This window comes from Drosophila arizonae, chromosome X (genome assembly GCF_054131065.1).
Source record: "Drosophila arizonae isolate 15081-1271.41 chromosome X, UAZ_ARI_1.0, whole genome shotgun sequence".
Taxonomy (NCBI): Eukaryota; Metazoa; Arthropoda; class Insecta; order Diptera; family Drosophilidae; genus Drosophila; species Drosophila arizonae.
The window spans coordinates 33,837,102-34,067,063 of NC_142927.1; the positions used below are offsets into that span (position 1 = coordinate 33,837,102).

The window sequence follows — 229,962 nt, forward strand, 5'->3', positions numbered from 1 at the left end:
CGGAGGCATGTATACGATCTTCGTATATTCATATGTTCATGCCTGAACATTCTGCGGGGGGCCAAAGTGTGTGTCTTCCAGAACAGCTGTCTGTGGATTTCTTAATAGTATACAGGACAACTACAAATTTGATAATTGTTAGTATTCTTGACGAAATGATTGATGTATCTTCAGTGATACTCAGCGTCGATGTCGAAGTTGTGGCAGAAATTCTATTCTCGTCCGCATCTTCTATGTGCTCCGGATCCTTTGTCGCAGTTGGTGGAGCCCACTTTTTTTTATACCCTGAACCCATTTTCAATGGGAAATCAGGGTATAATGGTTTTGTTGAAATGTATGTAACAGGGAGAAGGAAGCGTGGCAGACCCCACAAAGTATATATATTCTTGATCAGGGTGACGAGCTTGGTTGATTTGGCCCTGTCCGTCTGTCTGTCCGTCTGTCCGTCTGTCCGTATGTATGAACGCGTCGATTTCAGAAGATATAAGAGCTAGAGACTTCAATTTTTTTTTAAAATGTCCGTAATTACAGCGCGCATATCAAGTTTATCATTAAAATTCGATAACTCATCCCGATCTTTTTTTATCGATAAAAAACCTTATCGAAAACCAGTTATAAAATTATATCTTCTACACCTTTATTGCTAGAGTCTCCAAATTTTTAATATATGCTTATATGCAATTTATACAATTTCGGTTTTTGTTAAAATTTACCCCCCACCCTTAAATTCACCCCCTCACCCTCACTTTTGTAAAAAGCGTATTTCAAATACTAGAGACTTGTGCTTTGGCAATTACATGCATATCCATGTTATAATCATAATCTGAAAGTTTCATGAAGATCGTACGTCCATAAAAAAAGTTATTAAACAATTAAGTTTTCATAGTAAGCGCACACTGCGGCCCATGCGTGTTTATGCGTGAGTGCTTGTGTGTGTATGTGTTTGTGTATGTGTGTGTATGTGTTTGTGTATGTGTGTGTGTATGTGTATGTGTGTGTGTATGCGTTTGTGTATGTATGCGTGTGTGTGTGTGTATGTGTGTCTGTATGCGTGTGTGTGTATGTATGCCTGTGTGTGTGTGTGTGTGCGTGTTTCTTGTGTAAGCTGAAAGACGCGAAAAATTATTGAAATATCTATTGCTCCAAGGGTTCAGGGGATCTCGTAGTCGAGCAGTCTCGACTAGAGCTTTCTTACTTGTTTTTTTTTATCTCTTGTCTTCACCTATATTTGGTTTTGTTGTTACCACTTGAACTTTATTACCTTGTTCAGTATCTTTATTTATATTTCCTCCCACGTGGAGGCTTACCGGCGGGCTGTAATCCCAATTTTTGAACACTACTGCATCCAAAGCAGCCTCATATGCTGTCATCTCATCAGCTGTGACGTTGTCATTATTATTTGAGGGACTCACGAACTTGTGGATATTGCTTTCATCATTATCCTTCAGCAGGTCCATGTCCACAGGCAAATAACGTTTGTAGCGCTTGCATAAACAGTCCCACGGTGATTTGTAGTTACCCACTCCAATTGAGAAATGGCTTATAACTCGTTGCCCTTCTCCTTTGAGATACATTTTGAGGTATATCAGTTTCGTCTTGTCGCTGATAACCTTTCTGTTATGAATTATACAGGAGAACCACTCGAAAAACGTCGGCCACGTCCTGGCACTTCCGCTAAAGTATGGAAGTATCGGTCTCGGTCGTTTCGGAGAGTCTTCTGTTATGTTTAGCAAGTCCTAATTTTCTGTTCAGTTTATTTAACAGTTCGTCGGGGCTACATTCCAGTTTTTCTATTTTATCGCTGCAGGAGGAATGCTCTCCATATCTTGCCTCTAAATCTGCTAGCGCTGATTGGACTTTTTTCCATCGAAAAGATAACAGTATAGAATATCTTCCTGGATGTTGTGCTCTAAGATGGCAGACTCGTTTGCCATTTCATTCCATAATCTTAGAGCTTTCCTATCCAACTTTTACCAACTCTTCCATTGGGCTCGAACCACCAAATGAAAACATTGCTTGCTTTGATGTTTTCGGTCTCGTTTCCCAGCTATAAAGTTAGTCTGTGTCTTTCATGAACTCTTTATTGGCTCTGATTTCTGCCATCATATACTTCTCTTTAAATATTGATGGTTGACGACACCGTTGTTTGTTTATTGTAGGAGTCTTTTTTGTTTTGATCACCAGGCTGATCTTGCTGTGCCTCGACTCACAGCTGGGGTTGGTAAGCCAATGCACAAATCTATAATACTTTAGCACTTTACTTTTTACTAATCACAAACATTTTTCCTTGTGGATTGAATTGAAGTATTAAAATACTTCCTCCGGCTCGAAGGACCATGAACGAATACACTTGACTTTGATGGTGTTTAGTTGCCTATTGATCGTTATTCTTCTGAGCCTGGGTTTATATACCCAGACTCATGCATAATTTCAACCCTTAAATCTAGTGCGTCTCTTGCTGAGTGTATAAGGCTCAGCATTGGTCTATTACATATTCTTATCTTATCGCTGAGTTTGTACAGTTCCGCGTGGGTCTATTAGCTATTCTTATCCTATCGCTGAGGTTGTAAGGCTCAGCGTTCGTCTCTTACATAATCTGACTCTGGGGTTGCAAGGTTTAGTGTCGATTTGTCTATTTATAGAGTCCGTACATGTGACCCTTATCTTTTCCCAGCGCACTACCTGCTAGTCGTTGAGTGCGTCGGAGGCATATATACGATCTTCGTATATTCATATGTTCATTCCTGAACAGTGGAATACATTACAAGCATCGATGAACAGAATAAAATTATAACACAAGAAAATAGACGAGAAATGCATCAGAAAATAAAGCCCAAATTCAAGAAAGTTGGTTCTTCCCACAGTTACACAAAAAAGTTAAAGAAATTCCAAAGTCATGTTTAACATGCAGAAAGTCAAAATATGATAGACACCCTCCAAATCCCACAATTCAAGAAACACCAATTCCCAAATTTCCAGGCGAAATCATTCACGTAGATATTTACATAACAGAAAATAAGACCATTTTAACAAAAATCGATAAATTCTCAAAATACGTTCAAGTCAAGGTTGAAAAAGATATAAAAATCCCATCAAGAGAATTTCTAATTGCATTAGGCATGCCCAAAACTATAGTAAGTGACAACGAAGGAGTACTGAATTCAGACTCAATAAAATTTTTGTTGCAAGATAAACTAGGTATCGAAGTTTATACAACCCCTCCTTATAGCTCAACAAGCAATGAGAGATTTCACTCCACGCTGTCGGAAATAATGACTTGCCTAAGAAAAGATAACAAAAATATGAGTTTTACAGATACACTTTTTAAAGCTGTACAAGAATATAACGCCTCTTACCATTCAGTTACTAAAAAGTAAAAAAGTAATAGAGATATTTTTCGGCATAACAGTTCAGGACAACCCAGAAAAAACAGAAGCGAATAGGAAAATAATATCCATCAAATTACTAGATAAACAAAAATCCGATTTTTGTTTTTTATTATTTTTTATTATTTATTTATTTTTTTTTTTTAGAATTCTTTTATTGCAGCTTCTTGTCTTAGACTATACAGCGCAGACATCATTAAACCTTAACTTAAATTATGGGCTAAAAGCCAGTATTTACACTATTTAAAATATTTTTACAATACAATTTTTAACAACATTTATGGGGATCTGAGGTCTAAGGAATGAAGCCTTTTAAGCCTTCGCCTACTGTTGTTGACTGCCAGGTCAGTAGCCAGTGGATTTGGGTATGCCAAGAGTCTGTCCGCGTATCTCGAGGAGTGACGTCCAATCAGTTCAGCGATTGTTGGCATTCTTAGGTCGCTGTGCAGCACAGAGTTGCGGACGTACCAGCTGGCACCTGTGAGTCGCCGTAGTCCCTTGTTTTGCAGGGCTTGCACTTTTTATACCCTGAACCCATTTTCAATGGGAAATCAGGGTATAATGGTTTTGTTGAAATGTATGTAACAGGCAGAAGGAGGCGTGGCAGACCCCACAAAGTATATATATTCTTGATCAGGGCGACGAGGTGAGTTGATTTGGCCCTGTCCGTCTGTCTGTCCGTCTGTCCGTCCGTCCGTCTGTCCGTTTGTCCGTATGTATGAACGCGTCGATTTCAGAAGATATAAGAGCTAGAGACTTCAAATTTTTTTTTTAAATGTCCGTAATTACAGCGCGCATATCAAGTTTATCATTAAAATTCGATAACTCATCCCGATTTTTTTATCGATAAAAACCTTATCGAAACCACTGACCAAACAACACATAGACTAGACATGTAGAGCAACGTTTTTCCACGCCGCAAAATCTGTGTAGCAGGTCCCGGCCAATTTCGTATTCGCTCGGCTTGGTATTGGCTGGCTCGGGTAATGAAAGATAGCACGACGAAATCAGTGCGCTCTAAGCACGCAAACGAAATGGTCATGCATACGCTTTGCGTTTTTTGTCTTACTCTCCCTCTCTCTCTCTAACTCTCTCTCTCTCTCTCTCTCTCTCTCTCTCTCTGTGGGCTCTCAAATCATGAAGCTCAGCAGCGCACAAAAATTGAAATTTCTTCACGACGGTCCCAGCTCTTTCCTTTTGAGTAAAGAGTATACCGAAATCTTAAAATCGTTTGCGACATTCATGCAAACAAAATGTTAGCGTTTCGATATATATTTATGGGAAGGGTATGAATGCGTTGAGGCGCATAAAGAATATGATGTCGCGACGGGCATGCACACACACACTTGTAGTTCCTTGCCACATGTATGAGCATTTGTGACCTGCGTGCGTTACTCTTGCTGCTTGTAGCAATTTTAAAGCCCAGCATTTGCATTTGGTCGGTCTTACGGACTGTCATAACCACTTTACACAGATGTACTATGTATGAACATACATATGTATGTACATAAGTACATTTATGTATTATTATTGCTAATCATGTTTATAAATGTGTTTATATCCGTAAATAATTATATATAATTCAAATTATTTTATACACATTTTCAACCGAAAAAATTATCGTAAAACACTACTAACTTTATTAAATGCTATGCAATATATGAAATACATATGTCATATTACACTCAAGCTTTACTCATTATTGTCAAAAATTTCTAATTAAGTCATAATGGCCCATTTGATAGTCACCCTACGATTCAAATCATACAAAATTTACAAACTACTAAATCCAGAGACAATTAGCTTGCCATCCCATACAAGCATACACATACACAAATGTATGTATGCATGTGCTCACTTCAGAAGGCAGACCAACGGCAAATTTTGGGCTTTACAATTTGCACAGGCTGTTGTGCACAGAAAGAATACATTTTCGCGACGAGCATGCACACACATTTACATCCTTGCTACGTGTATGTGCTTTTGTGTGCGTGCGTCGCGAAACTCAATTCTTTCTCAGTATTTTCGTCTATTATCAGCCCAAAATTTGCCGTTGGTCTGCCTTGTGAAGTGAGCACATGCATACATACATACATTTGTGTATGTGTATGCTTGTATGGGATGGCAAGCTAATTGTCTCTGGATTTAGTAGTTTGTAAATTTTGTATGATTTGAATCGTAGGGTGACTATCAAATGGGCCATTATGACTTAATTAGAAAATTTTGACAATAATGAGTAAAGCTTGAGTATAATATGACATGTGTATTTCATATATTGCAAAGCATTTAATAAAGTTAGTAGTGTTTTACGATAATTTTTTCGGTTGAAAATGTGTATAAAATAATTTGAATTATATATAATTATTTACGGATATAAACACATTTATAAACATGATTAGCAATAATAATATATAAATGTACTTATGTACATACATATGTATGTTCACACATAGTACATCTGTGTAAAGTGGTTATGACAGTCCGTAAGACCGACCAAATGCAAATGCTGGGCTTTAAAATTGCTACAAGCAGCAAGAGTAACGCACGCAGGTCACAAATGCTCATACATGTGGCAAGGGACTACAAGTGTGTGTGTGCATGCCCGTCGCGACATCATATTCTTTATGCGCCTCAACGCATTCATACCCTTCCCATAAATATATATCGAAACGCTAACATTTTGTTTGCATGAATGTCGCAAACGATTTTAAGATTTCGGTATACTCTTTACTCAAAAGGAAAGAGCTGGGACCGTCGTGAAGAAATTTCAATTTTTGTGCGCTGCTGAGCTTCATGATTTGAGAGCCCACAGAGAGAGAGAGAGAGAGAGAGAGAGTTAGAGAGAGAGAGGGAGAGTAAGACAAAAAACGCAAAGCGTATGCATGACCATTTCGTTTGCGTGCTTAGAGCGCACTGATTTCGTCGTGCTATCTTTCATTACCCGAGCCAGCCAATACCAAGCCGAGCGAATACGAAATTGGCCGGGACCTGCTACACAGATTTTGCGGCGTGGAAAAACGTTGCTCTACATGTCTAGTCTATGTGTTGTTTGGTCAGTGTCGAAACCCAGTTATAAAACAAGAAAGAACGTTGCAATCGGGCGATACCGATAGCAGAAGACTCATTCACAGCCCAAACGCTGTCAACCACAGTATATAGTGCAAATTTGAAGTCTAGTGCGCAGCAAAAAACACGGCATGATGCCATTAAAATTGGAAAATCATCGATAGCTATTGCATTCAAATTACATACATATATAATTTATACAATTTTGATTTTTATTATATATTTATATCCATACATTGGATACCGGCTTCAAGCTAACAGCAGATCAGCGCGATTTTCCTATGCTTGTGCACACACTCATCGTCTATTCTATGCGTACAGACAGAAGCGCGCCTTTTCTCACATTCTTAGAATTTCGATTGATTTCTGGACATTCTAGCCGTTACTGTAGTTTTGTCTGATGACGCTCTCTTATTAATCTATTCTATTTTAGCAACTGAGTGCTCGAGTAAAGCAGTGGCGCGGGTGCTAAGGGCGACGCAAGTAATGTTAGAGTAGGGGAGGTTCGAACCTTTACTGTGTTATTTTTTTATTTTTTCATACATATTTCGTTTTTTATAAAATAGATATTTTATTGGGAGGGTGCGAGCTTGACTGAATGGCACTTAATACTTTTCATTTTCTTAGTCTAATAATTTTATAAGTTTAAATTTGTTTCTTCTTAAATAGCCCTTAAATACCTTTACTGTGTTATTTTTTTATTTTTTCATACATATTTCGTTTTTTATAAAATAGATATTTTATTGGGAGGGTGCGAGCTTGACTGAATGGCACTTAATACTTTTCATTTTCTTAGTCTAATAATTTTATAAGTTTAAATTTGTTTCTTCTTAAATAGCCCTTAAATACATATACGCAAATACATACATATGTATATATGATTATATATGTAAGCCTGCACGCATAGCATCAAGCATTCCAGCCTTATACACGCGCTCATTTGTATGTGTGTATGTATGTACACATAAATGCGTACTCAAGCATATTCTAAGAATCCCGTTGCGATTGATTTGTCTTTGCATTGTTTTTGAATTTCCAGCCGCTACACTGGCTTTTCTTTGCTATGCGGCGTCATAACAATAATGTGATTTCGTTTTAACTACTCTTGATCGAAACGACGCGAAGGTGCTGTAGGCTGAAGCGCCGACGATCTTTATTTTAGCTATTTTGACAAACATGCTGTTTGGGTTGGGTGCGAGTTCAAATCCCGCTGAAAACACTTTTTTGTAAATTGCAAATTTTTGTTATTTTAGTTTTTTTTTTTAATTTTATAAAAATGTTTCCTTCCGTGCTATCAATGCATATTAAGCCTACTTATGTGTACATATACATAAATAGATGGCTGACGCATATAAATGTCGCAATTCGGGCACTGTAAATGCCGATTGCCACGCCCCTAGTAGCCGTAGACTCCTCAATTTTAGCCAGTTTTTAGAACGAGCAACCGGTTACCTAAATGCAAAATTTGAATTCTTACGCTCAAAAAATGTGAAAATTACAGGGTATTTTTCGATATGCCACGCCCCTAAAGAGGCTTAAAAACTATTTTTGGGGCATCGATAGAGGAGGCCATCAGTAACTTAACTATTCAAATTTGAAGCTTCTAGCTCTTAAACTGTAGGAGATATAAACTTTTGCGGTTTCCCACGCCCCCTATGGGCGGACATATATCTACCATAGTTCGTTGGACTTGGGTGATCAACCCGCGTATATATACCAAATTTCAGTTCTCGAGCATCAATAGTGCCACTAACCAGAGAACACATAGACTAGACAACTAGTGGAAAGCTTTTTGCACGCTTTTTTTGAGGCTTTAACACCCTAGACTTTGGACTCGCTCGGCTCCTTACTTTGTAACGAGTTACATTATCAAGCGCCGATGGTGGAGTAGGAAGCTTAGAGCAGTGCACGCGCTGGATCCGGCCAATGGGTCATCGTGAGAAGGGAAGGGGTAAGAAGAGGGGAACTGCGACTCCTAGCGCTGCCAAGATATATTTATTAATAAAAATCGCGTGCAAACGAGTATTGTTGAAGGTTTTTCTTAAATGAAACACGGTATATGTAGGCGCAACGCAAAAAGTTTATTTAACACAATATTCAGTAACAAGTACACTTCTTCACGTACCGCGACGATTTGAACTTAACTAACCGAGCCGACACACTGACATTGATCTTACACAATGAACTTACTGAATGAACTTTGGCTCGACTTACAGCACGCTTATATACCTACTTCTACTGCATATCGAATGTTCTGGATGTCTCCTTATGCTTCTATGTTTGCGTCTATTTCATAATCCAGAACATTCGGTTTCTTATTCTAGAGACAAATGTGCGATCAGCCGACGACTGTGTTTACCGTTAGCTCAAATGCCCACTTGATGATAAGTTTTTCGAGATCAATCCTCAACACCCTCCCTAAAACTCAACATCTCTATAACAAATTTGTCCCTTATTCCTCATTCCCAATTTCTCTCTTAGATACAAAAATCTGGGCTTTGGCAAAGCTTTAGTAAAAATGTCAGCGATCTGCTCTTCACTCTTTACATACCTTACATCTATCTCACCTTTCTCAAATAAATCGCGTACAAAATGATATTTAACATCTATATGTTTGCTTCGTTGATGAAATTCAGGATTTTTGATTAGCTTAATCGCACTTATATTATCTATAAACAAGATGTAATTACTTAAATTAATGTTACAATCAAAAACAATTTCTTTAGCCATATCATTTCCTTACTTGCTAGAGCTGCACTTACATATTCGGCTTCTGTTGTTGATAAAGATACACATTGTTGTTTTTTACTTTGCCACGTTATTGCAGCATTCGCATATTTACACAAAATTCCAGATGTAGCAATTAACCCGTCATCTACATAAATCGTTAACAAAATTCTGTCATTATTTTTAGAGTATATATAAAAACATGGATCTGCAATACTTTGTGTAAATCCCAGATTTTTAATAACACCATTTTTGGTCACCATATTTTGGCCAAAGGCTATTCGATAAGGGCTTGTGCCGATAGCCGAATGCACGTCTGAACGCAGAGCGCAACAGATGGAACTTAGATGAGCGTCCCAATCTTTTTGGTCAGGTGCAATATATGACTTTATTGCTGCTATCACCGATCGGTTGACTCGCTCCGAAGCATTTGCTTGTGGGGAATAAACGGCCGTATATGTATGATTAACTCCATACTTTTGTCAGAGACTATAGTTTCAGGAACTCCGAAGCAATGAAACAAATCCTGTTCTAAATAGTCTGGGATGGCGTCGGCAGTCAAATTTTTGACGGGTTTCAAAAAAGGAAATTTCGACATATGGTCTAAAACAACAAAGACTATATTCCCGGTGCGACTTCGCGGATATGGACCTAGAAAGTCAATATAAAGTTTTTGGAACACGCGTTGCGTTGAACCCGATTTTCCTAAGGGTGGACGTAGTGTGTAATTTGGGTGCTTGTTGCACTTACAACTCTCGCAATTATTAACGAATTTTTTTACATCTACTACCATTTTCGGCCAATAAAGATAGCGGCGCAGCTTATCTAGCATCTTGTTTATGCCTGGGTGAGAAGCTAGTGGAGGCTCGTGGGCCTTCTTAAGGACTTCTGGAACCAGCGATTGGGGAACCCAAAGTTTCCAACACAGATCATCGGCTACTTTCTCACCCGACGCGTGATCAGCTCTCCGATATATATAATCGTCAACTATCTTTACATCTGGTGATCTAGATTGATTGGCTAATATTTTGGCTTTAAGTTCTAGATAATCAGATGTCTTAAAATGAACTGAGTCGAGATCCACTAGACAATCGGCTGAGATTGCAGACACATCTTCTGTGTACACTCGTGATAAAGCATCTGGTACAATGTTTTGATTGCCTTTTCTATGGACTATTTTAAAATCATAACCCTGAAGTTTTAAAGCCCACCTTGCTAACCGAGAACTCAAGTCAGTTTGAGACATGAGCCATTTTAGAGAAGCATGATCTGTGACTACAGAAAATTCTTGTCCTTCAACATAAGCTCTAAATTTTTTTATCGCTAAAATAGCTGCCAGACATTCTTTTTCCGTTACGGAATAATTCCTTTGACAACGGTTAAGTTTACGAGACATAAAAGCCACCGGTACCTCTTCATTATTGTCTGTTACCTGGACTAACACAGCACCAACACCTGTATGGCTGGCATCGCAGTGTATAGAGAATGGTCTGTCAAAATTTGAACTATGCAAAACTGGAGCCGTACTAAGCTTCTCCTTGAGTTCTTCGAACGCTTTTTGAGCTGATTCACCCCATACAAATTTTTGTTTATGTTTCAGCGTGTCTGTTATAGGGGATGCAATGGTGGCATAGTTCTGAATAAATTTATTATACCATCCCGTCATACCTAAAAACCGCCTAACTTGTTTGACTGACCTCGGGACTGGGAATTCTGTAATAGATACAATTTTATCTGGGTCTGTGCTAACTGTGCCATTGCCAATCACATGACCTAAATATTTTACCTCTTTGAGACAGAAATTACTTTTCTCAATATTGATGGTCAAACCTGCTGTTTTTATGTGATTTGCCAACTCTTTTAGGACATTTAGATGCCGTTCGAAAGTATCTGAAACTACCAACAATTCATCTAAATAGATAAAAACTTCACGACGCAGATTAGTGGGTATTATTCTATCCATCAACTTCGACATTGTCTGTGGAGCATTACAAAGCCCAAAAGGCATAACAGTGTATTGATACAATGGCCTACCAGGTACGCTAAATGCGGTTTTATCGCGTGACTTCGGCTCTAGTGGAATTTGCCAGAAAGCATCTTTTAAATCTAAGCTGGTTATGAATTCAGCTTTTGGTAGCCTACTAAGGATACCATCAATGAACGGCATAGGATACGCAAACAAACCTTTCCTGGTTTGCGAACTAACACAACTGGAGAGGACCAAGCGCTTTGTGACTCCTCTATCACGCCTAATTTAAGCATTCTGTCCAGCTCTTCATACATTAACTTTTCTACTGCTGGTGAAACTGGATAATGACGTTGCTTAATTGGAGCGGCTCCGGCGACATTAATCTCATGCGAAAGAAGAGTTGTTCGTCCCAAGCCCAGTTTAGCAAAAGAAGGGAACATGTTAATGTGTTGCAGCAGCAATTGATGCTGCGTGACTGTAAGTGGCTTTAGGTTGCGATCCTCTAAAGAAGACAAATTATTGACTGTGGGCACCACCTCCAGTGGAAGAAGATTAAATTGGGTCCAAAAATCTATCCCTAAATATAAATCTTGAGATAAGGAGGGTACTATATAAAATGTCAACATTCTAGCTTCATTTTTAAATTTGATTTCTGTAGTGATTTTGCCTATTATATTCTGTGCCTTGCCATCTGCAGTACGTACAGCTGAATTCAGAGGCTTAAATACGATATTTGAATTAAGAACATGATTACAAAATTCACCACCAATACAGCTTATGGAAGCTCCTGTGTCCATTAGGCCAGTAATACTCTTTCCTAATAAACTAACATACGTAGTTGAGAGCGAGATTTGGAGCTTATTTGTGAGTGTATTGTTTCGGAATGGGCATCATAAAGTTGTGAGGTCGTAATTGGGTCGTTGGTATAGTCAACGGATTGAAAATCTATGTGTTGGTTGATGTCGACTTCATTTGTTTGCGTGCACTGGTCGACGGTGCACGGGCTGACAAGTTTTTTGAATGCTTGTTGCATTTCATGCACGAAGGCTTATACGTGTCGGGTTTGCCACAACCATAACAAAATACTCGACGTTCCGCTGTACAATCTTGGTACCTGTGCCTTGTCGCATTACAGTTCCAGCACAGTAAATTTACTGCTGATACTTCTGGACTGTCTACGTCCTCATCCGAAGACTCGCGTTCTATTGCCATTCCATTTACTGAGCGACGTGGCATAGGTATAGGATGCGGCCTATTCACTAATGGCTTGCCAATCGTTTGCAAGAAAATTTCGCGTGTGCGCACCAACTGACGTAGCTGAGCAACTCTTTCAATTCTCTCATAAAGAAGTTCATGCTGAATTTCAGGGAGCAAATTATTACGGAGAATTTGGAGTAGAGATAACTCACGCAAGGGACTCGAAAGTTTGTCCGCAAGTGATACGATGGCCTCATGGAACTCATCGAAGGGTTCGCCTATCTATGGCAGCTCGGATATGAAGGTCAGTTCTATCATCATTAAATTGCTCTCTAAGTGCAAAACAAAGTTCTTGCCAGCGAATCGCAGGCACACTTTTGTGATAGCGCCAAAACCAATCACTCGCACTACCATCAAAGAGGTTGCTAACGTATCTAGACAACAGCTCAAAATTGCCTTCTAGAGTCTGATGCGTAAGAGCTTCAGTTCGATAAATGAAATCTTCTACTGACAAGGCCGTTTTGCCATTGAAACGTACCTTCCAATTTGAAATAATTTGGCTGATGCGATCTGGTCGCAAATCCGTTCCTAATGACGTGAATCTATTGTTTGAATGGGTGCCAGATACAGTTGAGGCTGGTTGAAACTCTTGTTGGCCAAGATTGCTGGTATTATCTTGCACTGGCAGTATGGGACTGCGACTTGTATGCGGCTCTGCGGATGATGAAAGCAGTTTCTGGAAGCCACTCTTTATCACCTGCGACAGCGTCTCACTTTGCCTCATAGAAATCTGAGCTATCAGAAGTGAAGCCGAAGTGAAGCGGCAGAAATGGCGTCAGCTATTATTGTAGCCAAGTCTGGAGTAAGAGGGGGCGCCACTGAAGAAACTAAGGCTGGTGACGAAATATCGCCTTCAGACATATTGGAGGTTGCTGTCTTTCTTGCCTGGGATCTAGTTTTAGTTGCTACATTCGACCCTGATGGCTTATCCATTAAAGATTCTGTACTGACGGCAACACTCGGTAATCGCAGCGACTGTTTACACACTGGACAGACTGTCTTATTAGCTATCTTGGTGTTAAAACACGATTGATGAAAGGTATGGCCACAACTTGTTTTAAATAGCTGGCTTTCGTTAATAATAGATTCTGTACAAATAAAACAGTTTATGATAGGCTCGTCAGGCCGGGATAAATTTTCGCTACTACGCGTTAAAGGCATTTTCTAATCGATATAAATAATAACTAGATAGCAAGCAGATGACAAGTAATTCAAAAAAACTTAACTGACTACTAATATGTAGGAATATACAGCATTAATTAATAACTCCCAATAGAAAACAAACAAAAAAAATAGAACAAAAAATAATAATAAAATCAAACAAAAAATAAACTCGCAAAACGGTAACTGCAAAAAAATAAAGCTAATAAGTAAACCAAATCCAAAAGAATAATTCAATTACATACGATTTTGGGATACCATGCGAACACATCCAATAGACAAAGTTAGCCAGGCACATAGGTGCTATGAAAGTAGAAAATTTTAGTAAAGAGAACAACACGAAACAGAAGCAAAAATGACATAAACCATAGTCATGACTAAAATTATAGTCATTAAGGCGGCGATACCACAAATTCGTTGCGCGGAGGATAATAGATCGTGTCCATTGAAATCCACATCCAGCTACAAGAATATGTAATATTAGGTACGCACGTTCCTTTTAATAAACTGGAATGCATTATTGCTTTTGCATGCACTTTGCTAAAGTGGACCGAGACACATCGAAGAGATAAAACAAATCAGCTGATAATGACTTGCATCGATTGTTGTCGGGGCTGCCGGACTAATCGGGCCCCACGTTGGGCGCCAAAATAAATATATGATTTTAAAATTAATTCTGTAACGAGTTACATTATCAAGCGCAGATGGTGGAATAGGAGGATTAGAGCAGTGCACGCGCTGGATCCGGCCAATGGGTCATCGGGAGAAGGGAAGGGGTAAGAAGAGGGGAACTGCGACTCCTAGCGCTGCCAAGATATATTTATTAATAAAAATCGCGTGCAAACGATTATCTTCGGCCACTTGCTTAGAAGAGGGAAAAGAAGAGAGAGAGAGATAGAGATAGAACAGATTTAGACACACACCAACATACCTGTCCAAGCTGGGTCTCGCTGCGCAAGCAAATATGTGCCTGCTCAGCGAAAGTCGGCCTTTGATATTAAGGCGACCGACCGTGCCCACCGTAGCCATTCCCAGCTAGGAGAGCTAAAAACCTATAGAAACGCGCCGCATGGCCCCAAAATAATTAAACTTAATTAAACTTCATTAGATTTAATATAAACAAAATAACTATACATATGTAAATAGTGGTTTTGGGCATAGAGAATACGAGATTATAAACAGACGAAAAAGAAAGCTTTCGGAGAGCTTTTTCTCTCCGCCTTAAACCAGCTGATCGAAATGAGGAAGGTAGAAGTGGATAGAGATTAAAATTTATGCATTATGTTCTTTCTTTTCAATGCAGCGGGTATTAAAAAAAAAAAAACGCTGACTGATACGAAAAAATAAATATGGAATTGGTTAAATTTATAATGCAGCTCCACTTACTGTGCTGTCCCGCGATGAAAGCGCTTCCATTTCGGTTGGGCGGCAAGCTGTGCTAACAAAAAAATGTATATGCAACTACAAAAAAAATATAATGCATAAAATACGAATGGGAAATGTTCATCGGGAGGAGGTTAAGCTTATTGACTAATGTTATTTTTAAATTATTCTACTATTTAACTATTATATTATATTCATGGTGAAATAAAAAAAAAAAGAAAAAAAAAAATGAACTCCGTGCCTATAATACAAATTAGTACATCAATATTCGCCAAAAGTGGGACTTCTTAAATAAAAAAGGCAATGATTATTGTGCAACAGGTGCAGGTGCGGAGATATATGTATGATGCGGTATTCTGCAGCACTGCTTATATGTGGTTGTGCGCAGATGCAAAGATTTAGTTGTGCGCCGATGCAAAGATTTAGTTGTGCGCCGATGCAAAGATTTGGTTGTGCGCCGATGTATAGATTTAGTTGTGCGTCGATGCAAAGATTTAGTTGTGCGCCGATGCAAAGATTTAGTTGTGCGCCGCAATTGCACTTTGGCAAAAAAAAAAAATTAAAATTTTTTGCTGGGTGCCAAACCTGCAAAGAGGTTTGTGCGAAATGATTTTAGGCCTCATTCTGACTTATGGAAATGCCACTACTTTCTCCTTACCGAATTCATTAGTTTGGCACTTGCACAAAAGAAATAGTACTTTCATTTTAAAATTTTTCTTTAATTTTCAAATTAACTTTACACTATTTCATAGTGTGATTTTTGCACAACCTTTTCAGTCGGTGGTTGAGATTGGAAAGAAAGAGGAAATATGGCCGATCCCATGAAGCGACAAGTCATCGCTTGGGAACAGTTTTTTATGGCCTGGCTGAGAATGACAATTTCTCCTGTTATTACTGGAGATTCGGGATTGCCACATCCGTGATCTCGTTCAACTATGCTAAGCCACTATGCTCAGCGCACTGCCTACTTTTAGGCTGTTTCCTTTTTTCCTCTATTCCAGCGCCACTACAACGCATGGGTGGCAGTGTGCGCTTACTATGAGAATTTAATTGCTTAATAACTTTTTTTATGGACGTACGATCTTCATGAAACTTTCAGATTATGATTATAACATGAATATACATGTAATTGCCAAAGCACATGTCTCTAGTATTTGAAATACGCTTTTTACAAAAGTGAGGGTGAGGGGGTGAATTTAGAGGTGGGGGGTAAATTTTAACAAAAACCGAAATTGTATAAATTGCATATAAGCATACATTAAAAATTTGGAGACTCTAGCAATAAGGGTGTAGAAGATATAATTTTATAACTGGTTTTCGATAAGGTTTTTTATCGATAAAAAAAGATCGGGATGAGTTAGCGATTTTTAATGATAAACTTGATATGCGCGCTGTAATTACGGACATTTTTAAAAAAAATTTGAAGTCTCTAGCTCCTATATCTTCTGAAATCGACGCGTTCATACATACGGACGGACGGACGGACGGACGGACGGACGGACGGACGGACGGACGGACAGACAGACGGAGTGGGCCAAATCGACTCAGCTCGTCGCCCTGATCAAGAATATATATACTTTGTGGGGTCTGCCACGCCTCCTTCTGCCTGTTACATACTTTTAACAAAACCATTATACCCTGATTTCCCATTTTCAATGGGTTCAGGGTATAAAAAATAATAAATAAACAAGTAAGAAAGCTCTAGTCGAGACTGCTCGACTACGAGATCCCCTGAACCCTTGGAGCAATAGATATTTCAATAATTTTTCGCGTCTTTTAGCTTACACAAGAAACACGCACACACACACACAGGCACGTACGCACACACAGGCATACATACACACACACGCATACAGACACACATACACACACACACACGCATACATACACAAACGCATACACACACACATACACATAACCACACACATATACGCACACATACACACACATACTCAAACACATACACACACAAGCACCCACGCATAAACACGCATGGGCTGCAGTGTGCGCTTACTATGAGAACTTAATTGTTTAATAACTTTTTTTATGGACGTACGATCTTCATGAAACTTTTAGATTATGATTATAACATGGATATGCATGTAATTGCTAAAGCACAAGTCTCTAGTATTTGAAATACGCTTTTTACAAAAGTGAGGGTGAGGGGGTGAATTTAAGGGTGGGGGGTGAATTTTTACAAAAACCGAAATTGTATAAATTGCATGTAAGCATACATTAAAAATTTTGAGACTCTAGCAATAAAGGTGTAGAAGATATAATTTTATAACTGGTTTTCGATAAGGTTTTTTATCGATAAAAAAAGATCGGGATGAGTTATCGAATTTTAATGATAAACTTGATATGCGCGCTGTAATTACGGACATTTTAAAAAAAATTTGAAGTCTCTAGCTCTTATATCTTCTGAAATCGACGCGTTCATACATACGGACAGACGGACAGACGGACAGACAGACGGTCAGGGCCAAATCAACTCAGCTCGTCACCCTGATCAAGAATATATATACTTTGTGGGGTCTGCCACGCCTCCTTCTCCCTGTTACATACATTTCAACAAAACCATTATACCCTGATTTCCCATTGAAAATGGGTTCAGGGTATAAAAAAGAAAAGGAACACAATAAATCAACTAATTGATAATTCCCTATATAAAAGCAAAAAAAACTGAAGAGAGCAAACGAAATTAAATCTGCAAAACAGTAACTGCAAAAAAATAAAATAATATGTAAACCAAATTCAAAAGAATATTTCAATTACATACGATTTTGGTGTACCATGCGAACACATCCAATAGATAAATTTAGACGGGTACAAAGGTGCTAAGAAAGTAGAAAATTTTAGTAAAGAGAACAACACGAAACAGAAGCAAAAATGACATAAACCATATTCATGACTAAAATTATAGTCATTAAGGCGGCGATACCACAATTTCATTGCGCGGAGGATAATAGAGCGTGTCCATTGAAATCCACATCCAGCTACAAGAATATGTAATATTAGGTTCGCACGTCCCATTTAATAGACTGGAATACATAATTGCTTTTGCAAGTGAACCGCGACAAATCGAAGAGATAAAACAAGTAAGAAAGCTCTAGTCGAGACTGCTCGACTACGAGATCCCCTGAACCGTTGGAGCAATAGATATTTCAATAATTTTTCGCGTCTTTCAGCTTACACAAGAAACACGCACACACACACACAGGCATACATACACACACACGCATACAGACACACATACACACACACACACACACACACACACACACACACACGCATACATACACACACACACACACACATACACATACACATACACACACACACACACATACACATACACACACACATACACAAACACATACACACACATACACACACAAGCACCCACGCATAAACGCATGGGCTGCAGTGTGCGCTTACTATGAGAACTTAATTGTTTAATAACTTTTTTTGTGGACGTACGATCTTCACGAAACTTTCAGATTATGATTATAACATGGATATGCATGTAATTGCCAAAGCACAAGTCTCTAGTATTTGAAATACGCTTTTTACAAAAGTGAGGGTGAGAGGGTGAATTTAAGGGTGGGGGGTAAATTTTAACAAAAACCGAAATTGTATAAATTGCATATAAGCATACATTATAAATTTGGAGACTCTAGCAATAAAGGTGTAGAAGATATAATTTTATAACTGGTTTTCGATAAGGTTTTTTATCGATAAAAAAAGATCGGGATGAGTTATCGAATTTTAATGATAAACTTGATATGCGCGCTGTAATTACGGACATTTTAAAAAAAATTTGAAGTCTCTAGCTCTTATATCTTCTGAAATCGACGCGTTCATACATACGGACAGACGGACAGACGGACAGACGGACAGACGGACAGACAGACGGACAGGGCCAAATCAACTCAGCTCGTCACCCTGATCAAGAATATATATACTTTGTGGGGTCTGCCACGCCTCCTTCTGCCTGTTACATACATTTCAACAAAACCATTATACCCTGATTTCCCATTGAAAATGGGTTCAGGGTATAATAAGTCAGCTGACAATGACTTGAATCGATTGTTGTCGGGGCTGCCGGACTGTTGGGCCCCACGTTGGGCGCCAAATAAATATATGATTTTAAAATTAATTCTGTAACGAGTTACATTATCAAGCGCCGATGGTGGAGTAGGAGGCTTAGAGCAGTGCACGCGCTGGATCCGGCCAATGGGTCATCGGGAGAAGGGAAGGGGTAAGAAGAGGGGAACTGCGACTCCTAGCGCTGCCAAGATATATTTATTAATAAAAATCGCGTGCAAACGATTATCTTCGGCCACTTGCTTAGAAGAGGGAAAAGAAGAGAGAGAGAGATAGAGATAGAACAGATTTAGACACACACCAACATGTCCAAGCTGGGTCTCGCTGCGCAAGCAAATATGTGCCTGCTCAGCGAAAGTCGGCCTTTGATATTAAGGCGACCGACCGTGCCCACCCTACCTTGATCGCTGGCTACCTGCCTATATTGTCAGCGACCCCATTCCCAGCTAGGAGAGCTAAAAACCTATAGAAACGCGCCGCATGGCCCCAAAATAATTAAACTTAATTAAACTTCATTAGATTTAATATAAACAAAATAACTATACATATGTAAATAGTGGTTTTGGGCATAGATAATGCGAGATTATAAACAGATCAAAAAGGAAGCTTTCGGGGAGCTTTTTCTCTCAGCTGATCGAAATGAGGTAGAAGTGGATAGAGAGGTTAAAATTTATGCATTATGTTCTTTCTTTTTAATGCAGCGGGTGTTAAAAAAAACGCTGACGGATACGAAAAAAAAATAAATATGGAATTGGTTAAATTTATAATGCAGCTCCACTTACTGTGCTGTCCCGCGATGAAAGCGCTTCCATTTCGGTTGGGCGACAGGCTGTGCTAACAAAAAAAATTATATGCAACTGCAAAAAAATATAATGCATAAACTACGAATGGGGGAAAATATTCATGGGGAGGAGTTTAAACTTAATGACTAAAGTTATATTTAAATTATTCTACTATTTAACTACTATACAATATTCATGGTGAAGTGCAAATCAGAAAAAAAATTAACTCGGTGCCTATAATACAAGATTTAGTTGTGCGCCGATGCAAAGATTTGGTTGTGCGCCGATATGAAGATTTAGTTGTGCGCCGATATAAAGATTTGGTGGTGCACCGATGTAAAGATTTGGTGGTGCACCGATGTAAAGATTTGGTGGTGCGCCGATGTAAAGATTTAGTTATGCGCCCCAATGGCACTTTGGCAAAAAAAATTAAAATTTTTTGCTGGGTGCCAAACCTGCAAAGAGGTTTGTGCGAGATTATTTTAGGCATATGTTCTGCCCTTTGGAAATGCCACTACTTTCTTCTTACCGAATAGTTTGGCACTTGCACAAAAGAAATAGCACTTGAATTTAAAAAAAAACTTTTTTTTCTTTAAGTTTCAAAGTCACTTTTCACTATTCACAGCGTGATTTAGCAACAACCTTTTCAGTCGGTGGTTGGGATCGGAAAAAGAAAGAGGAAAATATGGTCGATCCCATGAAGCGGCAAGTCATCGCTTGGGAACAGTTTTTTTATGGCCTAGGTGAGAGTGACAATTTCTCCTGTTATTAATCCAGATTTGGGATTGCCACATCCGTGATCGCGTGATCAAATTTTCTAAGCCACTCCAAGCTCAGCGGATTGCCTACTTTTAGGCTGCTTCCTTTTTTTCTCTATTCCAGCGCCACTACAACTTTTAGGTTCGAGCTACGAAAAAATACGAACTCACAATCATTTCGCTTCATGCGCTCGACCGAGATGGTCAACTTTTGAACAAAAGATCCCTCTATGCTCAATGTTTCCCTTGCTCTCTCTCTCTCTGGATGCTCTCTGCTCTCTCGAATGTGTATATGTATGTATACATGTGAGGCTCACATTGTGAGCACAAGCAGCAGCTCACGAAAATTGAAATTTCTTCGCTGCAAGAACCCATGTCTTCCCTTCTGAATGAAGAGTATACCGAACTTTTCAAACCGTTTGCCATGCGTTTGCGTTATTATTTGTGGGAAGAGTATGAAAGCGTTGGTGCGCATAATGAAAATGTTTTCGCGACGAGCATGCACACACACACTTACAGTATGCTACATGTACTATGAGCATTTGTATGCCTGTGTGCAAAGCCCTTGCTGGCTATAGCAATTTGAAATCCTAGCATTTGCATTTGGTCGATCTTGTGAAGTGCTCACACTTACATAAATATGTTTGATTGTGTGTACGCAGGGGCCGCGATGCTCACAAATGATGGGGTAATCATTGTAGAAGCAGTTCAGTGCCTTTATATGTATGTGCGTGTGTGTATGTTTATAAGTGTATGCATGCGACATGAGCATTGACGTGTGCCTACGACAACTTTGAATTGTGTGAACGATTTTGGGTTTGAATTGAAGAGGCGCGCTTTTATTTAAGTAGCTGACTAACTAAAATAACAAGTGCACTTCCTATTACATTTATAGGTATTTTTTAATTGCATGATTTTTATGACATCTAACAGATGCACCCTTTAAAATGGGTCCATTTAGCCAGTATATGTATGTATGTACATACACATGCTTCTTATTAAAAAGGTAAATTTCACCTGTATATGTGCAGGTACAAGGGATCGAAAATCGCATTCCAATTTGGCCACAGGGATTGATCAGGTACTACATTTTTAGCAAATATCATTCTCATAGGCAAATCCACGACCATTGAAACAAAATCATCTATTTAAATGTAAGCGCGCCTCTTCAATTCAAACCCAAAATCGTTCACACAATTCAAAATTGTCGCAGGCACACGTCAATGCTCATGTCGCATGCATACACTTATAAACATACACACACGCACATACATATAAAGGCACTGAACTGCTTCTACAATGTTAACCCCATCATTTGTGAGCATCGCGGCCCCTGCGTACACACAATCAAACATATTTATGTAAGTGTGAGCACTTCACAAGATCGACCAAATGCAAATGCTAGGATTTCAAATTGCTATAGCCAGCAAGGGCTTTGCACACAGGCATACAAATGCTCATAGTACATGTAGCATACTGTAAGTGTGTGTGTGCATGCTCGTCGCGAAAACATTTTCATTATGCGCACCAACGCTTTCATACTCTTCCCACAAATAATAACGCAAACGCATGGCAAACGGTTTGAAAAGTTCGGTATACTCTTCACTCAGAAGGGAAGACATGGGTTCTTGCAGCGAAGAAATTTCAATTTTCGTGAGCTGCTGCTTGTGCTCACAATGTGAGCCTCACATGTATACATACATATACACATTCGAGAGAGCAGAGAGCATCCAGAGAGAGAGAGAGAGCAAGGGAAACATTGAGCATAGAGGGATCTTTTGTTCAAAAGTTGACCATCTCGGTCGAGCGCATGAAGCGAAATGATTGTGCGTTCGTATTTTTTCGTAGCTCGAACCTAAAAGTAAGGAGCCGAGCGAGTCCAAAGCTGTCTGGGGTGTTAAAGCCTCAAAAACAGCGTGCAAAAAGCTTTCCACTAGTTGTCTAGTCTATGTGTTCTCTGGTTAGTGATAGTGCCTAAAATATAGCAGAATTCGAAAAATCACTATATCTTCAGGTCCAATTTACCACGCCCCTAGTAGGCGTAGATATTTTTTTTTTACCCATCTTCATAGAATCAAAACATTAGCTTACGTTTTTACAGTTTTATCCGATTCGCCACGCCCCTAATGGGCGAAGATATATCCGCCATAGCTTGTGATCTTGGGTGGTCGTCGCGGACCTACATACCAAGTTTCAGCTTTCTAGCTCTTCAACAAACATGATTTCTGGTATATCGGAAAATGCATTTTCCGATTTGCCACGCCCCTAGTGGGCGGATCGGAAAAATTTTAGCACTTTATGAATCGGAGATATACACGAGTATGTGTTATTTCAAGTCTCTAGCTTTAATAGCGACAAAATCGTTTGCGTTCATACCGACAGACGGTCGGACAACAAGACGGACATTGCACAAAGCCAATAGACTCATTTCACTTTCGTGAATGAGTCTAATTATATCTTCTACACCTTTATTGCTAGAGTCTCCAAATTGTTAATGTATGCTTATATGGAATTTATACAATTTCGATTTTTGTTAAAATTTACTCCCCACCCTTAAATTCACCCCCTCACCCTCACTTTTGTAAAAAGCGTATTTCAAATACTAGAGACTTGTGCTTTAGCAATTACATGCATATCCATGTTATAATCATAATCTGGAAGTTTCATGAAGATCGTATGTCCACAAAAAAAGTTATTAAGCAATTAAGTTCTCATAGTAAGCGCTCACTGCCTCCCATTCGTGTTTATGCTTGTGTGTGTATATGTATGTAAATGTTTGTGTATGTGTGTGTATGTGTTTGTGTTTGTGTGTGTATGTGTGTGTGTATGCGTGTGTGTGTGTGTATGCGTGTGTGTGTGTATGTGTGTCTGTATGCGTGTGTGTGTATGTATGCCTGTGTGTGCGTACGTGCGTGTGTGTGTGCGTGTTTCTTGTGTAAGCTGAAAGACGCGAAAAATGATTGAAATATCTATTGCTCCAAGGGTTCAGGGGATCTCGTAGTCGAGCAGTCTCGACTAGAGCTTTCTTACTTGTTTTATGTGTGTCCTCGCTGCAGTACCCCAAATGGGGATAGCGTATGTAGCGATAGCTTGCTGGAGGGTCTCAGCATCTAAGTCCAATTTAAGTTACCACAATAGAGACAGACAGGAAACGAAAACTTACGAACAAGCGGTTAGGTTCGAAACTCACACCCAAATACAAACAAGTAAGAAAGCTCTAGTCGAGACTGCTCGACTACGAGATCCCCTCAATCTTTCGAGCAACTGATATTTCAATAATTATTCGCATATGCACACATACATGCACACACACAGACATACGTACGCATAAACACGCATTGGCTGCAGTGTTGGCTTACTATGGGAACTTAATTGTTTAATAACTTTTCTTGTGAATGGACTATCTTCATGAAACTTTCAGATTATTAATATAACCACTGACCAGAGAACACATAGACTAGACATGTAGAACAAATTTTTCTACAGCAGAAAATGTTAAGTTGGTCGACCACTTTACTTCGTATTTGCTTGGCTCGGTCGCTGGAGGTTCGAGCAGTGAAAATATTGCACGACAAAGTCAGTGCGCTGCAAGCGCTCAAACGAAATGGTCCCATTCTTATACGAAGCACATCTATGCGCTTTTGTCCTACTCTCTCTCTCTCTCTCTCTCTATCTCTCTCTATGGTCGCTCAAATCACCGAACTCAGCAGCGCACAAAAATTGAAATTTGTTGGCGACGATCCCAGCTCTTTCCTTTTGAGTGAAGGGTATACCTAAATCATAAAAGCGTTTGTAAGGCTCATGCAAACAAAATGTAGCGTTTCGATGTATATTCGTGGGAAGGGTATGAAAGCGTTGATACGCATAAAGAATATGATTTCGCGACGGGCAAGCACACACACACTTGCATAGGGTATGAAAGCGTTGATACGCATAAAGAATATGATTTCGCGACGGGCAAGCACACACACACTTGCAGTCTCTGGAAACATGTGTGAGCATTTGTGGCCTGTGTGCGTAACTCTTGCTGCCTGAGCAAATTGTAATGCCCAAAATTTACCGTTGATTGGCCTTTAAGGGAGCACATACATTTGCATACATATGTGTATGTATGTATGAGATGGGATAATAATTGTCTGGCGATTCAGTAGTTTGTCAATTTTGTATTGTTTGAATTGTAGAGTGACTGTCAAATGAGCCTTTATGACTTAATATGATATCGATTATACCATTAACCCTGATTTTCCATTGAAAATGGGTTCAGGGTATAAAAAACATGAAAATAATCAAACCATAAAAACCGCTTTTTTTTAAAGGCTTTTTTGTAAAAATTTTCAGCTTTTTTTCCGTTTCTTCCATCTAAAAACAGCTTTTTTTCTGGTAAAAAGTTGGCAGCACTGCTTCTGTCTGTACGCATAGAATAGACGATGAGTGTGTACATGCATAGGAAAATCGCGCTGATCTGCTGTTAGCTTGAAGCCGGTATCCAATATATGGATATAAATATATATTATCAAAAGTCAAAATTGTATAAATTATATATGTATGTAATTTGAATGCAATGATGCAATGATCATAGCAATAGCTATCGATGATTTTCCAATTTTAATGGCGTGTTTTTTGTTGCACACTAGACTTGAAAATTGCACTATATACTATGGTTGATAGCGTTTGGGCTGTGAATGAGTCTTCTGCAATCGGTATCGCCCGACTGCAACGTTCTTACTTGTTTATAATTAGAAAAGTGAAGTGGGTAGAATTCTTGTATTTTTCCCATGATATGCTCTGGAGTGTATACATCAGAGTTGAATAATATTTAAACATCGACTAGGTTCAAATTGGCTTCTTTTTGTCAAGTCGTTTCTTAAAAATATCGATTAGTTCTTCTTCAGTAAAATGGGGTTGAGCTACCGTATGCCTATGGTATGTGGGGAAGGGAATTTCGAATTTATTATCAGACTTTTCGCCGATTAATATGAATAGCTGGTTCTTGAAAACGTTAATGGGTGTTTCTATTGTAGGTATTAGATTGTGTGACGAACTTTCATCACGCATAACTGTGGTCTCGGTACTATTGATTTCGTTTATTGGATTTCTTGATAATGCGTCTGCCACTACGTTAGTGGTTCCTGGCTTATATTTTAACTCGTAATTGAACTATTCTAAGTAACTCTTCCAACGTTTTAATTTTCCGTTGTGATTTTTATTACTTAGTGCAAATGTTATTGGCTGGTGGTCTGTGTATAAGTTAAGTTCTTTCTTTATTTAAACGGTAAAAAAGATGTTTTTATATTTTACTGCTTAAATGCAGTCCGTTTTATTCAAGAACAAATTTGCAACTAAATTACTTAAATCAATTCTATCCCTAGCTGAGCTGTGGTTCAGTCGACGACGTTGGCAGCGGCGTCGCTCGTGGTGTTGTTGAACCGTTGTGCAATTCTTCTTAGAATTGCTGGAGCTCTGGTTGGCGTGTGCAGGAAGTCCGCTAGACATTGTGTCAGCAGTTTTGGCTTATTGGTCTGATCAGCTTGTTACGTTTTATTTGTGTTGCAACAATTCCCATTGGGTTTTGTTGCAATGTAGAATATTTTTGGTTTTAACTTGAAGAATATATATTTCTATGGTTCGTCTTGGTGCCTCTGTTACTTTCTGTACCTGGCTATTGTCCAATAGTAACCTAATTTTTTTCGCCCTCTTTGTGTAGAGGAAGGCAATGACAATGATTATCACGACTATGCAGACCAATATTATGGATGATATTGCATGTGTCGTAAGTTTTAGGTGTTCTAGTCTTTGGGTATTGTTGATGTGTAATGCCTGCAAAGCCTTTAGTGATAGAATTTGGAGTCGTCTCGATTCTTCTGGTGTCATCTGGATTATCGAGGAGCCGACTCTCAGTGTGCTGCTCTCTAGGTTGTTGAAAGTCCGGTTGCCAATTGAAATGGACTCGTTGGTAAAGCGAATGACATAGGTGCCATTTAACCATGTACTTGTTGTCGTCGATCTCACCACTCCATCAAAGTTGTTGAGGATCAGAAGACCGTTGGCCACTTCTTCGATGGGTTCCACATGTTCGGCGTTACTGAACTCACACAGCGACTTTTCTCCATTGAGGAGCCTAGGCAAACATGTACTATTGCTAATGTTGACAATGTTATTTTTTGAACAAATCTTAATGTTATTATATTTCAAACATTACATTTTTGCGAGACAATATTTCTTTATACTCTATATTTATGATAACGTTATTTCTTACGACTGGTTTCACAATTAGGTTTTCATAATCAGTTTCTTCTACGTTAGGTATTTTTATTACATAAAACAAAGTAGTAGTATTGTGAAATATGGCCACGTCTGAATATTCTAGCATTTCTTCTACAGACAATGAAGGCATTCTACCAGCTTTGAAGATTCTCTCTATTTCATCTATTTCTGCCTTTTTCAGTAAAAATGAGTTTATTACGTTAACTTTTGCCCATTGTATGGCATATTTTATATTAATAACCTCCTCTTTGATCAATCTAACTTGGTTCTGTAAACTTTCCGCTATATCATGTGTGAATCTATCGTCTTTCCGTATATTGTTTGTAAGGGTATTGGTAACTGTGGTCAACTTATTTAATCTTTGTTCTAACTGTGAGTTTATTATTACTTGTTTGTTATTGGTATCTATGACTTTATTAATATGTTCTTCTATGTGCACGAAGTCATCATGATCTGGGTTGCCTGCTATGTATTTCCAAGCTGTGCCTAGAATATTAATGGCCCTTGTGGTCCTCTTGTTAATGTCATAATCTATAGTGCGTAAAGTCAAGTGCGTTTGGTTAATTTCGTGGTGCAAGGTGTGGTATAAAGTGCTAAATTTTAAATTTTTTTCTGTATGAAATTCTATCTGCTCTAAAGCTTTTTTAATTTAGCCTAAGTTAATAATGTGAATAATTCTTGTTGTCGTTGTTTGTATTTTGCCTAATCCGTCGTAGATCGTTATGGTTTGTGCTTCCGTATGATTCGTTATGTCCATATTCGGTTCGATAGGTTGTACCATCATCGCCATTATTACGAGTAGTCTATAAATGTCAAACGTTTTTTATATTACTTTTGTGTATGACTCTATTTGTTGAGGTTAGTACTGTTGTGTTTCTGTCCTCTTTTACTGTTTCTTTTTTATATCTGGGAGACAATTTAGTTCCTAGTCTGTTGTTGATCTTGACGTATATTTCTTGTCCTGGTGTGTAGGTACGTATTTCGTTGCGTCTTTTATTGTGGTTCTGTAAGTCCATCGTTTGTTTCTGTCTAAGTCTGTCAATGTTGTCTTGTCTAGATTGTTGTTGTTGTTGTTGTTCTGGGTTCGTCGTTAGGTTTCTGCCAAAAAACAAATCTAGTGGTCGTCTGTTAGTCGTTGAATGAATGGTGTAGTTATAGTCGTATATTGATTTGTCAATTAATTCTTGAAAGGTTTTATATTCTTGTTTTCTTTTGTTACATCTCATGATGTCTGAAAGCGTAGAGTGAAATCGTTCGACTTGGCCGTTGACTGTGCTTTTATAAGGTGGAGCGTTATAAATTTCAATCCCTAATTGATCTCGCATCATGAATGTTATGGATGCTGAATTCAGAGATTTTTCGTTATCTATGACCACGAATTTCGGAACTTCAAAATAAAATAAAATGTCGTGAAGTGGTTTTTGTATGTCCTCTATTGCTCTAGATTTGATGATGCGTCCTTGGGCTAGTTTCGAAAATTTATCTATTGCTGTCAGGACTAAGTTTTTGCCTGTCGTGTATATGCCTACATGAATTATATGTCCAGGATATTGAGGTATGGGTGTTTCATTTAGTTTAGGGTTGTTTGGTTGTCTGTCGTATTTTTCTTCTTTACAAACTTGACATTGTTTGACTAATGCCGCTATTTTCTGTTTCATTTTAGGGAAGTAATGCGTTTTTGATAATTGTTTTTTATTTTCTATTGCGTTGCGGTGAGCTCTATTGTGTATTTTTAGTATATGTTCGTCCTGCTCTGTTTCATTAGTCAAGTCCTTCACTTGTGTCTGGGTGAATCTGATTTTATAATTCCTAATGTGTTTGGGGTATATTTGTTGAATTTGGTTCATGATTTCTTCTGACGTTATTATTCCGTTAATTACAGAAGGGTTTAAATACTTTTTTAATATCTGAACTAAGTTATTTTCTGTGAGCTCCTGTCTAGTTATTAGGTGTCTATGGAAAGTTGGGAAAGGAATTTGGAATTTATAGTCGTCTGTGTTTGCTTTGTTTAAGAATATTTGATTCTTGAATACGTTTATCGGGACCTCCATACTAGGTATAAGGTTATGACTTGAACTTTCTGTGCTATGCTGAGTGGATGTTACTGAATTTATGTGGTTTACTATGGGTATTCTTGACAATGCGTCTGCTACTGTGTTATCCCTGCCTGGTTTATAGAGGAGTTCATAATCAAACTCTTCTAGGTACGTTTTCCATCGTTTGATTGGAGCGTTGCCATTCCAACTGCTAAGCGAACGTGTAAGTGGTTGATGGTCTGTGTATATTTTTACTTTTGCCTTACCGTAAAGGTAATTTTTGAGGGCTTTTAGTGCCCAAATAATCGCCAACATTTCTTTTTCATTAGTGGCATAATTTTCTTCAGATTTTGACAATGTTCTTGAAAGGAAGCATATGGGTCGTTTATTCTGAGATAAGACTGCTCCAATTGCATAATTGGATGCGTCTGTTGTTAATTGAAATTCCTTATTAAAGTCTGGGTATTGTAAAATGACTTCATTGGATATTAGAGCGTTTTTGATTTTATCAAAGGAATCAATGGCTTCTTGATTGAGATTAATTAGTTTTTTTGAAGACTGGCTTTTGGACACTCGTCCATCCTCCCCTCTTAAAAAAGAGCTAAGTGGTTTTGCCAACTTAGCGAAATCTCTTATGAACCTTCTATAGTAGCTAGAGAGTCCGAGGAAAGATCTCAAATCTTTGAGTGTTTTTGGATAGGGATACTTGGCTATGGTTGCTATTTTGTCTGGGTTAGTCTCGACGCCTTTATCTGAGATGACAAAGCCGAGAAATTCTACTTTGTCTTTAAAGAACTCGCATTTGTCTAACTGACATTTCATGTTAGCTTCTTGAAGAGTTCGAAAAATTGTGTCAAGATTTTCTGCATGTGTTTCATTATCTTTGCTAAATATGATAATGTCGTCTATGTATATGAAGCATATCTTGCCGATATGATCACGAAGAATGTCATCTAACGCCCTTTGAAAAATAGAAGGTGCGTTTTTCAGACCGAAAGGGAGTCGTGTAAACTCGTATTTTCCGTTGTTTACGGAGAAGGCGGTCTTTTCAATATCTGCTTCTTTTAATGGAATTTGGTGGAAGCCACTTTTTAAGTCAAGCACTGAAAAAATTTTATTATTCTCAAGTTGTGCTAGTACTTCGTTTATTTCTGGAATAGGGTACTTGTCTGCTATTGTTTCTTTATTAAGCTTTCTGTAATCAATAACCATTCTATACTTTTTCTCTTGGGAAGCATCCATTTTCTTGGGAACAATCCACACGGGTGAATTGTAGGGTGATCGGGATGGGCGAATAATTCCGTCCTCTAAAAGTTCTCGTATTTGTTTATGGACTTCGTCTTTTAAAGACATTGGGAATTGGTAAAATTTAGAATATATGGGTGAATCTGTCTTGGTTCGAATTTCTGCTTTTACATTGGTTGTGTAGGTTAATTTTTCGCTTGGGGTGGCAAATAAATTGGGGTATTTCGTAACTAACTGTTTTAATCTTTGTTTCTGTTCGATAGTCATGTGATCTGTCCGTGGTATGACAGTGTTAACTGCCTCGATTTTTTTCTGTCTAAGGGGTATAAATATGGTATCTTTAATTATTAATTGATTCTTGCTGCTATGGATTACGGCGTCTAGTTCTTTAAGGCTGTCGTTGCCCAGAATTGCGTCAAATGCTTTTAACGTAGGTAATAGGAAAAATTTTACTTGGATATCTTGTCTGTCAAAGAGATTAGCGATTTTATGGTGAGTTATTTTTATACCCTGAACCCATTGAAAATGGGAAATCAGGGTATAATGGTTTTGTGAAAAAGTATGTAACGGGCAGAAGGACGCGTGGCAGACCCCACAAAGTATATATATTCTTGATCAGCGCGACGAGCTGAGTCGATATAGCCCTGTCCGTCTGTCCGTCCGTCCGTCCGTCCGTCCGTATGAGTGCGTCGATCTCAGAACTTATAAGAGCTAGAGAGCTGAAATTTGGCATGCATACTCGTGTGTACCATACGCAGTACGAGTTTGCTTTATTTTTTCGATAATTCATCCGATAACTTTTTTATCGATAATAATCGAAAAATTGATTTTGTTTTTTTTAGCATAATTTGAACACTTTTAGACCTGGAGTCTTAAAATTTGCGTTGTATATAAAGTTAATCGATACAAAAATTTTGTAGTTTACAGATTTTGGATACCACGCCCCCTTCTCCCCCAATTTGTAAAAAACGCATTTCAAGTACTAGAGACTTGTGCTTTGGAATGTACACCCACATTCATCATATGATTACACTCTGAAAGTTTCATTAAGATCTTATGTCTACAAAAGAAATTATTCGACAAAAAAATTCTCATAATATTGCCCACACTGCAGCGCAGCCCAAGCGCAGTCGCTGCTTACTGCGCAGTTAGCAGAGCGCAGGCTTATGCGTGCGTGTGGATGCATGTGTATGTATGTGTGCATAAAAATGCAGAATGATTAGAGAATCAGCTTAGAGGGTTCAGGGTATCTCCTAGTCGAGCAGTCTCGACAGGAGCCTTCTTACTTGTTATATTTCCGCCGACTGTTACGGCTTCGAAAGGCTTTTGATTGGGAATCGGGTTAGAAACTAGTTTGGGCTGTATGTAGTTTCTGTTTGAACCTGTGTCTATTAGTATTTTAAGTATCTCTCCGCTTTTTGTCTTACATTCTATGTAAGGAAGCGAAGAGCTAGTTATTCTAAAAAATTGATGTTATCATGTTCAATGGCGCTCTCTTGTTCGTCGTCATTTTGTTCAATTTGTTGTGCGTACTCTTGTAGTGATTGTTCGTGTTCGGTCTGTTGTTCGTAGCTTTCGATGGTCTGTCCGTATTCTTCCATACTTATGGAAGCGTTGTGGTAGTCATTGTCGGGATATTCCTCTCCCATTTGAATATTAAAATTTCTTTGTCTTTTATCTGTTGTATTTGCTATTGGTGGGGGTCTTTTCCCTGGTTCAAAATTTGGCCTGTTCATGTAATTTACCATCCGTGTTTGGATGCTTTTGTCAACGTCCATTGGTTCGGGGCGTGGCTGTGGTTTGGGTGCTAATGGTCGGGGCGGTACGTTTGTCTGATGAGGTTGCGTTTGGTAATATTGTTGTCTATGGTATTGGTGTCCCTGATTCATGGTATTTGGCCATGCATGTTGCATTGGCACTTGAGCTCTGAAACCAATTGGTACAGTTCTCATCATCTGAGGGGGATTTTGTGCGTATTGAACCATACGCGGTGGTAACATGGGTGGTGTTGCGTTTCGGGCTACGCTTTTGTGACCTGTTTGATGGCTTTTATTGAAGGCTATGTTTGTTCTATAGTTCTGATTTTCTAATTTCAAACATAAATGGAGGGCTGAGGGAAGGTCTGTTGGTTCCTTTATGCTAAGAATACGTGACAAGTCTCCTCTCAAACCTCTGATGAAAGTGTCTAATGCTTTTTCCCTGTACATTTTCGTCATGAGTAGTTCTGACTCTCTATTGAGTTCCATACATCCTACCTTGTTCAGTATTAAAGTCAGCTGGTTGTAGACAACCTGATAAAACTGTTCTACTGTCTGGTTGTTGCCCTGCATTAACATAGTCATCTCTTCTAATGTATTTATATCTCTTTTATCTGCATAGTGCAGTGTGAGACACTTGGAGATGGCATTCCAATTAAGGGGTACATTGTACGATTCGAGGGCCGCGTCGGCTTGGCCGATGATCTTATTTCTCACGGTATGCAAAATGCCATAGTACATTGGTGATCCAACTTGGCTTGCATATATGGAGAGTATGCGATCCACACTCTTTTTCCATGAGCTAAATTCGATTTTATTGCCGGAAAATTCCCTAAGACTTTTGACAATATCTGGTACTCTGTTAAGGTCATTCAAATTTTGATTGTCATTTATGGTCTGATCGTCCACGTCATTGAATTCCCTGGAAGGATTAACTATTTGTCTCACTAGCGTTGGTAGTTGTTCTGTCAAAATTTGAGCGACAGTGGCTGCAATCAACTGTTCTGCGTTATTCGCCATGCCTCTGTTCTGTAAGTGTTCGTTCTGACGGTCTATATGTCGTTGTTGCTGTCTATGATAATATGTGCACCTACTTGGGGTTGTTCGACTAACACTGGGGGCCTAATCAAATTATTCTCGTTAGCCATACGTTATTGATTGCCTTTATGTTTACAGGTGGATTTCTGATTGAATTTATTGATGTTAGTGTTAGTTTATGATTATCATTAGTACAACTTAATTTCTATAAATAAATTTTTATTATAAAATTATTTTTTTTTTTTTTTTTTTTTTTTAATTTAAATTTTTTACTTTTATTATATATTAAGACCAGTGGCTGGTTTTTCCCTTCTCCTTTGGAGGGTCCCTTGGGAATCGCAAAGTTGGGTGATTTTATACTACTATTGTAGTCACTTTGAATTTGATCGCTTTACGCTTTTTTTTTTTTTTTGTGTTTTCTTAATATTTTATTTTTTCTCTTTATTTTTCTCAAAATTTTTCTTAAATTTTCTTAAACTTGTTTAACTTTTATTTTTCTCAAAAATTGTTCTTATATTTTATTACACTTATTTAATTTTGGGTTTTCTTAAATTTTCTTATATTGTATTACACTTGTTCGTTTTAGTTTTGTTAGTTTCATATTCTTATATTTCGAAACTTACAATAATGATGATGTGGCGGTCTTCACTGCTGATCCGGATTTCATCCTTTTTGGCTGTTCCTACTGGGGATCCTGCGACCAGACTCCGTTGAAGTATCCTGTGGGCGGGCCGTACAGGATTACCGTCCACCGATGGGCAATCGAACAATTACGTTCCAGACTACCTTTCACGAATTTCACTGAACGTCGAAGTTATGCGACGTGAGTTGCTTTAGTGATTTTCGGTCGCGCTCGTACAGGCGTTTTGCTGTGTTGTAACGCGATCGAATATTCGTTTTATTTAAACCGACTCTGCTGTTTAACTTGCAGTATCACGCACGTACTAAACGTTTTGCTGTATTGCGCGCGAAGCCGGTCCCTGCTCGGGCGCCAGTTAAGTTCTTTCTTTATTTAAAAGGTAAAAAAAGATGTTTTTATATTTTACTGCTTAAATGCAGTCCGTTTTATTCAAGAACAAATTTGCAACTAAATTACTTAAATCAATTCTATCCCTAGCTGAGCTGTGGTTCAGTCGACGACGTTGGCAGCGGCGTCGCTCGTGGCGTTGTTGAACCGTTGTGCAATTCTTCTTAGAATTGCTGGAGCTCTGGTTGGCGTGTGCAGGAAGTCCGCTAGACATTGTATCAGCAGTTTTGGCTTATTGGTCTGATCAGCTTGTTACGTTTTATTTGTGTTGCAACAATTCCCATTGGGTTTTGTTGCAATGTAGAATATTTTTGCTTTTAACTTGAAGAATATATTTGTTGTTAACTTATATAATAACTTTGGCAGTTCCATACAAGTAAATTCGAAGGTTTTGTAACGCACTTCCTTTTCATTTATTACGTAGCTCTGACAATTTTTATACTCAATCACGAAAGTGAATTAGTATATTGGTTTTGTGCAATGTCCGTCTTGCTGTCCGTCCGTCCGTCCGTCCGTCTGTCCGTCTGTTCGTATGAATGCAGTCTATTTCGGCGCTATTGAAGCTAGAGACTTGAAATTTGGAACACACTCGTGTATATCTCCGATTTATAAAGTGTTAAAATTTTCCCGATCCGCCTACTAGGAGCGTGGCAATCGGAAAATGCATTTTTCGATATACCAGAAATCATGTTAATTGAAGAGCTAGAAAGCTGAAATTTGGTATGTAGGTCTGCGTCGACCACCCAAGACTACTAGCTATGGCGGATATATCTCCGCCCATTGGGGACGTAAAAAATCGGATAAAACTATCTCCTAAAGTTGTAAGTCTAGAATCTTGAAATTTTGCACGTAAACTAATGTTTCAATTCAATACAAATTTGTGAAATAATTTTATATCTACGTCTACTAGGGGCGTGGCAAATCGGACCTGAAGATATCGTGATTTTTCCAATTCTGCTATATTTTAGGCACTTTTGATGCTAGAGTCCCGAAATTTGGTATATATACGCGGGTTGTCCACCCAAGTCAACGGGATATGGTAGATATATGTCCGTCCATAGGGCGTGTGGCAAACCGCAAAAGTTTATATCTCCTACAGTTTAAGAGCTAGAAAATTTGGATACAACATTTTTTTAAGCCTCTTTAGGGGCGTGGCAAATAAAAAACAAATACCCTGTAATTTGCACACTTCTCGTAAGAATTCAAATTTTAAATTTATGTTACCGGTTGCTCGTTCTAAGGACTGGCCAAAAATGAGGAGTCTATGGCCACTAGGGGCGTGGTAATCGGCATTTATAGTGCCCGAATCGCGGCATTTATGTGCATCAGCCATCTATTTATGTATTTGTACTGAAATAAGTAAGAAAGCTCTAGTCCAGACTGCCCGACTATGAGATCCCCTGAATCCTTCGAGCAATAGCTTTAATCATTTCTCGCGTCTTTATGTGCATACACACATACAAATGAGCGTGTGTATAAGGCTGGAATGCTTTTATATCTTCTGAAATCGACGCGTTCAACCATACGGACAGACAGACAGAGCTCAGATCGACTCAGCTCGTCGCCCTGATCAAGAATATATATACACTATGGGGTCTGCCACGCCTCCTTCTGCCTGTTATATACATTTAACTAAACCATTATACCTTGATTTCCAATTGAAATTGGGTTGAGGGTATAAAAACTACAGTAACGGCTGGAAAATCCAGAAGTCAATCGAAATTCTAAGGATGTGAGAATGAGTGTGTGCACATGTATAGGAAAATCGCGCTGATCTGCTGCTAGCTTGAAGCCGGTATCCAATATATAGATATAAATATATATTATTAAAAGTCAAAATTGTATAAATTATATACATATGTATGTAATTTGAATGCAATGATGCAATGATCATAGCAATAGCTATCGATGATTTTCCAATTTTAATGGGATCATGCCCTGTTTTTTGTTGCGCACTAGACTTGAAAGTTGCACTATATACTCTGGTTGACACCGTTTGGGCTGTGAATGAGTCTTCTGCAATTAGTATCGCCCGACTGCAACGTTCTTACTTGTTTTGCTATTGAATTTTATAAAAATGTACATACGTTGAAATTTTTCCCAATTATTCTGTAGGATAATTTAATAAATACCTTATTCTATTTCTATTTAGAAAATTTTTTGTTTTACTGGGAAAGCGTTAAAAACACTTAAAAATGTATATAATCTTTAAAAAGCTTGCTGTGCAAATGATTTAATTCGTCATTGTACATATGTCCGTACATACATACGTATGTACGTATGTGTATACAAAAAGCTCTTACACCACATGGAAGATATACAAGATATATTTTATGTCTGTAAATGTACATATGTACATATGCGCCTATACATATTTTTGCATGTATTATACATAAATGGCGCATGCGCAAAGTACAGAGATTAAATTATATTACTGCTGTGTCATCAGTTGCTAATGGTAGAAGAGTACAAATTGGTTATTAATTACACAAAATATATACATATATATATATATATATATATATATATATATATATATTGAGGAAGAATATATTAGCATCAACATGGCATTCGAGCACACTTTTTTAGGAACCTGGGAGGTAATTTGTTTAACTTACTATATGCAAAGCTTTTACTCATTTAATAAAATTAAATAATAAACTACACAGATAATTTCATGTACTTTCGAAGGCAAACGCGAGGTTTCTGGACTTGAAGGGTGAATATTTGTACACATTTTCAGATACATATAATCAATGACCATTTCCCAGAATAAAATTTCGCCTAGACGATACCAGCGACATTACCTGGTACAATGATTTGGTTAGTCCACTTCCTGAAATAATTGATTGCAGCACCTGTAATGATATAGCAAGTGTTTTATTTAGTTGTGAAACATTTGATGTACGCGAAACTAATCCTCGTCTCGTTTTTGGTGCCTATGCTGGACACAGTATTGAATTTAGTGTGAGTAGTTTAATATGGTAATTGATTAGACAAATTCTTATTTTTTTTATCCGTATCTACAGACTAGTACATTAATGCCAACTGATTCTATAATGCTTAGTTGCGAAAACTGGTATTCAGTTGAATGCAAGAGGCTTCGGGACGATCGACCGAATGGTCAGGAAAGGCAATTCAGTTTTGGTGAAGCGCTTCTGGAGCGTTATTTCAGTGATGTAGTAGTCAAAAGTTGTACTGGATTCGAATACGCCCTTCATTCCTCTATACTGCGTCTTAACGGATTCGATTGTAGTATGTGTGCAAGCAATACCCTGCTGTCAACATCTGAAAACTTGCAGCCTTTGCATTTTACGCCAAATATATCAAAGCTACATCCAATAAATATATCGATTGGTATAGCTGATTCTGGAAAAGAACAATCAAATTTGCAAGGCATTAATTTATCCTCCGTATATATGCAGCCAGTTTGCGATTTTCAACTTTTTGCACCAACCGCTGGATTGGAAACCCAGCGTTTTCACTATTTTAGCAGTAGTTTTAGCTGCCTAAGGAATGTCAATATGAAAGATTCAGTTGAAACAATCTACAATGCTGATGGTGGACTACTACGCGTGTGTACTTCGCATTCAGAATCACACCTGGAAATATCTCAAGAATCAAAAAATATTTTCAATTTTTGTCAGGACGTGTTGCAACCTGTGTCGTCGTCTGTTCTTCAAAGCAGTGGAGCCACTAATCAGGCTATATGCAATTCACGCCGACCGCCACTGTCTCCTTATCGACCACGCAGCTCTTTACCGCTTTCTAATTTAATAGATACGCCACCGTCTTCACCGCTAACGCCAGTTGAAGTCCTCTTTAATTTACCGACATTTCTTTTGAACCCGATCTTACATTGGTTGTATACAGAATCTTTACTACCTGAACTGGATGAGAGTGATTGTGAGAAGCTGATTAATTTTTGCGAAGCGCAACCTTCACTAACCAAGCTGGTACCACCAACTCGCAAATACCTGCGTTTACTGCGACTTAAAAAATGTGAGTAAACGTTTATAAATCCAATGATTTAACTTAACTTTTTATATGCCAACTAAAAGTGGTTGAAAATCTAACAATGGATCTACACCACATACTTAACCGCATAATACAGTATATTGATCCTGTCACAATATCTTACAAGCCAGCATTACTTTATGCAACTTTCCAAAATGGAATGAGGGAATGCGCATTAGGTAAGAATGTTTTCGAGTGATAACAAACTTTATTCAAATGCCATGCGCTGATATATGTATGTACAAGACTATTTTATTTAAGTTTACTAGAAGTAGTTAAATTATTTGTTGTCGGTAGTTTATCAAAAGAGAATGTGTTTGATGCATAGCTTGCAAATAACTGTTAACCGTTTCGGGTTGTCTGTAAATAAGTGTCTTTCACTCACACTTTGAAAAAAAAACTCAGAGAGCAACCGATTGAAGTGAATGCTCGTCGAGCTCGTTCTCGTTCGGAGAACAACCGGTTACATTCTTTCTATTTTGCTCAGGTTATTCCCCGACCGTTTGATTGAGTGAAATACAAATAAAAGTCTTTTGTGTATGCATGCGAGTAAACGTATTATTTGCAATCGTGTGTTTTGGCAAATACATGCATATTTATGTTATATTCATAATCTGAAAGTTTCATGAAGATAGTCCATCCATAAGAAAAGTTAATAAGCAATTAAGTCTCGACTAGAACTTTCTTACTTGTTTTATATATATATAATGTATTTATATATATAATGTGATAATACTATATAAAAGTAAAACAGCAAAAATATTTGCAAATAAACTTAAATTGTTGCTTGAAAAAATAATGTGAAGACCGTTTGGATTGAGTTTTTCATTTAATCTCTCACTTACTGAGTCTCATTGTGCGAACGACAATCGTATCGCTCCCTAAACGATGCTCATACGAATAGCTCAACTCAATGTAGACGAGAGAAAACAAAACCAGAAGAAACGAAGTCTCCTGTTGAGAGCGAGAGCGAGTGTGTAAGTGATCATGTAAAGCTTTATAACTCCACAGTTACATTCGATACAGAGGCTTATAAAATATGACACGAAGCTTTGTTCCCACAAGGCTATTCTCAGCTGATATCACAAACATCGAATCTCCCTGTGGTTATCACTTGAAGCTTTGTTCCCGCAAAGCCATTCTCAGTTGATAGCACAAACGTCAACTATCCATGTGGTTGCTGACGTGACGTCTGATTATTGACGGAAATGCAAAATCTTTATGATAAGCAAGCTTTATCTCTTGGAGCAGATCGCGTGGCCGGGCAGTATCAAAAAGAACTCACTTAAGAACAACACGCACAAACTGATGCTGATAACTATTTATTCCAATAAAGTCAAGCTTATACAAATCTTTGTGGATTGCTAAATAAAGCCTCCACACTACGAAATAAAATAACTGGAGCCCAACGTGAGGCCTGTACCAACGGAAAACCCTGTAACACAAGAAAAATCTGTACCAGAGGACCGACCTATAGGCATTGAAATCTCTGGACAAATATAGACGAAAAACATCAACGCGACGAAAAGAACTTTCCAGAATAGGAAACAAATACATTAAATAACTCTAAACCCAATGTAAGTGATCTGCTCATTATACTCATTCACGAAAGTGAATTATTATACTCATTCACGAAAGTGAATTAGTATATTGGTTTTGTGCAATGTCCGTCTTGCTGTCCGTCCGTCTGTCCGTATGAACGCAATCGATTTCGGCGCTATTGAAGCTAGAGACTTGAAATTTGGAACACATACTCGTGTATATCTCCGATTTATAAAGTGTTAAAAAAATTTAAATTTTCCCGATCCGCCCACAAGGGGCGTGGCAAATCGGAAAATGAATTTTCCGATATACCAGAAATCATGTTAGTTGAAGAGCTAGAAAGCTAAAATCTGGAATATAGATCCCCATCGACCACCCAAGATCACGAAATATGGCGGATATATCTTCGCCCATTGGGGGCGTGGCAAATCGGATAAAACAGCTAGAGCGCTGAATAAATTTCACATCAGCTAATGTTATGATTCTATAAAGTCTTAAGGCAAAAATTTATGTCAACGCCCATTAGGAGCAAACCGGACCTGAAGATATAGTGATTTTTTAAATTCTGCTATATTTTAGACACTATTGATGCCAGAGACCTCAAATTTGGTATATATACTCGGGCTAACCACCCAAGACCAAGTATATATCGAGTATATGTATATAAAGAAAAAAAAAACTATTTTCTATGCTGCCATTTAAAGCAAGAGTAAAATCTCTTCATGTGCGACTCTTCTTTGCTTTAATTAGAAAACTTTTTATACCCTGAACCCATTAAAAATGGGAAATCAGGGTATAATGGTTTTGTTAAAAGTATGTAACAGGCAGAAGGAGGCGTGGCAGACCCCACAAAGTATATATATTCTTGATCAGGGCGACGAGCTGAGTCGATTTGGCCCTGTCCGTCTGTCTGTCCGTCCGTCCGTCCGTCCGTCCGTCCGTCCGTCCGTCCGTATGTATGAACGCGTCGATTTCAGAAGATATAAGAGCTAGAGACTTCAAATTTTTTTTTAAATGTCCGTAATTACAGCGCGCATATCAAGTTTATCATTAAAAATCGCTAACTCATCCCGATCTTTTTTTATCGATAAAAAACCTTACCGAAAACCAGTTATAAAATTATATCTTCTACACCCTTATTGCTAGAGTCTCCAAATTTTTAATGTATGCTTATATGCAATTTATACAATTTCGATTTTTGTTAAAATTTACCCCCCACCCTTAAATTCACCCCCTCACCCTCACTTTTGTAAAAAGCGTATTTCAAATACTAGAGACTTTAGCTTTGGAATATACACACATATTCACCATATGATTACGCTCTAAAAGTTTCATTAAGATCGTATGTCTACAAAAGAAATTATTTAACAAATAAATTCTCATAATATTGCCCACACTGCAGCGCAGCCCAAGCGCAGTCGCTGCTTACTGCGCAGTTAGCAGAGCGCAGGCTTATGCGTGCGTGTGGATGCATGTGTATGTATGTGTGCATAAAAGAAGTGCAGAATGATTAGAATATCAGCTTGGAGGGTTCAGGGTATCTCCTAGTCGAGCAGTCTCGACTGGAGCTTTCTTACTTGTTTTTTAATTAACTTTAAATGAGACTGGATTAAAAATGAATGCAGATCAAGTAAAATTTTTGGTAAACGAAGCTGTTGAAAATACATGAAGAGAGTTTGAGGCCGAATTAAATAATATAAACAAGTAAGAAAGCTCTAGTCGAGACTGCTCGACTACGAGATCCCCTGAACCCTTGGAGCAATAGATATTTCAATAATTTTTCGCGTCTTTCAGCTTACACAAGAAACACGCACACACACACACAAACACACACGCACGTACGCACACACAGGCATACATACACACACACGCATACAGACACAAACGCATACACACACTCACATACACACACACATACACAAACACATACATACACATACATACACATACACAAACACATACACACACAAGCACCCACGCATAAACACGCATGGGCTGCAGTGTGCGCTTACTATGAGAATTAATTGTTTAATAACTTTTTTTATGGACGTACGATCTTCATGAAACTTTAAGATTATGATTATAACATGAATATGCATGTAATTGCCAAAGCACAAGTCTAGTATTTGAGATAAGCTTTTTACAAAAGTGAGGGTGAGGGGGTGAATTTAGAGGTGGGGGGCTAATTTTAACAAAAACCGAAATTGTATAAATTGCATGTAAGCATACATTAACAAGTAAGAAAGCTCTAGTCGAGACTGCTCGACTACGAGATCCCCTGAACCCTTGGAGCAATAGATATTTCAATAATTTTTCGCGTCTTTCAGCTTACACAAGAAACACGCACACACACACACACAGGCATACATACACACACACGCATACAGACACAAACGCATACACACACTCACATACACACACACATACACATACACAAACACATACACACACAAGCCTCCACGCATAAACACGCATGGGCTGCAGTGAGCGCTTACTATGAGAACTTAATTGCTTAATAACTTTTTTTGTGGACGTACGATCTTCATGAAACTTTCAGATTATGATTATAACATAGATATGCATGTAATTGCCAAAGCACAAGCTTCTAGTATTTGAAATACGCTTTTTACAAAAGTGAGGGTGAGACTCTAGCAATAAAGGTGTAGAAGATATAATTTTATAACTGGTTTTCGATAAGGTTTTTTATCGATAAAAAAGATCGGGATGAGTTATCGATTTTTAATGATAAACTTGACATGCGCGCTGTAATTACGGACATTTTAAAAAAAATTTGAAGTCTCTAGCTCTTATATCTTCTGAAATCGACGCGTTCATACATACGGACAGACGCACAGACAGACGGACAGGGCCAAATCAACTCACCTCGTCGCCCTGATCAAGAATATATATACTTTGTGGGGTCTGCCACGCCTCCTTCTGCCTGTTACATACATTTCAACAAAACCATTATACCCTGATTTCCCATTGAAAATGGGTTCAGTCTATAAAAACTAAATTAGTGGTATTAGTGGTATGGTACGCTTGAAGCTGTGAAATCTCCTTCCGATTTTCTGGGCAATAAATTTAGAGGTGCTGCTGACTATGTATTATCATCTTTTAGTACAGTGCTCAATTTCGATGCGATAATTGCTAGGTTGGATTTTACTTACTCTGATAAGCGTTCGGCTTACCTTATGGAACAGGAATTATCGCAATTGAGACATGGAACAAAGACAATCCTTGAGTTTTATGACGAAATAGAAAAAACTATTATGACTTATGAAGCGGATATTGCTAACGCAATTAATGAATAATATAAAGGCGACGTATTGAGGGTCTTTATATCTGGATTAAACAAACCCCTATGCGATATAGTATTTGCATCTAGGCCTTCTGATTTATCATTCGCTCTTGCACTAGCAAAAGAAGTTGGGGCAAACCATGAACGTTATACTTTTGCCTCGCATTTTGCAAAAGGTTCTTCCGAAATGTTTACGAAGAGCAGGCAACCAAATCAAAGAATCAATAACTCAGAATCGGTGACAGGTGTTCGCAATCCACATTTATCTAACAGGCAAACGACTTTAGTTAGTGACACAAACGCTGTAGCACAAACCAATGACAACCAGAAATTGCTAAGAGGTAACCTCACGACGGTTGTTACTCAATTTTTGAGCAAACCAATGGATGTTAACCCTTCTATGTCTCGTTATAGACAAAACACGTCGTACCCAAGTCGAGGCCAATCGGGCAGGCAGCATTCTTTTCTTCAGTAATGGGTTAATAATCCACCTGATCGTCAAAACTTAAAAACTAATCATATAATAATTAATCATCTGAGTAAAGAAAAGTCTGATCTTGATGAGGTGTACAACGTTCGTTCACAGAGCATACAAAATGAAACGCTTGACAGTTATTTGCAAGGTATGGTTTGATGATAGTGCTGTCAAGAGCTTATCCCTAGTACAGCGTTGAGAGATCGGCGCATTAAAACACATATCGAATTTGTCGAATATATTAATTTAGATCACTGACCATACAAAACTTAGACAGGACATCTAGACCAGACTTTTTCAACACAAACAAGTAAGAAAGCTCTAGTCGGGACTACTCGACTACGAGATCCCCTGAACCCTTGGAACAATAGCAATTTTAATAATTTTTCGCGTCTTTCTTTCAGCTTACACAAGAAACACGCAAACACACACACACAGACGCACGCACGCACACACAGGCATACAATCCACGATTCGAGTTGCATTTTCGTGGAGTGTGGTCGATGTTATTGTGATCCATCGTTGACTATAGCTTGTTCCGAGTTTTTCCCTGCGAAAGTGGAAATATCTAAAGAAAACGTGTATGCTGTGAGCGCAACGTACCCAGTGACCTCGAAAACTTCCAGAGACTTACTGCGCGGCGGTTCGTGGTGTACCCCGGTGGTAGAATCCAGTGGTGCAAGAGAGGGAGGAAATATCGTCATTGTTTTGGCGTCTGAGCTTTTCTCTTTCCTTTTCTTTTTCAAGCGCGAAAAGTTTTGTCACTAGGCGTCACACTAGCGCTATTAATAACAAGTAAGAAAACTCTAGTCGAGAGTGCTCGACTAGATACTACCCTGAACCGAACTAATAAAAATGCCCATTTACTATGGGTAAAATTTCAATTTTGATGTATTTAAAAATATAAATGAAATACAAAACTCACTTAATAAAATATAAAAATATTTTGAACCAATTAAAAAAATTAACATAAGTGGCACCGCTTGGGATTCGAACTCGCGACTTCTCGATCGAGTGTCACGCAGCTACTCACTACGCCACCTCACTTTCGGAATCCGTTTTGCCAAAATTCAAATAGATCTAGCAAAACTAAACCAAACTAACTGCTGATGTGATTCTAAGAAACTGCTAGAATAACCAAACTTTTAAAAACGCACATTTAGTATGGTTAAAATTTCAATTTCGGTGTATTTAAAAATATAAATTAAATAGAAAACTCATTTATGAATATATAAAAATATTTTGAAACAATTAAAAGAATTAGCATCAGTTGCACCGATCGGGATTCAAACCGCGACCTTTCGATCGAGCGTTATGCCGCTAACACACTACGCCACCTCACTTCTGGATGCTCTGTTGACAAAACTCAAATGGATTCACTGCTGTAACGCCATCTACCAAAAGTAAACGAAAATAACAGCTGATGTGATTCAACAAATGTTTCTAGAAGAAGTTTGAATGTATGTGTGCACACGTATACGATGCTGTTGTAGCTGCTGCACATGCGTTTGTTAATTGGCCAAATATTTGATGATTTTTAATTAATTTTTGACTGAACGGAATTTAATGAAACTTTCAGCATATGATCTACATATTATATTGAATATTTGAGAAATTTAGAAAAATGAAAAATCATTCACAATTAGCTATAGTGGCATCTGACTTGAACTTGAATGTTTTTATTCGATAAAAACATAACGGGTTGATTTATCGAATTTTAAAAGCAAACTCGACATCTGCGCTGTATATACGCTCATTTAACAAAAAAATTAATTCTCTAGCTCTTATATCTTCGGAAATCGACGCGTTCAAACATACGGACAGACAGACAGACGGACAGGGCCAAATCAACTCAGCTCGTCGCCCTGATCAAGAATATATATACTTTGTGGGGTCTGCCACGCCTCCTTCTGCCTGTTACATACATTTCAACAAAGCATTATACCCTGATTTCCCATTGAAATTGGGTTCAGGGTATAAACATCAGGTGCATTCACTCTAACAGCTGTTAGTAGTGCTGGAAATTGCAGCGGACAATCAGCTGCTCACTAACGTTGGTGAGTTGCTAAGTCTAAGGAAAGACAGCAACCTAACATCTGGAGTGAAGACGCAGTTACTAAAAGTAGTGCATACTTTCGGGCTCTTGCTGTAGTTAAGCTGAATTTAAGGCTGGTCAATCCCCATAAGACGGCCGAAAAGCTCTGCACCCGACCGGTTAAAAACTGCGAGGTGCAGACCATGCCTTTCCAGAAAGTAGTTTAGAAAGTGAGTACTAGCGCGATCTCAGGTAGCAATACGCCCAAGCGGTCGAGGGAAGTTGCCACCGATTAGAGGAAAACACCCTCAAAAAAGCCGAGGCCCAATAAAAGCGTAGGGAACCCAAAAGAGGATGCTAGGGGTCGGAAGGCCATTATAGCAGGATATTTGAACTCATGGGCATTAAAATGGGGTAGCCACACAACGAATGCCAGAGGTCGTATCTTACTGGAGATTTTCGCGACACTAGATGTTGCACTGCTCAACACTGACCACGAGTTCACCTTCAATCGGGCTGGATACGGATCTGTAATTGACATTACTTTTGTCACTTCATCCCTCGTTCGGGAAGCAACATGGAGCCATTGCGATAGCTATACGGGAAGCGATCATACAGCACTTCTGTTCACAATAGGTGAGCCACCTGCCAGGGCGTCAACCTCGTGGAGGGAATCGTATCGGCTGGATACTTTTGATCCCGCGGCTTTTTCAGAGGCCATTCAGTCTCTGGGCACAATTGGTAATGCTGAGGCCAGAGCATGCCGAATGGTGGCCCAAATACAGAGTGCAATAGCAGCATGTTACGCCGCAAGCAGTTCACGCGACAACAAGAGCCTACACATTGGTGGAATGCACAAATAGGTGACATTCGACGCAAATGCATCCAGACGACAAGAAACTATCAACGTGCCCCGGGTAGGTCTACGTTTTTTGAGAAACAAATAGCTTACCAGGCAGCTAGAAGACAGTTGAAGAAGGCCATTCGGGCAAGCAAGAGAGAATGCTTCTTAGAGTTGTGTGACTCAGCCGAATATGACCCTTGGGGCAGAGCATACAAGATAGTAGTTAAGAAACTATACGCAGGTGAACAGGTACAGCCTACGGATCGTCTGGAGCTTAAATCGATTGTGGAAACGCTCTTTCCAAAAAGATTAAGCTCCATTCATGCCCCGGACTCCGGGTCTGCTAATCAGGGCTCAACATAGCTCCGGGGCCGGACGGGATCGCAAATCGCTAAAGCTAGCCCTTGCCTTGCACCCTAGTACGTTCGCCAAATTATTCAATGAATGCTTGATACAAGAGACATTCCCTGCAAAATGGAAGACCCAGAACCTGGCTTGCAAACCACGAGACGAGCCATCTTCATACAGACCGATCTGCCTCTTAGACACCATAGGAAAGGTGTTTGAGAAATTGATCTGCTCTAGACTAGAGACTGCTATTGCTAGCGCCGGAGGCCTATCACCAAATCAATTTGGATTCCGGAAGGCCCAGTCAACAACGGATGCTCTAGAAAAGTTGTTGGCCTGGCAACTTCCGCTATCCAAGGCACCAGATGGAAGCACGGGACGAAGCAATACTGCATCATCGCGACCCTGGACGTTAAGAACGCCTTCAACACAGCTAGTTGGGATATGATACTGAATGCGCTGTCACAATATAATATCCCTAAATATCTAAAAGAGATAATAAAGAGCTACTTCAGAGGAAGAACACTGGTATACATCACGAGTGAGGGTCCCCAAACTCATACAGTGTCAGCTCGACTACCCCAAGGCTCAGTGCTGGGGCCTCTCCTATGGAATATCACGTACGACGGCGTACTGCGCTTGGATGTACCAGCAGGTGCGCACACCATTGGCTTTGCTGATGATGTGGCTGTCGTCGCCATAGGCAAGGAGCTTAAAGATACAGAGGATATGTGTAGCGAAAGTATCAATCGCATACGAAGCTGGTTGACAGGAGCTGGCGGCGCACAAGACGGAAGTTGTCCTAGTAAGCAGTCGCAAAAAAGTAGAGACTGCCAATATAAGGATAGGCAGCGTCAGCATCGCGTCAAAGAGGGCGAATAAATATCTTGGCGTCATGTTAGACACAAGATTAACTTTCCGCGAGCACTTAGAATATGTGCATAAAAAGGCAGCTGATTCTTGTAGAGCTCTCTCAAGAATTATGCTTAACACGCGGGGACCTAAACAGCAACGACGTATTCTTCTAATGAGCGTCATTAGGTCTGTCATCCTCTATGCTGCGCCAATATGGTCAAGAGCGATGGCAACGCCGAGCTACAGCCGGGGCATTTAGCGCAATTAGAGTCAGCTTTCAGGACTATCTCCGATGATGCGGCGCTTGTCATAGCCGGCATGGTGCCACTGGAGTACCTGGTCGCCGAAGCCGTGGAGCGGAATTCGCACGCACCTGTGCGACACAACGCTATCAGGGTGAACAGCATTGCACGATGGCAAAGGAAGTGGAATAGCTCAGCTAAAGGGCGGTGGACGCACGAGCTCATCCTGGAGCTTGAACAATGGGTTAACCGCAAACACGGCGAAGTTAACTTCTACCTTTCGCAGATCCTATCGGGCCATGGATGCTTTCGGAGCTATTTGAAGCGCTTTGGTTACGAGGAAACTGAGTGCCCCTGGTGCGGGCGAGGGCATGTGGAAGACGCCAGCCACATCCTTTTCGTATGTGGACGGTTCCTGGAGGAGAGGCGTCGTCTGGAAGAGGGAGTGGGCCGCTCCATCAGAGCGGACAACATAGTCAACGACATGCTGGAATCGGAGGAAGCTTGGGAATTAACAAGCAGCTTCGCGGCCACAGTGATGATGGAGCTCCGCAGAGTCGAGCGAATTAAAAGGCGAGCTGTCCCAGGCTCAGGTAGCGCATTGTGCTTGCGAAGCAATGCTTTACGGCCGTCCCCCAAGCATTACGTGCTATCGTAGCTACCACACAACTTGCAACTTGTAATATAATAAGATGGTCAATAAACGAATAAAAAAAAAAAAAAACAAGTAAGAAGACTCTAGTCGAGACTGCTCGACCTGGAGATACCCTGAACCCTATAATCTGATATTCTAATCACTCTGCACTTCTTTTCGACACACATACATACACACGCACGTATTAGAACGCGCTCTGCTAACTGCGCAGTAAGCAGCGACTGCGCTTTGGCTGCGCTGTAGTGTGGACAACATTATTAGAATTTATTTGTTGAATAATTTAATTTCTAGACGTACAATCCAAATGAAACTTTCAAAGCGTAATCATATGGTAAAAATGTATGAACATTCCAAAGCACACGCCTCTAGTACATGAAATACGCCTTTTACAAAGGCTTGGGTGAGGGGTGGATTTAGGGGTGGGGGGTAAATTACAAAAAAAGTCGAAATTATATAAAATACATATAAGCCTACATTTAAAATTTGTAAGCTCTAGTTTTAAAGGTGTAGGAGACATAATTAATAACTAGCTTTCGATAAGGTTATTGATCGATAGTAAAATATCGAGAGTAGTTTTCAATATATAAAGAAAAACTTGATATGCGAGTGATATACACGAATCTAGAAAAAAAAATTTCAAGTCTCTAGCTCTTATATCTTCTGAGATCGACGCCTTCAAACATACGGACAGACGGACAGAGCTAAATCGACTCAGCTCGTCGCACTGATCAAGAATATATATACTTTATGTTTTTTCCAAGGATAGACTTTGGAGGTGGCTCCGTCATGATTTAGGGTACATTTTGTTCATTTGGTACCTTGGAATTGAAGTTTGTAATGAGCCGAATGAACAGTGAAGAGTATGTTCAGGCTCTGGATAGTACTCTCATTCCATATTTAAGGGAGTTTCATGAGAAAACTATGGTTTTCCAAAAGGATAATGTCAGAATCCATGTGAGCAGACGTACAAAGGAGTATTTGAAGAATGTCATGTTGATGTCCTTGGCTAGCATGTTCTTCAAATTTCAACCCGATAGAAAATGTCTGGGGTAATGCAAGGCGGGTATATCCAAAAATCGCCAATTGGAGACACTTGGAGATCTTAAAACACAATTTCTAAATGAATGGCAAAGTTTCGAAAAGGACCTTTTATTAAATGTAGTCGTTTCATTGTGGGAGTGAATATTTGAGTTAACTAAGCCAAATGGAGGTCGGACTAAATATTAACATTAGTTGTTTTTATTGACCCATAATTTTGATACAGCAAATGGGTGCTGTTTTTCTTTGTTTTTTTACTCCTTTTTAAGAAATCGTTATTAAATCGATAATTTTAAGTTAAACAATTTTTTGCCATTCATAATTGAAATATTGAACTACTCATTTCTGAAGATTTTGAAGAAATATGCCATTTGGAAAAATTTTCAGCTTATTCGTTTACGTAGATTAAAAGTGGGCTATAATTATGATAAGCACTGTATATCACTTAAACAATTTTGATTTTTATTATATATTTATATCCATACCGGCTTCAAGCTAGCAGCAGATCAGCGCGATTTTCCTTTACATGTGCACACACTCATCGTCTATTCTATGCGTACAGACAGAAGCGCGCCCTATCTCACACTCTTAGAATTTCGATTGATTTCTGGACTTTCTAGCCGTTCCTGTAGTTTTGTCTGATGACGTTCTCTTAATAAGCTATTCTATTTTAGCAACTGGCTGGTCAAGCAAAGCAGTGGTGCGGGTTCTAAAGGCGACGCAAGTAATGTTAGGGTAGGGTTCGAAACCTCTTCGATGTTAAAATCATTATTAAATAATAATCTTCTTTTTTTTTTTTCATACATATTTCATTTTTTATACCCTGAACCCATTTTCAATGGGAAATCAGGGTATAATGGTTTTGTTGAAATGTATGTAACAGGGAGAAGGAGGCGTGGCAGACCCCACAAAGTATATATATTCTTGATCAGGGTGACGAGCTGAGTTGATTTAGCTCTGTCCGTCTGTCCGTATGTTTGAAGGCGTCGATCTCAGAAGATATAAGAGCTAGAGACTTGAAATTTTTTTTTCTAGATTCGTGTATATCACTCGCATATCAAGTTTTTCTTTATATATTGAAAACTACTCTCGATATTTTACTATCGATCAATAACCTTATCGAAAGCTAGTTATTTAATTATGTCTCCTACACCTTTAAAACTAGAGCTTGCAAATTTTAAATGTAGACTTATATGTATTTTATATAATTTCGACTTTTTTTGTAATTTACCCCCCACCCCTAAATCCACCCCTCACCCAAGCCTTTGTAAAAGGCGTATTTCATGTACTAGAGGCGTGTGCTTTGGAATGTTCATACATTTTTACCATATGATTACGCTTTGAAAGTTTCATTTGGATTGTACGTCTAGAAATTAAATTATTCAACAAATAAATTCTAATAATGTTGTCCACACTACAGCGCAGCCAAAGCGCAGTCGCTGCTTACTGCGCAGTTAGCAGAGCGCGTTCTAATACGTGCGTGTGTATGTATGTGTGTCGAAAAGAAGTGCAGAGTGATTAGAATATCAGATTATAGGGTTCAGGGTATCTCCAGGTCGAGCAGTCTCGACTAGAGTCTTCTTAATTGTTTTTTTTTTTTTTTATTCGTTTATTGACCATCTTATTATATTACAAGTTGCAAGTTGTGTGGTGGCTACGATAGCACGTAATGCTTGGGGGACGGCCGTAAAGCATTGCTTCGCAAGCACAATGCGCTACCTGAGCCTGGGACAGCTCGTCTTTTAATTCGCTCGACTCTGCGGAGCTCCATCATCACTGTGGCCGCGAAGCTGCTTGTTAATTCCCAAGCTTCCTCCGATTCCAGCATGTCGTTGACTATGTTGTCCGCTCTGATGGAGCGGCCCACTCCCTCTTCCAGACGACGCCTCTCCTCCAGGAACCGTCCACATACGAAAAGGATGTGGCTGGCGTCTTCCACATGCCCTCGCCCGCACCAGGGGCACTCAGTTTCCTCGTAACCAAAGCGCTTCAAATAGCTCCGAAAGCATCCATGGCCCGATAGGATCTGCGAAAGGTAGAAGTTAACTTCGCCGTGTTTGCGGTTAACCCATTGTTCAAGCTCCAGGATGAGCTCGTGCGTCCACCGCCCTTTAGCTGAGCTATTCCACTTCCTTTGCCATCGTGCAATGCTGTTCACCCTGATAGCGTTGTGTCGCACAGGTGCGTGCGAATTCCGCTCCACGGCTTTGGCGACCAGGTACTCCAGTGGCACCATGCCGGCTATGACAAGCGCCGCATCATCGGAGATAGTCCTGAAAGCTGACTCTAATTGCGCTAAGTCTGTAGATCGCGCAAATGCCCCGGCTGTAGCTCGGCGTTGCCATCGCTCTTGACCATATTGGCGCAGCATAGAGGATGACAGACCTAATGACGCTCATTAGAAGAATACGTCGTTGCTGTTTAGGTCCCCGCGTGTTAAGCATAATTCTTGAGAGAGCTCTACAAGAATCAGCTGCCTTTTTATGCACATATTCTAAGTGCTCGCGGAAAGTTAATCTTGTGTCTAACATGACGCCAAGATATTTATTCGCCCTCTTTGACGCGATGCTGACGCTGCCTATCCTTATATTGGCAGTCTCTACTTTTTTGCGACTGCTTACTAGGACAACTTCCGTCTTGTGCGCCGCCAGCTCCTGTCAACCAGCTTCGTATGCGATTGATACTTTCGCTACACATATCCTCTGTATCTTTAAGCTCCTTGCCTATGGCGACGACAGCCACATCATCAGCAAAGCCAATGGTGTGCGCACCTGCTGGTACATCCAAGCGCAGTACGCCGTCGTACGTGATATTCCATAGGAGAGGCCCCAGCACTGAGCCTTGGGGTAGTCGAGCTGACACTGTATGAGTTTGGGGACCCTCACTCGTGATGTATACCAGTGTTCTTCCTCTGAAGTAGCTCTTTATTATCTCTTTTAGATATTTAGGGATATTATATTGTGACAGCGCATTCAGTATCATATCCCAACTAGCTGTGTTGAAGGCGTTCTTAACGTCCAGGGTCGCGATGATGCAGTATTGCTTCGTCCCGTGCTTCCATCTGGTGCCTTGGATAGCGGAAGTTGCCAGGCCAACAACTTTTCTAGAGCATCCGTTGTTGACTGGGCCTTCCGGAATCCAAATTGATTTGGTGATAGGCCTCCGGCGCTAGCAATAGCAGTCTCTAGTCTAGAGCAGATCAATTTCTCAAACACCTTTCCTATGGTGTCTAAGAGGCAGATCGGTCTGTATGAAGATGGCTCGTCTCGTGGTTTGCAAGCCAGGTTCTGGGTCTTCCATTTTGCAGGGAATGTCTCTTGTATCAAGCATTCATTGAATAATTTGGCGAACGTACTAGGGTGCAAGGCAAGGGCTAGCTTTAGCGATTTGCGATCCCGTCCGGCCCCGGAGCTATGTTGAGCCCTGATTAGCAGACCCGGAGTCCGGGGCATGAATGGAGCTTAATCTTTTTGGAAAGAGCGTTTCCACAATCGATTTAAGCTCCAGACGATCCGTAGGCTGTACCTGTTCACCTGCGTATAGTTTCTTAACTACTATCTTGTATGCTCTGCCCCAAGGGTCATATTCGGCTGAGTCACACAACTCTAAGAAGCATTCTCTCTTGCTTGCCCGAATGGCCTTCTTCAACTGTCTTCTAGCTGCCTGGTAAGCTATTTGTTTCTCAAAAAACGTAGACCTACCCGGGGCACGTTGATAGTTTCTTGTCGTCTGGATGCATTTGCGTCGAATGTCACCTATTTGTGCATTCCACCAATGTGTAGGCTCTTGTTGTCGCGTGAACTGCTTGCGGCGTAACATGCTGCTATTGCACTCTGTATTTGGGCCACCATTCGGCATGCTCTGGCCTCAGCATTACCAATTGTGCCCAGAGACTGAATGGCCTCTGAAAAAGCCGCGGGATCAAAAGTATCCAGCCGATACGATTCCCTCCACGAGGTTGACGCCCTGGCAGGTGGCTCACCTATTGTGAACAGAAGTGCTGTATGATCGCTTCCCGTATAGCTATCGCAATGGCTCCATGTTGCTTCCCGAACGAGGGATGAAGTGACAAAAGTAATGTCAATTACAGATCCGTATCCAGCCCGATTGAAGGTGAACTCGTGGTCAGTGTTGAGCAGTGCAACATCTAGTGTCGCGAAAATCTCCAGTAAGATACGACCTCTGGCATTCGTTGTGTGGCTACCCCATTTTAATGCCCATGAGTTCAAATATCCTGCTATAATGGCCTTCCGACCCCTAGCATCCTCTTTTGGGTTCCCTACGCTTTTATTGGGCCTCGGCTTTTTTGAGGGTGTTTTCCTCTAATCGGTGGCAACTTCCCTCGACCGCTTGGGCGTATTGCTACCTGAGATCGCGCTAGTACTCACTTTCTAAACTACTTTCTGGAAAGGCATGGTCTGCACCTCGCAGTTTTTAACCGGTCGGGTGCAGAGCTTTTCGGCCGTCTTATGGGGATTGACCAGCCTTAAATTCAGCTTAACTACAGCAAGAGCCCGAAAGTATGCACTACTTTTAGTAACTGCGTCTTCACTCCAGATGTTAGGTTGCTGTCTTTCCTTAGACTTAGCAACTCACCAACGTTAGTGAGCAGCTGATTGTCCGCTGCAATTTCCAGCACTACTAACAGCTGTTAGAGTGAATGCACCTGATGTTTATACCCTGAACCCAATTTCAATGGGAAATCAGGGTATAATGCTTTGTTGAAATGTATGTAACAGGCAGAAGGAGGCGTGGCAGACCCCACAAAGTATATATATTCTTGATCAGGGCGACGAGCTGAGTTGATTTGGCCCTGTCCGTCTGTCTGTCTGTCCGTCTGTCCGTATGTTTGAACGCGTCGATTTCCGAAGATATAAGAGCTAGAGAATTAAATTTTTTGTTAAATGAGCGTATATACAGCGCAGATGTCGAGTTTGCTTTTAAAATTCGATAAATCAACCCGTTATGTTTTTATCGAATAAAAACATTCAAGTTCAAGTCAGATGCCACTATAGCTAATTGTGAATGATTTTTCATTTTTCTAAATTTCTCAAATATTCAATATAATATGTAGATCATATGCTGAAAGTTTCATTAAATTCCGTTCAGTCAAAAATTAATTAAAAATCATCAAATATTTGGCCAATTAACAAACGCACGTGTAGCAGCTACAATAGCATCGTATACGTGTGCACACACATTCAAACTTCTTCTAGAACATTCTTTGAATCACATCAGCTGTTAGTTTGGTTTAGTTTTGGTAGATGGCGCTGCAGCAGTGAGTTATGTCAACAAACCATCCAGAAGTGAGGTGGCGTAGTGTGTTAGCGGCATAACGCTCGATCGAAAGGTCGCGGTTTGAATCCCGATCGGTGCAACTGATGCTAATTCTTTTAATTGTTTCAAAATATTTTTATATTTTCATAAATGAGTTTTCTATTTAATTTATATTTTTAAATACACCGAAATTGAAATTTTAACCATACCAAATGTGCGTATTTAAAAGTTTGGTTATACTAGCAGTTTCTTAGAATCACATCAGCAGTTAGTTTGATTTAGTTATTGCTAGATGGCGCTGCAGCAGTGAATCTATTTCAGTTTTGGCAAAACGGCTTCCGAAAGGGAGGTGGCGCAGTGAGTAGCTGCGTGACACTCGATCGAGAAGACGCGGGTTCGATTCCCGAGCGGTGCAACTTATGTTAATTTTTTTAATTGGTTCAAAATATTTTTATATTTTATTAAGTGAGTTTTGTATTTCATTTATATTTTTAAATACATCAAAATTGAAATTTTACCCATAGTAAATGGGCATTTTTATTAGTTCGGTTCAGGGTAGTATCTAGTCGAGCACTCTCGACTAGAGTTTTCTTACTTGTTATTAATAGCGCTAGTGTGACGCCTAGTGACAAAACTTTTCGCGCTTGAAAAAGAAAAGGAAAGAGAAAATCTCAGACGCCAAAACAATGACGATATTTCCTCCCTCTCTTGCACCACTGGATTCTACCACCGGGGTACACCACGAACCGCCGCGCAGTAAGTCTCTGGAAGTTTTCGAGGTCGCTGGGTACGTTGCGCCCACAGCATACACGTTTTCTTTACATATTTCCATATTTTAGCCATACTAAATGGGCATTTTTATACCCTGAACCCATTTTCAATGGGAAATCAGAGTATAATGGTTTTATTGAAATGTATGTAACAGGCAGAAGGAGGCGTGGCAGACCCCACAAAGTATATATATTCTTGATTAGGGCGACGAGCTGAGTTGATTTGGCCTTTTCCGTCTGTCTGTCAGTCCGTCTGTCCGTCCGTCCGTCTGTCCGTCCGTCCGTCTGTCCGTATGTATGAACGCATCGATCTCAGAAGATATAAGAGCTAGAGACTTGAAAGTTTTGTTCCTAGGTCCGTGTATATCACGCGCATATCATTCTTTTTATATCGTTAACTATTCACGATATATTATTATCGATCAAAAACCTTATCGAAAGCTAGTTATTTAATTATATCTCCTACACCTTTAGAGCTAGAGCTTGCTAATTTTAAATGTAGACTTACATTCATATAATTTCGATTTTTGTTGTAATTTACCCCCCACCCCCTCACCGTCACCACTATAAAAGGCGTATTTCAAGTACTAGAAACGTGTGCTTTGGAATGTACATACATTTTTACCATATGCTACGCTCTAAAAGTTTCATTAAGATCGTACGTCTAGAAATCAAATTATTCAACAAATAAATTCATATAATGTTGCCCACACTCCAGCGCAGCCCAAGCGCAGTCGCTGCTTACTGCGCAGCTAGCTGCGTTGTATATAAAGCTAATGGATACAAAGATATTGTAATTTACAGCTTTTGGATACCACGCCCCCTTCTCACCCAATTTGTAAAAAACGCATTTCAAGTACTAGAGACTTGGGCTTTGGAATGTACACACATATTCACCATATGATTACGCTCTGAATTCATTAAGATCGTATGTCTACAAAAGAAATTATTCAACAAATAAATTCTCATAATATGCCCACACTGCAGCGCAGCCCAAGCGCAGTCGCTGCTTACTGCGCCGTCAGCAGAGCGCGTTGCTATACGTGCGTCTGGATGCATGTGTATGTATGTGTGCATAAAAGAAGTGCAGAATGATTAGAATATCAGCTTGGAGGGTTCAGGGTATCTCCTAGTCGAGCAGTCTCGACTGGAGCTTTCTTACTTGTTTATATTTTATCACTTTATAAAAATATTTCCTACCGTGCTATCAATGCCTGTTAGGCCTATTTATGTGAACAAAGATATAAATAGATGGCTGACGCATAAAAATGCCGCAATATGGGCACTATAAATGCCGGTTGCCACGACTCTAGTGGCCGTAGACTCCTCATTTTTGGCCAGTTCTTAGAACATATATACACACAAACATACACATAACACATACACACACAAGCACGAAAAGTTAATTGTTTAATAACTTTTTTGTGGACATACAACCTTTATGAAACTTTCAGATTATGATTATAACATGGATATGTGAATGAATACACTTGACTGTGGTGGTGTTTAGTTTCGTATTGATCTTTATTCTTCTGAGCCTGGGTTTATATACCCAGACTCATGCATAATTTCAACCCTTAAATCTAGTGCGTATATTGCTGAGTGTGTAAGGCTCAACATTGGTCTATTAGCTATTCTTATCCTATCGCTGAGGTTGTAAGGCTCAGCGTTCGTCTCTTACATATCTGACTCTGGGGTTGCAAGGGTTGGTGTCCATTTGTCTATTTATAGAGTCCGTACATGTGATCCTTATCTTTTCCCAGCGCACTACTTGCTAGTCGTTGAGTGCGTCGGAGGCATGTATACGATCTTCGTATATTCATATGTTCCCATACTTATCATATTTCTATGTTCATGCATGTGCATGAACATTCTGCGGGGGGCCAGAGAAAGTAATAGCTGACAATTCCTGTCCCTGGTTCCTTTTCTTACTTGTGTACACGAGAAATAGAGATATGATAATTATTGATAATCTTGACGAAATGTCCATGCTTGCAATCCTTGAGGTCTCATGTTCGTACTTGAACATTCTGCGGGGCCCAGAAAATGTGACATCCAGATGAACCTTACTTTGGTCCTTTGTTCAGGTGGCGGTTCCCATGCCAAGTGAAGTCTTTATATTCCGTGAATATTTGTAGATGCTTTCTGAATTTGTTTTCCATATGCAGTAATCGTGTCATAGCGTGCTTGCGCGATTTTCCTGACTCGAAGTCTTTTTTAAATGGTATGGAGACTACTAGCCGGCCTTCGCCATCCCATTTATTGTTCTCTTTTGAGCCGCTTGAGTTATTTTCAAGCTTCCAGAAGCGTTCGAGGTTATCCGGGCATATCGTCGTTGTTGCGCTGATCACCTTGTTGTTTACTGCTCTAGCTATGTTCCCGGAAACAATCCATCCAAGTTCAGTTTTTTGCCCCAGCATACCGTTGACTTTTTTAACTTTTCCCAACATTATTGAGGGGAGTAAATCAACGCCAATCACAACATCGATTCTGCTGGGTTCATTGAAATGTGGGTCTGCCAGCTTGCAGCCCATCCAGTCCTTATTGATGTCCATTTCAATTTTCTTGCTCGGCAGAGCTCTTTGCAGTTTTGCCATAACAAGTGCCTCCGTTCTGGTGACGAATTTGCTTGTCATCCTTGGTTTGATTGTCAAGCAAACGCTGTTTTTTAGAACTTCAACATTTTGTGAAATTCCTTGTACTCCCACTTTCCGCTTGATTCGGCGCAGTTGTAGTCGTTGAGCGGCCTCTTCAGATATCAATGTCTTTTGCGAGCCTCCATCGATGAGGGCCCTTAGCTGCTCATATTTTCCGGACTTGTTTTTAATCCGAATAAGCGCAGTTGCCAACAGCGTATCTTGTCCGTTGCTTTCTTTGAGACAATTGCTACTAAAGGTCTTGTTTTCGTTCGCATCCTCGTGAAGCAGATTGTTGTGTGATTTGGTACAATACTTGCATGACCAATCCTTTTGGCACTCTTTCATGCTATGGGAACCTAGGCATTTAAAACATAGAGCACTTTTAGTTACAAACTCCTTGCGTTTTTTAACTGGCTCTGCTTTAAATTTTGAACACCTGGTAATTTCGTGGTTGTCCAGGTTGCAAAATCGGCATATTTTGTGGCTCGTTCTCTTTGCTTCAACAAGCGTCTGGACGTCCCTTATCTGTACTGCGTCTATTGAATTGTATAGTTGCTCAACAAACTCTAGTACGTTTTGTAAGGATTGAATTTCTCTAGCCCTCTTTACATGTTGCTCGTAAAGTTGTAGGACTTCAGTCGAGAATCTTCGTAGCAAAATTTGAGCGATAAGTGCATCAGCATCGTTACCCATTTGGGCTGTTCGTTTTGCGATGAAAATATTCTCATTTGCTGTATCCAAGAATCGTCGGATCCTGCTTTCATCTTCGTTTTCCAGCAGTTCCATGTCCACTAGCTGGTTAACGGCGTTTGCGAATATCTTACGCTTATTTTCATAGCGCTTACATATAAGTTCCCACGCCGAATTGTAGCTAGCAGATGATCCACTTAACAAATGGCTCACTACCATTTGGGCATCTCCTTTGAGACATGATTTTAAGTAGTTCAGCTTCCTTGTGTCGCTGAAATCCTTCCTTTTGTGAACCATGTCGGAGAACATATCGAAGAACGTTGGCCAGTCTTTGGGACTTCCATCAAATTGGGGAAGATCCGACTTCGGTGGCTCTGGAACGTCTTCCTTTGTAATTTGCAAGTCGTGTAATTTTCTGTCAAGTCTAGATAACAGTTCATCGACGTTGCATTCCAGTTCTTCTATTTCATCGCTGCAGGCGGAATGCTCTCCATATTTTGATTCCAAATCTGCTAGCGCTGACTGAACTTTTTTCCATCGGAAAGATAACCTGCGTTTATAGGCAAGAATATCTGCGCTGTTGCTGTGCTCTAAGATAGCAGTCACTTCTGCCATTTCTTTTCTTACTTTTAGAGCTTTTTTGTCCACAAGTTCTACTAGATAGCCCATTGAGGTCGAACCGCTTTTTGAGAACAGTACTTCTTGTTGAATTTCCTGTTCCCTGGGTGCCTCAGTTTGCATATGCCAATTCTTGCTAGTGGATGGTCTATCGGCGTCCATATCGGGGTCGGTAATCTCGACCTTCATAAGGGCCTCTTTGTAGGTCCTGACATTTTCCCGCAATACATCGTATATATTCTGGATAAAATACGGATGATTGCTTGGGATACCGAGTTGTATTAGCGCCGCGTGATTGACAGTGAACTCTTCTGTCAACTTATTCACGACTGCTAACGCCTCCTTATCAGCTATGGCCTTTAACACGACGTCAAACAAGCTTGCTTGCTTCTTTAGAACTTCAATGGCTTTGTCTGACAGCATCTTGTTGCGGTTGTTGTAGTTTTTGTTTATTTGTGATTGATCTTCTTTTTGGCTTAACCCGTTGGAGGTGTTTTTGTTTTGATCGCCTTGTTGATCTTGCTGTGCCTCTACTCACAGCGTGGATTGGTAAGCCAAAGAGGAAACCACTTTTTTTAATTTAATATACAACTGTCACAACATTTGGTATTTGGTAGACTTGTGATCCGGCTCGAAGGACCATGAATGAATACACTTGACTGTGGTGGTGTTTAGTTTCGTATTGATCTTTATTCTTCTGAGCCTGGGTTTATATACCCAGACTCATGCATAATTTCAACCCTTAAATCTAGTGCGTATATTGCTGAGTGTGTAAGGCTCAACATTGGTCTATTAGCTATTCTTATCCTATCGCTGAGGTTGTAAGGCTCAGCGTTCGTCTCTTACATATCTGACTCTGGGGTTGCAAGGGTTGGTGTCCATTTGTCTATTTATAGAGTCCGTACATGTGATCCTTATCTTTTCCCAGCGCACTACTTGCTAGTCGTTGAGTGCGTCGGAGGCATGTATACGATCTTCGTATATTCATATGTTCCCATACTTATCATATTTCTATGTTCATGCATGTGCATGAACAATATGCATGTATTCGCCAAAGCACAAGTCTCTAGTATTTGAAATACGCCTTTTCCAAAGTGATGGTGAGGGGGTGAATATAGGGGTGGGGGTAAATTTTAACAAAAACCGAAATTGTATAAATTGCATATAAACATACATTAAAAGTTTGGAGACTCTAGCAATAAAGGTGTAGAAGATATAATTTAATAACTGGTTTTCGATAAGATTTTTTATCGATAAAAAAAGATCGGGATGAGTTATCGAATTTTAAAGGTAAAGGTAAAAAACGAGATCCGCGCTACGGTTATTTAAAAAAAAATCAAGTCCCTAGCTCTTACATCTTCTGAAATCGACGCGTTCAAACATACGGACAGACGGACAGAGCTAAATCGACTCAGCTCGTCACCCTGATCAAGAATATATATACTTTATGGGGTCTGACATGCTTCCTTCTGCCTGTTACATACATTTAACAAAACCATTATACCCTGATTTCCCATTGAAGAAGAAGAAACGAAGTCTCCTGTTGAGAGCGAGAGTGAGTGTGTTTACAATTTTTCGGTTGTGTTCATTAACAGAGCATACAAAATAAAACGGTTGACAGTTATTTGCAATAAACCGAAGTTCATTACAATATCTCCTAAATCTTTAGAGTTAGAGTCGCCAAATTTTAAATTTTAATTCATTTGCATTCATTTTATTATAATTTGCTAATTTTTTAAATTTCTATAAACATATTATATAAAATATATGTTTTCTTAATTAACAATTTTTTTATTTTTCAAACTTTTTTTTAAGGCTGCGTTAAGATGTTGCAATTTTGCAAAATCTTTATAAATAATGCCACCCACCTTACTCGTTATCAGAAAAATGAGATCGTAAGATTCGTCCGATCTCGCATACCAATATTTATATCGCAAGTTCTGCAATTATTGCGTAATACTCTTGAAGTATTAATTGGACTAAGCATTAATGAAAAAGAAGAGCTGGTGAACTACCTTGTACCTGAAGTAAGCAACTTTGCTATTATTTAACATCTAAATTTCTAAACCTACCACCCTTATTAGATTGAGACTACTCTAGGGATTTTAACTACTGTGATAGAGGAAATCAAAAAGTCCATGGAAACTACTTGTAAGGTAAGGAGGAATTGTTCCTCGATATTATATTATATAATATTATTTATTATTTTACAAATTAGGTTTAAAATTCATATGTTAACTTACAATTTAATCTCTTAAGTCAACTATTCCTATCAATTAGTACAACTTGTTGACTAGAATTTACGCTTAGCTCATGTTAACCGCAATGAGCTCTTGTCAATGCACTACGATCAAAAAGTCTGATAATATAGCATAAAGTCCAAATTTCTGTTTCTAAAATTAAATTTGTATACCTTGAACTAGGGTTGCTGATAATATATCAATATATCAATTTATTTAATTTGAAATATTTGTTGCCCAAATATCGAATACATTATGCGATATTTTTATACCCTGTACCCATTGAAAATGGGAAATCAGGGTATAATGGTTTTGTTGAAAGTCTGTAACAGACAGAAAGAGGCTTGGCAGACCCCACCAAGTATGTACATATATTCTTGATCAGGGCGACGAGCTGAGTTGATTTGGCCCTGTCCGGCTGTCTGTCTGCCCGTATGTTTGAACGCGACGATTTCTGAAGATATAAGAGCTAGAGACTTTAAGTTTTTTTTTTTTTTTTAAATGAGCGTATATACAGCGCGGATGTCGAGTTTGCTTTTAAAATTCGATAAATCAACCCGTTATGTTTTTATCGAATAAAAACATTCAAGTTCAAGTCAGATGCCACTATAGCTAATTGTGAATGATTTTTCATTTTTCTAAATTTCTCAAATATTCAATATAATATGTAGATCATATGCTGAAAGTTTCATTAAATTCCGTTCAGTCAAAAATTAATTAAAAATCATCAAATATTTGGCCAATTAACAAACGCACGTGTAGCAGCTACAATAGCATCGTATACGTGTGCACACACATTCAAACTTCTTCTAGAACATTCTTTGAATCACATCAGCTGTTAGTTTGGTTTAGTTTTGGTAGATGGCGCTGCAGCAGTGAGTTATGTCAACAAACCATCCAGAAGTGAGGTGGCGTAGTGTGTTAGCGGCATAACGCTCGATCGAAAGGTCGCGGTTTGAATCCCGATAGGTGCAACTGATGCTAATTCTTTTAATTGTTTCAAAATATTTTTATATTTTCATAAATGAGTTTTCTATTTAATTTATATTTTTAAATACACCGAAATTGAAATTTTAACCATACCAAATGTGCGTATTTAAAAGTTTGGTTATACTAGCAGTTTCTTAGAATCACATCAGCAGTTAGTTTGATTTAGTTATTGCTAGATGGCGCTGCAGCAGTGAATCTATTTCAGTTTTGGCAAAACGGCTTCCGAAAGGGAGGTGGCGCAGTGAGTAGCTGCGTGACACTCGATCGAGAAGACGCGGGTTCGATTCCCGAGCGGTGCAACTTATGTTAATTTTTTTAATTGGTTCAAAATATTTTTATATTTTATTAAGTGAGTTTTGTATTTCATTTATATTTTTAAATACATCAAAATTGAAATTTTACCCATAGTAAATGGGCATTTTTATTAGTTCGGTTCAGGGTAGTATCTAGTCGAGCACTCTCGACTAGAGTTTTCTTACTTGTTATTAATAGCGCTAGTGTGACGCCTAGTGACAAAACTTTTCGCGCTTGAAAAAGAAAAGGAAAGAGAAAATCTCAGACGCCAAAACAATGACGATATTTCCTCCCTCTCTTGCACCACTGGATTCTACCACCGGGGTACACCACGAACCGCCGCGCAGTAAGTCTCTGGAAGTTTTCGAGGTCGCTGGGTACGTTGCGCCCACAGCATACACGTTTTCTTTACATATTTCCATATTTTAGCCATACTAAATGGGCATTTTTATACCCTGAACCCATTTTCAATGGGAAATCAGAGTATAATGGTTTTATTGAAATGTATGTAACAGGCAGAAGGAGGCGTGGCAGACCCCACAAAGTATATATATTCTTGATTAGGGCGACGAGCTGAGTTGATTTGGCCTTTTCCGTCTGTCTGTCAGTCCGTCTGTCCGTCCGTCCGTCTGTCCGTCCGTCCGTCTGTCCGTATGTATGAACGCATCGATCTCAGAAGATATAAGAGCTAGAGACTTGAAAGTTTTGTTCCTAGGTCCGTGTATATCACGCGCATATCATTCTTTTTATATCGTTAACTATTCACGATATATTATTATCGATCAAAAACCTTATCGAAAGCTAGTTATTTAATTATATCTCCTACACCTTTAGAGCTAGAGCTTGCAAATTTTAAATGTAGACTTACATTCATATAATTTCGATTTTTGTTGTAATTTACCCCCCACCCCCTGACCGTCACCACTATAAAAGGCGCATTTCAAGTACTAGAAACGTGTGCTTTGGAATGTACATACATTTTTACCATATGTTACGCTCTAAAAGTTTCATTAAGATTGTACGTCTAGAAATCAAATTATTCAACAAATAAATTCATATAATGTTGCCCACACTCCAGCGCAGCCCAAGCGCAGTCGCTGCTTACTGCGCAGTTAGCTGAGCGCATTCTACTACGTGCGTGTGTATGTGTGTATGCCGAAAAGAAGTACAGAGTGATTAGAATATAAAATTAGAGGGTTCAGGGTATCTCCTAGTCGAGCAGTCTCGACTAGTCTTCTTACTTGTTATTAGTTGTGTTTAGGGTAGTATCTATAATAAACTGTGTTATAAATATGTGAGCCGGCTTCTTGCTCATCCCAATCCTGAGGCAAGACGAATTGGTAACTACCCGTGCATTCCGCAACGGCTGAAGTGGAAACGTTACTCCGTGATGCTCAATAATCACTTGCAATCAAACATATTTAAGCAGAAATGGGAACTATTACAGGCCAAACAGAGATGGGCACATGGTTGGATGTGCAGTACTACTATCCCTTCTAATAATGCAGTTTCTATTTTTAATCATCCTGTAAGGCGGGACGATGGCTTCAGACAGAACGCTGGCCCCAGTCAAAATACTGGTTTCAGTCAGGACGTTGGCTCCAGGCAAAATGTCATTCCCATAATATTGGCTCTGGTCGAATCCCAAACAGGATGCCAGTCCCAAAAGAGACGACGTTTCCCGGAAGGATGCGATTCCTAACAACATCTATACATTCACTAACACAATTAATCAAACTACTTTTGTATTTCACTTCACATTTAATGTAACACTCACATTTGAGATCTACACAGAGTAGGCGTTAACAAATTTACAATATTATACAGTAGTATAGCTTATCAACGGTCCAAAGAGTAATTAAGAATGTTAATTACTTAAAGAAACAGAAATAAAACAAGTAAGAATTTAGGGCTTTGTCAAAATTCACCTCCCATCCCTAATTCACCCCCTCACCCTCACATTTGTAAAAGGCGTATAGCAATTACTAAAAACTTGTGCTTTGGCAAATACATACATATCCATTATATAATCATAATCTGAAAGTATCATGAAGAAACTACATCCACAAGAAAAGTTATTGAACAATTAAGTTCCCTTAGTAAGCCACCACCATAAACAGCCAATGCGCGTTTTTGCGTGCGTGCGTATCTCTGTGTGTGTGCGTGTGTGTATGATGTGTTTGTACATGCCTGTGTGTGTATGCGTGTGCGCGTGTGTGTGTGTGCGTGTTTGTGTCTTGTGTAAGCAGAAAGACGCGAAAAAATATTGAAACACCTATTGCTCGAAGGGTTCAGGGGATCTCTCGACTAGAGCTTTCTTACTTGTTTTTTGTACGTTTTTACAAAAAAAAATTTTTTTAATTATTCCCTATTGCTACAGTAGCCATTGTTTTTTTATTTTAAAAAGAAATAGATGTAGTATAATACAAAACAAGTAAGAACGTTGCAGTCGGGCGATACCGATTGCAGAAGACTCATTCACAGCGCAAACGGTGTCAACCAGAGTATATAGTGCAATTTTCAAGTCTAGTGCGCAACAAAAAACAGGGCATGATCCCATTAAAATCCCATTAAAAATCATCGATAGCTATTGCTATGATCATTGCATCATTGCATTCAAATTACATATATGTAACAATTATTTTGTATATAATTGTGTATTTATTAATTAGATTGAGTATTTGTGATTGAAATTAGCAGAGTATTGAGACTTTAACAACTTTAGAACACTGTGAAAACTTGACTTCTAATCACCAGCGTGTACGTCTTTCTTCTTTTAATGTCTTCTTAACAGCTTGTCTCTACGCGTCTTCTTTCATCAACGCCGTCTCAATCACCGACTTCGTCTTTTAATCAGAGCTTGCAAATGAGAGTTGAGCGTTTTTTTGTTTATTCTCTTTCTCGCATCATAACCAAAAAATATTGTGCAGACACGTCTCTCTCTGAGCGTCACTCTCTGTTTTCTTTAGCATCTGTTTCGCTCAGACGCAATGCGATGACTCATTCGTTTGACGCTCTCACATGAGTGTCGCGTAAAACTAACACGATTTTCCCTCACACAAAGACTCTCAGCAAAAAACACTTTGACTAACAAACTCAGCAGAAAATGTTTTTGCCTTCGTGTGCATGTAAATACACGCATACATACATACAAAAAGAACGCAGCAATCGCGCGTGATTACCCATACAAACGCAACTTACCGTTACTTCATTTAACTCAAGCAAACGATCAGTGTTTGACTTGAGGAAACGAAAACAGAAACAACTATCTCCCTCAGAGCGCGAGAGAGCTAAGCCAGACGCGACAAAAACAGTTTCTGTCTGAGTTTTTTTGACTGTGTCACTGAAAGACACTTTTTTGCAGACAACGAAAAAGTGTTAACAGTTATTTGCGAGCTATGCTTTTAATGGATTTGCCACCCTGTTGTTATTGTGTAACTAGGATGCCACACCGCTCGACAACGTTTCTCATGCCATTACATACATAAATAATTTATACAATTTTGACTTTTAATAATATATATTTATGTCCATATATTTGATACCGGCTTCAAGCTAGCAGCAGATCAGCGCGATTTTCCTATACATGTGCACACACTCATCGTCTATTGTATGCGTACAGTCAGAAGCGCGCCTTTTCTCACATTCTTAGAATTTCGATTGATTTCTGGACTTTCTAGCCGTTCCTGTAGTTTTGTCTGATGACGCTCTCTTAATAAGCTATTCTATTTTAGCAACTGGCTGGTTAACCAAAGCAGTGGTGCGGGTGCTAAAGGCGACGCAAGTAATGTTAGGGTAGGAGGTTCGAGCCTCTTGGATGTTATTTTTTTTTTATACCCTGAACCCATTGAAAATGGGAAATCAGGGTATAATGGTTTTGTTGAAATGTATGTAACAGGCAGAAGGAGGCGTGGCAGACCCCACAAAAGTATATATATTCTTGATCAGGGTGACGAGCTGAGTTGATTTGGCCCTGTCCGTCTGTCTGTCCGTCTGTCCGTCTGTCCGTCCGTCCGTCTGTCCGTCTGTCCGTATGTATGAACGCGTCGATTTCAGAAGATATAAGAGCTAGAGACTTCAAATTTTTTTTTAAATGTCCGTAATTACAGCGCGCATATCAAGTTTATCATTAAAAATCGATAACTCATCCCGATCTTTTTTTATCGATAAAAAACCTTATCGAAACCCAGTTATAAAATTATATCTTCTACACCTTTATTGCTAGAGTCTCCAAATTTTTAATGTATGCTTATATGCAATTTATACAATATCGGTTTTTGTCAAAATTAACCCCCCACCCTTAAATTCACCCCCTCACCCTCACTTTTGTAAAAAGCGTATTTCAAATACTAGAGACTTGTGCTTTAGCAATTACATGCATATCTATGTTATAATCATAATCTAAAAGTTTCATGAAGATCGTATGTCCCCAAAAAAAATTTATTAAGCAATTAAGTTCTCATAGTAAGCGTTTACTGCCGCCCATGCGTGTATATGCTTGTGTGTGTATATGTATGTAATTGTTTGTGTATGTGTGTGTATGTGTGTGTATGTATGTGTGTATGTATGCCCGTGTGTGCGTGCGTGCGTGCGTGTGTGTGTGTGTGTGTGTGTTTTTTTTTTTATATTCATTTATTGACAAAAATTATACAAATTGCAAGTTGCGTGGTGGCTAGGATAGCGCGCGGTGCTTGCGGGACGGCCGTAAAGCATTGCTTCGCAAGCACTATGCGCTACCTTAGCCTGGGACAGCTCGTCTTCTCGATCGCTCGACTCTGCGGAGCTCCATCATCACCGTGGCCGCGAAGGTGCTTGTTAGTTCCCAAGCTTTCTCCGATTCCAGCATGGCGTTGACTAAGTTGTCCGCTCTGATGGAGCGGCCCACTGCATCTTCCAGACGACGCCTCTCCTCCAGGAACCGTCCACATTCGAAAAGAATGTGGTTGGCGTCTTCCACATGCCCTCGCTCGCACCAGGGGCACTCGTCAGATTCCTCGTGGCCAAAGCGCTTCAAATAGCTCCGAAAGCATCCATGACCCGAGAGGATCTGCGTAAGGTAGAAGTTAACCTCGCCATGTTTGCGGTTAACCCATGGTTCAAGCTCCGGGATGAGCTTGTGCGTCCACCGCCCTTTAGCTGAGCTATTCCACCTTCTTTGCCATCGTGCGATGCTGTTCGCCCTGACAGCGTTGAGTCGCGTAGGCCCGTGCGAATTCCGCTCCACGGCTTCGGCGACCAAATACTCCAGTGGCACCATACCGGCTATGACGAGCGCCGCGTCATCGGAGATAGTCCTGAAAGCGCAGCTGACTCTGATTGCGCTCAGCCTGTAGATCGCGCAAATGCCTCGGCTGTAGCTCGGCGTTGCCATCGCTCTTGCCCATATTGGCGCAGCATAGAGGATGACAGACCTAATGACGCTCATTAGGAGGAGACGTCGTTGCTGTTTAGGTCCCCGCGTGTTAAGCATGATTCTCGAGAGAGCTCTACAAGAATCAGCTGCCTTTTTATGCACATATTCTAAGTGCTCGCGGAAAGTTAATCTTGTGTCTATCATGACACCAAGATATTTTATCGCCCTCTTTGACGCAATGGTGACGCTGCCGATCTTTATATTGGCAGTTTCCACTCTTTTGCGACTGCTGACTAGTACAACTTCTGTCTTGTGTGCCGCAAGCTCGAGCCCAGCTCCTGTCAACCAGCTTCGTATGCGATTGATACTTTCGCTGCACATATCCTCTGTATCTTTGAGCTCCTTTCCTATGGCTACGACAGCTACATCATCAGCAAAGCCAATGGTGTGCGCGCCTGCTGGTAGTTCCAAGCGCAGTACGCCGTCGTACATGATGTTCCATAGGAGAGGCCCCAGCACTGAGCCTTGGGGTACTCCAGCTGACACTGTATGAGTTTGGGGACCCTCACTCGTGTTGTATACCAGTGTTCTTCCTCTGAAGTAGCTCTTTATTATCTCTCTTAGATATTTAGGGATATTATATTGTGACAGCGCATTCAGTATCATATCCCAACTAGCTGTGTTGAAGGCATTCCTTACATCCAGGGTCGCGATGATACAGTATTCCTTCGTCCCGTGCCTCCATCTGGTGCCTTGAATAGCGGAAGTGGCCAGACCAACAACTTTGTTAAGCGCGTCCGTTGTTGACCGGGCCTTCCGGAATCCAAATTGGTTTGGTGACAGGCCTCCGGCGCTTGCAATCGCAGTCTCCAGCCTAGAGCAGATCAGTTTCTCAAACACCTTTCCCATGGTGTCTAAGAGACAGATCGGTCTGTACGAAGATGGCTCATCTGGTGGTTTGCCAGCCTTGGGTAGCAATACCAGATTCTGGGCTTTCCATTTTGCCGGGAACGTCTCTTGGATCAGGCATTCGTTAAATAATTCGGCGAACGTACTTGGGTGCAAGGCGAGGGCTAGCTTTAGCGCACGATTTGGGATCCCGTCCGGCCCTGGAGCTGTGTTGGTTCTAAGACCTCGGAGAACTACTGATATTTCTTCCTCTGTAACTAAAACAATTTCAGTGCTCGTTGAGCCCTGATCAGCAGACTCGGACTCAGGGGCGTGAATGGAGCTTAAACTTTCTGGAAAGAGTGTTTCCACAATCGATTTAAGCTCCAGACGATCCGTAGGCTGCACCTGTCTACCTGCGTATAGTCTTTTAACTACTATCTTATATGCCCTGCCCCAAGGGTCATATTCGGCTGAGTCGCACAACTGTAAAAAACATTCTCTTTTGCTTGCCCGAATGGCCTTCTTCAGCTGTCTTCTAGCTGCCTGGTAAGCTAACTGTTTCTCAAAAAACGTTGACCTACCGCGAGCCCGTTGGTAGCTTCTTCTCGCCTGGATGCATTTGCGACGAATGTCACCTATTTGCGTATTCCACCAATACGTAGGATCATGTTGTCGCGTGAACTGCTTGCGACGTAACATGCTGCTATTGCAGGCACACTGTATTTGGGCTACCATTTGGCATGCTCTGGCCTCAGCATTACCAATTGTACCCAGAGACTGAATGGCCTCTGAAAAGACCGCGGGATCAAAAGTATCTAGCCGATACGACTCCCTCCACAATGTTGACGCCCTGGCAGGTGGCTCACCTATTGTGAACAAAAGTGCCGTATGATCGCTGCCTGTATAGCTATCGCAATGGCTCCATGTTGCTCCCCGAAAGAGGGATGAAGTGACAAAAGTAATGTCGATAACAGACCCGTATCCCGCCCGACTGAAGGTGTACTCATGGCCAGTGTTGAGCAGTGCAACATCTAGTGTCGCGAAGATCTCCAGTAGGATACGACCTCTGGCATTTGTTGTTGGGCTACCCCATTCTAGCGCCCAGGAGTTAAAATCTCCAGCTATAATGGCCTTCCGACCCCTGGCATCCTCGGCAAGCTCGTCGAGCACCGTCGTGAATTCACTGAGCTGCATGCTGGGGGCCAGATAGCAACTGTAAAGCCACAAGCTACCATATCGGCCACGTACGAACCCATTGAATGACTTAACATTCGAAAGTACGTTCGTTGAGTTGCCGCATACCCACAACGCAGCTTTGCCATTAACGTCTGTTGACCATGTCCTAGGGCAGCTGGTTCTACAGTGGTGAGGCTCACTGAGAAAAGCTACATCTATACATTTTTCCCTAATGGTCTGCTCTAGAAGATCTTGGGCAGCAACACAATGATTTAAGTTAAGCTGCAAAAACCTTAACATTTCATTTTACGAGCAGCTTCACGGTAAGATGGGCACTTGAAGCTGCCTGCTGAATGGTCCGTCTACTTTTCACCTTTCCGGATGCAGAGGCTACATTTTGGTGGCTTGGTGCATGCTTTGGCACTGTGACCCATCTCTCCACACCTGAAACAGGCGCCCTTTAAGTCACAGTCGCTGCCGCAGTTTGCTGCCATATGACCGTAATCGAGGCACTTGAAACAGCGTTTAGGCTGCTCCACGGCTCGGATACGGCAAACTACCCATCCTATTCTAATTTTGGACAGCTCGAGCAGAGTTTTAGCTTTCCCAATTGGAAGAGCAACCGTAGCTCTTTGCTGTCCACCAAAAGCTGGCCGAAGCGATTTGATAGCCTCAATGGGGAGTGAGCTATCCTTCAACTCCACCCTAATTGCCTCCAAGATCTCCTCTTTGGTCGCTAACTCATCTAGATCGCGAATCTCAACTTGCGCCGATTCGGTAAGTGTTTTAACTACCGCTCGGTCTCCCAAGGCCTTGCCTACAGCTTCGTGCAGAGCCTCAGCGCTATGCTCCGGCTTCCTACTCAGTTGCAGTAAAAGGTCCCCCTTAGCTGTCTTCCTAATGCCTTGAACGTCGCTGCTCAGATGCTTCAAATTTGGGTCGTTTTTAACTACACGAAGCATGTCCGCATAGCTGCAACCCCCTACGCCTGAAATCGCAATCGCGTCAGTCCTGGGACGTTTTTGCATAGGCTTTCGCCCTTTGACGACTGTCCAGCTGCTCTGGTTTGTCTGTCGGGCGGCCTGGTTTGAAGTTTCAGATTCAGCTGTAGCCCGTAGAGCCATTGGTTCTTTTGGGTTCGCTGCACTTCTATTGGGCCTCGGCTTTTTTGAGGGAGTTTTCCTCTGTTCGGAGGCAACTTCCCTCGACCGCTTGGGAGTATTGCTACCTACTGTAGCACTAATGCTCGCTGCCTTAAAGTTTTCGCCTACTTTTTTGAGTGGCGTGGTCTGCACCTCACAGTTTTTAACCGAACGGTTGCAGAACGCTTCGGCCGTCTTGTGAAGGCTGACCAACCTAGCCAGCTCCTCTCTCATTAAGGCATTTATATGCCGCTGACCCCCAAATAAGGCAGACAAACCCTCTAGTGTAGGTCCTATTTGAGCTAACGCTTCTTTTAGTGACTTGGGTGCCTGGCACTCAGCCACTGGAGCCTGGATAGAGGTCGACGGCTGCGCCAACACCCTCTGTTGTTGCTGCGGCGATCGCTGCAACGAGGAACGACGCGCAAAAGCTTGCAGCTCGTCCTCCATCATGGCATCCATTTCTGCTCCGACTACCACGGCGTGAAGCCTGTAGTGGGCAATGGCTACTACTATAATCTGAGTTTACAACCCGCAGTAACTTAAACTCAACTTGACTACAGCGAGAGCCCGAAAGTATGCACTACTTTTAATAACTGCTACTTCACTCCAGCAGCTAGGTTGCTGTCTTTGCTAAGGCTTAGCAACTCACCAACGTTAGTGAGCAGCTGATTGCCCGATGCAATTTCCAGCACTACTAACAGCTGTTAGAGTGAATGCACCTGATTTTTCTTATTGCGCAAGTGTGACGCCTAAAGTTACAAAATTTACGCGCTCACAAAAGACAAGGAAAGGAAAGAAGCCCTGACGCCAAAACACTGACGCTATCGCCCCCCCTCTCTTGCACCACCGAATTATACCGCTTGGGAATTCCACGAACCGCCGCGCAGTAAGTCTCTGGTAGTTTTTTGAGGTCGCTGGGTACGCCGCGCCCACAGCAAACACGTTGACTTCAGTTCTTTCCACTTTCACAGGGGAAAACACAGTTCAAGCTATTGTCTACGATGGACCACGATGACATCGACCGCACTCCGTGAAAACGCAACTGTGTGTCAACTGCTACTGCTCGTGTGTGTGTGTGTGTGTGTGTGTGTGTGTGTGTGTGTGTGTGTGTGTGTGTGTGTGTGTGTGCGTGTTTCCTGTGTAAGCTGAAAGTCGCGAAAAATTATTGAAATAGCTATTACTCCAAGGGTTCAGGGGATCTCGTAGTCGAGTAGTCTCGACTAGAGCTTTCTTACTTGTTTATTTTATAATTTAGGTGAAATCATTTAGTTTAATAAAATTGGCAAACAAATAGATATAAATATAAAGCAAAATGGTCTTAATCATCTTATTTAAAAAATGTGGTTGTAAGAAAAATTATTTTAATTTAAAAAAAATATGCTTTGCTTCATTTTTGCATGCAATAATTTCCAAACATTTTATTATTACTTGTTTTTTATACCCTGAACCCATTTTCAATGGGAAATCAGGGTATAATGGTTTTGTTGAAATGTATGTAACAGGCAGAAGGAGGCGTGGCAGACCTCACAAAGTATATATATTCTTGATCAGGGCGACGAGCTGAGTTGATTTGGCCCTGTCCGTCTGTCTGTCCGTCTGTCTGTCCGTCTGTCCGTCCGTCCGTCCGTCCGTCCGTCCGTCCGTCCGTCTGTCCGTATGTATGAACGCGTCGATTTCAGAAGATATAAGAGCTAGAGACATACACGCATACACACACACAGGCATACAGACACACATACACACACTCACACGCATACACACACAAACGCATACACACACACATACACACACACAAGCACCCACGCATAAACACGCATGGGCTGCAGTGAGCGCTTACTATGAGAACTTAATTGCTTAATAACTTTTTTTGTGGACGTACGATCTTCATGAAACTTTCAGATTATGATTATAGCATGGATATGCATGTAATTGTCAAAGCACAAGTCTCTAGTATTTGAAATACGCTTTTTACAAAAGTGAGGGTGAGGGGGTGAATTTAAGGATGGGGGTTAATTTTAACAAAAACCGAAATTGTATAAATTGCATAGAAGCACACATTAAACATTTGGAGACTCTAGCAATAAAGGTGTAGAAGATATAATTTTATAACTGGATTTCGATAAGGTTTTTTATCGATAAAAAAAGATCGGGATGAGTCTATCAATTTTTATTGATAAACTTGATATGCGCGCTGTAATTACGGACATTAAAAAAAATTTTAAGTCTCTAGCTCTTATATCTTCTGAAATCGACGCGTTCATACATACGGACAGACGGACAGACGGACGGACGGACAGACAGACGGACAGGGACAAACCAACTCAGCTCGTCGCCCTGATCAAGAATATATACACTTTGTGGGGTCTGCTTGTTACATACATTTCAACAAAACCATTATACCCTGATTTCCCATTGAAAATGGGTTCAGGGTATAAAAACGATCAACTCTCATTTGCAAGCTCTGTGTTAGATATTTTGACATGAAAATGCTTTTCGGCTTGGGTGCAAGTTCAAATCCCACGGAAAACTCGTTTTTGTAAATTGCAAATTTTTGTTATTTAGCTTTTTATACTATAAATGCCGGTTGCCACGCCTCTAGTAGCCGTAGACTCCTCATTTTGGCTGGTTAAGCAAAGCAGTGGCGCGGGTGCTAAGGGCGACGCAAATTATGTTAGTGTAGGGGATGTTCGAAACCTCTTCGATGTTATAATTATTATTATTATTATTATTATTTTTTTTTTTTTTTTTTTTCATACATATTTCGTTTTTTATAAAATAGATATTTTATTGGGAAGGTGCGTGCTTGAATGAATGGCACTTAACACTCTTCTTTTTCGTAGTCAAATAATTTTATACGTTTAAATTTGTTTCTTCTTAAATAGCCCTCAAATACATATACGCAAATACATACATATATATATGTCGCAGATTCATTATCGTCTGGTTCCACATTTATTTTCCCAGCAGCGCATGCCTTGCGTTTTCTCGGATCTGACATGACGCGACCTTTCTACTTCGAGTTTTCAACATCAATCCGCGTCACTTTTCTCTTCTTCACCAATATACTCAAGTGGATACATACCACGCTCAATACTAATACGTCTTGCTAGATGTTATAGTCATCTCACTCTGTCGCATTGTCAGGCCGAGACTACGCAGAACAGATGATCTGTTGGGCTCTCGAAAATTACATGGTTTGTGAGACAGATTCACATAAAGGAAAAGGGATAGAATCCCATAGCGGTAAAACAACAATTTGGTTCTCTTTCGTTCTCTTTACTTCGCTTACTAGAGATGATACATATGTAGATCAGTGACGGTACAAGATTTAATTGAATAACGAAATATCGGAAATGCAAAGAAAATAAAAATATCGATACGACATATATATGTATATATGTAAGTCTGCAGCCGCTACACTGGCTTTTCTTTGCTATGTGGCGTCATAACAATAATGTAATTTCGTTGTAACTACTGTTGCTCGATACGACGCGGTGGTGCTGTAGGCTGAAGCGCCGGCAACCTTTATTTTAGATATTTTGACATGAACATGATTTTCGGCTTGGGTGGGAGTTCAAATCCCTTCGGAAAACTCGTTTTTGTAAATTGCAAATATTTTTGTTATTTTAGCTTTTTTATATATTATTATTTTATAAAAATGTTTCCTTCCGTGCTATCTGTTAGGCCTATTTATGTGAACAAATACATAAATAGATGGCTGACGCATATAAATGCCGCAATATGGGCCCTATAAATGCCGGTTGCCACGCCCCTGATCAAGAATATACATATATACTTTGTGTGGTCTGCCACGCCTCCTTCTGCCTGTTACATAAATTTCAACCTGGTACATACATTATACCCTGATTTCCCATTGAAAATGGGTTTAGGGTATAATAAAAGGTAAACCATCAGAGCTTCATTTTTAATTTTTTTAGACTCATTCACGATGTGAAAAAGTATATTGGTTTTGTGCAATGTCCGTGTTACTGTACGTCCGTCTGTCCGTATGAACGCAATCTATTTCGGCGCTATTAAAGATATACATATACATATACTCGCGTATATCTCCGATTTATAAAGTGTTAAAGTGTGTACATACCAAAGTACTTTATGTTTTTATTATACCCTGAACCCATTGAAAATGGGAAATCAGGGTATAATGGTTTTGTTGAAATGTATGTAACAGGCAGAAGGAGGCGTGGCAGACCCCACAAAGTATATATATTCTTGATCAGGGTGACGAGCTGAGTTGATTTGGCCCTGTCCGTCTGTCTGTCTGTCCGTCTGTCCGTATGTTTGAACGCGTCGATTTCCGAAGATATAAGAGCTAGAGACTTCAAATTTTTTGTAAAATGTTCGTAATTACAGCGCGGATATCGAGTTTATCATTAAAATTCGATAACTCATCCCGATCTTTTTTTATCGATAAAAAAACCTTATCGAAAACCAGTTATAAAATTATATCTTCTACACCTTTATTGCTAGAGTCTCCAAATTTTTTATATATGCTTATATGCAATTTATACAATTTCGGTTTTTGTTAAAATTTACCCCCACCTCTAAATTCACCCCCTCACCCACACTTTTGTAAAACGCGTATTTCAAATACTAGAGACTTGTGCTTTGGCAATTACATGCATATTCATGTTATAATCATAATCTGAATAATCATGAAGATCGTACGTCCACAAAAAAAGTTATTAAGCAATTAAGTTCTCAAAGTAAGCGCACACTGCTGCCCATGCGTGTTTATGCTTGTGTGTGTATGTGTGTGTGTAAATGTATATTTCATGCATATGTCTGTGTGTATGCGTGTGTGTGTATGTATGCCTGTGTGCGCGTGTATGTGTGAGTGTGTTTTTTGTGTAAGCTGAAAGACGTGAAAATTTATTGAAATAGCTAATGCTCCAAGGGTTCAGGGGATCTCGTAGTCGAGCAGTCTCGACTAGAGCTATCTTACTTTCAGCAGATGATCTACATATTATATTGAGTATTTGGGAAATTTAAAAAAATGAAAAATCATTCACAATTAACTATAGTGGCATCTGACATGAACTCGAATGTTTTTATTCGATAAAAACATAATGGGATGATTTATCGAATTTTAAAAGCAAACTCGATATCCGCGCTGTAATTACGGTCATTAAAAAAAATTCAAGTCTCTAGCTCTTATATCTTCGGAAATAGACACGTTCAAACATACGGACAGACGGACAGACAGACGGACAGGGTCAATCAACTTAGCTCGTCACCCTGAACAAGAATATATATACTTTGTGGGGTCTGCCAAGCAGTGCTGCCATTTTAGCCATTAAGTTGCTAGATCTAGCAATTTTGAATTTGAGTTTGCAATATTTTTTTTAAATTGCTATTAGCCACAAATATAGCTATTTTTAAAAAAAATTATGCAACTTTTAGCAATTTTGTGATTTTTGTGATCTCACAATAACATCATCTTAAAAAGAACTCAACTTGTTCAAAATCATAACAATATCGATAAATGCACAAACTTGTGAACAATAGTTCAATAGTTGTGAACAATAAGTAGTTTACAAATTCATCGAAAGTGATCGAGTGTCATTAGTGCGCTGAGCTTTAAATTGTATGCCTTTTTGTTAGATTCATTAAAAGTTTTATAAAATACGCCAAAAACGTATACCCAAAAATTTCGCGATGTGTGGTTGAGTGGCGAGTTTAAAGAGTGGATTCGCAAGGATGACACAGACTCAACAAGGGCCTATTGCGCCTATTGCAAGTGCACTATTGGCGCGAAGCTTTATGATGTGCGCCACCACGCTGCCACAAAAAAATATATAAGAGCGATGGGTGCGTGTACACAAAAAAAACAAGTTGCCTTTTGTTGTAAAAAGTGACAAGACGGAGGAGCATGAGGCTGCACTGTGCCTATACATACATTGCAAAACACGCAGCAATAGTGACAAGCGATCATTTGTCGCAATTATGTGCTCACCAATTTGCAGTTTGCCAATCGGCAGCAAACATAAAATTGGGCAGAACAAAGAGAAGTCATATAATAAAAAATGTTCTTGCCGAGCACTTTGCGGAAAATTTGCGGGCTGATTTTGGTGATTCAGTCTTTTGCTAGATGAATTGTTTAAATTTTCTTAAATCTTTAGGAGTTGCTATTAACTATTTCAGCAATAGTAAAGGCACAATTGTCTCAACATTTCTAAGCCTTGAGCTTATTGAAGTGGGCGACGCGATATGCATAGCAGATGCAGCTCCAAATATGCTATTAATGATGAAGAAAGTATATTGGAACAATTGGACGACATTTTAACTATCATTTAAAAACTTAATCATAAATAAAAGGAATAAATTTAACATATAAAATTTTAACAAAATTTGGCCATTTCTTTTAGCAATTTTAATAAATTTTTTAGCAATTTTAGCAACTTTTTTTGAAATTCTAGCAATTCTTGCCTTCAAAATTCTGGCAGCACTGCTGCCAAGCCCCCTTCTGCCTGTTACATACATTTCAACAAAATCATTATACCTTGATTTCCCATTGAAAATGGGTTCTGTGTATAAAAATAGAAGTTGGAAAATTTGCAAAATAATGTATCAGAGCGACACAAAATATATTATTTTTGATATTTGGTGCGGGAACTCATGCTAAAAAAGCGGTATATCGCAAAAAAAAAAAAAACAAAGTGCTGAGTATTGTCTGAAGTGCAAGTGCAACAAAACTCTATTTCCGATTTGGTTTTAAGTTCCGATCCCTCAATAACAGAGCAGAGGGAGTTACCGCGCAGACAAAAATCAAAATTATCAAAGTCTGTAATTTACATATTTATTAGAAGATTATTTCTATATATTTAGCTGTATTTGATTTAAATTTAAAAATGTGTTATTTTTCTATTTTTTATTATACCCTGAACCCATTTTCAATGGGAAATCAGGGTATAATGGTTTTGTTGAAATGTATGTAACAGGCAGAAGGAGGCGTGGCAGACCTCACAAAGTATATATATTCTTGATCAGGGCGACGAGCTGTGTTGATTTGGCCCTGTCCGTCTGTCTGTCCGTCTGTCCGTCCGTCCGTCCGTCCGTGTGTCCGTATGTATGAACGCGTCGATTTCAGAAGATATAAGAGCTAGAGACATACACGCATACACACACACAGGCATACAGACACACATACACACACTCACACGCATACACACACACATACACACACAAGCACCCACGCATAAACACGCATGGGCTGCAGTGAGCGCTTACTATGAGAACTTAATTGCTTAATAACTTTTTTTGTGGACGTACGATCTTCATGAAACTTTCAGATTATGATTATAGCATGGATATGCATGTAATTGTCAAAGCACAAGTCTCTAGTATTTGAAATACGCTTTTTACAAAAGTGAGGGTGAGGGGGTGAATTTAAGGATGGGGGTTAATTTTAACAAAAACCGAAATTGTATAAATTGCATAGAAGCACACATTAAACATTTGGAGACTCTAGCAATAAAGGTGTAGAAGATATAATTTTATAACTGGATTTCGATAAGGTTTTTTATCGATAAAAAAAAGATCGGGATGAGTCTATCAATTTTTATTGATAAACTTGATATGCGCGCTGTAATTACGGACATTAAAAAAAATTTTAAGTCTCTAGCTCTTATATCTTCTGAAATCGACGCGTTCATACATACGGACAGACGGACAGACGGACAGACGGACGGACGGACAGACAGACGGACAGGGACAAACCAACTCAGCTCGTCGCCCTGATCAAGAATATATACACTTTGTGGGGTCTGCTTGTTACATACATTTCAACAAAACCATTATACCCTGATTTCCCATTGAAAATGGGTTCAGGGTATAAAAACGATCAACTCTCATTTGCAAGCTCTGTGTTAGATATTTTGACATGAAAATGCTTTTCGGCTTGGGTGCAAGTTCAAATCCCACGGAAAACTCGTTTTTGTAAATTGCAAATTTTTGTTATTTAGCTTTTTATACTATAAATGCCGGTTGCCACGCCTCTAGTAGCCGTAGACTCCTCATTTTGGCTGGTTAAGCAAAGCAGTGGCGCGGGTGCTAAGGGCGACGCAAATTATGTTAGTGTAGGGGATGTTCGAAACCTCTTCGATGTTATAATTATTATTATTATTATTATTATTTTTTTTTTTTTTTTTTTTTCATACATATTTCGTTTTTTATAAAATAGATATTTTATTGGGAAGGTGCGTGCTTGAATGAATGGCACTTAACACTCTTCTTTTTCGTAGTCAAATAATTTTATACGTTTAAATTTGTTTCTTCTTAAATAGCCCTCAAATACATATACGCAAATACATACATATATATATGTCGCAGATTCATTATCGTCTGGTTCCACATTTATTTTCCCAGCAGCGCATGCCTTGCGTTTTCTCGGATCTGACATGACGCGACCTTTCTACTTCGAGTTTTCAACATCAATCCGCGTCACTTTTCTCTTCTTCACCAATATACTCAAGTGGATACATACCACGCTCAATACTAATACGTCTTGCTAGATGTTATAGTCATCTCACTCTGTCGCATTGTCAGGCCGAGACTACGCAGAACAGATGATCTGTTGGGCTCTCGAAAATTACATGGTTTGTGAGACAGATTCACATAAAGGAAAAGGGATAGAATCCCATAGCGGTAAAACAACAATTTGGTTCTCTTTCGTTCTCTTTACTTCGCTTACTAGAGATGATACATATGTAGATCAGTGACGGTACAAGATTTAATTGAATAACGAAATATCGGAAATGCAAAGAAAATAAAAATATCGATACGACATATATATGTATATATGTAAGTCTGCACGCTTAGCATCAAGCATTCCAGCCTTATACACGCGCTCATTTGTATGTGTGTTTGTATGTACACATAAATGCGTACTCAAGCATATTCTAAGAATCTCGCTGCGATTGATTTGTCTTTGCATTGTTTTTAAATTTCCAGCCGTCATTATGTGGCGTCATAACAATAATGATTTTGTTTTAACTACTATTGCTCGAAACGACGCAGTGGTGCTGTAGGCTGAAGCGCCGGCGATCTTTATTTTAGATCATAGCTCGCAAGTAACTGTTAACACTTTTTCGTTGTCTGCAAATAAGTGTCTTTCACTGACACAGTCAAAAAAACTCAGACAGAAACTGTTTTTGTCGCGTCTGGCTTAAGTCGCTCGCGCTCTGAGGGAGACAGTTATTTCTGTTTTCGTTTCCTCAAGTCAAACACTGATCGTTTGCTTGAGTCAAATGAAGCAAACTGTCAGTTGCGTTTGTATGGGTAATCACGCGCGATTGCTGCGTTCTTTTTGTATGTATGTATGCGTGTATTTACATGCACACAAAGGCAAAAACGATTTCTGCTGAGTTTTTTAGTCAAACTGTTTTTTGCTGAGAGTCTTTGTGTGAGGGAAAATCGTGTTAGTTTCACGCTCATGTGAGAGCGTCACACGAATGAATCATTGCATTGCGTCAGAGCAAAACAGATTCTAAAGAAAACAAAGAGTGACGCTCAGAGCGAAACGTGTCTGCACAATTTTTTTGGTTATGATGCGAAGAAGAGCATAAACGAAACAAGTAAGAAAGCTCTAGTCGAGACTGCTCGACTACGAGATCCCCTGAACCCTTGGAGCAATAGATATTTCAATAATTTTTCGCGTCTTTCAGCTTACACAAAAACCACGCACACACACACGCACGTACGCACACACAGGCAGACATACACACACATGCATACAGACACACATACACACATACACAAACACATACACACACATACACAAACATTTACGCATGGGTGGCAGTGAGCGCTTACTATGAGAACTTAATTGCTTAATAACTTTTTTTGTGGACGTACGATCTTCATGAAACTTTCAGATTATGATTATAACATGGATATGCATGTAATTGTCAAAGCACAAGTATTTGAAATACGCTTTTTACAAAAGTGAGGGTGAGGGGGTGAATTTAGAGGTGGGGGGTTAATTTTGACAAAAACCGAAATTGTATAAATTGCATATAAGCACTGACCAGAGAACACATAGACTAGACATGTAGTACAAAGTTTTTCAACACCGAAAAATCTGACTCCTAGGGCCTATCAATTTCGTATTTGCTCGGCTCTTCACTTTTTAGGTTCGGGCTACGAAAATATGCGAAGGTACAATCATTCCGCTTCATGCGCTCGACCGAGATGGTCAAATGTTGAATAAAAGATTCCTCTATGCTCAATTTTTGTTCTTGCTCTCTCGCTCTCTCTGCTCTCTGCTCTCTCAATATGTATATGTATGTATGCATGTGAGCACAAGCAGCAGCTCACGAAAATTGAAATTTCTTCGCGTTAGACTGCCGTTTCTTCCCTTACGTGAAGTGTATTCCGAACTCTTCAAGCCGTTTGCCATGCGTTTTCGTTATTATTTGTGGGAAGGGTATGAAAGCGTTGGTGCGCATAATGAAAATGTTTTCGCGATTAGCATGCATACACACTCTCGCTTGCTACATGTACTATGAGCATTTGTATGCCTGTGTGCGAAGCTCTTGCCGCCTGTAGCAATTTTACAGCCCAGCATTTGCATTTGGTCGATCTTGTGAAGTCCTCACATACATATGTATGTATGTATGTATATACATTTGACTGTGTGTACGCATGGGATGTGCTGTTCACAATTATGGGATATCACTTGTAGAAGCATTTGTATGCCTATGTGCCTTTACATGTGCGTGTGTGTATATCTTTGTTTGTATGCTTGCGAGATTAACATTGGCGTGTGCCTACCTCAACTTTTAATGGTGTAAACGATTTTGGGTTTTAATTGAAGATGCGCGCTTATATTTAAATAGCGGACTAACTAAAGTGACAGGTGCACTTCCCATTACTTTTGATACGTTTTTTTACTTGCGTGCACCTGTATATGTATGTACATATATGAAAGGGTGCAGGGGATCGAAAATTTATTGAATTATAAATTTATTGAATTATCTTGTTAATTTTATTAAATTATCCTTGTTTTTATTGATTTCTTTATATTAAATTTAATGTTTTCTATTTTTATATTTATTAAATTAGTGATATAATATTACCCAGATTCCTATTTAAAACAATTGTTTTTATGAATTGTTAATAGAAAATAAAAGGTACTTAAATACAAGCGCGCCTCTTCATATATGTACATACATATACAGGTGCACGCAAGTAAAAAAACGTATCAAAAGTAATGGGAAGTGCACCTGTCACTTTAGTTAGTCCGCTATTTAAATATAAGCGCGCATCTTCAATTAAAACCCAAAATCGTTCACACCATTAAAAGTTGAGGTAGGCACACGCCAATGTTCATCTCCCAAGCATACAAACAAAGATATACACACACGCACATGTAAAGGCACATAGGCATACAAATGCTTCTACAAGTGATATCCCATAATTGTGAACAGCACATCCCATGCGTACACACAGTCAAATGTATATACATACATACATACATATGTATGTGAGGACTTCACAAGATCGACCAAATGCAAATGCTGGGCTGTAAAATTGCTACAGGCGGCAAGAGCTTCGCACACAGGCATACAAATGCTCATAGTACATGTAGCAAGCGAGAGTGTGTATGCATGCTAATCGCGAAAACATTTTCATTATGCGCACCAACGCTTTCATACCCTTCCCACAAATAATAACGAAAACGCATGGCAAACGGCTTGAAGAGTTCGGAATACACTTCACGTAAGGGAAGAAACGGCAGTCTAACGCGAAGAAATTTCAATTTTCGTGAGCTGCTGCTTGTGCTCACATGCATACATACATATACATATTGAGAGAGCAGAGAGCAGAGAGAGCGAGAGAGCAAGAACAAAAATTGAGCATAGAGGAATCTTTTATTCAACATTTGACCATCTCGGTCGAGCGCATGAAGCGGAATGATTGTACCTTCGCATATTTTCGTAGCCCGAACCTAAAAAGTGAAGAGCCGAGCAAATACGAAATTGATAGGCCCTAGGAGTCAGATTTTTCGGTGTTGAAAAACTTTGTACTACATGTCTAGTCTATGTGTTCTCTGGTCAGTGATATAAGTATACATTAAAAATTTGGTTTTTAAGGTTTTTTATCGATAAAAAAGATCGGGATGAGTTATCGATTTTTAATGATAAACTTGATATGCGCGCTGTAATTACGGACATTTAAAAAAAAGTTTGAAGTCTCTAGCTCTTATATCTTCTGAAATCGACGCGTTCATACATACGGACAGACGGACGGACGGACGGACGGACAGACGGACAGGGCCAAATCAACTCAGCTCGTCGTCCTGATCAAGAATATATATACTTTGTGGGGTCTGCCACGCCTCCATCTCCCTGTTACATACATTTCAACAAAACCATTATACCCTGATTTCCCATTGAAAATGGGTTCAGGGTATAATAAAATAGAATAAAACAAGTAAGAAAATTCTAGTCGAGAGTGCTCGACTAGATACTACCCTGAACCCAACAAATAAAAATGCCCATTTAGTATGGCTGAAATTTCAATTTCGATGTATTTAAAAATATAAATAAAATACCAAACTCATTTAATAAAATATAAAAATATTTTGAAACTATTAAAAAAAATTAACATCAGTTGCATCGACCGGGATTTGAACCGCGACTTCTCGATCGAGCGCCATGCAGCTAACTACGCCACTACGCCACGTCACTCCTGCTAGTGGCGCTGGCAAAACTCAAATAGATTTACTGCTGCAGCGCCATCTACCAAAACTAAACGAAACTAACTGCTGATGTGATTCTAAGAATCTGCTAGAATAACCAAACTATTAAAAACGCACATAAAGTATAGTTAAAATTTCAATTTCGGTGTATTTAAAAATATAAATTAAATAGAAAACTCATTTATGAAAATATAAAAATATTTTGAAACAATTAAAAAAAAACTAACATCATTTGCATCGATCGGGATTCGAACCGCGACTTCTCGATCAAGCGTCATGCAGCTAACACACTAGGCCACCCCACTTCTGCTAATGGTGCTGGCAAAGCTCAAATAGATTCACTGCTGCTGCGCCATCTACCAAAACTAAACGAAACTAACAGCTGATGTGATTCAACGAGTGTTTTTGTTGTAGCTGCTGCACGTGCGTTTGTTAATTGGCCAAATATTTGATTATTTTTTATTAATTTTTGACTGAACGGAATTTAATGAAACTTTCAGAATATGATCTACATATTATATTGAATATTTGAGAAATTAAAAAAAAAAAGAGAAATCATTCACAATTACCTATAGTGGCATCTGATTTGAACTTGAATGTTTTTACTCGATAAAAGCATAACGGGATGATTTATCGAATTTTAAAAGCAAACTTGACGTCCGCGCTGTATATACGGTCATTTAAAAAAAAAAATCAAGTCTCTAGCTCTTATATCTTCGGAAATCGACGCGTTCAAACATACGGACAGACAGACAGACGGACAGGGCCAAATCAACTCAGCTCGTCACCCTGATCAAGAATATATATACTTTGTGGGGTCTGCCACGCCTCCTTCTGCCTGTTACATACATTTCAACAAAACCATTATACCCTGATTTCCCATTTTCAATGGGTTCAGGGTATAAAAATGTAAAGGTAAAAGAAAACAAAAAAAAAAAAAAAAAAAAAAAAAAAAAAAAACAACAAAAACTGTGTGTTCATGAATTAATTAATAAAGAAAAAGGGAATATATATATATGAAAAAAAAAAAAAAACAAAAAAAACAAGTAAGAAAACTCTAGTCGAGAGTGCTCGGCTAGATACTACCCTGAACCCAACAAATAAAAATGCCCATTTAGTATGGCTGAAATTTCAATTTCGATGTATTTAAAAATATAAATAAAATACCAAACTCATTTAATAAAATATGAAAATATTTTGAAACAATTAAAAAAAATTAACATCAGTTGCATCGACCGGGATTCGAACCGCGACTTCTCGATCGAGCGTCATGCTGCTAACACACTAGGCCACCTCACTCCCGATAGTGGCGCTGGCAAAACTCAAATAGATTCACTGCTGCAGCGCCATCTACCAAAACTAAACGAAACTAACTGCTGATGTGATTCTAAGAATCTGCTAGAATAACCAAACTATTAAAAACGCACATAAAGTATAGTTAAAATTTTAATTTCGGTGTATTTAAAAATATAAATTAAATAGAAAACGTATTTATGAAAATATAAAAATATTTTGAAACAATTAAAAAAAATTAACATCAGTGTTGCACCGATGGGGATTCGAACCGCGACTTCTTGATCGAGCGTCATGCAGCTAACACACTAGACCACCCCACTCCTGCTAGAGGCGCTGGCAAAACTCAAATAGATTCACTGCTGCTGCGCCATCTACCAAAACTAAATGAAACTAACAGCTGATGTGATTCAACGAATGTTTTTGTTGTAGCTGCTGCACGTGCGTTTGTTAATTGGCCAAATATTTGATTATTTTTTATTAATTTTTGACTGAACGGAATTTAATGAAATTTTCAGCATATGATCTACATATTATATTGAATATTTGAGAAATTAAAAAAAAAGAAAAATCATTCACAATTAGCTAGAGTGGCATCTGGTTTGAACTTGAATGTTTTTACTCGATAAAAACACAACGGGATGATTTATCGAATTTTAAAAGCAAACTCGACGTCCGCGCTGTATAAACGGTCATTTAAAAAAAAATTCAAGTCTCTAGCTCTTATATCTTCGGAAATCGACGCGTTCAAACATACGGACAGACGGACAGACGGACGGACGGACAGACGGACAGACAGACAGACGGACAGGGCCAAATCAACTCAGCTCGTCGCCCTGATCAAGAATATATATACTTTGTGGGGTCTGCCACGCCTCCTTCTGCCTGTTACATACATTTCAACAAAACCATTATACCCTGATTTCCCATTGAAAATGGGTTCAGGGTATAAATAGAACTAGATTACTTTAAATCACTGACCAGAGAACACATAGACTAGACATGTAGTACAAAGTTTTTCAACACCGAAAAATCTGTCTCCTAGGGCCTATCAATTTCGTATTTGCTCGGCTCTTCACTTTTTAGGTTCGTGCTACGAAAATATGCGAAAGCACATCATTCCGCTTCATGCGCTCGACCGAGATGGTCAAATGTTGAATAAAAGATGCCTGTATGCTCAATTTTTTTTTCTTGCTCTCTCGCTCTCTCTGCTCTCTGCTCTCTCAAATATGTATATGTATGTATGCATGTGAGCACAAGCAGCAGCTCACGAAAATTGAAATTTCTTCGGGTTAGACTGCCGTTTCTTCCCTGTAAAGTTACATTATTTTCCAGCCGGGGTCAGAGTCTCAGTCCGTCCAGGGCCATAACTCACAAGAAATTTGTAAGTTGATACGGGACGTATTGAGTTAGAGAAATGGGAGAGATGGTGGGGGGGAAGAGTTAGATTGCGAGGGGTCGGGGCTGCGAAGACGCGTTGTGGAATGTTAGTGGGGCCACTACGATCGGTAGACCGCGGATCGAGGAACGCCCAGCGTCGCCGCCGGCGTTCACTCAAGACCACGCGATTTTACTGTCGGAGTTTTGACCTTCCGGCGAACGGGTCGTGACCTCGTTCAAACTACCAGTTAGTGTTAGTTATGATTAGTGAACTAACAAATTGATTATTAAACTAGCTACGAATAAATACGCAACCATCTCTACGTGCATTTCCTTACTTTATTAAACTTGTCGCCTTATAACCTTTATATTTGCTAGTTAGTTTTATTTTTCCCTTTTGAGCGCGTCTGCTCACATCGAGAGCTCCAGACTGACTAAAATCTGCACGCAGCTTTCAATCCTCTTCTACCGCTGTGCAGATTTTACCACGCGACCAGCAATGCAATTCACCACCGCGAGCTTTCGAGCTGCACGGTCGCATTGCTGATCGCGCGCTCGCCCACTCATTTGAATTTCGCTTACTTTCTAAGGCTAATCGCTACGGCACTTACATCTAATTATTAGCTATTTAGTGCTACCTTACGAACTAACGCTTATTCTACTTACTACCTAATGATAATCAACGAATATCAACTTACGTCCTACATCTGAAATATAAACAATGATTTCAAAATATAATCTTAATGACTACAAAAATCAAAATCCATAACAACAAAATTCCATTTCATTTTCCTTAATCGCTACAAAATCAAACTATGCCTCAAATCCTATTCAAATCCTATTCACCATAACAAAAATCCATTTCATTCAATATTTTTACTTATTACCTACAAACATGTAAGGTGGGCAAAAAGAGGCCACCTTACACCCCCCCTTACTTTGACAGGGAAATTATTACGGCCCCCGATGAGTCGACGGTCACCGTATAGGCCTGTTCCCCGTTTCCCCGGTCTCGGTTACCGGGGTCATGTTAGTTTCCTCATCTCCTTGATGAAATGGCTTCAACTGTGCAATGTTGGCCACCCTTCTCTTGCGTTCGCCCTCCTTCGTTAGGCGCACTACGTTGGGGGATAGGAACTTAACGACCTTGTAAGGGCCGTCGAATTTGGGCGTCAGTTTCGCCACGAATCCGTCCGCCGCGTTCGACAGTTGATGTTGTCGCAACAGAACTGCCGAACCCAACGTTGGCCTCCAGTCACGCCGTCTTAAGCTGTAGTGTCTGCCTTGATCTTTTGATGCTCGCTGCAAGTTACTGCGCACTATGTCGAAAACCTCTCTCATTTTAACTTCTTTGGCCTTGGGCTGGGTCTCTCTAGTCGCCGAACCGGGAGTGACTTCATCGTACAAAGCGGCAGGTAGGCGTGGTTCCCGCCCAAACATCAGAAATGCTGGAGTGAAGCCCGTGGAGTCGGCCACGCTCGAATTGACGGCCAGCGTTATCTCCGGCAGCAGCTTGTCCCATGAGCTCTGATGGCCTTCGATATACTGAGCTATCATTGTCTTCACCGTGCGATTCGTACTCTCCGTCGGGTTCTCCTGCGGCGAATAAGGCGCTGTGTACTGGAGTGTCACCCCCAATGATTCCATGAACGCCTTGAAACTCCTACTTGCAAATTGTACGCTGTTGTCGCAAACGAATGTCCTGGGTACTTCAAATCTGCTGAGTACACGTTCCCGGAACGCCAGTTGCAGCAGAGCGGTAGTAGCTCTCCTCAATGGCACCAGCTCTACCCATTTAGCGAAAGCGTCGTGAAACACCAACAACATCGTATTCCCACGCTTGGAACGAGGCAACGGTCCCACGAAGTCTGCGCACAAGACCGCCATTGGCTCCGCCACCTGCCTGGTGAGCATATGCCTGGCCGGCTTTTGTTGCACGCATTTGAATCTTTGGCACGTTTCGCAACACCTCACATACTTGGCGGCATCTCGGAACATGCCCGGCCAATAGTACCTTTGCGCAAGTCGTGCTGCCGTTTTCCTCACACCTTGATGTCCGGCCGTGGGAGCGTCGTGACACTCCCTCATCACTCTGCCCTCAAACTGCTTGGGACGCAGAGCTTCCATGGGATAAAGTCCTCCTCGTCTATCCTATGGCCTAAATTCCGGTATAACTGCCCGTTCTCCTCCACGTAATCCTGGAACTTCTCAGGCTCCTTTACGATCCTTTCACGGATCCTTTTTATCCACCCGCAAGAGGAATTTTCTTCCACGGCCTGCTTGCAACTGTCTATGGGCTGTCGGGACAGTGCGTCGGCCACCACATTCAATTTCCCACGGCGATAGCGTACGTCGAACTGGAATTTCTGCAACTCTAGCGCCCAATGAGCGATCCGGCCCGTGGGACTTTCTATAGAGTTGAGCCATTTCAGCGCAGGTAACATCGCATCTTTCGGATCGCGAGACACTCCTTTTCCGTGGCCGAGTAGTTTAGCTCCGCACCGAGGCCGTAGTCGCTGGCGTCGGTCTGCAGCACGAACTTGGCCGAGAAGTCGGGACAGGCCAGAATAGGCGCGGTCGTCAAACTCTCCTTGAGTTTCTGCAACGCCTCCTCCTGTTCCTCGCTCCAGATCCACTTCTGACCTTTCTTCAGGAGCTTCGTCATCGGTTGTACTAGCGATGCGAAGTCTGGCACGAACCGTCTATACTTCGATGCCATTCCTAGGCATTGCCGCAACTCCTTTAGACACGAAGGTGATGGGAGGCTCCGGATCGCCTCAACCTTCGCGGGATCCGTGCAAATCCCCTCTCCGCTTATCACGTGGCCAAGGTACGCCAACATTTCCCGAAAGAAACTGCATTTCTTTCTGTTGAGTCTCAGATTGGCCGCTCGCAACCGCCGGAAAACTTCCTTCAGGTTGGCCACATGCTGCTCCTTTGTCGCTCCGATGACCACTATGTCATCTAGATATGCAAACGCGTGAGGCGCCATGTCGGGCCCGATGACTGTATCCAGTGCCCTCTGGAATGTCGCCGCCGCCGAATGCAAGCCGAACGGCATCACTCGCCATTGGAACAGTCCTCTGCCTGGCACAGTGAACGCCGTGTACTCCCTACTATCCGCCGCCATCGGGATCTGCCAGTACCCGCTCTTTTGATCCAGCGTCGATATGAAACGTGCGTGCCGCAACCTCTCTAAAATGTGCAGGATCCGCGGAACGGGGTACGCATCCGGGATCGAGTGAGCATTGAGTTGACGATAATCTACACACATGCGCCAATCCCCAGTCTTTTTCTTGACTAAGACTATCGGTGCTGTGTGGGCTCTTCGACGGCTCAATCGCCCCTGCTTGGAGTAGCTCGTCCACCTGCTCGTCGATCACCTTTTGCAGAGCCGCATTTTTAGGGTAGTACCTTTGCTTCAAAGGCTTGTCGTCCTTCATCCGGATACTATGCTCGGCGATGTGCGTCACGCCTCTGAGGTCCTCAAACAATGCTAGCTCTGCTTCTAGAAACTCCTGCAGTTCTTCCTCCAACTCCTCCGGCCACTCCTTGCTACCGGGCGCGGATCGTTCATTTCCTCCATACTCGCTTTCTGATTCTTCTCTTGTCGGTGGGCCGCCTCCGGGCTCACCTTCCTTCTCCAACTCGACCGATCAAAACTCCGGCGGCCGCTCCTCGGGTCCGCCCCTCGAATCCTCGCTCTGCTTCACAGCTCTCGCGGGAGGCCCAGCTCCCCGTTTATACTCCAGTGTCTCGCCTCTTTCCTCTTCATTCCTTTTTGTCGCCGGAAGATTCTCTCCAAGTCTCTCCTTCGGCGTTCCTTTATTCATTCTTTTGCTCTTATTTTCGCTTTTCTTCGTCCGTTTCCTCTCACCTCTTTTCTTGTCGGACGGCACGCCTTGGCTCGACGCCTCCTGAACGCCAAGTGTCGACACCGTGATTGCCGACCTTGGGTCCTCTTTCGACGTCGCGGTTTCGCGCGACACCTCTGGGCCCGACTCCCTCACATCTCCTTTGGCGAGCTGGCCTTTCTCTACTCTTTGTTTACACGGTAGCGACGCTCCTTCTCCCACGTCGTCCACCATCCTCATCTCCAGCTCCGCGTTGCCGCAACACACCGTAGTGCCGATGGCGCATAGAAAATCCATGCCGAGGATGACATGGTCCAGCATGGTCGGCATTATTAGCAGGTTCGCTTCCGCCGTCTTTCCAGCCAGACTTACATCCGTTTTCATCATCCTTGTCACGTCCAGCGCTGAGCCATCGGCCAGCCTGATTCGCGACTCCACCTGGCAACGCTCGCCTCGTATCGTCCGTTGGCGCACGCAATCTTCTCTGACAAAACTGCGCGTGGCCCCGGTGTCGATCGTGGCGGTCATCCTTTGACCCCCGACCATCACCGTCGCGACGATCTTCCACTCGCAGTCCGGCCTCGCTGCCCGCAGTGCCGGCAGAACAACACGGGCGCGTTACGACATTCTCGCGCGAAGTGTCAAGGTTGTGTGCATCGATTACAGACCCGACTCGGCCTGGGTCGAGCGTCCTGAGTCATCATCCGGCTAGTTGCCTCCGTCGAAGGTGTCGTCGCCGGCGTCTCCTTCTGCCCCCCGGCTTGTCCTCCAGACCGGGGATCAGATATCTTCTCGCGGAAGGGATTATTCTGCCGCACCTCCGTTGGCTTAGGCCAGGCGGTCTCCACCGTTGCCTTCCTCCCTCGTTCTCTTTGTTGATTCCTCACGTTTTCGAACTCTGCAGCCATCTGTGTCAATTATGTAAGGGATGTAAAATCGTGCCTCCGTACGTACAGCCTGTATTCCGGGGATGCGTTTTTGTAGGCCCTATTCAACTCTTGGGCCGGGCTGTATCTAGCCTGACGCATCAATAAACGCAACTCGATCAAGTAGTCCTTGAAGGGTTCGCCCTCCCGTTGCCGGCGCGCCCGGATCTGATCCTCCAGACGCTCGAGGTATTGGGGAGGTAAGAAGAAATCCAAGAACTCTTTTTTGAATTCTATCCAGGGCACGTCTCTTACCCCACTAGTTAGGAACCACTTAGCCGCCTTGTCTACCAACACCTCGCTCAGCGCCCTCGGCATCCTGTCCAGTTCGACCCCATAAGGTATGGCTCGCTCCTCCAGGATTTCGATGAAACCGAGAGGATCCGACCGACCGTCGTATTTCATTCCCCACTTTCTCACTTGCTCGGCGATATTCCATGGTGGGTGCCTCTCCGGCGGCAACGAGAGCGCTGGAGCCTGACGCTCAATCCTCATTTCGACACCATTGCCGGATTCCCTCGGCTTCTCGTCCCTCCGGCTCCCAGCCACGCTGCTCGCCGTCGGCACGTTAAGCCTCAGCGGCGCCGCCGAAATGGAACCACTCTCCTAGATCTTCCGCAAATCGGGCTCTGATTTCTGGTACGCGCGGCTGCCCATACTCGCCGCTACCTTACGAACTAACGCTTATTCTACTTACTACCTAATGATAATCAACGAATATCAACTTACGTCCTACATCTGAAATATAAACAATGATTTCAAAATATAATCTTAATGACTACAAAAATCAAGATCCATAACAACAAAATTCCATTTCATTTTCCTTAATCGCTACAAAATCAAACTATGCCTCAAATCCTATTCAAATCCTATTCACCATAACAAAAATCCATTTCATTCAATATTTTTACTTATTACCTACAAACATGTAAGGTGGGCAAAAAGAGGCCACCTTACACCCCCCCTTACTTCGACAGGGAAATTATTACGCCCCCCGATGAGTCGACGGTCACCATATAGGCCTGTTCCCCGTTTCCCCAGTCTCGGTTACCGGGGTCATGTTAGTTTCCTCATCTCCTTGATGAAATGGCTTCAACTGTGCAATGTTGGCCACCCTTCTCTTGCGTTCGCCCTCCTTCGTTAGGCGCACTACGTTGGGGGATAGGAACTTAACGACCTTGTAAGGGCCGTCGAATTTGGGCGTCAGTTTCGCCACGAATCCGTCCGCCGCGTTCGACAGTTGATGTTGTCGCAACAGAACTGCCGAACCCAACGTTGGCCTCCAGTCACGCCGTCTTAAGCTGTAGTGTCTGCCTTGATCTTTTGATGCTCGCTGCAAGTTACTGCGCACTATGTCGAAAACCTCTCTCATTTTAACTTCTTTGGCCTCGGGCTCATTTCGACACCATTGCCGGATTCCCTCGGCCTCTCGTCGCTCCGGCTCCCAGCCACGCTGCTCGCCGTCGGCACGCTAAGCCTCAGCGGCGCCGCGGAAATGGAACCACTCTCCTGGATCTTCCGCAAATCGGGCTCTGATTTCTGGTACGCGCGGCTGCCCATACTCGCCGCCGCGCCTCCCGAAGAGAAACGTGTCTCCCATTCGGTCAGTCTTCCTTTGATTTCTACCGAATAGTTGCCGCCCTGGATGAATGACGACAACAGTGCTGCCAACTTTTTACCAGAAAAAAAAGCTGTTTTTAGATGGAAGAAACGGAAAAAAAAGCTGAAAATTTTTACAAAAAAGCCTAAAAAAAGCGGATTTTATGGTTTGATTATTTTCATGTTTTTTTAATTTTTTAAAATTTAATTTATAAGATTTTCAACTTGCTATCTGATTCGTCGCGACTAGCATCGCATTCAGAATCGTACGACCTATTAGTACCTATCATGCGAAGATAATTTTGAGGAACTTTGTATTCATAGCAGCATCTGCCCAGTCTTCACAAACCATATCTGTGTGTTATATTAAATATAAAAGATATATATAAATCGGTATCATCTTTTCACTCTTAATAAAATATTACCTTATGCTAAGAATACTGTTTATTGTGTTTAGGCTCATTGAGTTCCTTAACTTGGACTTTACCAAGTTAAGCTGGCTAAATACGCGTTCCACCTCCGCGACGTTTTCCCTGTCATTGACGTTTTCCCACTTAACTAGATTAATATCATAGTACTGCCGCTTAATGTCGGCTATTCTGTCTACTTGGAGCTGTTCTAACAATTCTGTGATTCCTTTTTTTTTTAGTTGACAGAATTTTGTCAACGGAAAAAACGTCAATGTTTTTTTAAATTTTAAAATTGTCGGGGAGCCTGCAGATAAAATCAAAATTATTTAACGGTCGGTAGACCGTGGTTACCTCTGCTTTAGCTGCTTGATAAGTTCAATCACAAAATAAGAGCAGCGAGCACGAATTTCTTGTTCGATATCGTAGTCTTACAATAACTGCAATAGACCCTTGTGTCGTCCGTGTCATCCCTGCGAAGCCACTCCTTGAATTCTTCGCTCTTTATCCAAGCTCTGATCACGGCACTTTTGCTTATATTCCTTTGGCATGGCGAAATTTGTAGCCGAAAAAAATTCCCCTTTTTAGTAATCACAGTTTGTGTAAAGTAGTGGTGGTGATATTGGCGAATATCGATATAAACGTATGATAAAGCTGACACTCTTTGACACATTTGGTATATTTTTACCAAACTTCACAGGTTTATTGAAAATGGAAGATTTTAATACCAAACTTTTTCTACAAGGGGCAACCGCGCTGCTACATTTTTTCATTGGTGGCAGTATTAAAAAAAGAGCGAAAAAAGCCTAATTCATGTTAAAACAAGTAAGAAAGCTCTAGTCGAGACTGCTCGACTACGAGATCCCCTGAACCCTTGGAGCAATAGATATTTCAATAATTTTTCGCGACTTTTAGCTTACACAAGAAACACGCACACACACACAGGCACGTACGCACACACAGGCACACATACACACACACGCATACAGACACACATACACAAACACACACGCATACTCACACAAACGCATACACACACACACACATACACACACACATACACAAAGGAGTTCGAGTTGCGTTTTCACGGAGTGCGGTCGATGTCATCGTGATCCATCGTAGACAATAGCTTGAACTGTGTTTTCCCCTGCGAAAGTGGAAAGAACTGAAGTCAACGTGTTTGCTGTGGGCGCGGCGTACCCAGCGACCTCAAAAAAACTACCAGAGACTTACTGCGCGTCGGTTCGTGGAATTCCCAAGCGGTATAATTCGGTGGTGCAAGAGAGGGGGGGCGATAGCGTCATTGTTTTGGCGTCAGGGCTTCTTTCCTTTCCTTGTCTTTTGTGGGCGCGTAAATTTTGTCACTTTAGGCGTCACACTTGCGCAATAATAAAAAGCAGGTGCATTCACTCTAACAGCTGTTAGTAGTGCTGGAAATTGCATCGGGCAATCAGCTGCTCACTAACGTTGGTGAGTTGCTAAGCCTTAGCAAAGACAGCAACCTAGCTGCTGGAGTGAAGTAGTAGTTATTAAAAGTAGTGCATACTTTCGGGCTCTCGCTGTAGTCAAGTTGAGTTTACGTTACTGCGGGTTGTAAACTCAGATTACATTAGTAGCCATTGCCCACTACAGGCTTCACGCCGTGGTAGTCGGAGCAGAAATGGATGCCATGATGGAGGACGAGCTGCAAGCTTTTGCGCGTCGTTCCTCGTTGCAGCGATCGCCGCAGCAACAACAGAGGGCGTTGGCGCAGCCGTCGACTTCTAACCAGGCTCCAGTGGCTGAGTGCCAGGCACCCAAGTCACTAAAAGAAGCGTTAGCTCAAATAGGAGCTACACTAGAGGGTTTGTCTGCCTTATTTGGGGGTCAGCGGCATATAAATGCCTTAATGAGAGAGGAGCTGGCTAGGCTGGTCAGCCTTCACAAGACGGCCGAAGCGTTCTGCAACCGTTCGGTTAAAAACTGTGAGGTGCAGACCACGCCACTCAAAAAAGTAGGCGAAAACATTAAGGCAGCGAGCATTAGTGCTACAGTAGGTAGCAATACTCCCAAGCGGTCGAGGGAAGTTGCCTCCGAACAGAGGAAAACTCCCTCAAAAAAGCCGAGGCCCAATAGAAGTGCAGCGAACCCAAAAGAACCAATGGCTCTACGGGCTACAGCTGAAACTGAAACTTCAAACCAGGCCGCTCGACAGACAAACCAGAGCAGCTGGACAGTCGTCAAAGGGCGAAAGCCTATGCAAAAACGTCCCAGGACTGACGCGATTGCGATTTCAGGCGTAGGGGGTTGCAGCTATGCGGACATGCTTCGTGTAGTTAAAAGCGACCCAAATTTGAAGCATCTGAGCAGCGACGTTCAAGGCATTAGGAAGACAGCTAAGGGGGACCTTCTATTGCAACTGAGTAGGAAGCCGGAGCATAGCGCTGAGGCTCTGCACGAAGCTGTAGGCAAGGCCTTGGGAGACCGAGCGGTAGTGAAAACACTTACCGAATCGGCTCAAGTTGAGATTCGCGATCTAGATGAGTTAGCGACCAAAGAGGAGATCTTGGAAGCAATTAGGGTGGAGTTGAAGGATAGCTCACTCCCCATTGAGGCTATCAAATCGCTTCGGCCAGCTTTTGGTGGACAGCAAAGAGCTACGGTTGCTCTTCCAATTGGGAAAGCTAAAACTCTGCTCGAGCTGTCCAAAATTAGAATAGGATGGGTAGTTTGCCGTATCCGAGCCGTGGAGCAGCCTAAACGCTGTTTCAAGTGCCTCGATTACGGTCATATGGCAGCAAACTGCGGTAGCGACTGTGACTTAAAGGGCGCCTGTTTCAGGTGTGGAGAGATGGGTCACAGTGCCAAAGCATGCACCAAGCCACCAAAATGTAGCCTCTGCATCCGGAAAGGTGAAAAGCAGACGGACCATTCAGCAGGCAGCTTCAAGTGCCCATCTTACCGTGAAGCTGCTCGTAAAATGAAATGTTAAGGTTTTTGCAGCTTAACTTAAATCATTGTGTTGCTGCCCAAGATCTTCTAGAGCAGACCATTAGGGAAAAATGTATAGATGTAGCTTTTCTCAGTGAGCCTCACCACTGTAGAACCAGCTGCCCTAGGACATGGTCAACAGACGTTAATGGCAAAGCTGCGTTGTGGGTATGCGGCAACTCAACGAACGTACTTTCGAATGTTAAGTCATTCAATGGGTTCGTACGTGGCCTATATGGTAGCTTATGGCTTTACAGTTGCTATCTGGCCCCCAGCATGCAGCTCAGTGAATTCACGACGGTGCTCGACGAGCTTGCCGAGGATGCTAGGGGTCGGAAGGCCATTATAGCTGGAGATTTTAACTCCTGGGCGCTAGAATGGGGTAGCCCCACAACAAATGCCAGAGGTCGTATCCTACTGGAGATCTTTGCGACACTAGATGTTGCACTGCTCAACACTGGCCATGAGTACACCTTCAGTCGGGCGGGATACGGGTCTGTTATCGACATTACTTTTGTCACTTCATCCCTCTTTCGGGGAGCAACATGGAGCCATTGCGATAGCTATACAGGCAGCGATCATACGGCACTTCTGTTCACAATAGGTGAGCCACCTGCCAGGGCGTCAACATTGTGGAGGGAGTCGTATCGGCTAGATACTTTTGATCCCGCGGTCTTTTCAGAGGCCATCCAGTCTCTGGGTACAATTGGTAATGCTGAGGCCAGAGCATGCCAAATGGTAGCCCAAATACAGAGTGCCTGCAATAGCAGCATGTTACGCCGCAAGCAGTTCACGCGACAACATGATCCTACGTATTGGTGGAATACGCAAATAGGTGACATTCGTCGCAAATGCATCCAGGCGAGAAGAAGCTACCAACGGGCTCGCGGTAGGTCAACGTTTTTTGAGAAACAGTTAGCTTACCAGGCAGCTAGAAGACAGCTGAAGAAGGCCATTCGGGCAAGCAAAAGAGAATGTTTTTTACAGTTGTGCGACTCAGCCGAATATGACCCTTGGGGCAGGGCATATAAGATAGTAGTTAAAAGACTATACGCAGGTAGACAGGTGCAGCCTACGGATCGTCTGGAGCTTAAATCGATTGTGGAAACACTCTTTCCAGAAAGTTTAAGCTCCATTCACGCCCCTGAGTCCGAGTCTGCTGATCAGGGCTCAACGAGCACTGAAATTGTTTTAGTTACAGAGGAAGAAATATCAGTAGTTCTCCGAGGTCTTAGAACCAACACAGCTCCAGGGCCGGACGGGATCCCAAATCGTGCGCTAAAGCTAGCCCTCGCCTTGCACCCAAGTACGTTCGCCGAATTATTTAATGAATGCCTGATCCAAGAGACGTTCCCGGCAAAATGGAAAGCCCAGAATCTGGTATTGCTACCCAAGGCTGGCAAACCACTAGATGAGCCATCTTCGTACAGACCGATCTGTCTCTTAGACACCATGGGAAAGGTGTTTGAGAAACTGATCTGCTCTAGGCTGGAGACTGCGATTGCAAGCGCCGGAGGCCTGTCACCAAACCAATTTGGATTCCGGAAGGCCCGGTCAACAACGGACGCGCTTAACAAAGTTGTCGGTCTGGCCACTTCCGCTATTCAAGGCACCAGATGGAGGCACGGGACGAAGGAATACTGCATCATCGCGACCCTGGATGTAAGGAATGCCTTCAACACAGCTAGTTGGGATATGATTCTGAATGCGCTGTCACAATATAATATCCCTAAATATCTAAGAGAGATAATAAAGAGCTACTTCAGAGGAAGAACACTGGTATACAACACGAGTGAGGGTCCCCAAACTCATACAGTGTCAGCTGGAGTACCCCAAGGCTCAGTGCTGGGGCCTCTCCTATGGAACATCATGTACGACGGCGTACTGCGCTTGGAACTACCAGCAGGCGCGCACACCATTGGCTTTGCTGATGATGTAGCTGTCGTAGCCATAGGAAAGGAGCTAAAAGATACAGAGGATATGTGCAGCGAAAGTATCAATCGCATACGAAGCTGGTTGACAGGAGCTGGGCTCGAGCTTGCGGCACACAAGACCGAAGTTGTACTAGTCAGCAGTCGCAAAAGAGTGGAAACTGCCAATATAAAGATCGGCAGCGTCACCATTGCGTCCAAGAGGGCGATAAGATATCTTGGTGTCATGATAGACACAAGATTAACTTTCCGCGAGCACTTAGAATATGTGCATAAAAAGGCAGCTGATTCTTGTAGAGCTCTCTCGAGAATCATGCTTAACACGCGGGGACCTAAACAGCAACGACGTCTCCTCCTAACGAGCGTCATTAGGTCTGTCATCCTCTATGCTGCGCCAATATGGGCAAGAGCGATGGCAACGCCGAGCTACAGCCGAGGCATTTGCGCGATCTACAGGCTGAGCGCAATCAGAGTCAGCTGCGCTTTCAGGACTATCTCCGATGACGCGGCGCTCGTCATAGCCGGTATGGTGCCACTGGAGTATTTGGTCGCCGAAGCCGTGGAGCGGAATTCGCACGGGCCTACGCGACTCAACGTTGTCAGGGCGAACAGCATCGCACGATGGCAAAGAAGGTGGAATAGCTCAGCTAAAGGGCGGTGGACGCACAAGCTCATCCCGGAGCTTGAACCATGGGTTAACCGCAAACATGGCGAGGTTAACTTCTACCTTACGCAGATCCTCTCGGGTCATGGATGCTTTCGGAGCTATTTGAAGCGCTTTGGCCACGAGGAATCTGACGAGTGCCCCTGGTGCGAGCGAGGGCATGTGGAAGACGCCAACCACATTCTTTTCGAATGTGGACGGTTCCTGGAGGAGAGACGTCGTCTGGAAGAGGCAGTGGGCCGCTCCATCAGAGCGGACAACTTAGTCAACGCCATGCTGGAATCGGAGGAAGCTTGGGAACTAACAAGCACCTTCGCGGCCACGGTGATGATGGAGCTCCGCAGAGTCGAGCGATCGAGAAGACGAGCTGCCCCAGGCTAAGGTAGCGCATAGTGCTTGCGAAGCAATGCTTTACGGCCGTCCCGCAAGCACCGCGCGCTATCCTAGCCACCACGCAACTTGTAATTTGCTATATAATTTTGTTAATAAATGAATATAAAAAAAAAAAAAAAAACACACATACACAAACACATACACACACAAGCACCCACGCATAAACACGCATGGGCTGCAGTGAGCGCTTAATTGCTTAATAACTTTTTTTATGGACGTACGATCTTCATGAAACTTTCAGATTATGATTATAACATGAATATGCTTGTAATTGCCAAAGCACAAGTCTCTAGTATTTGAAATACGCTTTTTACAAAAGTGAGGGAAAGGGGGTGAATTTAGAGGTGGGGGGTGATTTTAACAAAAACCGAAATTGTATAAATTGCATATAAGCATACATTAATTTGGAACCCATTTTCAATGGGAAATCAGGGTATAATGGTTTTGTTGAAATGTATGTAACAGGCAGAAGGAGGCGTGGCAGACCCCACAAAGTATATATATTCTTGATCAGGGCGACGAGCTGAGTTGATTTGGCCCTGTCCGTCTGTCTGTCCGTCTGTCCGTATGTATGAACGCGTCGATTTCAGAAGATATAAGAGCTAGAGACTTCAAATTTTTTTTTAAAATATCCGTAATTACAGCGCGCATATCAAGTTTATCATTAAAAATCGATAACTCATCCCGATCTTTTTTATCGATAAAAAACCTTATCGAAAACCAGTTATAAAATTATATCTTCTACACCTTTATTGCTAGAGTCCCCAAATTTTTAATGTATGCTTACATGCAATGTATACAATTTCGGTTTTTGTTAAAATTAACCCCCCACCTCTTAATTCACCTCTCACCCTCACTTTTGTAAAAAGCGTATTTCAAATACTAGAGACTTGTGCTTTGGCAATTACATGCATATTCATGTTATAATCATAATCTGAAAGTTTCATGAAGATCGTACGTCCATAAAAAAAAGTTATTAAACTATTAAGTTATCATAGTAAGCGCACAATGCAGCCCATGCGTGTTTATGCTTGTGTGTGTATATGTATGTAAATGTTTGTGTATGTGTGTATGTGTTTGTGTATGTGTGTGTGTGTATGCGTTTGTGTGTGTATGCGTGTGTGTATGTGTGTCTGTATGCGTGTGCGTGTATGTATGCCTGTGTGTGCGTACGTGCGTGTGTGTGTGCGTGTTTTTTGTGTAAGCTGAAAGACGCGAAAAATTATTGAAATATCTATTGCTCCAAGGGTTCAGGGGATCTCGTAGTCGAGCAGTCTCGACTAGAGCTTTCTTACTTGTTTTTTTTTTTGTTTACTTCTTTATCCGTATTATTATTATTATTATTATTATTATTATTATTTTTTTTCTTCTCTAATCTATCTTATTTTATTCCTTTATCCTCTTCCTTGCCTTTCTTATTCTTATTCTAGTCTTGCTTTACTTTCTTTATTCGCCTCAACCTATTTCGTTCTCTTTTGTTTTTTTTTTCTTAATCTATTTTGCTTTATTTCTTTTCTTTATTTTTCTTAATATATTTTGTTTTACTTCGTTTTCTTTATTTTTCTTAATCTATTTTGTTTTATTTCGCTTTCTTTATTCTTTCTCAACCTAGTTTAGATTATTTTACTTTGTTTTATTTCTTTTTTTACTTGCTTTGCTTGACTTTCCTGTCTCTACTTATCCCGCCTTATTTTATTTCCCTTTACTCTTATCTTTATTACTCCGCTTTTACTCTGCTTCACTCCGCTTCAGTTCTCCTTGCTGCATTTTCTCTTCACTTTATCTCATATCGCCTCACTTCATCTTCACTTGACTTGACTTCGCTTTATCTTCTTTGCTTTTACTTCGCTTCGCTTTATCCTACTTAACCTTGCTATGTTCCGCTTCGCTCCGTTCCAGTGCGTTTTTATTTTATTTTATTTTATATTATATTATTATACCCTGAACCCATTTTCAATGGGAAATCAGGGTATAATGGTTTTGTTGAAATGTATGTAACAGGGAGAAGGAGGCGTGGCAGACCCCACAAAGTATATATATTCTTGATCAGGGCGACGAGCTGAGTTGATTTGGCCCTGTCCGTCTGTCTGTCCGTCTGTCCGTATGTATGAACGCGTCGATTTCAGAAGATATAAGAGCTAGAGACTTCAAATTTTTTTTAAAATGTCCGTAATTACAGCGCGCATATCAAGTTTATCATTAAAAATCGATAACTCATCCCGATCTTTTTTATCGATAAAAAACCTTATCGAAAACCAGTTATAAAATTATATCTTCTACACCTTTATTGCTAGAGTCCCCAAATTTTTAATGTATGCTTACATGCAATGTATACAATTTCGGTTTTTGTTAAAATTAACCCCCCACCTCTTAATTCACCTCTCACCCTCACTTTTGTAAAAAGCGTATTTCAAATACTAGAGACTTGTGCTTTGGCAATTACATGCATATTCATGTTATAATCATAATCTGAAAGTTTCATGAAGATCGTACGTCCATAAAAAAAAGTTATTAAACTATTAAGTTATCATAGTAAGCGCACAATGCAGCCCATGCGTGTTTATGCTTGTGTGTGTATATGTATGTAAATGTTTGTGTATGTGTGTATGTGTTTGTGTATGTGTGTGTGTGTATGCGTTTGTGTGTGTATGCGTGTGTGTATGTGTGTCTGTATGCGTGTGCGTGTATGTATGCCTGTGTGTGCGTACGTGCGTGTGTGTGTGCGTGTTTTTTGTGTAAGCTGAAAGACGCGAAAAATTATTGAAATATCTATTGCTCCAAGGGTTCAGGGGATCTCGTAGTCGAGCAGTCTCGACTAGAGCTTTCTTACTTGTTTTTTTTTTTGTTTACTTCTTTATCCGTATTATTATTATTATTATTATTATTATTATTTTTTTTTTCTTCTCTAATCTATCTTATTTTATTCCTTTATCCTCTTCCTTGCCTTTCTTATTCTTATTCTAGTCTTGCTTTACTTTCTTTATTCGCCTCAACCTATTTCGTTCTCTTTTGTTTTTTTTTTCTTAATCTATTTTGCTTTATTTCTTTTCTTTATTTTTCTTAATATATTTTGTTTTACTTCGTTTTCTTTATTTTTCTTAATCTATTTTGTTTTATTTCGCTTTCTTTATTCTTTCTCAACCTAGTTTAGATTATTTTACTTTGTTTTATTTCTTTTTTTACTTGCTTTGCTTGACTTTCCTGTCTCTACTTATCCCGCCTTATTTTATTTCCCTTTACTCTTATCTTTATTACTCCGCTTTTACTCTGCTTCACTCCGCTTCAGTTCTCCTTGCTGCATTTTCTCTTCACTTTATCTCATATCACCTCACTTCATCTTCACTTGACTTGACTTCGCTTTATCTTCTTTGCTTTTACTTCGCTTCGCTTTATCCTACTTAACCTTGCTATGTTCCGCTTCGCTCCGTTCCAGTGCGTTTTTATTTTATTTTATTTTATATTATATTATTATACCCTGAACCCATTGAAAATGGGAAATCAGGGTATGATGGTTTTGTTGAAATGTATGTAACAGGCAGAAGGAGGCGTGGCAGACCCCACAAAGTATATATATTCTTGATCAGGGCGACGAGCTGAGTCGATTTGGCCCTGTCCGTCCGTCTGTCTGTCCGTCCGTCCGTCTGTCCGTATGTTTGAACGCGTCGATTTCCGAAGATATAAGAGCTAGAGACTTGAATTTTTTTCCGGCGAACGGGTCGTGACCTCGTTCAAACTACCAGTTAGTGTTAGTTATGATTAGTGAACTAACAAATTGATTATTAAACTAGCTACGAATAAATACGCAACCATCTCTACGTGCATTTCCTTACTTTATTAAACTTGTCGCCTTATAACCTTTATATTTGCTAGTTAGTTTTATTTTTCCCTTTTGAGCGCGTCTGCTCACATCGAGAGCTCCAGACTGACTAAAATCTGCACGCAGCTTTCAATCCTCTTCTACCGCTATGCAGATTTTACCACGCGACCAGCAATGCAATCCACCACCGCGAGCTTTCGAGCTGCACGGTCGCATTGCTGATCGCGTGCCCGCCCACTCATTTGAATTTCGCTTACTTTCTAAGGCTAATCGCTACGGCACTTACATCTAATTATTAACTATTTAGTACTACCTTACGAACTAACGCTTATTCTACTTACTACCTAATGATAATCAACTAATATCAACTTACGTCCTACATCTGAAATATAAACAATGATTTCAAAATATAATCTTAATAACTACAAAAATCAAAATCCATAACAACAAAATTCCATTTAATTTTCCTTAATCGCTACAAAATCAAACTATGCCTCAAACCCTATTCAAATCCTATTCGCCATAACAAAAATCCATTTCATTCAATATTTTTATACCCTGAACCCATTGAAAATGGGAAATCAGGGTATAATGGTTTTGTTGAAATGTATGTAACAGGCAGAAGGAGGCGTGGCAGACCCCACAAAGCATATATATTCTTGATCAGGGCGACGAGCTGAGTTGATTTGGCCCTGTCCGCCTGTCTGTCCGTCTGTCCGTCCGTCCGTCTGTCCGTATGTATGAACGCGTCGATTTCAGAAGATATAAGAGCTAGATACTTCAAATTTTTTTTTAAATGTCCGTAATTACAGCGCGCATATCAAGTTTATCATTAAAAATCGATAACTCATCCCGATCTTTTTTATCGATAAAAAACCTTATCGAAAACCAGTTATAAAATTATATCTTCTACACCTTTATTGCTAGAGTCTCCAAATTTTTAATGTATGCTTATAAGCAATTTATACAATTTCGGTTTTTGTTAAAATTTACCCCCCACCCTTAAATTCACCCCCTCACCCTCACTTTTGTAAAAAGCGTATTTCAAATACTAGAGACTTGTGCTTTGGCAATTACATGCATATTCATGTTATAATCATAATCTGAAAGTTTCATGAAGATCGTACGTCCATAAAAAAAGTTATTAAGCAATTAAGTTCTCATAGTAAGCGCACACTGCAGCCCATGCGTGTTTATGCGTGGGTGCTTGTGTGTATGTGTTTGTGTATGTGTATGTATGTGGGTGTGTATGTGAGTGTGTATGCGTTTGTGTCTGTATGCGTGTGTGCGTACGTGCGTGTGTGTGTATGTATGCCTGTGTGTGCGTACGTGCGTGTGTGTGTGTGCGTGTTTCTTGTGTAAGCTGAAAGTCGCGAAAAATTATTGAAATATCTATTGTTCCAAGGGTTCAGGGGATCTCGTAGTCGAGCAGTCTCGACTAGAGCTTTCTTACTTGTTACTTATTACATACAAACATGTAAGGTGGGCAAAAAGAGGCCACCTTACATTCCTTACGTGTGAAAAGTATTCCGAACTCTTCAAACCGTTAACCAAGCTCGTAGAAAATATTTGCGTTTTCGTTATTATTTGTGGGAAGGGTATGAAAGCGTTGGTGCGCATAATGAAAATGTTTTCGCGATGAGCATGCACACACACTCTCGCTTGCTACATGTACTATGAGCATTTGTATGCCTGTGTGTGAAGCTCTTGCCGCCTGTAGCAATTTTACAGTCCAGCATTTGCATTTGGTCGATCTTGTGAAGTCCTCACATACATATGTATGTATGTATATATATTTGATTGTGTGTACGCATGGGATGTGCTGCTCACAATTATGGGATATCACTTGTAGAAGCATTTGTATGCCTATGTGCCTTTACATGTGCGTGTGTGTATATCTTTGTTTGTATGCTTGCGAGATTAACATTGGCGTGTGCCTACCTCAACTTTTAATGGTGTGAACGATTTTGGGTTTTAATTGAAGAGGCGCGCTTATATTTAAATAGCGGACTAACTAAAGTGACAAGTGCACTTCCCATTACTTTTTATACCCTGAAGCCATTTTCAATGGGAAATCAGGGTATAATGGTTTTGTTGAAATGTATGTAACAGGCAGAAGGAGGCGTGGCAGACCTCACAAAGTGTATATATTCTTGATCAGGGCGACGAGCTGAGTTGGTTTGTCCCTGTCCGCCTGTCTGTCCGTCTGTCCGTCCGTCCGTCTGTCCGTCTGTCCGTATGTATGAACGCGTCGATTTCAGAAGATATAAGAGCTAGAGACTTCAAATTTTTTTTTTAAATGTCCGTAATTACAGCGCGCATATCAAGTTTATCATTAAAAATCGATAACTCATCCCGATCTTTTTTATCGATAAAAATCCTTATCGAAAACCAGTTATAAAATTATATCTTCTACACCTTTATTGCTAGAGTCTCCAAATTATTAATGTATGATTATATGCAATTTATACAATTTCAGTTTTTGTTAAAATGTACCCCCACCTCTAAATTCACCCCCTCACCCTCACTTTTGTAAAAAGCGTATTTCAAATACTAGAGACTTGTGCTTTGGCAATTACATGCATATCCATGTTATAATCATAATCTGAAAGTTTCATGAAGATCGTACGTCCATAAAAAAAGTTATTAAACAATTAAGTTCTCATAGTAAGCGCACACTGCAGCCCATGCGTGTTTATGCGTGGGTGCTTGTGTGTATGTGTTTGTGTATGTATGTGGGTGTGTATGTGAGTGTGTATGCGTTTGTGTCTGTATGCGTGTGTGCGTACGTGCGTGTGTGTGTATGTATGCCTGTGTGTGCGTACGTGCGTGTGTGTGTGTGCGTGTTTCTTGTGTAAGCTGAAAGTCGCGAAAAATTATTGAAATATCTATTGTTCCAAGGGTTCAGGGGATCTCGTAGTCGAGCAGTCTCGACTAGAGCTTTCTTACTTGTTACTTATTACATACAAACATGTAAGGTGGGCAAAAAGAGGCCACCTTACATTCCTTACGTGTGAAAAGTATTCCGAACTCTTCAAACCGTTAACCAAGCTCGTAGAAAATATTTGCGTTTTCGTTATTATTTGTGGGAAGGGTATGAAAGCGTTGGTGCGCATAATGAAAATGTTTTCGCGATGAGCATGCACACACACACTCTCGCTTGCTACATGTACTATGAGCATTTGTATGCCTGTGTGTGAAGCTCTTGCCGCCTGTAGCAATTTTACAGTCCAGCATTTGCATTTGGTCGATCTTGTGAAGTCCTCACATACATATGTATGTATGTATGTATATATATTTGATTGTGTGTTTTTAAATGACCGTTTATACAGCGCGGACGTCGAGTTTGCATTTAAAATTCGATAAATCATCCCGTTATATTTTTATCGAGTAAAAACATTCAAGTTCAAATCAGATGCCACTATAGGTAATTGTGAATGATTTTTCTTTTTTTTTAATTTCTCAAATATTCAATATAATATGTAGATCATATGCTGAAAGTTTCATTAAATTCCCTTCAGTCAAAAATTAATAAAAAATAATCAAATATTTGGCCAATTAACAAACGCACGTGCAGCAGCTACAACAGAAACATTCGTTGAATCACATCAGCAGTTAGTTTCGTTTAGTTTTGGTAGATGGCGCTGCAGCAGTAAATCTATTTGAGTTTTGCCAGCGCCACTAGCAGGAGTGAGGTGGCCTAGTGTGTTAGCTGCATGACGATCGATCGAGAAGTCGCGGTTCGAATCCGGATAGGTGCGACTGTTGTTAACTTTTTTAATTGTTTCAAAATATTTTTATATTTTATTAAATGAGTTTGGTATTTTATTTATATTTTTAAATACATCGAAATTGAAATTTCAGCCATACTAAATGGGCAATTTTATTTGTTGGGTTCAGGGTAGTATCTAGTCGAGCACTCTCGACTGGAGTTTTCTTACTTGTTTTATTTTATTTTATTTTATTTTATTATTTACTGGTCTCGGCCTATTGTCCACTCCCACGATCAAAATCGCCTCGTGTCATATGCGCAGCAGAAAAATCGCCTAGTGTCTCATGCGCATTAGCAAAATCGCCTAGTGTCACATGCGCATCAGCAAAAATCGCCTAGTGTCATATGCGCATAATTACACACATACACGCACCCGCATGTGCAAGCATACAAAAAAAATCGCCCAGTGTCATATGCGCATAGTCACACACATACGCTTGACCGATCGCTCTCTCTCTCTCTCTCAATTTGTTTTCTCACATACATATACACATATGTACCCTTACCTATGCGCGCATATTACCCTTCGCTGTTCACTCTCTCTTAACTGAGCGCTGCGCATGTATATACATATGTACGCACGCATGCACCCACGCACATACATATATACACTCCGCCGCTCACCCCCTCTTAACTAATTGTCACACATGCATATATATATATGTATATATATATACATATGCGCACCCGTCTATGCGCACATACATACATACACTTCACTATTTCACTTTTGTTCTCTCCCCGCTAATCCTTACAAACACTCAAATATATATATGCACATATGCACACTTGACTATGCGCGTTTTCTTGACTGTTTTTTTTTCTTCATAACTACACTTTCTTATGGCGGGTATATTCACTTGCCGTCGGCACTAAATGCTTTGACTTCTCCTCTTACTTCATTTGTAACCACTTTTATACTCAACTATTAGCTCCTTGGTGCAATTGCAGCGGCATCAATAGTCTTGTTGACCTTTAATTTCGTTCACTATGACCACCTTTTTTTTTGTCCTCTGTTACTTACTTTTGGTGTGTGCATACATATATACACACTCTGCTCTTCCCACTTCTCGTTGCTGGATTTCGGCGACGTTCGCTACGCTGCCCCCGCGCGTGCACATGCTTATGCACATGCGTTTTCGGTTTACGCTTCTGCGTAATATTTTCGCACGCACTGTACTTTTCGGCGCCGCAACGGTTTTCTAGTCCCGTTTTTCGCTCGACGCTTCACGAAATTTCTGACCCCCCGACCCCGCGGCCGTCGTATAGGTTAGGCGACCACGCGGCCTGAGCTCGCCGACCACGCCCACGCGTTTGCACGCGGGAGGGCGGCCGCAATCGAGTGGCGCGGTCAAGCGCACTCTAGATTGCGAGGGGTCGGGGCTGCGAAGGCGCGTTGTGGAATGTTAGTGGGGCCACTACGATCGGTAGACCGCGGATCGAGGAACGCCCAGCGTCGCCGCCGGCGTTCACTCAAGACCACGCGATTTTACTGTCGGAGTTTTGACCTTCCGGCGAACGGGTCGTGACCTCGTTCAAACTACCAGTTAGTGTTAGTTATGATTAGTGAACTAACAAATTGATTATTAAACTAGCTACGAATAAATACGCAACCATCTCTACGTGCATTTCCTTACTTTATTAAACTTGTCGCCTTATACCCTTTATATTTGCTAGTTAGTTTTATTTTTCCCTTTTGAGCGCGTCTGCTCACATCGAGAGCTCCAGACTGACTAAAATCTGCACGCAGCTTTCAATCCTCTTCTACCGCTATGCAGATTTTACCACGCGACCAGCAATGCAATCCACCACCGCGAGCTTTCGAGCTGCACGGTCGCATTGCTGATCGCGTGCCCGCCCACTCATTTGAATTTCGCTTACTTTCTAAGGCTAATCGCTACGGCACTTACATCTAATTATTAACTATTTAGTACTACCTTACGAACTAACGCTTATTCTACTTACTACCTAATGATAATCAACTAATATCAACTTACGTCCTACATCTGAAATATAAACAATGATTTCAAAATATAATCTTAATAACTACAAAAATCAAAATCCATAACAACAAAATTCCATTTAATTTTCCTTAATCGCTACAAAATCAAACTATGCCTCAAACCCTATTCAAATCCTATTCACCATAACAAAAATCCATTTCATTCAATATTTTTATACCCTGAACCCATTGAAAATGGGAAATCAGGGTATAATGGTTTTGTTGAAATGTATGTAACAGGCAGAAGGAGGCGTGGCAGACCCCACAAAGCATATATATTCTTGATCAGGGCGACGAGCTGAGTTGATTTGGCCCTGTCCGCCTGTCTGTCCGTCTGTCCGTCTGTCCGTCCGTCCGTCTGTCCGTATGTATGAACGCGTCGATTTCAGAAGATATAAGAGCTAGAGACTTCAAATTTTTTTTTAAATGTCCGTAATTACAGCGCGCATATCAAGTTTATCATTAAAAATCGATAACTCATCCCGATCTTTTTATCGATAAAAATCCTTATCGAAAACCAGTTATAAAATTATATCTTCTACACCTTTATTGCTAGAGTCTCCAAATTATTAATGTATGATTATATGCAATTTATACAATTTCAGTTTTTGTTAAAATCACCCCCCACCTCTAAATTCACCCCCTCACCCTCACTTTTGTAAAAAGCGTATTTCAAATACTAGAGACTTGTGCTTTGGCAATTACATGCATATCAATGTTATAATCATTATCTAGTTTCATTAAGATAGTCCATCCACAAGAAATGTTATTAAACAATTGAGTTCCCATAGTAAGCCAACACTGTAGCCAATGCGTGTTTATGCTTGTGTGTGTATATGTATGTAATTGTTTGTGTATGTGTGCCTGTGTGTGTATGTATGAGTGTGTATGTATGCCTGTGTGTGCGTGCGTGTGTCTGTGTGTGTGTGTGTGTGTGTGTGCGTGTTTATTCTGTAAGATGAAAGACGCGAAAAATTATTGAAATAGTTATTAATCCAAGGGTTCAGGGGATCTCGTAGTCGAGTAGTCTCGACTAGAGCTTTCTTACTTGTTCCCACTGAGTTTAATAAGGTACTACATTTCTTTCAAAATGCATTCTGATAGGCAAACCCACAGTTATTGAAATAAAATCAGGTGCTTAAAGATAAGCGCGAGTTACCCAGTCACTATACCACACACATATATGTACATACATACATATGTGTTTGAGTTACATATAATAATAGAAAATAAAAGGTACAAGCGCGCCTCTTCAATTAAAACCCAAAATCGTTCACACCATTAAAAGTTGAGGTAGGCACACGCCAATGTTAATCTCGCAAGCATACAAACAAAGATATACACACACGCACATGTAAAGGCATATAAATGCTTCTACAAGTGATATCCCATAATTGTGAGCAGCACATCCCATGCGTACAAACAATCAAATGTATATACATACATACATACATATGTATGTGAGGACTTCACAAGATCGACCAAATGCAAATGCTGGACTGTAAAATTGCTACAGGTGGCAAGAGCTTCACACACAGGCATACATGCATGCTCATCGCGAAAACATTTTCATTATGCGCACCAACGCACACCATACCCTTCCCACAAATAATAACGAAAACGCAAATATTTTATACGAGCTTGGTAAACAAGCTTGAAGAGTTCGGAATACTCTTCACACGTAAGGGAAGAAATGGCAGTCTAACCCGAAGAAATTTCAATTTTCGTGAGCTGCTGCTTGTACTCACATGCATACATACATATACATATTTGAGAAAGCAGAGAGCAGAGAGAGCGAGAGAGCAAAAACAAAAATTGAGCATACAGGCATCTTTTATTCAATATTTGACCATCTCGGTCGAGCGCATGAAGCGGAATGATTGTGTAAAGAGTCGCCAGGATAAAGAGTTTTGTTTGTTTTATATTTTTTATTAATTGGAGGCAGCAGTGTTGCCGCTTCCAACGCTTGGTTGTTTCTGACCTTAAACATTCTACTTAGGTTCTAAATAAGCCTAAGTCTCGTCGCCGCGAAACATAAGGTTTTGGGCAGCAGAGAGACTGTTATGTATGTTTCATTTATGTATGTTATATGTGTATATGTTATAAGTGTATTTATGCTCTCTCTTGAGCTGGGGCGATTGTGCATATGCATACACTTGAGTTCTGTCAAGTGGTCGGCGCGTCTCAGCAGAATGCTGACACTTGCATATTCTGGGAGAGCGACGACCGACCCATATTTCGGCCACGGGTTAAAGACCGGGTTTCTGTTTACATAAACACAGCAACAAAGTGTTACAGTGCGTACTCTTTAAGTACTCTAATTTGAATGGATATTCAATATGTATGCATACTACATCTCCCTCCTTTTGAAAAATAACGTAATATTATGGAGTTATTTTATACGATGTGCTTAAGAAATTAGTTTTTAAGTAACAAATGAATAGTTTTTTTTTTTAAGTTTTCTTTGTGTTTTACATTTTTTTTTTTTTTTTTTTTTTTTTTTTTTTTTTTTTATATGAAATAATATTCAAATTTAAAATAGTGCTTTTGTTTTAGCATGGCCATACTAAACACAATTATGAAATAAACATTTTTAACCTATCCTTATGTACTTTTTGTTTTTTGTTTTTATACCCTGAACCCATTTTCAATGGGAAATCAGGGTATAATGGTTTTGTTGAAATGTATGTAACAGGGAGAAGGAGGCGTGGCAGACCCCACAAAGTATATATATTCTTGATCAGGGTGACGAGCTGAGTTGATTTGGCCCTGTCCGTCTGTCCGTCTGTCCGTATGTATGAACGCGTCGATTTCCGAAGATATAAGAGCTAGAGACTTCAAATTTTTTTTAAAATGTCCGTAATTACAGCGCGCATATCAAGTTTATCATTAAAATTCGATAACTCATCCCGATCTTTTTTTATCGATAAAAAACCTTATCGAAAACCAGTTATAAAATTATATCTTCTACACCTTTATTGCTAGAGTCTCCAAATTTTTAATGTATGCTTATATGCAATTTATACAATTTCGGTTTTTGTTAAAATTTACCCCCCACCCTTAAATTCTGCCCCTCACCCTCACTTTTGTAAAAAGCGTATTTCAAATACTAGAGACTTGTGCTTTGGCAATTACATGCATATCCATGTTATAATCATGATCTAAAAGTTTCATGAAGATCGTACGTCCATAAAAAAAGTTATTAAACAATTAAGTTCTCATAGTAAGCGCACACTGCAGCCCATGCGTGTTTATGCGTGGGTGCTTGTGTGTGTATGTGTTTGTGTATGTGTGTGTATGTGTTTGTGTATGTGTGTGTGTATGTGTATGTGTGTGTGTATGCGTTTGTGTATGTATGCGTGTGTGTGTGTGTGTATGTGTGTCTGTACGCGTGTGTGTATATGTATGCCTGTGTGTGTGTGTGTGTGCGTGTTTCTTGTGTAAGCTGAAAGACGCGAAAAATTATTGAAATATCTATTGCTCCAAGGGTTCAGGGGATCTCGTAGTCGAGCAGTCTCGACTAGAGCTTTCTTACTTGTTATTACTTGTTATTATAACGTTATTTTTATCTTCTATTTATATTTATAATCTAACTTATGACCTGTTTCATTCCTTAACAAGACTTTATCTCCTACTGAGATATCTATGTTGTTTGCTTTCTGATCATATAATATCTTATTATTTTCCTTATTTTTTTCTAACATTCTAGCTCTTTTATATGCTACTTCTAATCTATATTTACTTTCTTTAGCATAGTCATCTATATTGTATATGGTTTCTATATTAGCTATACTATTAAATTGTTTTGGTAAATTACTTGTTTTACCAAACACTAACTCATATGGACAGTAATTATGTGCCATTGAGGGTGTAGTGTTGAAACAGAAAACGAAGTATTGAAGCCATACGTCCCAATCAGTTTTATCAACCGATATGTAAGAGCGTATGTATTCATTGAAAGTTCTATGACAGCGTTCTATTGTTCCGACTGTCTGGTGGTGGTGTGCGGTAGATGTTATATTTTCAATTTTTAAATATTTGCATAGATCATTTATAATTGAATTCTTATATTCTGTTCCCATGTCCGTAATGAATGTCTTCATTGGACCGTACTTTAGAATAAATGATTCAAAAATTGCTTTAGCGACAGTGTTCGCGTTCTTATTTGGAACTGGTATGGCAACTAAATATTTGGTTAGGTCGCATATTAGAGTAATTGCATATTCGTTGCCATTTTCTGATTTTGGTAGTGGACCAATAGTGTCTACTATCACCCTGTCGAAAGCGTTTATTGGCGTATCAGTTATTATCAATGGAGTCTTATTGTGCTTTGTTATTTTAGCTAATTGACATTTTTGACATTTTCGTATGTACTCAGTAATATCTCGAGTCATACCTTTCCAAAAATAATGTCTTTTGACCTTGGCCAAGGTTTTTGTAATGCCAGTATGACCTCCTTGTATTGGATCGTCATGGAATTTAGACAGTATAGCTTCTTTTTAGACTCATTCACGAAAGTGAAATGAGTATATTGGTTTTGTGCAATGTCCGTCTTGCTGTCCGTCCGTCTGTCCGTCTGTCCGTCTGTCCGTATGAACGCAATCTATTTCGGCGCTGCATTTTCCGATATACCAGAAATCATGTTTGTTGAAGAGCTAGAAAGCTGAAATTTGGTATGTAGGTCCGCGCCAACCACCCAAGATCACAAGCTATGGCGGATATATCTCCGCCCATTAGGGGCGTGGCAAATCGGACAAAACTGTATCTCCTAAAGTTATAAACCTAGAATGCTGAAATTTTGCACGTAAGCTAATGTTTTAATTCTATGAAGATGGGTGAAAAAATTTTATATCTACGTCCCTTAGGGGCGTGGCAAATCGGACCTGAAGATATAGTGATTTTTCGAATTCTGCTATATTTTAGGCACTATTGATGCTAGAGATCTGAAATTTGGTATATATACGCGGGTTGATCACCCAAGTCCAACGAGCTATGGTAGATATATGTCCGCCCATAGGGGGCGTGGCAAACCGCAAAAGTTTATATATCCTACAATTTAAGAGCTAGAAGCTTCAAATTTGGATAGTTAAGTTACTGGTAGCCTCCTCTATCGATGCCCCAAAAATAATTTTTAAGCCTCTTTAGGGGCGTGGCATATCGAAAAATACCCTGTAATTTTCACATTTTTTGAGCGTAAGAATTCAAATTTTGCATTTAGGTAACCGGTTACTCGTTCTAAGAACTGGCTAAAATTGAGGAGTCGACGGCCACTAGGGGCGTGGCAATCGGCATTTACAGTGCCCGTATCGCGACATTTATATGCGTCAGCCATCTATTTATGCATTTGTACATATAAATAAGCTTAATAGATATTCATAATACAAAAGGAAACATTTTTATGAATTTAAAAAAATTTAAAAGAAGCTAAAATAACAAAAATTTGCAATTTACAAAAAAGTGTTTTCCGCGGGATTTGAACTCGCACCCAACCCAAACAGCATGTTTGTCAAAATAGCTAAAATAATGGTCGTCGGCGCTTCAGCCTACAGCACCACCGCGTCGTTTCGATCAATAGAAGTTAAAACGAAATCACATTATTGTTATGACGCCACATAGCAAAGAAAAGCCAGAGTGGTGGCTGGAAATTCAAAAACAATGCAAAGACAAATCAATCGCAACGAGATTCTTAGAATATGCTAGAGTACGCATTTATGTGTGCATACATACACACATACAAATGAGCGCGTGTATAAGGCTGGAATGCTTGATGCTATGCGTGCAGACTTACATATATACATATGTATGTATTTGCATATATGTGTTTGAGGGCTATTTAAGAAGAAACAAATTTAAACTTATAAAATTATTCGACTAAGAAAATGAAAAGTATTAAGTGCCATTCAGTCAAGCTCGCACCTTCCCAATAAAATATCTATTTTATAAAAAACGAAAAATGTATGAAAAAAAAAAAAAAAAACATAGTAGAGGTTCGAACCTCCCTACTCTAACGTTACTTGCGTCGCCTTTAGCACCCGCGCCATTGCTTTGCTCGAGCACTCAGCTGCAAAAATAGAATAGCTTAATAAGAGAGCGTCATCAGACAAAACTACAGTAACGGCTAGAAAGTCCAGAAATCAATCGAAATTCTAAGAATGTGAGAAAAGGCGCGCTTCTGTCTGTACGCATAGAATAGACGATGAGTGTGTGCACATGTATAGTAAAATCGCGCTGATCTGCTGCTAGCTTGAAGCCGGTATCCAATATATGGATATAAATACATGTATATTATTAAAAGTCAAAATTGTATAAATTATATACATATGCATGTAATTTGAATGCAATTATGCAATGATCATAGCAATAGCTATCGATGATTTTTTTAATTTTAATGGGATCATGCCCTGTTTTGTTGTTGCGCACTAGACTTGAAAATTGCACTATATACTCTGGTTGACAGCGTTTGGGCTGTGAATGAGTCTTCTGCAATCGGTATCGCCCGACTGCAACGTTCTTACTTGTTCTTTTTGTTTTTCTATAAGGGTCACCGGGTTGAGTAGCGCTACTCTTAATGTATTCAATATTTTATTGCCCATTTGTTTAAAATTATCTATTGAAACATGTTCAAAGATATTTTCCCACGGTGCCATCTTGAGTTGGCTGATTTTGTTTATACCGGCTTGCATTTCAAGCCTTTGGAAAAATTGACCTAGGTCTAGGATTCCATTGGTATATAAATCGCTAACATCATATCTTGCAGTAATCTTCCTACCATGTTTAAATAAACATAGAGTATTCCTTACATGCAAGGTCACTACTTTACGTACTTCGTCATTGTTTATGACTTCATATACGTTGGGCTTTGAAGCTTTTTCTATAGATTGCCTAGGCAATTCTATTTCTTTCTTATCCGCGCGGATTTTCTGTCTATTTTGATATCTCGTAGTGACTTTCATTATATTTCCTGTAATATTTTGTAGATCTTTAATGGTTATTCTTGATAACGCATCAGCTACATGATTATCTTTTCCCTTTAAATATTCGACTGTAAAATCGTACTCTTCTAATTCTAGCCTCATACGTGTCAGTTTAGAACTCGGATTGATCATTGAGAACAGATATATTAAAGGTCTGTGATCTGTTTTGATCGTAAAGTGTTTTCCATAAATATATGGTCGAAAATGTAATATTGCCCAGTGTATTGCCGCTAATTCCTGCTCAGTTGTACATTTATTACTCTCTCCTTTACTAAAAGCTCTTGACGCGTATGCAATGGGAAGTTGGATTCCGTTATGGTTTTGAGTTAAAACCGCTCCACACGCTTGCTTACTTGCATCAGTTATTATACAGAATTCCTTGCTGAAATCTGGATATTGTAGTAAAGTAGGTTCCATGAGTTTTGTTTTTAAATATTGGAATGCATTTTGGCACTCCTCTGTTCATTCAAAAGGAACATTCTTTTTACATAATCTTGTTATGTGCCGGGAATATTCGGCGAAATTTTTAATGAATCGTCTATAATAATTGCAAAAGGCTACAAAACGTCTGGCGCTATCCGCATTGTGCGGGACTAGGTAATTCATGATGACGTCATATTTCTTGTCATCTGGAAGTATTCCTTTATCTGTGCATCTATGACCAAGAAAAGTCACCTCATGCATAAAAAATGAACATTTTTCTGGATGTAACTTTAGATTGATTTCCTACATTTCTCAAAAACGTCTGTTAAGTTTTTAAGCATATGTTTTTCGGAACAACCTATAACTATTAAGTCATCCATATAAAGAAATGCTTGTGAAGGTTCTAATCCAGAGAATGCTATAGTCATCATTCTTTGAAATGAATTAGGCGCTATTTTTAGACCAAACGGTAATCTCGTGAAGCGATACGAGCCATTGCTCGTTGAAAATGACGTTATATCTCTTGAACTTTCTTCGAGTTCAATTTGATGAAATCCTGACATTAAGTCAAGGCATGTAAAGTATTTTGCTCGTCCAAGTTGATCCAAAATATCATCAATTCTTGGGAGTGGAAATTTATCGGACAGTAATTTTTTATTAATTTGACGATAGTCAATTACCAATCGCCATGTCTTTTGATCTGAGCCTGGGGTTGATTTTTTAGGTACAAGTAATAATGGGCTATTATATTCAGATACTGATTGTTCAACAATTCCGTCTTTTATCAATTTTCCGACTTGTTTTTTTATTTCTTCAACATGACTGTGTGGGCTTCTATAGTTTTTTGTGTAGACTGGTTCATCATCTTTTAATCTCAGTTTTTGTTTATAAAAATTATTTGTGCTGATTGGTTCGGATTCCAATCCAAATATATCACTATATTGGGTGCATAAGTTTGAAAGCTGAGATTTGAATAGTGGAGGAAAGTTTTTCTTTAGTTGAGATAATACAGATTGCTCTCTATTTTCACTATTAGTTTTTACTATTTCGTAGTTTGAAAGTGAGTCAAACGATAAATTACTTGTATTGACTACTTGATCTTTATTTGTTGTATTTAGTAGTCTAACAAAAGCGTTCTTAGATGTTGCTATGGTATTGGCTATGTAAATACCATGCTGAATTTCTTGATTTGGAATCAATACACTGTCTTCTATTGAATTTAGATTGATTTTTCTAATAACTTGGGATCTCGCTGGCAGAAGTATTGAGTTGTTGCCAGAACTGTATGTTATTGGAACATAAATTGGAAATTTTAGGTTATTGGGTCTAAGTATAAGCCAATCTGCAGAAGGCTTGAAGTCTAATTTACAGTTGTATTTTTTTATAAAATCGATTCCTAATATGCCATCACAAGGAATAGCGAATTGTAGATCTACGATATGAAAATCGTGTTTGATTATGTATTTAGTGGTCTGTATCTCAATAGAAGTTAACCCCTTGGATTTGGTCACTTCATTACTTATTCCTTTTATGTCTATAATATAATAGCTTTGTATGTCATGAAAGACATCAAAATTTTCTTTAACTACTGAAATGTCTGCACCTGTGTCTACTAAAAAGACAATTTCTTTTCCTGTAGGCACATGGTTGAATGATACAAATATATTCTGACTGAGTGTATAGCTGCCAATTTAGGCTAGCTACTCGTTTCTTTATTTTGTTTTTTACACCGCTTCTTTTATTGGCCATGTCCACTCTACTCACTCAGTTTAAAATCCAGTTCATCAGTTCATCGAACGTCCCAGTAGCTCCTCGAAGATATGATGATGTTTGTTGTTGTTGCTGGGTCCTTGTTGAAAACGAGTTGCAGTGGTGATCAGCGGGTTAGCAGGCTTCCATAGTCACGGTCGCCATGTAAAGAGTCGCCAGGATAAAGAGTTTTGTTTGTTTTATACAATTGTGCTTTCGCATATTTTCGTAGCTCGAACCTAAAAAGTGAAGAGCCGAGCAAATACGAAATTGATAGGCCCTAGGAGACAGATTTTTCGGTGTTGAAAAACTTTGTACTACATGTCTAGTCTATGTGTTCTCTGGTCCGTGTTTAAATTAAATTAAATTTAAAAAAAAAAAAAAAAAAAAATCGGATAAAAATGGAAGGAGGTGAAGGCCAAGGCTTGGGGCTCAGCGTGCGCTGGGTATACTACCGCAATAAAGAAGAGTTGGTGGCAATAACCCGAGAGCTCGGACTAGAGTGCGACGGTCGGGTGGACGACCTACGAAAGAGGCTGTCAGCATATATACAGGGTGATAAACACTCTGAAGGGATGAGGATGCGCCTAGGCGAAATAGAGGCCCGTTTCCCTAAAGGGACAGATACACTCCCGGGATCGGCAGCGGAAAGTATGGGGGGACGCGCCTATCAGAAGTCAGAACCCGACCTCCGCAAACTGCAAGAGCTCGAGTCGGCCCCAATGGCAAACTTGAGGCTAAAGGTGCCTGTCGTCGACGAGGCGAGAGTGGCGCCACCTATGCCGAGAACCCCTTTACGCGACCCCATGCCCTTTTTACCACCGGAGAAACACCCACCTTGGTGCGTGGCTGAACAGGTGAGGAAGTGGGGCATGAGGTATGACGGCCAGGCGGACCCGTTAGGATTCGTAGAGGTGGTGGAAGAGCGGGCCATAACATATGGCATAGAGCTGGACCGGATGCCGAGAGCGATGAGCGAGATGCTCGGCGACAAGGCAGCGAAGTGGCTTTTAACCAGCGGTCTGAGAGATGCGACCTGGACCGAGTTCAAGAGAGTTCTGGACTTTTTCCTGCCACCGCAATATTTCGAGCTCCTGGAAGACCAGATACGGGCGCGTTATCAGCGGCAGGGGAAGAGCTTTAAGGACTACCTTCTCGAGCTCAGGTTGCTGATACGTCAGGCCAGATACAGACGCCACGACTTCACGACGTTGACGCAACTAACCCAGATGGCGACGGAATATAAAAATGTCCAGGGCCAAAAAAGGATTTGGGAGAGGAAATCCGTGGCGAGCCATTCGAGGGCGCCTTGGGCGATGCCGGCGGATAGCCGGCCTGGAAACTCGTTCCGTGCGCAAACGTCGGAGCCGCGAGCTGAGCAGCAAGGCTCGGGTCAGACCGCGGCGACAGCAAAGGCACCAGGGGAGGCAGTGCATCGCATGATGGCCCAGGATGCCGGCTTCGACTTCGATCCGCGACACTTTGCGAGAGAATGTTGCGGCGCGCAGGTGCTGTTTTGCCGACGATGCGGCAAAAAGGGGAGGAGTACACAAGAGTGTTGCCTTCGGATGGAAGCGGGAAACGGATAGGGGCGCCGTCCTATGAAGCGGGGTGGCGCCGATTAACACCAAAAGAGAGAGGCGGATACCCGTTATGGGTAAAAGAAGGAAGAATCGTCGCGACGGTGAGGATCGGGGGCCAGATGATGATCGCTACGATCGACACCGGGGCCACCCGCAGCTTCATGAGTGAAGACTGCGTGCACCAGCGGATGGTTCAAGGAGAGTCGCAGGAGATACGGTCGCGAATAAGGTTGGCCGATGGGTCGTCGCAGCACGTAACGCGAACGATGAAGGTGGTCGTAACCCTCGCGGAGAAGGTAGTGCAGATGACGGTGCTCATCATGCCAACTATGTTGGATCACGTCATTTTAGGGATGGATTTCCTGTGCGCGGTGGGGGCGACGCTGCGCTGTGGCGACACGGGGCTGACGATGAGGATGGAAGAAATGCCAAAAGAGAGCAGTCGCGCTGAAAACGAGGGGTCGCTCGCTCGACGCGCGAGCTATGCTAATGTGAGGTGTTTGAACCCCGAGGCGCCAAGCTGGACTCCGCTGTCGAAGAAGCGGAAAGCTCGCAGAGGGCGCCGGACATTTGCGCGAGGACCGACAGGAAGGGAGACGAGCGGCTCGAACGGGTACTCCAGGAGTGCCACGACGCCCCCACAGCGGGACACCAAGGGGTGAGGAAGACGGCGACAAGATTAGTACAGCGATACTATTGGCCGGGTATGTCCCGAGATGCCGCTCGTTACGTGAAGCGTTGCGAGACGTGCCAAAAATTCAAGGGTGTGCAACGAAGGCCAGCCGGTCGGATGCTGACAAGGCAAGTATCGGAGCCGATGACGGTATTGTGCGCTGACTTCGTGGGACCTTTGCTTCGGTCGAAGCTTGGGAATACGATGCTATTGGTATTCCACGATGCGTTCGCCAAGTGGGTGGAGTTGATGCCATTCAGGAAGGCTACCACGGCTCTGCTGAAAGGGGCTTTCCGAGAGCGCATATTGGGCAAATTTGGAGTACCCAGAACGTTCGTGTGCGACAATGGCGTACAGTTCACGAGCAGGAGCTTCCGCTCTTTCATGACGTCCTTGGGAGTGGAGCTCCAATACACGGCCCCGTACTCACCACAGGAGAACCCCACATAAAGGACGAACCGGACCGTCAAGACGATGATAGCACAATACGTCCATGGTCACCAGAGCTCATGGGATGAGTTGCTGCCTGAAATAACGCTGACTGTCAATTCCAGCGTGGCGGATTCTACGGGATTCAGCCCGGCGTTCCTAATGTTAGGGCGGGAGCCGCGCCTGCCGGCTGCCTTGTATGACGAGGTTACACCCGGATCAGCGACGGAGGAGCTTCACCCAGACGCCAAGAGAGACAGGATGAGGGAAGTGTTCGCGATCGCCCGCAATAACCTGCAGCGGGCATCGAGGGATCAAGGGCGCTATTATAACCTGCGTACCTACCTACCGTTCAGGATCGTTAGCTTTGTCTCTCCCAACATCGTGCGGCTCGCCAAACGCGGCGAACGCAAAAGAAAGGTAGCTAACATCTCCCAGCTCAAGCCCTTCCATCACGACGGCGACGAGAGCGAAGAAGAGCGGGATGAAAGCCAAGGGACCGTCGACGTTCCTAGACACTGACGGCAACACACCTCAGACCAACAACAACTTTTCCCCACCTCAAACCCATTGTTCAACTCCCCGTAGTGTCTCGTAAAAGTTGCGATACTAAACAGTAGGTTGGGAACCAGTATCCTAAAAAGCGTAGCGTTTAATGCTTAAGTTTTCAGATACAACGTTGGAGAACGAGGTCATCATCATCAGCAGCGAGGACGAGAGGGAGGAAGAAGAGGCGGTCCACATGGAAGATGTTAGCGACGCTGACACCGAGCCATTCCCGGGTACGGCGTACCAAAGGCGAGGCGACCCGAGGATGGGCCGGGAATATTGCAGGTCTCGTAAGGAGCGACCCCCCCATCGATCCACGATCAATATCGCTGAGATGCTCGATGGGTGTGTTATGTTGATGAAGGTGGAGTTCACCACCATCTACGTGGAGATACCCCAGTCGTGAGGGGCGCAGCCATACTCCCGCCGCCGCCAGCGATATCAGGGCTGGAGGAATGTGCCGCCCCCAGAGCGAAGACGAGAAAGAGGAGATGCGCAAGGTCTAGTCGCCGGAGGAAGAGAGGGGACGGTGGGGAGCGGAGTCGTCTGGGGACCAATCCCCGTCGCGGGGACAGGGTGGCGGCCGGGAGCGCAGTCCCCTGCCGGCGGAGTGCGTCGAAGAGCCCGGTCAAAAAGATCCCGAGAGTCGATTTGGCGGGCGTAGCGGAAAGGCTGCGGCAATCGGGAGGAGGACAGCAAACGACCCTTTCTGTGCCGGATCAAAGTCCCCCTGAGGACGGCGAGCCGATGGCCGCGTTCGGACCGAGAACGCCACGGTCAACGTGACGGTCACGCCCTCGGGGAGCGTGACCGCCGCTCTAGTAAGTAAGGGGGGGTGTAAGGCGGCTCGCGGAACCGCCTCACATAATCTTGTTATCTATATCTATGCTATAATCTGGGCAGACTGACGCTGCCCCAGCTGAGAATTTTAACCTCACAATATGTAGATCAGTGATGATACAAGATTTAATTGAATAAAGAAATATCGGAAATGCAAATTAATACAGAAAATAAAATTATCGATACGACATATATATGTATATATGTAAGTCTGCACGCATAGCATCAAGCATTCCAGCCTTATACACGCGCTCATTTGTATGTGTGTATGTATGTACACATAAATGCGTACTCAAGCATATTCTAAGAATCTCGCTGCGATTGATTTGTCTTTGCATTGTTTTTAAATTTCCAGCCGTCATTATGTGGCGTCATAACAATAATGTGATTTTTTTTAACTACTGTTGCTCGATACGACGCGGTGGTGCTGTAGGCTGAAGCGCCGGCGATCTTTATTTTAGATATTTTGACATGAACATGATTTTCGGCTTGGGTGGGAGTTCAAATCCCCTCGGAAAACTCGTTTTTGTATTTTTGCAAATATTTTTGTTATTTAAGCTTTTTTATATTTTATTATTTTTATAAAAATGTTTCCTTCCGTGCTATCAATTCCTATTAAGCCTATTTATGTGTACGAAGACATAAATAGATGGCTGACGCATATAAATGCCGCAATATGGACACTATAAATGCCGGTTGCCACGCCCCTAGTGGCCGTAGACTCCTCAATTTTTGGCCAGTTCTTAGAACGAGTAACCGGTTACCTAAATGCAAAATTTGAATTCTTACGCTTAAAAATGTGAAAATTACAGGGTATTTTTCGATATGAAACGCCCATAAAGAGGCGTAAAAACTATTTTTGGGGCATCGATAGAGGAGGCTACCAGTAACTCAACTATCCAAATTTGAAGCTTCTAGCTCCTAAACTGTAGGAGATATAAGCTTTTGCGGTTTGTTACGCCCCCTATGGGCGGACATATGTCTACCATACTCCGTTGGCCTTGGCTGGTCAACTCGCATATATATACCAAATTTCAGGTCTCTAGCATCAATAGTGTCCAAAATATAGCCGAATTCGAAAAATCACTATATCTTCAGGTCCGATTTGCCACACCCCTAGTAGGCGTAAATAAATAATTTCTAATTAGAATTAAAACATCAGCTTACGTGCAAAATTTCAGCAGTCTAGGTTTATAACTTTAGGAGATGCAGTTTTGTCCGATTTGCCACGCCCCAATAGGCGGAGATATATCCGCCATAGCTGTGATCTTCGGTGGTCGACGCGGACCTACATATCAAATTTCCGCTTTCTAGCTCTTCAACAAACATGATTTCTGGTATATCGGAAAATGCATTTTCCGATTTGCCACGCCCCTAGTGGGCGGATCGGATTTGAGCACTTTATGAATCGGAGATATACACGAGTATGTGTTATTTCAAGTCTCTAGCTTTAATAGCGACGAAATCGTTTGCGTTCATACCGACAGACGGTCGGACAGCAAGACGGACATTGCACAAAGCCAATAGACTATTTCACTTCGTGAATGAGTCTAATTACACTGAAAAAAATCAATGTGTCGATAAACATCTCGATAAAAAAGAAAATCGAGAAAATATGATTAACTCGTACCACCACAAGCCATAATAGAACACATAGACCAGACAAGTAGTTTAAGCATTGGCGCCACAAACATCTTCGTATTTGCTCACTTTTATGTTCGGCCTGCGAAAATATACAAAAGCACACTCATATCGCTTCATGCGCTCTACCGAGATGGTCGATTGTTGAACAACAGATGCTCGATGCTCAATGTTTCCCTTTCTCTCTCTCTCTCTCTCTCTCTCTCTTCTGTTGTATGTCATATAAGCATATGCTCACAGTATTGTAGTGTATACAATATATGAAGTTGACATATGCCCAAAATATAAGTAAGAGTATCATGCTCACAACATAGCAACACTTTGTTGCTTTACTTATATTATAACAGCTATACATAAGCGCCGTAATATGATCGGTCACTTATGTATAGACTGGCCTGCAGCGTGGGATCTGCAACGTAAGCATTGTTACGCTCTTGTCCACGCCGCAGCTTAAACGCTAAATGTATATGCCTTCTGCATATGCATACAAACATATATACACACACATACAGCATGTTATATACTCCCATTCTGCCGCTGCTATAAGCGACAGAATTCTTTATGTAAACTTTATGTACTTTAGGCTAAGACTTTATTTGAATAAAATACGGAGAGCATTCGCTGCCCGACACTGCAATTAAACAGTTCTTTTTAGACTCATTCACGAAAGTGAAATGAGTATATTGGTTTTGTGCAATGTCCGTCTTGCTGTCCGTCCGTCTGTCCGTCTGTCCGTATGAACGCAATCTATTTCGGCGCTATTGAAGCTAGAGACTTGAAATTTGGAACACATACTCGTGTATATCTCCGATTTATAAAGTGTTAAAATTTTCCCGATCCGCCCACTAGGGGCGTGGCAAATCGGAAAATGCATTTTCCGATATACCAGAAATCATGTTTGTTGAAGAGCTAGAAAGCTGAAATTTGGTATGTAGGTCCGCGCCAACCACCCAAGATCACAAGCTATGGCGGATATATCTCCGCCCATTCGGGGCGTGGCAAATCGGACAAAACTGTATCTCCTAAAGTTATAAACCTAGAATGCTGAAATTTTGCACGTAAGCTAATGTTTTAATTCTATGAAGATGGGTGAAAAAATTTTATATCTACGTCCCTTAGGGGCGTGGCAAATCGGACCTGAAGATATAGTGATTTTTCGAATTCTGCTATATTTTAGGCACTATTGATGCTAGAGATCTGAAATTTGGTATATATACGCGGGTTGATCACCCAAGTCCAACGAGCTATGGTAGATATATGTCCGCCCATAGGGGGCGTGGCAAACCGCAAAAGTTTATATCTCCTACAATTTAAGAGCTAGAAGCTTCAAATTTGGATAGTTAAGTTACTGGTAGCCTCCTCTATCGATGCCCCAAAAATAATTTTTAAGCCTCTTTAGGGGCGTGGCATATCGAAAAATACCCTGTAATTTTCACATTTTTTGAGCGTAAGAATTCAAATTTTGCATTTAGGTAACCGGTTACTCGTTCTAAGAACTGGCTAAAATTGAGGAGTCGACGGCCACTAGGGGCGTGGCAATCGGCATTTACAGTGCCCGTATCGCGACATTTATATGCGTCAGCCATCTATTTATGCATTTGTACATATAAATAAGCTTAATAGATATTCATAATACAAAAGGAAACATTTTTATGAATTTAAAAAAATTTAAAAGAAGCTAAAATAACAAAAATTTGCAATTTACAAAAAAGTGTTTTCCGCGGGATTTGAACTCGCACCCAACCCAAACAGCATGTTTGTCAAAATAGCTAAAATAATGGTCGTCGGCGCTTCAGCCTACAGCACCACCGCGTCGTTTCGATTAATAGAAGTTAAAACGAAATCACATTATTGTTATGACGCCACATAGCAAAGAAAAGCCAGAGTGGTGGCTGGAAATTCAAAAACAATGCAAAGACAAATCAATCGCAACGAGATTCTTAGAATATGCTAGAGTACGCATTTATGTGTGCATACATACACACATACAAATGAGCGCGTGTATAAGGCTGGAATGCTTGATGCTATGCGTGCAGACTTACATATATACATATGTATGTATTTGCATATATGTATTTGAGGGCTATTTAAGAAGAAACAAATTTAAACTTATAAAATTATTCGACTAAGAAAATGAAAAGTATTAAGTGCCATTCAGTCAAGCTCGCACCTTCCCAATAAAATATCTATTTTATAAAAAACGAAAAATGTATGAAAAAAAAAACATAGTAGAGGTTCGAACCTCCCTACTCTAACGTTACTTGCGTCGCCCTTAGCACCCGCGCCATTGCTTTGCTCGAGCACTCAGCTGCTAAAATAGAATAGCTTAATAAGAGAGCGTCATCAGACAAAACTACAGTAACGGCTAGAAAGTCCAGAAATCAATCGAAATTCTAAGAATGTGAGAAAAGGCGCGCTTCTGTCTGTACGCATAGAATAGACGATGAGTGTGTGCACATGTATAGTAAAATCGCGCTGATCTGCTGCTAGCTTGAAGCCGGTATCCAATATATGGATATAAATACATGTATATTATTAAAAGTCAAAATTGTATAAATTATATACATATGCATGTAATTTGAATGCAATTATGCAATGATCATAGCAATAGCTATCGATGATTTTCCCATTTTAAATGGGATCATGCCCTGTTTTTTGTTGCGCACTAGACTTCAAATTTGCACTATATACTCTGGTTGACAGCGTTTGGGCTGTGAATGAGTCTTCTGCAATCGGTATCGCCCGACTGCAACGTTCTTACTTGTTTGTTCTATAATAAATATTGTTTACAGAAGACACTAACACTAACCAGAGAACACATAGTAAACACACACGTAGTGTAAAGCGTTTTGCACACTTTTTATCGATCGTTGAGTCCCACATAACTTCATATTTGCTCGGCTCCTCACTTTTAGATTCGGGCTACCAAAATATACGAAAGCACCAGTGTTGGCAAATCAGATTTTTTCCCGTCAAATCTGGCTTTTTTTCTAATTATTTGAACAACAATATCGAACTTTTTGATTCTATGTAAATGAAACGAAAAAATTTAAAAATGCATGCAACTTTTTTGATAGCGTGTAGTACAAGAATTTATGTGTTTAAGGTTGCCGACAAATTTTCAAATAGTGAAAAATGTTGATCCATTTTCATGCACATATATTTTTGGAGAACATTGATAGTATTGAACCCCAATATAAGAAGTTTTGAGTTGAGAAGCGTGTTCTAAGGGTTTGATAGGATATAAGAAATTTAGGAACTTGGCCACTTTTGCATTGCTTTCTTTGCCAATACCCAAGTGAGTAACATTTTTCGTCAGATCAATACTGTGATGTTTAACTCAAGCATCAGGTAAAACATATATATTATAAAACTTCATAGATACTTCATAGATGCGGTGGTTGAAGAAATGATGCCATGATTATAAGCTATATATTTAAATATCAATCAAATCAAAGCAAAAAACATCAGCTTTTTACCGATTTTTTTTTCACCAAATTTCGGCTTTTTTTTTAAAGTATCTTCCCACTAAAAACAGCTTATTTGCTCAACAAGAATTGGCAACACTGGAAAGCACAATCATTGCGACCCCTGCGCTCGACCGAGATGGTCGGCTGTTGAACAAAAGGTCCCTCTATGCTCAATGCTTTCCTGCTCTCTCTCTCTCTCTCTCTCTCTCTCTCTCTCAATGCTTTCTGTTCTCTCAAATATGTGCTAGAATAAGCTTGAGTGTATGTGTGCACACGTGTAGAAAAACTGTAGTAGTTGCTGCACGTGCGTTTGTTAATTGGCCAAACATTTTGTTATTTGTTAACGTCGATAGACTTAACTGACTTTCAGCATATGATCTTCATATTCTATTTATCGTTTTTTAAAGGTATCGTTTTTTATCGCTTTTTAAAGGTAAACTCGACATCCGCGCTATATATACGGTCATATATAAAAAAAAAAAATTTAAGTCTCTAGCTCTTAGATCTTCTGAAATTGGCGCGCTCAAACATACGGACAGAGCTAAAACGGCGTAGTTCATCGCCTAGATCAAGAATATATGTATGTACATGTATATATGCTTCATGGGATCTTTAGCCCAAATTATAACAATAAAAGTAAGGGCCCGTGCAACTACAAAGTTTTTTGGGACTGCTATACTTTGCACGCGTTAACCATGTGTGTTAAGTGCATAAGTGAACTACAGCTAAGTAGGATCGAAATAGCAAAACAGAGAATAAACATAAGAGAGCTTATTCCAAAAGAAATTATTGACTGCAGCGACGTACAAGGGTTTGGAAATTTATAGACCATATATTTTATGTTGCTTGATTTATATTTTATTTCTATTGTTTTTTTTTTTCCACAGAACTTCAAATGCAATCATATTGATGAATCGCAGGAGCAGGAACATGTGAATAATGATATTGCCATGCAAATGGGATTTGTTAACGAAGCGATATTATCGCCGCGGCTAGGCCATTGTACACCTTTCGGCACAGCACTTTATGACAATCATTCCGAGCAACGCTTCGGCTATGTAGAATCTGATCTAAAATTTGTTCTCTATATGTACGACGTTAAAAATATGCGGGATATTTATGGACGCATTACTACTGCGCTGAAAATAATAAAAGCCAAAAAGTATTAAAAATATAATAATATATATTTATTCATTTTAAATATATCTACCTACTTTTTCCTTCATCGTACTTTTCAGAAGCACCTTCTGTGAAATGGACGTCTTCAGTAAACGCAGCACGATTAAACGAAATCTTGAAAAGCTTATTTTGGACATACCTACATACATATCTACAATAGAGAATCTTTCAGATCGCCTAGATGACAAATTAGGATGGAAGCAATTCAAATTCTGTTTTAAGTTGGCAACCAGCCAAACTGTGAGTATTCGAAATACGCCTTTTACAAATATGTGGGTTAGGGTGTGAATCGGTTGGATGGGGGTTATATTATAAATAACCCTAAATTAGATAAAATACATATATAGTTTACTTTAAAAGTTTGGAGACTGTAGCCCTAAAGGTGTAGGAGATATAATGAAATAACTAGTTTTCGATAAGTTTTTAATCGGAAGTAAAATATCGGGAGTAGTTATCGATTTGGGGAGAAAAACTCGATATGCGCGTGATACACACGGACCTAGGGAAAAATTTCAAGTTTCTAGCTCGTATATCTTCTGAGATCGACGTATTCATATATACGGACGGACAGAGCTAGATCGACTCAGGTCGTCGTCCTGATCAAGAATCAACAGTATGTCCATTAATTATTTTCAAAACAAAACAACTTTTTGTTGGACATACGGTCTTCATGAAACTTTCAGATCGTAATTTGAAATACGCCTTTTACAAACATGTGGGTAAGGCGGTGGATATAGGGGTGGGGGGTAAATTTCAACAAAAACCGAAATTACGCCTTTTACGAACTTATAGGTAAGGGGGTGGATAAAGTGGTAGGGGGTGAATTTTAACAAAACCTGGAATTGTATAAAATGCATATTAATATACATTCAAAATTTGGAGACTGTCGCTCTAAAGATGTAGGAGACAGATTTTAAAACTGATTTTCGATAAGCCTTTTTATCGATAAAAAAGATCGGGATGACTTATCGATTTTTAATGATAAACTCGATATCCGCGCTGTAAATACGGACATTTAAAAAAAAATTTGAAATATCTAGCTCTTATATCTTCTGAAATTGACGCATTCATACTTACGGACAGACGGACGGACGGACAAAAAGACGGACAGGGCCAAATCGACTCAGCTCGTCACCCTGATCAAGAATATATACTTGGTGGGGTCTGCCACGCCTCCTTTTGCCTGTTACATACATTTCAACAAAACCATTATACCCTGATTTCCCATTGAAAATGGGTTCAGGGTATAAAAATTGGAAGACTCTAGCAATAAAGGTGTAAAAGATATAATTTTATAACTGGTTATTGATAAGATTTTTTTTGATAAAAAAAAATAACGGGATGAGTTATAGATTTTTAATGATAAACTCGATATCCGCGCTCTAATTACGGACATTTAAAAAAATTTGAGGTCTCTAACTCTTACATCTTCTAAAATCGACGCGTTCATACATACGGACAGACAGAAGGACAGGGCCAAATCAACTCAGCTCGTCGCCCTGATCAAGAATATATATACTTTGTGGGGTCTGGTACTCCTCCTTCTGCCTGTTACATACATTTCAACAAAACCATTATACCCTGATTTCCCATTTTCAATGGGTTCAGGGTATAAAAATATATGTAAACAAATCTGCATGCAGAGAGACTCTCTCGGATGAGACTAAACAAAGCACTGGCTGGGCTTTGTTTTTCGGTCGCAAGGCAGATAAGCGGGACCTTCTAGTACCGTCGCTCGTCGGGAGTGTGGGGGGGTTCTTTTCTGCCTTGCGATCAGAGTTCATAAATTTTAATTTTTAAGATCCCTTCAACTCGAGGTGGAGCTATACTCCACGAAAAAAAAAAAAAAAAAATTATACTGGGGAAGTAGGGGAAGGACTGACACAAATTTACAGTAAGAACACCGACACAACTAAGCGTGGCCATAGATGGCATTCGGTACACGCGCTCTTTACCCACCCAACTACGGTTTTTCATAAACAATTTTAACAGAAAAACCCCAAAGAAGCTCCAACACTAACTAGCCTACCCCATTATTTCAACCCTTCTTCCAGATTAACGACTCATATTATTCTTGGTTTCATTCCTATTATTTATAGTATTCATTTTCATTCATTTAAATAATATCTAGACATTGGGATACTAAGATTACATTACATTATTTCTCTTATACTAACAATGTTGTTATTATTTTACATTTTTATTTTACATTATTATTAGCTTCTTTTTTTTATGCTATTCTTTAAATTGGTCTATTTTCTATCGTAAATCTTTCTTGCTATTAAATCCTATTTATTTCTTTATTTATTGCATTTTCATTTTTTTATACCCTGAACCCATTGAAAATGGGAAATCAGGGTATAATGGTTTTGTTGAAATGTATGTAACAGGGAGAAGGAGGCGTGGCAGACCCCACAAAGTATATATATTCTTGATCAGGGTGACGAGCTGAGTTGATTTGGCCCTGTCCGTCTGTCTGTCCGTCTGTCCGTCTGTCCGTCTGTCCGTCCGTCCGTCTGTCCGTCTGTCCGTCTGTCCGTATGTATGAACGCGTCGATTTCAGAAGATATAAGAGCTAGAGACCTCAAATTTCTTTTAAAATGTCCGTAATTACAGCGCGCATATCAAGTTTATCATTAAAAATCGATAACTCATCCCGATCTTTTTTTATCGATAAAAAACCTTATCGAAAACCAGTTATAAAATTATATCTTCTACACCTTTATTGCTAGAGTCTCCAAATTTTTAATGTATGCTTATATGCAATTTATACAATTTCGGTTTTTGTTAACATTTACCCCCCACCCTTAAATTCACCCCCTCACCCTCACTTTTGTAAAAAGCGTATTTCAAATACTAGAGACTTGTGCTTTGGCAATTACATGCATATGTTATAATCATAATCTGAAAGTTTCATGAAGATCGTACGTCCACAAAAAAAGCTATTAAGCAATTAAGTTCTCATAGTAAGCGCTCACTGCCGCCCATGCGTGTTTATGCTTGTGTGTGTATATGTATGTAATTGTTTGTGTATGTGTGTGTGTGTGTGTGTGTGTGTATGTGTGTGTATGTATGTGTGTGTATGTATGCGTTTGTGTGTATGCGTGTGTTTGTGTGTATGTGTGTCTGTACGCGTGTGTGTGTATGTATGCCTTGTGTAAGCTGAAAGACGCGAAAAATTATTGAAATATCTATTGCTCCAAGGGTTCAGGGGATCTCGTAGTCGAGCAGTCTCGACTAGAGCTTTCTTACTTGTTTATTTTATAATTTAGGTGAAATCATTTAGTTTAATAAAATTGGCAAACAAATAGATATAAATATAAAGCAAAATGGTCTTAATCATCTTATTTAAAAAATGTGGTTGTAAAAAAAATTATTTTAATTTAAAAAAAAATATGCTTTGCTTCATTTTTGCATGCAATTATTTCCAAACATTTTATTATTACTTGTTTTTTATACCCTGAACCCATTTTCAATGGGAAATCAGGGTATAGTGGTTTTGTTGAAATGTATGTAACAGGCAGAAGGAGGCGTGGCAGACCCCACAAAGTATATATATTCTTAATCAGGGCGACGAGCTGAGTCGATTTGGCCCTGTCCGTCTGTCTGTCTGTCCGTCTGTCCGTCCGTCCGTCTGTCCGTATGTTTGAACGCGTCGATTTCCGAAGATATAAGAGCTAGAGACTTGAATTTTTTTTTATTCCCTGAACCCATTGAAAATGGGAAATCAGGGTATAATGGTTTTGTTGAAATGTATGTAACAGGCAGAAGGAGGCGTGGCAGACCCCACAAAGTATATATATTCTTGATCAGGGCGACGAGTCGATTTGGCCCTGTCCGTCTGTCTGTCTGTCCGTCTGTCCGTATGTTTGAACGCGTCGATTTCCGAAGATATAAGAGCTAGAGACTTGAATTTTTTTTTTTAAATGACCGTATATACAGCGCGGACGTCAAGTTTGCTTTTAAAATTCGATAAATCATCCCGTTATGCTTTTATCGAGTAAGAACATTCAAGTTCAAATCAGATGCCACTATAGGTAATTGTGAATGATTTTTCTTTTTTTTAAATTTCTCAAATATTCAATATAATATGTAGATCATATTCTGAAAGTTTCATTAAATTCCGTTCAGTCAAAAATTAATAAAAAATAATCAAATATTTGGCCAATTAACAAACGCACGTGCAGCAGCTACAACAAAAACACTCGTTGAATCACATCAGCTGTTAGTTTCGTTTAGTTTTGGTAGATGGCGCAGCAGAAGTGAATCTATTTGAGTTTTGCCAGCACCATTAGCAGAAGTGGGGTGGCCTAGTGTGTTAGCTGCATGACGCTTGATCGAGAAGTCGCGGTTCGAATCCCGATCGATGCAACTGATGTTAGTTTTTTTTTAATTGTTTCAAAATATTTTTATATTTTCATAAATGAGTTTTCTATTTAATTTATATTTTTAAATACACCGAAATTGAAATTTTAACTATACTTTATGTGCGTTTTTAATAGTTTGGTTATTCTAGCAGATTCTTAGAATCACATCAGCAGTTAGTTTCGTTTAGTTTTGGTAGATGGCGCAGCAGCAGTGAATGTATTTGAGTTTTGCCAGCATCACTAGCAGGAGTGGGGTGGCCTAGTGTGTTAGCTGCATGACGCTCGATCGAGAAGTCGCGGTTCGAATCCCGATTGATGCAACTGATGTTAATTTTTTTTAATTGTTTCAAAATATTTTTATATTTTCATAAATGAGTTTTCACCGAAATTGAAATTTTAACTATACTTTATGTGCGTTTTTAATAGTTTGGTTATTCTAGCAGATTCTTAGAGTCACATCAGCAGTTAGTTTCGTTTAGTTTTGGTAGATGGCGCTGCAGCAGTGAATCTATTTGAGTTTTGCCAGCGCCACTAGCAGGAGTGAGGTGGCCTAGTGTGTTAGCTGCATGACGCTCGATCGAGAGGTCGCGGCTCGAATCCCGATCGATGCAACTGATGTTAATTTTTTTTAATTGTTTCAAAATATTTTTATATTTTATTAAATGAGTTTGGTATTTTATTTATATTTTTAAATACATCGAAATTGAAATTTCAGCCATACTAAATGGGAATTTTTATTTGTTGGGTTCAGGGTAGTATCTAGTCGAGCACTCTCGACTAGAGTTTTCTTACTTGTTTTAATTATTGTAGCGCACGAGTTCCTCACCATATATGTATATATATTATATATATGTATATGGACTTATTGTAAAGTCGCAACGTGGAGTTCTAGAAAAAGGGCTAAATTTTTCACCTTTTCTGCCTATATAGCTTTGGGTAGATAAAAGCTTAAAGGTTTTATTGCCCCTAAAGTTGGCTGCACTAATACTTGTCGCTGCAGAATTCGCACAGCGCGGCACCCACCGAAAGCTCTCAATGCAGCTCTGCATGCAATGAAAGGTTCGGTGTACCTTTCCAAAGCTTTTGCAAGCGCGCGTACTTTTTATACCCTGAGCCCATTGAAAATGGGAAATCAGGGTATAATGGTTTTGTTAAAAGTATGTAACAGGCAGAAGGAGGCGTGGCAGACCCCACAAAGTATATATATTCTTGATCAGGGCGACGAGCTGAGTCGATTTGGCCCTGTCCGTCTGTCTGTCCGTCCGTCCGTCCGTCCGTCTGTCCGTATGTATGAACGCGTCGATTTCAGAAGATATAAGAGCTAGAGACTTAAATTTTTTTTTTTTTAAATGTCCGTAATTACAGCGCGCATATCAAGTTTATCATTAAAAATCGATAACTCATCCCGATCTTTTTTTCTCGATAAAAAACCTTATCGAAAACCAGTTATAAAATTATATCTTCTACACCTTTATTGCTAGAGTCTCCAAATTTTTAATGTATGCTTATATGCAATTTATACAATTTCGGTTTTTGTTAAAATGTACCCCCACCTCTAAATTCACCCCCTCACCATCACTTTTGTAAAAAGCGCATTTCAAATACTAGAGACTTGTGCTTTGGCAATTACATACATATCTATGTTATAATCATAATATAAAAGTTTCATGAAGATCGTACGTCCACAAAAAAAGTTATAAATCAATTAAGTTCTCATAGTAAGCGCTCACTGCCGCCCATGCGTGTTTATGCTTGTGTGTGTATATGTATGTAATTGTTTGTGTATGTATGCCTGTGTGTGCGTGCGTGCGTGTGTGTGTGTGTGTGTGTGTGTGTGTGTGTGTGTGTGTGTGTGTGTGTGTGTGTGTGCGTGTTTCTTGTGTAAGCTGAAAGTCGCGAAAAATTATTGAAATATCTATTAATCCAAGGGTTCAGGGGATCTCGTAGTCGAGCAGTCTCGACTAGAGCTTTCTTACTTGTTGAACATATTCTTTTCCTATTATTATTTACCCTTTATTTTTTTTGTTTGGCTTGCGACCATTACACCACCCGATAATATACCACCGTTAGACGGAATATTAGCGGGAATATGTTCGGATGTCTATTGCTTAATGTCTTTGGCATGAAATGTACCTATCTCTTGACCTTGCAAATTCTCTAAAAGATAAAAGCAATTTCCTAGTTTCTTTTTCACTCTACATTTCAAAAATTGGGGTGCTAATTTCGCATTATAATTGTGAGCGAATTTGCTAAGTGAAAAATTTCGGCGATACACTTCCTGCCCTTCCCTAAATGTAACAGGCTTAGACCGCAAATTATACTGTTTAACATTTCGTTCATAAGCTTGTTTTATGTGTGCCTGTATATCTTTACGAATTAGGGATAAGTTATCTGATCGAAATAGTGGTACTAATGGTTCTTCAAGCAATGTTAATTGCTTTATCAACTTGTAGTCTGAACCATGAGTGATCATATCTAACCCAAATAAATCTCTATAAGGGGAGCATCCTATGGATTGATGCAAAGCTGATCGTAAGGCGCATGAGATACTAGAAATATGTTCCCAGTTCCGTTAGAAAAGCATTAAACTCATTAGATTTGAACTGTTTTCCATTATCGCTTACTTTGGTTTCTTGAACGCCAAATCTCTGGAATATATGCTTTAATAGAAACTCTTGAATAACAGATGACGTCGATTTTTTTAAAAGCCAAAGCCAACGAAATTTACTGAAATGGTCCAATACTATTAATAGTCCTACATGTCCACTTTTGCTCCTGAGATATGGCCCTAATAAATCTATATACAACCTCTGAAAAGGTCGATAAGTCGGACTTTGAGCTCCCATTGGAGGACGGAGAGTATAATTCGGGGCTTTGCATTGTTTGCATACCGAACAATTTTTAATATAATCGCGAACATCCTTTGCTAACCCAGGCCAAAAGAGATTTCTTCGCAATTTCTCGACTGTTTTTTGTATACCTGAATGTGCTGACGTTACACTATCATGGGCTTGCTTTAATACCTCGCCTTTAAGTGGCTCTGGAACCCATAGTTTCCACAAAAACTTATCTTGAACTTCATCTCCGGTGGAGTGTTCAGTTCGGATATAGATTTTATGATCCACAATTTTGATATCTGGAAAACGTGAACTATTTTGCTCTAGATTAGATTAGATTGGTTGTACTCGTCAGACTGAAATGCGTCTGATTCTAAATTTATGATGGGCCTCATGTCTAACGAAGCTATTTCATTGCAATCGTGCAATCGCGATAAAGCGTCGGGCACAATGTGATCTTTGCCCTTACGGTGCGACATAGTGAACTTATACTGTTGCAAGCGAAAAATCCATCTAGCTAATCGTCCAGAAACGTTCTGTTGTCTCATCAGCCACTAGAGGCTGGAGTGGTCAGTAATGACTTCGAATTCTTGAAGCTCTAAATAGCAACGAAATTTTTCTATAGCTAGAATAACTGCAAGACATTCACGCTCTGTAACACTATAGTTACGCTGAGATCGACTGAGTTTTTTAGACATGAATGCTACGGGTTTTTCTTCATTATCTTCAGGAAGTTGTACTAACACTGCCCCAATTCCAAAATCACTAGCGTCACAATGCAAAAAGAATTTCTGATCAAACTTTGGATTTTGCAAAACTGGAGACGTAGTTAACACAACTTTTAGTTTTTCCATAGCGGTTTGGGCTTCTGGAGTCCAGTTAAACTTCTTTTTAGAAGATAAGACTTCAGTTATGGGACAGGCTAGGTCTGAAAAGTTTTTTATAAAACGGCGATACCACCCACATACACCTAAAAAGCCTCTCACTTGCTTTAAGTCTTTCGGAGTTGGTCAGTTTTGTATGCAAGAGATTTTATCAGGGTCTGTGCATATGCCTGTCTTGTCAATTACGTACCCAAAGACACAATTACGTAAATCAGGGGGAATGATTTCATCTATTAGCCTACACATTGTTGATGGCGCATTGCATAGACCAAACGGCATAACCTTGAATTGATATAGTGGTCTACCTGGTACTGTGAAAGCTGTCAGTGGCTTTGAGTCGTCCGTCAGTTCTTTTTGCCAATAGGCGTCTTTTAAATCAAGTTTGGAGATAATGTTAGCTTTTGGTAATCTCGAAAAGATTCCATCTATACTAGGCAGTGGACATGCGTCCTTTTTGGTCACCGCGTTAAGCTTTCGGGCATCTAAGCAAAGACGAACTTTGTTTGGTTTTACCACTAATCTCCTAGGAGAACTCCATGCACTGGTTGAGGGCTCTATCACACGTAGGCTAATCATCCGATCGATTTCTTTATATAGCAACTGCTCGACTGCAGGACTAACAGGATAAAAGCGTTGCTTTACTGGCATTGCTTCTCCCACGTCAATGTGATGTTTGATAAGTGAAGTGCGACCTAACTTTTCTACAGCATTGGGAAACAACTGCTTAACTGCACTGAGCTGTTGTAACTGAAGGCTTGTTAGTGGATATTTACCTTCAACATCTTCGTCAACAACATCGAGGTCTGCTTCTACAGCCCTGATAATATCTGGAGCAAGGGCAAATATTTCCAAAAGTCATGGCCGAGAATTAAATTCTGTTTAATGTTTGGGATAACATACAGTTTCATGGGCTTTGATATTGCTTTATATTGCATGACAACACTCAAAACTCCTATGACTGCTTGATTTTCACCACCGGCAGTTTTTACAAAAGATTTGAGCGACTTGAAACAAGGACTTTTTGAAAAGTCATTTTTCGCTAGAGTAGCGCCAATGCAACTGATATTTGCGCCAGTATCTAGTAAGCCTGATTCTTGAAAATCCAAAAAAGATACTTTCGCATAACTGCGCATATCTTTTTGATTGATTAATATGTTTGAGATTACTAATTTACGTCTACTTTTTATTTCTCTATAGTATTTTCTCAACCTGGCACTATGCTTACTCCTAACCGAATTTGGTTCATTAAAAATTTTTCTTCGTATTTCAAGATATTTAGATAGCTTGTCCTTGTATGGGAGAAAACGGAGATCAAGCACCCGTGCATCAATTTCATTTGAAGATTGTAATGATGGCGCGAGATTGTTGCTGATTGGGTCTACTAATTCGGGAGCATCCGATTTTTGGGGGATGTCCCCTTCTGCTGGTTTTCCGCCAACCTACGGATACAAATTTTACATTATGGCTTGTATACCTGTGGTGTCAACCATAACAAAAGACTCTACGATCCCTCAGGCAATTTTCCCAGACATGTCCCTTTTCTTCGCAGTTCCAGCATGTCAAGTTGGAATGTGCCTTTTGCATCGCTGCAATTTCTAACTCTGCTGAATCTGTCTCTTCTTCAACCTCAATTCCGAGACCAGTATTCTCGATTTAATTAATTTGACGACGAAACGCAACCGTTTTGGGTCGAGAAAAATTGTCTGATTGACTTATAAGGTCATTTGTTAAATTTTCGCTCATTTGCACTAACCTACGCAAATGGCCAACTGAACTGATAGATTAGTACAGTAACTTGTGCCGCATCTCAGTCAACAGGTTATTTTGTAGAATTTCTAATAATTTTTCTTCGCCTATTTTGAGGCCAAATTTATCAATTAATGCAGCTACCGAATCGTGAAAAGCGACAAAAGATTCACCGACTTTTTGCTTTCTCGCTCTCACTCTTTACTCATAAATTCTGAGCGATAATCTTTATATTGCTGTCGAAGTGCTGCACAAAAATCATTCCATACAATTCTATCTACCTGTTTATGGTGCCTCCAGAACCAATCTCTAGCTTTCCCAGAGAAAAGAATGTGCAAATGTTTGCAAAGCCCCATAAAATCACTATCGAGAGTTTCGTCAGTAAGGACCCTCACACGATAAATAAATTCCTCCACTCCTAGTCCTTCAGATGACCCATCAAAATGGAGATTCCATTTCTGCATAATGTCAGCTGTTCTTCTGCTTTGGACAGACGAGCCTCCTGGCGAGTATGCCATTGGAGTCGGAATAGACGGCAGCTGCTCGCTTGAGCTGGGCCGTGAATCAATACGGAGCGCCGACATCACATGAGTGACTGACTGCTCGATCATTTGCTGAATTATATTATAATCAACGCCTGCTGATTCTTGATGAGTATGGCCGGCTCGATTGGGTCGGCCTCGTCGGCGGGTACTAATGTCTCTTTGAGGAGGAACTACGTTTCGGTCAGAATTATGGCTTGCATCTAAACCGGATATAATTACCTCACTGCCTTCGAGCGATCGCTCTTGGGGATGCTCTAGAGACTCAGGCGGAACTTCACCTAATGCTTTGGCTAAATTACGCGTTACCATTCACGAACTACCTGGAATTGCTGATGTTGAAGCTGGTTTCGGGTCAGGTGAACAGTTGCCAATAACCAACTTAATTGACCTTGGGTCCAATGTGGACTGACATTCCGGACATTCTTGCTTATTTTCCAGCCACTGTTCTAGACATAACTTGTGAAAATTGTGCTTACAAGGGATACAATAACATTGCTGGGTATTGTTCATCCCTTGGCTACAAAGACTACACAAACTAACAGTTTTCTCTACTGTGCGCATATCTTGAGGACTTCTTGAAATAGGCATTTTGTATCTAAATATTTTTGATTTGCTAATGAATGTGACAAGTTTGGGTTGATATAATGGGAAAGGTAGCTAGGTTCTGTGCTGCTGTGTGCTGTTCTTGCTATATTATACAATTAGGGGAAACAAAGGATTTTGGGCTATTGCTACTAAAGCTGGTTATAGAGTATTGCTATGCAAAAGTTAACTAAAGTGTGAGTGTTCGGCAAGGATACGCCAATGCAGCATATACACAAGTTCCAGACAACACTATCAACATTTAGCAACTTCTGTCATATGTTTATATTGCACCCAGATTTATCTCATTTGGCCTTGCAACAACTATCAGAGAACAATCAGTATTGATATCCGAGCTGGGCCCAATATACAATATTCTGGAATCGTATCTGATAACTTTACAAAACACAATTAAAATAATATCTAGATGAAATAACAACTATACGAAAACAAACGAGCAAACATGGTGATACAGGTGTTATTATAAGTTGAATTTATCTTATTCGGGTTTCTCGGTCTGAGATTCAGCTCGAATCTTTCAGCTTCGTAGTCCCTATTAAGAATTTGTTTAACTCATCAGTCACAGTTGCGATAGGCCGACCAAGCAAGTCCAATCTATTTCAGCACTCTGGACACTGAGTTTTTCAACCATCACCAAAATGGGTGTTTCAAACAGCTAAATCTTTCTCTGCGAATAGAGAACAGACAGTATTGACTATTTGAACAATAAAAATTCGGACTCTGAAAGCGTAAGGCCTGTAAAGCTACATACTTCCATACCTATAAAGCTGCATACTTTCATGCCCCACGTTGGGCGCCAAAAATTTATGTAAACAAATCTGCATGCAGAGAGACTCTCTCGGATGAGACTAAACAAAGCACTGGCTGGGCTTTGTTTTTCGGTCGCAAGGCAGATAAGCGGGACCTTCTAGTACCGTCGCTCGTCGGGAGTGTGGGGGAGTTCTTTTCTGCCTTGCGATCAGAGTTCATAAATTTTAATTTTTAAGATCCCTTAAACTCGAGGTGGAGCTATACTCCACGAAAAAAAAAAAAAACAAATTATACTGGGGAAGTAGGGGAAGGACTGGCACAAATTTACAGTAAGAACACCGACACAACTAAGCGTGGCCATAGATGGCATTCGGCACACGCGCTCTTTACCCACCCAACTATGGTTTTTCATAAACAATTTTAACAGAAAAACCCCAAAGAAGCTCCAACACTAACTAGCCTACCCCATTATTTCAACCCTTCTTCCAGATTAACGACTCATAATATTCTTGGTTTCATTCCTATTATTCATAGTATTCATTTTCATTCATTTAAATAATATTTAGACATTGGGATACTAAGATTACATTCTATTATTTCTCTTATACTAACAATGTTGTTATTATTTTACATTTTTATTTTACATTATTATTAGCTTCTTTTTTTTATGCTATTCTTTAAATTGGTCTATTTTCTATCGTAAAGCTTTCTTGCTATTAAATCCTATTTATTTCTTGTTTTTTTTTTTTTTTCATATATATATATTCCCATTTTTTTTTATTAATTAATTCATGTAAAGAAAATATAATGGTTTGGGATTGGTGGAAGTCGGAGTACAGGGTATCTTCCAGCACTTACATGATCTTTAGATTTTTTCACTCCAGCGATGAAAGGCCTTTCCTCGTGGTAGCTGTAGCGTGGCGTTGAGGTTACAAAAAGATCAAAAGGTTACCTTAACTTTTTTATACTTCTTTTTATATTTATATCTATTCAAATTATTATTATTTTTTCATTCTTACTTTTTCATTTTTTTTTTTTTTTTTTTTTTTTTTTTTTAACAAAATTATTTTTTTTTTCTTTTATTTTTGGTTATACATTTATATATAATTTCTTTTATTATTTCTTTTACTTCATGTTTTTTTTGCTTTTGGTATTTTTCTACTTTGATATGTGCGTATATGTATCTATATATATATATGTTATGTTATGTTATTGGGTTTTTTTATACCCTGAACCAATTGAAAATGGGAAATCAGGGTATAATGGTTTTGTTGAAATGTATGTAACAGGCAGAAGGAGGCGTGGCAGACCCCACAAAGTATATATATTCTTGATCAGGGCGACGAGCTGAGTCGATTTGTCCGTCTGTCTGTCTGTCCGTCTGTCCGTCTGTCCGTATGTTTGAACGCGTCGATTTCCGAAGATATAAGAGCTAGAGACTTGAATTTTTTTTTAAAATGACCGTTTATACAGCGCGGACGTCGAGTTTGCTTTTAAAATTCGATAAATCATCCCGTTATATTTTTATCGAGTATAAACATTCAAGTTCAAATCAGATGCCACTATAGCTAATTGTGAATGATTTTTCTTTTTTTAAATTTCTCAAATATTCAATATAATATGTAGATCATATGCTGAAAGTTTCATTAAATTCCGTTCAGTCAAAAATTAATAAAAAATAATCAAATATTTGGCCAATTAACAAACGGACGTGCAGCAGCTACAACAAAAACATTCGTTGAATCACATCAGAGTTTCGTTTAGTTTTGGTAGATGGCGCAGCAGCAGTGAATGTATTTGAGTTTTGCCAACATCACTAGCAGGAGTGAGGTGGCCTAGTGTGTTAGCTGCATGACGATCGATCGAGAAGTCGCGGTTCGAATCCGGATAGGTGCGACTGTTGTTAACTTTTTTAATTGTTTCAAAATATTTTTATGTTTTATTAAATGAGTTTGGTATTTTATTTATATTTTTAAATACATCGAAATTGAAATTTCAGCCATACTAAATGGGCAGTTTTATTTGTTGGGTTCAGGGTAGTATCTAGTCGAGCACTCTCGACTGGAGTTTTCTTACTTGTTTTATTTTATTTTATTTTATTTTATTTTATTTTATTTTATTTTATTTTATTTTATTATTTACTGGTCTCGGCCTATTGTCCACTCCCACGATCAAAATCGCCTCGTGTCATATGCGCAGCAGAAAAATCGCCTAGTGTCTCATGCGCATTAGCAAAATCGCCTAGTGTCACATGCGCATCAGCAAAAATCGCCTAGTGTCATATGCGCATAATTACACACATACACGCACCCGCATGTGCAAGCATACAAAAAAAATCGCCCAGTGTCATATGCGCATAGTCACACACATACGCTTGACCGATCGCTCTCTCTCTCTCTCAATTTGTTTTCTCACATACATATACACATATGTACCCTTACCTATGCGCGCATATTACCCTTCGCTGTTCACTCTCTCTTAACTGAGCGCTGCGCATGTATATACATATGTACGCACGCATGCACCCACGCACATACATATATACACTCCGCCGCTCACCCCCTCTTAACTAATTGTCACACATGCATATATATATATGTATATATATATACATATGCGCACCCGTCTATGCGCACATACATACATACACTTCACTATTTCACTTTTGTTCTCTCCCCGCTAATCCTTACATTCACTCAAATATATATATGCACATATGCACACTTGACTATGCGCGTTTTCTTGACTGTTTTTTTTTTCTTCATAACTACACTTTCTTATGGCGGGTATATTCACTTGCCGTCGGCACTAAATGCTTTGACTTCTCCTCTTACTTCATTTGTAACCACTTTTATACTCAACTATTAGCTCCTTGGTGCAATTGCAGCGGCATCAATAGTCTTGTTGACCTTTAATTTCGTTCACTATGACCACCTTTTTTTTTGTCCTCTGTTACTTACTTTTGGTGTGTGCATACATATATACACACTCTGCTCTTCCCACTTCTCGTTGCTGGATTTCGGCGACGTTCGCTACGCTGCCCCCGCGCGTGCACATGCTTATGCACATGCGTTTTCGGTTTACGCTTCTGCGTAATATTTTCGCACGCACTGTACTTTTCGGCGCCGCAACGGTTTTCTAGTCCCGTTTTTCGCTCGACGCTTCACGAAATTTCTGACCCCCCGACCCCGCGGCCGTCGTATAGGTTAGGCGACCACGCGGCCTGAGCTCGCCGACCACGCCCACGCGTTTGCACGCGGGAGGGCGGCCGCAATCGAGTGGCGCGGTCAAGCGCACTCTAGATTGCGAGGGGTCGGGGCTGCGAAGGTGCGTTGTGGAATGTTAGTGGGGCCACTACGATCGGTAGACCGCGGATCGAGGAACGCCCAGCGTCGCCGCCGGCGTTCACTCAAGACCACGCGATTTTACTGTCAGAGTTTTGACCTTCCGGCGAACGGGTCGTGACCTCGTTCAAACTACCAGTTAGTGTTAGTTATGATTAGTGAACTAACAAATTGATTATTAAACTAGCTACGAATAAATACGCAACCATCTCTACGTGCATTTCCTTACTTTATTAAACTTGTCGCCTTATACCCTTTATATTTGCTAGTTAGTTTTATTTTTCCCTTTTGAGCGCGTCTGCTCACATCGAGAGCTCCAGACTGACTAAAATCTGCACGCAGCTTTCAATCCTCTTCTACCGCTATGCAGATTTTACCACGCGACCAGCAATGCAATCCACCACCGCGAGCTTTCGAGCTGCACGGTCGCATTGCTGATCGCGTGCCCGCCCACTCATTTGAATTTCGCTTACTTTCTAAGGCTAATCGCTACGGCACTTACATCTAATTATTAACTATTTAGTACTACCTTACGAACTAACGCTTATTCTACTTACTACCTAATGATAATCAACTAATATCAACTTACGTCCTACATCTGAAATATAAACAATGATTTCAAAATATAATCTTAATAACTACAAAAATCAAAATCCATAACAACAAAATTCCATTTAATTTTCCTTAATCGCTACAAAATCAAACTATGCCTCAAATCCTATTCAAATCCTATTCACCATAACAAAAATCCATTTCATTCAATATTTTTATACCCTGAACCCATTTTCAGTGGGAAATCAGGGTATAATGGTTTTGTTGAAATGTATGTAACAGGGAGAAGGAGGCGTGGCAGACCCCACAAAGTATATATATTCTTGATCAGGGTGACGAGCTGAGTTGATTTGGCCCTGTCCGTCTGTCTGTCCGTCTGTCCGTATGTATGAACGCGTCGATTTCAGAAAATATAAGAGCTAGAGACTTCAAAATGTCCGTAATTACAGCGCGCATATCAAGTTTATCATTAAAATTCGATAACTCATCCCGATCTTTTTTTATCGATAAAAAACCTTATCGAAAACTAGTTATAAAATTATATCTTCTACACCTTTATTGCTAGAGTCTCCAAATTTTTAATGTATGCTTACATGCAATTTATACAATTTCAGTTTTTGTTAAAATTTACCCCCACCCTTAAATTCACCCCCTCACCATCACTTTTGTAAAAAGCGCATTTCAAATACTAGAGACTTGTGCTTTGGCAATTACATGCATATCCATGTTATAATCATAATCTGAAAGTTTCATGAAGATCGTACGTCCATAAAAAAAGTTATTAAACAATTAAGTTCTCATAGTAAGCGCACACTGCAGCCCATGCGTGTTTATGCGTGGGTGCTTGTGTGTGTATGTGTTTGTGTATGTGTGTGTGTATGTGTTTGTGTATGTGTGTGTGTATGTGTATGTGTGTGTGTATGCGTTTGTGTATGTATGCGTGTGTGTGTGTGTGTATGTGTGTCTGTATGCGTGTGTGTATATGTATGCCTGTGTGTGTGTGTGTGTGCGTGTTTCTTGTGTAAGCTGAAAGACGCGAAAAATTATTGAAATATCTATTGCTCCAAGGGTTCAGGGGATCTCGTAGTCGAGCAGTCTCGACTAGAGCTTTCTTACTTGTTATACCCTGAACCCATTGAAAATGGGAAATCAGGGTATAATGGTTTTGTTGAAATGTATGTAACAGGCAGAAGGAGGCGTGGCAGACCCCACAAAGTATATATATACTTGATCAGGGCGACGAGCTGAGTTGATTTGGCCCTGTCCGTCTGTCTGTCCGTCTGTCCGTCCGTCCGTCTGTCCGTCCGTCCGTATGTATGAACGCGTCGATTTCAGAAGATATAAGAGCTAGAGACTTCAAATTTTTTTTTAAATGTCCGTAATTACAGCGCGCATATCAAGTTTATCATTAAAAATCGATAACTCATCCCTACCTTTTTTTATCGATAAAAAACCTTATCGAAACCCAGTTATAAAGTTATATCTTCTACACCTTTATTGCTAGTGTCTCCAAATTTTTAATGTATGCTTATATGCAATTTATACAATTTCGGTTTTTGTTAAAATGTACCCCCACCTCTAAATTCACCCCCTCACCCTCACTTTTGTAAAAAGCGTATTTCAAATACTAGAGACTTGTGCTTTGGCAATTACATGTATATTCATGTTATAATCATAATCTGAAAGTTTCATGAAAATCGTACGTCCATAAAATTCTCATAGTCCATAAAATTCTCTCCAATTAAGTTCTCATAGTAAGCGCACACTGCAGCCCATGCGTGTTTATGCGTGGGTGCTTGTGTGTGTATGTGTTTGTGTATGTGTTTGTGTATGTGTGTGTGTATGTGTGTGTGTATGTGTGTGTATGTGTGTGTGTATGTGTGTGTGTGTATGCGTTTGTGTGTGTATGCGTGTGTGTGTGTGTATGTGTGTCTGTATGCGTTTGTGTGTGTATGCGTGTGTGTGTGTGTATGTGTGTCTGTATGCGTTTGTGTGTATGTGTGCCTGTGTGTGCGCACGTGCCTGTGTGTGTGTGTGTGCGTGTTTCTTGTGTAAGCTGAAACACGCGAAAAATTATTGAAATATCTATTGCTCCAAGGGTTCAGGGGAGCTCGTAGTCGAGCAGTCTCGACTAGAGCTTTCTTACTTGTTTATCGATAAAAAACCTTATAGAAAACCAGTTATAAAATTATATCTTCTACACCTTTATTGCTAGAGTCAAATTTTTAATGTATGCTTATATGCAATTTATACAATTTCGGTTTTTGTTAAAATTTACCCCCCACCCTTAAATTCTCCCCCTCGCCCGTACTTTTGTAAAAAGCGTATTTCAAGTACTAGAGACTTGTGCTTTGGCAATGCATACATGCATATTCATGTTATAATCATAATCTAAGAGTTTCATGAAGATCGTACGTCCACAAAAAAAGTTATTAAACAATTGAGTTCTCATAGTAAGCGCTCACTGCTGCCCATGCGTGTTTATGCTTGTGTGTGTATGTGTGTGTGTGTGTAAATGTTTATGTGTATGTGTGTTTATGTGTATGTGTGTTAGTGTGTATGTGTGTATGTATGCCTGTGTGTGCGTGCGTGCGTGTGTGTGTGCGTGTTTCTTGTGTAAGCTGAAAGACGCGAAAAATTATTGAAATAGCTATTACTCCAAGGGTTCAGGGGATCTCGTAGTCGAGCAGTCTCGACTAGAGCTTTCTTACTTGTTTTGTTTGGCTTGCGACCATTACAGAAATGAGTTAACAAGAGACAAAAAGGAATATAGGATAGGATCGAGAAATCACTACACAACATTGGCAACGAAATGTATACCAGTGCTAATGCCTGGGCATTGCGAGTGGTTTTCCTGAGATAAGCTAGAAGTAAACTTTTTATTTTATTAAGTGAGAGCTCTAAGTTAAATACGTGATAATATGTATTAAAATTAACACTTAGAACATAAAACGCACTATGCAAAGAATAATCCGTAGTGCACACAGGTAAATGAAGCGGACGATAATGTCTAGTTGTTCAGGACGGAACCAAAAAATTAAGACGCATTAGCAAAGAGGACGAATCAATGTCACCGCTAATCAATTTGTGCAGAAAAACAATTCCTAAAATTGTTCTGCGATTGATTAACGATGGAAGATTAATGAGTTGGAGCCTAATATGGTAAAACGGTAATCGTACATTACTGTCCCAGCTAAGGTCCCTTAAAACAAAGTGAAGAAACTGTTTTTGAACCGATTCGATACGATCCGGATACAGTTTATGCTGCTGAGTTTAATAAAGCCAAGCACACTTTTGGCTTCATTTATGATGGTAGAAACATGAAGATTAAAATTGAGTTTACTGTCAAAGAAAACACCAAGATCTTTGACTGTAAAAATGCGTTTTAAGGAAATGTTTTTTTAATTTTACAATCAACAATATAAGAAGCGGTACGACTGAAGGTCATAGACTTTGAGCAATTTAGGTGTAACTGGCTTGCTACACACCAATGTTGAAATGCATTAAGGTCATCTTGAAGGTGTAGATGCCTATATGCACTGGAGTCTGGAAGGCAAAGTTTTACATCATCCGCATACATAAATATCGTAGAATAAGAGTACAGCTAGGAAGGTCATTTATAACAAGTAAGAAAGCTCTAGTCGAGACTGCCCGACTACGAGATCTCCTGAGCCCTTCGAGCAACTGATATTTCAATAATTATTCGCATATGCACACATACACGCACATACACAGACATACGTATACGTACGCACGCATAAACACGCATTGACTACAGTGTTGGCTTACTATGGGAACATAATTGCTTAATAACTTCATGAAACTTTCAGATTATCAATATAACATAGATATGCATGTATTTGCCAAAGCACAAGTCTCTAGTATTTGAAATACGCCTTTTACAAATGTGAGGGAGAGGGGGTGAATTAGAGGTGGGGGGTAAATTTTGACAAAAACCAAAATTGTATAAAATTCATATAAGTATACATAAAATTTGGAGACTCTAGCTTAAAAGATGTAGGAGATATACATTTATTACTGGTTTTCGATAACGTTTTTAATCGATAACAAAATAACGGGGCAATTTATCGATATTTAAAGCAAAACTCGATATGCGCGTGCAATACACGGACCTAGGAAACAAAAATTCAAGTCTCTAGCTCTTATATCTTCTGAGATCGACGCGTTCATACATACGGACGGACGGACGGACGGACAGACAGACGGACAGGGCCAAATCGACATAGCTCGTCGCCCTGTTCAAGAATATATACTTTGTATGGTCTGCCACGCCTCCTTCTGCCTGTTACATACTTCTAACAAAACCATTATACCCTGATTTCCCATTTTCAATGGGTTCAGGGTATAATAATAAAAACAAAGATAATTCAATAACATTGGAAAATAAATTTATAAATGTATATGTCGCAGCATGAACATACAATTGTAGCTTGGCCACTGTGCGTGTGCTTGCATGTCGCTGCTGGGCAATAGATTTGGTCTATTGTGAAATTATTTAGAAATTCCAAGAATTATGAGTAGCAGTGGCGCCCTTTGAGCGAGGCGACGGCGGTGTCGCGCTGTCGCTGAGTGTAGTCCAACTTGCGTTTGAAAAGCAACAGAAGCAGGTACTGAGGCGAGAATAACAGTTCAGTTGAGTTCAGACAGTGTTACGCGCAAGTTCATCATGACAGATCGGTCGAACGAAATAAATGTGTCTCCGACATCAGAAATGGGATTCGCTGTGCCTACAAATAATATTAACGATGCATACGTGGCAGCTTTACAAGTGCAAAATCAAAATCTTTTAGAAATAATCAAAAATATGCAGACACCAAGATCATCTGCAGTTAACGAAAAGACAACACACGTAACCCTGCCAAAATTTAATCCTGACGGAGTTGGCGCAGATGCCTCAGCTTGGTGTACAACAGTGGATTTTATTTTTGCTGATAGTATGCCCGAAGGTAGCGGACTGATGATAACTTTAAGCGAGGCGCTAGAGGGAAGGGGATCACTATGGTTGTCCCAGATATGCTATGCCGGCATCACATGGGCACAATTTAAAGATCTCTTCATTCAACGCTTTGTTGGCATCAAAACGGGTGCAACCGTACTGATGAAAATTTTAAATGGACGACCAAAGTCTGAAGAATGCTTCAGCGAATATGGCAGTCGAATTGTCACCTTATTAATGAATAAATTTAAATCCAAGGACCTGGAAGAAATCGCCGTATCACTAGCCCTGGCTCACATGGCACAAGTTGATAATAAATTGACGCGCTGGGTTTTTACTAGCAATATAAAAACCCGAAATGAAATGCAACAACAACTACAAGCGCACACATTTGGGAAACGCCACCTGGATGATGACGCATTTACAGCAGGCGCCGAACGTAAGAAGTTTAAGCACCCCTTTCAAGTGAAATACAACTACTGTTGAAAGCCTGGACATAAGTATGCCGAATGTCGTGCTAGGCAGATGACGCCCATCCAAGGGAAATATCACATCGAGGGTACAACGCAAGGGCCAAATGACCGGTCAAAGGTTACATGCTTCAAATGCAACGAAATCGGGCACTTCGCATCCGCTTGCCCAAGAGGACGATCCCGACCGTGTAATCGAGAGACGGGTAGACATCTGTTCCGTAGATACACCATCGGGAACCATAACAAGTGCAACCGGTGAGTCTGTTCCATTTTGCTTTGACTCAGGAGCTGAGTGTTCCTTGGTCAAGGAAAGCGTTGCCCATGAATTTAGTGGTAAACGAATTCATAATATTTTTAAATTAAACGGCATAAGTAAAGATTCAATATGTAGCACTTAACAAATATTATGTAATATAAATATTGACCAATACTATTTAGAGATTTTATTACATGTTATTATGGATAAGTTTCTGAAACATGATAATATTAATTGGACGTGAAATTTTTAGCCAAGGTTTTGGCGTAACTATGGACGCTGATACATTCCAGATTTACGAAACCAAAAGAGTAGATTCGCTTATAATAACCAATTATGAAGATGTTATTGCATTGAATAGTGAATAAGATGATTCAGATAAACTAGCCTTGAGAAATATTTTGAAATGCTATTCTGACCGGTTTATTCATGGAATACCAAAGACTAGAGTCACCACAGGGCAGTTGGAAATCAGACTAATAGATCAGCAAAAGACAGTACAGCGGCGGCCATATAGACTTAGTGAGGACGAAAAAAGCAGAGTCCGTTGTAAAATTGAAGAATTACTTAAAGCTAAGATTATTCGTCCAAGCTGTTCACCCTTTGCTAGCCCCATGATGTTAGTCAAAAAGAAGAATGGTACTGATCGACTTTGTGTGGACTATCGTATGTTAAAAGAAAATACAGTTGCTGATAAGTACCCATTGCCCCTCATCTCAGACCAAATTGCCAGACTTCGTGGTGGCAAATATTTTTCATGCTTAGATATGGCAAGCAGGTTTTACCAAATTCCAGTGCACGAAGATTCGATTGAACGAACGGCATTCGTAACGCCTGAAGGCCAATACGAGTTTTTGACAATGCCATTTGGTTTGAAAAATGCACCATCTGTTTTTCAGCGTGCTTAGCTTTTACTTATGCAATTGTGTATATCGATGATGTTCTCGTAATAGCCGAAAGCAAAGAAGATGCGTTAGTTAGACGTTTTAAACAAGTAAGAAAACTCGAGCGTCATGCAGCTAACACACTAGGCCACCCCACTCCTGCTAGTGGCGCTGGCAAAACTCAAATAGATTCACTGCTGCAGCGCCATCTACCAAAACTAAACGAAACTAACTGCTGATGTGATTCTAAGAATCTGATAGAATAACCAAACTATTAAAAACGCACATAAAGTATAGTTAAAATTTCAATTTCGGTGTATTGAAAAATATAAATTAAATAGAAAACTCATTTATGAAAATATAAAAATATTTTGAAACAATTAAAAAAAAATTAACATCAGCTGCATCGACCGGGATTCGAACCGCGACTTCTCGATCGAGCGTCATGCAGCTAACACACTAGGCCACCCCACTTCTGCTAGTGGCGCTGGCAAAACTCAAATAGATTCACTGTTGCTGCGCCATCTACCAAAACTAAACGAAACTAACAGCTGATGTGATTCAACGAATGTTTTTGTTGTAGCTGCTGCACGTGCGTTTGTTAATTGGCCAAATATTTGATTATTTTTTATTAATTTTTGACTGAACGGAATTTAATGAAACTTTCAGCATATGATCTACATATTATATTGAATATTTGAGAAATTTAAAAAAAAGAAAAATCATTCACAATTAGCTATAGTGGCATCTGATTTGAACTTGAATGTTTTTACTCGATAAAAATATAACGGGATGATTTATCGAATTTTAAAAGCAAACTCGACGTCCGCGCTGTATAAACGGTCATTTAAAAAAAAAAATTCAAGTCTCTAGCTCTTATATCTTCGGAAATCGACGCGTTCAAACATACGGACAGACAGACAGACGGACAGGGCCAAATCGACTCGTCGCCCTGATCAAGAATATATATACTTTGTGGGGTCTGCCACGCCTCCTTCTGCCTGTTACATACATTTCAATAAAACCATTATACCCTGATTTCCCATTTTCAATTGGTTCAGGGTATAAAAAGGCTGGATTTTCTTTTAATGTCACCAAATGTTCATTTCTCACAACTAGAATAGAGTATCTAGGATTTGAAGTGAGCAATGGAGAAATCAGGCCAAATACACGCTTTCAAGCTTTGACTGAATTACCACCTCCACAAAATGTGTCACAGCTAAGACAGTTCATTGGGTTGGCCTCTTACTTTCGTCAATTTGTGTTAAGCTTCTCACAGACACTTAAGCCACTTTATTATCTTACATCTAAGAACAAGTAAGAAAGCTCTAGTCGAGACTCCTCGACTACGAGATCCCCTGAACCCTTCGAGCAATTGATATTTCAATAATTATTCGCATATGCACACATACACGCACACACACAGACATACGTACGCACGCATAAACCCGCATTGGCTACAGTGTTGGCTTACTATGGGAACTCAATTGTTTAATAACATTTCTTGTGGATGGACTATCTTAATGAAACTAGATTATGAATATAACATAGATATGCATGTACTTGCCAAAGCACAATTCTCTAGTATTTGAAATACGCCTTTTACAAATGTGAGAGTGAAGAGGTGAATTAGAGGTGGGGGTAAATTTTGATAAAAACCGAAATTGTATAAAATACATATAGGTATACATAAAAAAATTTGGAGACTCTAGCTTTTATTTATTTATTTATTTCTAAAAGCTATTGACAACAAATAAGAAAGCTATAGTCGAGACTGCTCGACTACGAGATCCCCTGAACCCTTTTAGCAATAGCTATTTCAATAATTTTTCGAGTCTTTCAGCTTACACAAGAAACACGAGCACACACACACACACCCGCATACACACACACGCATACACACACAAACGCATACACACACACATACACAAACACATACACACACATACACAAACACAAACACATACACACACAAGCATAAACAGGCATGGGCCTCCTTCTGCCTGTTACATACATTTCAATCAAACCAATATACTCTGATTTCCCATTGAAAAATATCGACAGGAAAAAAGCTAAAATTTGCAACAAGAATTTCGAAAGGAAATATGTTGGTAAATTTAAATTAGGCGTCAATGTAGTCCCAACCTTAAATTTGTGCAAGTCATATTATCTTTCAAATAATAATGCTCACGTAAGTGATGACATTTATACGATAGACATTCAGAAAGAAGAAATATATATTTATATTATAGCTATCAAAAGAAAAGTTTAGACAAATTAGGGGATGACTTTGTGAAGCCATCTGATCCAGAACAGCAGAATCAGATCAGCAACATTCAAAATCAAAGTGACGAGGAAAAAAGCTTGGAGAATTTTTTGTGCTTTGACAATAGTTTAAAAAAACAATTGTGGCAAGATTTAAGCGCCAGTAGGTCTTCGTTTTGTTCAAATTTTTAAAAAAGAGAGCAAAACGAGGTATATTATCGGAAAAAATATTATGAAATGAAAGTAGCTCTTCAGAATGTACAGAATTCTCATAGGCAAAGAAAGAAGTTGATAATAAATTGACGCGCTGGGTTTTTACTAGCAATATAAAAACCCGAAATGAAATGCAACAACAACTACAAGCGCACACATTTGGGAAACGCCACCTGGATGATGACGCATTTACAGCAGGCGCCGAACGTAAGAAGTTTAAGCACCCCTTTCAAGTGAAATACAACTACTGTTGAAAGCCTGGACATAAGTATGCCGAATGTCGTGCTAGGCAGATGACGCCCATCCAAGGGAAATATCACATCGAGGGTACAACGCAAGGGCCAAATGACCGGTCAAAGGTTACATGCTTCAAATGCAACGAAATCGGGCACTTCGCATCCGCTTGCCCAAGAGGACGATCCCGACCGTGTAATCGAGAGACGGGTAGACATCTGTTCCGTAGATACACCATCGGGAACCATAACAAGTGCAACCGGTGAGTCTGTTCCATTTTGCTTTGACTCAGGAGCTGAGTGTTCCTTGGTCAAGGAAAGCGTTGCCCATGAATTTAGTGGTAAACGAATTCATAATATTTTTAAATTAAACGGCATAAGTAAAGATTCAATATGTAGCACTTAACAAATATTATGTAATATAAATATTGACCAATACTATTTAGAGATTTTATTACATGTTATTATGGATAAGTTTCTGAAACATGATAATATTAATTGGACGTGAAATTTTTAGCCAAGGTTTTGGCGTAACTATGGACGCTGATACATTCCAGATTTACGAAACCAAAAGAGTAGATTCGCTTATAATAACCAATTATGAAGATGTTATTGCATTGAATAGTGAATAAGATGATTCAGATAAACTAGCCTTGAGAAATATTTTGAAATGCTATTCTGACCGGTTTATTCATGGAATACCAAAGACTAGAGTCACCACAGGGCAGTTGGAAATCAGACTAATAGATCAGCAAAAGACAGTACAGCGGCGGCCATATAGACTTAGTGAGGACGAAAAAAGCAGAGTCCGTTGTAAAATTGAAGAATTACTTAAAGCTAAGATTATTCGTCCAAGCTGTTCACCCTTTGCTAGCCCCATGATGTTAGTCAAAAAGAAGAATGGTACTGATCGACTTTGTGTGGACTATCGTATGTTAAAAGAAAATACAGTTGCTGATAAGTACCCATTGCCCCTCATCTCAGACCAAATTGCCAGACTTCGTGGTGGCAAATATTTTTCATGCTTAGATATGGCAAGCAGGTTTTACCAAATTCCAGTGCACGAAGATTCGATTGAACGAACGGCATTCGTAACGCCTGAAGGCCAATACGAGTTTTTGACAATGCCATTTGGTTTGAAAAATGCACCATCTGTTTTTCAGCGTGCTTAGCTTTTACTTATGCAATTGTGTATATCGATGATGTTCTCGTAATAGCCGAAAGCAAAGAAGATGCGTTAGTTAGACGTTTTAAACAAGTAAGAAAACTCTAGTCGAGAGTGCTCGACTAGATACTACCCTGAACCCAACAAATAAAAATGCCCATTTAGTATTGCTGAAATTTCAATTTCAATGTTTTTAAAAATATATACCAAACTCATTTAATAAAATATAAAAATATTTGAAACAATTAAAAAAAATTAACATCAGTTGCACCGATCGGGATTCGAACCACAACTTCTCGATCGAGCGTCATGCAGCTAACACACTAGGCCACCCCACTCCTGCTAGTGGCGCTGGCAAAACTCAAATAGATTCACTGCTGCAGCGCCATCTACCAAAACTAAACGAAACTAACTGCTGATGTGATTCTAAGAATCTGATAGAATAACCAAACTATTAAAAACGCACATAAAGTATAGTTAAAATTTCAATTTCGGTGTATTGAAAAATATAAATTAAATAGAAAACTCATTTATGAAAATATAAAAATATTTTGAAACAATTAAAAAAAAATTAACATCAGCTGCATCGACCGGGATTCGAACCGCGACTTCTCGATCGAGCGTCATGCAGCTAACACACTAGGCCACCCCACTTCTGCTAGTGGCGCTGGCAAAACTCAAATAGATTCACTGTTGCTGCGCCATCTACCAAAACTAAACGAAACTAACAGCTGATGTGATTCAACGAATGTTTTTGTTGTAGCTGCTGCACGTGCGTTTGTTAATTGGCCAAATATTTGATTATTTTTTATTAATTTTTGACTGAACGGAATTTAATGAAACTTTCAGCATATGATCTACATATTATATTGAATATTTGAGAAATTTAAAAAAAAGAAAAATCATTCACAATTAGCTATAGTGGCATCTGATTTGAACTTGAATGTTTTTACTCGATAAAAATATAACGGGATGATTTATCGAATTTTAAAAGCAAACTCGACGTCCGCGCTGTATAAACGGTCATTTAAAAAAAAAAATTCAAGTCTCTAGCTCTTATATCTTCGGAAATCGACGCGTTCAAACATACGGACAGACAGACAGACGGACAGGGCCAAATCGACTCGTCGCCCTGATCAAGAATATATATACTTTGTGGGGTCTGCCACGCCTCCTTCTGCCTGTTACATACATTTCAATAAAACCATTATACCCTGATTTCCCATTTTCAATTGGTTCAGGGTATAAAAAGGCTGGATTTTCTTTTAATGTCACCAAATGTTCATTTCTCACAACTAGAATAGAGTATCTAGGATTTGAAGTGAGCAATGGAGAAATCAGGCCAAATACACGCTTTCAAGCTTTGACTGAATTACCACCTCCACAAAATGTGTCACAGCTAAGACAGTTCATTGGGTTGGCCTCTTACTTTCGTCAATTTGTGTTAAGCTTCTCACAGACACTTAAGCCACTTTATTATCTTACATCTAAGAACAAGTAAGAAAGCTCTAGTCGAGACTCCTCGACTACGAGATCCCCTGAACCCTTCGAGCAATTGATATTTCAATAATTATTCGCATATGCACACATACACGCACACACACAGACATACGTACGCACGCATAAACCCGCATTGGCTACAGTGTTGGCTTACTATGGGAACTCAATTGTTTAATAACATTTCTTGTGGATGGACTATCTTAATGAAACTAGATTATGAATATAACATAGATATGCATGTACTTGCCAAAGCACAATTCTCTAGTATTTGAAATACGCCTTTTACAAATGTGAGAGTGAAGAGGTGAATTAGAGGTGGGGGTAAATTTTGATAAAAACCGAAATTGTATAAAATACATATAGGTATACATAAAAAAATTTGGAGACTCTAGCTTTTATTTATTTATTTATTTCTAAAAGCTATTGACAACAAATAAGAAAGCTATAGTCGAGACTGCTCGACTACGAGATCCCCTGAACCCTTTTAGCAATAGCTATTTCAATAATTTTTCGAGTCTTTCAGCTTACACAAGAAACACGAGCACACACACACACACCCGCATACACACACACGCATACACACACAAACGCATACACACACACATACACAAACACATACACACACATACACAAACACAAACACATACACACACAAGCATAAACAGGCATGGGCCTCCTTCTGCCTGTTACATACATTTCAATCAAACCAATATACTCTGATTTCCCATTGAAAAATATCGACAGGAAAAAAGCTAAAATTTGCAACAAGAATTTCGAAAGGAAATATGTTGGTAAATTTAAATTAGGCGTCAATGTAGTCCCAACCTTAAATTTGTGCAAGTCATATTATCTTTCAAATAATAATGCTCACGTAAGTGATGACATTTATACGATAGACATTCAGAAAGAAGAAATATATATTTATATTATAGCTATCAAAAGAAAAGTTTAGACAAATTAGGGGATGACTTTGTGAAGCCATCTGATCCAGAACAGCAGAATCAGATCAGCAACATTCAAAATCAAAGTGACGAGGAAAAAAGCTTGGAGAATTTTTTGTGCTTTGACAATAGTTTAAAAAAACAATTGTGGCAAGATTTAAGCGCCAGTAGGTCTTCGTTTTGTTCAAATTTTTAAAAAAGAGAGCAAAACGAGGTATATTATCGGAAAAAATATTATGAAATGAAAGTAGCTCTTCAGAATGTACAGAATTCTCATAGGCAAAGAAACATTTACCAAAGAGCCAGAAAGGAGAAAAAGCATGGTAATATCTTCACGACAATTACAATTTACCTCATGTTTCAGACCAATCAAAGGTCTTATGTAAAATGCTTTTTAAAACAAGAAAGCTCTAGCCGAGAGTGCCCGACTACGAGATCCCCTGAACCCTTCGAGCAATAGCTGTTTCAATCATTTTTCGCGTCCTTCTGCTTACACAAGACACACACACGCGCACACACACACACACACACCGCCCGACAGACAAACCAGAGCAGCTGGACAGTCGTCAAAGGGCGAAAGCCTATGCAAAAACGTCCCAGGACTGACGCGATTGCGATTTCAGGCGTAGGGGGTTGCAGCTATGCGGACATGCTTCGTGTAGTTAAAAACGACCCAAATTTGAAGCATCTGAGCAGCGACGTTCAAGGCATTAGGAAGACAGCTAAGGGGGACCTTTTACTGCAACTGAGTAGGAAGCCGGAGCATAGCACTGAGGCTCTGCACGAAGCTGTAGGCAAGGCCTTGGGAGACCGAGCGGTAGTTAAAACACTTACCGAATCGGCGCAAGTTGAGATTCGCGATCTAGATGAGTTAGCGACCAAAGAGGAGATCTTGGAGGCAGTTAGGGTGGAGTTGAAGGATAGCTCACTCCCCATTGAGGCTATCAAATCGCTTCGGCCAGCTTTCGGTGGACAGCAAAGAGCTACGGTTGCTCTTCCAATTGGGAAAGCTAAAACTCTGCTCGAGCTGTCCAAAATTAGAATAGGATGGGTAGTTTGCCGTATCCGAGCCGTGGAGCAGCCTAAACGCTGTTTCAAGTGCCTCGATTACGGTCATATGGCAGCAAACTGCGGCAGCGACTGTGACTTAAAGGGCGCCTGTTTCAGGTGTGGAGAGATGGGTCACAGTGCAAAAGCATGCACCAAGCCACCAAAATGTAGCCTCTGCACCCGGAAAGGTGAAAAGCAGACGGACCATTCAGCAGGCAGCTTCAAGTGCCCATCTTACCGTGAAGCTGCTCGTAAAATGAAATGTTAAGGTTTTTGCAGCTTAACTTAAATCATTGTGTTGCTGCCCAAGATCTTCTAGAGCAGACCATTAGGGAAAAATGTATAGATGTAGCTTTTCTCAGTGAGCCTCACCACTGTAGAACCAGCTGCCCTAGGACATGGTCAACAGACGTTAATGGCAAAGCTGCGTTGTGGGTATGCGGCAACTCAACGAACGTACTTTCGAATGTTAAGTCATTCAATGGGTTCGTACGTGGCCGATATGGTAGCTTGTGGCTTTACAGTTGCTATCTGGCCCCCAGCATGCAGCTCAGTGAATTCACGACGGTGCTCGACGAGCTTGCCGAGGATGCCAGGGGTCGGAAGGCCATTATAGCTGGAGATTTTAACTCCTGGGCGCTAGAATGGGGTAGCCCAACAACAAATGCCAGAGGTCGTATCCTACTGGAGATCTTCGCGACACTAGATGTTGCACTGCTCAACACTGGCCATGAGTACACCTTCAGTCGGGCGGGATACGGGTCTGTTATCGACATTACTTTTGTCACTTCATCCCTCTTTCGCGAGCAACATGGAGCCATTGCGATAGCTATACAGGCAGCGATCATACGGCACTTCTGTTCACAATAGGTGAGCCACCTGTCAGGGCGTCAACATTGTGGAGGGAGTCGTATCGGCTAGATACTTTTGATCCCGCGGTCTTTTCAGAGGCCATTCAGTCTCTAGGTACAATTGGTAATGCTGAGGCCAGAGCATGCCAAATGGTAGCCCAAATACAGTGTGCCTGCAATAGCAGCATGTTACGTCGCAAGCAGTTCACGCGACAACATGATCCTACGTATTGGTGGAATACGCAAATAGGTGACATTCGTCGCAAATGCATCCAGGCGAGAAGAAGCTACCAACGGGCTCGCGGTAGGTCAACGTTTTTTGAGAAACAGTTAGCTTACCAGGCAGCTAGAAGACAGCTGAAGAAGGCCATTCGGGCAAGCAAAAGAGAATGTTTTTTACAGTTGTGCGACTCAGCCGAATATGACCCTTGGGGCAGGGCGTATAAGATAGTAGTTAAAAGACTATACGCAGGTAGACAGGTGCAGCCTACGGATCGTCTGGAGCTTAAATCGATTGTGGAAACACTCTTTCCCAAAGTTTAAGCTCCATTCACGCCCCTGAGTCCGAGTCTGCTGATCAGGGCTCAACGAGCACTGAAATTGTTTTAGTTACAGAGGGAGAAATATCAGTAGTTCTCCGAGGTCTTAGAACCAACACAGCTCCAGGGCCGGACGGGATCCCAAATCGTGCGCTAAAGCTAGCCCTCGCCTTGCACCCAAGTACGTTCGCCGAATTATTTAATGAATGCCTGATCCAAGAGACGTTCCCGGCAAAATGGAAAGCCCAGAATCTGGTATTGCTACCCAAGGCTGGCAAACCACTAGATGAGCCATCTTCGTACAGACCGATCTGTCTCTTAGTCACCATGGGAAAGGTGTTTGAGAAACTGATCTGCTCTAGGCTGGAGACTGCGATTGCAAGCGCCGGAGGCCTGTCACCAAACCAATTTGGATTCCGGAAGGCCCGGTCAACAACGGACGCGCTTAACAAAGTTGTTGGTCTGGCACGAGTACAACACGAGTGAGGGTCCCCAAACTCATACAGTGTCAGCTGGAGTACCCCAAGGCTCAGTGCTGGGGCCTCTCCTATGGAACATCATGTACGACGGCGTACTGCGCTTGGAACTACCAGCAGGCGCGCACACCATTGGCTTTGCTGATGATGTAGCTGTCGTAGCCATAGGAAAGGAGCTCAAAGATACAGAGGAAATGTGCAGCGAAAGTATCAATCGCATACGAAGCTGGTTGACAGGAGCTGGGCTCGAGCTTGCGGCACACAAGACCGAAGTTGTACTAGTCAGCAGTCGCAAAAGAGTGGAAACTGCCAATATAAAGATCGGCAGCGTCACCATTGCGTCAAAGAGGGCGATAAAATATCTTGGTGTCATGATAGACACAAGATTTACTTTCCGCGAGCACTTAGAATATGTGCATAAAAAGGCAGCTGATTCTTGTAGAGCTCTCTCGAGAATCATGCTTAACACGCGGGGACCTAAACAGCAACGACGTCTCCTCCTAATGAGCGTCATTAGGTCTGTCATCCTCTATGCTGCGCCAATATGGGCAAGAGCGATGGCAACGCCGAGCTACAGCCGAGGCATTTGCGCGATCTACAGGCTGAGCGCAATCAGAGTCAGCTGCGCTTTCAGGACTATCTCCGATGACGCGGCGCTCGTCATAGCCGGTATGGTGCCACTGGAGTATTTGGTCGCCGAAGCCGTGGAGCGGAATTCGCACGGGCCTACGCGACTCAACGCTGTCAGGGCGAACAGCATCGCACGATGGCAAAGAAGGTGGAATAGCTCAGCTAAAGGGCGGTGGACGCACAAGCTCATCCCGGAGCTTGAACCATGGGTTAACCGCAAACATGGCGAGGTTAACTTCTACCTTACGCAGATCCTCTCGGGTCATGGATGCTTTCGGAGCTATTTGAAGCGCTTTGGCCACGAGGAATCTGACGAGTGCCCCTGGTGCGAGCGAGGGCATGTGGAAGACGCCAACCACATTCTTTTCGAATGTGGACGGTTCCTGGAGGAGAGGCGTCGTCTGGAAGAGGCAGTGGGCCGCTCCATCAGAGCGGACAACTTAGTCAACGCCATGCTGGAATCGGAGAAAGCTTGGGAACTAACAAGCACCTTCGCGGCCACGGTGATGATGGAGCTCCGCAGAGTCGAGCGATCGAGAAGACGAGCTGTCCCAGGCTAAGGTAGCGCATAGTGCTTGCGAAGCAATGCTTTACGGCCGTCCCGCAAGCACCGCGCGCTATCCTAGCCACCACGCAACTTGCAATTTGTATAATTTTGTCAATAAATGAATATAAAAAAAAAAAAAAAACACACACACACACGCTTACACACACAGGCATATACACACATATCATACGCACACACACACACAGAGATACGGACGCACGCATAAACACGCATTGGCTGCAGTGGTGGCTTACTATGAGAACTTAATTGTTTAATAACTTTTTTTATGGACGTACGATCTTCATGAAACTTTCAGATTATGATTATAACATGGATATGCATGTAATTGCCAAAGCACAAGTCTCTAGTATTTGAAATACGCCTTTTACAAATGTGATGGTGAGGGGGTGAATTAGGGGTGGGAAGGTGGGGGGGGGGGGGGTGACAAAAATCGGAATTGTATGCATATAAGTATACATAAAAAATTTGGAGACTCTAGCTTAAAAGATGTAGGAGATATAAATTTATTACTGGTTTTCGATAACGTTTTTAATCGATAACAAAATAACGGGACAATTTATCGATATTTAAAGCAAAACTCGATATGTGCGTGCTATACACGGACCTAGGAAACAAAATTTCAAGTCTCTAGCTCTTATATCTTCTGAGATCGACGCGTTCATACATACGGACAGACAGACGGACAGGGCCAAATCGACTCAGCTCGTCGCCCTGATCAAGAATATATATACTTTATGGGGTCTGCCACGCCTCCTTCTGCCTGTTACATACTTCTAACAAAACCATTATACCCTGATTTTCCATTGAAAATGGGTTCAGGGTATAAAAATCAGGTTTATAACAGGGCTGAAAGAGTTATTTCGCAAAATATTTATTTCTACTTAGCTAGGGATGTTCTTAATTTAAGACTACCATGTAAGAAACAATAAAATCGCCCAGCGATTTAAAAAAATTTAGTTCCTGGACTTAGTCCAAAGCTATTAGAAAACTTGAAAGGCATTGTCGGAAAATGAGCACCAGGGAAAAATATACCGTATTAGTTTGCGATGCACTTAAAGAAAAGAGAGGTCTTTATTATAATTCATCTCTTGACGAGATACAGGGATTTAAAAACGATGGTATAAAAAAGACTAAGTTTTTAGGACAGCAAAATTGTGTTTTCTTTGTTAGAGGACAGATTGACAACTGGAAGTATATTTTACGGTTTCAGCTCGTGGCATAAATCATACTGACCTAAAAAAAAAAAATCGGAAGAAAATATTGGACTATCGCAAGCATTGGGGCTTAATGTCGAAGCCGTTGTTTGCGATCAGGGATTGAATAAGAGAGCAGTGTTTAATAGATGGGGTATTGATTTAAACGATCATAGCTCTGAGGTTAATGGTGAAAAAATGTTGCGATATTTGATGCACCGCATCTAGTTAAATCCCTTCGAATTATTCTTTTAAAAAAGAATATTTCAACACAAGAAGGTACAGTTTCATGGGGAATAGTTAGAAAATTATATGAAACTGTGACCAAGAATTTAACACGTTTATGTCCAAAATTGACCTTAAAACATGTCAGTCCGAATTGCTTTGAAAAAATGAAAGTGAAATTTGACACACAAATCTTTATCCACAGTGTAGCTGCTGCGATACGTACAGTTGTCAAAACAGGTGGGTTTGCCGATTGCAAAGATAGTGCAGTTGCAACGGCAATATTTATAGATAAAATTAATAATCGTTTTGATTGTTAAATAGTCATATTTTATTTGATAGCAATCCTTACAGATGTACCCTTAGGGAAAATAATAATGTCCATGAGTACCTTCAGGAAATGCGTGATTATTTCCAAAATCTGAATTATCCACTCAAAGTATATTGCATTGATGGGATGCTGATTACAATCTCATCGGTAATTGCTTTGCCGGAAGATATTTGGAATAACAACAACAACAACAATGTTGGGGAGGAACAAATAATAATCCAACAGTATTCGAATTCAATACAATAATATCTAAAATTTTATCTAAGAAAATATTGACATCAAATTCTGTATCTGGAAATTGTATTCTAGATGAAGATTTGATGTTGGTCAACATCATTGAAGATAGCGGGTTCCAATTTTTCATGAAGAATGTAATTCATGTCACACTCCAATAGATATTGAACCTAAACATGATGATTTAGAAATAGAATTGTCATTAGATACAACCATTGTCAATATTAAAAATTATTTTAATGAAAATGCATTGCGATATTTTGCTGGGTATCTTCTATTGCGCTACACGCTACAGCAAAATCATCTTTAGATAAGGAATGGTTTTCCCCCACCCATCCTTGCTGCCAGCATCGAAAATGTATTATTAATCAGTTTGTTTTAATTTTAATTAGAAACAAGTAAGAAAGCTCTAGTCGAGACTGCCCGACTACGAGATCCCCTGAACCCTTCGAGCAACTGAACACGCACACACACAGACAAACCTATGCACGCATAAACACGCATTGGCTGCAGTGTTGGCTTACTATAGCAACTTAATTGCTTAATAACTTTTCTTGTGGATGGACTATCTTCATGAAACTTTCAGATTATGAATATAACATAGATGCAGGCATGTATTTGCCAAAGCACAAGTCCCTAGTATTTGAAATACGCCTTTTAAAAATGTGAGGGTGAGGGGGTGAATTAGAGGTGGGGGGTACATTTTGACAAAAACCGAAATTATATAAAATGCATATAAGTATACATTAAAAATTTGAAGACTCTAGCTTTAACCAGCAGACAGATAGACCCTTTGAGCTAGAGCTTGCAAATTTTAAATGTATTTTATATAATTTCGATTTTTGTTGTAACTTACCCTACACCCCTATATCCACCCCTCACCATCACCTTTGTAAAAGGCGTATTTCAAGTACTAGAGACTTGTGCTTTGGAATGTACATACATTTTCACCATGTGATTACGCCCTGAAAGTTTCATTAATTGTATGTATAGAAATTAAATTATTCAACAAATAAATTCTTATAATGTTGCCCACACTACAGCGCAGCCTAAGCGCAGTCGCTGCTTACTGCGCAGTTAGCAGAGCGCATTCTAATACGTGCGTGTGTATGTATGTGTGTCGTAAAGAAGGGGTTCAGGGTATCTCCTAGTCGAGCAGTCTCGACTAGTCTTCTTACTTCTTTGTTTTCGCTTTCGTTAGAAAATGCATAATTTGGGCTGCGCGCGTTGTTGTTGCCGAGCGCGCATGCACTGTAGGTGGACACTGCTTACACCTGCACTGCTTGTTGTTGTATTGCATTGCGCATGCACTGGTAGCTAAGTTTTAGGTACCGAACTGTACACTGCTTGTTGCCATGCGAGCGCAATTTAAACATTTGTTGTTGCGCAATTATACAGCTAATTTCCCGGTGGTAACTGTGGTTTTCCAGCCACAGATGCGTTTCGACGACAAAATCATGCATTTTGAGCAACATTTTTGCTGTGTTCTTCTTCTTCTTCTTCTTTTTCTGTGCTTAAGCTAGAATTCACTCCCCCTTTTTTTTGGGAACAAAATGAAACAGCTCTAATGCTAACTGGCCACTATATATGGGCCTCCATAGCGTGGTGCCAGTTTTGCTGCAAATCCCTCTGCGGCATTCGACAAGTGGCGTTCCTTTGCCCACACCTTGTCACATAGGACCGGCTTCCACTGCCGCCTCCGTAGGTTATAATGCCGCGCCTGATCCTGTCCAGCTCTCTCCAGGTATAGACGCACTATCTCGAACACTTCGCGTATATCCATTGGGCTCTGTACTTCCTGGCCTGTGCCTATAGTTTGCGCATCGAACAGAGATTTGGGCAGCCTTGGCTATCGCCCTTGCGTGATAAAGGCTGCCGAATACCCTGTAGATGCTGACACGCTGCTGTTGACCGCCAACGTCAACTCCGGCAATGCGTCATCCCAGCATCTCTGGTCGCCTCCAGTGAACTGCGCAATCATTGTTTTCATTGTCCTGTTGGCCCTCTCAGTGGGATTCTCCTGAGGAGTGTATGGTGCTGTTAGCTGGTGTCGCACACCAAGCTCCTCCAGGAACACCTTAAACGCCCGACTGGTGATTGAGTGCCATTGTCTATGATGAGCACCTTCGGCGTGCCAAATCACGCCACGATTCGCTCTCGAAATGCCTTTTGGTGAGCCGCGGTATTCGCATTCCGCAGTGGCACCATCTCCGTCCATTTCGAGAAGAGGTCGATGAAGACTAAAAGCGTGGTGTTGCCGTGCTTTGATCTCGGCAGTGGGCCCACGAAATCGGCACACACTATTGCCCATAGCTCCTCGGGCACCTGCGTCAGCATTTGCATTTGACCAGCAGCCTGCAGCTGACTGGGCTTGCACGTATGCCCGCACATATCTGTACATGCCAGGCCAATAATACCGTGCTGCCACCCAAACGATTGTTTTTCGGCTCCCAAGGTGGCCAGCGGTGGCTGCGTCGTGGCTCTCCACCAGTACTTCCTTGCGCCGGTCCGCCGGCGCGCACAACTTTCATGCAGCCACATCCTCGTGGCCAACGATATCCTGTCCCAGTCGGCATCTCCTTGCTCTTGACCAAACGGCACGTCTCGCTGCCGTGAGAGCGCATCTGCTACTATATTCTGCTTGCCCTTCCTGTAGTGAACTTCGAAGTCGTACTGCTGCACCTCCAGTGCCCATCTGGATAGAATTAAGCCACCTCAGAGCCATATGGTCAGTGACCACTACACATTTGTAGCCTTTTAGGTATGGCCTGAGCTTCCGTATGCCTCAGATGATAGCCAGACACTCTTTTTCAGTAGCTGAGTAGTTCTCTTCAGCACTGTTCAGTGTCCGGCTGGCATATGAAATGACGCGCTCTCCTTCCTCCGAGGTCTGCGGAGGTCAGGACTGCCCCAAGCCCATAATTCCTTGCGTCCGTTTGCAAGCAAAATAGCTTCGAGAAATTAGGGTACACCAGCACCAGTGACTCCGTCAGTTTGGCCTTCACCGTCTCGAACGTCCTTTGCCGCTCCTCCGTCCACTCCTAGCTCGTGCCCTTTTTGAACAGTGCATTTAGCGGATGAACTGTGGCTGCAAAATCTGGTACGAAGCGGCGGTACCATGAAGCCACGCCCACGTATTGACGTAACTCCTTTACGTTTGTGGGCGGCTTCAGCTCGGCGATAGCAGCCACTTTCTCTGGATCTGTGCAAATGCCATCCTCCGTGACTTTGTACCCTAGATATTTTAGCTCCTTCTTAAAGAAATCGCACTTGCCAATGTTGATCTTCAAATTGGCTGCTCACAGTCGCCGGAATACCTCCCGTAGGTTGTCCATGTGCTCCTGCCGCGTCCTGCCGATCACGATGATGTCGTCCAGATAGGCGAAGGCATGGGGCATCATCTCTGGGCCGATGACCTGGTCCAGCGCCCGCTAGAATGTGGCCTGCGCGGAATGAAGCCCAAAAGGCATCACCTTCCACTGGAACAGCCCCTTTCCCGCTGGCGTCTCTGGGTCCGCCTCCACGCTGGCCACAGCCACGGACAGCTTCTCTTCTGATTGTCTGCTCGAATTCTCGGCTCGATTTTCAGTGTCAAGCCGCCGCATTCCAGTGTGGTGCCCATGCTGGCCAAGAAATCCCAGCCCAGCACCAGATCGTCGTCACTCCTGGCGGAATCAGCAACGGGATTTGGGTTTGCTGATTCTCCAGTCTGACCGTCGTCTCCAGCTGCGAGTCCGCATGACTGCAACTGCCGTCCGCCAAGCGTATGCGCCGCCATGTGGCACGCACCACGCCCACTCCTCTGAGCCTGTCAGCAAGCTTTTCGCTGGTAAAGCTGCTTGTAGCTCCCGTGTCGATCGTGGCGCTGTCACCTGGCGGCCTGGATGGCAGGTGCCGCTGCTCCCTACTAGCAACAGTAAAACGTTCGCACTCCAATGCGCCCGCACTGCCAGCAGAAATTCAGCGCCTTGTTGCGGCACGTAAAAGCGCGATGCCATTCTTGACCACACACTCGGCATGCCCTGGCTGGATTTGGGATGTGTGTCCTGCTCCGGCTGCGCATGTCCTTGGCTTCGCCTCATCCTCCATGCGGCAAGCTCTGCCTCCAAATCGACCTCCGTGACGGCGGTCGTAGCCTCATCCCTGATGCCTCTGCATCACGTACAGTGCGCCTGACAAGCTCACTCCGAACTCGTCGCCATAACGCAGCACTTCATCCTTTTTCAAATTATATACCTACGCTCGCACCATTGCCACAAATGCTAATTAAACTGTTATCGCAGGGCCCCACGTTGGGCACCAGTTGTAACGAACCTTCGGTTTATCTCGAGTCTAAGCTGGGCTAGTTTCAGCTGACTGTGGATTCGTGCCAACAAATTTATTTGTTGAAGAATTTTCGATATTAATTAGTCACTTGTGATTTAGTTTATAGCGTAAAGTACATTTTCTTGAATATAATTTGTTGAATTTACACGTCACTTATTTTATGCTGGTTCACTTTAGCAAGGCACAACGGCTGAGTGCTAATTCAACGCACTCCGGCTGGGAGAGTGTTGTGCTAAAAGACGCTAGTTCACCGGGACGATTCGGAAAATGCCAGGATTTGGGTCTGTGAACTCCGGCGGTTCGCTCGGCTATACAGATCTCTCCTACTATTCCACTCGCTCACAGCACAACACTAGCTTCGTTTCACTCACAACGCTTCTCTTTTTACGCACGGCTACGTGAACTTACTCAGATATGCAGGCCTCGCTTAAGCTGCTGGGCTGCACCAATGTCCTTGTTGGTGCCGCTGACGATCCTGCTTGCCTCTTTAGTCGTCGCAAGGATTCCCACTGGATGTTCTTGCTGTCCCACGATGTCCTTGCTGTTCTTACGATGTCCTTGCTATGCTTACGATGTCCTGGGAGTCCTGATCTGCCACTCGCGTTGAATCCCACTCTACTGTTTCACTATGGCACTTTTCTCACTCTGACTTTCACTCTTAATAATCACTTTTTTACTTTCTTAACTGGCTGACTCACCCCGCGGGGCCTTTCCGCCGTTCGTGCCCATAAAAACGGTAAAGTGGCGTGATCTGGGAGACGCCAAATTGCGTGGCAGCCTCCCATTGGCCGAAGTACCGTTGGTGCCCTGCGAGTGAAAATCTCCACTGCTATCACCCGGCCCGAACGGCACCTCGGCTAACGGTCCTCAATGATCGACGTGTGTGCGACGCGAGCCCATTGCTGAATCTGTAGGAGCGAAAGAGGCCGACTATAGTCGCACCTTGACCCCTTTCCAGTCGCGAGGGTCGCTCCTACAGTACTCGCGTCGCTGTGTGGAGCAACATGTATATGCACGTATATGCATATAAACGCACAGCAACTACGTACGTTCATATACATTAATACGTGCATACCAATATTGATCCTCACAATATAAAACCTAGAGACTTGTTTGTTTTTTTTTTAAATATCCATATATACAGCGTGGATATCGAGTTTTTCTCCATAAATCGGTAAGTCTTTCCGTTCTGATACCCTGAACCCATTGAAAATGGGAAATCAGAGTATAAATGTTTCGTGAAAAAGTATGTAACTGGCAGAAGGTTTTTTTTATACCACGCCCCCTTTTCCACAATTTGTTAAAAACGCATTTGAAGTACTAGAGACTTGTGCTTTGGAATGTACACACATATTTACCATATGATTACGCTCTGAAAGTTTCATTAAGATTCTTACTTGTTTTTATACCCTGAGCCCTTTTTCAATGAGAAATCAGGGTATAATGGTTTTGTTGAAATGTATGTAACAGGAGGCGTGGCAGACCCCACAAAGTATATATATTCTTGATCAGGGCGACGAGCTGAGTTGATTTAGCTCTGTCCGTCTGTCCGTATGTTTGAACGCGTCGATCTCAGAAGATATAAGAGCTAGAGACTTCAAATTTTTCCTAGGTCCGTGTATAGCACGCGCATATCGAGTTTTGCTTTAAATATCGATAACTTGCCCCGTTATTTTGTTATCGATTAAAACATTATCGAAAACCAGTAATAAATTTATATCTCCCTTATCTTTAAAGCTAGAGTCTCCAAATTGTATACTTATATGCATTTTATACAATTTTGGCTTTTGTCAAAATTCACCTCCTACCCCTAATTCACCCCCTCACCATCACATTTGTAAAAGGCGTATATCAATTACTAAAAACTTGTGCTTTGGCAAATACATACATATCCATGAAATAATCATATTCTGAAAGTTCTATGAAGAAACTACATTCACAAGAAAAGTTATTGAAGAATTAAGTTCCCTTACTAAGCAACCACTGCAGCCAATGCGTGTTTATGCGTGCGTGCGTATCTCAGTGTGTGTGTGTATGATGTGTGAGTATATATGAGTATATAAGACGCGAAAAATGATTGAAACAGCTATTGCTCGAAGGGTTCAGGGGATCTCGTAGTCGGGCACTCTCGACTAGATCTTTCTTACTTGTTTTTAAATGTCCTTGTTTACAGCGCGGATATCGAGTTTATCATTACAAATCGATAACTCATCCCGATATTTTTATCGATAAAAATCGTTATCGAAAATCAGTTATAAAATTATATCTCCTACATCTTTGAAGCTACAGTCTCCAAATTTTAAATGTATTGTGATATGCACTTTGGTTTTTGTTGAAATTTACCACCCACCCCTATATCTACCTCCTCACCGACATATTTGTAAAAGGCGTATTTAAAATTGCTACGGCAGCAAGAGCTTCGCACAGAGGCATACAAATGCTCTTAGTACATGTAGCATACTGTAAGTGTGTGCGTGCATGCTCGTCGCGAAAACATTTTTATTATGCGCACCAACGCTTTCATACCCTTCCCATAAATTTCGAATAACGAATAACGAAACGCATGGCTTGAAGAGTTCGGAATACTCCTCACTCAAAAGGGAAGACATGGGTTCTTGCTGCGACGAAATTTCAATTTTCGTGAGCTGTGAGCTTGTGCTCACATACATATACATATTTGAGAGAGCAGAGAGCATCGTGTGAGAGAGAGAGATAGAGAGCAGGGGAAACATTCAGCGTAGAGGGAACTTTTGTCTAACAGTCGACCATCTCGGCCAAGCCCATGAAGAGAAATGATTTTGTGTTCCCATATTTTCGTAGCCCGAACCTAAAAGTGAGGAGCCGAGCAAATACGAAGTGGTCTGAGAACTAATGCTAGAAAAAAAGTGTGCAAAACGCCCACTCTTATATCCACCCCCTCACCGTCACCTATATAATAGGCGTATTTCAAATACTAGAGACTGCCGCCCATGCGTGTTTATGCTTGTGTGTGTATATGTATGTAATTGTTTGTGTATGTGTGTGTGTGTGTGTTTTTTTTTTTTATGTTCATTTATTGACAGAATTATATAACAAATTACAAGTCGCGTGGTGGCTAGGATAGCGCGCGGTGCTTGCGGGATGGCCGTAAAGCATTGCTTCGCAAGCACTATGCGCTACCTTAGCCTGGGACAGCTGCAGAGCTCCATCATCACCGTGGCCGCGAAGGTGCTTGTTAGTTCCCAAGCTTCCTCCGATTCCAGCATGGCGTTGACTAAGTTGTCCGCTCTGATGGAGCGGCCCACTGCCTCTTCCAGACGACGCCTCTCCTCCAGGAACCGTCCACATTCGAAAAGAATGTGGTTGGCGTCTTCCACATGCCCTCGCTCGCACCAGGGGCACTCGTCAGATTCCTCGTGGCCAAAGCGCTTCAAATAGCTCCGAAAGCATCCATGACCCGAGAGGATCTGCGTAAGGTAGAAGTTAACCTCGCCATGTTTGCGGTTAACCCATGGTTCAAGCTCCGGGATGAGCTTGTGCGCCCTTTAGCTGAGCTATTCCACTTTCTTTGCCATCGTGCGATGCTGTTCGCCCTGACAGCGTTGAGTCGCGTAGGCCCGTGCGAATTCCGCTCCACGGCTTCGGCGACCAAATACTCCAGTGGCACCATACCGGCTATGACGAGCGCCGCATCATCGGAGATAGTCCTGAAAGCGCAGCTGACTCTGATTGCGCTCAGCCTGTAGATCGCGCAAATGCCTCGGCTGTAGCTCGGCGTTGCCATCGCTCTTGCCCATATTGGCGCAGCATAGAGGATGACAGACCTAATGACGCTCATTAGGAGGAGACGTCGTTGCTGTTTAGGTCCCCGCGTGTTAAGCATGATTCTCGAGAGAGCTCTACAAGAATCAGCTGCCTTCTTATCAGGGGTGTCATTTTAGCTTTTTTCCCGTCAGATCTGGCTTTATTTGAAGTCCCAATGCGGGAAAAATTTGAAAACGGCGGGTTGCGGGAATTCTGGCTTTAAAAAAATTAATTTAGCTCTATTTTAGCTTTATTTAATTTTCATTTACTTATTTTGATTTATTTTGTTCTTATCGCTGTCAACACAAAAAATCATGAATACAAGTATCGATACATGATTTTATATCATACAATCTATAGAAATCATTTCGTGGTATGAGCAACAGGTCTCGTGTGTCAACAAAAAAACACTAACGTGCACGAATTGGATGGGCACAGAAAGAAAAAATTGATTTTGGGCAAACTCCAACAAAAACCACAGCAACAACCAACAGCACTTTTCCTCTATGTGGCAAATCACACATTAATTGCTCTCATCAACAACCTAGGTACTCTCCGCCAAACAAAATTATGCGACTGCATGAGCGTTTAGCGATTTAAACTACACCGTACTAAATGTACAACATAATTAAACATTCGTTGGCTCCTCATTTTCTGGAAGAAATAAGATTGGAAGCGTTAAATTTATTTTGGTTTTGGACAAATCAAGTGACAAAGCGGCTTGGTAAATAACAATTATTTATTAAACACCTGACCTCTCTTTAAAAGATTGAATACTTTATAATTTGTATATATGTATATGCATATACATATATCTATAATTTCTACGTTAATGGTCTTAGGTGTCGTTATTAAATACGTCTCTGTTGAGAGTGGAGTGATGATTTCGACGTTCCTGATTTGAATATTTCTCTTGAAAGTGGAGATATAGTTAAAGGAATCAAACAATTAAAAACAAATGAATAATCATAAATGAATTTAATTAAGAAAATAGTGTTTTTTAAACCCAGCTTTTATTTTGGCTTATTTTTTCCTGAATTTAGCTTCTTTTAGCTTCTTTTTTTTGCCAATCTGGCTCTATTTGCTCGAAAAATTATGACAGCACTGCTTCTTATGCACATACTCTAAGTGCTCGCGGAAAGTTAATCTTGTGTCTATCATGACACCAAGATATCTTATCGCCCTCTTTGACGCAATGGTGACGCTGCCGATCTTTATATTGGCAGTTTCCACTCTTTTGCGACTGCTGACTAGTACAACTTCGGTCTTGTGTGCCGCAAGCTCGAGCCCAGCTCCTGTCAACCAGCTTCGTATGCGATTGATACTTTCGCTGCACATATCCTCTGTATCTTTAAGCTCCTTTCCTATGGCTACGACAGCTACATCATCAGCAAAGCCAATGGTGTGCGCTCCTGCTGGTAGTTCCAAGCGCAGTACGCCGTCGTACATGATGTTCCATAGGAGAGGCCCCAGCACTGAGCCTTGGGGTACTCCAGCTGACACTGTATGAGTTTGGGGACCCTCACTCGTGTTGTATACCAGTGTTCTTCCTCTGAAGTAGCTCTTTATTATTTCTCTTAGATATTTAGGGATATTATATTGTGACAGCGCATTCAGTATCATATCCCAACTAGCTGTGTTGAAGGCATTCCTTACATCCAGGGTCGCGATGATGCAGTATTCCTTCGTCCCGTGCCTCCATCTGGTGCCTTGAATAGCGAAAGTGGCCAGACCGACAACTTTGTTAAGCGCGTCCGTTGTTGACCGGGCCTTCCGGAATCCAAATTGGTTTGGTGACAGGCCTCCAGCGCTTGCAATCGCAGTCTCCAGCCTAGAGCAGATCAGTTTCTCAAACACCTTTCCCATGGTGACTAAGAGACAGATCGGTCTGTACGAAGATGGCTCATCTAGTGGTTTGCCAGCCTTGGGTAGCAATACCAGATTCTGGGCTTTCCATTTTGCCGGGAACGTCTCTTGGATCAGGCATTCATTAAATAATTCGGCGAACGTACTTGGGTGCAAGGCGAGGGCTAGCTTTAGCGCACGATTTGGGATCCCGTCCGGCCCTGGAGCTGTGTTGGTTCTAAGACCTCGGAGAACTACTGATATTTCTCCCTCTGTAACTAAAACAATTTCAGTGCTCGTTGAGCCCTGATCAGCAGACTCGGACTCAGGGGCGTGAATGGAGCTTAGACTTTCTGTTTCCACAATCGATTGTGTTTCCACAATCGATTTAAGCTCCAGACGATCAGTAGGGTGTGTGTGTGTGTGTGTGTGTACGTGTGTGTATGTATGTGTGTGTATGTATAAGCTGAAAGACGCGAAAAATTATTGAAATATCTATTACTCCAAGGGTTCAGGGGATCTCGTCGTCGAGCAGTCTCGACTAGAGTTTTCTTACTTGTTTGCTTAGATTTAATGGCCTTATTTTATAAATAGCTCAGTAATTTATCCAATTTTTGACAATTATTATCTTTATCGTATGCTTCCATATTGCCAATCATATATAAATATATATTTAGCGACTTGTAGTCATTTCTTGTCACTTGATAAAGATTCGGGAAGAAATAAAAAATATAGGGATTTGACATTTTTTGCAATGGCATTGCATTCCCTGCTATGCACCATAGGAAAATTTTGGCATAAATTCTAAAAATTGAGCTAGGAGGTTGAAATTTTACATATACCTAAGATAGATTAATTTAGAATTTCGATTTTTTTTTCTCTACTATTAGACCATTAGTTCTTTAGACATAATTTTTACTAATATTCAACATAAAGCTTACAGCACATATTTTTAGATACAAATTATTAAAATAAGTCATAATATAAGCAAAACTGTAAAAGTGTATGACAATTCAGCTATACCCTAATTCGATATTCAAATTGCCTAGATTATGTTTATCTCCGACTTCCTTTAGAATTTCCGGTTTCGCTTATATCGTCCCATCTTTACTGAGGCGCGATTGACGGACTCTCAATCAGAGCAACCAATCACTTCACTTGAAAATTTAATTATTTTGAAAATGTTTGCCTTTTTTGAAGACAAAGACAACAAGAGTTGATCAGATAAGTCTAATACCCTCTGAAAAACATCCGTAATGTTGTTTAATCTGCTGCTCTTTCGGACAAGAAAACTTTTTTAATTTGTATAAATTTTGTTCCGAGCTTCTGATGCGTTTTCTTCAAGAATACTAGCAGCTATCCATCAATTGGTATCCATGGGTCAAAACTATATTCACAGTTGTGACATGGGATACGAAGCATATTTATTAATGTATATTTCAATATTTAAGCACAGAACGCTCTAAATTTTTCCCTTTTTATAAAAGGCTAAGAAATTATAGCAAATAGTGTGTTCCTCTTGTCTTGCAAGATAAGAAGCAAAGTTTATCTGCACTTGAGTGCCAGCTTCTTCATAATTATCTTCCTTATGGAGAATTTTATTCCGCGAGGACCTCGGCTCTTTTAAGTTTCTCAATATTCTACCCATGAATGACCTATTTTTAATTTTTTTAGATTCAGGCTAGATTCCGGTTAATAGCCTCTAATAATAGAGGGTTCAGACAACACGTTTACAATTAAACTTCATCACTACTTTCCTCTTTTTATACTCATTCACGAAAGTGAATTATTATACTCATTCACAAAAGTGAATTATTATACTCATTCACGAAAGTGAATTAGTAAATTGGTTTTGTGCAATGTCCGCCTTGCTGAAGAATTGAAGAGATAGAAAACTGAAATTTGGAATGTAGATCCGCATCGACCACCCAAGATCACGAGCTATAGCGGATATATCTACGCCCATTGGGGCGTGGATAAAGCAGTATCTCCAACAGTTTTACAGCTAGAGCGCTGAAATTTGGCACGTCAGCTAATGTTATGATTCTATAAAGTCAAAAGACAAAAAATTATAAGTCTACGCCCATTAGGGGCGTGGCAAATTGGACTTGAATATATGGTGATTTTTTTAATTCTTGCATATTTTAGACGTGATAGGAGCAGCTATCGATTTTTAAAGCAAAGCTCTATATCCGCGTGTTATACACGGACCTAGGTTGACAGCCTTTAGGCTGTGAATGAGTCTTCTGCAATCGGTATCGCCCGACTGCAACGTTCTTAGTTGTTTTTAGCTAATAATACCCTGAACCCATTTTCAATCAGGGTATAATGGTTTTGTTGAAATGTCTGTAACAGGCAGAAGGGGGCGTGGCAGACCCCACAAAGTATATATTTTCTTGATCAGGGCAACGAGCTGAGTTGATTTGGCCCTGTCCGTCTGTCCATCTGTCCGTATGTTTGAACGCGTCGATTTCCGAAGATATAAGAGCTAGAGACTTGAGTTTGACTTGACCGTATATACAGCGCGGATGGCAAGTTTGCTTTTAAAATTCGATAAATGATCCTGTTATGTTTTTATCGAATAAAAACATTCAAGTTCATGTCAGATGCCACTATAGCTTTTCTCATTTTTTAAATTTCTCAAATATTCAATATGATATGTAGATCATATGCTGAAAGTTTCATTAAATTCCGTTCTTTGAATCACATCAACTGTTAGTTTGGTTTAGTTTTGGTAGATGGCGCTGCAGCAGTGAATCTATTTGAGTTTTGCCAGCGCCGCTTCTAGAAGTGATGTGACGTAATGTGTTAGTGACATGGCGCTCGTTCGAGAAGTCGCGGTTCGAATCCCGATCGGTGCAACTAATGTTAATTTTTTTAATTGGTTCAAAATATTTTTATATTTTCATAAATGAGTTTTCTATTTAATTTATATTTTTAAATACACCAAAATTGAAATTTTAACCATACTAAATGTGCGTTTTTAAAAGTTTGGTTATTCTAGCAGATTCTTAGAATCACATCAGCAGTTAGTTTGGTTTAGTTTTGCTAGATGGCGCTGCAGCAATGAATCTATTTAAGTTTTGCCAAAACGGCTTCCGAAAGTGAGGTGGCGTAGTGAGTAGCTGCGTGACACTCGATCTTTTTTATTGGTTCAAAATATTTTTATATTTTATTAAGTGAGTTTTGTATTTCTTTTATATTTTTAAATACATCGAAATAGAAATTTTAGCCATAGTAAATGGTCATTTTCATTAGTTGGGTTTAGGGTAGTATCTAGTCGAGCACTCTCGACTAGAGTTTTCTTACTTGTTTTTTCATACATACATATTTCGTTTTTTATAAAATAAATATTTTATTGGGAAGGTGCGAGCTGAATGAATGGCATTTAATACTTTTCTTTTTCTTAGTCAAATAATTATATCAGTTTAAATTTGTTTCTTCTTAAATAGCCCTCAAATGCATATATGCAACTATTGTACATATGTACATGTGTATATATGAATATATGTAAGTCTGCACGCATAGCATCGAGCATTCCAGCGCGCTCATTTGTATGTGTGTATGTATGTACACATAAATGCGTACTCTAGCATATTCTAAGAATCTAAGTTGCGATTGATTTGCCTTTGCATTGTTTTTGAATTTCCAGCCGCTACACTGGCTTTTCTTTGCTATGTGGCGTCATAACAATAATGTAATTTTGTTTTAACTACTGTTGATTGATCGACGCGGTGGTGCTGTAGGCTGAAGCGCCGGCGATCTTTATTTTAAATATTTTGACATGAACATGCTTTTCGGCTTGGGTGCGAGCTCAAATCCCGCGGAAAACTCGTTTTTGTAAACTGCAAAATTTTTTTTATTTTAGCATTTTCATATATCATTAATTTTATAAAAATGTTTCCTTCCGTGCTATCTGTTAGGCCTATTTATGTGTACAAATACATAAATAGATGGCTGACGCATATAAATGCCGCAATGTGGGCACTATAATTGCCGATTGCCACGCCCCTAGTGGCCGTAGACTCCTCATTTTTGATCAGTTCTTAGAATGAGCAACCGGTAACCTAAATGCAAAATTTGAATTCTTACGCTCAAAAAATGTGAAAATTACAGGGTATTTTTTGATATGCCACGCCCCTAAAGAGGCTTTAAAATTATTTTTAGGGCATCGATAAGATATATAAGCTTTTGAGATAAGATAAAAGATATAACATTTTGCGGTTTGCCACGGCCCCTATGGGCGGACATATATCTACCATAGCTCGTTGGACTTGGGTGGTCAACCCGCGTATATATACCCAATTTCAGGTCTCTAGCATCAATAGTGTCCAAAATATAGCCGAATTCGAAAAATCACTATATCATCAGGTCCGATTTATAATTTTTCACCCATTTTTATAGAATTAAAACATCAGCTTACTTGCAAAATTTCAGAATAGTAGGTTTATAACTTTAGGAGATACAGCTGTGTCCGATTTTCCACGCCCCCAATATGCGTAGATATATCCGCCATAGCTTGTGATCTTGGGTGGTCGACGCGGATCTAACTTCCAAATTTCAGCTTTCTAGCTCATCAACAAACATGATTTCTGGTATATCGGAAAATGCATTTTCCGATTTGCCACGCCCTTAGTGGGCGGATCGGGAAAATTTTAACACTTTATAAATCGGAGATATACACAAGTATGTGTTCCAAATTTCAAGTCTCTAGCTTCAATAGCGACGAAATAGATTGCGTTCATACGGACAGGCGGACAGACGGACGGACAGCAAGACGGACATTGCACAAAACCAATATACTAATTCACTTTCGTGAATGAGTCTAAAAACAGAACAGAACGTAAGAAAGCTCTAGTCGAGACTGCTCGACTACGAGATCTCCTGAACCCTTGGAGTATTATCTATTTCAATAATTTTTCGTGTCCTTCAGCTTACACTGTAACGAACCTTTGGTTTATCCCGAGTCTAAGCTGGGCTAGTTTCAGCTGACTGTGGATTCGTGCCAACAAATTTATTTGTTGAAGCCCCTGCGATATTAATTAGTCACTTATGATTTAGGTTTTATAGCGTAAATGTATATTTTCTGGATAAGTTTGAAATTTACACGTCACTTAAATTTATGCTGATTCGCTGGTTGGCTTTAGCGAAGCACACCTACTGAGCGCTGGTTCAACGCACTCCGGCTGGGAGAGTGTTGTGCTAAAACACGCTAGTTCACCGGGACGATTCGGGAAACGCCAGGATTTCGATCTGTAAACTCTGGCGGTTCGCTCAGATATACAAGTCTCTCCTACTATCCCACTCGTTCACAGCACAACACTAGCTACGTTTCACTCACAAACACTTTTCTTGCGTACGGCTACGTGAACTTACTCAGATATGCAGGCCTCGCTTAAGCTGCTGGGCTGCACCAATGTCCTTGTTGGTGCCGCTGACGATCCTGCTTGCCTCTTTAGTCGTCGCAAGGATTCCCACTGGATGTTCTTGCTGTCCCACGATGTCCTTGCTGTTCTTACGATGTCCTGGGAGTCCTGATCTGTCACTCGGCACTTCGACACTTTCGTCACTCTGACATTCACTCTTAATAATCACTTTTTTCCTCCATTCACCCCGTATGGAGCTGCCGGTGGCCTTTTATAGCATAGCCGCAGGCTCTGCTTCAGGTAGTAACGGGGCCTGTTCAGCTCTGGAGCGGTAAAAACGGTAAAGTGGCGTAATCTGGGTGACGCCACTTTACCGCCAAATTGCGTGGCAGCCTCCCATTGGCCGAAGTACCATTGTTGCCATGCGAGTGAAAATCTCCACTGCTATCACCCGGCCCGAACGGCACCTCGGCTAACGGTCACCGATGATCGTCGTGCGTGCGACGCGAACCCATTGCTGAATCTGTAGCAGCGAAGGAGACCGCCTCTAACAGGACTTTGACCCCCTTTCCAGTGCGAGGGTCGCTCCTACAGTATTCGCGTCGCTGTGTGGAGCAACATGCATATGCACGTATATGCATATAAACGCACAGCAAATACGTACGTTCATATACATAAATACGTGTATACCTATATTGCTCCTCACAACACAAGAAACACGCACACACACAGGCATACATACACACACACACACATACACAAACATTTACACACACAAGCATAAACACGCATGGGCGCAGTGTGCGCTTACCATGAGAACTTAATTGTTTAATAATAATTTTTTTGTGGACATACGATCTTCATGAAACTTTCAGATTATGATTATAACATAGATATGCATGTATTTGCCAAACCACAAGTATCTAGTATTTTTTACGAAAGTGAGGGTGAGGAGGTGAATTTAAGGGTGGGGGGTAAATTTTAACAAAAACCGAAACTGTAAACTATAAATTGCATATAAGCATACATTAAAAATTTGGAGACTCTAGCAATGAAGGTGTAGAAGATATAATTTTATAACTGGTTTTCGATAAGGGTTTTTATCGATAAAAAAAAGATCGGGATAAGTTATCGATTTTTAATGATAAACTTGATATGCGCGCTGTAATTACGGACATTTTAAAAAAAATTTGAAGTCTCTAGCTTTTATATCTTCTGAAATCGACGCGTTCATACATACGGACAGACGGACAGGGCCAAATCAACTCAGCTCGTCGTCCTGATCAAGAATATATATATACTTTGTGGGGTCTGCCACGCCTCCTTCTGCCTGTTACATACATTTCAACAAAACCATTATACCCTGATTTCCCATTGAAAATGGGTTCAGGGTATAAATATCAGGTGCATTCACTCTAACAGCTGTTAGTAGTGCTGGAAATTGCAGCGGACAATCAGCTGCTCACTAACTTTGGTGAGTTGCTAAGTCTTAGCAAAGACAGCAACCTAACATGTGGTGTGAAGACGCAGTTACTTAAAGTAGTGCATACTTTCGGGCTCTTGCTGTTAAGCTGAGTTTAAGATACTGCGGTCTGTAAAGTCAAAAATATGTTAGTAGCCATTGCCCACTGCAGGCTTCACGTCGTTGTAGTTGGAGCAAAAAATGGATGCCAGGATGAAGGACGAGCTGCAAGCTTTCGCGCGTCGTTCCTCGTTGCAGCGATCACCTCAGCAAGAACAGAGGGCGCTGCCGGAGCCGTCGACTTTTAATCAGTCCCCAGTGGCTGAGTGCCAGGCACCCAACTCATTAAAAGAAGCGTTAGCCCAAATAGGAGTTATTCTAGAGGGCTTGACTGCCTTATTTGGGGGTCAGCGGTATATTAATGCCCTAATGATGGAGGAGCTGGCTAGGCTGGTCAATTTCCATAAGACGGCTGAAAAGCTCGAGGGAAGTTGCCACCGATCAGAGGAAAACACCCTCAAAAAACCCGAGGCCCAATAAAGGCGCAGCGAACCCAAAAGAACCAATGGCTCTACGAGCTACAGCTGAAAATTCAAATCAGGCAGGTCAAAAGACAAACCCGAACAGCTGGACAGTCGTTAAGGGACGCAAGACCGTGCAAAAACGACCCAGAAATGACGCAATCGCGATTTCAGGCGTGGGTGGTTGCAGCTATGCGGACATGCTTCGTGTAGTCAAGACCGACCCAAATTTAAAGCATATGAGCAGCGATGTTCAAGGCATTAGGAAGACAGCTAAGGGGTACCTTTTGTTGCAACTGAGCAGAAAGCCGGAGCATAGCGCTGAGGCCCTTCACGAAGCTGTAGGCAAGGCCTTGGGTGACCGAGCTGTAGTTAAAACACTTACCTAAATCGGAGATTTGTGACATAGATGAGTTAGCGAGCAAAGAGGAGATCTTGGAGGCCATTAGGGCGGAGTTGAAGGATAGCTCACTCCCCATTGAGGCTATCAAGTCGCTTCGACCGGCTTTTGGTGGAAAGCAAAGAGCTATTCTTCCAATTGGAAAAGCCAAAACTCTGCTCGAGCTGTCTAAAATCTGAATTGGATGGGTTGTATGCCGGATCCGGGCCGTTGACAGCCTAAACGCTGTTTAAAGTGCCTCGATTACGGTCATATGGCAGCAAACTGCGGCAGCGACTGTGACCTAGAGGGCGCCTGTTTCAGGTGTGGAGAGATGGGTCACAGTGCAAAAGCATGCACCAAGCCACCAAAATATAGCCTCTGCATCCGGAAAGGTGAAAAGCAGACGGACCACTCAGCAGGCAGTTTCAAGTGCCCATCCTACCGCAAGGCTGCTCGTAAAATGAAATGTTAAGGTTCCTTCAGCTTAAATCATTGTGCTGCTGCCCAAGACCTTCTAGAGCAGACCATAAGGGAAAAATGTATAGACGTAGCATTTCTCAGTGAGCCTCACCACTGTAGAACCAGCTGCCCTAGGACATGGGCAACAGATGCTAATGGCAAAGCGGTGTTGTGGGTATGTGGCAACACAACGAATGTTCTTTCGAATGTTAAGTCATTTAATGGGCTCGTACGTGGCCAATACGGTAGCCTATGGCTCTACAGCTGCTACCTGGCCCCCAGCATGCAGCTCAGTGATTTCACAACGGCGGTTGACGAGCTTGCCGAGGATGCTAGGGGTCAGAAGGCCATTATAGCAGGAGATTTTAACTCATGGGCATTAGAATGGGGTAGCCACACAACAAATGTCAGAGGCCATATCTTACTAGAAATTTTTGGCGACACTAGATGTTGCACTGCTCAACACTAGCCACGAGTTCATCTTCAGTCGGGCTGGATACGGATCTGTAATTGACATTACATTTGTCACTTCATCCCTAGTTCGGGAAGCAACATGGAGCCACTGCGATAGCTATACGGGCAGCGATCATACAGCACTTCTGTTCACAATAGGTGAGCCACCTGCCAGGGCGTCAACCTTGTGGAGGGAATCGTATCGGCTAGATACTTTTGATCCCGCGGCTTTTTCAGAGGCCATTCAGTCTCTGGGCACAATTGGTAATGCTGTGGACAGAGCATGCCAAATGGTAGCCCAAATTAAAAGTGCCTGCAATAGGAGCATGTTACGTCGCAAGCAGTTCACGCGACAACAAGAGCCTACGTATTGGTGGAATGCACAAATAGGTGACATTCGTCGCAAATGCATCCAGGCGAGAAGAAGCTATCAACGGGCTTTGAGTAGGTCTACGTTTTTCGAAAAACAATTAGCTTACCAGGCAACCAGAAGACAGTTGAAGAAGGCTGAACGAATACACTTGACTTTGATTGTGTTTAGTTGCGTATTGATCTTTATTCTTTTGAGTCTGGGTTTATATACCCACACTTATGCATAATTTCAACCCTTAAATCTAGTGCGTCTATTGCTGAGTGTGTAAGGCTCAGCATTGGTCTATTACATATTCTTATCTTATCGCTGAGGTTGTATGGCTCAGCGTTCGTCTCTTACATATCTGACTCTGGGGTTGCAAGGGTTGGTGTCCATTTGTCTATTTATAGAGTCTGTACATGTGACCCTTATCTTTTCCCAGCGCACTACCTGCTAGTCGTAGAGTGCGTCGGAGGCATGTATACGATCTTCGTATATTCATATGTTCATGCGTGAACATTCTGCATATATGTAAGTCTGCACGCATAGCATCGAGCATTCCAGCCTTATACACGCGCTCATTTGTATGTGTGTATGTATGTACACATAAATGCGTACTCTAGCATATTCTAAGAATCTAAGTTGCGATTGATTTGCCTTTGCATTGTTTTTGAATTTCCAGCCGCTACACTGGCTTTTCTTTGCTATGTGGCGTCATAACAATAATGTAATTTTGTTTTAACTACTGTTGATTGATCGACGCGGTGGTGCTGTAGGCTGAAGCGCCGGCGATCTTTATTTTAAATATTTTGACATGAACATGCTTTTCGGCTTGGGTGCGAGCTCAAATCCCGCGGAAAACTCGTTTTTGTAAACTGCAAAATTTTTTTTATTTTAGCATTTTCATATATTATTAATTTTATAAAAATGTTTCCTTCCGTGCTATCTGTTAGGCCTATTTATGTGTACAAATACATAAATAGATGGCTGACGCATATAAATGCCGCAATGTGGGCACTATAATTGCCGATTGCCACGCCCCTAGTGGCCGTAGACTCCTCATTTTTGGTCAGTTCTTAGAATGGGCAACCGGTAACCTAAATGCAAAATTTGAATTCTTACGCTCAAAAAATGTGAAAATTACAGGGTATTTTTTGATATGCCACGCCCCTAAAGAGGCTTTAAAATTATTTTTAGGGCATCGATAAGATATATAAGCTTTTGAGATAAGATAAAAGATATAACATTTTGCGGTTTGCCACGGCCCCTATGGGCGGACATATATCTACCATAGCTCGTTGGACTTGGGTGGTCAACCCGCGTATATATACCAAATTTCAGGTCTCTAGCATCAATAGTGTCCAAAATATAGCCGAATTCGAAAAATCACTATATCATCAGGTCCGATTTATAATTTTTCACCCATTTTTATAGAATTAAAACATCAGCTTACTTGCAAAATTTCAGAATAGTAGGTTTATAACTTTAGGAGATACAGCTGTGTCCGATTTTCCACGCCCCCAATATGCGTAGATATATCCGCCATAGCTTGTGATCTTGGGTGGTCGACGCGGATCTAACTTCCAAATTTCAGCTTTCTAGCTCATCAACAAACATGATTTCTGGTATATCGGAAAATGCATTTTCCGATTTGCCACGCCCTTAGTGGGCGGATCGGGAAAATTTTAACACTTTATAAATCGGAGATATACACAAGTATGTGTTCCAAATTTCAAGTCTCTAGCTTCAATAGCGACGAAATAGATTGCGTTCATACGGACAGGCGGACAGACGGACGGACAGCAAGACGGACATTGCACAAAACCAATATACTAATTCACTTTCGTGAATGAGTCTAAAAACAGAACAGAACGTAAGAAAGCTCTAGTCGAGACTGCTCGACTACGAGATCTCCTGAACCCTTGGAGTATTAGCTATTTCAATAATTTTTCGTGTCCTTCAGCTTACACTGTAACGAACCTTCGGTTTATCCCGAGTCTAAGCTGGGCTAGTTTCAGCTGACTGTGGATTCGTGCCAACAAATTTATTTGTTGAAGCCCCTGCGATATTAATTAGTCACTTATGATTTAGGTTTTATAGCGTAAATGTATATTTTCTGGATAAGTTTGAAATTTACACGTCACTTAAATTTATGCTGATTCGCTGGTTGGCTTTAGCGAAGCACACCTACTGAGCGCTGGTTCAACGCACTCCGGCTGGGAGAGTGTTGTGCTAAAACACGCTAGTTCACCGGGACGATTCGTGAAACGCCAGGATTTCGATCTGTAAACTCTGGCGGTTCGCTCAGATATACAAGTCTCTTCTACTATCCCACTCGTTCACAGCACAACACTAGCTAAGTTTCACTCACAAACACTTTTCTTGCGTACGGCTACGTGAACTTACTCAGATATGCAGGCCTCGCTTAAGCTGCTGGGCTGCACCAATGTCCTTGTTGGTGCCGCTGACGATCCTGCTTGCCTCTTTAGTCGTCGCAAGGATTCCCACTGGATGTTCTTGCTGTCCCACGATGTCCTTGCTGTTCTTACGATGTCCTGGGAGTCCTGATCTGTCACTCGGCACTTCGACACTTTTGTCACTCTGACATTCACTCTTAATAATCACTTTTTTCCTCCATTCACCCCGTATGGAGCTGCCGGTGGCCTTTTATAGCATAGCCGCAGGCTCTGCTTCAGGTAGTAACGGGGCCTGTTCAGCTCTGGAGCGGTAAAAACGGTAAAGTGGCGTAATCTGGGTGACGCCACTTTACCGCCAAATTGCGTGGCAGCCTCCCATTGGCCGAAGTACCATTGTTGCCATGCGAGTGAAAATCTCCACTGCTATCACCCGGCCCGAACGGCACCTCGGCTAACGGTCACCGATGATCGTCGTGCGTGCGACGCGAACCCATTGCTGAATCTGTAGCAGCGAAGGAGACCGCCTCTAACAGGACTTTGACCCCCTTTCCAGTGCGAGGGTCGCTCCTACAGTATTCGCGTCGCTGTGTGGAGCAACATGCATATGCACGTATATGCATATAAACGCACAGCAAATACGTACGTTCATATACATAAATACGTGTATACCTATATTGCTCCTCACAACACAAGAAACACGCACACACACAGGCATACATACACACACACACACATACACAAACATTTACACACACAAGCATAAACACGCATGGGCGCAGTGTGCGCTTACCATGAGAACTTAATTGTTTAATAATAATTTTTTTGTGGACATACGATCTTCATGAAACTTTCAGATTATGATTATAACATAGATATGCATGTATTTGCCAAAGCACAAGTATCTAGTATTTTTTACGAAAGTGAGGGTGAGGAGGTGAATTTAAGGGTGGGGGGTAAATTTTAACAAAAACCGAAACTGTAAACTATAAATTGCATATAAGCATACATTAAAAATTTGGAGACTCTAGCAATGAAGGTGTAGAAGATATAATTTTATAACTGGTTTTCGATAAGGGTTTTTATCGATAAAAAAAAAGATCGGGATAAGTTATCGATTTTTAATGATAAACTTGATATGCGCGCTGTAATTACGGACATTTAAAAAAAAATTTGAAGTCTTTAGCTCTTATATCTTCTGAAATCGACGCGTTCATACATACGGACAGACGGACAGACGGACAGACAGACGGACAGGGCCAAATCAACTCAGCTCGTCGCCCTGATCAAGAATATATATACTTTGTGGGGTCTGCCACGCCTCCTTCTGCCTGTTACATACATTTCAACAAAACCATTATACCCTGATTTCCCATTGAAAATGGGTTCAGGGTATAAATATCAGGTGCATTCACTCTAACAGCTGTTAGTAGTGCTGGAAATTGCAGCGGACAATCAGCTGCTCACTAACTTTGGTGAGTTGCTAAGTCTTAGCAAAGACAGCAACCTAACATGTGGTGTGAAGACGCAGTTACTTAAAGTAGTGCATACTTTCGGGCTCTTGCTGTTAAGCTGAGTTTAAGATACTGCGGTCTGTAAAGTCAAAAATATGTTAGTAGCCATTGCCCACTGCAGGCTTCACGTCGTTGTAGTTGGAGCAAAAAATGGATGCCAGGATGAAGGACGAGCTGCAAGCTTTCGCGCGTCGTTCCTCGTTGCAGCGATCACCTCAGCAAGAACAGAGGGCGCTGCCGGAGCCGTCGACTTTTAATCAGTCCCCAGTGGCTGAGTGCCAGGCACCCAACTCATTAAAAGAAGCGTTAGCCCAAATAGGAGTTATTCTAGAGGGCTTGACTGCCTTATTTGGGGGTCAGCGGTATATTAATGCCCTAATGAGAGAGGAGCTGGCTAGGCTGGTCAATTTCCATAAGACGGCTGAAAAGCTCTGCAACCGACCGGTTAAAAACTGCGAGGTGCAGACCATGTCACTCCAGAAAGTAGTGGAGAAAGCGGTCACTAGCGCGATCTCAGTAAGCAATACGCCCAAGCGGTCGAGGGAAGTTGCCACCGATCAGAGGAAAACACCCTCAAAAAACCCGAGGCCCAATAAAGGCGCAGCGAACCCAAAAGAACCAATGGCTCTACGAGCTACAGCTGAAAATTCAAATCAGGCAGGTCAACAGACAAACCCGAACAGCTGGACAGTCGTTAAGGGACGCAAGACCGTGCAAAAACGACCCAGAAATGACGCAATCGCGATTTCAGGCGTGGGTGGTTGCAGCTATGCGGACATGCTTCGTGTAGTCAAGACCGACCCAAATTTAAAGCATATGAGCAGCGATGTTCAAGGCATTAGGAAGACAGCTAAGGGGTACCTTTTGTTGCAACTGAGCAGAAAGCCGGAGCATAGCGCTGAGGCCCTTCACGAAGCTGTAGGCAAGGCCTTGGGTGACCGAGCTGTAGTTAAAACACTTACCTAAATCGGAGATTTGTGACATAGATGAGTTAGCGAGCAAAGAGGAGATCTTGGAGGCCATTAGGGCGGAGTTGAAGGATAGCTCACTCCCCATTGAGGCTATCAAGTCGCTTCGACCGGCTTTTGGTGGAAAGCAAAGAGCTACTCTTCCAATTGGAAAAGCCAAAACTCTGCTCGAGCTGTCTAAAATCTGAATTGGATGGGTTGTATGCCGGATCCGGGCCGTTGACAGCCTAAACGCTGTTTCAAGTGCCTCGATTACGGTCATATGGCAGCAAACTGCGGCAGCGACTGTGACCTAGAGGGCGCCTGTTTCAGGTGTGGAGAGATGGGTCACAGTGCAAAAGCATGCACCAAGCCACCAAAATGTAGCCTCTGCATCCGGAAAGGTGAAAAGCAGACGGACCACTCAGCAGGCAGTTTCAAGTGCCCATCCTACCGCAAGGCTGCTCGTAAAATGAAATGTTAAGGTTCCTTCAGCTTAAATCATTGTGCTGCTGCCCAAGACCTTCTAGAGCAGACCATAAGGGAAAAATGTATAGACGTAGCATTTCTCAGTGAGCCTCACCACTGTAGAACCAGCTGCCCTAGGACATGGGCAACAGATGCTAATGGCAAAGCGGTGTTGTGGGTATGTGGCAACACAACGAATGTTCTTTCGAATGTTAAGTCATTTAATGGGCTCGTACGTGGCCAATACGGTAGCCTATGGCTCTACAGCTGCTACCTGGCCCCCAGCATGCAGCTCAGTGATTTCACAACGGCGCTTGACGAGCTTGCCGAGGATGCTAGGGGTCAGAAGGCCATTATAGCAGGAGATTTTAACTCATGGGCATTAGAATGGGGTAGCCACACAACAAATGTCAGAGGCCATATCTTACTAGAAATTTTTGGCGACACTAGATGTTGCACTGCTCAACACTAGCCACGAGTTCATCTTCAGTCGGGCTGGATACGGATCTGTAATTGACATTACATTTGTCACTTCATCCCTAGTTCGGGAAGCAACATGGAGCCACTGCGATAGCTATAAGGGCAGCGATCATACAGCACTTCTGTTCACAATAGGTGAGCCACCTCAACCTTGTGGAGGGAATCGTATCGGCTAGATACTTTTGATCCCGCGGCTTTTTCAGAGGCCATTCAGTCTCTGGGCACAATTGGTAATGCTGTGGACAGAGCATGCCAAATGGTAGCCCAAATTAAAAGTGCCTGCAATAGGAGCATGTTACGTCGCAAGCAGTTCACGCGACAACAAGAGCCTACGTATTGGTGGAATGCACAAATAGGTGACATTCGTCGCAAATGCATCCAGGCGAGAAGAAGCTATCAACGGGCTTTGAGTAGGTCTACGTTTTTCGAAAAACAATTAGCTTACCAGGCAACCAGAAGACAGTTGAAGAAGGCTGAACGAATACACTTGACTTTGATTGTGTTTAGTTGCGTATTGATCTTTATTCTTTTGAGTCTGGGTTTATATACCCACACTTATGCATAATTTCAACCCTTAAATCTAGTGCGTCTATTGCTGAGTGTGTAAGGCTCAGCATTGGTCTATTACATATTCTTATCTTATCGCTGAGGTTGTAAGGCTCAGCGTTCGTCTCTTACATATCTGACTCTGGGGTTGCAAGGGTTGGTGTCCATTTGTCTATTTATAGAGTCTGTACATGTGACCCTTATCTTTTCCCAGCGCACTACCTGCTAGTCGTAGAGTGCGTCGGAGGCATGTATACGATCTTCGTATATTCATATGTTCATGCGTGAACAAAGGCCATTCGGGCAAGCAAAAGAGAATGCTTTCTAGAGTTGTGCGACTCATGCCCCGGAGTCCGAGTCTGCTAATCAGGGCTCAACGAGCACTCTAATTATTTTAGTTACAGTCGAGGAAATCTTAGTAGCTCTCAGAGGTCTTAGAACCAACATAGCTCCAGGGCCGGACGGGATCCCAAATCGTGCGCTAAAGCTAGCCCTTGCAACCTAGTACGTTCGCCGAATAATTCAACGAATGCTTAATACAAGAGACGTTCCCTGCAAAATGGAAGACCCAGAACCTGGTATTGCTACCCAAGGCTGGCAAACCACCAGACGAGCCATCTTCATACAGACCGATCTTCCTCTTAGACACCATAGGAAAGGTGGTTGAGAAATTGATCTGCTCTAGACTGGAGACTGCTATTGCTAGCGCCGGAGGCCTATCACCAAATCAATTTGGATTCCGGAAGGCCCGGTCAACAACGGATGCTCTAGAAAAAGCTGTTGGCCTGGCAACTTCCGCCATCCAAGGCACCAGATGGACGCACGGGACGAAGCAATACTGCATCATCGCGACCCTGGACGTTAAGAACGCCTTCAACACAGCTAGTTGGGATATGATACTGAATGCGCTGTCACAATATAATATCCCTAAATATCTTAAAGAAACAATAAAGAGTTACTTCAGAGGAAGAACACTGGTACACAATACGAGTGAGGGTCCTCAAACTCATACAGTGTCAGCTGGAGTACCCCAAGGCTCAGTGCTGGGGCGACGGCGTACTGCGCTTGGAAGTACCAGCAGTTGCGCACATCATTGGCTTTGCTGATGATGTGGCTGTCGTTGCCATAGGCAAGGAGCTCAAAGATACAGAGGATATGTGCAGCGAAAGTATCAATCGCATACGAAGCTGGGCTCGAGCTTGCGGCGCACAAGACGGAAGTTGTCCTAGTAAGCAGTCGCAAAAAAGTGGAGACTGCCAATATAAGGATAGGCAGCGTCAGCATTGCGTCAAAGAGGGCGATTAAGTATCTTGGCGTCATGTTAGACACAAGATTAACTTTCCGCGAGCACTTAGAATATGTGCATAAAAAGGCAGCTGATTCTTGTAGAGCTCTCTCAAGAATTATGCTTAACACGCGGGGACCTAAACAGCAACGATGGCTTCTTGTTGAGGATTGATCTCGAAAAACTCATCATCAAGTGGGCATTTGAGCTAACGGTAAACACAGTCGTCGGCTGATCGCACATTTGTCTCTAGAATAAGAAACCGAATGTTCTGGATTATGAAATAGACGCAAACATAGAAGCATAAGGAGACATCCAGAACATTCGATATGCAGTAGAAGTAGGTATATAAGCGTGCTGTAAGTCGAGCCAAAGTTCATTCAGTAAGTTCATTGTGTAAGATCAATGTCAGTGTGTCGGCTCGGTTAGTTAAGTTCAAATCGTCGCGGTACGTGAAGAAGTGTACTTGTTACTGAATATTGTGTTAAATAAACTTTTTGCGTTGCGCCTACATATACCGTGTTTCATTTAAGAAAAACCTTCAACACTTCTCCTAATGAGCGTCATTAGGTCTGTCATCCTCTATGCTGCGCCAATATGGTCAAGAGCGATGGCAACGCCGAGCTACAGCCGAGGCATTTGCGCGATCTACAGGCTGAGCGCAATCAGAGTCAGCTGCGCTTTCAGGACTATCTCCGATGATGCGGCGCTTGTCATAGCCGGCATAGTGCCACTGGAGTACCTGGTCGCCGAAGCAGTGGAGCGGAATTCACTCGCACCTGTGCGACACAACGCTATCAGGGTGAACGATGGCAAAGAAAGTGGAATAGCTCAGCTAAAGGGCGGTGGACGCACGAGCTCATCCTGGAGCTCGAACAATGGGTTAACCGCAAACACGGCGAGGCTAACTTCTACCTTTCGCAGATCCTCTCGGGCCATGGATGCTTTCGGAGCTATTTGAAGCGCTTTGGCCACGAGGAATCTGACGAGTGCCCCTGGTGCGGGCGAGGGCATGTGGAAGACGCCAACCACATCTTTTTCGTATGTGGACGGTTCCTGGAGGAGAGGCGTCGTATGGAAAAGGCACTGGGCCGCTCCATCAGAGCGGACAACATAGTCAACGCCATGCAGGAAGCTTGGGAATTGACAAGCACCTTCGCGGCCACAGCCGCACGCTCACACACACGCACTCACACAGAGATACGCACCCACGCATAAACACGCATTGGCTGCAGTGGCGGATTACCAGTAAGAAGACCCTAGTCGAGACTGTTCGACTAGGAGATACCCTGAATATGATATTCTAATCACTCTGCACTTCTTTTCGGCACTCATACATACACACGCACGTATCAGAACTCGCTCTGCTAACTGCGCAATGAGCAGCGACTGCGCTTGGGCTGCGCTGCAGTGTGGGCAACATTATAAGAAGTTATTTGTTGAATAATTTAATTTCTAGACGTACAATCTTAATGAAACTTTCAGAGCGTAATCATATTGTAAAAATGTATGTACATGCCAAAGCACAAGTCTCTAGTATTTGAGGGCGTCGATATAGGGGTGGGGGGTAAATTACAACAAAAATCGAAATTATATAAAATACATATAAGACTACATTCAAAATTTACAAGCTCTAGTTTTAAAGGTGTAGGAAATATAATTATAACTAGCTTTCGATATGGTTTTTAATCGATAATAAAATATCGGAAGTAATTATCGATATATAGGGAAAAACTCGATATGCGCGTGATATACACGGACCTAGGAAAAAAACTTTCAAGTCTCTAGCTCTTATATCTTCTGAGATCGACGCGTTCACACATACGGACGGACGGACAGACAGACGGATAGGGCCAAATCGACTTAGCTCGTCGCCCTGATCAAGAATATATATACTTTGTGGGGTCTGCCACGCCTCTTTCTGCCTGTTACATACTTCTAACAAAACCATTATACTCTGATTTCCCATTTTCAATGGGTTCAGGGTATAATAACGGGAAGACTTATCGATTTATGGAGAAAAACTCGATATCCACGCTGTATATATGGATATTAAAAAAAAAAACAAGTCTCTAGGTATTATATTGTGAGGAGCAATATTGGTATGCAAGTATTAATGTATATGAACGTACGTAGTTGCTGTGCGTTTATATGCATATACGTGCATATACATGTTGCTCCACACAGCGACGCGAGTACTGTAGAACCGACCCTCGCGATTAGAAAGGGGTCAAGGTTCGACTATAGTCGGCCTCTTTTGCTCCTATAGATTCAGTAATGGGCTCGCGTCGCACACACGTCGATCATCGAGGACCGTTAGCCGAGGTGCCGGTCGGGCCGGGTGAGAGTAGTGGACCCGAAGCAGGTCCTGTGGCTGAGCTATAAAAGGCTACCGGCAGCTCCATACGGGGTGAGTCAGTCAGTTAAGAAAGTAAAAAAGTGATTATTAAGAGTGAAAGTCAGAGTGACAAAAGTGTAGAAGTGCCGAGTGGCAGATCAGGACTCCCAGGACATCGTAAGCACAGCAAGGACATCGTAAGAACAGCAAGGACATCGTGGGACAGTGGGAATCCTTGCGACGACTAAAGAGGCAAGCAGGATCGTCAGCGGCACCAACAAGGACATTGGTGCAGCCCAGCAGCTTAAGCGAGGCCTGCATATCTGAGTAAGTTCACGTAGCCGTGCGTAAAAAGAGAAGCGTTGTGAGTGAAACGAAGCTAGTGTTGTGCTGTGAGCGAGTGGAATAGTAGGAGAGATCTGTATAGCCGAGCGAACCGCCGGAGTTCACAGACCCAAATCCTGGCATTTTCCGAATCGTCCCGGTGAACTAGCGTCTTTTAGCACAACACTCTCCCAGCCGGAGTGCGTTGAATTAGCACTCAGCCGTTGTGCCTTGCTAAAGTGAACCAGCATAAAATAAGTGACGTGTAAATTCAACAAATTATATTCAAGAAAATGTACTTTACGCTATAAACTAAATCACAAGTGACTAATTAATATCGAAAATTCTTCAACAAATAAATTTGTTGGCACGAATCCACAGTCAGCTGAAACTAGCCCAGCTTAGACTCGAGATAAACCGAAGGTTCGTTACAACTGGTGCTCAACGTGGGGCCCTGCGATAAGAGTTTAATTAGAAATTGTGATTATGGTGCGAGCGTGGGTATGTTACTTGAAAAAGGATGAAGTGCTGCGTTATGGTGACGAGTTCGGGGTGAGCTTGTCAGGCACACTGGACGCGATGTGGAGGCAGTTTGGCGAGTGGGTTGAGAGGATCGCCGAGCTGGGTCGACCGCATGGACGCCGTGCCTCACTCAGGGATGAGGCTACGACCGCCGTCACGGAGGACGATCTGGAGGCAGAGCTTGCCGCATGGAGGATGAGGCGAAGCCTTTGCCTGCGCCAAGGACATGCGCAGCCGGAGCAAGAACACACATCCCAAATACAGCCAGGGCATGCCGAGTGTGTGGTCAAGAGGGGCACCGCGCTTTTACGTGTCGCAACAAGGATTTCTGTTGTCAGTGCGGGCGCATTGGAGTGCGAACGTTTTACTGTTGCTAGTAGGGAGCAGCGGCACCCGCCATCCAGGGGCGACCGGGAGCAGCGGCCAGGAGCCCCCAGGCGCTAGTGGGCCGTCTCCAGGACGTTGGCAGCCAGGTGACAGCGATCGAGGCCATTGGAGCCACTCAACAAAGATCAACACGGGAGTGCAGCTTAACCAGCGAAAAGCTTGCTGACAGGCTCAGAGGAGTGGGCGTGGTGCGTGCCACATGGCGGCGCATACGCTTGGCGGACGGCAGTTGCAGTCATGCGGACTCGCAGCTGGAGACGACGATCAGCCTGGGAATCAGCAAACCCAAATCCCGTTGCTGATTCCGCCAGGAGTGATCGACGATCTGGTGCTGGGCTGGGATTTCTTGGCCAGCATGGGCACCACACTGGAATACGGCGGCTTGACACTGAAAATCGAGCCGAGAATTCGAGCAGACAATCAGAAGAGAAGCTGTCCGTGGCTGTGGCCAGCGTGGAGGCGGACCCAGAGACGCCAGCAGAGGCGAACATGGAGCAGCCAACGCCAATGCACGAGGACCCAGAGGTGGACGCTTTTCTTAGGCATGAGCTGGAATAGTTCCAGCAAGTGAAAGGCACCACCAGGATCACGGAGCACTGGATCAAGATGCAGGACAACAGGCCCATTAAGCAGCGCTACTTCCCCAAAAATCCAAAAATGCAGGCGGAGATCAACTTGCAGGTGGATGAGCTGTTGGCCAAAGGCTGCATCGAGCCCTCGCAGAGCCCACATAGCGCACCGATTATCATGGTTCGCAAGAAGAATGGGAAGTGGCGGCTATGTGTGGATTTTCGACAGCTGAACAGCAGGTCGATTAAAGATGCATACTCTTTGCCGCGAGTGCATAATATTCTGGATCAGCTGCGAGAGGCGCGCTACATCAGCAGTTTGGATCTGAAGGAATTGAAGGTATTGGCAGATACCAATGGAGAAGACCAGCAGACCGCTGACGGCATTCACGGTGCCAGGAAAGGGGCTGTTCCAGTGGAAGGCCTTTTGGGCTTCATTCCGCGCCGGCCACATTTCAGCGGGCGCTGGACCAGGTCATCGGCCCAGAGATGATGCCCAATGCCTTCGCCTATCTGGGCGACATCATCGTCATCGGCAGAACGCGGCAGGAGCACATGGACAACCTACGAGAGGTATTCCGGCGACTGCGAGCAGACCTCGGAGGAAGGAGAGCGCGTCATTTCGTATGCCAGCCGGACACTGAACAGTGCTGAAAAGAACTACTCAGCTACTGAAAAAGAGTGTCTGGCTATCATCTGTGGCATACGGAAGCTCGGGCCATACCTAAAAAGCTATAAATTTGTAGTGGTTACTGACCATATGGCTCTGAAGTGGCTCAATTCTATCGAGAGCCCAACGGGAAGGATTGCCAGATGGGCACTGGAGGTGCAGCAGTACGACTTCGAGATTCACTACAGGAAGGGTAAGCAGAATATAGTAGCAAATGCGCTCTCACGGCAGCCTCTGGGCGAAGAGACGTGCCGTTTGGTCAAGAGCAAGGAGATGCCAACTGGGACAGGATATCGCTGGCTCACCAAGATTCGTCAGAACCTAAAGAGGGCGTCACATAAGTTTCCAGACTATATGGAGAAGGCTGGAAACTTATATCGGCACATCCCTCATCAAGCCGGCCACGAGGATGTGGCTGCATGAACGTTGTGCGTGTCGGCGGACCGGCGCAAGGAAGTACTGGAGGAGAGCCACGACGCAGCCACCGCTGGCCACCTTGGGAGCCGAAAAACAATCGTTTGGGTGGCAGCACGGTATCATTGGCCTGGCATGTACAGGGATGTGCGGGCATACGTGCAGCGCTGCGAAGTGTGTCAGCGATACAAGCCCAGTCAGCTGCAGGCTGCTGGTCAAATGCAAATGCTGACGCAGGTGCCCGAGGAGCTATGGGCAATAGTGTGTGCCGATTTCGTGGGCCCACTGCCGAGATCAAAGCACAGCAACACCACGCTTTTAGTCTTCATCGACCGCTTCTCGAAATGGACGGAGATGGTGCCACTGCGGAGTGCGAATACCGCGGCTCACCAAAAGGCATTTCGAGAGCGAATCGTGGCGTGATTTGGCACGCCGAAGGTGCTCATCATAGACAATGGCATTCAATAACTAGTCGGGCGTTTAAGGTGTTCCTGGAGGAGCTTGGTGTGCGACACCAGCTAACAGCACCATACACTCCTCAGGAGAATCCCACTGAGAGGGCCAACAGGACAATGAAAACAATGATTGCGCAGTTCACTGGAGGCGACCAGAGATGCTGGGATGACGCATTGCCGGAGTTGACGTTGGCGGTCAACAGCAGCGTGTCAGCATCTACAGGGTATTCGGCAGCCTTTATCACGCAAGGGCGATAGCCAAGGCTGCCCAAATCTCTGTTCGATGCGCAAACTATAGGCACAGGCCAGGAAGCACAGAGCCCAATGGATATACGCTAAGTGTTCCAGATAGTGCGTCGAAACCTGGAGAGACCTGGACAGGATCAGGCGCAGCAATATAACCTACGGAGGCGGCAGTAGAAGCCGGCCCTAGGTGACAAGGTGTGGGCAAAGGAACGCCACTTGTCGAATGCCGCAGAGGGATTTGCAGCAAAACTGGCCCCATGCTATGGAGACCCTTATTTAGTGGCCAGTTTTGTGTCCCCAGTAATCTGCCGGATCAGGAGACACGGGTGAGCATTAGATCTGTTTAATTTTTTTTCAAAAAAAAAAAAAAGAAAAGGGGGGAGTGAATACACAGCGAAGTGTATTGCTTCTAACTTAAGCACAGAAAAAGAAGAAGAAGAAGAACACAGCAAAAATGTTGCTCAAAATGCATGATTTTGTCGTCGAAACGCATCTGTGGCTGGAAAACCACAGTTACCACCGGGAAATTAGCTGTATAATTGCGCAACAACAAATGTTTAAATTGCGCTCGCATGGCAACAAGCAGTGTACAGTTCGGTACCTAAAACTTAGCTACCAGTGCATGCGCAATGCAATACAACAACAAGCAGTGCAGGTGTAAGCAGCATCCACCTACAGTGCATGCGCGCTCGGCAACAACAACGCGCGCAGCCCAAATTATGCATTTTCTAACGAAAGCGAAAACAAAGGAGTAAGAAGACTAGTCGAGACTGCTCGACTAGGAGATACCCTGAACCCCTTCTTTACGACACACATACATACACACGCACGTATTAGAATGCGCTCTGCTAACTGCGCAGTAAGCAGCGACTGCGCTTAGGCTGCGCTGTAGTGTGGGCAACATTATAAGAATTTATTTGTTGACAAGTTACAACAAAAATCGAAAACATATAAAGTACATATAAGTTTATATTTAGAATTTGCAAGCTCTAGTTTTAAAGGTGTAGGAGATATAATTAAATAACTAGCTTTCGATAAGGGTTTTGATCGATAATAAAATATCGGGAGTAGTTATCGATATATAAAGAAAAACTTGATATGCGCGTGATATACACGGACCTAGGAAAACGACGGACAGGGCCAAATCGACTCAGCTCGTCGCCCTGATCAAGAATATATATAATTTGTCTGCCACGCTTCCTTCTGCCTGTTACATACTTTTAACAAAACCATTATACCCTGTTTTCCCCTTTTTAAATTGGTTCAGGGTGAAAAAAAAAATTCAACAAACCGCACGCATTCCAGGCGAAAGAATTTCTGCACACACACACACAGCGAAGCGAGAGCAAGCGAACGTAGGCAAGGGTCAAGGGCCTACGTCGGCTGCTCAGCGATCGGTAGCGCATGAAGATGTCAAAGCGAGCGACATCTAAAACGGCCAACAACAAAAGCGACAGCGACATTTAAAACAGCCAACAACAAAACACACAGCGACATGCAAAACAGCCAACAACAAAACACACAGCAACGTTTTATATGTATATGTATGTATATATAAACACCACCAAAGAGATACATAAAACGGCCAACCACAATGTATCGCAGCAGAAGAGCTTGCACTAAAATGTTCGGCCACCGAAAGGCTGTGTGTGCGGTGAGTGCATGTGTATGTGAGAGTGGGGAAAACGGTATCAAGGCGATACCGTAGCCTGCCTGGAATTCAGCCATAAGGCAGGGAAAGCTAGAGTGGGCTGAACAGAGGACACAGAAGCCGTTATATGCTGCCGAGGGTATAAATGGGCATGTGGGTATCGGGCCGATTTCGCTCTTACCAGAGTGGACCGACGGCGTTCGAGTGCAGTGTGTCGAGTGGAGTGTTCCAAGTGAAGACGAAGAGCATGCAGCCATATATTTGGGTGGTCTGTCGGGAGATCGCGTCACCATCGATGCCTGTCACGCGACGAGTCCATCCGGTTGCCCGTACTGAGGCGTGGCGCCGAATCCTCGCGCAATGGCCAGCGACTTTGCTGTGAGCTGTGCGCAAATGAGGAGTATGGCGCAAAATGTCAGTCGGTGTCGAAGTTCGGCACCGGTGGCAGTTGCGAACGACATCGATGTGGCCAGCTCCCAACAGCAATCCAAAAATTGTCTGTAGTGCCGCAACGGAGACTCTGCAGCAACCAGGAGAGTAGCTGCTATTATGAACGCCTTCATCAGCAACGGAGAGGACGACGAGGTAGTTGACGTAGCAGGTGGCCGCCGCACGGGTGCCAAAGCCACCGGGGGCTGTGAAACCAACTGGTGAGTTTTGCAGCAGCGCTCGGCGTGGGCAGAGGCAGCGGCGGCCCATCGTGTAAGCGGGGCATGCAGTCGGGCATGTGGCTGTTTGCTGGGAGAGTGTGGTTACAGACGCCTGCCACGCGACTGTCCACCGGCTACGAGTCTCTGAGCGTCCGAAAAGCTTGGCAACCGATCCTCGCGCACTGGCCAGCGACTTTGCTGGAGCTGTGCGCGAAAGAGGAGGGGCCAACAAGCGTACCGACACCAAAGACTTGACGCCGGTGTCCATTTGCGAACGACGTCTGTGGCCCGATCTCCTAGCAGCAGTACATGAAATGACTGCAGAGCCCCACCGGAGCATCCCCAAGGGTCCAAAGAGCAGCAGAAACCAGCAGCAGCACGGGGGGTTGCAAAACCGAAAGGCGAGTTTTGCAGCAGCGCCCGGCGTGGGCATTGGCAGCGGCAGGCCATCAGGTCAAATTTGATGGGAACTTAGAAAAATATTAACTTCATTTACCAACCGGCAGCATACAGCATTGCCAGTGGTAAATATCAGGACAGCTGACGTCGTTAACAGCGAGAGACGCAAAACGAAGCAGCGCAAAATTCAAGCACGATGGTCTCGTGTTTTCCCGAAGAAAGAGGGGTGTGATGAGCAATATTGGTATGCACGTATTAATGTATATGAACGTACGTATTTGCTGTGCGTTTATATGCATATACGTGCATATACATGTTGCTCCACACAGCGACGCGAATACTGTAGGAGCGACCCTCGCGACTGGAAAGGGGTCAAGGTCCGACTATAGTCGGCATCTTTTGCTCCTACAGATACAGCAATGGGTCCGCGTCGCACACACGTCATCGAGGACCGCTAGCCGAGGTGCCGTTCGGGCCGGGTGAGAGTAGTGGACATTTTCACTCGCAGGGAAGCAACGGTACTTCGGCCAATGGGAGGCTGCCACGCAATTTGGCGGGAAAGTGGCGTCACCCAGATCACGCCACTTTACCGTTTTTACCGCTCCAGAGCTGAACAGGCCCCGTTACTACCTGAAGCAGAGCCTGCGGCTATGCTATAAAAGGCCACCGGCAGCTCCATATGGGGTGAATGGAGGAAAAAAGTGATTATTAAGAGTGAAAGTCAGAGTGACAAAAGTGTCGAAGTGCCGAGTGGCAGATCAGGACTCCCAGGACATCGTAAGAACAGCAAGGACATCGTGGGACAGTGGGAATCCTTGCGACGACTAAAGAGGCAAGCAGGATCGTCAGCGGCACCAACAAGGACATTGGTGCAGCCCAGCAGCTTAAGCGAGGCCTGCATATCTGAGTAAGTTCACGTAGCCGTGCGTAAAAAGAGAAGCGTTGTGAGTGAAACGAAGCTAGTGTTGTGCTGTGAGCGAGTGGAATAGTAGGAGAGATCTGTATAGCCGAGCGAATCGCTGGAGTTCACAGACCCAAATCCTGGCATTTTCCGAATCGTTCCACTGAAACTAGCGTGTTTTAGCACAACACTCCCAGCCGGAGTGCGTTGAACCAGCACTTAGCCGTTGTGCCTTGCTAAAATGAACCAGCATTAAATAAGTGACGTGTAAATTTAACAACTTATATTCAAGAGAATATACTTTACGCTATAAACTAAATCACAATTGAATAATTAATATCGAAAAGGCTTCAACAAATACATTTGTTGGCTCGAATCCACAGTCAGCTGAAACTAGCCCAGCTTAGACCCGGGATAAACCGAAGGTTCGTTACAATATCTTCTGAGGTCGACGCGTTCAAACATACCGACAGACGGACGGACGGACAGAGGAACAGAGCTAAATCTACTCAGCTCATCGCCCTGATCAAGAATATATATATACACTTTGTGGGGTCTGCGATGCTTTCTCCAGTTACATACTTTTCACAAAACCATCATACCTTGACCTCCTATTTTAAATGGGCTCAGGATATAAATAGCGTATAGCATATGAAAATGTGATTATGTATGTTTGTGCGCTCGGAGTGCACTGATTTTCTCGTACCGTATATATACAGGATGAGAATTAATTTGATAACATGAATGTCATACAATTTTGTTATAGAATGGCGTTATTGCGAAGTTATTGGATCATAAGTTAGCGCTCCGACAAGCTATTGAACAAATATGTAAGTTAGTCCGAAAACAAGAATTTTTGATGTCGATTATTGAGCTCGGTCTTCTGGAGCCATCTAATCAATTACTGCATGAACTCAAGCTTGCTGACTCCGAGAATAATTTGGATAATTTAGGTCAGGGGAGTAACCGAACGAAACCTATGAATCAATATCACGAGTACATAAATTTTAAGGTACGGTATAGTAAAAACCTATTTTTATTTCATATTTAGAAACCTAATTACTATCATACAGCTCAACCTAATAAAAAATTTGTGCGAGTCGCCCATTGCAGCCCACAGTAATTTATCAAAAAATGCATTACGCTTACTTCACTCGGCACAAATGGCGGATATGGAATTTGAAGTTCATACTTATACATCATCAACATCAAGCGACAAAGTTTGGGCTACATTGATGATGTCGCACATTGAAGACAGAAATACGCCGCTTCAAGTTCATAGTTTTAAGGCACATCGTGTTATTGTGGCTGCACGCTGTGAATGGTTTAAAAAAGCGCTAATGTCTGGAATGCAGGAATCTATTAACAGAAAAGTCGTTATTACGGACACTTCGCCGGTAATCTTTCGAAGACTACTGCTCTACATATATGGTGCTCCTATAGATCGTACTGTGGGAGCAGATCAAATATGCGAGCTAATGCTGCTGGCCGATAGATACTCAATTGATAATTTGAAGGTAGTTTGGCCAAGATCCTAATCATTTGATTTTACCTCTATATACATATATCACTATATATATAAATATATATATATATATATATATATTTTATTTTTTTTTTAGGAAATATGCGAGAGTTCCCTTAATTCCTTGATAGATGAGGATTCTGTCGTCTTTTTGCTTGGGATAGCGGATCGATACCTTGCAACTCTGCTCAAGTCCAATTGCATTTCATTTATATCGAAGCACGCTCATCTTACTAAATCTGAAATCTTCAAGGAACTGCCACAAGCTCTTCAAGTAGCCGTAACATTAATTAAAATTAAGGTTTTTATAAAATAGTAATTTTTATAGGTAGAGGTGATTGACTTAGTAAATTGGTTCGGACGCGCACCGGAACCATGGAATGACAATACCTGTAAGTCACGAAGCAGTTCACGTCACAGTTTAAAAAGTCCATTTGTGCCTCATTCACGCAAATCGTCCCCGTCTTTTATGAGACATTGACAATGTGCCACCAATAACAGCAATGTGATTATCATTCATACACAATTTTTTACAATATTAATATGGTTCTTATTACAATGTTTCACATCGCTACAAATTCGTATATTATGAAAATCTAAATATGAATACAAAATAAATACATACATAAATACTCATATATGTACAGCTAGAGACTTGGAATTTAAAACACATACTCGTGTATAAAGTGTTCAAAATTTCATGGTACGCCCATGAGACGTGGTAAATCGTAAAATGCATTTTCCGTTTCACTATTGATGGTAGAGACCTGGTATATAAGTTATGATATTTTGAATTCTAGTATTAGGGTTATTAACACGTACGAAGTAACGGCGTTAACGGTTGTTATAAAACAACGATGTTGCGTGAAATGAGAAGACTTGGATAATTCCGTGGCGACGACCTACGTCCTTTATTTCCAAAAATCAACTAACTCTAAGTGACAATAATTCTAATAATCGAAGCTAGCCCTAAGCCCTGAAAACGCTGGCATTGCATATAGTGCTGGGCAGCAACACTGTTGCGCGTGGACGCTTCTGCCATTGTTGTGCAATATCCGCTTGAGACGGCTGGTGTCGTAAGCATTCATGCTGAGAATGCATGGTCAGCTTGAATATTTATGCTCTGCTGGTCAGTTGTGTTAACTCCTCCCCCACTTAGGTGAATAACGTCCTCGGAGTTCTTGAAACTGTTAATTACAGCTTGAAGATCACATTGACGTTTGTTCCTCTGATGTCTTTGGTAAAGTTTCATTAGGGCGTAGCAGGAAAGTAGAAGGATGACCACGGTTAGATATTATTGGTCTTCTTACCTGGTCTCGGGAATTTCCTCACGTAGTTTTTAGGATTTCTATATACGGTGTCGTTTATCTTTATATTGTTAGGGTATACGTATATTGTTAATTTCTTACTATGTTAGGATTAGGGTACTTTATAACAAAGTGTAGAAAGTTATTATTTAGCAAGACTTTAACTTGAGATACTTCCATTAGGTCATATTTTTTAAGTCAGAAGAATCCAATATGGAGGGGTTTACAATTCCAACTTTTGCAAGTGTTACTGATAGCATTAAGGTTTCTAATTCTGAAATAATTATTCTGTTTCTTGAGAGCAGTGTTTCATACAAATGTTCTGTGTCTATTTGCTTTGTTTTTATACCCTGAACCCATTTTCAATGGGAAATCAGAGTATAATGGTTTTGTTGAAATGTATGTAATAGGCAGAAGAAGGCGTGGCAGACCCCACAAAGTATATATATATATATATATATGTTGAAGCACTAGTATTCTCTTTACTCATTGTTGAAGCACCAGCGAGTTTCGGCGACGGACAAGTTCCAAACGTTACTGACCTCTTTGTCTCAACTCTTTCTTGTGCTTGCCACCGAACCACACTCAGCGACAGCTGCAAACGCTGTCGCCCAGCTACAACGGGACATTTCTATGCTACAAATCATATTCGACCAATTACAATGCACCAAACGGCTGACGCAATATTCTTATGAAATTACAACAGTCGCGAAATAGCAAGCAGCTCCTATTTCACATACTGACCACCAAATACTCTCAATAACTTAACTATGCAAGTTGCGCTCATGTGTGACCAAAACAACCACCATACTCTGTCATAGAGCATTCTTTGTTCAAGGGCATCGAACACACAGGCTCAACTCACACACACACAAGTGCGAAGGCATGCAAAAAGGGAAATAGGCAAGTAGGTAGAAAGCGCAATTACAGTGCGCGCCAATATATTAATACTACTTGCGCTTCGACACGGCCATCCTGACCTTAACACGGCCTCGTGTAATATTATAACAAGCTTTTCCACATACATCAATTTATTTACCAATTATTAAGCATAATAATAACTTTCGCTTTATCTCATAAATTGATCAATTACAACTATATATATTTCTTTTTCTAATTCTTTTTTTTTTTATAGTTCTGTATAAAATCTTATTTCCGACTTTTAGTTTTATTCTTAGATTGACATAAATTTATCTTCCTACTTAGTTCAGATTTCTTCATACTTGTTCACATTATAATAACCTTAACTTGTTCTACATTAAATTATCTCATGTGCCACACGCCACGATCAGAACATTTCACCATCTCTTATTCCATTACTGTCTCTTGCAACAGTGTCTTCTTCATTTACTTCATTACTGTCTCTTGCAACAGTGTCTCTTTCATTTTTTTTTATTACTGTCTCTTGCAACAGTTTCACTCTCAATCAATCCATTACTGTCTCTTTCAACAGCTTCTCTTTCAATCAATTCATTACTGTCTCTTTCAACAGCTTCGCTTTCAATAATATTCAAATCCTCGTCGCAACTTTCCATTTCAATTGGTACATACCCCTCCGGTAACTTCTTTATATCATCATGAGCATACTTGTACTTTCTATTATTCGTCAATGACTTGAGAATGTACCTATCTCCGTCTAACAGTTCAAATATCTGCAAAGGCCCTCTAAACTTGGGACTTAATTTCGTCTGATGCCTTTCTTCATTCCTCAACAACACAAAGTCGCCTATTTTATATCTAACTAATTTAGTTTTGGTTTTATCAAATCGCGCTTTATTGTAAGCTCCTGCTGCTGAAATATTTTCCGCTGCCCGTGCTCTTGATGCTACCAAATCGACCTCATGTGTCGTGTCGAACAGTGGGAGCAACCCAAACGGACGAGCAACCTTACCAATAAACAATTCTAAAGGACTTGCCTTTGTTACACGACTTGCTGTACAATTTAAGGCCAACTGAACCTCTCCTAACGCGTCCTGCCAAGATCGATTGCTAGTCTCAACTGCAGTTAACAGACTTTTCAAGGTGTTCATAGTCCGTTCAACTTGCCCGTTTGCTCTACTTGCACCCGTCGCAATTAAATGCAAGCATATTTTCTGTTTAGAACAAAACTCGCTAAACTTTGTGCTGGCGAAACACCTACCCTGGTCTGTAATTATGCGGTTTGGTACTCCAAACAATGATACAGCTGATGTCACAGCACTTATGCAGCTCTCAGCATCAATCTTGACCGTGTGTGTTAAATAGACAAATTTAGTGAAAGCATCTATTTGGACAATAACGTACTTCTTTTGATCAGACTTCCCACTTAGTTTTCCTGTTCTGTCTATGTGTATTGTGTGCCACGGTGTGTCAACCTTTGGTATAGGATGAAGTCTAACCTGAGTTTTGCCTGAAGACGACTTTGAAATCTTGCAAGTAATACAGCTTTCGACGAACTTTCGTATATACTTGGACATGTTTTCAAACCAGTAAGAGTCATAGGCCTTATCCAACGTCTTCTCCCACCCTAAATGCATGATTGATTCATGAATCTGATTTATTACAGACCATCTGAACGCTCTAGGGACAATTGGCAAGGATCGAGTTCTACCATTTCTCTGGATTTTGCGATATAATATTCCCCCTCTTAGCTCATAAGTTTCTATCAAGTCCTCGGGCAAAGAATTCTCTTTCAACTCTTTCACGATGTTACTGATATCAACATCTTTGCGCTGTTCAGCCATTAGCCAATCACTAGATATTTCTGAAAGATTAACTCGCTTTTCCTGGATCTTATAAATATTAATCGCATTAGTGGATGGAAGATTTCTCGAAAAGAAGTCGGCATGAGCCATTCTCTTGCCCTCTCTATACTGCAAATCAAACGTGAACGTTTGTAAATATGCCCACCACCTTTGTGCTCTGGGAGATAGGTCGCGTTTAGTTCTTGATGCTTTGAGTGAGTTACAATCAGTAAAAACGACGAACTCTCTGCCCGTCAAATAATGTCGGAAATGCTTTATGGCCATGACAACCGCAAGGGTTTCTAATTCGTAAGAATGGTATCGTGACTCAGCAGGGGAAGTTGCCTTACTGAAAAACTCAACGACATGAGGCTTATTGTTGATTCTATGTAATAAAATGGCTCCGTATCCTAGAGCACTTGCATCCGTATGCAACTCAATTGGGTATTGGGGGTCAAAGATTACTAAGACTGGCTTCTGCGTAAGCTAGGAAGCAACTTTTTGTCTTATTTGTTCATGCTCTGGCTTCCAGACAAACTCATTCTTTTCCGACGTCAAAATATATAATGGCTTCATCAAACACGAAAATCCTTGTATAAATTGCCGAAAATATGATGCTAATCCGATAAATTGTCTTTGGAGGTGGTAGAGCAGTTAGTGCTGAGGTTTTAAGTGGATTTGGGCGTATTTGGCCTGCGCTTACTTCATATCCTAAATATTGAACCGTCGACTTCAAGAAGGAACACTTTTTAATATTGAACGAAAACCCGGCTTTAGTAAGAAGATCCAGAGTGATCTGTAGTCTTTCCAAGGCTTCACTTATCGTTGCACCCATATATAGTCCATATAAACTACAACAAATGTATTTGCAAGTTCTCCAAGTGTTTGCATAACTGTACGCTGAAAGACTGAAGGCGCGTTTTTAAGACCAAGCGGCATTGACAAATACTCGTACTGGCCATCAGGGGTGACAAAAGCTGTAAACTCGATCGAATCTTCATGCATAGGGATTTGGTAATATCCGCTTGCCATATCTAAACACGTGAAATATTTCGCTCCATGAAGTCTTGCTATCTGATCTGCTATGAGGGGCAAAGGGTACCTATCTGAAACAGTATGAGCATTTAATTCGCGGTAATCGACGCACAGTCGATGGGAGCCATCTTTTTTGTTTATTAACATCATAGGACTTGCAAATGGTGAGCAACTTGGTCTGATAACTTTGCATTCCACCAACTCTCTAATCTTGTCTCGTACCAACTCTCTTTCATTTGGACTAAGTCTGTACGGTCTTCTTTGCACAGTTTTTCTAGGGTCTATTAATTTAATTTTCATGTCTCCTGTATTAACTCTCGAAAAAGGAATCCCTTTAATAAAAGATTTTGAATATTTTTCCAATATGGAGGATAGCGTATCTTTATCTTCGTCAACGAGATCGGTATTCAATTCAACAAATATATTATCATTTGAGCAACGGTTTACAATTTTCGATCTGATAACTTCAAATTTTCCGGGAGACATAATGATATGAAACCCATTAGACAATATTTCTCGACCAATCACGACATCATTTTTCAAGTTTTCATCCCCCAAAACATGGAATAGTATCTCAATGCAATAATTGTTAATTCTTACATTACTAAGTATTTGCAATGTACTACAAATACTACCATTGCCGATACCCTTTAGCATAACTACATTGTTAATTCTTTTACCAACTAACTTAGAACTTATCTTTTCTTTGACCAATGAGCATTCCGCCCCAGAGTCGAACGTTGTTATGAAAGTTTCTCCTTGATGAACCATCTCTCCTTTGGGCTCGACGACTTCGCAAAGATGCACTCGTTTCTCGTTTCTGATGCGCACCCTTGTCCTTTTCCGTTCTAGGCTTACTGCAGTAGGTTGAAATGTGGCCAGCCTCACCACACTTGTAGCAAGTCACACTTGATGGATGATGATGACCAGATGCGCTCTTGCCATTACGCTCTGCAACATGGGGAGGAAAATTGGCCTGCAATCTAGCTCTACACTCAGCGATCTTGTGCCCCATTCTTCCACAGTGATGGCATCTTATTATTGACAGTTTCTGCCGCTTCATATCCAGTGGAGCCGAGTCATCTTGTGGAGCTTTCTTGCGTTTATTGAATGTAAAAGCTTTAAGTTCGAATTTCAGCTCATTCCTAGTGCGCAAGTTCGATGTGAAAGTCAATCGCTGCAACCTGGGATCAACGTGGGCCAAGTGAGCAAGCGTCACAGAAGTAGCAATCTGTTCTACGTCCATCTCACGCCATTTAGCAGTGAGTAATGTCATCATGCGGCTAGCGTAATTCGAGAGGCATTCTCCGTCGGCCGGGCAACTTGATAACATTGCAAAAAAAGTAGCTGCTGGTGTTTCTACACTGGAAAAGCGTTGAACAAAAAGTTCCTTGAATTCGGCCCAAGTTATGTCAGGATAGCATGTTTGTGGGAGCCACTGCGATGCACTGCCCTCCAACGCTGCACTCAAGGCCATCACTAATGCACTGCCTTTTATGGGATTTTCCGCCATGATGATATTCACTGTAGCGCACCATGCTGCTGCGTCGGCACCAGCAACTTCTGCGTTGAATTTTGGCAACACTATTGTCTTATTATTTGTTGTTTCAGCTGCCGTTGATTGCAACGCTTTTACAAGCTCGATTAAATTTTTATTTTGTTGCTCCATTAATATTCGCCATGGCTCATTCGAAGTGTTAGACAGTGAGCCAGATCCCACTTCTGATGTTGAAGCACTAGTATTCTCTTTACTCATTGTTGAAGCACCAGCGAGTTTCGGCGACGGACAAGTTCCAAACGTTACTGACCTCTTTCTCTCAACTCTTTCTTGTGCTTGCCACCGAACCACACTCAGCGACAGCTGCAAACGCTTTCGCCCAGCTACAACGGGACATTTCTATGCTACAAATCATATTCGACCAATTAAAATGCACCAAACGGCTGACGCAATATTCTTGTGAAATTACAACAGTCGCGAAATAGCAAGCAGCTCCTATTTCACATACTGACCACCAAATACTCTCAATAACTTAACTATGCAAGTTGCGCTCATGTGTGACCAAAACAACCACCATACTCTGTCATAGAGCATTCTTTGTTCAAGGGCATCGAACACACAGGCTCAACTCACACACACACAAGTGCGAAGGCATGCAAAAAGGGAAACAGGCAAGTAGGTAGAAAGCGCAATTACAGTGCGCGCCAATATATTAATACTACTTGCGCTTCGACATATATATATATATTCTTGATCAGGGCGACGAGCTGAGTTGATTTGGCCCTGTCCGTCTGTCCGTCCCTCCGTCCGTATGAGTGCGTTGATCTCAGAAGTTATAAGAGCTGGAAATATTTTGCATGTAGACTCATGTGTACCATACGCAGTAAAAGTTTATCATATTTTTTGATAGCTCATCCGATAGCTTTGTTATCGAGAATAATAAAAAAAATTGATTTTGTTTTTTCAGCACAATTTTAACAATTTTAGTTTTAACGCACTGGCAACAGGGGGACCAACGAGGTATCCGTACGGCAGCACAGGCTCACCAGGCTACATCGATTTTGCTCAGACTAAGGGATTGCTGAGCATCCACGCTGACATAAGAACGGTCGTTAATCTCAGCTCTGGTCACCTACCCCTCATAATTACGCTGGATGCGTCTGCTCTATGCTATCCTAGGACGGAACCAAGGATTTGACAGGATTCCGGTAACCAGAGAAATTCTGCTGCTCATTGCCGAAAAGATGAAGTCTCGTCACCCCTTGGACAAAAGCGAGTGGAATAGAGTACGGAGTAGGCTGCATCGAGCACTTGTGGAGCACAAATCTGCATGGTTTGATGAGAGACTTGCCAATACTGGGGTTGCAAATGACGCAACGCACTCACTCTGGAAGGTCACGCGTGGTATTAGCAGTCGTTGTGCAAGGAGAGCGCCTCTGGCTAACGAAAACGGAACATGGTGCCGGACGGACTTGGAGCAAGCGGAGGTGTTTGCTCGGCACTTTGCCGAGCGTTTCCAGCCATTTCATCTGGCCAACCTTCAAGAAGTCCAGGATACTGAGGACCAGCTGACTCAAGCGATTCAAATGAATTTGTCTATTGAGTTTCAACCCAAGTGAGGCAGCTGACGTTATTGCTAGTCTGAACACAAATAGAGTGCCGGGACCCGACGCCATCTGCAATGCCATTCTGAAGGCACTGCCTAGACATGCGGTTCGCTTCATAGTGTAGGTGTTCAATGCTATAGTAAGGCTGCAATACTTCCTTCCCCAGTTGAAGCTTGGATTAATCACAATGATCCACAAGCCGGGTAAGCCGGAAAGAGAACCATTTTCAGACCGATAAGTCTCCTCCCTTCAATATCGAAAGTGCTGGAAAGACTTATTGCCGTCTGGATGGTAAGGATTATGGAAGCTCGAGGAATAATCCCGGAGCACCAATTTAGATTCCGTGCTGGTCACAGCACATAAAGTTGTCGACCAAATACTAACGGAGCTACAACAGATGACACGGTTGACGGAGTCTCTTTTGCCTCTTCCGAAACAAAAATCTGAGTTGTGAAGGTGGAGATCGTTTCTGGTATCGTCTGGTATCGCCAACCAAAAACAGTCTCCAGACCTATAAGAGGTCCACAAATATTAGGATGATAACCTCCCTGAATGATAGTCGGATGTAGGGATGCAAAACTATCGATAGTGAGGCCATGGATTTTATCCCATCCGATAGTGGAAAACATCGATATTATCAATAGTACTATCGAAAATTTGAAATTACAATTTACTCAATTTTTTCTTAAAGTCTGCATATATAGAACGGTACTAAAAAATGTTTCTGACTTCATTTACAGCACATAAAGTTGTCGACCAAATACTAACGGCGTACAACAACAAGGAGTACTGCAATACACTCTATCTGGACATCCGCGAGGCGTTCGATCGAGTGTGCCACGCCGGAATGCTGCTGAAAATCAAACGAGCTCTCCCTGCGCCATATTTCGGACTGCTCAGGTCGTACCTCGAAGGAAGGCGATATAAGCTACGCTTCCATACGGCGTTATCCACTGAGAATGATGTGGCAGCTGGAGTACCACAGGGTAGTGCCCTTGGCCCCCTGCTATACTGGCTGTACAGCCGCGACATGCCACAGCCTGATAATAGCCTGTATGGATCGCAGATGACGTATGCATCACATATAGGTCCCGATGTGAGTACGATGCTGCTGACGGCATCCAAGATTTTGCGACAAAATTTGCGGACTGCGCAAGGCGATGGAATATTGCCATCAAAAGCAGCAAATAGTCAATGTTTCCGCAGGACGCCGCCACCCGTGCTCTTGAAGGGAGATCCAGTGCCGCAGGCGCATGATGCTAAGTACCTCGGAATAATACTGGATGGGAGACTCCCCTTCTCCAAGCACGTCACGGCCCTTACAATGCGCTTACGTGGGGCTGTGAAGAAGCACTATTGGCTCCTCTGCTCGCGCAGTAAATTGTCACTTACTAATAAGGTGACAATTTATAAATTTATGTTATTTAATTTATATTTGTTATTTAATTTATAATCACGCTTCTATGGAGATATGGGTGCCAAATCTGGCTTGTGTTAGTCAAATTCGTCGAATTCAGGCCTCCAAGAATAAAATACCGGTTGTGAAGGGTTAATAAGAAATACCATATTGCATCGTGACCTGAAACTCTCCACGGTCTTTGACGAAATAAACCAGCACTCAAGTCGGTACAGATTGGAGCGGCACAGAAACCGGCAAGCAAACGTGCTAACAAGAAAATGAACTCCTATGAGGCTCAACAGAAAGCAGCCAAGAGATCTAATCCTGTGATCTCCACATAGGTCGGTCAACAGAAGATGACGTAGATGTGTCATCTGTATATTATTATACCCTGAACTCATTTTCAATGGGAAATCAGGGTATGATAGTTTTGTTGAAATGTATGCAACAGGCAGAAGGAGGCGTGGCAGACCCCACAAAGTATATATATTCTTGATCAGGGCGACGAGCTGAGTTGATTGTCAGTATGTTTGAACGCGTCGATTTCAGAAGATACAAGAGCTAGAGACCTCAATTTATTTTTAAAATGTTCGTGTATAGCACGCGGATATCGAGTTTTGCTTTAAAAATTGATAGCTTTCCCGTTATTTTTTATCGATAAAAAACCTTATCGAAAATCAGTAATAAAATTATATCTCCTATATCTTTAAAGCTAGAGTCTTACTTGGAAGATCGATTAATTAGGAGGCTGAATTGATTCGTTACTAGAACATGACATGAAAGGTAGTTTGACGGCACAAGGAGGACGAGGGTCGGGTTGGAATGATGGGCCTGGACGAAGAATATTATTCAGGCTCTTGTCATTCAATAATGGACGGAGAGCATTGAAACCGATCCTCACTTTTGGAGTAGTGCTATTGGAAGCTCGGAATGGAAGAGCTACAACAGATGACACGGTTGACGGAGTCTCAAGTTTTGCCTCTTCCGAAATAAAAATCTGAGTTGTGAAGGTGGAGATCGTTTCTGGTATCGTCTGTGAAAATGGGCCTGTCAGTACCCAACCAAAAAGTCTCCACACCTATAAGAGGTCCACAAATATTAGGATGATAACCTCCCTGAATGATAGTCGGATGTAGGGATGCAAAACTTTCGATAGTGAGGCCATCGATTTTATCCCATCCGATAGTGGAAAACATCGATATTATCAATAGTACTATCGAAAATTTGAAATTACAATTTACTCCATTTTTTTCTTAAAGTCTGCATATATAGAACGGTACTAAAAAATGTTTCTGACTTCATTTACAGCTATTATTTATAACTGTTGTATATTTATATAAAACGAAAACAAAACCTAATATTTGAAGCAACTTAAAAATAGATTCATTCATAATTTTCACAGCAGTAATAGGTAAATATGTAATGGAATGTAATATAAGATAAAAAAGAAATAAAAACAATATTCAAACTTAAAAGTATTTAAACAACTTAAACCGAAAATCTTCAACAAATATAATATTAATATTATTATTGCATTGATACTAAGTACTTCTGAGGGAAAAATCCAAAATGAAATAACTAAAATTACAATTTTTACAATTTACTTACGCGTTCGAGCTTTGAATTAGACTTGGGTAGCTCATGACTGAGTGAGTTCACTGAACTGAGCCACTGAACTTGTTCTTTCAATATTACTCATTTTGTCACACTAGCTCATATGGCTCATTTTGCGTTCTTCGGAATTGGCGTTCGCCAACTTAACGTTCACTTTTTTTAATGTCAGACTATCGATAGACGAAAATAATATCGAGGTATCGCCGTTTTAGAAAACCATCAATAGTATCGATAGTACCATCGATTGTTTTGAATCCCTAGTCGGAAGGATATCCGCGCCTATCAGGACATCAATTTCCGCACTCTTGTAAAACTGGGGGTCTGCTAGCTGGACTTTCGGAAGTTCGTTTAGCAAAAGTTGCGGAATTGGAGACGAAGGGATGTTACCAGCCAGATTTGGAACGACGAGGGCAGAAGCTTCGATTCGCAGTCTCGGCTTCAAACGAGAACCAATGTCAAAGTTGCATAGCTTGTGTGCCTCAGCTGTAACTGCTTGATTTCGGCCGGAAACTTGAATATCGGACCCTGAGTCGACTAAAGCACGGGCGGGATAGGTTGCGCCGAAATGGCATATAATGATCATCGCCGTGCCGAGGAGGACACCTCGCGTGTTGGCAGCCAGATACGTTTGGACGTTGGACATAACGTCAGTCGGAATCGGAGCTACAAGTGTTGATAATGCAGCTGCGCTCTGCAGACTATTGTCCCTGTGGAGGAGTGTGTTGTGACGATCATCGCACTGAAAATCACAGGCTGGGATTTCTGTTTTTCGTGTTAATGAATGCTCCCAGAGAGAGCGAGTTTGTTCCGGCAAATTGGGCGTGCACAGAAACACGAGAATGCAATCCCAATTCTCAGTGGATATCTGAGCATGTTCGAGTGCAGTGATACATTTGTGCATAGTGCTATGCAACTCTCTGAGAACCGAGCCTGACTCCTTGGTGACTTTGGACAGGTTTGAGAAGAATTTTAAGCTGACTGTTGACTAACAGCTGGAAGGCGACAGCCTCCAGATGAGGCGAAGGGAACGGAAACGGGAGCGGACGGCGCACTCGATGCCGAAATAGCGGCGAGTTGCCTGCTTAGTTGCGCGGTATACCGCTCAAAAACAGTATAACAGTGGTCGAAATGCGTCTCCATGGCTTCGATTTCGCCACTACCAGCCCTCTGGCTGAGCGCTTTGGAACACGCTTCATACTGCTGACTTTTCCCATATGACCTTGACCCCATCCCGTCGGATTTCTAGAGCTTGAAGTTGTGCTGCTAGAGTGGAGCCAACCTCCTCAGAATAGTCAATACGGGACTCAAATTTGATGAGCCGCAGACAGCGACATTTTACGAAAGTTACGACCGGACTGCGCTGGAACGTGCTGGTGGTCTGCGGTTTGCGGTCTGCGGAAATTTCTGACGTGGAGACAGAAAATCACTCAAAGAACAACACACAGAAGTTGTCAACGGAGTAGGGAACAAATTAGCAAATAAATATTGTCTCGATAAGCAAATAAACAAAAAATGAATAATTTAATAAATTTAATTAGGATACATTAAACAATTAAATTTGTTTATGTAGCTTGGAAGCTTTCCTTTTAATAATAAAAGAAAAAAAAAAAGAAACAAGTAAAAAAGCTCTAGTCGAGACTGCTCGACTACGAGATCCCCTGAACCCTTGGAGCAATAGATATTTCAATAATTTTTCGCGTCTTTCAGCTTACATAAGAAACACGACACGAACTGCGAACTGCGAACTGCGACACACATACACTCACACATGCAAACACACACAAACGCACACACAGGCACACATACACACACACGCATACAGACACACATACACACACACATACACACACATACACAAACACATACACACACAAGCACCCACGCATAAACACGCATGGGCTGCAGTGTGCGCTTACTATGAGAACTTAATTGTTTAATAACTTTTTTTATGGACGTACGATCTTCATGAAACTTTCAGATTATGATTATAACATGAATATACATGCCAAAGCACAAGTCTCTAGTATTTGAAATACGCTTTTTACAAAAGTGAGGGTGAGGGGGTTAATTTAGAGGTAGGGGGTAAATTTTAACAAAAACCGAAATTGTATAAATTGCATATAAGCATACATTAAAAATTTGGAGACTCTAGCAATAAAGGTGTAGAAGATATAATTTTATAACTGGGTTTCGGTAAGGTTTTTTATCGATAAAAAAGATCGGGATGAGTTATCGATTTTTAATGATAAACTTGATATGCGCGCTGTAATTACGGACATTTTAAAAAAAGTCCGTCTCTAGCTCTTATATCTTCTGAAATCGACGCGTTCATACATACGGACAGACGGACAGACGGACAGACGGACAGACAGACAGACGGACAGGGCCAAATCAACTCAGCTCGTCACCCTGATCAAGAATATATATACTTTGTGGGGTCTGCCACGCCTCCTTCTGCCTGTTACATACATTTCAACAAAACCATTATACCCTGATTTCCCATTTTCAATGGGTTCAGGGTATAAAAATAGATGGATTACTTGGGCAAAATACAGAATTTGGTTGGATTGTATCAGGTTGTACAAAATCGAAGGGTAAAACAACGATAGTAGCGACAAGTATTGCAATAGAAGACCTAGATCGGTTCTGGGAGTTGGAAAACGAAGAAGAAGAAGATGTCAAAGAGATTTTGTGAGAAAAATTTTCTGAATACAACAAGAATTGATTCAAGGGGTCGATATGTTGTTACAATTCCGTTCAAAGAAGAAAATGAATTAGGAGAATCAAAGCCACAAGCTATAGCTCGGTTTCTTAGCTTAGAGAAAAAGCTGCAAAAGAATGAAAAATGAAGAACAGACTATACAAATTTCATGAACGAATGCTTGCAGTTAGGACATATGATATCTACAAAGAAAGAAGGAAAATATTATTTACCACATCAGGCAGTGTTAAGAGATAGTAGTCTGACAACGAAGCTAAAGGTAGTTTTTGACGCATCTGCAAAAACAACAAATAAGAAAAGTCTAAATGACATTATGTGGACGGGACCAAGAGTTCATAAAGATATATTTGACATTATATTAAAATGGCGACGCTGGGAATATGTAGTATCAGCAGATATAGAAAAAATGTATAGGCAAGTAAAAATAGTAAAACATGACCAGGAATTTCAATATATTGTCTGGAGAGATTCTCCAAGTAAAAAATTAAAGAACTTGTAAGGTTACATTATTTTCCAGCCGGGGTCAGAGTCTCAGTCTGCCCAGGGCCATAACTCACAAGAAATTTGTAAGTAAATACGGGACGTATTGAGTTAGAGAAATGGGAGAGGGGGGGGAAGTTGTATAGGTTAGGCGACCACGTGGCCTGAGCTCGCCGCCCACGCGTTCGCACGCGGGAGGGCGGCCGCAATCGAGTGGCGCGATCAAGCGCACTCCAGATTGCGGGGGTCGGGGCTGCGAAGGCGTGTTGTGGATTGTTAGTGGGGTTACTACGATTGGTAGACCGCGGATCGAGGAACGGCCAGCGTTGCCGCCGGCGTTCGCTCAAGACCACGCGGTTTTACTGCCAGAGTTTTAACCCTCTGGCGAACGGGTCGTGACCTCGTTCAAACTACCCGTTAGTGTTAGTTATGATTAGTAAACTAACAAATTGATTATTAAACTAGCTACGAATAAATACGCAACCATCTCTACGTGCATTTTCTTACTTTATTAAACTTGTCGCCTTATAACCTTTATATCTGCTAGTTAGTTTTATTTTTTCTTTTTGAGCGCGTCTGCTCACATCGAGAGCTCCAGACTGACTCAATAAAACTAACAACTTGTTCTACTTATTACTTAACTTACTCGCTACCAGTGCTGCCAACTTTTTACCAGAAAAAAAGCTACTTTTAGATGGAAGAAACGGAAAAAAAAGCTGAAAATTTTTACAAAAAAGCCTAAAAAAATTATTTAATTTACAAGATTTTCAACATGCTATCTAATTCGTCGCGACTAGCATCGCTTTCAGAATCGTACGACCTATTAGTACCTATCATGTGAAGATAATTTGGAGGAACTTTGTATTCATAGCAGCATCTGCCCAGTCTTCGCAAACCATATCTGTGTGTTATATTAAATAAAAAAGTAATATATAAATCGGTATCATCTTTTCACTCTTAATAAAATATTACCTTATGCTAAGTGTTCGGCGCAGCAGCTAATAATTGCTCTTAATAATTAAATAAGCTTCTCTTAAGTTAATCTCTTGCCTTTGTCATTCTCCTTCGCTGTTAGCGCACTCTTGCACATAACAAAGCATAACACACATACATATGCAAATCTCATCCGCTCTGTTAATTGCATACTCCTCTTTATTTATATTCTTTTAAACTCTGTACGAAAATAGTCTTCATTCGCGCAACACCTACAAATTTGTCACCCTCGCGTCGAAATAACTTTGCCTAAACAGTGTCCACAGACTCGGCATTAAATTAATAAATAATAAGCTAAATTATATCGTTTTGGTTTTTATTTTTTGCCTTCGTAAATGATTGGAGCCAGAGTTGTCGAAAAAGCTCGGCAGCTTCAAACACTAAGAATACTGTTTATTGTGTTTAGGCTCATTGAGTTCCTTAACTTGGACTTTACCAAGTTAAGCTGGCTAAATACGCGTTCCACCTCCGCGTTGGACCATGGTAATGAAAACATTTGCAGGGCAACAGCTGCCAAGTCAAGGAATCTTCGGTTGCCGCCAGAATCTTTGTAATTAGAGACTTCATTCCAAAATTTGGAGCTGTCATTGACGTTAACTAGATTAATATCATAGTACTGCCGCTTAATGTCGGCTATTCTGTCTACTTGGAGGTGTTCTAACAATTCTGTGATTCCTTTTTTTTTAGTTGACAGAATTTTGTCAACGGAAAAAACGTCAATGTTTTTTTAAATTTTAAAATTGTCGGGGAGCCTGCAGATAAAATCAAAATTATTTAACGGTCGGTAGAAGAATCAGACAAATTGGTTACCTCTGCTTTAGCTGCTTGATAAGAGCAGCGAGCACGAATTTCTTGCTCGATATCGTAGTCTTACAATAACTGCAATAGACCCTTGTCGCTCTTTATCCAAGCATCACGGCACTTTTGCTTATATTCCTTTGGCATGGCGAAATTTGTAGCCGAAACAAATCCCACTTATTATGATCACAGTTTGTGTAAAGTAGTGGTGGTGATATTGGCGAATATCGATATAAACGTATGATAAAGCTGCCATTCTTTGACACATTTGGTATATTTTTACCAAACTTCTTCACAGGTTTATCGAAAATGGAAGATTTTAATACCAAACTTTTTTCACAAGTGGCAACCGCGCTGCTACATTTTTTTTGGTGGCAGTATTAAAAAAAAGCGAAAAAAGCCTAATTCATTTTTTAAAAAAGCCAGAATTCCCGCTTCCCGCAGTTCCCAAATATTTCCCGCAATTGGTCTTCGGAAACAGTCAGATTTGACGGGAAAAAAGCTAAATTGGCAGCAGTGGCTTCAACGTGTACTATACATAAATGTGTAGGTAAATTGGCATAAATAAACAATACTGATGGCGAAAACCCAGTTAACTATGTCCATCAACATTCCTGCTGACTTTTTGGCAATTTTATTCAATTTTCAATGAACGAACCAAGCGGTAATAATATGGAACTAACTAAACTAGGATATGATTTATATTTAATTCAGAATAACTTATTGTGAACAACAATATCGAACTTTTTGATTCTATGTAAATGAAACGAAAAGATTAAAAAATGTATGCAACTCTTTTGATAGCGTGTAGTACAAGAATTTACATACATATGTGTTTAAGGTTGCCGACAAATTTTCAAATAGTGAAAAATGTTGATTCCTTTTCATGCATATTGTTCAGGCACGAACATAAGGATTGCAAGCATGATCAGTTCGTCAAGAATACTAACAATTATTAAATTTGTATTTGTCCTGAATATTGTTTAGAAATCCACAGATAGCAGTTCTGGACGTTACCCACTTTGGACCCCCGCAGAATGTTCATGCACATGCATGAACATAGAAATATGATAAGTAGGGGAACGTACGCGCTATGCACTCGACAGCTAGCATAAAATAAATAACATATGTTTCAAGTGTGAACTGTCAAACTGGGCATAAATTATGACCCTGACCCTTAGCGATTAGAATACGTAAGAGGCGAGCGCTGAGCATTACAAACTCAGCGATAGCATAAGAATAGCTAATAAACCAATGCGGAGTCTTACAAACTACGCGATAAGTTAATAATATGTAATAGACCAATGCTGAGCCTTACACACTCAGCAATAGAAGCACTAGATTTAAGGGTTGAAATTATGCATGAGTCTGGGTATATAAACCCAGGCTCAGAAGAATAAAGATCAATACGAAACTAAACACCAACAAAGTCAAGTGTATTCGTTCACATATATATTTTTGGAGAACATTGATAGTATTGAACCCCAATATAAGAACATCCACCCAATTCAGTAGGAAACTATTCAAAACGTACAAAGATTTGAGTTGAGAAGCGTGTTCTAAGGGTTTGATAGAATATAAGAAATTTAGGAACTGGGCCACTTTTGCATTGCTTTCTTTGCCAATGCCCAAGTGAGTAACATTTTTCGTCAGATCAATACTGTGATGCTTAACTCAATTTCAAGCATCAGGTAAAACATATATATTATAAAACTTCACAGATACGGTTTGCGGTGGTTGAAGAAACGATACCATGATTATAAGTTGTTAAAAATATATTTAAATATCAATCAAATCAAAGCAAAAAAACATCAGTTTTTTCCGATTTTTTTCACAAAATTTCTGTTTTTTTTTTAAAGTATCTTCCCACTAAAAACAACTTTTTTTGCTCAACACAAATTGGCAACACTGTACTCCACAGACAATGTCGAAGTTGATGGATAAAATAATTCCCACTGTTGGAGTGGTGGCGTCTCCGATAAGTAAAAAGACCGGGTTGTAGTTTCTTTGTCTTTATTTGTAGGATGGTAACTGTTCAGCTCGTGTAAAAGTGTGTAACATACATATGTATATATATGCCAGAAGAGGCAAGTGACCAGTGTGCGGAGGGGTGTGAGAATCAGTACCCCGCGAACCAGTAGGAGAACTGGGGCTATATTATTAACAAAGTGCTGTTAATAGCATAACACTGTATGACGCGGGAGGAGCAATGCTTGTTAATGGGATCTGGCATTAACACCCACTTATTTGCGTCGTGAAGTTTTTAATTATTTATATGACTTGTAGTATCAGAAACTTTTGAGCGGCATCTAAATATCCTAAAAGAGCTGGTAAATCAAATAAAAACAGCAGGTTTTACCATCAATATTGAGAAAATTCATTTCTGCCTCAACAAGGTAAAATTTTATGGTCATGTGATTGGCAATGGTACAGTTAGCACAGACTCCGATAAGATTGTATCTATTACAGAATTCCCAGCTCCTAGGTCAGTCAAACAAGTTAGTAGATTTTTAGGCATGACTGGGTGGTATTCATAATTTATTCAGAGCTTTGCCACCATTGCATCTCCTATAACAGAAACGCTGAAACAGAAAGAAAAATTTGTATGGGGTGAATCAGCGTAAAATGCGTTCGAGGAACTCAAGGTGAAGCTTAGTACGGCTCCAGTTTTGCATAGCCCAAATTTTGATACACTATTCTCTATACACTGCGATGCCAGCCATACAGGTGTTGTTGCTGTGTTAGTTCAGGTAATGGACAATAGTGAAGAGGTACCGGAGGCTTTTATGTCTCGTAAACTTAACCGTTGTGAAAGAAATTATTCCGTAACGGAAAAAGAATGGGTGGCAGCTATTTTAACCATAAACAAGTAAGACAGCTCTAGTCGAGACTGCTCGACTACAAAATCCCCTGAACCCTTGGAGCATTAGCTATTTCAATAATTTTTCGCGTCTTTCAGCTTACACAAGAAACACGCACACGCACACACACACACACACACACACACACACACACACACACGCACGCATGCACACACAGGCATACATACACGCACATACATACACACACACACATACACAAACACATACACACACAAGCATAAACACGCATGGGCTGCACTGAGCGCTTACTATGAGAAATTAATTGTTTAATAACTTTTTTTGTGGACATACGATCTTCATGAAACTTTCAGATTATGATAACAACATGCTTATGCATGTATTTGCCAAAGCACAAGTCTCTAGTATTTGAAATACGCTTTTTACAAAAGTGAGGGTGAGGGGGTGAATTTAGAGGTGGGGGTACATTTTAACAAAAACCGAAATTGTATAAATTCCATATAAGCATACATTAAAAATTTGGAGACTCTAGCAATAAAGGTGTAGGAGATACAATTTTATAACTGGTTTTCGATAAGATTTTTATCGATAAAAAGATCGGGATGAGTTATCGATTTTTAATGATAAACTCGATATCCGCGCTGTAATTACGGACATTTTAAAAATTTGAAGTCTCTAGCTCTTATCTCTTCTGAAATCGACGCGTTCATACATACGGACAGACGGACGGACAGACGGACAGGGCCAAATCGACTCAGCTCGTCACCCTGATCAAGAATATATATACTTTATGGGGTCTGCCACGCCTCCTTCTGCCTGTTACATACATTTCAACAAAACCATTATATCCTGATTTCCCATTGAAAATGGGCAAAGCCAATGGTGTGCGCACCTGCTGGTAGTTCCAAGCGCAGTACGCCGTCGCATTTGACATTCCATAGGAGAGGCCCCAGCACTGATCCTTGGGGTACTGCAGCTGACACTGTATGAGTTTTGGGAAGTAGCTCTTTATTGTCTCTTTTAGATATTTAGGGATATTATATTATTACAGCGCATCCAACATCATATCCCAACTAGCTGTGTTGAAGGCATTCTTAACGTCGAAAGTCGCCATAATGTACTATTGCTTCGTCCCGTGCTTCTATCTTGTGCCTTGGATGGCGGTAACTTTTTCTAGCGCATCTGTTGTTGACCGGGCCTTCCGGAAACCAAATTGATTTGGTGACAGGTCTCCGGCACTAGCAATAGCAGTCTCCAGTCTAGCGCAGATCAATTTCCCAAACACCTTTCCCATGGTGTCTAAGAGACAGATCGGTCTATATGAAGATGGCTCATCTGGTTGTTAGCCTTGGGTAGCAATACCAGTTTCTAGATTTTCCATGCCGCAGGGCATGTTTCCTGAATTAAACATTCATTTTATAGTTCGGTAAACGTACTTGGGTGCAAGGTGAGGGCTAGCTTTAGCGCACGATTTGGGATCCCATCCGGCCCTGGAGCTGAATTAGATCTAAGACTTCTGAGACTTCTGTGGTATGCACATATCGAGAGCTCACTGTGCTCACCACTATGTCAAGTATATACTCTCTATATACCAATAATTGTTTACACTAGAAGGCAACGACACTTACTCATAATTGCATAAACTTATTCATATTCAAGTGCAGTTCAAGTACACCGAAATATGACATACTAAGAGTGTATCGAACCCCAAACAAGCCGACGCAGCATGAATACCATGCAGTGACCGCTTGCAGAATATATGTATGTGCATAACACGCTTTACTACAATAGCTTACTTTTCACTTCTTATATATAAGCTACCTATGTTAGTATTACATATTCCATATATATAACAGGCAGCGCTGCCACTGAAGCCAGCGACACCCCAGGTTAAGTTATACAAATGTGTATTAAAAGTGTATTAAAAGAACAGAAAGAACAGAACAATAAAGTCGTCGGAAGCGATAGCTACAGTCGCTCCTATCAACGAAAACAAATCCCGTGCGTTTCCCTTCCTTACAGGTGCTCGTTGAGTCCTGGTTAGCAGACCCAGACTCAGAGGCATGAATGGAGCTTAATCTTTCTGGAAAGAGCGTTTCCACAATAGATTTAAGCTCCAGACGACCCGTAGGCTGCATCTATTCACCTGCGTATAGTCTCTTAACTACTATCTTATATGCTCTACCCCAAGGGTCATATTCGGCTGAGTCGCACAACTCTAGAAAGCATTCTCTTTTGCTTGCCCGATTGGCCTTCTTCAGCTGTCTTCTGGCTGCCTGGTAAGCTAATTGTTTCTCAGTAAACGTAGACCTACCCCGAGCCCGTTGATAGTTTCTTCCCGCCTGGATGCATTTGCGTCGAACGCCACCTATTTGTGCATGCCACCAATACGTAGGCTCTTGTTGTCGCGTGAACTGCTTGCGGCGTAACATGCTGCTATTGCAGGCACTCTGTACTTGGGCATGTGTGTGTGTGTTTCTTGTGTAAGCAGAAAAAAAATTATTGAAATAGCTATTGCTCGAAGGGATCAGGGGATCTCGTAGTCGAGCACACTCGACTAGAGCTTTATTACTTGTTGTTATAAAAATTGAATTGAAATATCTCTTGAACTAAATGAGTTAGATCGCCAACAAATTTCAATTTTTGTGCGCTGCTGAGTTCGGTGATTTGAGCGACCATAGAGAGAGATACAGAGAGAGAGAGAGAGAGAGTAGGACAAAAGCGCATAGATGTGCTTCATATAAGAATGGGACCATTTCGTTTGAGCGCTTGCAGCGCACTGACTTTGTCGTGCAATATTTTCACTGCTCGAACCTCCAGCGACCGAGCCGAGCAAATACGAAGTAAAGTGGTCGACCAACTTAACATTTTCTGCTGTAGAAAAATTTGTTCTACATGTCTAGTCTATGTGTTCTCTGGTCAGTGATGTTATGTTTCTTTAGTTAAAGCTTCGCAAATTTCAATTTTAATATAAAAAAATTTGTAAGAATTTAGCATGTTTTTCACTTTTCTTAATAATGGCACCTAAGCTAAAAGAGACATCGATAGCTCAGAGGAAAATGATCCTGCATTTGGATGATCAAGCAAATTTGATGCATAAACCAGAGAGATAATAGAAAGAAACCTATTTTCTATTCGAAGCTAAGTGCAGCTCTCCAAGGAAGCCCGCAATCTGCAATGTTCATAAACATACAGGTCGCCTTAAGTTGTTGAATGAATGCAGGAAAATCGTTCGAAAGGTGCAAGTGAATCCCAAAATAACATCTACACAGATTGTTGCTGAAGTTACAAAAGAAATGGGGAAGAATATGCACCCGATTACGATACGAAGAGTACTGCACATGGCCAAATACAAAGTGCGTATGGCTAGACGAAAACCGTGCATCAAAGGTGCTTATTAAAAAAAGCGTTTGGAGTACGCTAAGGAAAATTTTAGCAAGCCATCTGATTATTGAAGTCAAGTCTTCTTCTGTGATGAGTGGAAAATCTATATATTTCGATCGGATGGGCGTTAAACTGCTTAGAGAATGCCGAATACCTCGTTTCACAAAATCAAAATTACGCCAAGCTTTAAGCATGGTGGTTGTGGGGCGATGGTCTGGGGTTGCATATCTGCTGCAGGTGTGCCCGAATTGGTATTTGTAGACGGTATAATGGACAAACATTTGTATCTAAATATTTTGAGTGATAACTTTTAAAAAAATTTTGAAAAGCTACAACTACCAAGCTCGTTCACATTTCAACATGGCAATGACCCCAAGCATTCTGCCCATATCGTCAAAATATGGCTACCGCCCATGTGTTACCGCACTCACCACTATCTCCAGACCTAAATAGAATTGAACGCTTGTGGAAAGAATTGGATAGGCGCATCTCAAATCGGGTAATAACAAAACAAGTCGACCTAAATCAAGCTCTTATTGAGGAATGGCGAAAAATTAGTGGAGACGTCACTCAAAAATAATTTTTTTCGATGCCAAACCTATTATTAGCCATTATTAAAGTTAAAAAGATACATACCCAATGTTAATTATAGTTATTATCAAATTTTTTCATAACATTTTTATGTTTTTTAATTTTTTGTTTTTAGTGTGCCAATAATTTTGTTCAGTAAAATCGAGCTGTATTTTTGGTTATTGAATTTTTTAAAAAAGTGCGTTGAAGTTTTTCGCAATATTTTTACTGTATAATTTAATAAATACCACTGACCAGAGAACACATAGACTAGACATGTAGAACAAATTTTTCTACAGCAGAAAATGTTAAGTTGGTCGACCACTTTACTTCGTATTTGCTCGGCTCGGTCGCTGGAGGTTCGAGCAGTGAAAATATTGGACGACAAAAACAGTGCGATGTGAGCGCTCAGACGAAATGGTCGTGATTATGTATGAAGCACATCTATGTGCCATTTGTCCTACTCTCTCTCTCTCAGTTCCTCTCTCTCGCTCTCTATGGTCGCTGAAATCATCACTCTCAGCGGCGCACAAAAATTGAAATTTTTGTTCGCGACGATCCCAGCTTTTTCCTTTTGAACGAAGGGTATACCTAAATCATAAAAGCGTTTGTAAGGCTCATGCAAACAAAATGTAGCGTTTCGATGTATATTCGTGGGAAGGGTATGAAAGCGTTGATACGCATAAAGAATATGATTTCGCGACGGGCAAGCACACACACACTTGCAGTCTCTGGAAACATGTGTGAGCATTTGTGGCCTGCGTGCGTAACTCTTGCTGCCTGAGCAAATTGTAATGCCCAAAATTTACCGTTGATTGGCCTTTGAGGGAGCACATACATTTGCATACATATGTGTATGTATGTCTGAGATGGGATAATAATTGTCTGGCGATTCAGTAGTTTGTCAATTTTGTATTGTTTGAATTGTAGAGTGACTGTCAAATGAGCCTTTATGACTTAATCAGTAATTTTGGCAGTAAAGATAATTGTGCCACTGGTTGGTTGGTGTTACGGATATTTATAGTCCACTAGCCAATATATTGTAAAGCATTTAATAAACATATATGTAAGTGTACCCCGATAAAATTTTTTCGGTTGAAATTTGAATAAAATATTTAATTATAATTATATATATGTATATATATATGATTAGATAAATTAGTATATAAATGTACGTAAATATGTACATATACATTTGCGTGAAGTGGATATCCGTAACACCAACCAACCAGTGGCACAATTATCTTTACTGCCAAAATTACTGATTAAGTCATAAAGGCTTATTTGACAGTCACTCTACAATTCAAACAATACAAAATTGACAAACTACTGAATCGCCAGACAATTATTATCCCATCTCAGACATACATACACATATGTATGCAAATGTATGTGCTCCCTCAAAGGCCAATCAACGGTAAATTTTGGGCATTACAATTTGCTCAGGCAGCAAGAGTTACGCACGCAGGCCACAAATGCTCACACATGTTTCCAGAGACTGCAAGTGTGTGTGTGCTTGCCCGTCGCGAAATCATATTCTTTATGCGTATCAACGCTTTCATACCCTTCCCACGAATATACATCTAAACGCTACATTTTGTTTGCATGAGCCTTACAAACGCTTTTATGATTTAGGTATACCCTTCGTTCAAAAGGAAAAAGCTGGGATCGTCGCGAACAAAAATTTCAATTTTTGTGCGCCGCTGAGAGTGATGATTTCAGCGACCATAGAGAGCGAGAGAGAGGAACTGAGAGAGAGAGAGTAGGACAAATGGCACATAGATGTGCTTCATACATAATCACGACCATTTCGTCTGAGCGCTCACATCGCACTGTTTTTGTCGTCCAATATTTTCACTGCTCGAACCTCCAGCGACCGAGCCAAGCAAATACGAAGTAAAGTGGTCGACCAACTTAACATTTTCTGCTGTAGAAAAATTTGTTCTACATGTCTAGTCTATGTGTTCTCTGGTCAGTGTAAATACCTATTAATGAATATCATCTGTTACAATGCGACACGATATATCGATAAACGTGTGTACCATATCTAGCTGATAGGTACCACCTCTAAGTAAGTTAGTCACAAATAAACCTTTGCTACGAAAGCACACAAGCGCGGCATTTTATTATTTCTATATTTCAAACATAGATAACTTCCAGCAACTCGGATAGAGAAGAGTCTCCATCCAACAGGTTATGGGCCCAGTTGCAGATATCTATGCATTTGAAATATAGTGTTTGTTTTTAGTTATGAACTATTAACATTGGTGTGACTCAGGACTAATTGATAATAAGCTATGAGCGGAATTTATCAAATAGAAAAGTTGGACGAAGGCAATTATGACACTTGGCGCGTGCAAATGCGAAGTGTGTTGGTACACCAGGAGCTATGGAGTGTAGCATCAGGTGAAGTGCTACCAACGGATGCCCCGGAGAATGTGAATCGGCAGGCCACAGATGAGAAGGCGCTGGCAGTGATCACATTGAGTGTAAAGGCTTCACAATTGGGCTATTTAAAGGATTGCAAGACGTCGTCCGAGGCATGGAATCGGTTGCAAGATGTCCATCAGCCAACTGGAGCAACACGTAAGGTTCAGCTCTACAAGAAATTGCTTTTCAAGCGCATGGAGCAAGGGCAAAGCATTTCGAGTTATATAAATGAATTCATGGAATTCTGGATGCCCTTGGGACAGTAGGAATTGAGCTATGCGACGAATTGCGCAGTATTATTTTGCTGTCGAGTCTTCCAGAAAGTTTCGAAAATTTCGTTGTCGCCATAGAGACGCGCGACAGTCTGCCGGCCTTCAACGCTCTATGCATCAAAGTGAAGGAGGAGAGCGAGCGGAGGGAGAACGCAGAAGAAAAGAACGAATGCGAAAAAGCATATAGTGCAACTTACAAGCCAGCCGCGCAGAGAGCGCAAAAGCAGAGAAACAAACATGTGGTATGCTTCAAGTGTGGCGAGCGCGGGCATATGAAGGCTGAGTGTAAGAAAGAGAGCGCAAGTGAGAAAAAGGCAGAAAGAAGAGAGAACAAGCAGTGCAGTTTATTTAATGCGTTAAGCGCAGATCATTTGAAAAAGAGTATGTGGTGTTTGGATAGTGGCGCCACAAGCCATATGTGTTGTGATAAAAGGTTATTCACAAAGTTTGAAAAACACACAGAAATGATCAGTCTGGCTGACTCTGGTCTGCTGAGAGCAGAGGAGAAGAGGAGAAATAAAGCTAGAGACGGAATTATGCTGCTGTTAAAAGATGTTCTCTATGTGCCGAAAATGAACGGCAATTTTTTCTCAGTGAGCAGCGCTGTGAAATATGATTGCTTTATTACGTTTGGGCAAACGTATGCAAAAGTAATGCAAAAGGGTGATTGCATTGTGAAAGCAAATAAAGTTGGCGACTTGTACATGTTTCAAGGAAAGCTAAATGGCTGTAATTCTGCGGTCAAGGCAGATGGTGTGCTATGGCATAAACGATATGGCCATTTGAATGTAAATAGCTTGAAAGACCTGATCAAGAAAGGAATGGTGCGCGGTATTGAAAATATGGTTTTCAATGATAACATGAATTGTAAAACTTGCATGCTATGCAAAATTCAAGTACAGCCATTTCCTGATGCAACTGCCAATAGAGCACAAGGCATATTGGAGTTGGTTCATGCAGATGTGTGCGGGCCTTTTAGCACACAGTCTCTGGCTGGATCGAGGTACTTCTTAACCTTTATTGATGACAAGTCAAGGCGTATCTTCGTATATTTCCTTCGGAGGAAGGATGAAGTCTTCAAGAAGTTCGTCGAGTTAAAAACGTTGGTTGAGCGGCAAACAGGCAAGCGTCTCAAATGTATCCGGAGCGACAAGGGAGGTGAATTCGTCAATAAGCCGTTTGATGAATATCTGAAGAGTCAAGGGATTGAGAGGCAGCTGGCAGTAGCATACACTCCACAGCAAAATGGCGTAGCTGAGAGAGCAAACCACACTCTGGTGGAGATGTCAAGATGTATGTTGACGCAATCAGGATTTGGTGAATCTTTGTGGGCTGAAGCAGTCAACACAGCCGTATATATACGAAATCGATCGCCAACCAGTGCTTTAGGCAGTATGACGCCTATGGAAGCGTGGACTGGTAAGAAACCTTTTGTCGGTCATCTAAAAACGTTTGGTTCAATTGCAGTGGCTTTAGACAAGGGTCCAAGAAAGAGCAAACTGCAACCAAAAGACAAGGAATGCCGGATGGTTGGGTATTCGGTAGCAAGCAAGGCCTATCGTTTGTACGACCCAATAACTCACCAGGTGGTTGGTTTCGACGAGACTCAAGACGACGACGATTCATTTGTATGTGTGTTGCCAATTTCGAGTGCTACCAGTCAGCGTGGTAGCGGGAATGATGACTCTGGCAGCAGTGGACGCAGCAGCGATCGGGAGAGCAGCCATGGGCGTAGCAGCGACAAAGACAAAGTAAGCGTGGACGAATCTGTGAATGTTCCTCGCATTGGTCCTGGCAGACCAAGGCTGATTCGAACCGGCAAGCCAGGCCGACCTCGAAAGCAGCACAACGCTGGCTCTAGTAGCCAGCGACGTGAAGGTTCCATCATCCTATGAGGAGGCGATGAAGAGTGCTCATGCATCAGATTGGTGCGATACAATGAACGGGAATATGACGCACTGATGGCCAACCGGACCTGGCAATTGGCAGATTTGCCGAAAGGACAGCGAGCTGTTGGCTGTAAATGGGTATACAGTCTGAAGCGTGACAAAGATGGTCAAGTAGACAGATTTAAGGCACGATTGGTGGCAAAAGGTTGCTCCCAGCAGTATGGCATAAACTATGCAGAAACTTTATCTCCAGTATGCAGACTAGAGAGCGTGCGATTCATCTTTGCACTGGCAGCGAAATTAAGATTGTACGTACACCAAATGGATGTATGCACGGCATACCTCAACAGTGACCTGAGCGATGCAGTGTACATGAAGCAACCACAAGGGTACATTGATCGGGCTCAACCAGATAAGGCTTTATTGCTGAAGAAGGCGATATATGGATTGAAACAATCAGGAAGGGAGTGGAACACAAAACTAAATGATGTCCTGATTGGTTTGGGTTTCGTGGCCTGCGAAAACGAGCCCTGTCTCTACCAACATATAGGGAAGGATAATTTGTCTTTAATCCTGGTATATGTTGATGATTTACTGATAGCATGTCAATCCAAAGAGGACCTGGTCAGCATCAAATCGGCGATTTCGAATTCATTTGAATGTGTCGATAAAGGCGTGCCTGAATTGTTCTTAGGCATGGAGGTGATGCGTGAAGATGAGGTTGGGCCTATCACCATAGGCCATTCGCAATATGTTAAGGAATTATTGCAAACTCATGGTATGGACAATTGTAGACCAGTAGCAACTCCGTTGGATGCGGGATTCCAAGTAAATTGTGCCAGTGGACAGTGTCAAAAGGTTGATCCTGTGAAATATCAATCGATGATTGGTGAGCTGATGTGGCTGGCACTCACGACCAGGCCAGATATTTTGCATTCAGTTGCAAAGTTGTCCCAGAGGAATCAAGATCCGCACGCCGAGCATTTGGCTGGCGTAAAGCACATTTTGAGGTATTTGGCAGCGACGCTAAATTTCAAATTGCACTACACAGGAAGTCATCAGCCTCTCACTGGATATGTAGATGCTGGTTGGGGTGGAGACCGAACTGACCGAAAGTCGTATACTGGCTATGTATACTTTCTGGCAGGTGGACCTATTTCTTGGCGGTCCGAAAAACAACGTAGCGTGGCACTAAGCAGCACAGAGGCGGAATATATGGCACTGTCTGCGGCTTGTAAGGAATCGTTATTCTTACGACGACTAATAATCGAGATTGGTTGTGGAGATGAAGCGACATCGACTACTCTGTATGGCGATAATCTTAGCGCACAGGAGTTGGCCAGAAATCCAGTTCACGAGTCGCGGACCAAGCATATTGATATTAGGTATCATTTTGTACGTCAAGTTGACGAGGGTCAAATTAACTTAAAGTATGCTTGTACAACAGATATGATTGCGGATATCATGACAAAGAATCTTCGTAAGAACAAGCATGTTA

The 229,962-nt window shown here is 41.2% G+C and overlaps 1 protein-coding gene, 2 long non-coding RNA genes and 1 pseudogene across 29 annotated transcripts; 1 reads left to right on the top strand and 3 right to left on the bottom strand.

Moving 5' to 3' along the window:
* Positions 1-8,514: 8,514 nt before the first annotated feature.
* Positions 8,515-16,084, bottom strand: LOC149268239 (uncharacterized; annotated as a pseudogene). Its single transcript, XR_016271004.1, has 2 exons — positions 13,974-16,084; positions 8,515-13,869 (listed from the first exon to the last, which is right to left on the bottom strand). The product of XR_016271004.1 is annotated as an uncharacterized LOC149268239 (transcript).
* A 9,796-nt stretch (positions 16,085-25,880) lies between these two features.
* LOC149268240 (uncharacterized) lies at positions 25,881-75,919 on the bottom strand. Its single transcript, XR_016270944.1, has 3 exons — positions 74,310-75,919; positions 36,096-36,821; positions 25,881-36,022 (listed from the first exon to the last, which is right to left on the bottom strand). It is a non-coding gene; the product is annotated as an uncharacterized LOC149268240 (long non-coding RNA).
* Positions 36,427-216,583, top strand: LOC108620537 (uncharacterized). Of its 26 annotated transcripts, none has more exons than XM_089473648.1 (15): positions 36,427-36,563; positions 36,655-36,682; positions 36,735-36,786; positions 36,852-36,930; positions 36,993-37,965; positions 38,025-38,159; positions 61,125-61,336; positions 61,394-61,465; positions 128,346-128,620; positions 128,697-128,877; positions 200,145-200,390; positions 200,452-200,895; positions 201,001-201,177; positions 201,232-201,295; positions 208,434-216,583. In XM_089473648.1, exons 3-15 carry the CDS (start codon positions 36,779-36,781, stop codon positions 208,442-208,444), a joined length of 2,877 nt encoding a protein of 958 aa, XP_089329774.1. In that variant the 5' UTR covers positions 36,427-36,563; positions 36,655-36,682; positions 36,735-36,778; the 3' UTR covers positions 208,445-216,583. The 26 variants fall into 26 exon arrangements, 19 of the variants coding, with proteins under 19 accessions (XP_089329774.1, XP_089329770.1, XP_089329771.1 ...); XR_016270937.1 differs by having other exon boundaries at positions 36,429-36,563; positions 36,633-36,682; positions 36,735-36,930; positions 208,434-210,472; positions 215,945-216,583; XR_016270938.1 differs by having other exon boundaries at positions 36,429-36,563; positions 36,633-36,682; positions 36,735-36,930; positions 208,434-209,193; positions 209,430-216,583.
* Positions 216,038-217,221, bottom strand: LOC149268241 (uncharacterized). The gene is made up of 2 exons (XR_016270945.1): positions 217,092-217,221; positions 216,038-217,033 (listed from the first exon to the last, which is right to left on the bottom strand). It is a non-coding gene; the product is annotated as an uncharacterized LOC149268241 (long non-coding RNA).
* Positions 217,222-229,962: the final 12,741 nt, after the last annotated feature.

Excerpts from the sequence above, each read along its gene's own strand:
- LOC108620537 (XM_089473644.1), top strand. The coding sequence starts at position 36,528 with ATGGCATTCGAGCACACTTTTTTAGGAACCTGGGAG. Across the intron at positions 38,160-61,124 it reads AATGAGGGAATGCGCATTAG|GCTGCGTTAAGATGTTGCAA; the intron begins GTAAGAATGTTT and ends CTTTTTTTTAAG. Across the intron at positions 61,466-128,345 it reads CCATGGAAACTACTTGTAAG|AACTTCAAATGCAATCATAT; the intron begins GTAAGGAGGAAT and ends TTTTTTCCACAG.